Source organism: Aotus nancymaae, unplaced genomic scaffold (genome assembly GCF_030222135.1).
Source record: "Aotus nancymaae isolate 86718 unplaced genomic scaffold, 86718_ANA_hifiasm-v0.15.2.pri h1tg000044l, whole genome shotgun sequence".
Taxonomy (NCBI): Eukaryota; Metazoa; Chordata; class Mammalia; order Primates; family Aotidae; genus Aotus; species Aotus nancymaae.
In genome coordinates, this window is record NW_026988458.1 from 1,557,264 (window position 1) to 1,815,977 (window position 258,714).

The 258,714-nt window shown below is 52.0% G+C and overlaps 1 protein-coding gene across 14 annotated transcripts; it reads right to left on the reverse strand.

Annotated features, from left to right (window-relative positions):
- Positions 1–5,807: 5,807 nt before the first annotated feature.
- Positions 5,808–186,387, reverse strand: ATP11A (ATPase phospholipid transporting 11A). 14 transcript variants are annotated; one of them, XM_064361861.1, is made up of 31 exons: positions 186,327–186,387; positions 95,526–95,648; positions 84,031–84,120; positions 83,151–83,231; positions 77,555–77,662; positions 72,517–72,645; positions 68,918–69,021; positions 67,403–67,453; positions 64,002–64,066; positions 62,674–62,755; positions 61,191–61,341; positions 59,575–59,772; positions 55,562–55,735; positions 54,168–54,331; positions 51,826–51,897; positions 50,241–50,314; positions 41,410–41,513; positions 35,927–36,108; positions 32,189–32,440; positions 30,180–30,354; positions 28,389–28,491; positions 28,018–28,163; positions 26,123–26,182; positions 25,214–25,341; positions 22,025–22,160; positions 21,509–21,532; positions 16,207–16,272; positions 14,945–15,048; positions 12,714–12,879; positions 10,036–10,122; positions 6,020–6,091 (listed from the first exon to the last, which is right to left on the reverse strand). In XM_064361861.1, exons 1-30 carry the CDS (start codon positions 186,363–186,365, stop codon positions 10,045–10,047), a joined length of 3,429 nt encoding a protein of 1,142 aa, XP_064217931.1. In that variant the 5' UTR covers positions 186,366–186,387; the 3' UTR covers positions 6,020–6,091; positions 10,036–10,044. The 14 variants fall into 14 exon arrangements, with proteins under 14 accessions (XP_064217926.1, XP_064217922.1, XP_064217921.1 ...); XM_064361862.1 differs by lacking the exon at positions 6,020–6,091 and adding an exon at positions 6,093–6,151; XM_064361860.1 differs by lacking the exon at positions 6,020–6,091 and adding an exon at positions 6,114–6,154.
- Between the last annotated feature and the right edge of the window lie 72,327 nt (positions 186,388–258,714).

The following is a 258,714-nucleotide window of genomic DNA, read 5'->3' on the forward strand; positions in this document are numbered from 1 at the left end:
CCAGGCAGTGGGCAGGGTCACTGGGCATCCCGCTTTCTGGATTGGTGTCTTCTGTCTGGAGAGCAAGGGGAGGTGGAGCGAGGCTGGGTCACTCATCAGGGCTAGGCCTTCCCGCCTCAGTGCCACCCCTGGGACCAGCCTGCTCTGCCCCTCCCCTCTTGTCCCCACACCCCGCAAAATCACAGCAGTATCTGTTTTCCTGCTACAAGAGGAAGAGACGGTTGTGGCTTCAGGGTGAGGAGCTGGAAAGGTGAAGGTAAGCCCACAGTAAGATGCCGAGAATCCCAGAGCAAGAGGAGAGCATTTCGGAGAAAATCCAGGGAAGCTGCAGGTCATTCACCTGCAGGCGCTTCCCGAGCCCTGCCCGTGTGCTGCGCTCGAAAAGCGGCCCCTGACTTTGTGGTTCAGGAGCCAGGAAAACCCCCATGGTTAGAATTCCAGCCTTCGAGGCGGGGCTGCCGAGCCCTCCCAGAGCTGTTTCCCAGGTGGCCCTGAGCTGAGACTCCGTGGGAAGTGGGCGACTGGGCAAGGAGAGGGGGCGTGGCCAGGTGGGACTTAGGCAGGCCCCGGCCAGCAGGGACAGTCCAGAATTCACACGAAGGCCCCTCTCCGGGCGCCCCAGTGGAGCCGGGATCTCAGGAGCTGGAAGCTGGTGGCGTTTTGAAGTTGGTGTTTCCAGACAAGGCACAAGACTGCAGAGTATGACACAGGCAGGGCCGGGGGCAGGGAGGGATTGAGAGAGGGTGACGTCAGAGTTGGGACAAGGCCACGGCCTCAGAGGCCAAGGGGCATTATGGGGGCTCCGTGGCAGCACCCAGAATTCTGCCAGTGTTGGGAGGGGCAGGGGGCAGGGAATTGCCCTCCACTTCAGAGTGGGAAGGTTGGGTTCGGCTGACAGAGCCCAGGAGGCTGAAGGGCCTGGGGTTTGGTCAAGAGGAAGGGAGAAGTGGGACAGAAAGGGGGCGCCTAGACCCCAGGAGCGAGGTGGCAGGCAGGGGCTTGGCAGAGATCAGTCAGGGAGGAGCTAACGGTGGGGACGAACCAGAAGGTTGGGAACCCAGTCCTGACTTTCCCTTTCTGTGCAGGCCCTGGCGTCCAGGGCGGTCAGCACCCAGGGCGCCTGGTGTCTCTGCAGGGGTGGCGGCCGAGGGAACAGCCAGGGAGGGCCCACAGCACTCACACTGGGCTCTTCACCTCAGTCCCACACAGAAGCACGCTGAGAAAGTGTTCTTACTATGCTGTTCCTACTGGCAGAAAATGTACAGGCCACTTGTGTGATTTCATTTATGAAGAAACTGAAGCAGATTTTTATTCTTTATTGCAAGCAGATTCAGGTCTCCTGCTTAGATAATCTAGAGAAAAGTCCAATATACTATTATCAAGTCAGTTTATCTACAGAAATAAAAGTTAAAAACAGGAGCATACAAAATAAACTTTACAGAAATGTTATATTTGGTTTAATTCACGATTTAATTTTTCAAAGCAGATTAATGAATTGACAGTTAAATGTTACTGTGTGGAGGCTGATTTATGTTAAATGCACCTACTATGTTCAATAATTTAAAAATAAACTCCAGTATTTATGATGATGACAACTATGGGTACCATTCATGTTAAATACATTTTTGAAGACCTTCTTTTATTACATTACATAATGAATAGACATTTTAAATGGTTAACGCAGACATTATAATTTTAAGTCAGACACAATATATGCATATTAAAATTCCGTATACTTTGATAAGGTAAAAAATAAAGCTATATAAATTGATCTTTAGATTTTTTTTCTGCAAAAGTAGAATCATACTTTGATGACACTCCTAACACATCCCATCAGAGCTGCTAATAGACACAACATGAGAACCAGTTTCGTTCAAGTTCACCCACCTTTAGCTAAAAATAAAAAAAAGATTGCATTTGCCAACTGATATTTTTCCTGTTTTTAATGTTACAAATGGGTAACTTCCTAAAGAAAGGTAGGATGCAAGGACCTGCATATCAAGCTGTTAGACACTGAGTTGTCAAATAAATAACAGATTAAATAAAAGTGGCTGCCTTATTCAACACGAGTCAGTGCACAACACATGAACAGAGTGGTCTGAAGGAGGAGGCTGGGGGTTTCCTGCTATGGCACTGGACCCTGGGCCGAGGCTCCACTCAGTGGAGTCACAACAGCGCATCTAAACCTGTGTTTAAACGCTCGGCAAGCCGAATGGTCACCTTGTGGGAGAGGCTGGCCGTGTCTGGCCTCCTCCCTCAAGGCTGTGTGGCCTGTTTGTTCTCCGCATCTGCTCAGACACAGGCTGGGTTGACTGGGGCTTGAAGAGGCTGTGGCCCTGCCCAGCTGGCTTGTGGCAGAAGGCTGACCGTGCTCCCTGATGTGTCAGGGATGAGGTGTGGCATTGGTGCAGCCAGTCCTGCTGTGGTCGCCTGGTTTAGGGCTGAGTCGAGGGGATGTTTCATCTTGTGGGGCTGGACCTCCCTGAAGGGGAAAGGGCCTTGTCCAGGGAACCACGCGTTGCTCACAGAGCAGCTGTGTAACTGAAGCTGCTGCTTCACCCCCGGGGCCTGCTCTGCAAAACCCAGACATTCTACCAGGAAGAGGACTCTTCATCGCACGGAGGCATGGGGTAGGGTCCAGGGAGCCCCATCTTCCCACGCCTGGCCAGAGGCCCCTCACAGGGCCCTCAGGAAGGAGGAAGAATGCAGTGTGGGACACCAGGCGGGGGTGCATGTGTTTGTGGCACGTGTGTGTATGCATTCATGTGTGTACACGTGTTCATGTACGTATATATGCATGTGTATACATGTATGGAGTGCAGGAGCCTGCACATCTGGGGGTGTGCATGTCCATGTACATGTGTGAGCTCACATGCATGCATATGTGTGTTTACATGTCTTGGAACTCATGTCTGTGGTGTGTGTACACGTGCTTGTGTGTGGGAGCTTGCACACGTGTTTGTAGTGAATGTACATGTGTGTATATGCATGTGTAGAGGTATAAAAGCTCATATGTATTTCTGGTGTGCATAGGCATGTGAGAGCAGCCCGTAGGAGCTTGTACATATGTGCTTACTGTACATGCATGTGTGTACTCACACGTCCATGTGTAGGAACTTAGCTTGTTTGTGGTGTGTGTGCATGCATGCACTGTGTGTGCAGGAGCTTTCATGTGCCTGTGGCATGTGTACGCCTATGCATGGATTGCCTATGTGTGTAGGTCACACATGCTTTTGTGGGGTCCACACGTGTGTATATGTGTAGGAGCTCACAAGCACTTGTGTACACGTTTGTGTGCATGCATGCCTGCAGGAGCTTGCACGCCTGTGTGTCCATTTGCATATGTATGCATGTGTTCCTGTGTGCAAGCCTGCATGTGTACGTGGCTGTGAGCGAAGTGGAGCCAAAGCGAAGGGAACTCACGTGCAGCGGGCCCGCCTGTGCGTGTATGAGACCGATGGTCTGTGGCAGGGACTGGGTGTGGAGCAGCAACCGTGCATCTGACCAACATGCTGAGTTACAAGTTGGTAATGTATTAACATGTGCAGCAGCAAATAAATTTTTAAAAACAAAGTGCTTAAAGTTGGCATTACTTGCTTCAAAGTTAGTTTAAGGCAAGTAAATACTAAGTACTGTGAGGTGGAGAACCGCGCGGAGTCACAGCTGCAACGTCAGTCACTGACGTGTGTTTTTGTGTCGTGCCACTTGTCTATTTCAAATTATCAGGCACATTCAGTTAATAATTTCCCAAGCAATTTTTAAAAAGATGTTTGGGAGTGCGTAAAAGTTTAGTGACTGTCACACTAGGACGTGTTGCCCGAGGTACGTGGTGACTACCTCGACACAAGCAGAACTGGGCCCCAGCTTACTGACCCTTCATGTGAGAATCTTCTATCTTTAAGGCTGAAGGATGGAAATTAACAAAACATAGAAAGCAGATGAAACAGCAATGAATTGTAAAGAAAAAGCGTAGCCAATTATCGTACCTGAAATATGCTGTTCAACTAATCACCACCGCCAGAAATACCAGGAAAGGAAGAGATGCGTGTAGAGAATACAATCCAACCCGGAAATTCACATTCATCAGAGATTGGAACATTCAGTCAATACTCTCCCCAGAGTCTAAATGTAAAGTGGCCAAAATTTCATAAACTTAAAAAGGAAAGCTTTAAAAACATAGTTTTAAAATTAGACCATGTGTTAAATAAATGAATAAAAGAGATATAAACAGCTATGAAAATACTTCAGTGCAAAGGCAATTTTAAGATTTCTAAAAAAATACATTACAAATAATTTGTTAACTGAACATACAGAGAACCTGTCTCCCTACAGGTATTGCATTTATACCCATATCGGGTTCTTAAAAAGGGCTGTAAAAATGCACACACCATTGTTTGTGGGGTGGCGTGGGCAGGGCTGCCAAGCCGGGGCGGCCGCACACGGACCTCGGGGCGGGACGGCCCCTCGGGACAGCGCGGAGTCCTCCGCATCGTCTGCTCAAGCCAACCGCTCACTCCCCTAATCTTTGGTGTGGTGTTTGTCACCTTAGTTCATCCCAGCCACTGTGTTCACTGTTCCTACCGTTGAGTTATCCTCTAGTTCAAATAAATATTTTCTAGGTAAAAGATTATACAATCAAACGGTGAAATTTGAGCTTCCAAAAACACCTACTGTCAAGCACCTCGGAACCGCCCTGGGCTTCCCCTGCCGCAGCCCCGTTTCCCGGCGTGGTGCATGCGGGGGGCGTGAGGGCGGCTCCTGTGCATCCGATGGTGCTTTCCTGAAAGGCAGCAGTTTCAGCGTCTGAAGTCTGAATTTCACACTGAAATGTCTTCTTTAAGGACCATTAAGGCTACGTAAAGGTTTCTAGGAATAGAAATGCCGGTATAGCGAGCAACAGGGACATCCTATCACAGCAGCCGTCAGGTTGCTAACCCACCCGGAGCAGAGCTGAACAGAATCCTAAGAGGAAGGAGAGCCCTGCGTGGGGATGTGGGGACACAGGACAAGGGGATGCGGGGAGGCAGAGCCCGGCGGGCGGGGGCGCAGTGCTGCCTGTTGAGATTGATCCCCTTCCTGTGGGCCGCCCCCATCAGCCCGAGACAGGTTATGGGGCATGATCACCACCTTGGTGGTCACCCCTCCATGGGGACAGAGGATGTCTGCCCATCACAGCCAAGTATCTGTCCCCCTGTCCCTCATACCCATGAAATCAACATTCTCCCATAAAAGTGGTGGGGGTCGGCTGACGGCTCCTGGCGCTTCTGCTGCAGGGCCGGGAGCTGCTGGCATGGCCCTGTCCTCCCACGTGGCACTGCTATCTCCAGGAGGCTGCCAGTGATGGGAAGAGACCGCAACTCAGTCAGCCTGACACACAGGGCAGGCGGGCTCAGCCTTAACTGCGGGGAAACGCCCCCAGATGAGCAGGGCACAGCCTTGCGTCGGTGGGGATGACAGTAGCCGAGTGACCTGGCCCTTCCCACAGCATAAGGATTGAGGGTTCTTGAGTAAAGGATGCACTGTGACAGCTTCACCTCGCCCTACGGAGGGCATGGGCGGCGGCCAGGCAAGCAGGACACAGCAGCGGGCAGCGTCCACACGTGGGCCACCATGGGTCCCTGGATGGCTCTTCTCTCCCAGTGACAGCAAAGGCTGATGACGGCAGGTGGGTGAAGACACAGGCCTGGGGGGATGGCCTCTTCTGACGGCACGCAGGGTGGGCCGGCAGAACGTCCCTTCTGAGTTGAGCTGAATGCCCGGAGGCCACCACTGTGGACGAACCACCGCAGCGCTAGTCCGGATGGCCAACGGCCACGCTCGAGGCAAGGCCTGTGGCCCCTCCTTGCCTGCTGGGGGCCAGGAAGAGGCACAAGCACAGTCTCCACAGGTTTGGGGTCGCCCGTCACACGAGCATTCCCACGAGGGACCCAGGGCAGCCGTGCCTTGGGCTGGAACTGCAGCAGCGATGGGAACAGCCGGGGGCGGGTGGGGGCTCCGCGGACACCTTCCCCTTCCAGACCGCGAGCGTCACCTGCTGAGGCCTGGAGCCGCTCCAGGCGGCCGAGGGACAGGTGCTCTGGTAGCCTGGGCTCTGCAGAGAGGCAAGAGGGGTGAATTCTGAGTCTTGGTCCCAAGGCTGTGCGCACCCATTCTGCTGAGAGAATGAGAGACACACGGTCAGTCTCAGGGATCCCCACAGGGCTGCCTGAGTCACTCTGGGACGCACTCACGACTGTCACCTCCTGCAGGAACTGCTAGACTCAACTCAGGACATGGCCTCATCCTGAGGGCACGTCAGGTGGGATCCACCCCCAGCGAAGCCACACAGAGGCAAGGGGTCTCTGCGTAGGAACGAGCACCTCTCCTTTTCGGTACTAACAGAGTACCGTCCTCCCGTCCCACCATCCCATGGAAGAACCCAGGGGCCCCAGGGATACAGGCCATGGACAGGAAACCTACGGGCCTCCTCCCTGTAGCTGGCATCCTGTGCAGTGAGAGCTCAAATGCCGTTCTGTACCCAGAGACCCTCGGACATAACAGCTCACTCACTGCCCCAGAGAGGGGAGGCCCCACCCCACAGGGACCGGGCTGGTGTCGTGCTGGATGTGTCTGGCTTGTGTCCCCTCAGCTTGCTGCCTTGGGTGTCACCACATGGATGGGGCCTGCATGGCTTCTTACTGACAGCCCATCGGGGCCCCAGATGTGCACGGGCCCTGCAGCTCTGACCGGCGTGGGGAGCAGGAGGAGGCCGGCGGCATGCACTGTCTGTTGGGGGGCCGTCCCCAGGTCAGCCCACTTTCAGACCAGGAGGCAACGGTGGAAACGCCGGCAGGAGCAGGTGTCTTCACGGCCTCCACGGCTGTCACACAGGTGACAAGCTACGTGCTCTGGCTGGCCTGCCTGGGTCCAGGTTCCACATGAATCGTGCAATATCCACGTGTGATTTCAAAGCAGGCTCCTTCCTGTGAGGCCTTTTAAGTGAAGCTGTTTCTCCTGAAAGACCAGGATGGTAAGCCGGTATCTGACGTTGCTGGGCCTGCTCAGGCTGAGTGGCGTGCACCTGTGTGCGTGTGCACCTGTGTGCGTGTACACCTGTGTGCGTGTACACCTGTGCGTGTGTGTACATCTGTGCACGTGTACACCTGTGTGCGTGTACACCTGTTTGTGTACCTGTGTGAGTGTACACCTGTGCGCGTGTACACCTGTGTGTGCACCTGCGCGCGTGTGCACCTGTGTGCGTGTACACCTGTTTGTGTACACCTGTGCGAGTGTACACCTGTGCGTGTGTACACCTGTGCACGTGTACACCTGTGCGCATGTACATCTGTGCGCGTGTACACCTGTGTGTGCGTGTACACATGTGCGTGTGTACACCTGTGTGTGTACACCTGTGCGCTTGTACACCTGTGTGGGTGTGCACCTGTGCATGTGTACACCTGTGCGCGTGTACACCTGTGTGTGTGTGTGCACAGCATGTTCCATGTGCAGTCAGCTTGCCCTCAGGCGTGCCACTTACCTGGGACAGCAAACACATGTGTGTGTAAAGAGGGCTGCTCTTTTTCACTGTGAACCTTTGTTATCAAAGACAGCACAGCACAGCACAGCAAAACTTTGGAGGAAAACAGGTCTGAGTCACGACACACGGCGGCGCCCAGTGGCCGCACGTTACCTAGCGTGGAGCTAACTGCGCCTTGGCCGCCGTAGGAGATCCTTCAGGAGGGGCCTGTCGCTGCTCTGTGTGGCCTGGACCGGAGCCTTGTGCTTCGCGCCCCTCTGCAAGGCGAGGAAAGACACTGAGCGGTGCCACCCGACACGGGCCACGTGGGGCTGCTGAGCTGGCACCCATGGGCACCAGGAGCACCCGGCCTCTGCCTGCACCATCTGTGGGCCCCAGCAGGAAGAGGCTCTGAGCTCCTGTTAAAGTCTGCACGGGGCGTCACGGAGCTGCCAGGGCAAGGGCTTGGGGCCTCTCCGGGAAAACAGACGCTGTCCCAGCAGGGCCGCTCCCATGGGCAGCCCAAGCCCAGACTGAGGCAGCCTCCGGCTCAGGGACAGGTCACGGCACCTGTGGCAGGCAGAGGGTCTGAGTCCCTCAGCTGGAAGGTCCACGGGCACCTCTGGAATCCTGAAGCCACACATCCGGCCACACGCCTGCTTCCACGGCAGCCAGCCAGCCCCAGGAGCCGCTCTGCCAGGGCCCCGCGGCCGAGTGTCCCGAGGCCAACGTGTTCACAGAGCTCCACCGAGATCGTGCAGCCAAGGCTTAGTCTATCCAAAGAATAAGGGAAGCGCAGGAGCTGAAGAACCGAGAGCTTGGAACTGCAGGTCCGAGCGGGCAAACGTCCGGGCGAGGAGAAGCAGGAAACAGAGGATGAGGCTGTCAGCCTTCCCAGGGAGAGTGACGGAGACGTGAACTGCATGCAGACAGACACACAGAGGGGTGCCAGCACGCACTTATATATGTGAGCCGCACATATATAACGCATACACCTGATGCCCGCAAGGTTTTCCTTTTCTGTAGGAACAGGTTAAAAGGAAGCCATCCTTCTGAAGTCACATATGCCCACGTGAGGACTGCTGACATGTCTATTCCTCCAAAGCTTTGCGGAACGCAGGTGGTCTCAGCACCACAGCGTGTCCGTGCGTGCTGGGCACTTTGTGTTCAGGTGCGCGCCGGCCCTGCCTGCAGGGGTCACGCTGGGGCCCGAGGCCTCGCAGGGGCCAGGACAACCTCCGTGGCGTCTCTAAGCAGCCGGGCTCAGCTTCTGCACGTGCTCAGAAGCAAATCAGCTCCCAGCGAACTTCAGCGATAGTTACAATGTTTATTTGTATCCCAGAGTTCTTAAGGACCTCCTTTGACTTATTAAAGTGCTCCTCGTAATTTCATCCTAAATGTTTTCAAGTATGAAAACGGTGAGATGAAATTCTGTAATTTAATCTAACAAATTCTGATGACACTAAATTGGAAACATTTTGATTCCTATTAATTACTTGGACTTAAAAAAGGACTATGTTGCCAGTTAAAAATAGTGTTTAAAATGTATAGAAGATGTTATTGAAGGGAAAAAAAGTCTTTTTCTGCTCTGGGCATTTTTCTAAGCTGCATTTGGTAAAACAGTAATACCAGGTACGTATTTCCAAAGCATCACTGATTCTGAGGCATGCGTGAACAAAGGGTGGGACGAGGAGGGTCCCCACTGGCGTTCCCACAGTGCCCCAAGCACACGGCGCAGGAGCACACGGCTAAAAGACAGAAGGCGACTTCACGATGCGTGGCCCCTGCAGCCTGCAGCCTGCACCCTGACGAGAGCTCTGACCACGGACGCCACCACAGGAAGTGGCGTGTGAACACCTCTACGTTGCCCAGAAGGGCCAGGGTAGCCATTTTTAAGGCAAATTATTAATAAATGGCTTTTTTAAAAAACAATGAAGTCTTCATTTAAAGAAACGTAAAAAGGGAATTTGGTCAAACATTTGACACCAAACACTTCTGTCCCTGTGTCCAGCTGTGTGGCTCAGCCTGGCTCCCCTTTTCTGAAATACGCATGGGTCCTGAGCACACCATGTGATCCTAGCTGCCCTCAGTCTTTCCAGCTGCAGAATGGGCACGGAAGTGGGTGCGTGAGGGAGGAGGCCTGGTGGTCCCTGCTCTGAAGGCTGCGGGCGTGGGGGGGGCGTGTGCTGAGCTCAGGGCCTGGGTGACCACACCTTCCTGCCTAGGGACCCCTCTGACACCTGTGTGAGGGGTCACATGGCCGGCTCTCACTGTCAGCTGTATCTGAGCCTTCACGGGTGGGGTCTCGGGCTGTGTGGACGGACGCTGAGGGAGAAACCCTGGTTACGTGTGACCGATGGAAAACAGCCCACCATCAGTCTGAAGGTGAAGTGGTGGTGGGCTTCCTGATGTGGGGCTGCTGTGCCTGGCGGCCGGCGGACGCTGCGCTAGAGCGTGTGGACTCGGGGTTCTGGGGATGGGTGTAGCCCTGCTGCCCCAGGTCTACCGCCCCAAGCACGCGGAAGGCAGGGGAGTATCACCTTGTTCCGTCAGAAACTCAGGCTGCTGGAAGTCTGAGAAAGCATAAAGATGGTGGACTGCTCGACAGAAAGGCACTGGCTCTTAGTCTGAGTCCCGAGGTCAGTGGCCACACACACAGGGGCGTGTGAACAAGGTGTGGGAGTTTAGGCAAAGCGGTCAGAAGACGGAAGAAAACAGGAAGGAAAGAGAAACAAGAGACAGAGCGGCGTTAGTCAGAGGCTCACCACCACATGCACGTTCACCTGGCCACTCTGGACAGACACCGGTGCCCCCGCCGCCACCTGCCAGCCCTCCACCCCCGGCTTTATGCCTCTGCAGGTCCCTGTGTGGTTTTTTATAAAGGTTGCTGGGGCCCTTGTGGGATGCTGAGACCCACAGCAGAACAGGGGCTTCTAAACAAAAGGTGAGACCGGGAGGGTCCCGACTGGCATTCCCACAGTGCCCCTGAGGCCCGCCCACCCTGGGGACGGGCCGCAGAGCGGAAGGCCTGTGGTCAGATGCGTCCGGGGCATGGCTCTCGGCAGCCCTGACTCGAGGCTGCATGCACACTGTCATGAAGAGCCCAGTCCTGGGGGAGAGGCCCTCCTAACCCCCCCGAGTTCACCTCCTGTGTGCTCCGGCGTCTCTGACCAAGCACCACTGTATCGACGAGCACCCCGGGGCCAGGTAGGGCTAAGACTCTCAAGCCACACTGCTGTGGCCACAGCTGGGGACCCAGCGGACACCCCCAAGCTGTACCTGCTTGCTCTCGGTGTCAGACGCCAGCCCTGCTGCCTCCTCTGTGCACGGTGTCCTGGTGACCTGCCCGTCTGCCACGTCCCCATGTATGGGATGTGGTTATGACATGTGTCCCGTGCACAGAGCCCCGTCATAACATGTGTGCCCACTGTGGAGCCGCACGGCTGAAGGGCTCAGGAGCCAAGAACCATGCTTTGAGAAAAGCGCCATCGGATAGCTGCTTCCCAGGCCATCGCAGGGCTGGGCAGCCGCTGCCTGGCGCCAGCAAGTTTCCCTGAAGCGTCGGGGACCGTGGAGTCTCAGCCTGGGCCCCGGCTCCTGCCGCACTGGCTGGTCACAGGCAGGGCTCCCCTCCCTGCATAGAGGCCCCTCGGTGGGACTGTCTCAGGGGCAGCTGACACGTGCATCCTGCTGCATTTCTCCTGCCCGTGGTCCCCCAGGCAGTGGAGCTGTGTGTGGACATCTTCACTATGCTGAGAGGGGGTTTCCTCACTGTGAGCTTTGCTCGCTCCGATTTTACAAACTGTGGCAGGAGGCATGAAGGAGGGACTGCCAGGAACTGGCGGCGTCAGTTTCAACATTTTAAATCGGCACCAACGTCCCAAGAAAGCTTTCAAGCCAGGATCCCATTCTGACTGCTGGAGCGGGGGTGGGTGGGGCTGTGTCCCCAAGGAGGGCGACCTGTTTTCCCTCCCGGCTGGGAGCCAGGCCCTGGGTGTCTGAGCTGCAGGAGTGAGTCAGGGCTGGGGCCCTAGAACTCCCTTGCTCCCTGTCTTCCTCCCACCTGCGCGGCTGTGTCCGTCCTGGGCAGCCTCACACCCTGCAGGAGTGGCCACTGCCGGGGCCTCCCCACCCCTTGTTTCCCCACAGGGCTTCTGCCCTGCCCAGTCCAGGGCCCCACCTCACAGGGCAATTAGAAATTTTGGGGAATGGGCCAGGCGTGGTGGCTCACGCCTGTAATCCTAGCACTTTGGGAAGCTGAGGCAGGCAGATCACAAGGTCAAGAGATCGAGACCATCCTGGCCAACATAGTGAAACCGTCTCAACTAAAATACAAAAATTAGCTGGGTGTGGTGGTACAAGCCTGTAGTCCCAGCTACTCAGGAGGCTGAGGCGGGAGAATTGCCTGAACCCAGGAGGCGGAGGTTGCAGTGAGCCGAGATCGCACCATTGCACTCCAGCCTGGGCAACAAGAGCGAAACTCTGTCTCAAAAAAAAAAAAAAAAAATTGAGGGGAATGCAACTTGAAAACCTGCATTGTTAACAGAGCCCTGTGGCAGGTGCGGTGGCCCCCCGAGGGCAGGCAGGCTTCTTGGGACAGCAGCAGAAGGCACGGTCACTGTCCCTGATCTAGGGCTGGGCTGTCCCCCAACTCCAGTCCTGAGCTTGAAGCCAGAGCCCAGCTGCTGCAAAGGATGTGGGGCCGGGGGCCGAGTCCTCACACCTGTCGAACCCTGCACCTGGGTGGGGGGCGCTCGACATCGTCACATCTTCCCTGGACCCAGAATTCTGCTTGTGGCTAAAACCTGGGAGTGTGAAAATAAGCAGCCCCACCAATACCAGCATTTCCCGATGTTAATGGTTCCCTTTCCAGCCAAATTTACCATCCTTAAAAATTATATAATTCAACCTTTTAAAGTAATGATTAATTTCAAACAGTCTTGCATTTACATAAAATAATTTGCCTTTTGTATGAATCTTTTTCTCTTATTTGTGTCTCATTTCAGATGACTGTTTAGGTTGAAACATAAACATCAGTCATATCAAATTTCCCTGACGTTTAATATCATGCATCACCGGGAATCTCATTAGCGACACTTGGACTGATCATATTTTCATAAAACCCAAACCTTTCACGCTATCTGTCAAAATGGTCATCTCCCAGTCCTACGGCCAGGGCACTGAGGCACCCCTGCCCCCGGCCGGGGACGCTCCGTACCTGGACTCTCTCTGTTGCCGTCGGCCACAGCTGCCGGCACAGGACTTTCTTGAGGACGTCGGGAAGGAGGCTGACGGTCACCAGCAGCACGATGGCCAGCCAGGCGGGCCCGCTGGACAGCATCTGGATAAACACGTAGTACATCCTCTGGTAGTTGAGGAACGGCCTGAGGGGCAGGGAAGAGAAGCCGCAGGTGAAGCCCGTACTCCGCGGGGACGGCCTCTTTACTCACGGGAAGGGCTCGTTCGTCCTGGGAGTTTGCACTTTTGTCAGTCAGAGTTGCTTGGCAAGCCACGTAGCCTGCTCTGAATTTATCACGTAAAAAATGAATGTAGAACCTCCCGGCAATGCTGGGGTCAGAGGAACGAGAGGAGGAATTCTGTGACACCATTTCAAAGGGAAAATAGAAGTCTCTGAAGTTCAGTTTCACAGAAGCAAAAAGAAAGGGACTGAAACGGGGATGTTTTTCTATCCCGACGCCTCGGCCATCAGATGGGAAGGGTGTGCTGGGCGCTGGCCGTCAAAACAGAGCGGGCGATGACGCCCTCCTCGGAAAGAGGATAATTCAAAGATGATGTCTTTGTCGGGCTCCTTGAGCTGGCAAGGAGGTGGGACCAGGGACCCCACAGCCAGCCCGAGCCCACAGAGCCACTTCTATCCCTGCCTCCCGGTAAGGATTCCTACTCGCCTTCCACATCCGAGGCACTACGGACAGTGGCAAAGACACAGAGATGGGGCCCACCCCAGGAAGCACAGTGAACTGGGGTATGGACCACGGAGGGAAACAGGAGCGCGCGTGGTGGGTGATGGGGGGACGAGGAGCTGCTGGCAGGCCTGGGACGGGGCTGCGGGCACCCATGAGGTGCCGACGGCGGGCAGGACGATGGGTCTTGCGCCAAGCGGGGGTGACGCGGTGAGCTCCCAGCACGTCAGAGACTCGGGGTCAGTGTTTTAGGAAATGAAGCAAGAGGCCAGGGCTCTGGCCAGGCGGACGGGCCGTGGGCCCTTGGCTCCAAAGCCCAGGAGCAGTCAGAGAGGTTTTGGGATGGAATCTTCATATTCAGCCACAGCCTTAGGGGCTGCTAGAACGCTGGGCTCTCTGAGACCAGGCCGGGCTCGCTTGAGCCAGGCGGGCTTCTCTGGGGCAGGCAGGTGACTGAAATCCTTGAAGCTCGGCTCTCATCTCTGGGACTGTGTAATGCGACCCGGGGCCACCAGGGGCCGCTGGCTGAACAAGAGATTCTGAAGGGACGCTTCCTGAGCTGAGAGTCCCGCCCAGGTCAGGGGTCCTGAGGGTTTCCCTGGTCCCAGGTCTGCAGAGGGCTGGGGCTGAGACTGGGATCCGGTCTGGGGCCACCACCCAGCGTCGTTTCCTGGCTTCCCGTGACAGTCTCTGGACTGACCACCCTGCCTATATCGCTCTCACCAGCTCATCACGCAGCCACCATGAGCTTTTTAAAACAGCCACCCAACTCTGCTGTGCTCTGCCCACAGCCCTCCAATGACTCGACTGACCACGGCAGCCTCAAGCCAGGATCCCCACGGCCGGCGGTCCAGGAAGCTACCCTGCCTGCTCTGCAGCCTGGTCCCGGCCCCTCTCCGCTGGCCACGGCTCCCACTGACTGAAGGACCTCCCCTCTGCCCAGGCCTGCGCTCCTCCTGCTGCTCCCCCAACCAGAAGCTCCCCTGGGAGTCAGGCTGCCGTGGGCAAGGTCTGGCCCTGCCACGCACATGCCCGGGCCCATCTCGTCTGTGGTGCATGAGGATGGAGTGAGACAGGACCTGTCAGATGCCTGGCTGGCGCCTCGTTGTGGGAGGCAGTTAGCAGCTGGGACTTGCTGTGATGATGCCCTTCTTCCAGATTTCAGTTTAAATGATGACTTTTTCTGAGAAGTCATCTCTAGGCTTTCAATCTACACAGGTCCCCTGGTGTAGAATCCTGGTCTGTTCCTCCACAGAACTCATCACTAGCTGTTATCAGTTAGCATCTCTCTCCTCTTGCAGGTGCAGGTCACAGGAGCAGGGATACCCCTGTGTCTTGCCCCCAACTGTATCCTAGGACCCCACATGACGCTCAGCACACAGCAGGTATTCAACGGACACTTGCCCCAACCAGCAGCCTCGCTGGAAAATGCGTCTTCAACCCCTGATTAAAAAGTAGTGCTGGACGATTGAGGTAGTAACAGTCACGTGATAGTTACCAGATTATCAGCTATTTATCAGATATTTACCAGATCACTCCGCCCCAGAGGAGCGAAAAGACGACGTAGAACAGCAGTGACCCCCAGATGACAAAATGGTTGATCCAAGTCCAGTAGTGTGTGTCTAATGCAAGCTAAAAGAAAAAAAAAAGGCAGTGAATGGTGTCATCCGAGTAGTCAGGATCGGTGACAGGAGAGAGACCCAGCAATGGCGACTCGATACCCACACAAAGCCGCTCAGGAAGGCAAAACCACACCTCACACAGCCTGTGGAGAGGGGGGCGGTGGTGAGACCACAGTCCCGGATCCCAGGGAAAGGGCCACGGATCATTCCCAGATGAGGGTGTGGGGGCCATGGACTAAGGCGTTTACATCACCACTGAAGAAAGTCACTTCAGGCCAACGTGTTGTTTATGTCACTACCTAAGAAAGTTACTTTTTAAAATGTATTTATTTGAGACAGAGTCTCTCTCTGTCGCCCAGGCTAGAATGCAATGGTGCGATCTCAGCTCATGCAATCTCTGCCTCCCGGGTTCAAGTGCTTCTCCTGCCTCAGCCTCCCAAGTAGCTGGATTACAGGCGTGCACCACCGCGCCTGGCTAATTTTTGTATTTTTGGTAGAGACATGGCCATGTCGCCATGTTGGCCAGGCTGGTCTTGAACTCCTGGCCTCAGGTGATCCACCTGCCTCGGCTTCCCAAAGTGTTGGGATTACAGGCGTGAGCCACTGTGTCTGGCAGAAAGTTAGTTTAGATTCAGGTGTTGTTTATATCACTATCTAAATAAATCACTTTAGGAATGTTTTGGTATCACTTTTTAAGACTCAGTCTGACAGGTTTTGAGATTTCACAATGATATATTCTGTATAGAATTTCACTGGACTTTAAAAAGAGTGAAGGTTTCCAAAATACATTAATTTGTTCCAATTAAAATGTATTTTGATGGCGCTGGGGGGAGGGCTACTTGCCACTGAAAAGAATTCTAGCCTGAATTCTCTCACCAAGAGGTGGCGCTCTCCTGAGGGTTCCTTCGACGTAGCTCTGGGGTTCGCATACGGGGTGGCCGGGTGTGCTGGGTGGCTGTACATTACTTTCTAAACAGCAGGATGAGGATGCCCAGGGGTGCCGCAGGAGTTGGCCCGGGCTGGGTGCAGGGTGGCTTCCAGCCTTAGTACGGAGTTGTAATTCAGAGAGCTCAGAGGGGTGAGGCCTACACAGCAGTGACTCGCTGTGGCTGGGGGGGACGTGATCAGAGCACTCACCTTTAGTGTGACTGAGCCTGGGAGCACTCACCTTTAGTGTGACCGTAAACACCATCACAGTGAACACCAGCGTCCCAAATGTCCAGTTTCCAAATATCTGTTTAGGGAAAATAGTCCAAGTCATCTTGTTTTTATGTAGAGTTTTAGAAAATACATCTCATTTTTCTTGCTTGCCAACACTTCAAACCCCAAAGATATAAGAACTACGTTTTCTTATTATCACGTAAAAGAAGACGCAACAGCCCCCGCTCCTGGGGCACGGCAGGACACCCCAGTTTCCCAGCTGCGTCTTCCACCACCAGTCTGTGGCTCAATGAGGGGCTCAGAGCCCACCTATCCGGAACTTTCTGCCCGCTCTTGACTCCGGCCCTGCTCAATGCTCTCAGCCACAACAGATGTCGGTTGGTCTCAACGTCTCAAACTAAGCACAGAAACTCGCTCACAGCTGGCATTTAAACATCCATAATGCGAACCTGGGGACCTGCGAACCTCCTTTTTCTGTTTTGCACTTTATGTAGAAGAGACGGACGCCTGCTTACCCAGCTACGCTGCACAAGTTTCAGGAACAGTCTTGTACATTTGTGTCTGTTCCCTTCTGAACTCAGCTCAGACTCCTGCCTGCTGTGGAAGAACAATGACTGGAATGTTCTGGGAGTGAATGATCAGGGAAAACAGCCGGGCACCCACGCAGAGGTGGAAGCACGGGGGCTTCTCATGGGGGAACCTTCCTCAGGAAGGGAAGACAAGCAGGCAGGCAGGACAGAGCTGGACAGAGCTGGACAGAGGCTGCCCTGCATGTGGCCAGAACCACAGATCCGCCAGCAGCCACACCCAGGAGGCCACGGAGGAGGGAAGGCCAGCAGGACCCACCAGCTGCCAGCTGGTAACATAGCACAATGCAGAGGGCACTGAGGTTTGGGGAAGCACAGACACAGACAGACCCCTAAGGATGGCACAATGGACCCCTCAGGACCACTCACTTTGCCCATGTGGATGGCACAGTGGACCCCGAGGACCACACGCTCAGCCCATGTTGATGACACAGTGGACCCCGAGGACCACACGCCCAGCCCATGTTGATGACACAGTGGACCCCTGAGGACCGCACACCTCTCCACCGCACATGAGGCACAAGCCTGCTACCCAGACCCCTGCCTTGGGGAAAACCCCTGCCTGGAAACTTTGTCCCACGAGAACAGCTCTCCTTCACTGTGGCCCATTTCTGGTTCGTGGGATCCTGTGAACTGTGCCTCTCGGGGAATTCTATTTTCTAAACAATTAAAAAGTTGTAATACAAATGGCTTTTCTTCAGAATTCACTTGTGACCAGAACAGTCTACCTATCACTACAGCCCCAACTCAGCTGGGGTGAGGGCGTGGCTAAGTCCTCCAACACGGCCAGCGGGGTGACACTTTACTCGCAGATCCTAGAAAACGGTGTTTGAACTTTTGTAGTGAACACCAGCTTCCTAGGGCCCGACCCACACATCCTTGAGTTCATCCTTCACTTGTTCGTCGTGATCGGACGTGGGCCTCTTCCTTCGGGCTGGAAGTACAGGCCCAGTGTCACTCAGCTCCACACACGCTGTGGTTCTTGGCCTGGCCGTGGCAGAGACATTTCTAGGTGTGGGGCCTGCTGGCTTTGGATGGGGGTGAGGAGCTGCCGAGTCACAGGACAGTGGCCCATGAGGAGGAACACCCGGCCCCAGTGTCAGCAGAGCCAGGGTGAGAGGCCTGTGGTGCTCTCTGTTCATGGCTTCACTTCTGGGGCAGAAGACTTCCTGACTCTAGGAATAGTTGTGGCTGGGCAGCAGCCTATGAGCGCATGTGGCCAGCATGGTGCTGGAGGGCAAGGCTGCTGTGCTGGCACTGGAAGCCAATGCTGTAGGCAAATGGTGAGGGCAGCTTTGCACCCAGACAGGCACATCAGCTAGACCTGGAGGAAAAGCCCCTCGGGTTGCCCGGCTCTCTGCTTCCTCCCCGGGCCCCGCCTTGGCCATCCCAACACAGAGCTCTGAAAAAGCTGGAGGGCAGCAAGACACCAACTCGAAGATGTCCTGTTAAGCAGCGTGTGTCACCAACAGCGTCACAGGTGACAGCCACAGCCAAGTCACACGGCCTCCTCACCTTCCCCTCCCCTGCTGTGGGCTGAGATGCTGCCTCTCTACGCTCCCTGCTGGGGCTCCTTGGGTTTGGGGGTCATGGCAGAGCTGGGATGGGGATCAGGCCTCCGGATGCCTGCCCTGCAGAGCGCATGGGCCACAGCTGTAAGCTCTCCACAAAGCACAGCTGCGTGGCCCCAGAATCGGGCATTCCAGTCAGGGCCCCGAGAAGCGCCGACCCCTCACTGCGCTGTGTCCGCTTCCTTTGGAAGCTGGTTCGCCCTGGAGCTATTGTGAAACACATGTCTGGAAAGCCCTCTTATTCCCTCGGCTCCCCGAAGTGGGGGCCCCAGGTGAACTGCCATCACATGGTTTGCTTTGTCCTCACTCAAATCTCATCTCGAACTGTAATCCCCGCATGCCGGAGGGAGGGCCTGGTGGGAGGTGGCTGGATCACGGGGTGGACGCCCCCGGCTGACCTGAGCACGGCGAGTGAGCGCTCTGGATGCGTGAAAGCGTCTCGCGCTTACCCCTCTGCGCGCGCTCTCTCTCCTGCCGCCTTGTGAAGAAGGTTCTTGCTTCCCCCCTGCCTCCTGCCATGATTTTAAGTTTCCTGAGGCCTCCCCAGCCATGTTTCCTGTACAGCCTGCAGAACTGTGGGTCAATGAAACCTCTTTTCTTTATAAATCACCCAGTCTCAGGTAGCCTTTTAGAGCCATGTGAAAATGGACTGATACGTGCGGAGAGTTTATGACAATTGCTGGTCGTTATTTCCAACTGGATTCCGGGGGTGGCAGGCATCCCTGGGACACCACTGGGACACCAATCTTCTTTCTCAAAGGGCTGTTCACAGGAAGCCCTTTTTTCTAAGTGACATCAACACCATCCCCAATGAGGTTCCTGTTTCGGATTTCTGTAGGACCCCAACCTCGCATGACAGGCACATCTCAGCCGAGACCCTCAGCAGAACTGCCTCTGGGGCTGGCCACCCTCCACGGCTGCAGGCTCAGCCCCTTCCCCCACTTCCTCCCTCCTTTGAGGATGAGTATTCCTACAGGAACTTTTCTGCTCAAGCCCTCAGATCCAGACCAATGTGACTTTTACGTGTAAACATCTCCCATGGCAAGCATAACTTCCGCCTTCTCAAGGTCTCGGTCACCAGCAGCACCCGCCGCCCCCGCCACGCCCGCGCAGACCCTGCGCCTCCCGCCCCCGCCCACACGCAACCGCTCCCGGCTCAGCTATTCTCGCTGCTTCCCACGTCTATCAAAGCATATTCCAAGCATTTCGGCGTTCACCTAGGAACATCCTGCTGTTCAATGAATAACTGCTGTCTTAGCGTTCTCATTTGTGGCATCAAAATGAGAAGTTACTCTGGCTTACGACGTCAGTGCAGAAAATGCTCCACTGGTGAACTTTTGAAAAAGGTGTCCATAATTCTATTGTTCCTTTGGGGCCACACAGGATCTAGAAACATTCCTATAGAATAATTTAGGTCTTTAAAACAAAGCAGTCCTCACCTACGAACAATCAATTCCCGAGGGCCTCTGCACTGGGACCCCGTCAGGAGCATCCTGGTTGGAAGGGAAAATTCTCAGGGGTGAGCTCCCCAAACCCCAATTGCTACCTAAGGACCAAGAGGGCTGTCAGCCACCAGAACTGTCCTCAGGTTGCCTGAGTGCTGGCATCACCCCGGGGGTGAAATGGGTTCCGCGGGGGCTCAAGGTACCTTCCAGGATGCAGCTGGGGGCTGGAGGGGACAGCCGGAAGAGCCCGGGTAACAGAAGCTAGCGAACCCTCGGGTGACCACCAGGTGCAGCTGCCTGGGGACACGTCAGGGCTCCAGGGACCTGAGGAGGTGGAGACATGGCAGAGGTCCTGCTGGGAAGGCCAAGAGAAGCCCCTGGCACTGCCTCACCAGCACCTCGTTCAGAGGCATGGCCAGGCAGCCTTCCAAGGACAGTGGCGGCCGTGTCCCCGCCCCTGAAGGCGGGCCATCTCCAGGGGCTCTTGGGAGGCACCTTCACATTCATGCTGAAATTCGGAACCAGAACAACCTGGAGTCCACACCAGCCAACACCACGAAGTTCCGTGCTGGACATCTGGGTGTCACCAGGCCCTGCCCCTCAGGAGCTGACCCTGCGCAGGGCATCGAGTCTGTCTGACCCTCTTTCCTCAACTTTCACAGGATCTGAACGTCCAGCTGAAAGGGTGGCTGTAGAGGCCCAGGACGACGCTTGTGAGAGAAAGCTGGGAAATGGAGCACGGGACAAAGGGGACTTGCCATCGCTATCGACAGGTGGCGGGAGCCTGGCACCTCCGTGGGCAGGACACTAGATCTTAGTTCTTTTTAAGGTCTATGCAAGATGCTTACCTAGCCCAACCCGGAGAAAAATCTTATAAAAGACACCAAAGAATCAACAGGTAGCTCTATTTGACTATGTTCATGGCTCGGTGGCCTTCAGGAATTATTCAAGTAAAATAAACTAAGAGAAAGAATACATTCTAGAAAAATGTAAAGTTTTTAAAACAGTGAAATAACATTTGAATGGATTCTCAAGCTTGACCTGGTAAAAACGGATTTAACTTTTAACGAAGGATAACAGCGGTGTTTAGCAGTGAGAAATGAAAGCGACTAGGCAGGTAGACGGTGCACAGGACACGCGGCAGGACTGCTGTGCTTGAACCCAGCAGTCTGAGGGGCAAACACAGAGGGAGAGAGAGGTCAGGCTAAACAAGAAACGAAGCAGAGTTCTGTTTAGGAGTCACCCAGAAGGGGCTGCTGCAGAGGGACTTTCTCTGAGGTCAGCACTGGTGTTTGCTTGTTCGGTTAGTTAACAGCTGGGACGCTGAAGTAGGGATGGTCTCTGGCATCTACTCAGGGCCTGGTGCGGCTCTCAGGTAGCACAGCTCCCCGGCGGGCCTCCCACACCTGCCTGTGCTGCCTTTAATTTAAAGCCGAGGGAAGCTCCCATGAATCCAGTCAATTCGGAGCACATCCCGGACTCCATGGCCAACCCCGACACGGACACCGCAGGGACAGGCCAGGGACGTGCCAGGATGCGCACGCACCCTCCTAACACAGAGCGAGCTCCAGGTGCGAGGGCAGCAGCGGCTAACAGCGTTTCTACCGACAAAGCACACAGAAGTCACGTGTGAAAATATTTTCGAGAAATATTTTTTTGTAACACACTCCAAAACCACAGAGACGACAAACCCACAATTGTCTTACCATATGTGTGTTGGTAGTCATTATCTGAGGGTGGGAAGGGAAGCCAGTGGCAAAGGAAAAAGCAAGATACAAATAAAACAAAGCCCAGGGATTAGGCAACCAAGCAGAGCTGAACGTCCGTTAGAAAACTACGCATCTATTCAGTGCAAAGGAGACAGACTCACGTACGGTACTCGGGGAAATCCTCTAACACGGGCTCACCGTGGAACTGACTCCCGCATTAGAAAAGCAAGGTGTACGTGGCGTAATTGTACCACTAGGTAACCAGCTGAGGGTGAACTGTAAGTTACACAGATAAAGTCTGAAAAACCTCAGCAGGACGTTTCCTCACGGCGAGACTGAGCACTCAGGTAACGCCATCTTTATGCGACCCGTCGCTACGCCCAGGTGGGGAGCGACCCCATTGGGAAGTCGCAAGGGCTGTACTGAATTAATGGCTTTGACAAAATAAGCATCCGGGCCCGGGAGGGTTTACTCCTAAGCAGTTAAGTCAGCGCGGCCGAGCTCCGTACCCACCTGCCCGTTGCTCGTCACGGTTGTGTTTTCAAACATGAAATAAGCACCAAAGAAGAACACCAGCGCGTCAAACAGTCCCAAGAGCGTCCAGTAGATGAACACGCGCCAGCGCAGCAGTGCGTTCTTGGCGATGTCCCTGTGTGAGCAGAAAGGTGCACAGAGTGTGTCCTCGAGAATCCGGGCCTGGCGCCTCCCCGGACTCTGGGTGGCCACCCCCGGACGTTGTCTTGACGTGATAAGATGTGCGTGGGCAGTAAACACCACGTTTGTGCTCTGGCCACAAATGCAGAATGTTCGTCACAACCAGCTAAACTTACTGGGCACCCATGTCCTTGGCTAACTTTCATTTGGCTATTTTCTCTCTCATATTCACTGCAAGATCGTCACAGGCAGAGATGCCGCCTGTCGTTATAGGCAGAGATGCTTCTGGTTCTGAAAGTAACGAACGCGGAACACAAGGCACACATTTGACATTTATCGAGCTTGCAACCACTCCTGATGTGATGCCTTACACCTGTTCAGAGAGAGGATGTGCAGGATTCCCTCAGACATGTCTAGAACAGCATAGGCGCTCCTGTTTTCTTAGACTTATTCCCGACTATGAAATACGTACAACAAACTCAGAAGTTTGCCTTCTTATTGCCGTCCTTAATCACCTACACTGGTTATTTTTGGGTCTGAGCTGTCAAGATCCCACAGAATGGCCAAATATTCAGATGAGGGCGGTGAGGCCGATGCATGGGTCCTGTAGATCCTGGGCAGGGGAGTGAGTGGTCTTGGCTGTGGTGGTGGATGCAGGAAGCATACGTGAGGAGGCTGCACAGACCTGAACACACACACAAGTGTCATGTACACACACACGCATGTGAGGCTGCACAGACCTGAACACACACACGTGTCACGTACACACATGCATGCGAGGCTGCACAGACCCAAACATGCACACGTGTCACGTACACACACGCACGCATGTGAGGAGGCTGCACAGACCTGAACACACACACACGTGTCACGTACACACAGGCACACATGTGAGGAGGCTGCACAGACCCGAACATGCACACGTGTCATGTACACACACGCATGCAAGGCTGCAGATCTGAACACACACACGTGTCACGTACACACACCATGCATGTGAGGAGGCTGCACAGACCTGAACACACGTGTCATGTACACACACGTGAGGCTGCACAGACCGAAACACACACGTGACGTACACATGCACACATGTGAGGAGACTACAGACCTGAACACACACACGTGTCACATACACATGTACACGTGAGGTGGCTGCACAGACCTGAACACACGTGTCATGTACACACACATGTGAGGCTGCACAGACCGAAACACACGTGACGTACACATGCACACATGTGAGGAGACTGCAGACCTGAACACACACACGTGTCACATACACACGTACACGTGAGGTGGCTGCACAGACCTGAACACACGTGTCATGTACACACACATGTGAGGTTGCACAGACCGAAACACACACGTGATGTACACATGCACACATGTGAGGAGACTGCAGACCTGAACACACACACGTGTCACATACACACGTACACGTGAGGTGGCTGCACAGACCTGAACACACACATCACGTACCCACATGCACACGAGGCTGCACATACCTGAACACACGCGTGTCATGTACACACATGCACATGTGAGGCTGCACAGACCTGAACACATACAAGTGTCACACACGTGTACACGTGAGACTGCACAGACCTGAACACACACACACGTGCCATGTACACACATGCACACATGTGAGGCGGCTGTACACACCTGAACACGTACACGTGTCATGTACACATATGCATGCAATGTGAGGCTGCACAGACCTGAACATGCACACACACGTGTGACATATGCACACGTACGCATGAGGCTGCACAGACCTTTAACACAAACACACATCACATACACAGATGCACACATGTGAGGCAGCTGCACAGACCTGAACATGCACGGACATACACACACACGTGTGAGGCTGCACAGACCTGAACACACACACGTGTCACATACACACACACATGTGAGAAGGCTGCACAGACCTGGACACACACGTGTGTCATGTACACACATGCACACGAGTGCAGGCAAAGCTGGGTGATTTGAATGGGGGAAGGGGTGAAGGGCACAACATCACTGGATATGATGCTGGACTGCAGTTTCTCATGTGTCACCGCTGAGGGACACAGGATCGGGGCCCACAGAATCTCTCTATTATTTCTTACAACTGTAAATGGATCTAAAATTATCTGAAAAATAAAAGTTTAACTTATATGGTTTGACTGTGTCCCCACCGAAATCTCATCTTGAAATGTAGCCCCCATAACCCCCATGTGTCCCGGGAAGGACCTGCTAGGAGGTAATTCAATCACAGTTTTTTTTTTCCCGTGCTTTTCTCATGATAGTGACTAAGTCTCACAAGATCTGATGGTTTCATAAAGGGCAGCTCCCTGCACACGCGCTCTCGCCTGCCGCCACCTAAGACGTGCCTTTGCTCTTCCTTTGCCTTCCACCACGACTGCGAGGCCTCCCCAGCCATGTGGAACTGTGAGTCCATCCCTTACACCTCTTTCCTTCATAATTTACCCAGTCTCGGGTGTGTCTGCACAGCAGACGAAAACGGACTCAAACAATTTAGAAGACAATGGAAAACACTAACTTGGAATCTGCCAGAGACCTTGGGGGGCATTTCTGAAGAGCAGAAAAACATCTCTTCCATACCATTAAAAAAATAAAAACCTTTTGGGGGAAAAGACACACTGAAGCCAGAGCCGTTAGTTTTTCTTGTTCCTCACTGGATGGAACACACATGGTTGTAAAGAATAACTTAGGTCACAGATTTTCTGGGGTCACAAAGAGGAAGACGCCTGTACCCTGGCTTCCTCAGGACGATGAGAAAGCTCAGGAAAGTGCAAACTGGCTCCAAACAGACAGTCCAAATGCAGCGTAAACCATCCAGCGAGACAGGAAGAATCCCCGTTTGAACTATGTTGCTTCCAGTTTAAACCGGCTCCCGACCAAGCAAGACTGTCAGCAGATGCCGAATGCCTCTGGCCCTAACTGAGGTCTGCCGGGCGTGTGTCGGAAGGAACCGCCAGAGCGCTGCCCAGCTGCTCCCTCTGCTCTCAGGAGAGGCTGTCTGGAGGACCGTACCTGTACAGGGCCGGGTCTCTCTTGAGCACGTCGATGCTGACGTGCTGCTCCATGAGGCTGTACAGGAGGATGGGGAGGGAGGTGAAGCTGATGTTGTACAGGGTCAGATACGCCGTGTCGTACAAAGTCTGAAAGAGGAAAGTCACGAGGAAGGAGCACCTCAGTGTGTTCTTACAAACTTTTTAGATCTTTAGATTAAATATATTTATTTGCAAAGAATCACAAAACAAGCATAAAATGCATCTGAAATGCACAGAAAGACCAGAGCACTTTTCAAAGCTTAATGATATCAACTAGGGTCTGTGATATAAACTGTGATTTCAGGATGAAAGTTACAGCTGGCAAAAAGCCTAACGCTGACTCATCCCATTCTGTTAGCACTAACTTCAAGAAAAAAAAAGGAGGGAAAGTCATATAAAGCGTCAGCGATTCTGACTGCCGTCTTCAAGCTTCAGTGTCTGGTCCCGGTCACTTCCCACGAGCGCACACGCAACAGAAGGAGATGTCCATCCGGGGCAGGTGCCCAGAGAGCCTTCACCCCTCCCGGATGGGAACTGTCTTCCTCCCCTATGGGCACGTTGCAGCCGTTAACGTGCCAGTGCTGGGTGGCCCATGCCCATGAGGACCTCAGAGCTGGAGTTAATCCTTGCAGTGGTGTCAGGAAGCCTGGCCTGGCACTGCTGGGCCCTGGGGAGGCCGCAGCATCACTGGCCCAAGACTCAGAAGACCTGGAGCCAGTTAACTCCCTGGCACCGTGGCCCCTGCCCCGTCCCTGACCCTTCACCCCTGCCTGCTTCTGGACATCCTGGAATGCTGCTCATTCCCAAGTCTCCCCTCCCCCTGGCAGCCACCCCTGGGGGAAGGAAAGGAAGGCTGAGACAGCCTGTCCCTGAAGACCCTAGGACTGACCTGTTGTGAAAACCCACAGAAGAACTGGTATAAAAACTGGGGGAAGATGAAGCAGACGTTCTGGAAGACAAGGCACAGTGGTTAGTTCAGAAATGGGGCTGTGGGAGGTGCTATCACCTACCAACACGGCCTGCCCACGCGGGAAAGTGATCCCGCGTGCCCAGCTTTCTGCAGAACAGGACTCACGGGCTCTGGAAAGCATTCTCTTATTTCAGGGGCAACTGAAATGCACATGTGCCCATGTCCTGGCCGCTCTGAGGACAGATAATGTAAAGGGGGAATGCGGCAGGGCAGGTATCAGTACAAACAGTGAAGAACTGGATCGCACCACGGATCAGGATTCAAAAACACCCCTGCCTCAGACGTGCCACCTGCTAGGTCCTCACTGCTGTCACACTCAGTTCTGTAGACGGGAGGAAAGCTCTAGGGGGTCTCCTCCTGGCACAGCAGGCCCTCCTCATCCTCGGGGGCACACTCCCAGACCCCGGGGGGGATGCGGAAACTGCGGATGGGTATGTGTGTTCTGACACATACATACCCATCATAACATTTAACTGATAACGTAGGTGCAGTAGAAAGTAACAGCAACACAGAATAACCATAATAACACAGCATAATAAAAGTGATGTGACTGTGGTCTTGCCCTCTTCCTCTTAAAATACATTATCGTGCTGTATTCACCCTTCTCCCTGTGATCTGTCAACCTGGTCACTGAGACAGCTGCAGAGTGACTAAGGTGCGGGCAGTGTACACCCAGCGTCACACGCTGGACAAAGGGACGAGCCACATCTCGGGAAGGACAGGGTGGGACAGCGGGACACTTCATCACGCTGCTTGGAATGGCAAGCAATTTAAAACTTAGGAATTGTTTATTTCTGCAATTTTCCGTTTGACATTTTGGGCCTGGGTTGACTGTAGGTAATGGAAACTGTAGAAAGCAAAGCCATTGCTGAAGAGGGATGTCTGCAATCAGATTCCCCCTCCTTCCTGACAGGGACGGCTGAGGGGGGATGTCTGCAATCAGATTCCCCCTCCTTCCTGACAGGGACGGCTGAGGGGGGATGTCTGCAATCAGATTCCCCCTCCTTCCTGACAGGGACGGCTGAGGGGGGATGCCTGCAATCAGATTCCCCCCTCCTTCCTGACAGGGACGGCTGAAGGGGGATGTCTGCAATCAGATTCCCCCCTCCTTCCTGACAGGGACGGCTGAGGGGGGATGTCTGCAATCAGATTCCCCCCTCCTTCCTGACAGGGACGGCTGAGGGGGGATGTCTGCAATCAGATTCCCCCCTCCTTCCTGACAGGGACGGCTGGGGGGGGATGACTGCAATCAGATTCCCCCCTCCTTCCAGACAGGGACAGCTCGGGGCGGGATGACTGCAATCAGATTACCCCCTCCCCCTCCTTCCTGACAAGGACGGCTTGGGGCAGGATGACTGCAATCAGATTCCCCCCACCTTCCTGACAGGGATGGCTGGCGGGGGATGACTGTAATCAGATTCCCCTTCCTTCCTGACAGGGATGGCTGGGGGGGATGACTGCAATCAGATTCCCCCCTCCTTCCTGACAGGGATGGCTGGTGGGGGGATGACTGCAATCAGATTCCCCTTCCTTCCTGACAGGGATGGCTGAGGGGGATGACTGCAATCAGATTCCCCCTCCTTCCTGACAGGGCCAGCTCGGGGAGGGGATGACTGCAATCAGATTCCCCCTCCTTCCTGACAGGGACGGCTCGGGGAGGGGAGGACTGCAATCAGATTCCCCCCTCCTTCCTGACAATTGCTTCTACTTTGAGATCAATGATCTCTTGGGGGATCAAGTGGCTCAAACAAGGGTGGGGCCACCCTGTGCATGCTCTGCTGCTGAGACCGAGACACAGAGCAGCCACCTCCTACCTTATAGAAGAAGTACTGCACGAGCTCAGATATCCTGATGTAATAAAAATGCCCGTGGACAAGCAGCATCTTCTTCAAATGCTTAAACTTCGGAATTGCATAGTCGCTGTTCCTGGCCGCCTGGCGGCCTTCCTTGCCGATGACACCTAGAAGGCGGAAGGGAAGGAGCTGAGGACACCCTTTCTGCACACCACACCTGGGCAGGTACAGGAGAAGAACCGACGAAACCACCATCACGAGCCTTGCTGGTCACACACGAGGGTGGTGACAGGGGTGTCCTGAACGCGCCACCCGCGTACTGTCAAGGGCCTTTGTCTAGCGGAAGGGTGACCTGGCCACTAGGACATGCCAGCAGCAAGGGCGAGGCTCACCTATGCCCACGTGCGCTTCCAGAATCATGCTGACATCGTTTGCACCGTCGCCAATTGCTAAGGTGATTGGGTGCTCTTTTGAAAACTTGATTAATTTGACAATCTGCAAAAGAGAGAAATGCAGAATTGACTGCCTGTTTCACTTCTGAACAGGTTATTCATTCACTAGGCAGAAATAACAAAGATGTGAAGTTAGTCTGGCCAAGTGAAAAATCATCTATCTACTTGGAGCTAATTTACTACATTCTGTTTTCTCCATATAGAATAAAACCTGTTTCATATTGAAAGCAAAACAAAACAAGGATGATTAAAACGGCGTGAGCTGGAAAAGGCTGGCAGCAAACCCGGGCGGTGGAGACGTGAGATACTTGAAGTAGTTCTTGGTTACTGTTATATTCATTTATTTAAATAAATACTGGGAAAGTATATTTAAATATACAGGGGCAAGTGTGAACCTTGCGTTCTGTTAGAAGACATTACTATTCCAAGCTACTTCAAGCTATCTGGTATAAAGCATCTCTTTCTAAAAATAAATTACTCCTGATGATGCTCTTGTAATTTTCAAATTTGTAACGTACAAAATCAAATATGACAAAATGTTATATAAAAATAATTTCCAAGTTTTTGGTCAATTGCTTTCTAGTCTTTTTTCTTTCCATGTATGTGCAAGAAATAAGAATGAAGAGATGGGGAGATGTGTGGGGCACCTTCTTGTTTCAAGATGGGAAACTGAGACACAACTCAATTTGTATGAAACTTTTCAAAAGCCAGTGGACTTAAAAAGTACCATGGAATACAGGAAGAGCCAATGGAAAGCCCTTAGCTGCTGTTCCGTTCGGGAAGTAACCTGTAAGGTTTACGTGCTGTTACAGATGTGAGGGAGAGGGGACATCAGACGGTCCTCCCCACATGGAAGGTCTGCGAATGCTCTGGGCTCAGCACGTCGTTCTGAGAAGGACCCTTTTCTGTATATTTAGGGAAAGTGACAGATCAGTGCACCCACATGCACAAACCCTCAACTTTTCACCTCTTTGGTTTCCAGAATTTGTGCGAGACATATTCTACCTTACCCACTGGGTTGCTCTGACCAATTATGAATTTACTCATGAACAGTTCAAGAGAAATTGGCCTAATTTATCTAAAATGTGGAACTTTTCCAGGCTTCCTGATATCAGAAAGACATCCATGTTTACATGTATATTCCACAGTGCTTTTAAAAGTATTTACAGAAAAAATTTCAGGGTGTGTGTTTCCTAAAGAACACAGCAGAGTGAGATATCTGGAGTTTGATGGACAAGGCAGGTTGAATCCTCGTGGCATTTCCCAACTGCAGCCTTTTGGGCAAATTATTCCAGTCTGCAAAGCTGGGTGCCCTCACTCGTCTGTCGGGGTGATCCTGAGGCTAAATGCACTCGTGTCTGTGGGAGCACATGCCAGGCGCTCAATAATGTCAGCTCTCTTCCCCTACACCTTTAGTGGACATTCTCGGGACTGATTGAGATAGGCTTTGTTTACAAAAACAAAACAAAACAAAACAAAAACAGGAGCCAGCCAGGGCAGCTGTCCCGGCCGCTGCATCTGGAACGGTCACACGTCTGGTCAACACTCACTAATCACTGAGGCTGCAAAATAAGGTCTGAGTTTTAAATCTCCACCATGATCGCTTCTGTTTTTACCAGGTGGTACCCTGCTAGAATTTTCAGCAATCCGAGGTGGTGAGACCTAATGGGAGGTGATTCTCAGTGTTTCGGACGCCCTGACCAGCAGCTGCTGAGGATGGGCGGGCAGGACCTGGGCCTTCTGCAAGGGCGCCATGCGGCAACAGAGCACCGCGCTGCAGCTGCGGCAGATTTCCAGGAAGAGCTCCCTGTAGTTGCCGGAACTCCCATCTTCTCGAGGCTTCATGATCAGAGACAGTGCGGCTCCGTCGATGATCAAACCGTAGTCCTGCATATCTGCCGAAAGTCTATGAGAGTACTCGAGTCAGAAACATTGCTCCGTAACGAAATCTAGAGATTTTAGAAGACTCCGTATTTTTTTTGGATATCTACAGATGCTACAAATCCATGGCGTTGAGCAGCTTAGACTACACTGAAGAGTGTATTTTAAGGAAACATTCTTGTTTTAGGTAGAGCAAGCGTATACTCTCTTTGTGGACTTGCCAAGTCCCCGTACTTCTGAAACAACAGAAAGGCACGTATCTTGCAGTCTAAGATCTTGGTCAGTCTTTACTGGAAACCTTCTTGGTCACAGTCTGTCTGCACAGCTAAGTCCTTGGGTTTCTGCCTGGACGACCTAAGTTGGGAAGAACTTGGTCATAAGCTCCTCTCTGCTGCTTTCAAAATGACAAGGAGGCCAGATGCAGTGGCTCACACCTGTAATCCCAGCACTGTGGGAGACTGAGGCGGGCAGATCACCTGAGGTCAGGAGTTCGAGACCAGCCTGGCCAACATGGTGAAACCCCATCTCTATTAAAAATACAAAAATTAGCCAGGTGTGGTGGTGAGCGCTTGTAATCCCAGCTACTTGGGCGTCTGAGGCAGGAGAATTGTTTGAACCTGGGAGGCGGAAGTTGCAGTGAGCCAAGATCGAGCCACTGCACTCCAGCCTGGGCAACAGACTGAGACTCCATCTCAAAAAAAAAAAAAAAAAAGGAACATCTCTAATCCCTAAAAGGAGATCTGCAGATTGCAGATCAGGTAGAGAAACGTCTGTGCTATTTATGAATAACTAAGAGCTTGTGTGAATCAGAGAGCTGCTCTCGCTTTATCTACATGAATGAAACTGAAATGATTTAAATAAAACCTAATCTCAGATAATGCGTCTAACACCAGTAAGGACGGCATCGAAACAACGTAACTGGGTAAACTCTCGGGCATGTGCTGCTCTGTCTTAATGAACAACCACGCGTTATGAATATCCCCACTTCCCCCAGCTGATGCTTGAAGGTGTCTGCAGCAGAGGCCCTAAGCCTCAGAACAGTGAGAATTATCCCACTCAAAATATTCTATCAATCATGTCTTTTTGCCTCTGTTACCCAGCAGTTTGAAACTGAACCCACACACAGATGTGTGCAAAAAGACACATCGCCATTGCTGGAAAAAACAGACCGTCTTGTTCTCACCTGACCCCTATGAAGCTGGCATTAATGACCCAGGGGAGAACTGAATTCCCAGGAAGGACAATGTGGTTCACCGACCTGCAGGTGAAGGCCATTGGGTCTGAAGCCCCTCTGTGGGAGTGTGGGGTGGGACGGGGTCTGAAGCCCCTCTGCGGGAGTGTGGGGTGGGACGGGGTCTGAAGCCCCTCTGCGGGAGTGTGGGGTGGGACGGGGTCTGAAGCCCCTCTGCGGGAGTGTGGGGTGGGACGGGGTCTGAAGCCCCTCTTGCGGGAATGTGGGGTGGGATGGGGACAGGGTCTGAAGCCCCTCTTGCGGGAATGTGGGGTGGGACGGGGTCTGAAGCCCCTCTTGCAGGAGTGTGGGGTGGGACGGCGTCTGAAGCCCCTCTTGCAGGAATGTGGGGTGGGACGGGGATGGGGTCTGAAGCCGTTTCGGGAGTGTGGAGTGGGATGCGGACAGGGATGGCGCCTGAAGCCCCTCTGCGGGAGTGTGGGGTGGGACAGGGTCTGAAGCCCCTCTTGCGGGAATGTGGGGTGGGACGGGGTCTGAAGCCCCTCTGCAGGAGTGTGGGGTGGGACGGGGTCTGAAGCCCCTCTTGCGGAAATGTGGGGTGGGATGGGGACAGGGTCTGAAGCCCCTCTGCGGGAGTGTGGGGTGGGGTCGGGGACGTGCTGCCTACCCGGAGAAGGTGTCCCTGGTCAGGCTCCCGCTGTGGCGAAGGACCGTCTTGCTCAGCTCGAACAGGACGTCGTGCAGGCTCTGCTCCTCGATCCTCTTGGTGGTGAGCTCCAGCAGCTGTGTGTTCCTGCGGAAGAGCTTGCAGGCGTAGCACGTGGCCGCGGCCGTCTCCATCTTGTCTCCCGTGAGAACCCAGACCTTGATCCCGGCCTTCTGCAGGGCCTCGATGGTGTCCGCAGCTTTCTCCTGCAGCCTGAGGGAAGCAAAGCCAAACGAAACACAGAGAAAACTCACTGCTGACCCACGAAGTCCCGATAAGGAGCTGCAGAAACTTGCAAAGCTGTCAAAACATCGCAGCCCCTCAACATCAAAACATACCATGCCGTGGCTCGTGGTCTTACCACAAAGACAGACCACGAAGCGGCCTTTGAAGGTCTGAATTAGCGTTTTACAGGGAAACACTCATAACACCAGAGAGATAAACACAGATAAAGCATCCGAGAAGTAAAGGGCTGTCCTGTGTCACTGGCGTCTGACGAGCCCGGCAGTTTTCTCTCTAACTGGGACTCGCTACCTGGGGGAGCGTTTCAGGAAACTGTCGGCAAGACTGTTACAGCGACTCCCAAGTTTCTCTTCAAAGAATCAGTATGTCACTATGTTCAGCTCTCTTATTCGTTAATTCTCTATTTTAAAGTTCTTGTTCTTATCAGTAGTTCACATCTGTTCCCCCCTCCCCCCGGCTCCATCCTGACTCCTCCCGTCACCTGATCACCCCTGGCTACCTGCTCTGACCTGCCCGTAACCGTCCTTCCCACCAAAACAGCCACCCTGCCACTCCAGCTCGGACCCCTGCTCTTTTTAAAGCAGCCAATCAGGATTAGTCCAGCTTGTGCAGTCTAACCCTAGCCAAGAGAAGACACCCCCACCCTGCCAGGCATCAGTACCCCTTCCCCCTTGTCCATGCGTGCGGCGGCCATCATTGCTCCCTCCGTGCACCACACCCTTCTAGACAAGTAAACTGCCTTGCTGGGAGGATTTATCTCTGAGTGCTGTTTCTTTGGCAGCACCAAAATTTTACTGATAACAAAGACTATCATAACCACCAACGCAAATGTCTCCACCATGGAAAGATGGGATCTGGAATCACGGTGGTGAGGGATATTCATTATCTCGTTTTGTATAAACTGTTCAAAGTTTTCACTTAGAACCCACTTGGGGTCTAGGTACCTCTACATAATATAAAATACTGATAATACCACTGCTGATTTTATGGCTAGCTAACACGCATCATGGGCTTACCATGTGCCAGGTCTGTGTGACACTTCCTGTGTGCGCCCTTTCATCCTTACCACGAGGTCACCAGTAAGGACGTTAGCGTCATATCCATTCTACACATGGAAGACCCAAAGTCTGCGACACTACAGCAGGTATCTGAGGGCAGGTGGGCAGGTCACGTCCCTCTCCTTGGAAGATCTGGTGTCAAAACCATGCTTGCCTCATTTGGGGCCTGCATTTTCTCTAGGTTTTAGACTCTACTTTCGTGTGAAGCAACCTGCCCTATTTCTATAACGTATGAAAAGAGAGGCTTTAAATTCTAACTGGAATGATCTGGTCAGGCTCTGGGAAGAACTCCTGGCTACAAGTCTCAAGATCAGACAATCATGGTATTCCAGAGATGGAAAAAATGCCTCTAATTTTGTGTGTGTGTGTGTGTGTGTACATATGTATGTGTGTGCATGTGTGTACATATGTATATGTGCGTGCGTGTGTACGTGTGTGTGTGTACATACATAACATACATATATGGAGAGAGAGAGAGGGAGCATGCATGCCTTGTTATGTTGCCCAGGCTGGAGTACAGTGGTACGATCTCAGCTCACTGCAGCCTCCAACTCCTGGGCTCAAGCAATCCTCCCTCCTCAGCCTCCCAAGTAGCCGGGACAAGAGGCGCCTCCTACCACACCTGAACAATTAAAAAAAATGTGAGAGGTGGGATCTCACTATGTTGCCCAGGCTGGACTCAAAATCCTGGCCTTAGTCAGTCCTCCTGCATCAGCCTCCCAGGGGGCTGGGGTTACAGGCGTGCTCCACCAGGCCTGGCCCTAGATTTCTATTCAAAACGAAGCTGAGGCTCAGAGGCTTCCCACTTGCTGACTGGAGATTTTAATTTGTAAGCAAGCATCAACCCCCCTCCCCCACCAGGCATTAACTCTCGACTTTTCTACATTCCCATCCAGTCAAGTCAACCTGCCCCCGCCCCAGGGTCTCCATCCCATCTGCTCTGCCCAAGGCACCTCAGGCTCCTCCACCACAGCCTGTAAAGATTGACCCAGCTGCTCCCCTGGCAAAGACCGACCTACGGACACCCCTCTTCTCCCGGACAGACCGCAGGCGAGTGGCTGACCACGGGAGCAGGCCCCGCTCCCAGCGGCATCAGCAACAACGCCTCTCAGCGGCCGCGGCCCTGCGCTCTGGAGCCTGTCCGTGTGCAACGCGTGTTTACACGGTGCTCCGTGCGCTTCCTCTAACAAAACAAAACACAAAACCACCAAATCAAAACCTCCTGCTCTGCCTAATACTCCATTCAGATCAAGAACTCCGGGCATGTTTGTTAAACACACTCAGAAAATGCAGGTTAGTGATGAGGATTTACGTTTTGGACTGAAATGGATCTTAAAGACTTTTAAACTTTATGCTTTTAACCTCTTCTAGGAGATAAACTCCCTGCAAACTTCCTGAAGCTTCTGCTTCATTCTCAGAAATGGGGGCCTTTTTTTTCCTCTTCTCTATTCCTACAAACCACTGAAATGCATGCCTTTGACTCAGCCGGGAAGACACCATGTAGACCAGAAGACCGCGTCTTGGTGGTCTCAGCCTCACACGACGTTCACCCCAACTGTGGAGCAGGGCGCGCTGGTGGCTCTTCCCCTAGAGCTGCCGGAACATCTGTAACTGGTATTTTACCAGTTATGATGATGATTAGGTTTTGTGATTTTCTACTTCATTAAGTTTTTTCAGGTAATGATAAATATAATGAGTAGGTAATGATCTAAGAAGTAATATCAGCATTTGGAAAAAACTAGCAACAGTTTAGGAACAGAGTCAGCGACTGATTCCATCCTAAAGAGAAGTTACAGCCAGGCACGATGCTCACGCCTGCAATTCCAGCACTTTCAGAGGCTGAGGTGGGAGCACTGCTTGAGGCCAGGGGTTTGAGACCAGCCTGGGCAACACAGTCAGATCCTATCTCTACAAAAAATAGAAAAAATTAACCAGGCATGGCGGTATGTGCTTGAAGCTCTAGCTACTCAGGAGGCTGAGAAGGGAGGACAGCTTGAGCCCAGAAGTCTGAGGCTGCAGTGAGTTGTGATCGTGCCACTGCACTGCGCCTGGGCAACACTGCAAGATGCTATCCCTTTAAAAAAAAAAAAAAGAAGAAAGAAACAATTTTTAAAAGCCCTTCTATCTTGCCTGTTCATAAGATGATAGGAACAAGCTATTTTCACTACTTCCTGGGAAAGTGGTTTCAGCCGGCTTATTCATCGACAACAAAATACCCCCCAGGCATGACCTTCCTGACATGACTCAAGCATGCAGCAAGACACCTAGCCTCTCCCCGAGCAGAAACACGCCCGTCAGCTGTGTGGGTAGCCTCCCCCTGTCCCCTCATCCTCACGCACCCCGGGCCGCCAGCTCGCACCACTTGTCTCTCAGGACAGGGTGCGTGCGTTTACTTTACCGGTCCTCAACAGCCGTAGCACCAAGCAGAATAAGATCTTTCTCGATCTGCTCATACGCTTCTGCTAACTTTTTCTCTCGATCTTGAAGGGCCACCTTGGCAGCCTGCAGCAGTTGACAGATGCCTTCATATTCTTCTGGGATCAGCCTTTTATAGGCCACACACAAAGTCCGGAGCCCCTCCTGCAGAAGACGACACAGTGTTTACACGAATTCAAGGTGTCACTCGGTGAAATATGACGCTCCACGGCCTTCTCTCTAATTAGAATGACCTACCCAAGAATTACAACCCTTTCAAAATGTATGATACTAAGGAAAGAAAAAAAAGAAGAAAGAAAGAGAGAGAGAGAAAGAGAGAGAGAAAGAAAGAAAAAGAAAGAAAGAAGGAAAGAAAGAAAAGAAAGAAAGGAGGGAGGGAGGGAGGAGCAAGCGAGCCCAACCAACTCTCGAAAGGACTAAGTTATGAACAAGTGAATTATTTAGGTCCACGTGGAATAGAAGCATTATGGATCACAACATTTTCAGACAGAAAGCCTAGAAATGAACAGAAACCAGGACCATCCACCAAAAGATAAACCTTGTTCCCTTGTTTTGAGAAATGCAGAGTTAAATTTAACCTTCTTTTAAGGATAATCATTTATAATCTCATGGGTAATATCGAGTGATATTTCTAAAGAAACACGTTTTATGTGGGAAGTAGGTAACATAGGCTGTTCTTTCACAATGAAGGAAAACTGCCAGGTTATTTATCAGAATCACTGGTGGCCAGTTAAGAACCACAAGTTCCTTACTGTGATCCTGATTCTGGAGGTCACCATACAGAGAGAATGCAGCGCCACCAGCAAGACACAGGGAAGCGGGGCAGAGGCTGCAGCAGCTGCACAGGGTGGTTCACAGATGAACCTCTTCACCCCATCAGTCAAGGCTGCTGAGCCGACCGTCACAAAGGTGCAGCTGATGACCTAGGGTGTTCCCTTCCATTTTCCCTGCCCCTTCAGCCCCAGTCCTACTGATAATAGTAAAAGAACCATAATTCTCCCAAATCATCATTTCACGATCTGGGAGAATATCGGTTTTTAAGAGTTAAAAAAAACCTGCTTTTCACTATATGAGATGAAGTGTCTCCTAGCTCTCAGGGAAGGCTCACATTTATCACCAGTTCTCAGACCTCTTAATTCATGTGAAGGACAGAATGGCCACTGGGTCAGTGACTCTCCTGGCCCTTGAGCTCGCAAAAGCCAGAAGGGAAAAGGGGTGTTGAAGAAGTGAGAACACAAGACAGGGTCTATGTGTGCCTGAGTCCTGTTCTCCAGGAACCTTTTGGAAATCCTTCCTCCCCATCCTGCAGATGTTGGTTCCCGGTCAAGAAGAACAAGTGAGAAGCCAACGGACCCGTCCCAGAGGAAAGCAGCACTGAAGGGACACTGCTCAGCCTCCCCAGCCTCGCCTCCTGCTGAGCACACAACCCCAGCCTCGCCTCCTGCAAGCACACGACCCCAGCCTCGCCTCCTGCTGAGCACACAACCCCAGCCTCGCCTCCTGCAAGCACACGACCCCAGCCTCGCCTCCTGCTGAGCACACGACCCCAGCCTCGCCTCCTGCTGAGCACACGACCCCAGCCTCGCCTCCTGCTGAACACACGACCCCAGCCTCGCCTCCTGCTGAGCACACGACCCCAGCCTCGCCTCCTGCTGAGCACACGACCCCAGCCTCGCCTCCTGCTGAGCACACGACCCCAGCCTCGCCTCCTGCTGAGCACACGACCCCAGCCTCGCCTCCTGCTGAGCACACGACCCCAGCCTTGCCTCCTGCGAGCACATGACCTGGCAGCTTTCTGCTGGTGGGTTTGCCTCTATTGTTAGGCGCTGAGTTCTCTGGCTGTGGGTGCGGTGTCTGGCTTTACCACTGAATCCCTAGTGCGCAGCCAAAACACAGTAACTTTTTGCTGAGTAAATAAGTGGTGAAATTAGCCCTTTTGTGCACCTGTTGATCAAGTTACAGATTGGAGACACAAATACGAATTGCAAAATGAATTCTCTGACTTTTCCTAAGAGGCAATACAATATACAAGGTATGTTTCATTGTATGTTTTCTGGCTTAAGGCAGTTGCATGACAAGAACATGGTTTTAAAGGATAATAACCCAGACTGGCCCTAGAACTTAGGTTGCTGTGAATGATAAGCAGAAGCTTTCGGAAATAAATATGTTCCTGTTTTAAAAGTAGATCAAGGGCTTTCTCTTGTGGTAACACGGAGTAGAAACTTTTCTCGCCTGTAATCCCAGCACTTTGGGAGACTGAGGCGGGTGGATCACGAGGTCAGAAGATCAAGACCATCCTGGCTAACATGGTGAAATCCCATCTCTACTAAATATACAAAAATTATCTGGGTATTGTGGTGCACACCTATAGTTGCAGCTACTCGAGAGGCTGAGGCAGGAGAATTGTTTGAACCCAGGAGGTGGAGGCTACAGTGAGCCAAGATCATGCCACTGCACTCCAGCCTGGGTGACAGAGAAAGACTCAGTCTCAAAAAAAGAAAAAAAAGATACACTTTCCTCTATTCCTCTTGCTAAGTACTACAAAAACCCTGGACACAGCACATAAAGCCAGACAAATACACTACAAGAAAACCGCAGAACAGTATCCCTTAGAAAGGTAAATGCAAATATCCTCAACAAAATGCTAGCAAACTGAATCCAATGGCACACAGAAAGGGTCACATACCACGACCAGGTGGGGTTGATTCCAGGAATGCAAAGGTGAGCAATACAAGACATTAACAGAACGAAGGGGGAAATCCCACATGATCATCACAACTGATGCAGAAAAGGCATTTGAAAAAAATCCAGCACCTTTTGGCAATAAAACCATGTAATAAACTGGGGAGAGAAGAAACCTCCTCAGCATAATGAAAACCATAACCTAGCCAGGCACGATGGCTCACGCCTGTAATCCCAGAGGTTTGGGAGGCGTGTGGATCACCTGCAGTCAGGAATTTAAGACCAGCCTGGCCAACATGGTGAAAGCCCATCTCTACTAAAAATACAAATATCAGCCAGGTGTGGTGGCATGCGACTGTAATCCCAGCTACTTGGGAGGCTGAAGCAAGAGAATTGCTTGAACCCAGGAGGCAGAGGTTGCAGTGAGCCGAGATCATGCCATTGCATTCCAGCCTGGGTGACAAGAGTGAAACTCTGTATCAAGAAGAAAGAAAGAAAGAGAAAAGAAAGAAAGAAAGAGAGAGAGAAAGAAAGGAAGGAAGGAAAGAGAGAGAGAAAGAAAGAAAGAAGGAAAGAAAGAAAGAAAGGAAGAAAACCTACAGCTAACATCACCCTCAGTGGTGGAAGACTGAAAACTTTTCCCTAGGGACACCTATGATTTGAATTTAGACCTGGAATAAGTAAACTTAGTGAGTATTTATAGAATTCTCCACCCCAGGTCCACAGAACATACATTTTTCTTAATATCACATTACACCTATTTTGAAAGTGACCACATAATTGGAAAATTGGAAGTAAATCACTCTTCAGCATTTGCATAGCATTTCAGACTTAAATGAAATATCGGTTGGCTGTTTGTTTGTTATTTTCTTCCCTTATTCCTTCCTGTCTCCGTTGTTAAGCACAATTATCGGCATAAAAGAGGTTTTTAATACATATTTTTAGACTGCATTCCAGCCAGGGCAACAGAGCAAGAATCCTATTCTCTCTCCCCCTTTTTCTTTCTCTCTTTCTTTCTCGAAAAAAAAAAAAAAAGAAAGAAAGAGAGAAAGAAACTGGCTTAATCACATGAGGCCCATTGCAGTGCGAAGAGATGGACTTTCACCACATCTGGTGAAAGAGTAAGACTACAATAAAGTTGAAAAAAAAAAAAACTTTTCCCTAGGATCAGGGCCAAGAAAGGGATGCCTGCTTTTGCCACTTATATTCAACACAGTATTAGAAGTTCTAGTCAGAGGATTGGGCTGTAAAGAGAAAAAGTTTCTACATTAGAAAGGCTGCCTTTCTAAGGCTTCTCTATTTGCAGATGGCACGATCCTACATCTAGAAGACCACGAAGAATGTGCCCCCACTGCCAAACTATCAGAGCTAACTGAATTCAGCAAAGTCAGCACACAAAAGCTAGTGGGCATTTCTATATACTACCAATGAACAATATGAAATTTTAAAAATTCCACTTATAATAGCATCAACAAGAGTAAAATACTTAGGAATAAATTTAGCCAAGGAGGTGAAATACTGAAGTCTGAAAAATACCAAAGTTTGCTGAAAGAAATTATAAAAAAGACCTAAATAAACGGGAAGATATCCTATGTTCATGGATTGGAAGACTTAATGTTGTTAAGATGACACTACCCAAAGTGATCTGCTGATTAAATGAAATCCCTATCACCATCTCAATGGCTCCTTCCTCCTGCCCTCCCTCCCTCTGTTTTCTCGAGACAGGGTCTCACTCAGGTGCCCGTGGTGCCATCACGGCTCACTGCTGCTTTAAACTTCTGTGCTCAAGCCATCCTTCCATTATCCTCCCCTTTCTTTTTGTATTTTTTGTACAGACAGGGTCTTGCTATGTTTCCCAGGCTGGTCTCAAACTTCTGGCCTCAAGTGATCCTTCGGCCTCAGTCCCCCAAAGTGCTGGAATTACAGGTATAAGCAACGGTACCTGGCCCCCAATGGCGTTTTCTGCAGGAATATAAAAGCCCATCCTAAAATTCCTACTAAATCTCACCGCTGGGCGGTGCTGTTCAAGAAGTCGTGGAAGGAAGCTTGACATGCAGGCTTAAGACCCAGATGGGGAAAGAAGCTCGAACAGGTGATGTCACAACAGAAAAGGAAAGCCTGATTCGTTTTGAAGCAACTTACTAAACAAGGTCAAGACAAAGACCTTTTGCTCCAATACGATAACCTCAAATGTGCTTATAATTCTGACTCCCCAAAACACCAACCAACCAACCTACCCCTACCCCAAAATAAAACCCTGTGCAAGGCCGTGGAGGAGAGGCCTGTGCCTGGCTGGGTACAGGAGGCCCCTGGGGCAGAGGCTGGCAGAAGCGCCCATTCTGTCTGCCTCTGGCCCAGCAGATTTCTGAACATTCCCCAGGGGATACGATAGGACATTAGCGGCAGGGCATTTGTGGAATGTGGAATTCCTTCCTGACTACTGGGGAGGTGACCGCTGCCAGGCCCTCCCTAGCCCGCTCTCACCACTGCTGTGCCAGCCTGCTCACAGCACTGCTGCAAGGCCCTCCCCCAACCTGCTCTCACCACCACTTTGAGGCCCTCACCAGCCAGGATCTCACCACCACTGAGAGGACCTCTCCCTCCCCCGACCTGCTCTCACCCCGGCTGCCAGGTCCTCCCCCCACCTGCTGTCACCCCCGCTGCCAGGTCCTCCCCCCACCTGTTGTCACCCCCACTGCCAGGTCCTCCCCCCACCTGCTGTCACCCCCGCTGCCAGGTCCTCCCACCTCCCCCCGCTCTCACCACCGCGTTCCGCTCCACTCTGGCTCGGATCTGGTCAACTTTGCCTTCTATCACTCGGGGGAATATAGAAGAATCTGCTCCTTTGCAAAACAGATAAATGTCTCCTACAAAATGAGAAAAACAAGCAGTTTCATCCCAATATGAGGAAGACTAGGTCATTTTTAAAATTATGCTATTAATAAAACACACACAAAAAGGGATAGCAGTGCGGAAAACTTTTTAATAATGGACTAGTTAACATGTTCCAGTAGGAAAAAATGAAAGCTACAGATTACCTCCAAAGCCGCATTTTATTCCTACAACCCTAGAAATCTCGCAGGAAAGTCGGGAACCAGGCAAAGAACTTGGCTCCGGGACTCTGCTTTTTCTCTGGGAAAGACACGAAGGAGGATAAAACACTCTCGGGATGGTGGTTGGGTGACCCAAGGGGGTCACTGTTTCTGAAATGCTGGAAGGTGAACACAAATCCCCTTCAGAAAGCCGTGTGTCCTCACGTGGAACAAGGCAGCCGGGCCACTCCTGGCGCTTAGAAGAGTCACAGGAAACGCTGTTTGCCTCATTTTTCCCCACGTCTCCAGTAAGGTCGCCGTCGCTGTGGACGTACCGGACACACTTGTGCTGTGAATGCAGCACCTTCAGGCCTCAGATAAAGTGAGTTTCTCTTCCAGGCGCCCAGGAACGCAGCAAAGAGCACGACAGTTCTGCAGCGATTCAACCTGCCCCCTGCCCCTCCACACAGAGCCCCCGCCCCCTCCATGCAGAGCCCCCGACACACAGAGTCCCCGACACACAGACAGAGCCCCCGACACACAGACAGAGCCCCCGACACACACACACACACACACACACACAGCCCAACACAGAGCCCCTGACACACACACAGAGCCCTCTACCCCCGACACACACACAGAGCCCTCTACACACACACACACACACACACACACACAGCCCAACACAGAGCCCCTGACACACACACAGAGCCCTCTACCCCCCGACACACACACAGAGCCCTCTACCCCCCGACACACACACAGAGCCCTCTACACACACACACACACAGCCCAACACAGAGCCCCTGACACACACACAGAGCCCTCTACCCCCCGACACACACACAGAGCCCTCTACCCCCCGACACACACACAGAGCCCTCTACCCCCGACACACACACAGAGCCCTCTACACACACACACACACACACACAGGCCCTGACACATACACAGAACCCTCCACCCCCCACACACACAGAGCCCCGACACACACACAGAGCCCTCTACCCCCCCACACACAGAGTCCCCAACATACACATACACAGAGCCCCCGACACACACATAGAACCCTCTACCCACACACACACACACATACACACACACAGAGCCCCTGAAACACACACACAAATCCCCGACACACACACACATGCACACAGAGCCCCCAACACAGTCCCAGACACACTCACGCAGAGCCCCTGACACACATGCAGAGCCCACAAGAAACACACACACACAGAGCCCCCTCTGCACCTGAAGCGTCCCCTGGCCTGCGGAACCATGTGGCACTCTGGCAGGTGGGCTGTTTGTGCCTGGGATCAGGGAGACGCCCCAGTACTCCATCACGGTGACTGCAGCATGGGAGAGGCACCTCGGCAGCCTGAGCAGCACAATTAGGAAGCTCCATGCCCAGCTCCAGGCGGGAAGAACCCTGAGACCCCAGACACTGACGGCCCTTGGGAAGTCTATCGGGGACCAGATCCAGGGGGCCCAGGGTGGGCAGGCCGTAGTCCCCAGGGTGGGTGGTGGGAGGGACATAGGGAGGGGATGCTCTTGTGCTGATGACCCAGATCCAAGGCCAGGAGCTTAGGACGAGGACTCGGGAGTAGGATCGGGGGCCCACCTTGCCTTCCTTCCCAGAACCCAGGAGCACTAACTCCTGAGACACCAACAGGGGAGAAGTGTGAACATGGCTACACCAACACTCGTGTGGTCGAGGTGCCTGCCAACCTGCAAGAGAGGATGGCACCTGGTGATGCGGTGTGGCAAATACACAGAGCAAGCCAGCACCAAGCAAAGGCTGGAGGGCATAGGAGAGTGGGGAGGCTGAGGCTGGAGGGCATGGGAGAGTGGGGAAGCTGAGGCTGGAGGCCATGGGAGAGTGGGGAGGCTGAGGCTGGAGGGCATGGGAGAGTGGGGAAGCTGAGGCTGGAGGGCATGGGAGAGGAGGGAGGCTGAGGCTGGAGGGCATGGGAGAGTGGGGAGGCTGAGGCTGGAGGGCATGGGAGAGTGGGGAGGCTGAGGCTGGAGGCCATGGGAGAGTGGGGAGGCTGAGGCTGGAGGGCATGGGAGAGTGGGGAAGCTGAGGCTGGAGGGCATGAGAGAGGAGGGAGGCTGAGGCTGGAGGGCATGGGAGAGGAGGGAGGCTGAGGCTGAAGGGCATGGGAGAGTGGGGAGGCTGAGCCTGGAGGGCATGGGAGAGTGGGGAAGCTGAGGCTGGAGGGCATGGGAGAGGAGGGAGGCTGAGGCTGGAGGGCATGGGAGAGTGGGGAGGCTGAGGCTGGAGGGCATGGGAGAGGAGGGAGGCTGAGGCTGGAGGGCATCGGAGAGGAGGGAGGCTGAGGCTGGAGGGCATGGGAGAGTGGGGAAGCTGAGGCTGGAGGGCATGGGACAGGAGGGAGGCTGAGGCTGGAGGGCATGGGAGAGTGGGGAAGCTGAGGCTGGAGGGCATGGGAGAGTGGGGAGGCTGAGGCTGGAGGGCATGGGAGAGTGGGGAGGCTGAGGCTGGAGGGCATGGGAGAGGAGGGAGGCTGAGGCTGGAGGGCATCGGAGAGGAGGGAGGCTGAGGCTGGAGGGCATGGGAGAGTGGGGAAGCTGAGGCTGGAGGGCATGGGAGAGGAGGGAGGCTGAGGCTGGAGGGCATGGGAGAGTGGGGAAGCTGAGGCTGGAGGGCATGGGAGAGTGGGGAGGCTGAGGCTGGAGGGCATGGGAGAGGAGGGAGGCTGAGGCTGGAGGGCATCGGAGAGGAGGGAGGCTGAGGCTGGAGGGCATGGGAGAGTGGGGAAGCTGAGGCTGGAGGGCATGGGACAGGAGGGAGGCTGAGGCTGGAGGGCATGGGAGAGTGGGGAAGCTGAGGCTGGAGGGCATGGGAGAGTGGGGAGGCTGAGGCTGGAAGGCATGGGAGAGTGGGGAGGCTGAGGCTGGAGGGCATGGGAGAGTGGGGAGGCTGAGGCTGGAGGGCATGGGAGAGGAGGGAGGCTGAGGCTGGAGGGCATCGGAGAGGAGGGAGGCTGAGGCTGGAGGGCATGGGAGAGTGGGGAAGCTGAGGCTGGAGGGCATGGGAGAGGAGGGAGGCTGAGGCTGGAGGGCATGGGAGAGTGGGGAAGCTGAGGCTGGAGGGCATGGGAGAGGAGGGAGGCTGAGGCTGGAAGGCATGGGAGAGTGGGGAGGCTGAGGCTGGAGGCCATGGGAGAGTGGGGAGGCTGAGGCTGGAGGGCATGGGAGAGTGGGGAAGCTGAGGCTGGAGGGCATGGGAGAGGAGGGAGGCTGAGGCTGGAGGGCATGGGAGAGGAGGGAGGCTGAGGCTGGAGGGCATGGGAGAGTGGGGAAGCTGAGGCTGGAGGGCATGGGAGAGTGGGGAAGCTGAGGCTGGAGGGCATGGGAGAGGAGGGAGGCTGAGGCTGGAGGGCATGGGAGAGTGGGGAGGCTGAGGCTGGAGGCCATGGGAGAGTGGGGAGGCTGAGGCTGGAGGGCATGGGAGAGTGGGGAAGCTGAGGCTGGAGGGCATGGGAGAGGAGGGAGGCTGAGGCTGGAGGGCATGGGAGAGGAGGGAGGCTGAGGCTGGAGGGCATGGGAGAGTGGGGAGGCTGAGGCTGGAGGCCATGGGAGAGTGGGGAGGCTGAGGCTGGAGGGCATGGGAGAGTGGGGAGGCTGAGGCTGGAGGGCATGGGAGAGGAGGGAGGCTGAGGCTGGAGGGCATCGGAGAGGAGGGAGGCTGAGGCTGGAGGGCATGGGAGAGTGGGGAAGCTGAGGCTGGAGGGCATGGGACAGGAGGGAGGCTGAGGCTGGAGGGCATGGGAGAGTGGGGAAGCTGAGGCTGGAGGGCATGGGAGAGTGGGGAGGCTGAGGCTGGAAGGCATGGGAGAGTGGGGAGGCTGAGGCTGGAGGGCATGGGAGAGTGGGGAGGCTGAGGCTGGAGGGCATGGGAGAGGAGGGAGGCTGAGGCTGGAGGGCATCGGAGAGGAGGGAGGCTGAGGCTGGAGGGCATGGGAGAGTGGGGAAGCTGAGGCTGGAGGGCATGGGAGAGGAGGGAGGCTGAGGCTGGAGGGCATGGGAGAGTGGGGAAGCTGAGGCTGGAGGGCATGGGAGAGGAGGGAGGCTGAGGCTGGAAGGCATGGGAGAGTGGGGAGGCTGAGGCTGGAGGCCATGGGAGAGTGGGGAGGCTGAGGCTGGAGGGCATGGGAGAGTGGGGAAGCTGAGGCTGGAGGGCATGGGAGAGGAGGGAGGCTGAGGCTGGAGGGCATGGGAGAGGAGGGAGGCTGAGGCTGGAGGGCATGGGAGAGTGGGGAAGCTGAGGCTGGAGGGCATGGGAGAGTGGGGAAGCTGAGGCTGGAGGGCATGGGAGAGGAGGGAGGCTGAGGCTGGAGGGCATGGGAGAGTGGGGAGGCTGAGGCTGGAGGCCATGGGAGAGTGGGGAGGCTGAGGCTGGAGGGCATGGGAGAGTGGGGAAGCTGAGGCTGGAGGGCATGGGAGAGGAGGGAGGCTGAGGCTGGAGGGCATGGGAGAGGAGGGAGGCTGAGGCTGGAGGGCATGGGAGAGTGGGGAGGCTGAGGCTGGAGGGCATGGGAGAGGAGGGAGGCTGAGGCTGGAGAGCATGGGAGAGTGGGGAAGCTGAGGCTGGAGGGCATGGGAGAGGAGGGAGGCTGAGGCTGGAGGGCATGGGAGAGGAGGGAGGCTGAGGCTGGAGGGCATGGGAGAGTGGGGAGGCTGAGGCTGGAGGGCATGGGAGAGGAGGGAGGCTGAGGCTAGAGGGCATGGGAGAGTGGGGAGGCTGAGGCTGGAGGCCATGGGAGAGTGGGGAAGCTGAGGCTGGAGGGCATGGGAGAGGAGGGAGGCTGAGGCTGGAGGGCATGGGAGAGTGGGGAGGCTGAGGCTGGAGGGCATGGGAGAGGAGGGAGGCTGAGGCTGAAGGGCATGGGAGAGTGGGGAGGCTGAGGCTGGAGGGGACAGAGAATGAGCAAGTGGGGGATGGTGGGGACAGGAGAGGGAGCAGGCTGACGCTGGGAGTTGGACCCCTGCAGAACCACACAGGTGTGACCACAGAGTCAGTTGCTCAGCACAGAATGACAGCACCCAGCCGACGTCAGAACCCTTTCCCGACTCCCGCAGCTTCCAGCCAGCGCTGGCTTGTCATCAGATGCAGTTTAAAGCGAGAACCGCGGTCCAGACGACATAATGATGCATTCTTGAACCACACATTTTTGACTAGAAAATTCATGTTTCATGGCTCACGACTCACGCTAACAGCGTGTGAATGGCTTAACTTTCCCACTGTCTCAGCTTGTGAATTCCGCTACAAGACACAGGACACCCGCAGCCTGACGACTTGGTCAGGAACACCCTTGGAACAAACATACCCAGAGGACAGAGCATCAGAAGGCCATGTTGGCACCTGCTCTTCCAGTTTCACATCTAAGCACGTCGTTCCTAAGAGCTGTGCTCACGCTGGTGCCGTGACCGAACACACAGGGTCCGGTCCCCAAGGCAGGTGGCTGTGTCCCAGGTGCAGCCGTGGTTGGTGGCCTGTCCCCTCCAGGACCAAGAAGGGCTTAGTGACGTTTGGAGAAGAGAAAGGGCTACAGAACCAGTTTGAGCTCCTGGCGGGAGGTCTCTCGCTGTGTCTCACACAGGAGCTCAAGGACACTGAAAGCCAGGCATGACAGCAAATGTGCCCGAAACGGCTGGAAGACAGGGCGTCGAGGAAGCAGCTCCAGGAGGGGCTCCAGGAGGCACACGGTTGGGACTCTCCTTCTGTTTCGTCCCTTCTTGCTTTTCTTCTGTATAGATGAATAGTGCTGTGTGCCCTCTGTTTCTTCTTTCCAAGTCGGCCTTCCATACACCGTGTACATCTTACCCTGGGTGCAGTGGCCACTGCAGGATGCCCCGAAAAGGAAGACCTCATGTCTCCCTTCGAACGGGAAGCCTGATGCCGCCGAGCGGCCTGTGACTTCCCAAGTCCTTTCTGAAAATTCCATGGTGGAGAATCCCAGGAAAGCATAGGATTGAGATACAGACATCCGAAAGGGGGCCCCGCTGAAGTCATAGGGGGCCCCTACTGGGGCTGCCGGGCCCCACGACGGTGCTATAGGGCTCCAGTGGCCGCACGCCCCGCAGGGCTGCCTGAGCCCAGGAGGAAACGCAAGGTGTGAGCTGTGAGCCGTGAGCCGTGAGCCGTGAGCCGTGAGCCGTGAGCTGTGAGGTGGCCACAGAGTCTCCCCGCCCAGAAGGCAGAACTCCAGTGCAATTAGTGCGCCTCTCCTGGGATGATCACTACTTAGAGAACGACTTGTTAATTAACTACTCAAACATCTCTTAACCGTAGCTGAGACAGCGCCTGGCTTCAACAGCAGGACAGTCTCCCGTGCAAGCTCGCGGTTCCTCGGAGAGGCCCCAGGAGGTCCACAGGCGCCCTGTGTGGATGGGGAGATTCTCATGGCGCAAATGCCTCCGACCTTGATTCTTCGTGTAATCCGGCAGCTCTTCAGGCTTTTGATGGTAACGGGAGTTATTTACAAGAGTTCCGCGGCGCAGCCCACGGTATGAGCCCTGAGGTCCCGGGCATTCGGGACGCAGCAAAGACCCTTTGTGAGTGTGTGGCAGGGGCAGCTCCAGGGTGGCTGACACTCGCCTTCCTGGGCACTGTGGTCAGCCCTGCACGTCGTGGGCAGCACGTTCCAGCCATGGCTCAACAGCTAGATTCAACTTCTATAGGGAGGACTAAGTGACGAGACGGACCAGGAACTTCCCACCCAGGATGCACTGATCCCAGATAACTCCAAGTGGCCGAGACTCTCAGGACCGCGCCTCCACCCAGCTGGGGGAAGGGCCTCCTGCACACAGCGGTCTCGCACATCTGAACGTGTTCTCAGACCCCATCCTGCTGATCCCATGGTCTGGCCGTCGGAAGCTCTTCCCGGGAGTCCTGGCAACATTTACACAGATTGTTCCTTGTTCCACGACAGTCAGCAACGTCTCACTGCGGAGCCTGGCTCGTCTGCATTCAATGGCCGGACTGTGGCTAGGGACCCAGCGGGAGGCGGCAGCAGCGCCCCAGGGCAGTCACAGCACCCTCCTGAGGCTGCTGCCCACCCGCCCCGGAGCCGCCATGACTCACAGGGTGCCACCGAGAGTCACACCGCGTTCCCCCGCAGCTCCTTCCGGGTTTCAGAGAGAAAGTGAGGTGCCGTGGTCCCGATCAGAAAGGCGCCCCTGGCACCGATGAAGGCCCTGCTCCGTCTACTCTGTGTTACAATGAAACTCAGCACGTCTCGGGGAAACACTGGCACAAGGCTCTCCAGCCTGGCGTCTGTCTGGTTCCGGGGAGTGGCTATGTAGTTGTTGCCAGGCATCTTTCTGAAGAGCTGATCACAGCCTGGGGTTGTCTGGTTTCAGGAAACCGTGGAGTGAACTCCCACAGCTCTTGATAAAGCCCCACTCCCAGGCTGCGTGGAGTGTCCTGAATGGCGCAGGATTCAGGAGCACTCGGCAGAGGGTGGCGTGACATGAGCATGGTGCCGCGAAGAGCGTGGGTTCTGCGTTCGGGATGCGTGCAGGCTGCCAGCGGCCACAGACGGATGAACAGCCCTGCCACAGCGTGACAACCTGCATGCAGCTGTGCGGCTGAGGCCAGGAGAGGCTTCCTGAGTTTTCCGTGGGAAGGACGGATGGGTGAAAGGCCCTTCCTATGGGGAAGCCCACGGCAGGCAGGGGGAACGAGGCCACGGTAGGGGCTGTGGGCGTGCCCTCAGGGGGCCTGCACCTTTGAGCCTCGGCACAGTGGGCAGGACGCTGAGGGGCTGCGGGGTTCAGCAACTTGTGGCCTGTGTCAGGTGTCGTGTGTGACCTGGTGAGGGTGGGAGGAGACGAGGTTGTCCATCTGTACATGGGGACGTGCAGTGCCTGGGAGAGCTCAGAGCAGGGAGGTCAGGGAACCACAGATGCGTCCACCCGGCCTGGAGCGGGAACTGTCTGGGACAGGGACAGCCACAGATCACTGGGGGGACCAGGAGAGTGCCCACTGTGCGGGTCAGTCAGAACATCATAGCGGCCACAGGGCTCTGACCGCGCCCGCCACTGCTCATCCCAGCGCTCCAGAGCACAAGCCACGTGAGTGTGTGGCTCTCACAGACACATGGTCACCACAACTGCCAATCAACAAAGCTCACTTTGCAATTTTGAACATTATTATGGATATATTTGCAAACCCACATTACCTTTTCCTTGAAAATGGTTATTTAAAAACATATTTATGTCATTTAACTCAGCAGGGAGAAAGGCGGTGGGTGACGGGCAGGGGAACACTTATAAATGGAGTTCAGCCATTTTCAACAGTCAAGTGGCCCCAGCCAGGGAAAGGGGCTGGGTGCCGAGCCCACGGCTCCCTCCTCAGCATTTCAAAATGTTTCACTTTTTAAAAATAAAAAATTAGGGTTTATCTATAATTTTAAAAAATAAATAAATCATTCTTAAACTCTAAATCCTTAAAGCTCCTGTTGAATTTAGTCATCAGAAAAAAATACCATCGCCATATATAATTTAATAAATCAAGAGAAAAAGGAATTTTACCTTCAGCAGATTTCACAATGACACTCATTCTCCTTCTTACTGAGTCAAAACTCAAAATTTCCAGCAATTCAAACCTGAAAGAGAAATGCAGAAGGTCACACGGTCCTCGTGGGCCCTCATGCAATTCTTCCTCGGGAGAATGACGGGGGCAGGCCTGGCCCTTCCTCAGGGGACACACTGAGGGCCGCTGGGTGAGGAGTGGCCTCACACAGACACCCTGGAGAGGCCTGGATTTGAAGGACGCAGCAGGTGCCCCCGGTGGGACAAGTCTGGGCCCCGTGGCACCCGTAGCACTGGCTCCTCACCACGTCCCCACCCAATCCAGGCCACGGGCGCAGATTCTGCCACACAGGCTGCGTTTCCTGTGCACCAACTCCATCCCCAAATGCTGCTGAACAGAGACTCAAAATCGTGTCAGAGCTTGGATCTCTGCCAATGAGCCAGGGTTGCCCTAAGAGATAAAAACCACGGAAAAAGCAAAGGACGCTGATGCTCTGGGTGGTGATGTCCTGTGATCGGAAGACTCTAAAATGTGTGCAGCATCTGGGGTATCAGAAGTGCCCAGCAGCCCCCGCTGCTTCCCCTCAGCTGCCCGTCCGCCTCCTCAGGGCCCCTCAGACTCATCGGGAAGCCGCGGTGCCAGCGTAGTTCGGAGCCAGGGGTCCCTTGGCAGAGCCCTGACGGGGGCTCTCGTCTCGGCCACGACCTCACTGCTTCCACGGCTGCAAATCCGGAGCCTCAACAGCAGTGAGTCGTGGCCCCCAGGTCACCCCGGCCCCCAGGAAGCCTAGGGCACTGTGAGGAGGGCGCAGCCAGTGCCAGCGGAGGGCCCAGGAGCCGCCGCAGAATCAAGGGGTTTGTCCTTTCCCTTCCACCGGGAGTTAACTTTCCCTAAGAATGGAATTTTAAAACCCAGGCATTCTGAGGCTGGCACCCCCAGATCCTGCGTCTTTGCTGGAACCGTGACTGCACATTCGTGCTTACTGATAACAGAGGCACCACCGCCCACTCTCCTGAGTCAGATCTCAAGATGGGTCACTTGTCTCAGGTATAAGCAATCTGAGACAGAGACAGTCCCTAAAAATGGGAAGAGTTTTAAAGACATGAAAAGTAAAACGAGCCAACATCAAACGGGCCACTGAAAAGCATAATTGTGCCAACTGTTCAACAGGAGGCCGTGCTCGCAGCACGCGAGCCAGGGTTCCTCCCCACAGGACTCAGGGCCATCCCGGGGCAGCTGCCACTCCCTTCCCTCGTGGAGGCAGAGGGGCCGGGACAGGTCAGAACACACCAGACGCCTGAAACGTCCTGTGTAAAACCTGACCAGGTTTAACCAAAACGCAGTTGCCAGTGAACTTCCCTTCACTCAGCTCCAGTTTACATCTCCAGGGACAACCGTCCAGGGGAAGCGGCCCTGCGGCCGCACCCCAGCCCTTCTCCAGAACATTCTGCGCTGTCACTGGGAAGGAGAGGCAGCGAACTGTGGGAGAACATAGAGAATCTGTCTTTTCCCCGAAACGCCGAACCATGTAACGACGCTTCTTCACTCCCGAGCCCCTTCACACCCGAGGGCGGGTGCACACACCTTTCCACGCCGTTGTCCCTGTTCAGAATCTCCATGTAATTGTCCTTTAGCCTCAGGTATGTAAAGCCGAGCCTGCAACGAGAGGGCAAGGCTCAGGGTGAATCTGAGAGTCTGATGTTCCCCTTTCACAGAGTATCTGCTTTACATTTTGGTAAAGAGTTCTTTTCAAAAAAGAAATACTTTGTTAAACAGATTATAAACTGCATTATAAAGTTGGGATATGGGGCCGGGCGCGGTGGCTCACGCCTGTAATCCCAGCACTTTGGGAGGCCGAGGCGGGTGGATCACGAGGTCAAAAGATCGAGAGCATCCTGGTCAACGTGGTGAAACCCCGTCTCTACTAAAAAAAAATACAAAAAAAAAAATTAGCTGGGCATGGTGGCGCGTGCCTGTAATCCCAGCTCCTCAGGAGGCTGAGGCAGGAGAATTGTCTGAACCCAGGAGGCGGAGGTTGCGATGAGCCAAGATCGCGCCATTGTACTCCAGCCTGGGTAACAAGAGCGAAACTCCGTCTCAAATAAAATAAAAATAATTTAAAAAAAAAGTTGGGATATGGGGCCAGGCGCGGTGGCTCAAGCCTGTAATCCCAGCACTTTGGGAGGCCGAGGCGGGTGGATCACGAGGTCAAGAGATTGAGAGCATCCTGGTCAACATGGTGAAACCCCGTCTCTACCAATACAAAAAATTAGCCGGGCACGGTGGCGCGTGCCTGTAATCCCAGCTACTCAGGAGGCTGAGGCAGGAGAATTGCCTGAACCCAGGAGGCGGAGGTTGCGGTGAGCCGAGATCGTGTCATTGCACTCCAGCCTGGGTAACGAGCGAAACTCCGTCTCAAAAAAATAATAATAATAATAAAAAATAAAGTTGGGATATGATCATAATGAACTTATTCACCACTTGAAAAATCTTCTAGGAGTAACAGCATTTCTCCCTGACCCAGCCCTCCCCAGCACACCACGGCAAGGCACGTTCTTGTTGGTATTAACTGTTCTCTGGAAGAGAGTGGTGGCTACAATCCTTGCTCATTGATTCGTGGGCTTTGTTGTTGTGGTTGAGCAGGAAACACAAGGCCGGAGGGAGGAGGTCCCCGAGAGGCTGCGACCCCCAGACCAAGCCCCTTGAGTCACTGACAGGGAACCGAGGCCCAGTGCAGGCCTTCAGCCAGCACGTGGGTGTACTGTGCATCTGTGCGTCTCCTGCCTGCTCGAGGGTCAGCGCCTTCAGGGCCTTGTGGGAGCCGCTGGGACAGCGGAGACAAAGAGCATGGCTTCGGGATGTGGCAGTCAGCAGAGACCGGGGAGCAGACGTGCTTCCCAGCGCAGCTGCGGCCGTAGTAAGTGGCACCTGGGGAACGGGAGTGGCGGCCTCTGGCCAGCTCAGGTGGCAGCAGCAGCTGGAGGAAAAGCTTCTGGGCAGGGAGGAATCTCAAAGGTGTGGGAGGGCGCGGGCAGCTGCCCTGAGTTCTGACACCTGGGGGAAGTGGGGGTGCGGGGGCAGCTGCCCTGACTTCTGACACCTGGGATGAATGCGGCGGCATTCCCGGGCTCTCGTTTTCCAAGAAGCCTCCCCTACGCCTGCGTGGGTTCACACACGGAACGCAGCGCCCCAGCGACTGCTGACGTGTCTGTGCTGCCATTCACATCGCATGAGGAAACACATTCGTGAGCTCAGCAGCGAGAAACACGGGCCTGTGGCTGTGACGGATGAGAAGCGCAAACGTGTTACGCTCACCACGCTTGGTCCCTGAAGGCAGTGATAAAGTGTCCCTTCGTCACTTTTGGGGAGGGGAGATTTAGTGTTACAGAAGCCGTGGGCCAGGTAGATTTGAAAAGGGCTTTCCTGACTTGAAATCAGACCACGTATCTGGAACATTTAAAGTATTTTTCCAAGTGTTTGCTTAAAGGGTGGGTGGTGAGAGGCCCCGCACCTGCCCCACTCCGCTCCCACCAGGCTGGCTCTGGGAAGGCCGCTGGCCATCCGGGCTTCAGTTTTCTGAGATGCAGGGGAGATTTGCGTTGAAGGAAGGACTGTTTCCGTATTTCGAAGCCTGTGGTTATCCGGAATGACCTCTAACTTACTGCAGACCTCAGGAGGAAAAGCTACCCATGAAAAGACAGCGATGAAGACTCACATGCCGGGGACCAGATACTGCTTATCATGTGGGAGGGGCTCATACAGGGATGGGGACCCAGAGAACCTGGGTGCAAAGGCAGCAGAGCCCGGTGCGTGTGGCGGGCACGGGGCGGGGCTGAGGACGCCTCCAGGTGCAAGTCACTGAGTTGGGCTGCGGCAGGGCTGAGTCACATCAGGAAACCCAGGCAGGCCCTCGGCTGGCGACCCACCTCTGGACACCTTCGACCAGCGCCACCTCGTCGGGTGAGGATGAGATGTACACGCAGGACTTTCCCCCGTCCGGCGACTTCCTGGGGCCATCCGGGTTGTCATCATCTTTCACCTGGACCGTGTGGCAGAGACACAGGGCCCGGAAAAACAGCTCCTCGCGCTCCTATGAAAAAGCAGTTCCCAGAACCCCCAAATCACCAAGGGAACCCCGGAGCTGTGAGGGCAGCTTGCGGGAGGCGAGGGGTTTTCAGTGCAGCCGTGAAGGCAGCCATGAAATGGGGGTGTGTTACTCAGCAGCGATACTTTTAGAAACCACAGAGGCATGGCTTCCAGTGCACTCAGAAACGACACGCAACCACTAAGCACGCAGGAAGGGAAACTGAGTCACACAGTGCAGCGAACACAGACGTTCACAAACACCCTGGACCCTGGCTGTGCCTCCACCCCGGCGCCTGCGCGATGGCGGCGTTCTCCCAACCGAAGCGTGTGCTAGACCAGAGTGACCTATGGAGCGCCTGCTGTTAACTCACATTGTGACACCGACCCTAAAACCCCCTACGAAGGGGGAGCTATTATCCTGCCCCTGCAGCTGCAGAATCGAAGTTCAGGAAGGTCAAGTGAGGCACTCAAGGCACAGCCGGCTGGGACCGCATCCCCGAGGCTGCCCCGAGTACAGCTTTCTGCACCCTGGCTGCACACTGCACTCTTTGGGAGCTCCAAGACTCCAGATTCTCATGTGAAACCAAGGTCGGGAAGCACCATGGCAAAGCTGTGAGAAGGGCTCCATCACATTCCGTGTACCCAGCAGAGCGCCTCGATGTGGGGGCAGGACCTCGGCACAGGCACAGACACACCCGCTCCCACTGCCGTGAGCCTTGTGATAAAATGGTGGTTGCTCTTCTGCCATCGGCTGGGGTGCAGTGAGAGAGGATCTGGCGCGCTCAGTGGGGAGAGGTGCAACCGCACAACCCACTGAACACAGCTGCCTGGCTCCCCCACAACGGGAAATTCAGGAATGGCGTCGGCCTGGGACTCCAGCCCTGCCCAGAGATGCTGAGATCTGGAGCCACGGCACTCGGGGCGTGTGTGAGAGTGTGTGTGTGTCTGCGTGTGAGCATGTGTGCAGGTGCGTCTGTGTGTGCACATGGTGTCTGGATACATGCGTGTCTGCCCTGCTTCTACAGTTTTCACAGCAATTCTAACATGGGTATCACCAAGCACCCCGGTATCTAACGGGACACTGCACAGGTCGCACCTTCTGACCTCCCTCCCACTGCAGTCCACAGAGAGGACTTGGACTTCCCTGGCCCCCGAGTGAAAGGGGGTGGGCTCAGGACACACAGCCGCCCACCCACTCACTCACACAGGCGGACGGTGTGGGGGCTGCACCTACCCTCCCGCTGACGCTGGGGGACGAGTCGATCATGTCGATCCCTGAGGCGTCCGGGAGGACCTGCCCGTTGCAGATGACGTGGGGCACATAGACGTGGCCTTCGATGCAGCACTCCTTGAACTCCATGTTGTTCTCCGTGAGGGTGCCGGTCTTGTCTGTGAAGATGTACTCCACCTGCAGCCAGCGCACAGCAAGTCAGGACTCCGAGGGCGGCCCGAGAGCCTCCGACGCAGACACACGGCAGCCGTGCGTCTTCCCCAGCTCCCACTGTGACTTTACTGGGCGGTGGATTCCTACAGGTTTTCCCCCAGACAGATGAGCTCACAGGGCTGAGCTATGATCCCATCCATCCTCCTTCCCAGCGTCCAACAGGACCCGGCAGTGCTGGCAGGTGCCATTCAGGAGGATGGGTGGGGAGCAAAACAGAGTGTCACAGTCACATTCCCAGGGACGGAGACACGGGTGGAGCCAGGGCTCCATTTGTTTGGGAAGACAGAGTGTGAGGGGGGTCGTCCCGAATCTTATTTACCAACGACAGTGAAAAACCGAGGCTACAGAGAGGACGAACTTTCCAAAGTCTGGGAGGTCAAAGCCCACAATATCACGTAAGCTTCAGAAGGCAAAATTCAAACAAATGAGAACAAAGCAAATCTCAGAGAAAACTGTGATGTGTGTTAAAGATACAACCTGCCTTAAACTCTGATTTCAGATAAGCTCACAGGTCACACGTTTATCGTGAACAACTGAAGGGGGGAATTCTGAACGCGAGGCAGCATCTAGAGACTGAGTTCGGGCACGCCCACTGGGACACGTCTTTCCCAAGCATTTTGGATAACAGGTATTCAACCTGTGTACTCTTCTTACATAGGATTTTGATGTGACTTAGAATAAACTCATTCAATCCTAAAAGCATATTTATTTTTATTTTACTGATTTATTTTGTTGAGATGGCGTCTCACTCTGTCACCCAGGCTGGAGTGCAGTGGTGTGATCTCAGCTCACTGCAACCTTCAGCTCCTGGGTTCCAGTGATTCTCCTGCCTCAGCCACCTGAGTAGCTAGAATTACAGGCACATGCTACCACACCCAGCTACATTTTGGATTTTTAGTAGAGACAGGGTTTTGCCCTGTTGGCCAGGCTGGTCTTGAACTACTGATCTCAGGTGATCCACCGGGCTAGACCTCCCAAAGTGTTGGGTTTACAGGCGTCAGCCACCACGCCTGTGGATAAGAATGAAACAGCGAATGTTAAGAAGTCTGGTTTATCATCCTGTTTGGCTGTAACTAAATAGGTGGCATCTTTCTAGGAACCACGGCCGTGAAAATGACAACAATACAAATTAATGATAAACTCAGGTGTGCAGCCATTGGGCAGTGGCTCATTTCATCTTAAGTTGTGACTAACATAGCAACTGTGTTGTTATCCCAGTTTTAAGACCGTGGAAACAAATTAAAACCTCTGGACACAAATCCAGTCAGTTCTGTTACCTCAGCAAAAGGAGGTAAGCCTGTTTGCTTTGTTACTATTAAACAAGTTTGGGAAAGTCTTTGATTTCCTTTTCAAATAGACTGTTGTTTGGAATATAGAATCACTACTGACTTTTGGGTGTTGATTTTGTATCCTGCAAATTTAATGAATTTCTTGATTAGTTCTAGAAGGTCTTTGGTGGAGTCTTCAGGCCTTTCTATATATAAGCCTCTGTCATCAGCAGTTTCACTTCTTCCTTCCCCATACGAATGTCTTTTATTGCTTTTTCTTGCCTCACTGCTCTGGCTAGAGCTCCCAGCGCTATGCTGAATAGAGGGGGCGAATGCGGGCAGCCTTGTCTTCCTTCTGATCTTAGAGGAAAAGCTTTCAGCGTTTCTCCACTGTGTGTGACGCCAGCTGTGGGTCTGTTGTTTACGGCCTGCATCGTGTTGCGGTACCCTCCTCTGTACCTAATTTGTTGAGAGACGTTACCACGAAAGGATGCAGAAATTTGTCGAATGCCTTTTCTGCATCACAGATAATCACATGGTCTGTCCTTCATTTTGCTGACATCATGCACCACACTTACTGATCTGTGCATGTGGATGGAGCCAACCGGCATCCCACAGGTGGCCTATGATCCTTTGTGTGCTACTGGATTGGTTTGCTAGTGTTTTGTTGAGGGTTTTTTCAACTTTGTTCATCGGGGTCCTGGCCTAAAGTGTTCTTTTCTGGTAGTGAGACAGCCAACCCTAAGCACAGCGCTGGTCAATGCTGCATCACCCTCAGCTCTCGGAACAAAAGATGGCACTCACCGCAGTGCACGCCCGCCTGCTCAACTCGGCCGGAGCAGGGTTTGTGTTCCCAGGCACTCGTGCTCAGGCGGCACTGCCTGCTCCTGACTCCGTTTCTTATCTGAGAAACGGGCAGTGGTACACAGGACACAGAGAAGGTGTGCACAGTGCGTGGCCCAGAGCACCACGGGAGATGGTTTTTTTTTTGTGGACACAGACACTTGAGTGGTGGGTGAATCTCCATCTCACATACAAAAGAAGTTATGTACATCGTACGGCACAGCGATGGGGGGCACGGGCGTTTGTCTGGGTAGACGGGGGGCACAGGCGTTCGCCCACGTAGCTGCAGTCAGATGAACCTGCCTTTTGGGCCTGCCCCCCTGTCCTCACCCCAGGGCATCACCCGGGAGCCACAGAAGACACTTCTCAGTGTCCGGGGAGGTCAGCCTCCAGGCGAGAGCCTGGTTTTGGTCAGGACAGAATGGCGGAAATCAAATTCTGTTTTGCTGGACTCCAGGGCGACGGATCGAGGAGGGCAGAGAAGAAATCGGCTGCACTCCATACTGCTGGGCATTTTCCTTGTTACAGAAAAACATTCTTTCCCAATGAATTTACCAGGAGCACACAAAATGGACCATCTATTATTACAAAGGAGATAGAATACTCTTAGCTAAAAATACCTGACTACTGAGCAACTGAATCACAGTCTGCGCATTGCTGACTGACACAGTAAACCACCGTGAGGGTCTGGAATACACCAGAGAAGTACTGAAAAGCCAAGGTCATCAAAAGCGAAGCACGCGCCTTCCGTGCGTCTGCCTTCCTCACAGGAGCAGACAGAGGCCTCTGTATCTGCTGGAGTCTATTTACAGACTGCTGTCTGCGAGTGAGATGCAGATTTCAGCCACCTGTCTAAAGTGGCCTTGTTTGCTAAAACAGTCCTCAAAATCGTTTTCTGTTTCTTCCAAAAAGACCAAAGAGTCACCCTTTACCGGTACCTGCTTTGCCAACCTGCACTCTGCACCAGTAAGGCTGGGAAAGTAGGGAAGGTCACCGCTTTAGGCTGGGGAACCACGGGAATGGGTCTTTCCTTAGTTCCCTCCCCGAGCCGGCAGATCTGGTGTGTGGTGCCTGGGGGTGTCGTGGCAGGGAGGCAGTGGTGGCACAGACTCTGGGATGGGCACCTCGTGTCCATAATCTCATCGACTCCACACCACAGTCCTGCAGGGCCAGCATCTGTCACCTCACTTCACAGACTGAGAAACTCGAGGTGTGGCGGTGAAGCCTGAGCTCCCACAGCCATCACACAGCAGTGGGATTTGAATGGAGGCACTTGAACCCTTTGCAATCCACCAAGTCACTGAAACTCTCTCGAGTATCGGTTTCGTCATCTATAAAGTGAAAAAATACCTGGCTTGCTATGAGACCTCAGTATCAGGTGCAGAAGGAGAGTGCAAGGCTGGCAGAGCCATTTCTACCCACCGGCCTTGATTCACACCTTTGTCCAGAAGGTGCCCTGCCCAGGAAGCTCCGGGTGAGTTTCCAGGCACGAGCGAGTGCAGGTAATTCCACATCCGTCCTAAGTGTAACAGCATGGCTGTTTCATAAATAAGGTTCAAAACATCCCTGCTGCTGTCTTCCATCAGCTACAGGGACAGCCACGCTCGGAAGATAGGCACCGGACCTGAGGAACGTGACACAGACTCACCCACGTGCTAGCAAATCACAGCAGATGACTCAGGAGACACCAACCTGTCCCAGCTCTTCGTTGAGGTCTGACGTGTTCACCAGAGGCCCCTCGCCAGTCTCCTCATCAAACATGTCTTCGTCCCAGGTGATGAAGTAGGAGCCAAGGAACTTCTGCATCTCGACCGTGACGTACATGGACACGGGGATGATGTAGTTGAAGAGGACCATGAAGGCCAGGAAGTCTGTGAAGGCCTTGAGAAACTGCGAGAGCAGAAGGTGCGGGTCAGCGCCTCCGCCGGGAAGGACGGCGGGGCCCCACCACGCTGCTCTAACACCTCAGGCTTAGCCGCAGGTTATGCACGTGCCACTACTAAGTACAAGGTTTCAGAGTCCAAAGACGAGGATTATGGGCTGGTCGGTGGGGGCTGCCACAGGGTCACCTGGTCTCTGCGCCAGGACCTGCCGGGGTCAGGGGCTGAGCTGCAGGGCTGCCCTGCTGTGGGGGTGGAAATTAAACCATGAGTTAAGACAAGCACCTGTGTGACAGGAGGCACGCACACCAGATGCCAGTGGCAATTTTACTTCTGCAACCGTGGGACCTCTTTGTTACGCTAATAACCAAACTTATTTGCTAACAACCTACAGATGTAGTTAAACTAAGCCTGATGAAATGACTTTTCAGTATACTTTCCTCCTGCTCTGTGAAGCCAAGTTAGTTTTGTAGGAAGGACGGATGATGTGCAGAGATGGCCCTGATCCAGACGGAGGGGACGCGGGACTGGGTCTGCACATGACCCCGCTCTGGACAGAGGGGACACAGGTCTGGGTTTGCACACGGCCCTGCTCCAGGCTCAGCGGAAAGGGTCTGGGTTTGAACACGGCCCTGCTCTAGGCTCAGTGGACACAGGGCTGGGTTTGAACACGGCCCTGCCCTAGGCTCAGTGGACACAGGGCTGGGTTTGCACACGGCCCTGCTCTAGGCTCAGTGGACACAGGGCTGGGTTTGCACACGGCCCTGCCCTAGGCTCAGTGGACACAGGGCTGGGTTTGCACACGGCCCTGCCCTAGGCTCAGTGGACACAGGGCTGGGTTTGCACACGGCCCTGCTCTAGGCTCAGTGGACACAGGGCTGGGTTTGCACACGGCCCTGCCCTAGGCTCAGTGGACACAGGGCTGGGTTTGCACACGGCCCTGCCCTAGGCTCAGTGGACACAGGGCTGGGTTTGCACACGGCCCTGCCCTAGGCTCAGTGGACACAGGGCTGGGTTTGCACACGGCCCTGCTCTAGGCTCAGTGGACACAGGGCTGGGTTTGCACACGGCCCTCTCTGGACTGAAAGCAGAACCTTTTTTCCAAGTATTTACCACAAACACGTGCCATTTATCTCACAGTCATTAACAAGCATTTACTTAGCACCCTCTAAACAAAGGAACACTGAAAGTATTTAAGGCACCGTCCTTTACTTTACTGTGGGAAGCTGTACTCTCCAGACTCAAAGATGACAGGACCAGCTGGGTCCGCTGACACTACATTCCAGTGGATGCATTTAGGATGGAGACTGGATCCGTCGGGGATGCTTCTGGCCTACAGTAAATTCACTGCCATCTTTTCTTGCACCGCCCTTTGTGATGCTGGCCCCCAGGTCATCTCTGATCATACCGGGCAGTCGCTCTCCGTACCAGATTCCTCTGTCTTTCCGACTCCGTTTTCTGATTATACCACGGCTCATCCCGGAAGGGCTCGCTCTGCCACACGTACTTCAGCACGGTGTTAATCAGGGCTTTGCTGATCAGGATGCAGAGGTACACGATGAGGAACACATTCATGGATCTGAAACAGAAGGACAGAGGCGATCACTGGCCCCTGTGGAAACGAGCTCTGCCCTTCCTTCTCATAAATGTCAAGATGAACCCTTGTGGAGACACAGAATAGGAACGGCATGGTGATGTGTTTGCCCCCGACGTGCCACAGCGGGCCCCCTGTGCTTGCGTCCACGCCACGGTCCCTGGCACGTACTTATAGAGGCCAAAGGAGACTCAAGCAGGGGGAAAGTGCCACAAGCAGGAGAGCGCGAGCCGCTCACAGCCACACCGCAACGCCTCCGCGCTGCCGTGGTTTCCACGCCTGTGTAAACAGCCGCACCTGCTTCCATCATTGAAAAGAACACCCAGGCCGGGCACGGTGGCTCACGCCTGCAATCCCAGCACTTTGGGAGGCCGAGGCGGGCGGATCATGAGGTCAAGAGATCAAGACCATCCTGGCTAACATGGTGAAACCCTGTCTCTACTAAAAAAATACAAAAATTAGCTGGGCGTGGTGGCGGGTGCCTGTAGTCCCAGCTACTCGGGAGGCTGAGGCAGGAGAATCACTTGAACCTGGGAGGTGGAGGTTGCAGTGAGCCAAGATTGCACCACTGCATTCCAGCCTGACGACAGAGTGAGACTCTGTCTCCAAAAAAAAAAAAGAAAAGAAAGGAACATCCAGAGATCACTTTCTACCACTGAGCATCAACAAATGAGTTCAGAACGTAGTGACTAGCCCCCACTGTAAAGGCAGGAAGGAAAGGAAAGAGGGAGGAAGAGAGGGAGGGAGGGAGGGAGGGAGACAAGTAAACACTCTGAAAGGAAGTGTCCTCAGGACCGGAAAGCACGGATCCTGCACTAAGGTCTCGGCCGAGCTCGGGAAGAAGCCTTGATTTTCCAGCACAAATTCAGCTACCATTCTGACATATTTGTCAACAGGACTTCACTGTTCAATGCAGAGATGACTCTGTTCTCTCTGCTAATGCTTTCCTTCATAAAACCATAGCTGGGAATGCGTGGCTTCAGCGAGCCCATCTGGAGGTTTTCATGAAACGGTAGGAGGAACTGTTGAACACTGGACTGGTTTCAGAACCAGAATCTCAGGGCGTCCGTAAGGGGTAACAGCGCTGCGTCTTACCAGGCGCTGGGAAGTGCGGGAAGGAGGGGTGCGGCCATTCACCTCCCCACAGAGTCAGAAAGTCCATCTGAATAGTCAGCTCTGCGGTTACTAAGATGCTGTCTATTGGCAAAGGAACCGCCAATAAGGCCAAGAAGAAGCTACTCCCATGTCTACAGTGGGTATTGATACTTCTAAGTCACAGATTCTCATGCTTGCCAGCGACGGGACAGGGAGTCTTACTTTTCCACGGCAGACCGCTTCTGCGATTTCGACTGATAATTCAGTGCCATCTTGGTTTCCATGCCCGTGTAGATAGCCACACCTACAGAGAGGAAGGGGAAGGTGAGGACCGTGGCGCATGGCCGTGTAGACAGCCACACCTATAGAGAGGAAGGGGAAGGTGAGGACCGTGGCGCATGGCCGTGTAGACAGCCACACCTACAGAGAGGAAGTGGAAGGTGAGGACCGTGGCACACGGCCGTGTAGACAGCCACACCTACAGAGAGGAAGGGGAAGGTGAGGACCGTGGCACACAGCCGTGTAGACAGCCACACCTACAGAGAGGAAGTGGAAGGTGAGGACCGTGGCACACGGCCGTGTAGACAGCCACACCTACAGAGAGGCAGGGGAAGGTGAGGACCGTGGCACACGGCCGTGTAGACAGCCACACCTACAGAGAGGAAGGGGAAGGTGAGGACCGTGGCGCAAGCGTGTCTTGCCTTGTGGTGAGTTACACACAGCTGCGGGGAAAATAAATTCTTGGGTAAAATGAATCCTATTTTTGATTTCACGAACCAGTGTCCAGAGTCACACAACATTAGCACTTGATTCCTTAGGACCAGACGTTCTTCGTGCACAGGAGGCAACCTGTGCTTCATGTTTTACGAGTTCATATCTTAATATACATCGGGCTGTCCATGTCCACGAGTTCAGAATGTGCAGGTTCTACCCACTGGGGGTGGAAAATATTTCCAAAAATCCCCCCAAAAAATAACAACGATTAAAAATACAGATGATAAAAACAGCGGAGTGTAACTCTGTGGAAGTCATCTAAGACGATGCAAAGCAGAGGCGCAGACGTGCGCAGGCCACGTGCAAAAAGGGGCCTTGGGCATCCGTGGATTTCGGCATCTGCAGGCGTCCTGGAGCCAGCCCCCCAAGGACACTAGGGACAACTGTACAGCATGTTCTGACAGTGGGGCACATGGGTATATTTTTAAAAGTTACCTCAATTAAAATAGACAACAGCCCACAAGAAATGGGAGATCCTAGCCCAGAAATACAGGCATGAAAGAAACGTCGTGCACAATTCAACTTCATAAATTCCTTCATGGATGCAACTCCCTGTTTCTGAATCCACAACTAGAGGCCTCAACACGCAAGCCGTATTCTCCGGTGCCACCGCTTCACGATGGCGCTTACTCACGGACACTAATCTCAGCGGGGTGGAACTGCATGGCCAGAAAGCCTCCGGCACCTCAAGGCACCAAGAAACGCTCGCGGGGTTCCGCTGCGGGTCTTACGGATGTTAGAGGCAGTGGTTAATAACTCACGAAATAAATATTTACCAAAGATTTTCTCCGTGTTCTTCAGTGTGGCTCCTCGAAGCAGCAAGTTTTCCGATCCTAAGGGCCTGTAAGGATACGGATGATCAGAAATGATAGAGACAGAAGGGCAAGTGGGCAGGCAGTGGGGGGAGATGCAGACACAAAACCCGCTGCTTTGCTCAACAGATCTCATTTTCAGAGGAGATGGTGTACACGGCGGCTTGCTTATGTTTAGACGATGAAGTCAGCCCAGGTCCACGTGAAAGGATGTGGTCTTATCTGCTGGGGAGGGGTAGCGGCAAGGACCTCCCGTCAGTGCCTGCAGGTACGCGGGACCTCAGGCCTCACCCAGACCCACTGAGCTGCGTCCCCCGGCCTCAGCAATACTCCTTGAGAGACTTCTAGGGCAGGGGTCCCTGCAGTGCCCCAGCAGTGCCATCGGTAGCACCTGGAGCCCGCCAGGAACATCACACTAGTCAAGAAGATCGTCCTAGACCCACAGAGTCAGAACCTGAAACCCTGGGGTGGGGCCCAGCAACCCTCTCCTAACGAGCCTCAGATTGAGGACAGCTGCACGGGAAGGTCCCAGAATGTTCTGGAAAGGCTAAAGAGGGGTGCATGTGACTTGCTCAACTTTCAACTCTTTTTTTTTTTTTTTGAGCCAAAGTCTCACTATGTCACCCAGGCTGGGGGCATGATCATAGCTCACTGTAGCCTTGATCTCCAGGGCTCAGGTGATCCTCCTGCTTTGGCCTCCCAAAGGGCTGAGATTACAGTCGGGCACCACCATGCCCAGCCTCAATTGTTTCTATGACATCCTCAGTGAGACTCAGGGAGCCTCATGTAACAGTCTTAGTCTGTCCTAGAGACAAAGGCTGATACTCTGTCTGGCCTTTAGAAAGCCACACTGCAGAGCTCCTCTGATCGGGAGACCTATTCATCCGGGCAGTCCACGCATGGCTACTTTGGAGAAAAACAAGCAATGGCCAAAGAACTTAAAGATCTCATGCATATAGGAACAGGCACAGCTCTGCGCACTGAACCCACGGTGAGCAGCGGGTGGGGTCCCTGCTATCAGGGGCTTATATGCTGGATATAACAGGGTTCCCTGCTGATGGAAAAATAATCTCTCCTCACAGGAGTGAGGGAGAAATAGGCAGCAAGATTCCAGTTTATAAACTTTGCTACCGACATCCTCCTCAGGATTTCTTCGGAGGGGAAAGGGGCAAAAGTGTTTGCTGAAGTTTGCTTCTCATGCATCACTGCGTTTACTGTCCTTCTAGCACGGAAAGTGAAGGACCTACTAAATATTATGACTGTAAAATGCATGCAGTATATCTGGCCGATATAACTCAGAACTGCATCTGGCTGAAGGCAGGCAGAGTGGGGCTGCCCTGAGGGAGACAGCTGCCCTGGCCACAGCAGGCAGAGGCGTCCGGCCCCGGCTGCGGCTGAGAGTGCCACGCGCCTCCTGACCCGGCAGTCACTCCAGATGGAGCTCTGGGCTGCATGTGGGTTGTCTGGTTGTGTGATAAGGACTGTCAGCTTCTGTTTGCAACACACTTACAATAATTCCTGTCAAGTGTTTACGAAAACAAACAGCTTTTTTAAAAAGGTGACTCAGGGAAGCCTAAAAATAATTTACTTGGAAATGTACTTTGCTTCTAGTTAGGACAGAAGGAAGAAGAAACATCACTCTGAATGGATTGAGAATTTAGGTGCATAATTCTTAACTGTCCACATCACAAATTTATAAACATCTTAAATAACCTAAATATTAAAAGTCTATTGAACAGCATAAATACTTAAAAGTGAAACTAGGCCAGGCGCAGTGGCTCACCTGAGGTCAGGAGTTCAAGACCAGCCTGGCCAACATGCAAAACCCCATCTCTACTAAAAACTACAAAAATTAGCCAGGGTATGGTGGTACGCGCCTGTAATCCCAGGTACTCAAAAGGCTGACGCAGGAGAATTGCTGGGAGGCAGAGGCTGCAGTGAGCTGAGATTGCACCGCTGCAGTTCAGCTTGGGTGACAGAGCGAGACTCTGTCTCCAATAAAATAAAATAAAAGTGAAACTAGAGTTAGTATCAAAATGCAAAATACACGAGCAATTATCATCCCAGGTTGCTGAGCAATCAACTTGGTCTAAATATAAAGATGAAAAGCCTGCAATGTTTAATACTGTGGATTCAACCCATAGGTAATATGAATAAGCCTAAGTCTGTTTACTCGTTCAAACACAAAATAATTCTCACAACACACAGAAATACAAGTGATTTCTCCAAAGTAAGGAGGAATTTACCTTTAGGAAAGTACATGTTTAGGAACACCGAGGCCAGGCCACTACCGATTCTCAGGAGCACCTGCTGGCCTGCCGATGGGTAACAATGATAAACATGCTAAGAGGCGCACAAGTGGTTTCCACGAAACAGCAACTGCAGGAGACCACACGGAGATACGCCCCAGGCACCGGCATTCAGGAACTACGCATTTTGCCGCAGCCTCCCGGCGAGTGTGTTTCTGTGTCTGGGAGATGTGTTCTTTAACACATGACTCCATACACACCGAGACATCAACAACTTGGAGAGAGCTTACAACGGAAGAAAAATCATTTCTCCAAGTGGAGTTTATGAAAAAGATACAGCTTTAAAACCTACTGAAAGCCAATTCCCTCAACTGTGACTTTCAAATATCTCGTCAGCAACAAATGCTAGATCTTGAAATAATGTCAGAGAGAATATCCGTAGGCCCGGGAGGCGGGCGCTGCTCGGAGGTGGGTGGGCACCGGCTGGCTCTCAGCTGAGGCTGCCTCGGGGCCACAGAGGAGGTGCCTGAGGCTCCGGTTTCCCCACGGATATGTGGTGTGACTGCCGCTGAGTCCGTGCTGGTGAATGGGAGGCACAGCAGTCACCTGTGAGCTGCCCCAACCTTGCCCCGGGTCACTTCTCAGGTGGACGTAAGCCAGAGAGAGGCCCTGAGTCCATAATGCACCCTAGTAACGATGGCGAGTGGACGAAATATACTCCAAAAAACGGCCCCTAAATTAGAAGACTTCAACTTCCTATCTGAAGACAAATCAGTAAAGGAATCATGAGACGGCGTTTCTCACGGGGACGCTGTACTCTGCCCCTCACTTCAGAACTGTTCATGGAACCCCGACACCTCCCGGCCTGTGAGACGACCCTCCTGGCAGAGTCTTGTGCAGAACTTTGTTTCACGAGCATCAGTAACTTGTCAACATTCACAGATATGTGCCTGAGACACACCAGGGAAGAGAGCAGAGCCTGGCCCTTTGGCCAGTGGAACTCCACCTTCCAAATCTACTAGAGCAGCGGCCATGGAAATGCTCGTCTGGCCAAGAACGCGTGTCTAACGCGACAAGGGAGATGACCACGGTCCATGCATCCACAGAGGCACTCACCTCACCACAGGGTCATTCAGGTCACTGTAAACGTTGATGCGACCCACGAACCTGGCAACGGAAAAGCCGCGTTAATGACGGGATGCACCTAGCAGCCCCACCCCGACGCACATGCCTGGCCTGCCTGCCTTCCTGTGTCCACAGAGGAGGCCACTGTGAGGTGCAGGTCTTCACCCAGCCCGTTCCGGGTATGGCTAAGCTGGCCAGCCCGTTCTGCATGTGGCTAAGCCGGCCAGCCCGTTCCGCGTGTGGCTAAGCCGGCCAGCCCGTTCCGCGTGTGGCTAAGCCACTCAGTCCGTTCCACGTGTGGCTAAGCCGGCCAGCCCGTTCCGCGTGTGGCTAAGCCACCCAGCCCGTTCCACGTGTGGCTAAGCTGGCCAGCCCGTTCCGCGTGTGGCTAAGCCACTCAGCCCGTTCCGCGTGTGGCTAAGCCGGCCAGCCCGTTCCACGTGTGGCTAAGCCACCCAGCCCGTTCCGCGTGTGGCTAAGCCACCCAGCCCGTACCGCGTGTGGCTAAGCCACGTAGCCCGTTCCGCGTGTGGCTAAGCCACTCAGCCCGTTCCACGTGTGGCTAAGCCGGCCAGCCCGTTCCACGTGTGGCTAAGCCACCCAGCCCGTACCGCGTGTGGCTAAGCCACGTAGCCCGTTCCGCGTGTGGCTAAGCCACTCAGCCCGTTCCACGTGTGGCTAAGCCGGCCAGCCCGTTCCGCGTGTGGCTAAGCCACCTAGCCCGTTTCGCGTGTGGCTAAACCACCCAGCCTGTTCTGTGTGTGGCTAAGCCGGCCAGCCCATTCGCGTGTGGCTAAACCACCCAGCCCGTTCCACGTGTGGCTAAGCCACCCAGCCCGTACCGCGTGTGGCTAAACCACCCAGCCCGTACTGCATGTGGCTAAGCCGGCCAGCCCGTTCCACGTGTGGCTAAGCCGGCCAGCCCGTTCCGCGTGTGGCTAAACCACCCAGCCCGTTCCGCGTGTGGCTAAGCCGGCCAGTCCGTTCCGCGTGTGGCTAAGCCGGCCAGCCCGTTCCGCGTGTGGCTAAGCCGGCCAGCCCGTTCCGCGTGTGGCTAAGCCGGCCAGCCCGTTCCGCGTGTGGCTAAGCCGGCCAGCCCGTTCCGCGTGTGGCTAAGCCACCCAGCCCGTTCCACGTGTGGCTAAGCCAGCTCTCCTCCAGCCCCTTCCTTGTACTTTCTGTTCTGATCAGCCCATGGCTTCAGTCATTTTCCTTAACCCACAGTTTATAAATGTCTTCCATAAAGTAAAGAAAACTTAGTTTTCCCCCCACAAATCTAGTTCCATTAAGCCACTTCAAATATTTGCATAAATAAAAAGCTACAAATCTGAGTGGTACAAGTCTATGAAAATAAATAAGTAATGCTTTTTGACTCAGTCTTAATCTTTAAGCAGTGATTTACATTCTCTTTCCAAACTGGCAGACGGCTGGAGTATTTGGGGTAAAGAAGCAAGAACAAGGCTGAGGGCCTAACCCATTTCTAGAGACCCCGCAGGCCCTGCTTACTTGTAGAGGTCGGGCTGGGGCTGCTCGCACTCAATGGTGGCGTGGAGCCCGTCGATATCCTCCTCCGTGTGGAAGCCTTTTGTGTCCTGCACGGCGTAATGCGTCTACAAATCACAAGACAGGTGAGCTCACAGCCAAAACGGTCAACACAAACCCAGAAGCTGGTGCCTCCAACCAAGTGGCTACAGAGCCTGGCTGACCACAGAGTCTGTAAATGTTTACAAGTTATAGAAAGATAAGGTCCCACTGTTAATCCTGCATCTATTAGGTGCCAGAAGATTCTAATTCTTCCATTCTTATCCAGCGTCCTCAATTTAAAACAGGACAGATAGCGATGCTCAAATTCTTCAAATGTGGACACTGATTTATCTGTCACAGTAGCTGTTCATTAGGAAACAGGCTGAGGACCTGAAATACCCCTTTGCTTTTACAGCATGCCCTGCTGTTCACGGGGAGTCGTCACGGGCATCACTTCACTTCATTTCCACTATGCAGCAACAACCTGCCTGCGCCCATCCTTGTTGGGTGGCACACGCCTTCTACTTAACTGTTCACGTGGCCTGGGCCAGAGGGCTCCTCCAGCCTTCGTATGTGCCAGCTTTACCCAGAGCTTCTTAAGCCCTGATTCCTGGGCTCAGCCCCTGGGTTTCTGATGCAGCGGGTCTAGGGAAGGCCAGAGAACTGCCCTTCTAACATGGTGCCCGCTGACGCTGCTGGTCTCAGAGCACCTTTTGAGGCCTGCTGACCTCAGTAGCATCTGTGAGCACCAGCAGGTGGGCATGAGGGCTGCACTGGTCCTGCCTTAAGAGGAGAGAGGAGAAATGTGTGCCCAAGGATCTGGGGAGAGGCAACAGCATCTCTGAATCCCTTCCTGTGTTTCTTTCTAAGGGACGAGCATTGGACAAATAAAACACAGAAGGAGTCAGAACAAAAGGGAGAAAGGATCACGGCACCATCACCAAGCGCACAAATCGGGGGGAACCAATCGCAGCCCCGTCACCAAGCGCACAAAAGTGGGTGGGGGAAGGATCACTGCTGTCACCAAGCGCACAGACGGGGCTGGGGGAGGGAAGGGATCGCTGCTCCGTCACCAAGCGCACAAATCAGGGGGCACTTATTTTCTAAATTCAGTGGGCATTTTCTAATCATATCCTCAGAAGAGCCCCGGAGAGACACGGTCGTCCCATTTCAAAGATGCAGAGTCCAGAGAAGCCAACAAGCCTGTGCAGTCACATGAGCGCCCCCTGGGATTCCAGCAGAGGTTGGCTGGACTCTTCCCACGCCCCACTCTGCTTATAAGGAAAGGGCTCAAATAATTCCAGTCCCCCAAAGCTAAACAAAATGCACAAAAATAACATTAGAGAACACAAAACCGTAACGCGAACTGCAAAGCCACAAAAGGTCAAAGTGCAACAGCTATTTTATCATCTTCCACATCTACGACAACATTCCATCCGGACAAACACGGCACATCTGGAGACCCACAGCATCTGTTCACTAGCGTGGCTGGGACTTGTCAGAGCCTGACCAGCCACAGTCCTGCAGGGCAGGGGTACAAAGGCAGCCGCTGCCTGCAGAGAGTGTGGAGGGCTCGCAAGGTCTCTGGGTGGATGGAACCTTAACCGCCTCCCAGGTTCCAGAGGGACCAGCAGCCACTTACAACAAATACCTGAATCGTCCAGGGCCTCTGACTCCCCAGAAGCACTGCTGCTGACAGTCTACTGTGTTACAGTGCCCACTCTCCTGGGATATGCTACACGGAAAATGTGAAAGCAAATTTAACCGAATATATCCACAGGTTTTTCATTTATCAATTCATGATACATATCTGAACTATCTATGAAAGACTAGCATACCCTTCAGTGATTTTGTAAAGAAAATGTCTCTAGTTCATATTAGAAATGGCCTATGTCCATAGGTATTACCTAAATACCATGTTGGAGTTGCACTTTTGTGAGCTGATGACTTAGCAATAGTTGAATCCACTGAGCTATGCTCATTCTGATAAACTCCTTAGAAACTTCCAGATTTTTAAAATAAGAATCTTAAAATTAATGGTAGTATATCTCTTATGATTGACAATTAAAATTCTTGTAGCATCAACCACCTGTGCAGAATTTTATATTGAGTGCAGGAAATTACTTATGTAGTAATTTCAGAAAATCCTGATTAAGATTAATTAACAAAAAGACACTCGTGAAGAAACAGGCAAAATCTAGAATTGTGTGTGACTTTTCACAGAATTTTACGCCAGTTTTCACATTAATTTTAACTAGTAAAATGAAATTCTTTAAATTAATTTGGTGCATTAGCTGATTGACACAGGCAAACACTGAAGCTATTTCTGTTAACCTGAGATGATCGGTTGTTTTAAACATTGAGAGCAGAAAGAAAAGAGTGGGAAGGAAACGGGGAGGTGGAGGTCGAAGAGCACAGAGCAGCAGCATTTAGGACGACCTGTCCAAAGACCCGGCTCACCGCAGGAGGACTGGCGGCCTGTCCAAAGACCCGGCTCACCGCAGGAGGACTGGCGGCCTGTCCAAAGACCCGGCTCACCGCAGGAGGACTGGCGGCCTGTCCAAAGACCCGGCTCACCGCAGGAGGACTGGCGGCCTGTCCAAAGACCCGGCTCACCGCAGGAGGACTGGCGGCCTGTCCAAAGACCCGGCTCACAGCAGGAGGACTGGCGGCCTGTCCAAAGACCCAGCTCACCGCAGGAGGACTGGCGGCCTGTCCAAAGACCCGGCTCACCGCAGGAGGACTGGCGGCCTGTCCAAAGACCCGGCTCACAGCAGGAGGACTGGCGGCCTGTCCAAAGACCCAGCTCACCGCAGGAGGACTGGCGGCCTGTCCAAAGACCCGGCTCACCGCAGGAGGACTGGCGGCCTGTCCAAAGACCCGGCTCACCGCAGGAGGACTGGCGGCCTGTCCAAAGACCCGGCTCACCGCAGGAGGACTGGCGGCCTGTCCAAAGACCCGGCTCACCGCAGGAGGACTGGCGGCCTGTCCAAAGACCCGGCTCACCGCAGGAGGACTGGCGGCCTGTCCAAAGACCCAGCTCACAGCAGGAGGACTGGCGGCCTGTCCAAAGACCCAGCTCACCGCAGGAGGACTGGCGGCCTGTCCAAAGACCCGGCTCACCGCAGGAGGACTGGCGGCCTGTCCAAAGACCCGGCTCACCGCAGGAGGACTGGCATGCACAAGAGCGTCGGGCTCAGGGCTTCTGCTGCGTCGAGCAGGTTCTGGCTGCTGTGGCACGGGCGCCCGGGGAGGGAATGGGAAGCCCAGTGAGACGCGGACATGTTCATCTGGTCCACTCTCACCACAATCCCACTGTAAAAATATGTATCTCATGACATCATAATGTATGCCTTAAATATATACAATTTATTTTTTTAAAAAAAGAAAAAAAGCAAAGTGAAAAATAGGAGGAAGCAAAAGTGAGGAAAAAACTTGGCTGCACAAGTCCTTGGGTTCTCACTGTAAACGCTGAAAATGCTGACGTTTTAAACAGGATGTTAGTTCCTGTGGCCACACGGGCACAGCCTGAAGCTGAACAGGAATACCCCTCCCTGGAATCTAAGGAAAAGGCCCCTTACTTTATGGCTGGATTCTCCATCCAAGCTGGCGGTTGTGACGTGGCACGTCCCATCTCCCCGGTTGCTGGAAAGGAAGATCAGGTCGCAGGGAAAGGTCTCGTCCTCCTTGACCATGACAATGTCCCCAACCTACAGCACAAGCAGAAAGGATGGTCAGCAGAAAGCCCCTCCGTGAAAGCTCACCGCCGTGTGGGACTGCTTCTTTCAAGGTGCTCATTTCTTCACAGGAAGGTACAGGGATGCAGAGAAGATTCTAGGAAAAGCCACTGCCAGACATTCTGCTGGGGCCAAAGAAAGACCAGGTCAGGTTTCAACATTCCAACCGCAGCTCAGGGAAGTGCCAAAGCACAGCATGATCGAATATTCTGGAGCAAAATCAGAGACAAACACCTGCAACAAGGTTATCTTTGATTCAGACCAAGCAAGTCGAGTTCGAGTGTCTGTCAGCATGGCCAAGCGGGATGTACTCCCGTGAGAAGCTCTGATCTCAATCCAGCGTTTTATGAACCAGGCGGTAGAGTTCTGAGAGCTTCCTGATTGACAGAACCAAGGCACTGCCCAGCTCATCAAAGCATGAGGACAAATAAAGCAAAAGTGGCAACAACGTCTCAAAAACCAAAGTAAAAGTCAATCACAGAAAGTTCGTCGCGTGGGTTTTTAATGAACAGTAATGGTCTAGTCTGTATCAGTATCCACCTCATTTCACTGGTGAGGATGCCATCTCAGTGAGCTGGACCGTGTGTCTGAAAGGTGAAGGATCATCAGACCCCTTGAGTGAGTTGCTGTGGGTCCTCCGGCCCGTCTCACCACCACTCGGGAGGCATGCCAGGGTCGGGGCTTGCCGTGCCTCTGTCTACACTGCAAGCAGAGTTCTCCGTCCCACTACCTGACGGTCACAGCACACTGTGAATTTGTGAGACTTTAAAATCAGACGGTTACTCTCCCCAAATGTACCTATGGGTTTACTAAAATCCCCATGGGAATCCCAGCAAGGATTTTTATAGACATAAATGAGCTGATTCTAAAATTCATATGGGAAGGCACAGGCTCTAGAATAGCTAAAACCACCTTGAAAAAGAAGACTGAGTGGAAGGACTCGGTCTCCCCACGACAGGGCTTCTGAGGCAGCTACAGTGACCAAGAGTGTGGGATCGGCGGGGCATAGGTGTGGACACCAATGGGACAGACCAGGGAACCAGAAATGGACCCTCGCAAATGGGCTTCAATGATGGTGACAGAGGGCAAGGGCTGCTCCCTGGAGGAGGGACAGCAGCCAACCCCTGCTGCAGGGCAATCGGACAACCACAGGCAACACACACAGTAAGGACAGAAACATCACACCTTATACAAAAACCACCTCAAAATGGATCATGAACTTACATGTAAAACATGAAACTACGACACTTTCAGAAAGAAACATGGGAGCAAGTCTTTGGGTCTCAGGACTAGGCAAAGAACGCTTCATTCAGGACACTGAACGTACAGTCCTCAAAAGAAAAAAAAATCAGCCGGGTGCGGTGGCTCATGTCTACAATCCTGGCACTCTGGGAGGCCAAGGCACGTGGATCACTTGAGGCCAGGAGTTCAAGACCAGCCTGGGCAACACGGTGAAACCCTGTTTCTACTAAAACTACAAACATTAGACAGGTGTGGTGGTGCACGCCTGTAGTCCCAGCTACTTGGGAGGCTGAGGCAGGAGAAGTGCTTGAACCTGGGAGGTGGAGGTTGTAGTGAGCCGAGATGGTGCCACTGCACTCCAGCCTGGGTGACAAGGGCAAGACTGTCTCAAAAGAAATAATAATTTTTAAAAAATTAAATAAATAAAAAAAATTGGACTTCAACAGAATTTAAAACATTTGCTTTATGAAATACCTTGCTGAGTATTAAAAATCTGTATCTGACAAAGTAGTAACATCCAGACTACATGACCTCTTAAAATTTAACAGTGCGCTGGCCCGACGGTGGTGGGTTATCAGAACTTATTAACATTAGTGTTGCTAAAGTTGGTATACAACCCCTCACTGCTAAATTTGACTGGCTTTTTAAAATAAATTTAACAGTGAAAAGAAGCTCAAACAATCCAGCTGGAAAAATGGACAGAAGATGAAGAATTATTTTTACTGACGAGGATGCGCAGATGCCAAGCGAGGGCAGGGAAAGATGTCAGACGGTGCCAACGGGGAGATGCACACTTAAGCCACACCGCGACGCTGGGGGCGGCAGACGCTGGAACGTGGCAGACGGGAATGACACGGGACGGCCGCGCTGGAAAACGGGTTGGCAGTTCCTTTCAAAACCAAACGTGGATATGCTAGATGACCCAGCAACTGAACGCTTGAGCTTTTATGTCAAAGAAATGAAAACTACATTCACACGAAGACCTGTATACAAATATTCATAGCAGCTTTATAGATAATAGCCCTAAACTAGAAAAAGTGACACACCCTTCAACTTGGGAATGGTGAACTGTGGTACGTCCACAGCACGGAACACTCCTTAGCAAAAAAGGGGAGGAACAGCTGGTGCACAGACTTAGTGAATCCTGAGGGAATTAGGCTTCCTGACAACAGCCAACCCCAGGAGGTCACGGGCGCAGGAGTCTCTTTATATCATCCTTGAAATAACGAAATCTTAGAGCTGAGCAGCGCGCTGGGGCAAAGGGAACACAGGATGCCTCCGTAATTACCTCGACATAAAAAGTTTAATTAAAAAAGAAAAACTAATTAAAGGATTGCTTTTCTAGTTTGCTCTAGCACCCTGCAAGGCCTGAGCCATTACGACTGATGGAAGCCGACGCCTGCAGTTGTAGGAAAAGCCTGATCTTTTCTTTCTCATCCTGCAAAGGATAGAGAGCAGGCATTTCCCACAGAGACCAGTACATTAAAAATTCAGTTTTATGTGGACAGACACAGTTTAGGTCTGTTTTTTTAAGAAAGATGTTTAGCTACAAGTATGAAAGGCTTCGCAAGGGGAATATAACCATTAAAGGGAATGGCATTGAAAGCCTGAGACCACACGCCTGCCGACACAGGTGTGAGCTCACGGCCGTTCCCCAGGCCGGGGCCATCTGCTCTGCAAACCCCTGACCGCTAGGGAAACATCGCCCACCTCAGCTCACTGAAGGGAAGCTCTTTCAGAAGTATTTAAACACCTGGATAGCAAATTTGTAAGTGAAAATGTTTAAACGCTTAAAAGTCCATTCGGTGATGTGTGTGATACACAGAACAGTGAGAGCAAGGTGAACGGGGGTGGCGGGGGCTAGTGGTTGATGCCAGCTCCTCTGAAGGAGCTCTGAGCGCCTCCTGGGGTCCTGTCCCACTGCACCAGGAGGGGCTATGGCCTTATCCGGAGAGGCTCACTGAGCCCGGCTGGCTGGGCCACTCAGAGGCCCTCCCGCTCCGGGCTTCTGGAACAAGCCTGGCTCTCCCTGTACACGGGACCCAGTGGGGAGCTCCCTGCCTCCCTCACTGAACCTCCCACGGCTCGGCTGGGAAAACAGTGGGGTAGGCAGCGGGGCTGCAGGAGGGAGGAAGGCGTGGGAGTGGGCGAGGGCCAGGCAGCGAGCACGGGCACCAGCGGGGACAGGAAGGGGCCGGCGTGGGCCTGGCACCGAGCTCCACGGTCAGATGGTGGACTGGAGCAGGCTGCTGACCGCTGCCTTGACACAAACATGAAAACCACACTCATGGTTCCACCTATGCAGGTGCTTCCAAATGGCTAGTAAAAGTCCGAAAATATCTCATTTAAATAATTTAAACACATTTTAAAATACATTGATGTGCTACTTACACTAATAATTCACTTGAAACATTTAAAATCCAGCCTTCAAGAAGAGCTGTAATATTCCCAACACAAAGAAACAATTCACGAGGTGATGGACATCCCAGTTACGCCGACTTCCTCTTTACTCATTGGTGCGCGGGCATCAAAGTATCACACAGACTCCCAAATACATACAACTATTATATATCAATAAAAAATAAATTTTTTGGCAGGGCGCAGTGGCTCATGCCTGTAATCCTAGCACTTTGGGAGGCTGAGGCGGGCGGATCACTTAAGGTCAGAAGTTCGAGGCCAGCCTGACCAACATTTTGGTAAAACCCCATCTCTACTGAAAATGCAAACACTAGCTGAGCGCGGTGGCGTGCACCTGTAATCCCAGCTACTAGGGAGGCTGAGACCGGAGAATCACTTGCTCCTGGGGATGGAGGTTGCTCTGAGCTGTGACTGTGCCACTGCACTCTGGCCTGGGTGAAAGAGCAAGATTCTGTCTCTAAATAAATAAATAAATTTTTTAAAAAATACAATCTTCGATGTGGTTTCCTGTTCCAATTTTCATCAACTTCCACCTAGCAGAATTTATACTAATACAATTTTCTTATACCTTATTCTAAAACAATACATTTCCACCTAGTAGAGTTTATGTTAATATTTGATTATATCTTATTCTAAAACAATACATTTCCACCTAGTAGAGATTATGTTAATATTTGATTATCTCTTACTCTAAAACAAACTTTAGAAGCAGTGTTGCCAACCTTTCTCTATCTTGATTGGTTCGTGTGTTCCCATAATGATTTTAAATTCCACCAGTTCTGGTGTGGAATGCTGCCAGTGGGGAGGCTGTGTGTGGGGGTGGGGGTGGTGGGTACATCGACCCAATATTGCTGTGAACTCAAACTACTTTAAAAAGTAAAGTCTATTAAAAAAAAATTAGAGGTAAAAAAAAAAAAGGTACTAGGGAGCTGGGGCCTACACCCAGTAAAAAACATCTCAGTCTGTTTTGTCAAAGAAAATAAAAACTTTTAAAAAAATTTATAGCTAAAAACTGTTTTAAGAGACAGGGTCTTTCTCTGCTGCCCAGGCTGGAGAGCAGTGGCCGTTCACAGGCATGGTGGAGCCTCCTGAGTGGCCTCCAGCCCCTGGGCTCCGTGATCCTCCCGCCTCAGCCTCCTGAGGCGCCCGGACGGGAGACGTGAGCCACCGCACCTGACGGTCACTAGACTAAACCCGGGTAAACGTGTCGGGTGCCACTCACCCGCAGCTTTCGGCTTTGCTTCCGGACGAGCTTGCCGTGCTGGATGAAATGAACGGGACACTGGTTCATGGCGTTGTCTGCTTTATGTCGAAGCCAGTCTTCATAGCCCTAAAGAAAGGAAGGAGAAGAAGGGTGAGAGGAAGCAGGGAGAGAGGGAGGGAGGCGCAAGGGAGGGAGAGACGGAGGGCTCGAGTTGAATTCTGTGTAAGCACAATCCAGCCGGCAGAGGTGTGTTTTCAAATCAGGATGCACCACACACACTATTCTCTGTATCCCTGACAGAGCATCGACATTTTCCCAGGCAATTTGAGCTGCTTTCCATGTTTGCAGTCGTACAACCGCAAAGACGTTTGATAAAGATGCTTCTGGAAGTTTGCACAAGTGCTACATAACTGCACTTTCGTGCACATTCATGACATCGCCTTAGGATAAATTCCTAAAAAAGGAACGTCCGAGTGAAAGGAGGGAAGCCCCCTTCTCACATAAACGCTGTGGAGCCAGCTGCATTCCACCCGCTGAGTGTCAGCCTTCAGCTTGGAAATGCACACGCTGGCCATACTTCCCTTTCATTAAAAACTGACGTCTGTCATGAGATCCGGCAGCCCAGACTCTCGGTGAACCCCTGGCTCACTCTGTGACGCTCGCAGCAGCCTTAGGGTTCTCCGTGCATTTCTGTGTCTGAGTAACCCATGCGGGAGACATCTCATCGGGGCTCGTGTGTGCGTCGGCTTCGCACTGGAGAAGCGGCCCCAGTTCACCCTGACCCCGGCCTGAGTCAGGTACGGACACACGTGCTCCAATTCCAGCTCCCGAGGCACACCCTCTGGTTGGAAAGTCTGGTGGTATCTTGAAAGAAGCGGCAGCAGGAGAGGCGGCACGCCGACACTTCCTGGGATGACGGACGTGCCTTTGTGTCTCGCGTTGCCGGGTGCAGGTGCCTCAGATAAGGATGGGGAGCGGCCGTTCTCAGTAACCATCCCCAGCAGGAAAGACTGCACACCCAGGCCTATGCACATCCACTGCCCCTAATGCACATCGGGATTGGGAACACAGCTGGGCCACACACAACACACAACCAGACGGGGTGGTGATGAGAAGCTGTGCCACGGGCCCGCTGCGCGTATGCCGACAGCCTGTGGGGCACGAGGCTCACAGGGCACCCTCACTATGGGCCACCTGGCATCAGAGGCCTGCGACTGGCGTCTGTTCTGACAGGAGCACAAACAAGTAACCAAAACCTCCAGCTTCTGGAGAATTAAGAAACCCGGGATGCACAGATGCCTGAAGGTGCGGAGCCTTCTCCAGCTTTGAGCGTTACAAGTGACACCGCGGCATCTGACTGCTTTTCAGAGATTCCTCCCAAATGGCTGAAATACCCCCCCGCTTTCTGGGGAAACTGAAGAACAATCTTCTTGGAAGGCGGCAGTGGGTAGATGACTCCTGGGTTTGTTAAACACACTTATTTAGCACCCACTGCATGCTCAGCAAGCGCCAGGCACCGGGGACCTGCAGATGACAGACCTTGTCCCCAGCACTGCTGCTCTCAGGATTGGTGGGGAAGAAACAGAAGTAACTGCAAGTTCAGCTCAGGTGAGAGACACCAGTGCCCCCAAGAAGCCCAGTGCCCTGGCTGCGGGAAGAAGCCAGAGAGGAGGTGCCCAGGAATGCCCAGTGGTGATAGAGTGGGGATGGCACTGCCCAGTGGCCAGCCTGGCTGGGACGGGAGGGACATGTGGAGGCCCGTGCAGGTGGCGGGCTGATGGGAGGGCCCCATGGGTGCCACAGGGAGAGGGCAGCAGCAGAGCCAGGTACAGTGAGATGCCCGTCAGTGTCCAGGGGATACACTGGGGAGATGGCATGAAAAGAGAGGCAGGAACCTAAGAGAAATCAGGGAGGGCTCTGTGAGTGCAGGGGGCCTCCCAAGGTAAGCGAGGAGGGGCTGGGAGGGAGCATGGGGACTCCGGCACAAACATCCTGCTGGAGCCCGAGCGTTGAGGGGGGCCACTGCAGAGGGAGGCGCTGGAGCCCGAGTGGGGGGGGGGGGCCGCTGCAGAGGGAGGCGCTGGAGCCCGAGTGGGGGGGGGGCACTGCAGAGGGAGGCGCTGGAGCCCGAGTGGGGGGGGGGCCACTGCAGAGGGAGGCGCTGGAGCCCGAGTGGGGGGGGGCCACTGCAGAGGGAGGCGCTGGAGCCCGAGTGGGGGGGGGCCACTGCAGAGGGAGGCGCTGGAGCCCGAGTGGGGGGGGGCCACTGCAGAGGGAGGCGCTGTTCCTGAGGAAGAGGGACAAGGAGGTCCGTGGTGGGGAAGCCAGGAGGGTGCTCGGGCACAGACAGGTCCAGACCAGCAGTGGGAGAAGCGAGGCCACCCCCAGAGTGAGGGCTCGGTAGCAAGACACACGAGAGAGGAAGAAACCCCTCCGGGCAGGGACGCTGGACATGAGGCCCAGACCTGCGGTTCTGTTCATTTGACCCCTCTTAACCCCCCCAACAACGCCCACCCCTGGGCACTGCCCCACAGCCAGGCTGAGGACACCTCATGATCTTGTCTAGGCCATGGTCTGCACGGTGTTGAGAAGCGGCCTCCGCATCCACAGGGCCGTGGGCTCCCCGGCCGCTGCCTCTCTGGCCCAGATGCGTCTTCACAGCCACCCTCCCCACTACATGCAATCCTCTCCTCACCTCCAGGACGCTCCTGGAGCCTGCAGGAGCTTCCTACTCAGTGGGGTCCCGGGAGGGATGCAATCCTCAAAACAGGCAGAGCAGAGGGCGCTGAACAACAAACTGTGCCCGCCTCCAGGGCAGGGCTGGACAGGACGCCGCCGCGGAGCCTCGGCCCCTCGTTCCGCACCCCGCGCCCCCTCTCTCCGCGCCCCTTGAGTCTCAGGGGTCTCCTTCCTGTCTGCGGCCTCTGCTCCTGCCACACGGATGTGCCACAGACAGCACAGGATGCCCTCACCTAGTCTCCTCGATGGGTCCCCGAATAACGTCATCTCCTTCAGCACCATTTCCTTTCGAAGTTGATGAGAAAACCCATCGCTTTGCTTAAAGTTGAAGTCTGCAAGCGCCCACCACCATCATGCGGTGAGGCCTCATCCCGGGTAAGCGTCAAACTGCCCGAGTCACGGGCAGCAAGGCCTCTAGCGGCGTGAGTTTCCGCCACCTTCTGTTTGCAGGCAGAGCACTTCCTCTCGGTCGCTGTGTGTGTTCTGCCACGCACCACGGTGGAGCTATCCACTTCCTCACTGAGGGACGCTGGGCTGCCCGAGTCCTTTACTAACCAATGATGGTCACCACGGACATCCTAGTTCACGCATCCCGGCAGGCACGGCCGGCTCCGGCCTAGCGAAGACGCGCCCCATGTGCTGACTACACAGCTGCATGTTTATCATCCACATTGGCCCCTGTGTGTCCAGATGTTGGTCTGGACACGGTCTCTGCCCTGGGACTGGTCCTCTACCAGACGATGCCAACTGCTGTGCTCGGTGGCTCTGCCACCCTCCTGCCAGGGGCCCATGGTGCCTGCCTCACCATGTCATCTCCAGACTTTCACATCTGAAAGCCAATCTGGTTGGTGTGAAACACAGTTCAGGCTGTTGTCCAAATCTGTATTTCCAGATTACTAGTGAGTGAGAAGGAAAAGTCAAACCAACATTAATATTCTGTAACTCTCACCTACTCCTCACAGGTGCATCTGAAAAATGACACACCCAGACATCCATCCTCATACCAAATATCAACTAGACCACCAGAAGAAGAATGGCATACTCTGAAAACCCATGCACAGACATGCTACAGTGATGCCAGCCCTTCACGTGGCACCCTTTAGACTCTGGAGTAATCACTCTGCAACAGGCCACCTTCAGCGCCTGTGTCCGCTCAGGGCTGCGTGTGTACCACGTCACATGTGAAGTATGCTTCAGGTATTTATTGATTTAAAGACTAACACTGGCCAGGAGCAGTGGCTTATGCCTGTAATCCCAGCACTTTGGGAGGCTGAGGCAGGTGAATCGCCTGGGTTTAGGAATTTGAGACCAGCGTGGCCAAAGTGGCAAAACCCTATCTCTACTAAAAACACAAAAATTAGCCTGGCATGGTGGTACATGCCTGTAATCCTGGCTACTTGGGAGGCTGAGGCAGGAGAATTGCTTGAACCCAGGAGGTGGAGGTTCCAATGAGCTGAGATTGTGCCACTACACTCCAGCCTGGGCGACAGAGTGAGACTCTGTTTCAAAAAAAAAAAGACACCACCAAAGCATAGCTTTTCCAGCAAGAAGTTGACCATCAAGAATTTAACTAGCAGCTGTCACTTTGCAAATTATCCAGATGTCTCAAATGATAATCAACCAACAAATATCAAAATGCAAATAGCACTGGGTTCAGAAGTTTGCAGCAGATGAATGAACTGTGTATAGGACAGACAAAGAATCCTTACAAGTTTTCTAACAGAAAGACAAATAACCCAGTTTAAAAATGGGCAAAGGATCTGAAGACTTTCCTCGAAAGATTCACAAATGGCCAGTAAGCAGGTGAAAAGCTGCTCAACACCTTAGTCACTAGAGGAGCCAGCTCCAGGCAGCTCTCTGCACGCAGGGTGGCTGTGATAGAAACGGCAACAACAGCAAGGGTCAGTGAGAACGCGGAGAAAAGAGCCCCGCACGGCCTGTGGGGATGCAAAATGCCGTGGCCGCTTGGGAAACACGGTGCCGGCTCCTCAAAACATCAGAGCAGTTCTGCTCACAGGGACACGCCCCCAAAATTAAAAACCCATGTTTACCCCTAAATATAGGATATATGTGATGATTATATGTCAATTAAAATAAACAGAAAAAAGGAAGCCTATGTCCACATAAAACCTGTACACAGCAGCATTATTCACAACAGCCAAAAGGTGGAAACAGCCCAGATGTCCAACAACAGAGGAGGCAAAAAGCAAAACGGCGTGTATCCGCTTCGTAACAGGGAACGAAGAGCTGACGTTAAACGCAGAGAAACCTTACAAACATTATGCCACGTGAAGAAGCCAGTCGCAAAGCAACAAAGATGAACCAGGAACACGCAGTGTTTAGGACAGGCAACTCCGGTGATAGAAAGATGAGTCTTTGCCAGGGACGGGGAGGAGAAAAGGGGAGTGGCTGAAGTGAGAAGACGGATAAACAGAGAGTAAATCTGAAACGTATTCTTCTCCACGTTAGTCACTGGCTTTATTTACCAGGGCTACGAAAAAGAAACAGCAAAACAAGAAAAACAAAACCATCCCATTTGCCGGAGTCCACAAGTAGCACGTTCTGTGGTGGTCAGGACGGCGCAGGACGCAGAAAGCCTAAGGGACTCATCTGAATTAGCTCATCCCTGGGTGGCTTGGGACAAGAAAAGCATAGATTTCTTCTCAAACTCATATGGCGCCAGACTTGCACTAAATTACATAACATCTCTTATTTGGCTTCAACTCTCAACCTAACACAGTTATAAAAATGCATTTCCAGAACCTGGTTGAATTTTCTATGAACTAGCTGAAACAAACTGATTACCCCGCTTTGAATGAAAGGTAATTCACCCAGCAAAGATGACGACTTCCTTTATCGTCTGTAAAATGCTCACCTGTTTGATAGCCGTGACAGTAATGACAAAGAAGAGTGGGAGTCCACTTGTTACTGGACTTGTGGGCGTGTCAATGATCAACTGCAGAAAGAGAGAATTGCAAAATTATCTTCAAAAATGCAAACCAGTGACTTCAGGCGGGCGAGTTTGCCCTGAGCCAGCACTTCGCATTCACTTTGACTTGTTTGAAACCCTTTGCTGGCACCCGACTCCGCCCACCACTGGGAACAGCGAGTAAATCATCCTATTTCACTAACTGTTAAAATGAGGGCAACTTTTTTTAAATTAAGGAACATGCTCCAGGAAACCACTGATCGTCAGCAGCAGACAGCCTGAAGTCGGGGCACGCTGTGTGTTAATCCACCCCTCTGCCCCAGGGTCACACTTCAATTACACGATTTGGATAATTTCATGCTGGAAGAATCAGAGTGCTGTTCTTAAAGCACATCTGGCCTACTGTTCCCGAACTCATACCCCTGAGACTTTTTTTTCACTTTGTTTTTAAAACTCTCTTTCAACATGTACCGCCTTTGGATTTTGATTTTCTTTAGAGCATCCACACACATTTGGAAGAGTAAAGTGTATGCACAGCTTGGCTGTGAGCTCGTCCGAAAGATGACAAGGCTCTGATTTCCCCTCAGTACTAGAAGGAAAGGGGCAGGAAGGGCTGTCACCAACTTAAACCTGAAGTGACGTCGTGTGTGCTTTATCCTGTGCGGGTCTCACAGAAGCAACACATTTTGTCCTTAAGAAAATAAATACGTGATTGTAGGTGAGGGCACCACATCCTGGCTCCTTCATCAGCTGCACGGCAGTTACCCGAGAACAAAACCTCACTTATTTAGATTTATATTTGATGGAAAACAATGACCGGCCTTACCTGCACCAGAAATATGATAAGGAAATAAAAGTTGGCTATTCTTCTGAATTGTTCAAATAAATTCTTGGGTATAAAGTTCCAAAATGTGTACTGCATAAAAGAAAAACAAACATCCATCATTTAGATCAGATTTTGCTTCTCATAGCGTTACTTTACAGCACAGTAAGCAGCACTGGGTTTTAAAGCACCATGTTTAGCTTTAGACAGAAAACTCATCATTCACACTCGAGAGCATCTGCTGACAGCTAGGAGGGCTGAAACGAAGTGTGCACTCTGAAACACACACGGAAATTACCTGACTCCAGAGAATTCAAGATAAAACACAAGGTAGCTCAACAAAAGTTTGATTATGAAGACGTCTTTTATAAAACGTAAACCTGTGATCAGTAACTCGACACATTAGCATTTTACTTCAGTAATTTCTGCAAGATCTCTCTTTTCAGTGACAGCTTGACGAGGTAATGGCAGGAAGCTGAGTGGAGCCTTCACTCAGTTCTAAGCAGCTTCTGAGGCAGAGGGGTTTTGTGTCCACAGCCCAGGCACAAGAGCTTTGAGGACTCAGGGGGAAGGAGAGGAAAAGAAAGGGAAGGAGGGCAGGGGAGGGAGGCAAGGGAGGGGAAGGAGGGGAAAAGGAGGGGAAGGGGAGGAAGCAGGGGGAGTGCCCAGCCACCACAGCCTCTTCTCTCCACACTTCTCATTTTCCTTCTCTAGCAGTTTCACTCAACCTCTGTGTTGAAAACAACAACATCCCAGACGTCATGAACCTTCGCTGAGTTTGACATGTTTTACGTGGTAATGAAGACAGTCTACCGAAACCTGAATAAGCTCTCACGGCCTGTGCGGTGGCCTCTGCCACCTGTGTATCTTCAACGGTGCGCATTTCAAAATCCCATTCCGAGGTGGGTTCTGGCTCTGGGAAGCCAGAAGTAGCTGTCAAATTCTTTAATTCCAGGCTCATGAACTTAAGTTAGTTACAATTCAACGTAACAGCTGAAGCCTGGTACGGTCCTAAACTGTCCAACATACTCTGAATTTGGTGTTTACAAATATTTCAGAGGAAATCCATGTGTGTCTTTTGTTTTAAAACTTCTTTGCCTCGAGTTTCCAGTGGCTTAGAGATTATACAAGGAATTTCCATTTTCTATTCTAATGCACATTTACAAAGTGATTTCACCTTTCATAATGAAGTTCCTTAGTGAGGATAAAAAGTGGTTCCCCTCGTTCATGACGACTATGGCCGTGTTTTCAGTTCCCGTCTCAGGCTGACCATAATAAAGGGGCCTCTGGGTCCTCCCTGACTCATCCCGCCCTACCCTCCAAACACCATTCTTTTCCCTGTGTCGTTTGCTACCAGGTTTCTATCAGAGATGTGTTCTGCAACTCTCCTAGGCAGTGGCTCATACTGTCATTCTCTTAACTGTATTTTGCAAAGCATGAGTTTTAATCTTCATGAAGTCCAACTTACCAATTTTTCTTTCATGAACAGAGTTTTTGGTGTTATATCCAAAAACCTGTTGCCAAACCCAAGGTCACCTAGGCTTTCTCCTACATTTCCATGAGTTTCATTATTGTGCATTTTACGTTTAGGTCTATGACTCACTTTGAGTTAATTTTCTTTTTCTTTTTTTGCCCCAAGAGACAAAGCTTTCAGAGTTAATTTTCTTGAATGGTGTACGCTCCTGTCTGGAGTCACTGTTGCTGGGGATTTTCACGTGTCCAGTTTTTCTAGCACTCTCTGTTGACAAGAAATAGTGCTTTTCTGTCCGCCCTGAATTGCCTTTGCTCCTTTGTCAAAGATGGGTTGACTCTCTGGGTGAATTTACTGGGTGGATCTACTCCCAGGCGCTCTATGACCTTTCAGCAACACCACACTGTCTTGATTACTGCACTTCTACAGTAAGTCTTAACGTTGGCAAGTATCAGCTCTCCAATTTCGTTCTTCAATATTGTGAGGCTAGTCTGGGTCTTTTGCCTTTCCACTTAAATGTAGAATCAGTTTGTTGATATCTACAAAGTAACTTGCTGGGAATTTGATTAGGATTGTACTGAATCCATAGGTCAAGTTGGGAAGACCTGACATGTTAAAAACATGGAGTTTCCCATCCATGAACATGGAACATCTCTCCATTGACTCAAATCTTCTTTGATTTCTTTCATTACAGCTTTGCAGTTTTCCTCATCTCAAGCTCACGGATCCTTCTGCACGCCGCATCAATCTCTGTGCGGTCTGTGTTATAAATCCCCAACGTGGCTAAGCCAGGGCTATGATTCTGTGGACATGTCTCAAGCTCATGGACCCTCTGCACACTGTACAGTCTGTACTATAAGTCTCCTACATGGCTAAGCCAGGGCTATGATTCCACAGACATGTCACAAGCTCATGGGTCCTTTGCACACTATGTCAGTCTCTGTACAGTCTGTGTTATAAATCCCCAATGTAGCCAGGCCAGGTGTATGAGTTTTCCATGCTGCTCTAACAAATTCCACATTGTGACTTAAAACAATTCTGGAGGTCAGAAATTTGCAATGGGTTTCACGGCATTAGAATTAAGGTGTCAGCAGGGCCGGTTTCCTCCCGGATGCCCCTGGGAGAAGCCGTTTTCTTGCCGTTTCCCGCTTCCTGCAGAGGCTGCCTGCATCCCTCGGTCCCTTCAACCTCTGAAGCCAGCTGTGGCTCGGACACTCCCGTTCTGCCTGCCTCTTCCACTTACGAGCGCCTCTGTGATTACTTCTGGCCCACATGAATAGTTCTATAATCACCTCCCTATTTTAATGTCAGCTGTTCGGCAATCCTGACGCCCCTGGCCATGGACGGTGACACAGTCACAGGTTCTGTGGATCAGAATGTGGACATCTGTGGGAGGTCATCCTCTGCCTGCCACACTGGGTTTTCTTCATGTGAATACAGCCAAATTGAGAACCCAAAGGCAAGAGCTCTGGATGGAAAAGTAGCCACACAAACTGAGGCAGAGTAGAGAACACGTGGCTAGCTCTTCATTCCTTTTGCTTCTTATTCAGAAAGAGCAAACAAAAACTCCAGATTGCCAATAGAAGTATAGGCACGTTCTTCCTTTAAAACCAAAAGCACAATCTTAATTCTCAATTTGCTAACCCCACCTCAAGACAATTTAGGTACTCTATGAAATCTTAAAATATTTACTCTTCAGCATACTATGAAAAACAGAGTCAGACCCCCCATTAGATCCTGGCTCTGCCATTTAAAAACCATGTAAACTTCAGCAAATTATTTAATGATTCTGAGTTCTAGTTCTCTTGTCTCTACAACTTGGCAAAATTATACACGTGATCCATCTTTTTAAATATTTAAGAAAGATATATTTTCTCTCAAATGGGCCATAATGAAAGAGTCAGCTACTCTCCATTAACTTTAGGACACAGTAAAGAAATATCTTCGCCCACCCAGGTGAGACCAGCCTTATTGTCCAGTGCCCAGGCCAACACATTTGTTGTAACTAAACATCTCCACAAATTTCTCTATTACTCAGTAACAAAGTCACATTAACGAAAAAAAGATTCTACGTAAAATTCCACCTTTCATTTGCTGAAGTACTTTCACATGAAAAGCACGTGCTGTCCAGGACTCCTTCCAGAGGACCCTGGGAACTGACGTGAAGGTGCAGATGAAACAGGCCGGCCACAGGCTGGGAACCGTGACAGCGGCGAGGAGCCGCAGAGATGTACAATGCTCCTCTCCACGGCTTTGAAAGTTTCCATGTTATATGAGGAACTTCTGGTAATATTTACGAGATAAAATAAAGTATCATCTGCAATCCTTCCAAAAGTGCAGACCAACTTCCATCAACCCTGGAAGGCCGTGCTAACGTCTGGACTGGCCATCACTTTTTTTTTTTTTTTTTAAGATGAAGTTTCACTCTGTCACCCAGCCTGGAGTGCAGTGGCACGATCTTGCCTCACTGCAGCCTCTGCCTCCCAGATTCAAGTGATTCTTGTGCCTCAGCTTCCCAAGTAGCTGGGATTACAGGCACCTGTCACACCCAGCTAATTTTTGTATTTTTAGTAGAGACTGAGTTTCACCATGTTGCCAAGGCTGATCTTGAACTCCTGACCTCAGGTGATCCACCCACCTGAGCCTCCAAAGTTCTGGAATTATAGGCGTGAGCAACTGAGCCTGGCCCGGCCTTACCATATTTGAACATTACTGCACAGCTTTGGAATTTGAAAACACCTGCATGATTGCCTTATTCTTTTTTTTTTTTTTCTTGAGACAGGGTCTTACTCTGTCTGTCACCCAGGCTGGAGTGTGTTGGCGCAATCTCGGCTCACTGCAACCTCTGACTCCCGGGTTCAAGCGATTCTCCTGCCTCAGCTTCCTGAGTAGCTGGGACTACAGGCACCCACTACCATGCCCGGCTAATTTTTATATTTTCTGGTAGAGATGGGTTTCACCATGTTGGCCAGGCTGGTCTGGGACTCCTGACCTCAAGTGATCTGCCCACCTAGGCCTCCCAAAGTTCTGGGATTACAGGTGTGAGCCACTGTGCCTGGCCTCAGTTGCTTTATTCTAACTGGGCACTGAGGGCTGCAGCCGAGCCCCACGACGCTGTGTAATCTCTACGCCTCACAGAGTTAGTTCTCACGGCTGACCATTAATATTGCCGAAAGGAGGGTTATTAACTCCTGGTGATGCATAGTAACCCCAAGGAACTCATGTAAACTGTCATGACTGCACTGACGTAGCAGCAACATCTGGATAAAATAAACTGGAATGAGCATTTTACTGCACACGTTAGGGCTCGGAAGCTGATGACGGTGGCCAGTTATCCTTTGCTCATCTTCGTGGAATTGTATTAATATAAATACTTGCCTGGAGACACAGTGTAATGTAACACTGGGCCCTTCAACTGTGATACGATCAGTAGCTGTACTCAGCCCTGGGAATTCTCAGCAGGAAAGCCACAGCATGGCATCAAGTGGTTTTCCTCCTGCAGGAAATCTCAGAAAACCAAGTGGCCCTCAGCACCTCTCTTCACAGATGCTATGCGCTTTGCTGAAGGACACAGGACAGTCACTCTTTTCATTTCTCACTTGGTCGACAGATGCCACACCGAGTCCACAGCTGCCAGGCTCTGGTTCTGACCCTGAGCTGCAACGTCTCTGCAGTGTCTGAGCCTCGAGTTCCCGTCTGCCTCCTGTCCCTTGTGGAAGCCAGTCTCTGGTTTGTGTTACTCGCCCGCAGTGTGCTGTGTAGACAGGGAAGAGCACGGCCTCACCTGGCCCCGAGACAAACCCGGGCACTGTCCTCTGCCAGCAGCCTGGGCGCCCGCAGGAGCACCTGCTAGCTGTCTGAAGCGTCAGCTGGTGTTTAGCTGAAACGGCTCCAGCACTGCAGGGCCCACCTGAGAGTCCTGAAAATGATGGGGACACCGGACATCTATCTGCTTCGGACAGTGAGCCATTCACACGGAACTGGGATCTTTAACTTAAGATTGCGCAGCGGAGATGCAAAACACAGAAAATTATGCCAGGACAGTGGATCACTGACATCGGAAATGCACGAGCACCCAGAGGGGCTAAGAAAAGTGCTCCTGGACAGAGCAGTGGCTCACACCTGTAATCACAGCACTTTGGGAGGCCGAGGTGGGCGGACCACGTGAGGTCAGGAGTTCAAGACCAGCTTGGCCAACAATGGTGAAACCCCATCTCTACTCTAAATATAAAAATTAGCTGGGTGTGGTGGTATGCGCCTCTAATCCCAGCTACTCAGGAGGCTGAGGCAGAAGAATCACTTGAACCTGGGAGGTGGAGGTTGCAGTGAGCCAGGATCACACCATTGCACTCCAGCCTACAAGGGCTACGGACTAGTCTATCCTCTTCTGTGGCCTCAGGCACATGACTGAGCTCTAAGCCTCCACTTCTTCATGAATACACTGGGAATAATCAGTACTGGTGGGCTCACAGGGTTGTTTTAGAGCTTATACGATGTAATAAACATGGAAATCATTCATACAAATATAAGTCCTGAAAACACTGGATATACCTACGAATTGCAGAGGGCATTTTTCCTACCCAATTACCAGAAGGACTCTGCTTTCTTGATGGCATGGAGGGACCGTATAGGCTAAGCCAAGATTTAATTCTGTGGCCTCCTGAGGGCAAAGCTGGGAACCATGTGAATTCTGTGCACGAAGTACAAATCTGGAAAAGGAGGCACGAGGCAACCCACCACTTTCTAGAGTTCAGGAATCCCTCCATGGGGGTGGCAGGCAGGCCTCAGTGAGATCTGGAGTTCTGGATTCCCCGTGTGGGGGGTGCAGGCCTGGGGTAGCTCTGGAGTTCAGGATTCCCCGTGTAGGGGGTACAGGCCTGGGGTAGCTCTGGAGTTCAAGATTCCCCGTGTCGGGGGTGCAGGCCTGGGGGAGCTCTGGAGTTCAGGATTCCCCATGTAAGGGGTGCAGGCCTGGGGGAGCTCTGGAGTTCAGGATTCCCCATGTAAGGGGTGCAGGCCTGGGGGAGCTCTGGAGTTCAGGATTCCCCGTGTGGGGGGTGCAGGCCTGGGGGAGCTCTGGAGTTCAGGATTCCCCGTGTGGGGGGTGCAGGCCTGGGGGAGCTCTGGAGTTCAGGATTCCCCGTGTGGGGGGTGCAGGCCTGGGGGAGCTCTGGAGTTCAGGATTCCCCGTGTGGGGGGTGCAGGCCTGGGGGAGCTCTGGAGTTCAGGATTCCCCGTGTGGGGGGTGCAGGCCTGGGGGAGCTCTGGAGTTCAGGATTCCCTGTGTAGGGGGTGCAGGCCTGGGGGAGCTCTGGAGTTCAGGATTCCCAGCGTGGAGCTCTGGAGTTCAGGATTCCCCGTGTGGGGGGTGCAGGCCTGGGGGAGCTCTGGAGTTCAGGATTCCCTGTGTAGGGGGTGCAGGCCTGGGGGAGATCTGGAGTTCAGGATTCCCCGTGTGGGGGGTGCAGGCCTGGGGTAACTCTGGAGTTCAGGATTCCCAGCGTGGAGCTCTGGAGTTCAGGATTCCCCGTGTCGGGGTGCAGGCCTGGGGGAGCTCTGGAGTTCAGGATTCCCCGTGTGGGGGGTGCAGGCCTGGGGGAGCTCTGGAGTTCAAGATTCCCCGTGTGGGGGTGCAGGCCTGGGGTAACTCTGGAGTTCAGGATTCCCAGCGTGGAGCTCTGGAGTTCAGGATTCCCCGTGTCGGGGTGCAGGCCTGGGGGAGCTCTGGAGTTCAGGATTCCCCGTGTGGGGGGTGCAGGCCTGGGGTAACTCTGGAGTTCAGGATTCCCAGCGTGGAGCTCTGGAGTTCAGGATTCCCCGTGTCGGGGTGCAGGCCTGGGGGAGCTCTGGAGTTCAGGATTCCCAGCATGGAGCTCTGGAGTTCAGGATTCCCCGTGTGGGGGTGCAGGCCTGGGGGAGCTCTGGAGTTCAGGATTCCCCGTGTGGGGGTGCAGGCCTGGGGGAGCTCTGGAGTTCAGGATTCCCCGTGTGGGGGTGCAGGCCTGGGGGAGCTCTGCACAGTGCAGGAAGCAGGGAATAGGGTGCACTGGGCTGTCCTTTTGGGTTTTGACACTGCCCAAAGTCTCTCCCCCAAGAAGGAAACAGAAATCTATCAATCACTGATCACCGGTAACTACACTTCCATCAAACAGATGAGAACTTAAAACTAGTTCCACTGGCACTGTCATCCCCTACGACGTCTTCTTCCATGAAAAAGGCTTTCACATTCTTTGATTTCATAAAAGCAAACTTGCAGAGAACAAGCTTCTGTGGCACTTAAAAAGTCTTAACTACTAGCATTTTTTTTTAAGGTAGAAATCATTTTCTCCCCCACCTCAGGAAAACATAGATACATCACCACAAATGTATTCTCCAAAATCAGTTGTAAACTTATGTTTTACCAATTAGACAGCATTTTTTCACATTTGAGCTGTTACACGAAAATAATTATGAGTCCTCAATTCCAGGCTCGAGAATTCCACTTCGGTTGATCCGGATCAAGGTCACTGTCAGGCCAGCTACCTGCCTAGATTCCAGACCGCACCCTTTCTGAGGGCCTCTCCTTCCTGAGTGTCGTCAGCAAAAGAGGTTACGCCGGACGTAATTTTCCCTTGAAATTACACAACCTCATCCACTTGAAACGGAGACTAAGCCGCTAACCCCACCTCTGTGAAGAGCGAAGACCAGTCAACTCGTGGGCGTATCTGAGAGCAAAGCACCCCCTGGTCCTCGGAGGCTGAGATGAAAGGCGTCCGACTGCTCTCCTGGTCCTGCAGGGCCCTCCACCTGCGCTCAGGCCGCTCCTGAGAGCCTGTTGACCCCGGCCTGTGAGGTCCTGCTCGAGGGCTTCCTGGTAGGAAAACCCTTACAGCTCTGAAAAGGCCCTGGAATCTCAATAAGCCCACAAAACCCATCCTGACAACCCACTCAGCGCAGGACTTCCTGGATCGGAAACTGAAGCGGCCTCACAGGGCTCCAGTTCCACAGGCAGCAGCAGAGAGGAAGGGCCCAGCCGAGTGGGAGAGAGGGTAGCGCAGAGCCAGGGAGCGGGGTGGGGCGCACGAAGCCACCAAGGCCACTGTGTGCAGGGACGCTCGAAGCGGACAGCAGGAAAATGACAAAACTCGAATGATACCGCAAAGGAGTCAGGAGTGGCAGGCAGAAATCGCCGTGTTCCATTAGCTCCTCCAAAACTGCCCTCAGCTTCCTGCCAGCCCCCGCCAAGTGGACCGGGACCCTCCTCTGGCGCCTCGATCAAGCTCTGCCACTGCTGCTGGCCCCTCCCTGTGGCCCCACACAGCACCCTCCACATCTCCAGGGAGAACCAGGCATGTGTGGCCGTCGGGCAAGTCTGCCCTAAGAAGGGAGAAGCCAGCTCCCGGGGGGTTGAGGGCACGGGCTGGGTGATGCCTTCATGGCCCCCATCCGGCTCGGATGAGCAACACTGAGCAGTGGGGAAGCCACGGCTCCAAGCGCCCATCACGTGTATCCCGGAATCCTGCCCTACGAGTCCACACGGCACCACATGTTGACACTGGGTGCTTCCTGCTTCCCTGTGCCTTTGTGCTGCGAAAGCTGAGCTCACAGGAGCACGTCTAGGGTTCGTTTGGGCCTGGAGGGTGGGTGAAGTGCATATTAGCTTGGAAACCATCTTCAGTGAGCTCTGCCTGAGACTGCGCTGACTTGATAACTTTGCAAACGTTACCACTGCAGAGACCGCATTTTGGATGTGATTTCTCACCAGTACACTTCTTCCATGAATCACGACTGGGAAAACACCCACAACATTTATCTCATTGGACTTTGTTTTTGAGCATTTATATGTCCTATTTCTAGAGATTAAAGCTATTAAAATTTTTTGTAATCCACTGTTACAAATTAAATAATTCCATAAAAAGGCTTTGAAAAGGTGATCTTTTCTGTTGTAAAATATTCTTAAAAATGTGCAACTCTTTGAGAGCACATAAATAATAAAGCCAAAGGAGTCTATATGCCAGGACGCTTGAGTGTGAATTAAGTAGATTTAGCACAGGGGTCTACACGTCAGGACACCCGGTGTGAATTAAGTAGGTCTACACAGGGGTCTACACATCAGGACACCCGGTGTGAGTTAAGTAGGTCTACACAGGGTCTACACGTCAGGACACCCGGTGTGAATTAAGTGTGTCTATCACAGGCGTCTACATGTCAGGATACCTGGTGTGAATTAAGTAGGTCTACACAGGGGTCTACATGTCAGGAAACCTGGTGTGAATTAAGTGTGTCTATCACAGGGGTCTACACGTCAGGATACCTGGTGTGAATTAAGTAGGTCTACACAGGGGTCTACACGTCAGGACACCTGGTGTGAATTAAGTAGGTCTACACAGGGGTCTACACGTCAGGACACCTGGTATGAATTAAGTGTGTCTATCACAGAGGTCTACACGTCAGATTACCTAGTGTGAATTAAGTAGGTCTACACAGGGTCTACAGGTCAGGACACCTGGTGTGAATTAAGTAGATCTACACAGGGTCTACATGTCAGGATACCTGGTGTGAATTAAGTGTGTCTATCACAGGGGTCTACACGTCAGGATACCTGGTGTGAATTAAGTAGGTCTACACAGGGGTCTACATGTCAGGAAACCTGGTGTGAATTAAGTGTGTCTATCACAGGGGTCTACGCATCAGGATACCTGGTGTGAATTAAGTAGGTCTACACAGGGGTCTACACGTCAGGACACCTGGTGTGAATTAAGTAGGTCTACACAGGGGTCTACACGTCAGGACACCTGGTATGAATTAAGTGTGTCTATCACAGAGGTCTACACGTCAGGATACCTAGTGTGAATTAAGTAGGTCTACACAGGGTCTACAGGTCAGGACACCTGGTGTGAATTAAGTAGATCTACACAGGGTCTACATGTCAGGATACCTGGTGTGAATTAAGTGTGTCTATCACAGGGGTCTACACGTCAGGATACCTGGTGTGAATTAAGTAGGTCTACACAGGGGTCTACATGTCAGGACACCCGGTGTGAATTAAGTAGGTCTATCACAGGGGTCTATACATCAGGACGCCTGGTGTGAATTAAGTAGGTCTACACAGGGGTTTACATTCCAGGATGCCCAGTGCGGATTAACTAGGTCTATCACAGGGGTCTATACATCAGGACACCCAGTGTGAACTGAGCAGGTCTCCACGGGGGTTTACATGTCAGACGCCCGGTGTGAGTTAAGGGCATCTACACTTGCCCTGTGTGAATTGAGTGCATCTAGAATGTCAGGACACACATGTGAATTCTGTGGCTGCCTCACGTGTCCACATGTGCAGCCGGCCATGAGTGTGCCTGTGTTTAGCGTCGTCCATTCTGAAGGAGAATGAAGCTAAAGGGAGGAGTCTGAACACAGGCTCACGCGTTCTGGAAAGCACCGTCTACCCCACTTTTAACGGCAGCCGCTAAATTTCCAGCCTATTCTTAAGACCCGTCTCCTTGTCACTGTCTGAATGTGGGAAATATGTGTGCACGTCCACGCTCCCGTCCACGGAGAGAAACACGCTTCATTTCGACTGTGGCACTAGGCTCACGTCGCCTACGCTTTGCCTCGGCTGCACGTCATGAACCAGCTCAAAGATCTGCCCTGGGCTTTGCTGTCCGGGGTGGCTGGTATCATTTCTATCTTACCAGCACCGAGACTCTGGCCAGGGCGGCCCACGACAAGCACATGGCCAGGCACCTCAGAAGTGGGAGCTGGGTAGGGTGTGAATCCTGGACGTGAGACCTGCACTGCTTCTGTGACAGGGTCGCCCGAGAACAGAGACACCGTGATGTGAGGCCTGGCCAGGGGAAAGCCTCCTGTGGACGGTCACCGGGAGGGCAAGTCCAGCGCCCTCGGTACGGTTCTGATCCGAAACCGTTGCTGGGGGTGCTGGTGGCCGTGACAGCAGGGCCAGGAGCAGAGCTGGTTTCGGAAACCGAGAAGCACTAACACCCCCAGGCAGCTGCTCTAGAGACTCATGGACACTCAGACCCAAGACAGTTACCTTGGAGGAGACGATCCTGTTGTCTGGGTACCTCTGCGGGATGTAGGCCTCTGCGCCCGGAGGTGGCTCCCTGTGCCCCACGTAGATGGTCCTGCTGTCCACCCAGTTCTCTTCTCCTGCACACTGGGAAGGGAGAGAGACGTCAGGCAGCTGCCTCAGAACCCGCACGCAAAGGCTCTTCCCCAGAGCAAGCCTGCTGCTGAGAGCCTCGCTCAGGGCTGGGGGAGACACGGGCCCCAGCGCACCAGGCCCCAGCCACCCTGTCTTACGCAGCCCTCGGGGCCAAGGTCTTCAGGTGAGCACCAGGAGGCTGGGTGCTCCCGTGAGAGCCACACAGTGGACACCAAAGCTGACTGCCAGTGGAAACAGCACAGGGTGATATGAGAACAGAACACACTGCTAATCAAAAGGCTTCCAAAAGGGAAGGGACAACGAAGTCGAGGCAGAAGGCGGGACTCGACTCCAGGGGTGGGGCTTGGACACTGGACCAGATAGAGGACTAGTGAAAACAGGGCTGGGGGAGAGGCAGCTTTCCATACGACACGCCCCCGTGTGCCTGTCAGTTTACCATTGCCATGGCAACAGCGGGGAGCTGCCCTCCCCCTTTCCATGGCGATGACCCAACTGCGTAGAAGTTACTATTTTTCCCCTAGAAAGTTCTGCATAAACCACCCCTTAAGCTGCATGCAATTACAAGTGGGCAGATGCATGGCTGCAGCGCCGCCCTGAGCTGCTCCTCCCCGCCTGGGGGGCACCTCGCTCTGCAGGAGCAGTCACAGAGCTGTGGCACGGCCTCTTCAATAACGCTGCCTTCTTCCACCTCCTGCTTGCCCTTGAACGGCACTAACTGCCATCCCAGACTCCAAGCCAGGCGGGCAGTGTGACCTCGCTGCCCTGGCCATGCCACAGCCTGGCTGCCCCTCCCCACACAGACAGGCCCTCCTCCTCCGGGATGGGGCCTCCCTGCGGCCTCTGTTTAGTGGTGAAGCCAACAAACCTAAGGGGTGTGGAGTTTAAAAGCGTCCTAAGAGCTTCAGAATAAACTGCTGCCTATAAAGGCTAAGAAAAGTCCCTGGCTCCTTTCTTCTTTCAGAACACAGCCAAACAGATGCTTCTCATTCTCATGGAACCAGGATATTGCACTGAACAAGCATATAAGTGAACCAGGATATGAAAACCGTATAGCTACCTTTTAATACAAAAGTAAAAATCCTAGAAACTTTCTTCTAAGCTTCAAAGACAACATCTCAATTTTGGGAGTGGCCAGGAGCGCAGACACTGGCTGTGAAAGCTGAACGCTTCTCTGGAGCCGTGCGGCTGTGCCCACGCCACGGTGAGCCCATGCCACGGTGAGCTCACATCACGGCAAGCCCGTGCTTCCGGGCCGCTTCCAGCCAGCAACAAAGGGACCCTGTCTCAGGGAGTCACGATCGCGATGAACTGATGAAGTCCAATCCATATTCTCCACACTGCCGAGCAGACACTTATTAGATAATCACATGAAACACAGCTCACATACAGCCCTACAGTGTAGTGCCATTTACACTGACACAAGTGGGAAGGACTATTTTTGTCTCTGCTATGACATAAGAAAATAAATCGCCTGCCTGCACGCAGTGGGACTTCCTAAATCCTCCAAACCAGCAAAACCCGCTTGAGATGAAGCGCATACACATTCAATGACAGCCATATCCCTCGGGAGACGCCACCTCGCGGGTGTCCCCTGGGTGGTGGGGACGGGAGAGTCCCTCGAGGCTGCTTTCTGGTTCCTGGCTTTACCCACGGGCTACGACCCAGTGGCCCAAAACTGAACGCTGATGCCAGGAAGCTCCGTCACCACCGGCCTCCTTGCCTGCCAGCCTCGTCAGCATAGCAGACACCAGACTGGATAAGGAAAGGACCCGAGGCCACGAGGTCACTCAGACGGCCTCACCCAGGGCATCGGGAAGGTCAGAAACCGAAGTGTCTCTTCAGGTCACACTTCAAAGGGAGGTCTCTGTGTTGTATTCTCCACGGATGTCCAAATTCTAAGACTCAACTGCCCAAAAGGAAGAGATGAGGAGCCCCAGAGGGTGCAGACAGTCACAAACTTGGCGGCGCCTGGCGACAGGGCGCCCGGTCGCTGCCGCTCACTGGCTGCATCACGCCATGTTTCTCTGTCAAATGTCATCAGCAGCGACATGAAGGGATTAGGAGAGCTAACTGTCACGGTCCTCTCAGCCCTCAGATTCTGGTTCTCTGTACAGTGACAACAAAAACAAACTCAGGAGCCCAATCGTGTAACTCCTGAACCTCGCCTGTCTTGAACCCAAGGCCACCTGCGCTGTGCGTAAATGGGGGCACAGACAAAACAGGATCGTGGCTGGGCACGGTGGCTCACACCTGTAATCCCAGCACTTTGGGAGGCCACGGCAGGTTGATCATTTGAGGCCAGGAGTTCAAGACCAGCGTAGCCAACGTGGTGAAACACCATCTCTACTAAAAAAAAAAAATACAAAAATTAGCCGAGTGTGGGGGCCCCTGTAGTCCAGCTACTTGGGAAGCTGAGGGAGGAGAACCGCTTGAACCCGGGAGGCGGGGGTGCGGGGACAAGATGGCGCCACCGCACTCCAGCTTGGATGACAGAGCCAGACTCTGTATCAAAACAAAACAAAACGAAAAAGGGGTCACACCACATGGAGTTGTTCTCAGGATTCAGAGTAAAGACGCGAGTAGGCAGGAAGCTCTCCAGGGCAGGGGGATGGGGACCCCGGCCTGTTTCGATCCGCCAGCCCCGTGCAACTCCTCCCAGTGGTCCCAGCCATGCCCAGAGGCTTCCACCAGCAGAGCAAAGCTGAAACCAGGCACCAGACCGTCTCTGTTTCCTAACGACTCAGTAGCAACCCAGTTGTACTAACTGCACCGAGAAAGCCACGTGGCATGTCCCCTGGTCGGCTCAAGTTCCGACTGAAGTAAAAATCTACACTGTGCTGATGGGACTGACCGGAAGACTCAAACTGACCCAGAGAACCATCTCGAGTGACACCTGGAGGGCAGGAAAAATTTGGCATAAGGGTCACAGTTGCACTGTTCACAAAAGACAAAAGTGGCCGCCTCCAGACGCCGTCCACTGACGAAGGGACAGACAAAAGGAGGCGTGTTAAAGAGCCACGGGAGGGAAGGAAGCGCCGACACCCAGGCCGGCACGCGTGGGGCCAGGAAGCATATCCCACGCGTGAAGCAGCACCGGCTGTGGGTCCACTCTGATGAAATGTCCAGAAAATGCAAACACAGGGACGGGGCTGCCGAGCACGGGGCGGGCGGCTGCTGATGGCTCCTGCCTGGCGGGGAAAAATGTTCTGGGTTGGAGCGGGGTGGTGGTTGCACCACTCTAAATACTTTCCAGTTGGAACCAACAAATCGCATGTTTTAAAAGGGAGAATTTTATGGCATGTGAATTATACCTCAGTAAAAATGTGATTAATATTTTTGCCAAATGAAAGGCATGCATGGTTTGCACACATGAGATCATTATTCCACACCTTCTCATTCTAGAAACCTAACAGGAATGTTGGCATCAAATGATATCACTCATCCGCACAACTATCACCATCAAACTTGCTTGGATTTTCAGCTTGTCTTTGGTTTAATGGTTCAATGACTCAAGTGATTTTCTTTACTACCTTAGAGGAAAAAGTCGCTCGTTTTTCTTCTTTTTAATGGGATGAAGTTTTCTCTCATCACTCAGGCTGGAGTGCAATAGCATGATCTTGGCTCACTGCAACCTCTGCCTCCAGGTTCAAGCAATTCTCCTGCCTCAGCCTCCCTAGTAGCTGGGATTACAGGCATGCACCACCATGCCCCAATAATTTTGTGTTTTTAGTAGAGATAGGGTTTCACCATGTTGGCCAGGCTGGTCTCGAACTCCTCAGGTAATCTGCCTGCCTTGGCCTCCCAAAGTGCTGGGATTACAGGCATGAGCCACCACACCTGGCTGGACAAGTCATTCTTAGATGTTGAACTGCTTCCCTGTTTCAGTCTTCCACATAAATTCTAGAAACTTAGATTTAAAGCTCTTCCTGAAAATCTCCTAGGAAGTGAAAATGGTTTACTTTTAAAAAATAATGAATTAATTGCTTTTTTTTTAAGAGATGGGGTACTGCTGTGCCGTCCAGGCTGGGGTGCTGTGGCTCTTCACTGAGGCAGCCGTTCACAGGCACAGTTAAGTGCCCTATAGCCTTGAACGCCTGGACTCAAGCAATCCTCCCTGCTTGGCCTCCAAAGCACTGAGACTGCAGGCATGCCACCACACCCCAAATTTCCTCAGCTTAAAATGAGAACGTTTCCAGCTACCTCAGTGTTTTACGTCTAACTTTGAAGAGTTACAAGGTTCTGGCCCTGTTGCCATTTCTTACACAGTGTAACTGCATGGGAGATGGAGTTTGCAGGGGCTTTCAAAGCTGCTGACCTGGACCACCTCCTCTCACGGAGCAGCTCAGCTCAGCAAACCTTTGCCTACCGCACCTCACACACTTCTGAGAGGCACATGGAGGCTGCACAGGTTCGCCAGCTTTCTGTCCACCACCTCAGCTGCTCACTTGGCCACTAAGAAAGACAGTGTTGCAAAAGGCCTGTGTGGTATGATGCTAAACATGCCCATCTGTCTCGTTTCCACAACTCACACGGAAGACTGTGGGAGGAAGAACAGGGAGGAGTGCCACGGGGCTGGGGAAACAGGAAGACGGACCCCAGCGTGCCTTCCAGGGCTGCGCCTTCCCTCCGGGTCAGGCCCAGGACTCTCTGTGCAGGGCACCACAAGAGGACCCCCGAGAAGAATTCCACGTCTGGAGTTGGAGGAGACAGGCGCAGTGAGCGGCGTGTGCGGAAGAGGGACGGGGCTTCCCCGCTGCACGGAGCCCACGGGGAGAAGTCTCACATTCCTTCTCCTAATATGTGTGCTCTGGACACGGCACTGTGCAGCATCCTGGCCGCCTTCCCACCCACCTTCCAGTAGGAGGGGGCTTCACAGAGGGGCAGCTGTAATCGCGTAGCACAGGAGCCTCGGAGAAAATGTCACCAAAGGTCGCATCAATGCAGCTACCTGAGCAGCAGCCTCTGTGGCTCCTTCCCTTACTTATTTTTTTAAAGAGAGTTTTGACATTTGGGATTGATCCACTCCTGCCTGAAAACACAAAGTCTCTGTGCACGTGCCTGGCAGTGTGGCAGTGTGGCTTTCTGACAGGTGCCAGGCCTGAGCTCGGTGGTTCCTGGCAGTGTGGCTTTCTGACAGGTGCCCAGCACATGTGTCCAGTGGTTGAGAAAAAATTCCCCAAGGAGCGAACGTCCCTGAGGCCACTGCCACGGAAGCATGCATGCAGGGCCAGCTCTAAACCCCAGGTGCAGAAAGGCTCACGGGGCGAGACCCAGCATTTCAGAAGATCTATGATGTGACACTCTCAGTGTGCACCACAGCATTCAGTCCCGTATTAATCCCACGCAGGAGCTGGTGTGGTGGCTCACACCTGTAATTCCAGCACTTTGGGAGGCCAACATGGGTGGATCACCTGAGGTCAGGAGTTTGAGACCAGCCTGGCCAACGTGGCGAAACCTCGTCTCTACTAAAAATACTAAAATCAGGCAGAAGTGGTGGCACACACCTGTAAGCCCAGCTACCCGGGAGGCTGAGGCAGGGAGAATGGCTTGAACCCGGGAGGCAGAAGTTGCAGCGAGCCAAGATCGTGCCACTGCACTCCAGCCTGGGTGACAGAGCGAGACTCTGTCTCAAAACAAATAAATAAAATACAATTTGCTATTGCTTTCCATTTGACAGAGTGCGACACCAAAGCTCAGCATGCAAACTCAACACACACCCGATCGATTATCCAGGTGGTTTAGGCAGCGTTCAGCATCACACAGCACAGAGAGGCCTACGTTTCGAGGGGCCGTGCTGGCCTTGCTGGCCCTGTGACCCTACCCAAAGTTCCTTGTTATTAAATGCGGAAGGAGCAGAACAAGGGAGAGGATGGAGCAGGAAGCAGGGAGGAATCTGCTCAATGTACCCAGTCCCGGGGATGGAAGGAGGGTCTGGGATCTGCCCTGGACTTCTGCTCACACACAGGACACAGGAGAGGGGCTGCGGGGAACTGTGAAGGAGGGGGCCAGCTGCACAGCCCCGAGGCATGCCCTCACACAGACGGGCTCACTTCAGGACGAGTCGCAGATGTCAACGCGAATCCCCGTAGAAACAGACGACAGCCACTGGAACAGCAGCAACCGCGGTCACAGACTCAGGACCTGCAGGCCGGCTGCCTCCATGTGCTCCTAAGGACTACGGGCCAGCCAGGCGGGAAGGCGTGCAGGGAACAGGCCTCCGAGGGCAGCCGTGGGCCTGCGGGAGGAGCGGGGGGCTCACAGCCAGGAGGCCTGGCATCCTGTGGGGCTGGCATTGGGGGCGTATTTGCTGGTCTCTGGCTGGCCCCAATTTGGAACTGGGGGCAGAAACTAGGTCTTCGTGAACAAAGTCCCGCCCGGCCAGCACCAGGGCTATGGAGGCGGTGTGGGCTGGGCTCCGGGCTGCGGCTCCCTGGTCACACGTGGCTCAGCCAATGTCCCTCTTCACTAGGGAGACACTTCTCCAGATGCTCTCACTCACAAGCAGAGGGGGCATTACGACATCAGTCTAACGTGCAGAAAACTGGAGTGAGGAAATAAATCACCCGGATTTCACAAAAGTTAACATTTTTGCTATATTTGCACCAACCAATCTTTTCTTAGAGAAAAAAATTTAAAATGTAGATTTTTTATATAAGTCATTTGAAAGTATTCACCTCCTCCCTCTTTTTAAAAATTCTGGCAATGGGTGAGGAAGAGCAGAGCCAAGTGCAGCTACCTTCCACCCTTCAGAGGAGGATGTCCTGGCGGCCCCAAGCTGCTCGGCCAAAAGCACCCTGAAACTGCCGGGAGGGGTCCTCCTGGGCACAGGCCTGGTGCCCCCCTGACCGATGGAAGCTCACCATGTGCATCCCAAGCCTCCCGCTGCAGGGCAGGAACGAAGAGGAAGGGGCTGCGGCAGAACTGGACAGCTGTGCCCTACAGCGGAGAGGGGCATCTCCGGAGCAGAGCTTCAGGCCGTGTTCTGCCAACCCCACTGGAAGAAGAAACACTGAGAAGCTATGCGGCCAGCCCACAGGTACCTCACCTGCAAGTCAAGGGCTGCCTCAGAGCAGGGAAAGATGGGCAAACTGAGTCACGCCAAACGCTGTTAGCTCTCTAGCCAGTGCAAGCAAGATCCCTGCGTAGCCCACTCTCAGCCCTCGGATGTCACATCCGAGGCACACACGGCAGCCTGCAGGCCTTGCCGCCCACCCCGAGGAAGAGTGGGACCCACCGGACGACAAAGCCCCAATTCCTAGGGTCTTGCGACTGTGCAACTCACGTGACGGGGGAAGGTGGAAGGGGAGGCTCACACACACAGCCTCACACGCCAACGCTCTTCACCGGCACCGGCAGACGTGTGCATTGCTCGGCCAGGCCGACACACACAGGGGAGTGACAAAAAAAGGCCAAAGGAAAGCGCCCATTCAGACCTGGCCCACAGACCCAGCGATCCACACTCCGCAATTCCTAGACAGTTCTCCAGTCCCCCTCGAGAGATGGACAGGAAGCCGCAGGCCCTGTGTCTGAGGAGCCGAGGTTCCCGGTGTGCCCGTCATCTAACTTACAATGAAGAAAACCCGTCAGGTTTTCCCAAAGGCTGCCATGAATGCCCTTGGGATGTGAAATACAACTGTGACCTGGGATGAGGAATTCGTGGTAAGTCACCGTGTGGCCCAGGCTGTGTGTGCACACACACGACAGCGAAGCCTCCGCCTGCCCCATCTGGTCTCTGGCTCTGGTTCTGCGTGTCTTTCAGTGCTGCTTTACCACGAAATGAGCTGCAACTGTGATCTGGTCCGCGTCTCTTGTGAGTGGGTGCAGCACATCGCACGTTTGCAATCTGTAAGTTGAAATCAGCCTCCCCTCAGAGTCCCTGATTAAAATAGTTCCTGGAAGGGGATCTATGTTCCTCTAAAGTGTCATCACCTCCCATTTCTCCAAATATGATGAATAGGGCCCAGGCTTGACATCTTCTCAAGGGCGTCACCAGGAAGACACGGCCCTCAACCATCCTCTTCTAATTTCTGCAACTGGAGCTATGGAAGCTTTGATGTAAGACTCTTGGCTTCCAGTTCAGAACAGATGACTTACGAAACCCGGGAGGTGCCAGCAGCTTTTACAAGTAAAAAAAAATCCTAGAACCAGACCCAAGTGAAATTTGCTTTCATAAAAGTTCTATTAAAAAATGAATAAAATGAAACTAGCCTGTGGCCTAGTCTTTGTGCTGGCCATTTCCTAGAAGGCTGCAACCTTTGGCCGCAACGCCTAGACGGTTCTCTCTTCTCCAGATGCAGGCGGGAATGTCCAGTCCCCCCCGAGAGGTGGACAGGAAGCATGAGCCGCAGGCCCTGTGTTTGAGAAGCCGAGGTTCCTGGTGCATCCGTCATCTAACTTGCAATGCCCCCGTCAGGTCTTCCCAAGGGTGGCCGTGAGCATAGTGAACCCGGGTGCTGTGGGTCCTGAAAGGTAAAAGCAGAGCCCTTCCTCTAATTTCAAATCCACCGGCTACCAGGAACCACGGCAGTGTCCTAACCCAGGCAGACACCTAACAGACCCTTCCCATCCTGTTACTCTGACACACGCCCAGATGTGTGGAGGTCGCCAGGGTCGGGGGACTGGACGTGCAGAGCCAGCCCTCCCTCCCCTTAGAAGGAAAGTTCTCAGAATCCCTGCAATTCAGGAAATACTATAATCGAGAGCCCCCCGGCGAAGAAGGGGCAGCTTGTCCCTTTCCCTCTCTTTGGGGATGGCGAGGGGTACTGAATCAGGAGAGAAATGGGCTGACCTGGAGGGGCTGGGCTGGCCTCGCACAGAATGGGGAAGATGGGATCAAGGGGGAGCCCTTCCAAATGGTGCAGCCGGGACTCACACACGCCCCACCCCCAGCCCCGATGCGAAGGCAGTCTCTGGCTTTGATGCCTTCCCCACCGCCTGGTGAGTTCCCCTGGGACCCCTTCTCTTCCCAAGGCAGCAGAGGCGCAGTCAGGACTTCCCTGGGAAGGCATGAGGTGCGGTGGGGGATGGAGTTGGCGTGGAGGGTGGAGGTGGGGTGGAGGCTACTGGAGGTGGGGTGGAGGGTGGAGGTGGCATGGAAATCCCGCACAGGTGCACTTCTTCACGCCCCATGACACGCGTCACCCACAGACACAGACCACCACTCACACACATGGAGCGCTGGTGGCTGCCACACAGAGGGCACCGCAACTAAAAACACGGCGTTCCGCTGCCAGCTGCATGGAGGCCAGCGCCACGGCTGCTATCGACAGTGTTGAGGAAGGACCAGCTACCCCAAAAGCGCAGGAAAAACACTGTTTCTGCAGACACTGCCCGGGGCCTTTCCTGGGACCCCCATCAGCCACAAGGCGGCACTTTACAAAAGGGCTACAGCTTGCCAGAGGCTGGAGGATGCCTTTGGAGTGTCCTTTCAGAGGACAGAGAGAGCGGGCAAGGACTCCTGGCCACCGGCTGAATGCCCGGCACTGGCTTGGGACTCGTACAGCTTGGGAAAGCAAGATTCTCTGTGGGAGGAGAAGCACGGTGGGCCTGGTTGATACAGAGAGGGCGGCATTTCCACTGCTCAGGTTAAGCGGTAAATAAAATACATGAAAACATCAGGGCAGGGCGACACCATGCAAACTGTTGCAGCCGATCCAGGCCACTGCAAGGGGTTTGTAGCCTGCATTCTGTTCTTGGGGGCAATGGTGGGGCAGGGCTGGAGGCCCCACAGCTCATCAGAGTCCAGAGGCGATCAGAAACAGCCTCATGGCACCCTCTGGGGAGGGACATGGATGGGCCACGGCCTGGGGCAGTAGCTCAAAGGCCACAGCTCTCGAACTCTGGGAGGGTCCCGGGTTCTGCCAGACACAGATCACCGTGGGCCAGGCCTTCCCTGAACGGCCCACGTGGACACACACATGGTCCTTCAGCTTTCAAAGCAGAGCTGTTCCCTACATGGAGCACCCATGATGCCAATGATATATGATTAGAGACTGTACCTGGAATAAAGAATGATTCAAACTCAAAAATAGAAAGACAAGGCAGAATTTCTCTAGAGCCGTGCAAACGGCCGACAAGCCCAGGAGAGGACGCAGAGCACCCTTAGTCAGCGGGGAAAGGTGGGCCGACCCCGCCACGTGCCAGAGCCAGTCGCAAGGCCTCAGGCTGCTGACTCCATCCATAAGAAGTGTCCACACAGGCAAATGTGTGGCAACAGAACGTGGATTAGCGGCTGCCCAGGGCTGGGCTGGGGTGTGAGGGGGAGGGGAGCTGGGGACAAGGGCTTGGGAGAGACTGGTACTGGGGATGGGGTTTCATTTTGGGGTGATGAAAATGTTCTAAAATTAGATTGTGGTGATGTTGCGTAACTTGGTAAATATAATAAAAAGCATCAAATTGTTTAAGTGGCTGATTTTATGACACGCCGGTTATTATTTCAACAAAGCTCTCTCCCTACGAACTCGCTGCCCTGACTCCGGAAACACAGCCCCGCCTAGGTCGCGCCAGGTCAGCACCTCGCCGCTGGAACCTCCTACCTGCCCATCTTCTGCACAAAGGTTGGCTTTGCTTGGTTTTCGTGTAAGCAGCATTTTTAATTTTAGTTTTTATGTATAGCGTATACAACAGTGCTGCCATAACAAACTCCATCCTAGAAAAAGACTGTTCTACATTTCATAGGGCACTTTGTCAATAAAGATAAGGTGATTTGCTTAATAAATAAATAAAAAGACAGTCTCCAACCGGTAAGGACACAAAAAGCGCACTCCTGCACTCAGTCCTCGCGGGAGGACTCTGCCTCAGCCGACGCTGCCTGTCACCCGTGGTAGGCACTCGGCACCTGCCCCGCAGGCCCTGCCACCTCACAGACTCCTCCTCGAAGACCAGGGACCACCCCGCCCAGCCCAGGCTCCTTGTGTCTGCTTCCCTCCCCCAGACCGGTTCACTAACCCTTCCTCCCATCTCCTTTTTCTCTTGAAGTTAAATGTTTGCTTCTTGCACAGTGTTTATAACATTTATGTATCGATTAGGTACACTATCATTATGGCTTACAATACTGACAAACGTGAGGACTGGCTCGAGCCTGTGTGCCCGCGGCTGGGACCGCCGAGTGACAAGAAGCACATGCAGGTCCCGGCTTTCGTGACTGAAATAACGTCAACAAAAGCCTCACGCTATACACGAACGCGTGTGGACCCGGCCATCTCTCACCTTGCACCACTCATGACAAGTGGGTAAAAGTGAGCCCAGTAAGTTTCCAAAGGAATGTGCCTAAGAGAAGAGAAACCAGAAAAAAAAAGAGATTATTCCCAAAGGAAAAAGAGAGAAACGGTGGAGGGTAAGCACCACGCAGCTGCGTCCTCGGGTTAACCATGGAAAGCAATGCCTCCCACCAGGGCCGTCACTCAGAGCCAATCACCTGCGCCGTCCCAGACCCCTCCCACCAGGGCCGTCACTCAGAGCCAATCACCTGCGCCGTCCCAGACCCCTCCCACCAGGGCCGTCACTCAGAGCCAATCACCTGCACCATCCCAGACCCCTCCCACCAGGGCCATCACTCAGAGCCAATCACCTGCACCGTCCCAGACCCCAGCACACACAGCAGGGCTGGGTGGGACTCCAGGGTGTCTCTGTCTGGCGCACACGATTCCTCCCCTTTTGCAGCAGTGAGGGCAAGATGTTTCTGCATTCAAAGTTCAATCAGAAAATGGCCGGATTCCCTGAAATAACCAAGTCTCCACAGTGGGTCACGGTGTGGGTCACGCCTTGACCAACCTCACCATCAACTCTGGTGGGGTCTGGGACGTGGCACCAGTCAGGTTGGAATGGGGTTGTAAGCAGGCAGGGACAAAGATTTTGTTAAAATCGGCTGAAAACCAATTTTAGCCAGTGTTGGTCAGCTAATGGAAGTTTCACATTTCAGCTGAGACAAACAAAACCTATTAGCTGATTACACCGTGGGGCAGAACAGAAGCAAAGCCATCCAGCCTCAACCACCGGATCAATGTTTCCAGGGGCGATTCCTCCTAATGGCCGGTTTTCACATTACAGGTATCCAGTGACACAGCGACTTCTTGTTCTGCTGTCTGTTTATAGCTTCAAACAGCAACGTTTCTTGTTCGATGGTCAGAAGATCGTGGGCACTCAGGCGTTTCTAAAAATAGGCTTCCTCCTGACCCGCCACCCCTGCCGCCTCGCAGTCCAGGGAAGCAGCTCGTGGAGACTGTGCCTCCGCCTGCCCATCTCTCAGCAGCTCAGGGAGTGCCTGGGCCCCTCCCCTCAGGCGGGCGCGGGGTGGCCTCCTCCCGGCCCCTCAGGTGGATGCGGGGTGGCCTCCTCCTGGCCCCTCAGGTGGATGCGGGGTGGCCTCCTCCTGGCCCCTCAGGCGGGCGCGGGGTGACCTCCTCTTGGACCCTCAGGCGGGCGCGGGGTGGCCTCCTCCTGGACCCTCAGGCGGGTGCGGGGTGGCCTCCTCCTGGCCCCTCAGGCGGGCGCGCGGTGGCCTCCTCCTGGCCCCTCAGGCGGGCGCGCGGTGGCCTCCTCTTGGACCCTCAGGCGGGCGCGGGGCGGCCTCCTCCCGGCCCCTCAGGCGGGCGCGGGGCGGCCTCCTCCTGGACCCTCAGGCGGGTGCGGGGTGGCCTCCTCCTGGCCCCTCAGGCGGGCGCGGGGTGGCCTCCTCCCGGCCCCTCAGGTGGGCGTGGGGTAGCTTCCTCCTGGCCCCTCCGAGGGGCATGGGGTGGCTTCTGTTTTCGCATGTGGGACTTGCTCAGGTGACATAAATGCAAGCAAGCCCTCCGCAGGTGGACTGCGTTTCCGCCGCTGTGCTGAGATGCGTGGCTCTCTCCCACCTTCACCCCGGCAGGCAGGCAGGGCCTGGGGTCTGTGCTGAGGCCTCACATGGGCGCGTCCCTCCCTCCGTCCTCCATGGTCCGAGCCACTGGCATCTGCTGGGGCAGGATCCGAAGCTCCGATGGTTTTCCTCACTCTCATCACTCATGCTAACGACTGGATTTCTCTCCTTCCTTTTTTCCCCCCAAACAAACCTCAAGTATTTTCAAGGCTCTTGGTGGCATTTTCCTGCCATGAAATACTTTTCACACTAAATCACTAGGGTCACAGTGATCCACAGAAACGCAGGGATGTCCATTTTATCTGGAAACACAGTCGAGCCGGGAAACGCCGAATGCTGGAGGACCTAGACCGTCATTTACTGGGTCCAGAACTGAAATGAAAATATACATTCTCACCCCAAATCATTCTTGGCCTACCCTGGATTGCCTAATTCTGATAGTTTGCCGCAGTGGGAAGAAACGCAGAGCTTCCTACGAGTTCAGACACAGGAGACACAGAGGGGCAGAGCTGGCGACCGAGGCACCACTTGGAACCCACGGGCACGTCCAGGATCAGGAGGACGCGGTTAGGACGCACTCCGCAGGACTCGTGAAATGCAGCAGGAGCAAAAATCACACTGACTTCATCAATCCACCCTCCGTTCTGACAGGCGTGCGTTTCTGACCGGGCTGCTTGTGAGGCAGCAGCCGTGGCTAACATGCTTCCGTTTACAGCGCGTGGGAACGTGCAGGGAAGCGATCAGACCTGGCTTCCTGAGGCTCTGGGCCGGCCTCACCGCGGTGCCTTCACGCCGTCTGTAGGGACAGAGACGCCTCCCTCACCATAGGGCACTGGGCGGGCTCACCCAACCCTCTGCTAGAAATCAGCAGGTTCCCCTCAGAATTGGGCCAGTGCATTACTCTTGGCCACGTGTTTCTGCCTGTAACTGACACTCATCTCACCTGGAAAACCAGGGTGGCAACGAGGTTCACATTGCTGAGTTATGGGCCGGCTCTGGAGAGGCTGGGAGAACTATAAGCTTAGCCGTGGGGTTTGAGACCAAGCTCCCTGCTCCCGTGTGCAGAAGAGAACCCGGTTTTGGCTGTGGCCAAAAAGGAAGCACAACGAAGAGGCCGCAGCTGCCGGGGACCTGGGTCACAGGTGCTGAACTCCTTCAGTTTACCCCCAAACGCAGCGGGCAGAGCGTCACGAGCCACTGGCCCGGACAACCGTCCTGGGAGCCCCAGGGCTGAGGCTGTGCTGCGCCTGCTGTGCCTCTGCACCTCACAGAGGACGGTGGCGCTGCAGCCCTGTCGTGGGGCTAGGAGGTCCTGTGCTCAGTCTGGAGCTCAGCCCCAGCTGACTCAGGAAGAGAAAGGAAGCCCGGGCGTGGGGCAGGGTAGGAGCCTGGAAGGAGGAGCTGGGAGGCAGGCCGTGGCGCCCCATCATTGCTCCCGTCTCCTGACATGCAAACCTGCCCCCAAAGCAGTCCTGACCACAAACACCTCCCCATCAATCGCAGAAATACACTCGAGCATGTCCCCAGTTACTGACGCCACAGTGCAGCCTCCACTGCCCCTCAAAAATGAACTGCAGTGAAGACAGGAGAGCACCAGGAAGCGGGAAAACAGGCCCGGGAGGCGGATGGGCAGCAGCTCCACCCTGAGGACCCGCTGAAACCCACCCACAGGAGAGACGCGCCAGCCTCAGCCCCAGACCTCCAGATTCTTCCCAAGCCACCAGAAAACACGGGGTCACCCACGAGCCCAGCAGGAACACCGAGTGATTGCTGACTTTATTTCCCACGACTGAGTCCCTCCTTCTAACAATGAATTAGCCAGAAAACTAAGCAAGCATATCCCAATTCACAAACACAAACATGTTAGTACACACGTCGCCTTTTAAGAAGTGGAAATTATATACCTTCCAAATGCATTATAGGCAGATTTCCAAAATATTGAATATATATCTAATGAAGACAACTGCGGGGCTGTGAGTCAGTAATTACAGCCTGCTGTTGAGTGAAAATACGGGCAAATTGGAGAACAGCAACACAGAACAACTCCAGACACTGCGGTTCAGCTGGCGACAGTCTGCGAATGCACTGCCTGCAATCCAGTGGGCACCCGGATCCCGAGCCTGAGACTCCACCGTGGGGACGGTGCAGCGTCCGCTGGAGAAGCCGAGGCTGCCCCATGGCCGGCACTGACGCCAACTCCACAGAGGAAAAGGCCACAGAGAGCAGAGGTGCACGTGGAGACGCTGCTGTGGACGTGCAGCCAGGCGCCCGGGGCTGCCTGTTGTGTCCGGCGGGCTCATCACAGGGCCGCCCTGGCAATGGCGGGCCCCATGCCATCTTGGGAGGCCAGAGTAAAAAGAAGGATGGCTATGAGAAAGTGGGAGAAAGGCAGAGAGGGGAATTCTTAGAAGCAAACAGGCACCTGGAAAACCTTTAGGAGAAAGGAAAGAAACGGGAGGACATGGATCCCAGGGGTGACGGGGCCATCACCAAAGCCACCACCAAGACAGGCCGGAGAGCAGTGACCAGAGAAGGGCATGCTATGACCAGCGCTTGCTGGGGACGTGAGGAGCTGGATGGGGTTCCCCGCCCAGCAGCAAGACCACAAGTCCGCGAGCCACGCCTGAGTGCTGCGGGGGGTCCGCACACAGGCAGTGCCACAGAGCAGGCGACAGTGCGAGCCTCAAGCCAAGCCCGCTGCCGCCGGCGCGCTCACACGCTCGAGTCGTAGACCAGAGCTCTAAGAGATTTCAGGGTTTGCAGGGTTGATATTGACATCATTGGCCAAATGGGGAAAGTAAAGCAACTTTTTAAAAAAATACTTTAAGTTCTGGGGCACATGTGCAGAATGTGCAGGTTTGTTACATAGGTACACACGTGCCATGGTGGTTTGCTGCACCCATCAGCCCGTCATCTACATTAGGCGTTTCTCCTAAAGCTCTCCCTCCCCTGCCCCACACCCCCCGACAGGCCCTGGTGTGTGATGTTCCCCTCCCTGTGTCCATGTGTTCTCATCGTTCAGCTCCCACTCATGAGTGAGAACACGTGGTGTTTGGTTTTCTGTTCCTGTGTTAGTTTGCTGAGAATGATGGTTTCCAGCTCCGTCCATGTCCCTGCAAAGGACATGAACTCATCCTTTTTTATGGCTGCATAGTATTCCATGGTGTATGTGTGCCACATTTTCTTTATTCAGTCTATCACTGACGGACATTTGGGTTGGTTCCAAGTTTTTGCTATTGGGAATAGTGCTGCAGTAAACATACGTGCACATGTCTTTATGCAGTGATTTATAATCCTTTACGTATACACCCAGTAATGGGATTGCTGCGTCAAATGGTATTTCTGGTTCTAGACCCTTGAGGAATCACCACACTGCCTTCCACAGTGGTTGCACTAATTTACACTTCCAACAACAGTGTATGCGCAGTCTCACGATAAAAAGTTGCTATCGGCAGTGTTGGTGCACTCACACTCTGGAGCCCTGGACTAGAGCACTGAGAGACTGCAGGGTGGGGCTACCAAGCAAAGTTGCGACCAACACCATAGTGCAGCAACTTCTTATTATGAGACTGCACATAAGAAGTCCTCTCTTCAGAGTAAGAGAAAAGAGTCATTCACACACGCATCTTTAAAAAGCCAGTTACATACAGATGATCAGACAGTGACAGTCTGTGGTTAGGCAAATAGCTGGCTCCCAGCAGCACCTCCCCACCTTCCCACAGGGGCCCCCAACACTCCCACATCCTCCCCACCTTCCCACTGGAGTCCCCAATACCCCCACATCCTCCCCATCTTCCCACAGAGGCCCCCAACACCCCCACAACCTCCCCACCTTCCCACATGAGCCCCCAACATCCCCACATCCTCCCCACCTTCCCACAGGGGCCCCCAATACCCCCACATCCTCCCCACCTTCCCACAGGGGCCCCTGGCACCCCCACATCCTTCCTGCTCAAAGCATATTTCCTACAGGACTGGGCACCTGCGTCAGCTTTCAGCGCAGTGAACACGGAGGGAAGAGGTGGACTCCCTCAGGTGCTCTGCCCCATCCTGGGGGTTTGGGGGAGCAGGTGAGCAAAACCCTCCCCCTTCCCGTCCCCTTCCAGGGAGACTGATGCAGGCACGTAATGGATGCCACACGAGGACCCTGGCCCCAGAAGACTCTGTCTGGCAGTCGCTGACCTGAGGCTGCAACAGAGACTCAGCTGGGACACCCCTTGAGGACGAAGCTCGGCAGGAAGCAGACTCTGGGAAAAAGAGGGTCCCAGGAGTGCCGCTTCGACAGCCTCTGCGTGAGGGGCTTCTCCCTCCAGCAGGGGTGTCCAAGGGAGAGAATGCAGCCATGAGGTCTTACTCCCTGCTTCTGGTTGGGCCAGTAAAGCCCCTTCCTCATCCCTCTCTTCCGCTTATTACTAGAGACAGAAACCAAAACCCACGGCTTCAGGCTGCTAAAAGCCTAAAACAAAACAAAACAGAAAAACAACAAAATAAGCAGGCTGGACGGGCCTGCAAGGAGATGCAGAGACAGCCTCGTCTGAAGCAGCAGCAGCCCGTCTCCACCACTGTTCCTTCGTCAAGCAGAGCACGTCGGAAAATGCTGCGTCCATTTCCAGGACCCCGTGACAGTGGGATCTGACCCCGACCCTACCCCTAGAATCCACGCCCGTGAACTAAAACTGCCCGTGATCCAGCCTGCAAGGAAGCGCGGCTTCAGGACCGCTCCGTGCCGGGAGGAAAGCGCCGCCCTCAGAGTTCAGGACCTGAAGTGAGTTTGCATCGCTGCTTCGGTAAGCGCCACGCCACACTGCAGCACGCCGTGGCGGGCTCCGCTAAGTCGGACGCTTTCGCTCTCAGAGACATTTCCCGACACCCCACTGGAGCATGTAGCACCGGAGATACTTTGTTCGAAGGGAATCTGCTTTTCAGATTTACTTCTCGGGTCTCTCTCAAGCCCGTGACTCATTCAGAAGATGACGCCTGGTTCTCACCATGAACATCGGACTTATTGCTTCCTCCTGTGTTCGAAGTTCACTTATGTGTTTTCAGTACGTTCTCCTCGCTCAGAGCCCACTTCTTAATCTCAACCATGCACACGCTAAGAAGGATGTGGAGTGGAAAGGAAAGGGGGCCCAAACGGGATGGAGTGAGGGGAAGGGAACAGAGGCGGGGCCTGCCCGGAGGAGGCGGGCCGGCGGGACGCCAACCCCCTGGGCCAGGACCTGCAAAGGAGGCCGGCTGGCCTGGGGTTCCAGGCATCCTCACAGGCATCCCTGGAGGACATGCCTGGCTGTCAGAACAACTCGCCGGTCCTCCAGGCCACAGGGACTGCCCAGGCCGTCCCCAGCAGCTCCTTCCCACCTCTCCTGTCTTTGTCCAGGCCAGAACACAAGACTGGACGGCCCAGGGGAAGAAGCTTCCACAGATGGGGAGGAAAACCAGCCACTGTCAAGGCCCTTTGCTGAGCGGGAAGCACTCACCCCACCCTAATAAGCCTCAAAGTCGCCAGGCAGCAGCTAAGGAGTAGGCACCGTTTGAAGGACTTGCAAGAAAAGCGCATGGTGGGTAGGCCCCCAAGATGTCCCCGCCTTGCTCCAGTGCCCATCGGCTCCTCCTCTGGGGATCTGGGCGAGGCAGGTGTCAGGGCCTCTAGCAGCCCAGACTGGCACCGCCCTGAGCTAAGGACAGAGGTGGGCCTGTGGTCAGAGGGTGATCACTATCACTGATCGTCTGGGACAAGAAACTAGGCTGTGGACATTCCATAAAAAAACACGCCTGGGTCCTGTTCACCTCAGTAGCCATCCAGTGTGAAAGTGGGACTCAGCACTCCCAGCCCACTGTCACCCGGGCCCCATGCAGACAAGCCCATCAAGGGAACAAAACCCTTTGAATGCGGTGACTTAATGCACAGCCTGCTGGTGTTGGGGGAGGACGTCACCAGCTTCCTGGGATTCAGCGGCCTGTCCGGCTCCTTTAATGCTGTCCTTGAGGCAGCCACAGCCCACAGGCCTCCCTGGGACTCTGTCTGGATGGGAGGCAGGGTGGGGGCCTAGCAGACAGGGTGTTCACCGCCCTGCTTTCTATCACCCTGACAGACCCAGCAGCCCCTTCATCAGGAAACAAACACTCTAATGTCCCCGCTCCATGAAATGCGTACGGAATAAAGCCACCTACATCGGTAACTTCTACAAACCGCTACAGTGCACTGTCTGTGACAAGAGACAGAAGGAAGCTGAGTCGTGATAAACACTCAATCATGAGCCTGTAAGGTACACACCAGGTCCCCGAAGGCGTCAGGGGCAACGCGTCCAGGAGCAACGTCACTGTGAAAGCAGAGGCACCACCCTGCAGGGACACCTGGGGTTGGGGCTCCGTCACCCCACACCGATACTCCTGCTTTTAGAGGGGCTGCGGCTAAAGCGTGCTACCAGGCTGTGACTTTCCAAGATGGTAACAACTTCTGGTAACACTCCAAACAAAATATGTCATCTCTTTCCACAACTTAACGTTTAAACCTAGCGTATCTGAAACAGGTCTCCATCAACTTAGGGGTTTATTTTGCGAAAGTTTAAGACCACGGCCCCAGGAGGTCCTGAGAACATGTGCCCAAGGTGGCTGGATTTTACACATTTTAGGAAGACAGTGACAGGCGAAGGCACAAACCAGTCCATGGCAGGTTGTGCTGGTTGAGCGTGGAAAGGTGCCACATCTCAGGACGGGGTGCTGGGGCCCCAGGTCACAGGTGGATTCAAAGGTTTCCTGGGTGGCGGCTGGTTGAAAGAGTGAAGCTCCGTATGAAGAGTTGAAGTTAAGATAAGGAGGTCACAGGAGCCAAGGTTCCTCCACGGAGAGGCGCCTCCAGCGAGCAGGCTTCAGAGAGAAGAAATGGTGTCTCCTACCAGAGCTTAAAAGGGTTCAGACTCCCCAGAAAAGAGCTAGAAAGGGAAGGGGATTCTCTACAGAATGCAAATTTCCCCCACAAGAGATAGCTGTGTGGGGCCATTTCAAAATATGTCAGTGAAATCTATTTTGGGGTAAAATAATTCCTCTCAGGGCCTGCTATCTGTCGTTCGAGGCTGCACCAGAGTCAGGCCGGAACCTGGTCTCTTACTGGTGTGAAGACTCTGTTTTGTCAGCTCAGGGGCTCTGAATGTCACTGCTGGCCCAGAGGGAGGAGGATGGTAGGACGAGGCCCATCTGAGCCGCTCTTCCCGTCATGGCCCGAACTCGCCTTTCCGGTGTCCTTGGGGTCCCCTTGGCCAAGAGGCAGGTCCGTTCCATCAGTTGGGGACTTAGACTTTTGTTTTCAGCTTACAATGTAATAGCTGTTGTTATATAACGTGTACCTGGGATTTGCTATAATCAGGCATGGTAAGACATGCAGACAGAAATTATCCCGAAGGAAGATCTTTCTACTCAACTCCCTAGACACAGGAGCTCAGCCACCACACGGGGCTACTTGGGGAAGCACTTTTCTGCTCTGTGTCAAATGCTTTTTGAAATTATAGGCAGAAAATGGAGCGAACCGAAGAATAGTTTTATTCTTTGCTCCTAAGAAGTAACCAGAAAAGGATGGGTCACTGCCATTGCCAGCCTCACTCCGAGCTCAGGAGCCACACGCGGTGAGGAAGGACTCACGTGGCTGAGTGCTCTGGCCTGCACCCCACTCCCGGAGGGCTGTCCGCCATAACGTGGGCATTTGTAAACAGATACTTTTTGCTTGTGATGTGTTCAGTTTTATGATCTTGAATCAAATTAGTCCATGGAACTTTGTTGAGCATAACTGGGTTTGGAGGCCATGACTTTACAGCAATGGAATTTTACCGCACGGACACAGGAGTTAAGATGAAGAAAACGAACCACTCCTGCACATTTCCGGCTTGTGTCACACCCAAAACACCCATCTGTAGCTAGCTCTTATCTTCCGGGGAGGAAAATGATGGAGCGGTATCCTGAGGAGTTCATCGTGGTCTCTGAACCACGGCTGGGACTGAAGGCACATCCTGTAAACACGTGTTTTTACATCAGGCACACAGCAGTCTCGGGGGCCCGTAGAGACAGTTCTCACGAAGTCCTGGCCGTCTGCTGCGTCTTTCCAACGGTGGCCTTTCAAGTCACAGCTGATACTCTCAGAAACCGCCTCTCAGCTTCAGAGACTGAGTTCCTAATGTCAGCATCGGGCATCAGGAATGATGGAGAAACACCGCAGCATCTGCAGTGCAGATTCCAACCTTGCTGTGGGCCCAGAAGCCCATCCCTGGGGCAGAGGAGGAGGAGGGCTCTGGGAGCTCTGCACTTACAACACACATACTTCATAAGCACGAGACTCCATGACCTTAGGTTAAAATGCCTTGATAACTGGGGCTGTCCTTCCTGCTGCTGTCTTCCATCAGGGTCACGAGTTCAAACACCTGCAGGGCCAGGCAGGTGACTCCATAGGGAGGAGGTGAGTGTGCCACCCTCAGCCTGTAAGCCAGGGGTAGCTGCTGCCAGCTTGGCCAAAATGTCCCTGGGGAGGCCCCACCCCTGCCGCAGGTTCACCATGCAGCCTGGCGGAGCAGGTGTGTCACCAGGCTTTTTTAAAGCACAGCTAGAATGAGCCACAGTGTTCCAGCCAGAGCAGCACCTGGCTGACAAGTGGCAGAATAAGGTGTGCAACAGTGTGAGTGCACAACCCCTTATCCTCGGGGGTACCTCGAAGACCCCAGGGGATTCCTGAAACCGAGACAGTACCTAACCCTGTGTACGCAATGTCCCCTTATCCTCAGGTGTACCTCCAAGACCCCAGGGGATTCCTGAAACCGAGATAGTACCCAACCCTGTGTACGCAATGTCCCCTTATCCTCGGGCGTACCTCCAAGACCCCAGGGGATTCCTAAAACCCGAGACAGTACCCAACCCTGTGTACGCAATGTCCCCTTATCCTCGGGCGTACCTCCAAGACCCCAGGGGATTCCTAAAACCGAGATAGTACCCAACCCTGTGTACGCAATGTCCCCTTATCCTCGGGCGTACCTCCAACACCCCAGGGGATTCCTGAAACCGAGATAGTACCCAACCCTGTGTACGCAATGTCCCCTTATCCTCGGGCGTACCTCCAAGACCCCAGGGGATTCCTAAAACCCGAGATAGTACCCAAGCCTACATACACGATGTTTACCCTGTGCACACATATGCCTGAAAAAGTTTATGTATAAATTAGGCACAGTAAGAGATTAACAATAACTAATAAAATAAACAATCATCACAATATGCTGTTCCCAATGTCACAGATAGAAGATTTGATGTGACTGGAGATCTTGGCAACCTGAGTGTACATTTTCTTTCCTTATTAAGCCGAGAACTGTCACTTCTCACTTAAAGCAGCACCTTGCAGCTTCTCTCAGGTGAACCCGCGTTCCCAGCCCCACTGCTCTTGTGCTTTGGAGCCATGATGAAGTCAAATGAGGGTTCCTTGCACACGAGCACTGCAACCCCACGACCGTGGATCTGATAACAGAGAGGGCCCTAAGTGACCAAAGGGTGGAGAGCGTCCGCAGCCTGGAGACGCTGGACAGAGGGAGGGTTCAGTCCCGGGCGGGGCAGAGTGGGCAGCGCCAGATTTCACCACGCTCCCGAGAAGGGTGCACAGTTACAACTTGTGAATTGTTTATTTCTGGAATTTTCCTTTTAATATTTTCATACCATGGTTGGCCTCAAGTAACTGAAACTGCAGAATGCAAAACTGTGCCTAAGGGGCACGACCATGTCACCTCCACCCCACCTCCCAGCAACCACCAAGAAGACCTGTGGACCGAAGGAACAGGGAATGCATCCTTAAAACTGCCTTTGATCCTTCCCAGCCCACTGTGTTTTAAATCTCAGTTTGATTATCAAACTCAGAGCAAAGCAATAAATATTTATTGGCAGAACTGTTAACAGCCGCACTGGGAACTGTATTTACGCAACACAGTGTAACTATATTTACACAATACGGTATAACTATATTTGCGCAAACATGATGTGGCAGTATGGCAAGTTCTTCCAGCCTCCGAGCAAGAAGAGGGACCAGGGCCAGCGTAGGAACATGAGTTGAACGTCTGTGTGAACTAGCTGAAAAATATTAGGCCAGTATGTTTATATTGAGACCAAATCTTTTTTAAAAAGAACATTAAAAGAACAACTTAATAACCCAACCCAAATCATGTTGACATCATTTGAGCATGTTTCTATCTGGTATGTAAAAAGTCCTTTTTACTTAAATCACCAGAAGCTATTCTTCCACAGCCCTCAGCTGAGCCGGTAATGCTAAACTTCCTGGGGGCTTCTGGATGCGTCTCTGACACCCATACTGGACTCAGCGGGGGCCCCATACACACAGCACCCAGGACACAGCAGCCTCTGGTTAGAGCCTGTGGGAAGGGAAGCATGAAACTCACGGTGAGGCATCCCCTCCTCAACCGTACTATTACGAATTCCAAATAATTAGAGAAGAACAAGAAATCACTTTCGTTCCCACTTTCTGGATTGCTTATATGGAAGATTGAGAAATGAAAAGACACGTTTTATTTATAAAATGTTGAATAAAATGCGGCTCAGGGATGACAGACTGTTCTTCAACGTACTAAAAACTCTCCATTTCTCGCCTTTAAGCCCCAGACTGCATCTGCCGCCCTAAGGCGTATTGACAGGTGGCTTCCTGCACTTCCTATCCAGTTAATGATGATAGGAATTGGCTCAGCATATTGATTGGATAAGACTGTGTTTTCTGTTGTACGCACTTTTTTTTATGTGAAAAGTAACTCACATGAAAAATGCATAACTTGTTACCAAGAAGGGCACAATAGTTCTCTAAGAGAATAACTTACCCAAGGGCATTTACAAAAATTAATGTTATTATTTGGTTATAAAATGTTCATAACATTTTACAGACAAAAGAATTTAGCATTTCAGAATTGACTTCATTCTGTCTTCTTGGAAAAACAGGAAAAAATAAAACTGTTCTATTTAAAAAAATTAAAAGTTTACAAAACAGCCACTGAAAACCTTCCAGACCATCCTGGAAAGATCTTTTACACAGTAAGCAGAAGGTGAAGAGTACCCATCTCCAATTTCTGCATCAATAAATCAAAGTACGTTAGCTAAGCCCTTCACGGTGATGGAGAAGTTCTATTAGTGTATAAGCTCAATGAAACGTTAACGTAAAACTGAAAAGTTGTCATCACAGCTGGCTGAATTTCTTTGTTACACAGCTCAGGTTAAAAATGTGTCCACACGCTATTTGTTGAAGGAGCATGCAGGTTAGGAAGTCTTCAGGGCAGGGTCTTGGGAGCACCCCCACCATCACGACGGTCAAAACTCTCTGGACCCTGCCAAGTGTGTTGCAGGTGGCTGGAACAAGACTGCTCGTGGGTGAGAGCCTCTGCTTCAGAGCGAGACAGATCCAGGTTTAAACCCCCAGCACCCAACAGGAAGAACCTCTCCAGAGGGCTGCAGGATGTGTCCTCATTCACCTAGAATCATCCCCAGCTCCCCCAGCCTCCTCCTGCTCCAAGAAGGTTTCTGCAGCAAATCCTTAGCTGTCTGAGCCCTCACCCAGGATAAGAGGGCAACACCACACAGGGGACGAATAAATTTCTATACCCTGCACACGTTGCTGTTTTTATGAGAAGCATTTGGTGTTTTACCCACGGAAGCGATAAAGTATAAATGTCACTCAACTTTTTATTAAGAGAATTGGTTCAATGATTTTCACATCTTAACTGAAAATGTAACCTACAAAATGAAGACTACAAAACTGTACATCTTAAAGCCAATTTCTTGGCTGACGGCTGCTTCTGAGTCAGTTTGCATTTATGAAGAGCACACAACCCACAGTAATAAACCGTTCTGAGATAATATAACTATGTATGAATATTGAAAAATGCGTCACAAGTGTTAGTTACTGGAGTGTTTGATTTCAAGTGTGAAAGGAGCAAGGAAGACAGATTTAAGAAATGTGAAATGTTTACTGATCCATTCTTCTTATTTCAAACAGCGTTAGCGGTCAGGTACGGTGGCTCATGCCTATAATCTCAGCACTTTGGGAGGCCAAGATGGGTAGATCGCCTGAGTTTAGGAGTTTGAGACTAGCTCGGCCAACATGATGAAACCCTGTCTCTACTAAAAATACAAAAATTAGCCAGGTGTGGTGGCAGGTGCCTGTAATCCCAGCTAGTTGGGAGGCTGAGGCAGGAGAATCACTTGAACCTAGGAGGTGGAGGTTGCAGTGAGCTAAGATCATGGCACTGCACTCCAGCCTGAAAATACAAAAATTAGGCAGGCGTGGTGGCAGGCACCTATGATCTCAGCTAGTTGGGAGGCTGAGGCAGGAGAATCGCTTGAACCTAGGAGGTGGAGGTTGCAGTGAGCCAGGATCATGGCACTGCACTCCAGCCTGTGTGACAGAGCAAGATTCCATCTCAAAAAAAAAAAAAATCTTTAATGTAGAAACAAAGGCTGAGACTTGGATGGAACCTGAGCAGCATGTGTCCCACACTCCTGCATGCGGCGTGGGCTTCCTGGAAACTTCTGGAAGTTTAGAGGCAGCTCTCTGGGAACCCCACCACGCTGCCCCCTGGCTCCCCTAACACGGCGTGCAGGCCTGCAGCTGCTCACCCTCACCGGAACCTCACCTTCTGCCACACACACACGACGCCACCCTCAGAAGCACACACTGCAGAGAAACACACAAGAAGACAATCGCAAAGAAGCACGCTTTGAACAGGTACTGTTAGATGCTTTTGTTTTCAATACAACTTCACTGTTTATACAATCTAATGTTTAACAATGTCTCCCAAGATTCCTGAACACTGAACAACTGTCCTGCTGGTCCACGCCCCTGGCCCTTCCCTCGTGGGGTGAGGGCGAGGAGGCCAGCCTGGGAAAGGAGTGGGCATCCCGTCCGCCTCCATGAGGGGACCTCTGGCTCTTCCGGATTCAAATCAGTTCTCTTCTGCAAGGGTCTAAAAATAATAGCCCAGTTGTGGAAACACCAAGTGAAATGTGAAAAAAATAGAGAAGCTAGTCTTGACCTGAATAGACCTTGTAGTTTTCCCAGATACCTGTGAAGGTAATTATCATAGACACAGAGGAAGTTATGGTAACAGCAAGATACTCAGAAAACAAGTGGATTAAACACACTGCCTTCTAGAAAAAGCTGCGTGGAATGGGTTTGGAATTTCTGTTTACTCTGGAGATGAAAGCTTGCTATGTTTGTTCACCGCTGGAGAGAACACAAAGACCAGGAAAACACAACTTCTTTGTTTCGGCATAAGCGCAGCTCTGTTCCCGGACGCTTGCCCCTGCTTTCTGCCGCAGGAAGCGGTGCTTGTAGGATGGGCTCCCTAAGTCCACGAGCTCGTGGGGCTCCACCAGCAACACTTCAAATCGTGGCAGCAGTAACATTTTATCTTTGCCTAAATAAACAAAAAGCACTTAGCATGCTCTCATGGACGGCCGGTGCTCACACCAACGTGGAGTGAATCCACATAAAGCTAATTCTTAAAATTCGTTCTGTAAACAATGTAACTGGCATGTAACAATTTCAACCAGCAAATTACTAGATGTCAAAGCTGCTAAAATGAGAAATTAATATATTTTAATTTCCGTTTTATTCCCTAAAAAATACTCAATTCCTATTCTTAGCCCATGTCCTCAAAATGTGAATTCTCCATCCTGGGAAGGTAGAGCAGAGGGACGGGCCGCCTGCTGTCAGACGGGCGTCCTAAGACTGGCACCTGCTCTAGACAATCCGCTGGGCTGCGTCTCAGGAAGAACATGGTGCTCAGAGAAGCATGGATTTTGAAGCCCCTCCACCTCCAGGACCCCTCAACTTCTCTACCTCACCATTCTATGGTCAGGCTGCAAAAAAACCCAATCCCGTCACCTGCGCTCTCTCGCTGACAGTCATGGTACCGTGGCTGCCGGCCACCCGCAGCGCCAAGGTCGAACCAGGAAGCGAAAGGCTGAGCTGCCCCAGGTTTCCATGGATCCTGCAGGCTCCCTGGACAGCACTGAGAAGAAACGCTCAACCGCGAAGGGAGGCCGGCTGCTTATGCGGCACCTGTGACAGTTGGGTGTGCAACCATCAGGACGCACGCTTTTAGCCCAAAAGAAACGTTGACAGATCTTCACCAACAGCAGCAGGTTTTACTTCAATCATTTTCATTATTAATAACTAATAAACTCCAAAGTATTGTTACAGTGAATCCGGTTCTCTCCAAAGAATCATGTCAGAGTGTGCAGCTCTCTTATTCTTTAATTCTCTATTTTAAAGTTTAACTTCCTTGTAATTCCAGTGAACAACCTTCTCCACCAGCAGATGTGTTCTAATCAGTTCACCTCTGCTTCCCCGCCCCCCCAGCATCCTGACTCATCCCGTCACCTGATCACCCCTGGCTACCTGCTCTGATACGCCCGTAACCATCCTTCCCACCAAAACACCCACCCTGCCACTCCAGCTTGGACCCCTGCTCTTTCTAAAATAACCAATCGGGATTAGCCTAGCTTGTGCAGTCTAACCCTAGCGAATAGGGGACGACACAGCAGCAGGGACGACCCCCTACCCTGTCAGGCATAAGTACCCCTTCCCCCTTGTCCAAGCGTGCGGCGGCCATCATTGCTCCATCTGTGCGCCCCGCACCCTTCTAGAGAAGTAAACTGCCTTGCTGAGAGAACATGTCTTTGAGTGCTATTTCTTCTGCAGCACCAAAATTTTACTTAAAACAGTATGTGACATCTAATCAGAAGTTTCCTTCCACCAGAAGTTCACACTCTATATTCAGCTATCCAGAATCTCCTGACAAATGTTCTATGTCATTGCCCAGAGCCCACTCCAGAGCCTGAAGGTGCAGCCGGGAGGCAGTCCCCAGGGGTGGGAAGTGACGGATGCAGGTGTCTGGATGGGGCCATGTGCTCAGGCCTTGCCATCCCAAGAAAGGGGCTTCCATGGCTGGAAAGGGTTCCGGGAGCCGCTCTGAGCGACGCTTCCGTGGCTGGAAAGGGTTCCGGGAGCCGCTCTACGCGACGCTTCCGTGACTCCAAACGGTTCCGGGAGCCGCTCTGAGCGACGCTTCGGTGACTGGAAGCGATTCCGGGAGCCGCTCTGAGCGACGCTTCCGTGACTGGAAAGGCTTCGAGGGACTGTAATTTACAATTGCTGTGCTCTGGACAACGCACACGACCAATGGTCTTAAAGGCAGGATCCGCTACTTGTCCATTTTTAAGTCCCTTGCCCATGGCGGAGTTCAGTGAGTGAGGTGTCTGGCACAAAGCAGGACACACGGTAGATGCTCGGTGCTGTTTTCTGAATGAATAAATACATGCTTGCCGCCTTGATGTAGGCAAATTAATGCATTAGCTACACTGGACAATTCTCCCAGGATGGAAATGGAGTATCTGCAAACTGGGGTTCGAAGGGAGGCATGAACTCCAGGTTTACACGAGGGGTGTTCCTGAGTGACGTCACCATCACCACACAGCCGGGCACCGTGTTTCCCAGGGCAGCAGATTCAGGTCGACAGTCACACCTGAGCCTGACGCGAACCCTGAAGGTATTCGCTTGTTTTGCTGACAAGGAGGTTGAGAAAAGAGTCCAGGAAGACAAGCCAATGGCCTTATTATCATAAACTAACCATATAACATCCACAGCCTTACACACGAGGGACTGTCCTGGTCACCTCCAGCACCTGCACACGGGTGTCTGACGTAGAACCCACGGCAGCCGCACACATGGACAGTCCATCCATTTTCAGCTCAGCTTAAAAACCCACACCGAATCCAAAACGCTAAGACCCCAGCTGCCATTTCTGAATGCCTGGGTCCCGCCAGACATGGTGAATGCTAACCTTGGCCACTATCCTGCAGGCTCAGCGCTTCTTATGTTCGTTTTACAGGCAAGAAACAGAGACTCTGAGAGGACCTGGAGGGACCTCTCAGGCAGTTCAGGGACCGTCCTCCGGCAAGTACCTCGTGGGTGACTGCTACAAGGGACGCAGACGAGGAGTGGAGAACCGGTCCCCTGGCGTAAAGAGACTGTCCACGCTGGGCAGAGTTCTAGGATCCGAGGAGAGGGTGGGCTGTGCAATGGAGAGCAGAGAAGGCCAAAACCCAGCCACCTCTGACCTGTGAAGCGGGGCCCACAGACCGGCCCATGGTCCCCGTGCAGCCTGCAGCCTGTCTGTGTGGTCCGTGAACTGAGAATGCTTTCGTGTCCTTAAATGGTTGAAAAACATGAGACATGTGAAAATGATCAGAAGGTAAAATGTCCTCGTCCATGGTCTAGTTTCATCGGCCCAGAGTGGCCCTCCTGAGCCGAGGACTGATGACAGCTGCCCTGGCTACCAGGGCACAGCTGGCACTGCGGGGGCCGTGACGCCCAGGTCCTTGCCATCCAGCCCTCGGCAGGAGCTCTACGCCCAACGCGGGGCAGGTCGGGCACACATGCTTGAGAGTGGCAAGTGCAGGGTGGCTTGGAGGGTGGGGGAAGCCCTGCGGCAGGGCCGGGTCAGCGCTCCCGGAGCTCCAGGGACAAGTGGTCGATTGTGGATGGTGGAGAGGCTGCCTGAGCAGGCTTGCAGGGTGGAGCCCCCCTCCCGCATTTGTGACATGCCCCTGTGTGGCCAGGCGCCCTGCAGCATGAGACATCCCAGCCAATGAGACCCACGGGCTTTGGAGGTGATGGGTCTGCCTGTGGGTGGCATGCAGAGCGTGGGGGAGAGCTTCCCAGGAGTCTGGGCTCAACCTCTCTGAGAGGCCCTGAGGCGGCCTGGGAATCCTGCTCTGGAAGTTCTGCATCTCGGGGGGCAGCATGGCACACGGTGGCTGCAGGAAGTCCCACACGTGCAGCTTCAGCAGGTCACTTAGCCCAGTCCTCAGTCTCCTCGGCAGGAGGGTGGCAGGGCAGGGCGGCGGGGCTGTGGGGCGGTGCCTGCCTCTCAGGGCCGCTGGGAGCGATGCCCTGGTGACAGTGAACGTGAGGAGTGCGCTCACATGCCACAAACACGGCGAGTATTATCTGGAGGGGCATGCAGACGTGGGACTGGGGACCAAGTCTCCAAAGACCAAGATCGTAGAGGTGAGAACCCAGCCCTGTGGTTCCAGGGCCTTCTCTGCCTTCTGTGAGAAACCACCTTCCTGGACCCCAGCGTGGGGCTCTCACATTTCAGATGCAGGGACCGCAGCTCCGACTGCAGCTCGGGATGAAGGCCCCAGGTACTGAAGAGAGAGAGGCCTGACCCCTCCTCGCTCCCGAAACGCTGGAGGCCACGGTGAGTGAGCAACGCCCGGGACGCTGCTCGGCCAAGGTCAGGCTGCGATCGGCCCCCGCCAGGCGTGCGGCAGAACCAGCTTCGGAGCCAGCTGTGCCCACACAACAAGCCCAAATGATGCCCCAGCAAGAACACAGACGGCCTCTTTCTCTAATTCCTCAGCAACTTTTTAAATTTAAATAACTCTACATTGGATCTTGGAAAAAGCATTTCTAACACAAGCTTGTTTGACTGCAGCTAAATAATGTATAATGTATGTGTCTCTTGGCTTGAGAATCACTGTCTCCGTCATTTTTTTATGACTCACTTTATTGCTCCATTATTATTAATAATAAATACATCAGGCATCAGGCACAGAAAAACATCAAGAAGAAAGAAATATATAAAGAGCTCCTCATACTGAGAAGAAAAAGACATAACCCAAATGAAAAGTGGGCAAAAGATAGAAATAGGCTGCTTTTCTTACAAAAGAGAAAAGAACGGCAAATGGGCTAAAACGCATAGAAAGATTCTCAGCCTGCCTGTCAGCAGGAGAAGCGCAACATAAAACCACAGTGGGGCGCGGCGTGTCACCTGGCGCTGGGAGGAAGGCCTGGAAGCCGGGCAGCATGGGGAGCACAGGCCGCCGGCGAGGTCGGTGGGGAACAGGCATCCTGCTACGGCGCTGACGGGGAAAGCCGCACACGCGCCCCATTCTCATCAGGAATCTGCTTTCCCAAAACCATCCTTGCAGAAATACAACTGATGTACTCACAAGGCGTCTGCAGCACGATTTACAAAAGCAGGAGACTGGAGCCCAGCTGTCCATAAGTGGGGTAGTCCACAGGGAAACGTCACACAGCTGTGCGGACACGTGGACGCCGTCCACGCAACACGCAGATACAAAGGAATCTTGGGACAGAGTAAGAGGAAAACATCCGTGGCGGGGTAACCATAAGCCACCGTGCATATCAACAAGGAACACTGGCGAATTTACCCTGGGCCTGATGTCACTGACTTGTTCCTCCTGCCCTAAGACTTAGAGTGAAAGATGAAAAGACAGCCTGTCAACTCACCTGTGGGCACATGTGCAGACCAGCTGGCAAATGTGATTAAACACACAGCCCGTCCTTCCACTGACTCCAAAGGACACAGCTCCTTAGGCAGCTGCTGAAAGCCACCCCCAGGCGGAAGCCACCCCGGGCAGGCGCATTCTAGCTGACTTTCCTGGAAATTCTTAATGCGACATTGACGACAACTGCATTCTCTTTAGCAATTTTAGGATGGCAAGCTCACTGTGGTTACCAGTGATGGAAGACGGAAAGTAAACTCTTGGCAGTCTGCTACTCCAGGCTATGAAACTACATTATGGTATTTTGTTTTGTAGAAATGTGTGGTTCATTCCATTGAGAGGGCAATTAAGCTTGTGTGGTCAGAACATCTCTGAGTAAAGTTCCTCACTAATTTTCTCACGTAGAAATATACAACCCGTCAGACAGAGGCGTATTCAGTGCTAAAGACACGGCGGGAGGCTGGGGGTGGGGACACAGAGAGGGCCCCCCGTCACTCACAGCCCACTCTGCACAGGGGTGCCCACCAGGCCCAGGGGTGCCCACGCCACAGAGGGGCGCCTGCCAGGCACAGGGGTACCCACTCCACACAGGGGTGTCCGCTCCACACAGGGGCACCTGCGGGAGGATTCTCCTGAGCTGCACTCCCCACCCCGGAACCCAGGACACTCGGGAAGGGTGTGGTGTGTCACTCCAGGGCTCAGGACAGCTGTGCTCACACACGTCCTTGCCGGAGGCCCTCCTGACTGCAGCGCAGAAAACGCCTGCCTTCCTCCTCGCCCCGAGCCCAGTATCCTGCCTCATTTTCTTCTCCGGTCGCGTCCCCAGATGACACGGCCACCGTTACTGTTGTAACTTCTCTGCTACCAGACTTCCGCCACCTTGGAATGAGACAGACCACTTATGACACAATCAGACACGGGGTTTACAGTAAGAGGCCCTAAGAAAGGAAACGTTTATCCTAAATTTCCTAAGAAATGAATGACCCGCACCAGACCAATTCCTGAAAGGCTTCCACCTACAGAAAGGGAAGTGGTCCCTTAAAAGCCTGTGGCACTCCAGAGGTCAGGAAGAGATGAACGATTTGGCCACGTCGTTACTTATGAATATACAATGGCAAATATATTTGTGTATTTACACACACATCTGCATGCACACACATGCATGCCCACACATATACACATGTGTGTGTCCATGTCAAAGACAAATGAAAAACTGGGAGGCCAGGCACAGTGGCTGAGGCCTGCAGTCCCCGCTGAAAGTCTGAGGCAGGAGGGTCACTCGAACCCAGGCCGCAGCGAGGCATGGCCACTGCACTGCACTCCAGCCTGGGTGACAGAGCAAGACCCTGTCTCAAAAAAAGGTGGCGGATAACTGCAGTGTGCATATTAGTCAAAGGGCTAATGTCCCGTTTTTTGGGTTTTATTTTATTTTTTTTTTTTGAGACAGAGACTCACTGTGGCCCAGGCTGGAGTGCAGTGGTGCATCTCAGCTCACTGCAATGTGTATCTTCGGGGTTCAAGTGATTCTCTTGCCTCAGCCTCCTTAATAGCTGGGATTACAGGTGTGCATCACCACACCTAGCTAATTTTTGTATTTTTAGTAAAGATGAGGTTTCACCATGTTGGCCAGGCCGGTCTCAAATTCCTGGCCTCAAACAATCCACCCAACTCAGCTTCCCAAAGTGCTGGGATTATAGGCGTGAGCCACACTATGCCCGGCCAGGGCTAATTTAATATAAAAAGAGCTCTCACAAATCAAGAGAAAAAAATGAACAGCCCAATAAACAAATGGCAGGGCATATTCACAGGCTATTCATAGAAGAAAAACATACTGTGGCAATTCAGCAGTAAACAGACAATGCCACAACACATGCCTTTTGACACAACAGATCCACCTCCACCAGTGTCCACGGAAGGAGCGGAGGCGCGCTTACACCAGTGTGCGTTTGGCTGGAAAAGGAAGAGCCCTGCTTACAACATTGAGGAAAGGGCCATCCCACAAGGAGGGGCGAGAGCCTGCGCCACACTGCCAAGGTCCAGCTCCTCCACAGTGGGCAGGAGTCTACGTTTATGCCTCGATTCCCACCTGTGAAGTGCGAGTGATGATGCTATTTATTGTGCCTCCTGGTGACGTTACACCAATAAAGTTAGAATGACACAATTAATTATTCTATAAATGTTTGATGAAAGAGAGAATAACGATAAATAAAAATGCCATGATGACGGTAATTACTGATAACAATTCTATTCTTTATAAAAAGGCGGGGAAGCTATGTAACCCAGAAGAGATCAGAAGTCATCTCTCCCAAACAGGCAGCTTCCACTTCCACCCTGGCCCAGACTTAACGGAGGGCTTGTCATGCTCCCAAAAGAAAACCTTGTCCACAGAACACTAGTGGGCGAGTGGACTGAAATACTGAGAAATGCATGGGAGGGTGGAGGGGGGTCCCCACCCTTCAGCATGCATGTCCCCACCTGGGAGGAAGGACAGTCTCCTTCCCTTGCTCTTCCTAACACAGTATCCACCTTTGTAGGAATCAACATTCCCGGCTTGCTCTGATTAACATCTAGGTTCAGCACTTTCCCCAAAGCAGATCTGTGTCTTTTCTTCTTTTTGACTTCTGCAAATCTCCTTTGCTTAATTTTACCTGTAGGGCTTTTAATACTCAACAAGTTACAACTCTTCATAAAAAATTCCTTAAGCCTTTGACCAATGCTGAGAATATTTTTGAGAACGTCGTTAATTCAGGAAACTCATTCAATAGTGAAAGACTTTTAAAATAAAGGTTAGAATGCCACGTTTCCCCTTTTTTTAAAGTGTGGCATCAGAAATAGAAGGCTGGGGCCAGGGGTGACACATGCCAGCTCTCTCCACATGGACGCTGCTTGCTTAGTTCAGCACAGGCTTGGGGAGCTGGATGGCTGCACTGGGCGGAGGTGGAGGCGCATCCACGGTCCACGGCATCCACGGCCCACGGCATCCACGCCCCACGGCATCCACAAGAGCAGAGAGCCTCACGCTGTGGCACACCAGGGAGCCCACTAGGGATGCCACAGCCACCTGCCCTGGGGACCCAGCACAGCCGGACTCTGGAGGACACTCCAGCTATGGGCACCTTGATGCCCTGCCCACCCGTGACCCAGGGCATGGCTCAAATGCCGTCATCCTGTGTGTACGCTGTGACGTGGAAGAGGTGAGGCGTGCAGCCGCAGAGGGCAGCAGTGGCTGTCTCTAACAAATGTGAGTGTTAAGGACACCGGCTTGACCTCGAAGCTTCCCCAGTACTTAGAGCCAACCACATACTGAAATTTTAATGGGCAACTATTGAAGATATTGATCTAAATGCACCATTTCCTCTCTGATAATATGGTTTTAAAACATTTTTTACATTGTGTCTGTGGCTGGCTAGCAAAAAAACACAATTGCTTATTTTGGATTAACAGGAAGAAGCATAAATTACTATAATGTAAGAACTGTGTTCAGGCCAGGTGTGGTGGCTCATGCCTGTGATCCCAGCACTTCTGGAGGCCAAGGCGAATGGATCGCTTGAGTCCAGGAGTTTGAGACCAGCCTGGGTGACATAGCAGAACCCTGTCTCTACAAAAAATACAAAAATTGGCTGGGCATGGTGGCACAAACCTGCAGTCTCAGCTACTCTGGAGGCTGAGATGGGAGGATTGCTTGAGACCACGAGGTGGAGGCTGCAGTGAGCTGAGATCACGCTATTGCTCTCCAGCCTGCACCACAGAGCAAGACCCCGTCTCAATAAAAAGAAATGGAAAAAAAAAAGCACTCACATTTACAATAAAAAGAAATGAAAAAAAAAGCACTCACATTTATGATCATTTCTCAGAATAAATACGTCTACTACATGATCACCAAAATTAGAAGGTAATAAAGATCTGTGTTGGTTTGAGAGTCCTTCAAGCTTCTGTCTATAAATACAGGTTAAGTACCCCTTATCCAAAATGCTTGGGACCAGACGTGCTTCAGATTTTGGGATATTTGCATATGCATGATTAACACCTTGGGATGAGACCCAGGTCCAAACACAAAACTCATCTATGTTTCACACACACCTCATACACACAGCCTGAAGGTAATTTTATACAACAGTTTAAACAATTTTATGCATGGGAGTTTTTGTCAACAGCTCATGAACGGAATTTTCCACTTGTGGCATCGTGTTGGTGCTTGCAAAGAGTCAGTTTTTGGAGCATTTTGGATTTGGGGATTAGGGATGCTCAAATTCATCCCATCCCTTCAATTCTGCCTTACCCTTTCTTTCTGTATGCAATCCTGTGTTTTTTTTTTTTGAGATGGAGTCTCGCTCTGTCCCTCAGGTTGGAATGCAGTGGTGTGATCTCGGTTCACTGCAACCTCCACCTCGCTGGTTCAAGCAATTCTCCTGCTCAGACTCCTGAGTAGCTGGGATTACAGGCCTCTGCCACAATGCCTGGCTAATTTTTGTATTTTTAGTAGAGACGGGGTTTCCTCATGTTGGCCAAGCTGGTCTTGAACTCTTCACCTCGAGTGATCCGCCCGCCTCAGCCTCCCAAAGTGTAGGGCTTACAGGCGTGAGCCACAGCACCAGGCCCTGTGTTACTTTTTTAAATTTGCAAAAAGCTACAGTAGGGCTATCAAATGTGCACACAATGCACTCTCTGTTGCGCTGGGACGCTGGCCGGAGACGTGTCGCCCACACGCTGAGGGGCGTCTTTACCCGTGGACGCCAAGCTCCAGAGGCCGCGGTGGTGGCAGCTGAGTCTCAGGCGGAGAGGCGTGGGGCTGTTTTCCCTCCACATCCCTCAGTACCTACCCACCCGAAGCCTGGTGCTGGGAGGACAGCGACACTGCCCCGCCTTCTTTCAGCTTCCTTGAACACTGACAAATGCACAAAGAGGAAGCCGATCTTACTGGAAAGAGGCAAGTGGCCACTGACCGTGGTGGGAGACGCAGCTGTTATCATGGTGTTATGACTAAAATGACCACGTCCACGCCAGCGAGACATATTCTAACCTAAAAACTGGCTTAAGCTGTCACTTGCACTGTGGGTTCAATCAAAACCGAATACTTGACAAGCGCACCACTCCCCTTTTTCCTTCAGACCTGACTAGAGTTCTTGACAAACTCCACAAATTCAAAATGAAACCTCTGAATGTGGATGGGCCTATTCTAAACTCCAGGGAGGGACACGCTGAGAACACAGGAAATAAATAATCAATAATCCTTTTTTCCTGATGCAGTCTAGGTGACCTTAAGCTCACTGTGTTACAGTCCTGAGCTCAAAGGAATCTACATCTGCCTAAGCCATCAAATCTACCAAGAAACTACAACACCTGCGTATGCCGTCAATGCTAGCAGGAACCTCCAACATCCACACTCCAGCAGGAACCTCCAACATCCGCACAACTCACCACACTCTAGCAGGAACCTACAACATCCGCACAACTCACCACACTCTAGCAGGAACCTACAACATCTGCACAACTCACCACACTCCAGCAGGAACCTCCAACATCCACACAACTCACCACACTCCGGCAGGAACCTCCAACATCCGCACAACTCACCACACTCCAGCAGGAACCTCCAACATCTGCACAAGTCCTCACACTCCAGCACGAACCTCCAACATCCACACAACTCACCACACTCCGGCAGGAACCTCCAACATCCGCACAACTCACCACACTCTAGCAGGAACCTCCAACATCCACACAACTCACCACACTCCGGCAGGAACCTACAACATCCACACAACTCACCACACTCCAGCAGGAACCTCCAACATCCGCACAACTCACCACACTCCAGCAGGAACCTCCAACATCCGCACAACTCACCACACTCCAGCAGGAACCTCCAACATCCGCACAACTCACCACACTCCAGCAGGAACCTCCAACATCCACACAACTCACCACACTCCGGCAGGAACCTCCAACATCCACACAACTCACCACACTCTAGCAGGAACCTACAACATCCGCAGAACTCACCACACTCTAGCAGGAACCTACAACATCCGCACAACTCACCACACTGTAGCAGGAACCTCCAACATCTGCACAAGTCCTCACACTCCAGCACGAACCTCCAACACCCGCACAACTCACCACACTCCAGCAGGAACCTCCAACGTCCGCACAACTCACCACGCTCCGGCAGGAACCTCCAACATCCGCACAACTCACCACACTGTAGCAGGAACCTCCAACATCCGCACAACTCACCACACTCCAGCAGGAACCTCCAACGTCCGCACAACTCACCACACTCCAGCAGGAACCTACAACATCCGCACAACTCACCACACTCCAGCAGGAACCTCCAACATCTGCACAAGTCCTCACACTCCAGCACGAACCTCCAACACCCGCACAACTCACCACACTCTAGCAGGAACCTACCACATCCGCACAACTCACCACACTGTAGCAGGAACCTCCAACATCCGCACAACTCACCACACTCCAGCAGGAACCTCCAACATCTGCACAAGTCCTCACACTCCAGCACGAACCTCCAACACCCGCACAACTCACCACACTCCAGCAGGAACCTCCAACATCCGCACAACTCACCACACTGTAGCAGGAACCTCCAACACCCGCACAACTCACCACACTCCAGTAGGAACCTCCAACACCCGTACAACTCACCACACTCTAGCAGGAACCTACAACATCTGCACAACTCACCACACTGTAGCAGGAACCTCCAACATCCACACAACTCACCACACTCCAGCAGGAACCTCCAACATCCGCACAAGTTCTCAGCCCATATTCTATTTCCCAGCAACGCTACTCAATACAGCCGTATTTATTTCACAACAGTGAACATACATGGTTCCCACCCATGCAGCAGACATCTCACAAAACACATGTGCTTGTCACAGGAATAAGCAGACCAGGATGAGGTCACTGGAGCAACTGTCTGCCCGTCTGACTCTCCCCCGTAGACGCCACAGCAGGCTAACGACTTCGCTTCTCCATAGAACCCTCTGCCCAGGTGAGGTCTGCCGGCGCACATGTGCTGTCATTACACTGTGCTATGGATGCTTAGAAACCTAACTGGATTCACGTACTGAGTTCTGTTTCAGACCTCTAGGCCATTCTCGAGTGAGTTCCTCTACCCTCTGTGCATGTACACGATAAGGACTGGAAAAATATGTGTCTATCCGCAGAAAGTCACACCATTCTTGGGGGTCAGCATGGACAGTGTTCTTTCTGACCTTTAGCTCGAGCACATGTGTCCGGGCTCCCCCTGAGATTCAGCTGCGCTGCAGGGAGGCCTGGTGCGAAGGCTGGCCGTCACGTGCAGGGTGTACCACCTACGTAAAATAAAACAGAGCAGGCCGAGAGTGCCTAAGGAAGCCGATACTATGCTCCACAGGTAGCTGGCATAAGCGGTAGCTTTGCAGAATTATCCTAAGTGGCATCATTTTTATAGCTGAGCAAATTCTCAGGTTTTCCCTTTTCTCACTTTTGGTTGTCCAGTACCTGAAATTAGTGCTAACATCAAATTTACCCCAATATCCACAGACTACGAAATCGGACAGCACCTGGCCCCACACACACGACCCGTGACACTGCGTGCTCACACCCCAGTCTCCTACAGAGGCCAGCGCCTGCGGGGGCTCCTCCATGGGACCCATGTGCTGGGCAGAACAGATGCTGGTGTCTCAGGCACAACTCAACGTGGGAAGTGACAGCACAGCGCCCCCTCCCACAGGAGGCTCCTCCACCCCGAGGGTGCCAATGCTGTGTTTCCCATGCCACAAAATGCCAGGCAACAGCCAGCTCTAAACGAGCCTGCACTTATTTTAAAAACCTCCTTTCAACCTGACGCCATCTAGATCAGGAATTAGTGTTCAACCTGACGCCATCTAGATCAGGAATTAGATGACGTGCTTGCCTTCGGGGGTGGCTAGTCCCTGTGGACAATGCATTCACCCTGCACCACCCACACTCAGGACTCATGAGGAAAGTGCTCTGTGGGGAAGGGGAGCACTCCTCTGCAGGGAAGGAGAGCACTTTGTGGGGGAAGAGGAATACTCTTCTGCAGGGAAGGGGAGCACTTTGTGGGGAAGAGGAGCACTCTTCTGCAGGGAAGGGGAGCAGTCTATGGGGAATGGAGTGCATTCCTCCACGGGAAAGGGAAGCACTCTTAGCAAGGAGAGTATGCCTCCACGGGGAGGGGGAGCACTCTGGGGAAAGGGACTTAACCTTTTCTCCCCTGGACCTGGAACAGTCACTGTGAGGCTCAAAATAACCTGGCAAAACACTGAAGGCCCTGCTGCACAAAGGCAGATGGAAAACAGTCCAGAGACAGCCACAAACAAAAACAGCTGGCATCCACCAAACACGGGCATAGAGACGTGGCATGGCTGGGACAGAGGACTGAGGAGCACGAGGCCCTGTGTCTCCCCTGCAGCCCACCTGTCCCAGATCAGCACAGGAACTAAGTCTCCATTCCACAGTGAGGCTACAGCCTGCCCCAATTGGCTAGTGCCTCCACCCTCCACCACTGGTGCGACAGGCAGCCTGGAGCAGACCAGGACAGGGAAACGGTGCTGGGCCAATGTTCTCTGCCCTCCACCATGGCAGGGGCCTCCAGAGTGCCCACCTGCCCCACAGCCCTTGGGGGCCGGGCCATCTTCTCCACCAGCAGTGTGGCTGCCCAATCCTCCCGGCTATAGCTCCCCGTCCCTCACCTCCCCAGTCCCCACCCTCCCAAAAATAGATAAAGCTCAGTGGAAACAGGCACAGTGAACCGAGTACTTCCACCCACACCTTAAATCTCTTGTTGCTTTCTTTGGCTTTATATTAGAAATATGAAGTATTAGAAACACTGACCTAAGCAAACAAACGAAGCCCATGTAAGTCATTCAAACCCGTGCCATCCCTTCCTTGTTTGGCTCTCAGACAACCACAGATATCCTGAAAACGCACTATTTTAAAATGCTCCCAAATCCATTTTTGATGAATGAAATTCCACTCTGAATAACGCTGAGCACAGCATGACGTGAGCAGCGGAACGGGGTGGGTCAACGACACACGGGAGTCGGAGAGTGAGCAACAAAATGGCTTGATCTTTCCTGCACAGTCAGAGCTCCCCAGGCTTCCAGAAGCTTCTCTGGATGTTACACAACAGGAAGTCCTCCTACGGGATCGTGGGAGACCAGTGGCGACAGGGTAACCCAGTTACACCGAAACCCAAGCTCCCTGGGCAGCGCACCTTGTCTGCTGAGATCCACAAAACCCTCTCTCTCCTGTGCAGTCTTTTTCTGGAGCCCTGGGCTACGTTTCATTTTAAAAGCTCCTTCTAAAAGGTTATCGAATGCCACAGTCACATGAAGAATAAAATGTTCCTACCTTGGCTTTGTAGCTATTTCTGCCAAAGGCCAGACACAACTTAAGAAAGATTTGGGCTGGGCACAGTGGCTCACGCCTGTAATCCCAGCACTTTGGGAGGCTTAGGTGGGTGGATCACCTGAGGTCAGGAGTTCGAGACCAGCCTGGCTAACATGGTGAAACTCTGTCTCTACTAAAAATACAAAAATTAGCTGGGCATGGTGGTGTGTGCCTGTAATCTCAGCTACTCAGGAGCCTGAGGCAGGAGAATCACTTGAACCTGGGAAGCAGAGGCTGCAGTGAGCCAAGATCGTGCCACCGCACTCCAGCCTGGGCAACAGAGCAAGACTCTGTCTCAAATAAAAATTTTAAAAAAAGATATGGATTAAACCTAGTTGTATTGGATACTGTTCAAGCCAAAACCTATTGCCGTGTACTTATACACATAAACTTGCACTTCCACGATAAGAAATAAAATTTGCTCACAAAATCCCAACAGCGTTGCTTCAGATAACTGAAACTTAGGGTGAAAGGACACAGCTGAATGCTAAGTGTAACGCACTGTTCTAAATATTTACACGTACGATTCATTCCATTTTCACAACTGTTCAAAATATTATTATTATACTACTATTACCATCATTATTATTTCCATTTTGCAGGTCAGAAAACTGAGGCACAAGGAGGCTAAAGAAACTTGCCTGTGGCCACACAGTTGGCTCAAGGCAGAACCCAGGCGATCTGACCTCAGAACCTGTGCTCTTTACTGGAACCACAATGTGACCAGCTCACCAATGAGACAGAGCTCCCTGTCAGCACCTGTCAGTCATCTGTTTTTAATTCGATACCAGAAATCTCTTTATTACCCCCACACCTTTTAAAAACACTTAATGGCAAAAACCACAATTACTTTTGCACCAACCTAATACAGCGGTAGCTTTTCAGTCTGTCCCAAGAGGATCTTTTCAGAATCGGCACAATCGTTGTTTGGTGCGAGTTCTATTAAATCAAGCAATGCTGAGGGGTCTTGGAAAAAGGAGGTTACGGGGTAGAAGCTCCTGCAGCCGGTCTTCTACTGACAGATGTGTCCTTGGTGGAAAGAAATGGCGGGTAAACCCGCCCACAGAAGACGTGCGTTCTGCCACAGGCTGACTCTAAAGTCGGCCGCCGGGAGTCTGGGCAGCTATTGTCCTGCTGCAGGGATGCAGGTTCCCAGTTACAAGTATGACCACACGATTCCTGACAGAACACTTCACAGTCACATGTGTGACTGCTGCCTCCTCCCCAGCCAGGGGCCCAGTTATTCCTTAGTCCTCTCGCTGGGTTGCTGGGGAATGCAGCCTCTTCACCAACTTTCTTTCCTGCCCCCCACCAGCACCTGCGACCTCCTGCCTCGGCCCTGCCCTTCTCAGCTGAGACAGAGTCACTGCAGGACTCACCATGCCTGGTCTGCCTGGTGCAGGGCAGGCCTAGGCCCCAGGGGAACCCCTGTCCTGGACCCTCTAACAACTGCACGTAGACCTCTGACTGCTGGGCCCCACCACTCGCTCAGCAATTCTGCCACACCCTCATGCTTTCCGGGAAAGGCCCTGGGACCCCTGAGTGCCTCAGAGAAGGCCTAGGTCACGCTGGGCCATGCCAGGCCACACCGGACAGAGACACACCAGACCCATCACACAGTTGGCGGCAGACAGTGAGGACATGGGTAAGACTCTGACATGACTGATAATGAGAGATACTGACCCCAAAAGAGTCTACATGATCCTGAAATTGAGGATCATCTTTTGAGCCTGAACATACACAGATTACAGACAAGCAAGTCACATCTTTAAGAATCCCTTTTAATCAATGTAAATTGGCAGGGTTTCAATACACTGCCAGAAATCTCTTTATTATGCCCACACTTTTTAAAAATATTGAGACACAATTCGCATACTATAAAATTCACCCTTTACAATGTACAATTCAGTGGTTTTTAGTTCATTTACCAAGTTGTGCAATCATCACCACCATCTCATTCTAGAGCATTTTCATCACCCCAAGAGGGCCCAAGACCCATGAACAGTCGCTCCACGTCCCCTACCCCAGCCCCTGCCAACCATGCATCTACTTCCTTTCCCTACAAATGAGCCAGTTCTGGGCATGGCACACAAACAGAATCATACAACGTGTGGCCTTTCAGTCCTAGCTTCCTTCACTTAAGCATCATGCTTTCGAAGTTCATTCATGGTGTACATAAATCAGTACTTCCTTTTTGTGGCTGAATAATACTCCCTTGTCAGGATAAATCACGTTTTGTTTATCCATTCGTCTACTGATGGGCATTTGAGAGGCTTCCATTCTTTGGCTACGATGAATAATGCTGCCAAGAACACAAGAACCAAGAACATTTGTGTGAAAGTTTCTGTGTGGACACGTTTTCAATGCTTCTGAGGCTATACCTAGGCGTAGAACTGCAGGGCGTATTGGTAACTCTTCATATTCCTGTATTTCATGGAATTTCCAAGTGTTTCCCGAAGCAGCGTCACCATTTTACACTCCCAGCAGCAATGCACAAGACAATTCTTCCACATCCGCCTTAACACCTCTTCATCGTCTTCTTTACTGTGGCCCTCTTAGCGGGTACAAACTACAAAGTTTTATTTGCATTTCTCTAATGTAAACAAATGCAAATCACAGTGAACATCTTTTCATTCATTGACTGCCCATTGGTATTCTTCCTTGGAAAAATACCGATTCAAATATTTTGCCCACAGTTAGATTAGAGCATCGTTTTGTTATGAGTTGACGGAATTCTTTGTGTCTTCTGGATGCAAACCCCTGACCAGACCTATGCTTTGCCAGTCTTCTCTCCCGTCCCATGAATCTTCTTTTCACTTTCGTAATGGTGTCCTTTGAAGCACAAAAGTTTTTAATTTTAATCTAGTTTAATTTTAATTTTAGTTTTACAGTAAGTTTAATAATATATTTGTTTACTGTCATCTCTGCCTAAAATGGACAGTGCATTAGACGCATGCCACTAGGTGACAGATTCCCAAAATAGGCTCAATTATTGCCAAGCTATACTGATAGAAAACCTGCACACTCAATTGTATTATAAATATAATTCTGGCATGCTAGAAACAACGCACATTTTAATTTAACCGGGAGATGAAAGATGAGGACTTCTCATCAGCAGCTGTCTTCTCTTTCACCTTCCCAGCGCTATGGCTTAACACTAACAGCATCAGTGGCTCAGGACACATGTAAGATAACGCTCTGTTGCTGGGATGCTACCGCAGGAGAAGAGCTCCAGGCCACCCCAGAACACACAGTGATAACATCTTTTTCTATAAAATTAGCTGATTTGTGTGTGTGTTCCTACGTGCCAGATACTATTTAGCAGCTCTACATGGATTTATTATCACGTGACTCCCATGAAAAAGGTGCCATATAATCCCCATTTTAGAGACAAGCAAACTGAAGCTAAGAAAAAATAGATAACGTGCCAAAGTAAAACATGTGCTAAGTGATAGGGTCAAGTTCAAATAGTGTGGTTGGATCACAGCTGGAGTTCTGACCCTCTGTCCATGCTACCTTCATAACCCACGTCCTGGCACCATGGTCCACACCTGTGCGCTCCTTTAGTAAGGTCACAAGGGACTCTGCACCTACTCTGAGCATGCGTACACAAAGGTGCACGAGGAGGCCCTGCACCTGCTCTGGGCATGCACACATGGAGGTGCAGGAGGAGGCGCTGCGCCTGCTCTAGACATTCGCACATGGAGGCGCAGCACAGGCTCTGGGCATGCGCAGACAGAGGTGCGGGAGGGGGCCCGGCACCAGCTCTGGGCATGCGCACATGAAGTCATGGAGTAGCACGTGGACCGTGGGGCTCATGGATGCACCTCGGAAAAGTCAGCTGCTCTCTAGTGCTGAGCCCAACTTAGCAACTGCTGAAGGGTCTAGTGTGCTGCTTAACTTTACGTTGAGAAATGCAAGTAATGTTAGGCGAATCATGCACTTGCTGGTGAGTTCAACTCCGTAATGCCTCTGTCAAGGTTCTGGAGTTATTTTAGGTTGCACAGTGCAGGGTTCTAAGCTCTGTGACCACTTAGGACTTCTTATCTGTGCGAGTGAAGATTTCCTCTACACAGTGCAACCAAAACGGAGCCTGGAAATGATCAGATAGACTCCAGCAAGCATCATAACCTCTCGCTTCATTTTTTGTGTTCACTAAAGTCTTACTTTTTCACTGAATTCATACGAAGTAATGTTAAGACCTGGAATGTATACAAATAAAATGGTTTGAAAAGAGGTCTGTTGACACAAACCTGTAGAAATCACTGTTGTGGGTTCTGTAATTCCTGCGCTTGTGTGAGCTCAGGCAATCGGAACCAGCTTCCATCAGTCACACGGAAGGGTTTCTTGCTGGGCTGCCGTGCAATGCCAGGCTTTCAGGGCACTCAGAGAAATCAACTTTTTATTTAACGGATAAAAACTCAATCTGAACATTCTTGAAACATTAGCAAAACCCGTTTATGGCATTTAGATTTCCCAGTGTCCTATAATTAATTCTGCCTTGAATGAAAAAGTTTATTTTCCCCAGTGTATCTATGGAGTGTCTTTTATTAGACCCAGATGGAGATTTCCTTTTTTACCTTCACTGCCAGAAAACGCACGGCTAAATCCATCCCAGACGTCTGCTAACATTTTTCTCTTGCTTTTTTCTTTTTTTTTAAAAAAAGTCCTCTTTTATGTTGTGTTTAATTGTGTCAGCTACTTCAAATCCTTCCTGGAACGGAGACTGGAAGCCCCAGTGGACAGCCGTCTTCTCTGTCTCCTGGCGCTCCTCCTCGCCCGCCAGGACCTGTAGTCCTGCCGCTGACACGGGCTGTTGGAAATGGAGGCGTGTGCAGAACCACGCTTAACTCTGGAGGTTGCTGCCTTAGAAGGAGGCACCTGCCACCCCACCAGGTGCCACAGTGATGCCCCCACATGTGGCCATGAGGGCAGGGGGGCCAAGTGCAGGGTAAAGGATAGTTTTGTGGTGTTAAGAAAAACAGCATCACTGAAAAACAGAATTACTCATATGGCTGTCCCCTTTGAAAACCACTGATTTATGAAAAGAAAATTACAGAGGAGTGTGAAAGTATTGGGTCACATTTTCTAAGTCTGCATTTGTCACTGATACTTATTTTCTGAGTCCAGTACAGTCAGGGTTTGAGTCTCTGAGCAGCCTGCAGTTCCAAGGCATTTTTTGGCTGCCATTTCTGCCCAGACTCGCTTTTCCAGTTTGCAAATTAGAAATCAAGACAAGAAATTTCACTCCCATCTTAAACTTTGGGTTACTAAAATTCCGTGAGGACCAACCTCAGTCCAATATTATTGTGATTGCAACAGTTTCTTAACCAAGTTGCAGGAAAGGCCCTTTCTCAAGTATTTTAAGGATCTTTCCCTGCTCCTCACCCGCCCTCTCCACCTGCCTCATCTCAGCACCAATTAAAAGCCAAGCAAGGGGAACAGCTGAGCTCGCAGGTCCATTCTGCTGTGAGGCCACGTCCAGAGGGCTTAGTTTCTCAAACAAAAACTCATTATCAGCTGCAAGCAGCACAGTTAGTGAACCTCAGGAGCACCCACTCTCCTGATGGTTCTCTGTCGACCATGCCATTTTCGCTCATTAACTCAGATGAAATCATTTTCTCGATAACTAAGTAACACAAAAGCCTGGTTGAATGGTATTAATAGAAACTCAATGAGTATTGGTTTGACAAATGACCCATCAGTGAAACACAGAACTGCTAATTTAGGATTGGAAAGAAAAGGAAAGAGAGAACAACTGCTAAATAATCCAAGCAGTTCCGAAGATGAGAATCGAGGAAGTGAGTCAGAAAAATGAGAGTTAGCTGTCCACTGGCTTGCACAATGTCAGCAAGGAATTTCTGGGGCTCCTAGACAAAACAAATTGAAATATATAAACATAGGATAGAGTTAATATAGTTTAAATATATGATTTTTTCCCCTAAGGTAGTCTCTGTTTGCATAGACTAATGCATCTTATAAGGAAAGGAGAAAAGATTCTGCACAATACTCCTTCACTGTGATCCACACCTGTGGTTTAATGTGATCATGTGGGCCTAGCCAGGTCACATTTAACAAACCGTTTCAGCAAAAAGCCAACCAACAATAAAGCTAGGTTAAATGGCTCAACTCTTCACCATCAAGTCATGAAAAACAAATGAAAATAGGCCAAAGGTGTTTCAAATTGTTAGTATCCAGCGTTAGTAAAAACAGTGAAACCTAACACCTTCACAGGCGCTGGCCTGAGGCTTTCGCATTCCTGCCTAGAACCTCTGCATCAAACAAGCTCTACAAGCTTATCCATCCTGTCCCCACTGCGGAACCTGCGTCTGCACAGCCTGTGTCACTGCACCTGAATCCTCTACCCACCGCTCATTTTTAAGTAAAGGGGAGATGCTGTGCCCCTCGCCGTGCACCCCAAGCCATACTCAGCTTCCTCTCTCTGCTTCTGTGGGGAAGTGGATGGGCAAGGAGAAAAACATGCCTTGTTAAATATTAACCGTGTTTGCCTGTATAATTAATTCTTTAAGAAATCTACCATTGTGCTTCTAATGCCCAATTTAACAATGCAATGTATTTTTAGAAGAAAACACGTACAGAAATCTTTATATAAATAACTTGTAAACCTGTGTGTCTATTGCTCCAACTCCAAAATAGAAAGGTTTTAATCAAAACTGTAATTCAACATGTGCCACCTAAATAAAACATAAGCATTAATTAAACTAGAGGCAGAGGCCAGACACAGTGACTCACGCCTGTAATCACAGCACTCTGGGAGGCCAAGGCAGGTGGATCACCTGAGGTCAGGAGTTCAAGACCAGCCTGGCCAACATGGAGAAACCCTGTGTTTCTAAATACAAAAATTAGCTGGGCGTGGTGGTGTGCGCCTGTAATCCCAGCTACTCAGGAGGCTGAGGCACGAGAATCACTTGAACCTGGGAGGCGGAGATTGCAGTGAGCGGAAATCACACCACTGCACTCCAGTCTGGCAACAGAGCGAGGCTGTCTCAAAAACAAAAAAATAAATAAACTAGAGGCAGATATGGTCATAAAATAAATTTGTAAGTGCTTTTATGTTTCCAGTTTAACCACAAAGGCAAGAAGAGAAAATGGAGAGAGACACAGCTGGAGAGAGAGGGAAGCAGAGAGAAAGAAGAGGAGGGAGAGACTTGGCCCAGGACCTCCGATCACCCACTACACATTATTTCTTTTTATTTTTGTCTATATTCTTACACTTTTGTGCAAAGTTTTCTTTTTCTTTTTTTTTTTTTTATTATTTATTTTTTTTAAAAAAAGACGGGGTTTCACCATGTTGGTCAGGCTGGTCTTGAACTAAAAGTTTCCATTGTATTCTACAATAAGTCAGACTTTGTTTTAATTTAGAAACGTTTAAACTTGCCCACCTCTGAGTGCAATGGATGAACCAGAAGGTGATCTGTGGCTCCTCAGACTCCAGATTGTCATGAGTCCTGAATGGAGGAGCTGGTTGGGATGCAATTACTGCCTTGTCCCTAAAACCCCAGACCAACTTCCCAGAAGGACCAAACTCTCTGTTGGAGCTTTTTATTCACTATTCAACACCACAGATGCAGCTGTGCACAGGACGCCGCCATCTCACCTGGGGAGGCCACTGCCCGCACCCCATGCCTTCCCACGCAGTAGCGTGGGCCACCTGCTCCCCTGTCCCCGTTTCTCCACCATCTAGATGATTCCACCGCACACTGGCGGGGCTTCCACTGTCCCATACACCCCTCAGGCGACTGTTTCCTTCCTCACCTGCCTTTGCCCTCACCTGCACTTCCGCACCTGCTCCTAGATTTTTTATTTTTTTTGCGATGGAATTTCGCTCTTGTTGTCCAGGCTGGAGTGCAATGGCCTGATCTCAGCTCACTGCAACCTCTGCCTCTCAGGTTCAGGCAATTATCCTGCCTCAGCCTCCCGAGTAGCTGGGATTACAGGCATGTGCTACCATGCCTGGCAGGTTTTATATTTTTAGTAGAGACAGGGTTTCTCCATGTTGGTCAGGCTGGTCTTGAACTCCTGACCTTAGACGATCTGCTAGCCTTGGCCTCCCAAAGTGCTGGGATTCCAGGCATGAGCCACCGCACCCGACGGCTCCTAGAGTCTTGTAGGGCAAGATGGGATATTTTTTGAAGGACAGGATGTGATATGTTTTATAGCATAGGATATCATAAATCTCACAGGATAGGATGTGATAGATCTCATAGGACACGACAGGCCCCACAGAACAGCCACGAACGTGAGTGACATCTACGGTCTCCTCCCGCACGTTCCTTGGGGACAGCAGCACCTGCCAGACCATCAACAGCCAATGAATCAATGCACATCCAATTCCGACTCTTGAATTTCCACTTATATCGTCACACTTAAAAACTACTCATAAATAAAACGGAAAACTGGTAAGTGCCATGCAACTGATCATCAACCACAGAACCTCCGTTGGCGGGAACAAGACGTGGGCTGTGGACTCCTGCTGGGACTGGAATGGGAATGAGGTGCATGGCGCAGTCATCGCGGGAGTTCTGATACTTAGCTCCTATTTTTGTTTAGCTGGCATTTCTTTTTACTTTAATATTAAAGCTAACCTGTTAAATAGAAAGCTTCATGTTTTATCTAAGAACGACTGTATACGAGGCTGGGCACAGTGGCTCACGCGTGTAATCACAGCACTTGGGGATTAGATCACTGGAGGTCAAAAGTTCGAGACTAGCCTGGCCAACATGGTGAAAATCCATCTCTACTAAAAATACAAAAACTAGCTGGGCATGGTGGCAGGTGCCTGTAATCTCAGCTACTCAGGAGGCTGAGACAGGAGAATCACTTGAACCTGAGAGGCAGAGGTTGCAGTGAGTGAAGATCACGCCGCTGCACTCCAGGCTGGGCGACTGAGCAGGACTCTGTTCCAAAAAGATAAAAATATAAATATAAAGACTGTCCACGGAACAGAACACCTGTCCCAAGAGAAAGTGCTGCTCGAACGCCCACTTTCTCCCACCCCACCCCGCCGCCATGACAGCAGCATCTAATTCAGAAAATCCTCCCTGCTCTGCAATGGGACTTGATTCACTCAGACGCCATTGTGGGGGCTGTTTTCTGCCCTTTCCCTCCAAATGTTTAAGAGACTAAAAACCTCACCTTTTAAGGTTTATTTACAAATATATGATCTGCCATGGGCTCATGTGATGGGCCAGCAGTGTGTACACAAGAGCATAAATTCACCAGGGGGCCCTGGGCAGACTCTGGTCCGCACCCGAGCCCCGCCCTCCTGCACCTGCACGGAGCTCATGCTGTGGAGTTTCCTGGGAAGCGGCAGTGCATCCCATGCCTAGCACAGTGTTACTAGACAACAGGGATGTGTCAGGAGTTCTTCACGCATCCCTTAGCAGAGGAGATTGAAGCATCACACACCAGCCACGAGGTTCCAGATTACAAAACTGCTGTGGGCTCAGCTGGCTCTTTGAGAACAAACTGTTCCACGTTAGGAATTTGCCAGCCTTGTCTTCCCTCATCAATGCCCGTCCTCTGTCCTCCATGAGGCTTCAGTGAGAATCACAGATCCACGCAAATAAAGAAAACAGCATCGTCTCCAGTAAGGAAACTGTGGCTGGCCACGTCCCGGCAGACTGGACTCCTCCGAGCTCACACTTGCCAGGTGGCTGCAGGTGACCCCTTCCAGGTCACGGCTCCCATGTGGTCCGTGGTCCATGGGGGCCGCTGCAAAGGGTTCCCACGGGCTGTTTAATTTCCCAGGAAGAAACTCGCCCTCTACCACCATCAGAAGCTGCACTTAGCATGGACACAGAGATGAAACTCTGCACCCTCCCAGCTCCCAAATCTATAACTAAAAATTATGCTGCCCATTCTCCTAAGTTTAAGCTTTGGCTATCGGAGAAGTAAGTGTTACTGTTATGCCAAATCACTGTCAGGAGCCATTTAAAAGTAACAAATGTTCCCCGTTTGCTTCCAACCACATTCATCACTGACGACAATAACAGTTTGCGTGTTTTCCTCGAAGCTTTCTACAAGCCGAGGGGCTGTCACAACTTCCTGAAGCTGCCGTGAGACTTGGCCTGCTGGCCTCACCGTGGCCTGACTCCATCGGCTAAAGATAGCAGGACACTAAAAATAGTAGGAGCGCTGCGGCAGCGCCTTCTGACACGGTTCACACTCGGACGCGTTAGATTCTCCGGACCTGCAATGATGGGGGGGCACCTTCTGACACTGTTCACACTCGGACGCCTTAGATTCTCCGGACCTGCAATGATGGGGGGGCACCTTCTGACACGGTTCACACTTGGACGGGTTCGATTCTCCGGACCTGCAATGATAGGGGGGTGCCTTCTGACACGGTTCACACTCGGACGCCTTAGAGTCTCCGGACCTGCAATGATGGGGGGGTGCCTTCTGACACTGTTCACGCTCGGACGCGTTAGATTCTCCGGACCTGCAATGATGGGGGGGCACCTTCTGACACGGTTCACACTTGGACGGGTTCGATTCTCCGGACCTGCAATGATGTGGGGGGTGCCTTCTGACACGGTTCACGCTCGGACGCCTTAGAGTCTCCGGACCTGCAATGATAGGGGGGCGCCTTCTGACACGGTTCACACTTGGACGGGTTAGATTCTCCGGACCTGCAATGATGGGGGGGTGCCTTCTGACACTGTTCACACTCGGACGCCTTAGAGTCTCCGGACCTGCAATGATAGGGGGGTGCCTTCTGACACTGTTCACACTTGGACGGGTTCGATTCTCCGGACCTGCAATGATGGGCAGGGGGGGACTCGCTGCCTCAGTGGGCAGAGTCGGATAAATCCATGGAAACCACAGCGGTGGGAAAGCAAACGTAGTAGCGAGTCATAAAAACAGCATCCAATCGGTAACGGGGTGGCCTGTCATCAAGTCAGGCTCGGTCGGAACTGCCCACCAGACGTGCGGCAAATCCTGCATCCAGGAGCACCCGGGATGTGGCGTTAACAGAGACGTCTTCTGATTCTAAATTTTCTCTCAGGTTCACTGATTCTGTCACTCAGACTCTTGAGATGTCGGGACCTTATCCCAGACTCTAAACAGAGAACAAAGCCTTTGCTTTAAATGTGTTAAAAAACTAAGCATCCTGAATGCCGCCAGTGTGAAAACCTGCTTGAGCCAAGCCTCTAGTCACTGCATTTGCTTGTCACACGCACACAGATCGCAGTGGAGTTTCCCGTGGGCCACCCCCAGCAGGGAAGCTGGTAGCAGAGGGCAGAGGTCACTGTACATTCTTCTCTCAGCTTTGAATTTTGAACTGTGTCTATCCATTCAATAAATCTATCAGTCAGTAACTCTATCAGGATAAACAAGGAGAAGAGGAACAGCAGAGGAAAGCGATCACGGGCTATCTGCAGTTCAAGCTCGTGGATACCGACAACGGAGTTCATACAGGTAACATGGAGGCAGGCGGACGCAGAGCCTCACAGCTCCTCCCCAGTTATCTGGGCAAGGGTCAGTGACTGGTTTTGTAAACACGGTTAACCGGCACCAGGCACACTCACTCACTCCGTTTTGTCTGTGGCCATTTTCCCGCTACGATGGCAGATGTGAGCACGTGCGCAGACCACGAGGCCCCGGAGCCTACAACGTTCACCACCTGCTTTTTTCAGAAAAAGTCTGCCAGCCCCTGGTCTAGGAGAAAGGCATGTTGTTCCCTTGCTTACCAGATATGGCCCCTGCCGGAACCTACGTGTATCAATCTCCCATTCACTCTGAGTTCTGAGTTACACAGAGAAATCGCTTCCGCAACGCAGGTGAGAAACGGGGCCCAGCCTTGAACAAGACGCATCCGTAGTCGAGCTCCTCACCCGGCGCTGGATCCCCGAGCTGCGTGGCAGGCTGCACGGAGCCACAGTTTAGTTCCAGAAACAGATGAAAGCTAATCTGCATTTCAATCCGGCATCAGGTATGAATTTCCCAGGCAGCCACCAGCCCTCAAGAAAATGGGCAGGGGCCGTCTCTGCCTGGCAGACAGGGGCTGCTGGGCCTCCGCCGCGTGTGAAGCCCCTCCGCCCAGGCAGCCTGCTTCCTTCCTGTGCAAAGCATAAAAGCAGTGTTCTCTAGAGTGACCTGTGTCACTTGTCACTTTTTTTTTTTAAAGAGACTGATGCTCCCACTAGATTCTAAATTCCCACCAGGAAATGACCAATCCTGATTTCTGTTGTTCGTTTTGTTGCCTACATCCCTGGAACCTGCCTATAGCGGATGCTCAGTAATTACTGGTTGAATAAAGTAAATAAACTTGCTAAAAATAGAGCAGCAACTTACCACCAGAAACAGCGCTCAGCCAGGCGTGGTGGCTCACACCTGTAATCCCAGCACCTTGGGAGGCCGAGGTGGGCAGATCACCTGAGATCAGGAGTTCAAGACCAGCCTGGCAAACATGGCAAAACCCCGTCTCCACTAAAAATACAAAATTAGTCAGGTGTGGTGGCGCACACCTATAATCCCAGCTACTCGGGAGGCTGAGGCAGGAGAATCTCTCGAATCTGGGAGGCGGAGGTTGCAGTGAGCCAAAATTGTGCCACTGCATTACATCCTGGGTGACAGAGCAAACTCTGTTTCAAAAAAATGAAAAAAAGAAACAGCGTTCAGATATACCATTACCTACAACCCCAAATTATAGTAAGAAATTCACAGAAAATATACAAGAATTTTAAAACTGTGTATTAGACAAAAAATTTGCAGTTTCCCCAAGTTTTCTATGAGATTGTCCCCATCAGCCATGTCCCAAGGAAGATGTCTTTACAGTTATGAATCTGGGCCCTACAGTGGCATTAGGTGGCACACTGTTCATCCTGCTTGTCCTTTTCTCATGGCACAAACACCTTAAGCTTCAAGTTTACAGGTTAAGGCACTGCATCCAATAATTTTATAACTCTCTTCACCACTAATTTTCTGTTCCCGTAAGTCCTTCAAATTGCCAAAATTAACAGACTTTTTTCCAGTTTGCAAAGCCAGGCATTTGATTGGTTGTTTTCTGTCCCCCAGCATCTGCAGCACCACGGCTGGAGCGACAGGGAGGACGTGGCAGCAGCACAGACAGAGATGGCCGGAGACAGTCAGGACCTGCCATCCCCACAGCCCCTCGGGCTCCTTCACCTCATTCACCTGCAGATCTGAGAATCTGCCAGGAAAAGCTCTCAGACGTACAACTGCCTTTAGGCCTGTCCCCCAGCACCTATCGTCTGCCCCCTGGCCCTATCCCTGCACACAGTGTCCCCCCAGCCCCTCTCCATGCACACCGACTGTGCTCCCCCAGCACATGGACACGGACCTCTCCTGCACACTGTGCCCCCCGGCCCCTGGCCCTGCACAAAGACTGTGCCCCCCAGCCCCTCTGCCCACACACTCTCTATGCTCCCTGACCCCTCTCCCCGCACACCTGCTATGCCCCTCGACCCCTCTCCTGGCATGCCCTCTATGCCCCAGCCCCTCTCCTCGCATGCCCGCTATGCCCCCTGACCCTTCTCCCCGCACACCCTCTATGCCCCTAGCCCCTCTCCCAGCATGCCCACTATGCCCCCGGCCCCTCTCCCCACACGCCCGCTATGCCCCTGGCCCCTCTCTCCACATGCCCACTATGCCCCTGGCCCCTCTCCCCACACGCCCGCTATGCCCCCTGGCCCCTCTCCCCGCACACCCTCTATGCCCCCCGGCCCCTCTCCCCACACACCCGCTATGCCCCCTGACCCCTCTCCCCACATGCCCTCTATGTCCCCGGCCCCTCTCCCCGCATGCCCTCTATGTCCCTGGCTCCTCTTCCCGCACGCCTGCTATGCCCCCCGGCCCCTCTCCCAGCACGCCCACTATGCCTCCCGGCCCCTCTCACCGCATGCCCTCTATGCCCCCCCGGCCCTTCTCCCCGCACACCCTCTATGCCCCTCCGGCCCCTCTCCCCGCACACCCTCTATGCCCCCCCGGCCCCTCTCCCCGCATGCCCTCTATGCCCCCCCGCCCCTCTCCCCGCATGCCCTCTATGCCCCCCGGCCCCTCTCCCCGCATGCCCTCTATGCCCCCCGGCCCCTCTCCCCTCTCACAGGCTGTGCCCCATCCCCAGCATTCATCTCCTGGTGACACACACTATTCCCTTCAGAGAAGCCTTCTCTTCTCAAGGACCGAGTGCGACTCCCCAGACACCAGGTGCATTTACAGAAGCAGAGTCACTGAAAACTAAAAGCACAAAGCATGCCTGGCACAGAGGTGCAGCGAGCAGGCCCCAGGGCCACAGCTTCCCTCCCGCCCCTCCTCAGCACTCCGCTCTGAGGGCATCCTTAGGGGGCACCCTCGTCATCTCACTGCCGCGGAGGGGCTCCTGCGCCTCTCTCAGCCTCCTTCACCTGCTTCTATCATCCTCACCTGCACGCAAGGGTCCGTTCCAAACCTCAGCCTCCTGTAACCAACGGCCACCCTCAGGGACGCTGTCCCCAGTCACCCTCCACAAATAGAAGCTTCTCCTGCCCAAGGAGCTCCAGGGATGGGGCCCTCACAGCCACAGCTGTGGCCACACGCTCACTGGCTGGGCAGGGGAAGGCTGCTGCATTTGATCTGCTTACGTCTGAGCTATTTGTTATTACACGGGCACCATAGAAAAAAGCTTCCCACACTTGGGTGTTGCAGTCATTAGCACACCGAGCACGCACTCATGCCAGTCGTTCTCGGGCACCTAGGTAGAGCCAGCCACGTGCAGACGCAGCCTGTCAGCCCAGGCTGGTGCGGGGAGGGTGAGTGAAAGCAGGGGTCGGGCAATGGGGGCGAGCAGTGGGCGAGAGCGTGGAGGGTGATGCCTCTGCCCGCACCTCATCCACTCCCCAGGAGGCTTCTTCAGGCCATTCTGTTCCCAGCATTTGGGATTCGCCTTGACCAAGGAAGGACCACGTTGCATCATGACCACAGGTTTACCTGCCCCCACTCCACTGCCTCAAGCCCAGCCCGAGCCTGAGTCGGCTCCCATGAGAGGGGTGTGCACTCTCCTGTGACTCAGAACAGGGTTGAGGGAGGGCTGGAGTTCAAGTCTTCCCACAGGCATGCACAGTCAGCAACCTATGGAAGGGGTGTCGGCCATCAGCTATTGGTCCCACGCTGGGCCCGCCAATGATCCACCCGGAGGGAGAAAGCAAAGGACGTGGGGACCAGGCCCAAGGCTGCAGCACAGCCCATGCAGGGGACCAGAGGCGCCCAGTGGCAGAGGGGGACACAGGAGGAGATGTGGCTGCAGGGGTGGCCAGAGCACAGGAAGGCAGATCACCTTGGGAAACAGAAACACTTGGACCAGGCCCTGGTTCTGTGGTGCAAAGAGCAACATACCTGGATTCTGTTCATGTGCCTGGCACCGTGTCAACACCCTTGGAATTTCCCAAGTGACAGGAGTGTTTTTGTTGCTCACCAAGAGCCCCTGTGGACCACACCTGAGTTTCCCCTAATGAGGAGACTCAAGGTGGGCCCCAAACAGCTTCCTGGGGCAGGGGGGCAGCCTCACCCCAGGACAGGGCTGACCCCTGACCTGTGGGGAGAAGGGAAGCACTAGAGACTGAGATCAATCTCTTCACCAATGGTGTGATGAGAACCCTGTGCAGTGATGAGACCCCTGTGCTGTGATGAGACCCTGGAGCGGTGATGAGACCCCGGAGCGGTGATGAGACCGCTTCACGCAGTGATGAAACCCCCACACAGTGATGAAACCCCCACGCAGTGATGAGACCCCTACACAGTGATGAGACCCCCGTGCGGTGATGAGACCCCCACACAGTGATGAGACCCCTGTGCAATGATGAGACCCCCCTGCAGTGATGAGACCCCCACACGGTGATGAGACCCCCCCCCCGCGGTGATGAGACCCCCACACGGTGATGAGACCCCCGTGCAGTGATGAGACCCCCCCGCAGTGATGAGACCCCCCCGCAGTGATGAGACCCCCACAGTGATGAGACCCCCCCCGCAGTGATGAGACCCCCCCACAGTGATGAGACCCCCGTGCAGTGATGAGACCCCCCCACAGTGATGAGACCCCCACACAGTGATGACACCCCCCGCAGTGATGAGACCCCCCCCTGCAGTGATGAGACCCGGACCCCCCGCGGTGATGAGACCCGGACCCCCCGCAGTGATGAGACCCCCCCCTGCAGTGATGAGACCCGGACCCCTCGCATTGCTCCCATGCATCATAAGCCCCTTGTCCTCAGCACAGTGATCTCCTGAGTTCCACGAGTCCTTCCAGTGAATCGTCAACCCTGACTCACAGGGCCCTCCCTGACATTTATGGCAGGTGGTCAGAAGTGTGGGTGGTCCCTGACACTTGTGGCTGCATCTGAAGCAGGCTGTCTTGGGGGACTGAGCCCGTAACCTGTGGGGTCCACGTGAACTCGGGGCACACAGCGTCAGAATAGGATTGAACCGAACGCTTGGACGCCAGCTGCAGCGGGACAGGCACCACTGTTCTTACAGCACATGAGAGACCTCAGGGAGAAGCAGACTCCCCGAAGTTATTCCATGGGGCACCCAGGTAGACCCAGCCACATGAAGACCACCATGTTACCCAAGGCTGGCTTTGGGAAGGGGTGGGTGAAGGCAGCGGGTGAGGAACAAACAGGAAAGGTGACAGAGGCCGAACGATGGGGCGAAGGGGGTGACGGGGGCTGGTGCACACCAGGCAGTGAGTGCTGGTGAGAGGTGTGGGCAGGGAGCATGGCAGGGGGATGCCTCATCTTTATTTAAAAATTGAGATCAGGCCAGGCCTGTTGGCTCACTCCTGTAATCCAAACATTTGGGAGGCAAAGGCGGGCGGATCATGAGGTCAGGAGTTCGAGACCAGCCTGGCCAACATAGTGAAACCTTGTCTCTACTAAAAATACAAAAAAATTAGCCAGGCATGATGGTGTGTGCCAATAATCCCAGTTACTTGGGAGGCTGAGGCCAGAGAATCACTTGAATCCAGGAGGCGGAAGTTGAGTGAGCCGAGATCGGGCCACTGCACTCCAGCCTGGGGCAACAGAGCAAGACTCCACCTCAAAAAAAAAAAAAAATTGAGAACAACTGCACTACACGACAGGCTTTTATGTACATTAAGCGATAGGTCCCCACAAATGCCACCCCAGCCCATGCGATGTGAGTGTTCCCGTGAATCCACAGGCCCTGAGGGCCTCCAGGTTCTGAGTGAGACAGAGCAGCAGATATGCACACTTTGAAGGCATCCAGGTATTTGGCTTCATCAAATAACTCACAGTCAGCTGGTAGACATTCAACTTGCAAACTAAAAATAAAATCCTAAGCCCCCCACCGACTAAATAGACCCCCTCTTGGCCAAGAGAAGCCCAGAAAAATCTTAAAAACAGCTCTCAGCCATGATCGAGCAGGAGGCTGGACATACCTCCTTCTACCCGCTCCCTTTTGGAGTTCAGGCACAACTGACCAGCATGAACATCAAAACAGAGATCATAAAACTAACAAAATGCACTCTAGCCCGGCAAGGTGGCTCATGCCCTTAATCCCAACACCTTGGGAGGCCAAGGCAGGCAGATCACCTGAGGTTAGGAGTTCGAGACCAGCCTGGCCGACATCGTGAAACCCCACCTCTACTAAAAACACAAAAATTAGCCAGATGTGGGGGTATGTGTCTATAATCCCAGTTACTCGAGAGGCTGAGGCAAGAGAATCTTTTGAACCTGGGAGTGGCTGCAGTGAGCCAATGTCACGCCACTGCACTCCAGCCTGACTGACACGGTGGGACTCAGTCGCAAAAAAACACACACACAAAAACTGACTCTGTGGCACTAAGATGTCAGATTATAAACAGGGCCCAGGGCCATTCCAGATGAAGGGCAAGTTCCTGCTGTCAACACAAGACCTTAGTTCTGACGAGAAACATTTACAATCTCTTCATTCTCTCTGAAATAAAGCCCTGGCCTCCACAATCTCTTTACCTCAACCCAGACATTTCTTTCTATTGATAAGTCTTTCGACCAACTGCCCATTAGAAAAAATTTAAATCTACCCATAACCTGGAAGCGACCCCCACCGCCGCCCCACTTCAAGTCGTCCCGCCTTTCTGGACAAAGCCAACGTACATCTTAAACAGATGGACTGATGTCTCATGTCTCCCTGAAATGTATAAAACCAAGCTGTGCCCTGACCACCTTGGACACGTTTTCAGGACCTCCTGAGGACGTGTCACAGGCCATGGTCACTCATATTTGGCTCCGAATAAATCTCTTCAACATTCTGAGTTTGACTCTTTTCATTGATACAGAGTTTGGTTTTTGCAAACTGTAGGGTCCTCCAGATTGCAGGGTTAAATGGCCCCAGGATATGTAAGTTAAAATGACCCAAACACCTCCTATGGTGGGCAGTGTGCCGGCCACCCCACGCCTGCCAAGGCCTGGGCGTTGCGTCCTCCAGCGGCCATGGTGCTGACGGCCTGGGGCACCTTTCTGGTTGCCTGGGCATTGCGTCCTCCAGCGGCCATGGTGCTGACGGCCTGGGGCACCTTCCTGGTTGCCTGGGCATTGCGTCCTCCAGCGGCCATGGTGCTGACGGCCTGGGGCACCTTCCTGGTTGCCTGGGCATTGCGTCCTCCAGCGGCCATGGTGCTGACGGCCTGGGGCACCTTCCTGGTTGCCTGGGCATTGTGTCCTCCAGCGGCCATGGTGCTGACGGCCTGGGGCACCTTCCTGGTTGCCTGGGCATTGCGTCCTCCAGCGGCCATGGTGCTGACGGCCTGGGGCACCTTCCTGGTTGCCTGGGCATTGTGTCCTCCAGCGGCCATGGTGCTGACGGCCTGGGGCACCTTCCTGGTTGCCTGGGCATTGTGTCCTCCAGTGGCCATGGTGCTGAAGCCGGGGGCACCTTCCTGGTTGCCCTGACATCCTGGCTCCTACTGTGGTCTCCTTCTTTTTGCTCATATTAATCTGAATTTGGGAAATAGTCTTTTTCTTAACACTCTAAAAAGGCAGTTCTATGCAACATCATTAGCTGAGGGCCAGGGGAGACTCACATCCCCGGGAAGCCCGGCAGTGGAGGAGAGGGACCATCCGCCTCCCACGACAGTCCCCGGACTCACCACAGGCCCCCTCTGCTGTCTGGTGGGACCCTCCCGCTTCACAACTCCCGGCCTCCAAGTCCTTCTGTCTTTGATGTCAAGTCCAAGAACACGGGAAGCTGCTTCTGCGTCTTCAGCAGTGACCCCTGCGGTGTGCTGCCAGGGTGACACCACCTCTGGGCCCCCCTGGAGCACCCAGCTTCCCTCAACATACCCAAACGCACACGCGAGAGAATAAAACCTCTTCTGTACTCAGTGAGCAAAGGTGCATTTTCTCTCTTCAAACCTTCCTTCCTGCTCCTTTTCGGTACATTTGTGATCTGACAGACCAAAACAAACACCATGTTCTTGACTAAGATGGACCCTAACGCTAAGGAAACAAGTTCCCTGCGGGGCAGAGGGTTCCGACAACTTCCTAAATTTCTCAGGCTATAAGAAAAAAACACACTCTTGCTACATTCCCTAACAAGAGGAGCAATCGGACCCGTCCTAGCTCTGATTTATAACCCAGGCCCTTCCACGGATGACCGGACGGAGGACGGGCCTGCCACACACCCTTTCCCGACCAGCAGCTGTAGCCCTCGGCTGGCGTCAGCAGCTCACGGAAGCTGCGATCTGCGGCCTGAAGTTCAACTTCCATTGTCAAGAGCCAAGTTCCAGCTTGGCCCCGCCCACGAAACGAACCCCTCTTGGCCAAGGGGACCCCAAAGGCACCTTCAAAACTGAATTCTTGGCCATGACATGAGGGAGCCTGAACTGAACGCGCCAGGGTTCACCCCCTCCCGTCTAAAGTTTAGGCACTGATGTCAAAATAGAGATCACGAAAGACTCAAAAACAGACTCTGAAGAAACCTGCCACCTGGAGGTGCACCTGCGTGATAAAAGCCCCGTCTCCACATCTCTTCACCTCAACCCAGGCGCACAGGACCCAAGGCCACGCGAAGGTGAACGCACCCACAGGTGACCCTGACCCCGTGCATCACGCGTGGACTTCCTCACCTAAAACATTCCCTTCCACTGGCTCCAAGCTTTAAACAAAGCTTTACTGCTTAACCAATGACACACTGAGAATCTCTGAATCCCTATGGCCCTATAACACCCGTTTGAAGAAATCCCACCTTTTTGGGCGAAACCACCGTATACCTTCCATGTACTGAGTTACGCCTCTGCCTGTGAGTCCAGTCTCCCTAAAATACATAAACCCAAGTGATCCGACTGCCTCAGACTCTGTTTCCCCAGCCCGTGGTCCTCAGACAGGCTCACAATGAACCTCTTTAAAATATTTCATAGACCTCGGTTTCTCCATTAACAGAATGGTCAGTAATGTATTTAATCAATCCCTTATTGACAGACCTGAGATATTTTCATTGCTACAACAAAGAATGCTGCAGGGAACATTCTGATATGACTGCGGGCACCTGGGCTGTGACTGTCTTAGGCTTTATTTCCAGCAATAAAATGGAAATACACTTTTCAAATTATGGGGAGCTGTTGTTTTGGACTGAGCTCCAGCACTAGGCCCCAACAGAGCAACCAAATAGGAACGGGGCTGCTCCTGCTCAATGCAGTGTCACGAAAATGGAACTTTTAACGAAGTGACAGGTCCCAAAACAGACCAGGTTTTCTCAAAAATAGGAGATTCCGTTGACCCGAGTCAGCAAGTAACAGAGTCCCCTCTGCTTTAACCTCTACGGGAAGTAACCTGAGGTAACCTGACGCTCACCATCAGCCTCTTCCCATTCTGCCTGCTTGCTTCCACCTTACAAACCCTGCTGCTCGGCCAGTGCCCCGCGGGAGCTCTCATTATGTAGAACGGAGGCTGCCCTGTTAATGAATTGTAAACAACATCCAATCAGATCTATAACTAAATGTTTTGTAATTTTGTCTTTTGACAGTTCACATCAAGGATACATTATTCTGATTAAGCAAATGAGATTATTCCCACAGCCTGCAAGTTAATTAATCTTACTTGTTTTAAAAGTGTTTCAAAACAAAGCCATGCACTGGCCTTCCACACACCCTTTCCCAATCAGAAACTGTGGCCTGTAGTTCACTTTCCGACGTCAGATTACGTAAGATTAATTTGGCTGTAAGATTACCTAATCTGATTACCTAAGAATATAACGAAAGGCATGAGTCTTTCTATACTGACTTGCTCTGTCGCTGCCTCTCTGGTGCAGTCTGCATACCTGAGACACATGGTCATCATTTCCTGCCTGGACAACACCGGGCATCCTGAAGGCCCCTCTGAGCAATCCCCGAGATGGCGTTTGATGCAATTCAAAGTCACACACACACAGTTCAAATAAGCTGGACTTCCAGCGTCTTCTTCTGTTAAAGCCAATGTCAAGTCAGGGCACAATGGCTCACGCCTGCAATCCCAGCTCTCAGGGAGGCAGAGGTGGGAGTTCAAGACCTGCCTGGGCAATATAGCGGGACCCCATTCTCCACAAAAAGGAAAAAAAAAAAAAAAAGACCAAAAAGCCAATGCTGAAATCCTAACCCTCTCTCAATCCCTACCATCCTATTTTAAAAGCAGGCTGGGCGCAGTGGCTCATGTCTGTAATTTCAGCACTTCGGGAGGCCAAGGTGGGTGGGTCACCTGAGGTCAGGAGTTTGAGACCAGCCTGGTCAACATGGTACAACCCCGTCTCTACTAAAAATACAAAAGAAAAAAAATTAGCTGGGAGTGGTGGTGGGCACCTCTAATCCCAGCTACTAGGGAGGCTGAGGCAGGATAATCACTTGAACCCAGAAGGCAGAGGTTGCAGTGAATCAAGATCGAGCTATTGCACTCCAGCCTGGATGACAAGAGCAAAACTCCATCTCAAAAAAAAAAAAAAAGCACAGCATTCGAGCCCCCCCTGCTCTGACTGCTAAGTGTCTACTTCAAACCCAGGGATCCAGGACCCCGTGACAATCTCTCAAGGGCAGTCATAAGAACCTAAGTGGCAGAGAGCTAGGTGCTGCTTCTGCTGGTCCCCATCCCCACCGTGCACACCTTGGAGGGAGGACCCCAGCGGAGGCAGCTGCCCCCCGGGGGGATTCCACGTGGAGCCTATGGCAGGAAGCACAGCTGTCTTCTCGCTTAGGCTACGTTCAGAACAGGCACAAGAGTTCTAAGTTTGTTAACTGGAAACACTCAGTTTTGGCCAGCTAACAAATAAAATTTCATGAAAAAAGCAGAATTGAACAGTGACCCGAAAAGAAATTTAAAATTGTTAAGCTTCAAAAAAATCCAGGTGCTTTTAATATTTATATTGCTTTTATGGTTGTCATCCAATGGCAAAAACAATGAGTGTTCTTTAGCGAAAAACAAGATAAATTCAAGCAAAAAGACTCTCCCACAGCAACGGGGGAAGACAACTCCTGCTCACACCTTGGCAGGGTGGGTGGGGTGGCAATCTTTTTTTTTTTTTTTTTGAGATGGAGTTTTGCTTCTGGCTCACTGCAACCTCTGCCTCCCGGGTTCAAGTGATTCTCCTGCCTGAGCCTCCAGAGTAACTCGGATTACAGGTGCACACCACCGCGCCTGGCTAATTTTTGTATTTTCAGTAGAGACGGGGTTTCACCATGTTGGTCAGGCTGGTCTCAAACTCCTGACCTCAGATGATCCACCCACCTCGGCCTCCCAAAAAGTGCTGGGATCACAGGCATGAGCCACCACGCCCCGCCACGGCGGCAATCATTTCTAATGCACAGGTATGTGTTTGAAACTTTTCAGAGTGGCATCATACAACATGTACTGTTTTGTCACCTACCACCATAATTCAATATCATCATATATTTAGACAGTTTATTGGGGGGGGGCACGTTCTGAAATACAAGAAGAAAAACAAGTTGGATGCAATTAGGAGAAAAAGTATGACATTAACTCAGGCCACTCCTGCACCTACTTCCAGCAGCCTTTTATTACAAGTAAATGAGACCATATTTGCATTTTAAACTTTGTCCTGAGCATGCCGTTCTTTACACTTGAGCAAATGCCGTCCTCCGGGCAGAAGCCTGTCTGCTCCCCTCCTGGCTTCCCTTTCTCTTCAGGGTCAAGGTCACAACACAAGCCTCCCCTTGTGTCCCCCACTCATCCCCAGCACCGACAACAGCCTCCATGGGCCCTGCAGGCCGGCGGGTCTGCGCCTATGGGTGGACACCACGAGCCTCTCCCCATCCCAGAAAAGCGCAGGTGCGTGGGCCTCCAGCTCCCGGGTGTCCACCTGAGCTGGTACTGCCCCGTCATTTCACCTTTATTTGGCACATACTATCTTTGGAATGCAGAAAGAGAGGGAGGCTGGGAGGCCGGCAGACTCCCCAACCCATCCATACCCCACCTGGGCCTGTAGGAGCTCCCGTCGCTCCACTCATGCAGAGCCCCCGAGTCCAGGACAGGCCCTGTCACTGGCTGAGACCTGGGGAAAGGAGGTGGGTTCCCAGTTCCAAAACTTGTTCTCACCCCCTCCCCAACGGCCCAGCCCCATGGACATGCCCAAGACATGGGCAGGAGGACCTGGCTCAGAGAAAACGCAGCCCCAAGCCAGGCTATAGCTTCTGACCCGGTGGGAAGGCTGGCACCATGGAAGGCGGGGAGCGCCGCAGTACCTGGAAGCCCCTCCTTGCCCTCTCCGTCCTGGCTCCTGTCCTCCCAGAAGGAGGAGGGGTATCTGCCAGGAGACTAAAAGTGGCGGCCCCCACAGCCCCCACAGACCACTGGGTTGGTGGTTCCTTCTGAGTCTCTAGGCCATGTTAAGTGAAAATCTGGGAAGTGCATCTGGGGAAATGCCAGGCCACGTGCACCTGGGTGGGCACTCCCATGGGTTCCCACAGCTCTCAGAGCCGGGCTCGCCAGGAGGGGCAGAGACAAGATGCGCCGTGCTAAAGCCCCCACTTCCCACCAGACAGGGAACGCCTGGGGCCGAGGGACTTGCTCAGGCCCGCCATGGTGGGATGCTTCTCACAGTAGCTCTGGCAGAATGTCTATCGCAGGGCGCTGTGGCTCCCAGCATCTGCAGGAGGCCAGAGGCTCAGAAGAGCGAAGCAGCCGCCGGGAACTCCACTGAGAATGCATCTCTCCAACGCTCAAAGTCCAGGCAGGAGCCGCCCCCAGGCCCCCACAGCCCAGCCCACCCAGTGCTGCTGGGGAGAGAAAGCAAAGCAAAGCAGCACTCCGCACCCAGCCTGCGGTCCAGCGCAGAGCCTTTAGCAGGAGGGGAAAGGAATGGGATTTCTAAGGGGAAGCGCCCTCAAGGCCACACATTCTGTCTCTCTTGGGCAAACACCTTCCCGGCCTCCAGAGGTGTGAGCAACAGAGCTCAAAGCCAAAGCCACTTGGGAATGTTCACAGAGCAACATAGAAACAGGTGGGAATTCATCCTGCAAAACAGCACAACTGCTGAAAAGGCACGGGTTAGGGCTGTCTTTGGAAGAAGATTAATCTGTAAAGAATTTCCAGAGAAAGGAAGATTTTAATCCACTGTAAATACAGAGAGGCAACTCTTTGGGGAGGAGAGGCAGCGTGGCCAGGTGAGGGGGATCGGTCAGGTGGGGAAGATAAGCCAAATGGGGGGATCAGGCAGATGGGGGGATCAGTCAGGTGGGGGGGATCAGCCAGGTAGGGGGACCAGCCAGGTAGAGGGATCAGGCAGGTGGGGGGACTGGCCAGGTTGGGGGGGATTGGTCAGGTGGGGAGATTAGTCAGGTGGGGAGATGAGCCAGGTGGGAGGAATGGCCAGGTGGGGGGATTGGTCAGGTGGAGCGATCAACCAGGTGGGGGGATCAGCCAGGTGGGGGGGGATTGGTCAGGTGGAGAGATCAGCCAGGTGGGAGGAATGGCCAGGTGGGGGGATTGGTCAGGTGGAGGGATCAACCAGGTGGGGGATCAGTCAGGTTGCAGGGAATTGGCCAGGTTGGGGGGCAGTATTGGTCAGGTGGGTGGGATGGGCCAGGTCGGGGTGGGCCAGGTAGGAATTGGCCAGGACACTACAAAGCCAAGAATGTACATGTCACCCAGGTTGGTGCCTCTATGTAGAAGTGGGCAGATGACAACACAGTCTTCTGCCATCGAGTTTGGGGCACCTGAGGGGGCTAGTCCTTTCAGGAGGCTTTGGGTCAGCAAAAGCCGCCACAGGAAACAACCCAAGCGTCCTTCAGAATGTGTAAGCAAAACGCGGCAAATCCATGCAAAGGAATACTGTTCAGCCTTAAAGAGGAAGGAAGGAGTCATACAGGATACAACACGGGGCCCTCGAGGACTCTGCTGAGTGGAACGAGCTGGCCACAAAAGGACAAATCCTGTGTGAGTCACTCACTGGAGCTGACGAATACACGGAGACAGAAAGCTGAATGCGGGCTGTCAGGGTCTTAGGGAAGGGGAAAGAGGGGTGAGCATTTTAAGGGGGACAGAGTTTCAGTTTGGGAAGAAGTGAAAGTTCTGTAGGGGACAGTAGTGATAGTTACACAAGGTGAACGTGCTAAGGCACTGAACTGTGCACACAAATCTGGTTAAGATGTTACATGTTTGTTACGTGTATTTCCCCACGCTCTGGGTTACATGTCTGTTACGTGTATTTTCCCACTCTGAAAAGCCTGATCCACAGTGGCCTCACCGACCTGTCAGAATGGGGGACGGGCCAGGTGGGGGGAAGGGCTAGGTGGCCGAGGTGGCAAGGGTCTCTCTGTGCTCTCAGCGTCCCTCCCCCACCCCGAGGTCGGGAGGCTTTACCTTCACATTCTATTGGGTCTCTATCAAAGTCTCATCACACAAAATGTGTATTCCATAACAGACGCACACAGAAGGCAGCACAGGGGGCTGGAGCCAGAAGCCAGACAGGCTGCCAGGTCAGGAGCGGAGCCGGCTGCCTCTCCCCTGTCCTGGAGAGGCCCAGAGCTGGGTGGGGCTGGGGGGAGTGAGGAGGGGGACAGGGAAGGGGAAGGGCTGTTCTCCAGGTCTCCTCCATACCGTTCCCTGACGAGCCAGCCACACACACAGGAAAGTCAAAGCAGACATTTCCCTGCAGAGATGTGGGTTCCCACAGTGGGGTCCCATGGCTGCAGTGGGACTCCCCAGACCAGGAGATGGAGACCAAGGCTGGAATGGCAACGGGAGGTCAAGGGAAAGGTGGGCTAATCAGGGAAAGAAAAGAGAAAACGAGGGGAAAGAGTGGGTACAAGACAGCTGCGGGGAGTGGAAGGGAGCTGTGGGGTCAGGAATAAAGCTGGGTAGGAGCTCGGGACCAGGAAGGAAAGCCTGGTGGGAGGAATGGGAGGGAGGTGTGGGGCCAGGAATGAAAGCCACCCCTCCAAGCCACTCCTCCCCGACCTACACAGGCTGCCTGCCTGGTCCTACAGCATTCTCAGCCTTTTCTCCAAAACTGGACACAGGCAGACCGATGTCTGGTTTCATTTTATCCTTATCAACAGTTAGCTGTCATCAGAAGATTAAATGGCCAGAACGTGACCTTCCCGCATACTAAACCCCGAGTGAAATGTCCACTCTCTCTGAAACAAATGGAGCCTCAGAAGCCGTGGCATTAAACAAGAGTGAGACGCCTACCGAGACCTCTTTCACAGGCAGGTGTGACGGCACTTCAACAAACACTACGAAATTATGTGTCACTTAAGCAGTGCACAATTTTTTATTTAGACTTGTTTAATAACGTGAATTCTTATATGTATGAGAACCATCACACTTTGAAAAGTCACTTGGACGACTATGCACGCCACTTTGTGAACTCCATGTTTTTAGTTTTTAGTTTTTAGAGATGGAGTGTTGCTCTGTCACCCAGGCTGGAGTGCAATGGCACGATCTCAGCTCACTGCAACCTCCACCTCCGAAGTTCAAGCAATACTCCTCCCTCGGTCTCCTGAGTAGCTGGGATTACAGGCGCCCACCACCACGCCGGGTGATTTTCCGTATTTTTAGTAGAGACGGGGTTTCACCATGTTGGCCAGGCTAGTCTCGAACTCCTGACCTCGTGATCTGCCCGCCTCGGCCTCCCAAAGTGCTTGGATTATAGGCGTGAGCCACCGCGCCTGGCCCTCCATGTTTTAGAATGCTCTGAGAATGCTAAAACAGATGGATGTGTAACTACCGTCATAAGTCTACGGAAATACAATTGAGGGCGTTCTAAATTTCCAAGCCTCTGCTCACATTAAGCAGATATGTCTCTCTCATACACTCGAACACTCTAGATCTGCTCAGACACTGAGTTCCAGGGTGGCTGCTATAAAAAGGCGTTACCCACTTTCATACGCTTCATGCTCAGCAAACGCTAAACACACAACCTCCCCAAGTGGAGGCTGAGCACCGAGTCCCACACGACAGATGATGGCAAATACCTCTTCTTTTATCTTTTCCAGTGGACACAGGGAAAGCAGAGGTGGTGCCCTGGCCAGAGCCAGGCCGAGCCTGACCGATTCCGGTCCAGCCCTACAGCCACAGCTTGGAAACAGGTTTCCAGTCTCCACGGGGCACTGACGCCGGTCCAGCAAGAGAAGCTCTGCGCACGGAGCCGAGGGGCTGTGGACACCGGCGACCAGCCAGGAGCATCACCCACAGCAGAGAGAGGGGCCTGTCCTCTGGGCCTGACTCAGAGGCCTAGATAAGACAGGAAGGGACCGCTGCCCCTCACCTCACGGTCCCCCACCCCCAGCCTCTCATGATCAGCCAGACTGTGGGGCCCATGTGAGCTTGGATAAAGGTCAGTATAGCACAGTGAAGACATCCAGGTGGGGCTTTGAGGGCCATTTAAATGACATCCCCTAGCTCCAAGAGGGTTGCAGAAAACCAGCCCTCACCCCACCGCCCCAGCAGATTCCAACCATGGTTTTGTGTGTGGGGTGGGCGCCTAGTCAAGCTGCTCCCTCCCTGTGGGCACCACCACACTGTTTACGGGCCACATTTCACAGGAAGCAAATCACATCTGCGGCATTTTCAAGCAGTGTGTGTGTCACTCAGGGTGGGGAGGGAGAGCACGGGGAGCCACCATGCGAAGGAGGCACCTGGCAGCTCCTGTTTTGTTTTTTAAACTCGTCAATAAAAGGTCCTGCCCCTGACAGGCAGCCAGCTGTCCTCACTCCTGGTTCAGCACTGGGCTCCCCAGACAACAGGGCTGGGAGAGGGAGCCTCGGGTTCCTAGGAATGTTAATTAACCAAAGCCTCTCCCCTCACCCCCTCCTTATCTCTGTGCTCCAGAAAGTGAGTCACCAGGCTCCTGGGCTGTATTCCAAAGACAGAGAGGCTGGGAGGGGACGGGAGCCTGGCTTCCCCAGGTTCACATCAAGTGAGGGCTGCCTCTCACTCCACTCATGCGGGCTGTTTCCCAGTCCTGGGAACACGCTCTAGAAATTCAAACCTGGAATTCTCAACAGCCAGGACTTCCAGTCGCTTCAAAAATGGAAGCAAAACAGAGCACCTCCTGGTCTGGAGCCCTGAGCCCTGAGCCCGGAGCCCGGAGCCCTGAGCCCTGAGCCCTGAGCCCTGAGCCCTGAGCCCTGAGCCCTGGCACGTGTGGTGTCTGTTTACGGCAACGTCCCTGGGCTGCTTCCTTTTTTTTTCTTTCTTTCTTATCAGGTGGATTTAAAATGGGATCTCAGGTTCTTCACCTCTGAGTTTTTAACTTTTATTTTATTTACTTATGTATTAGAGACAGGGTCTTGCTATATTGCCCAGGCTGGCTTCGAACTCCTGGGCTCAAGTGATCCTCCCACCTCGGCCTCTCAAGTAGCTGGGGCCACAGGTGTGCATCACCACACCCGGCTGAATTTTTATTTTTAACGAGTAAGTAATTTGGGACAATTTTCCTGCTGAATACTTCAAGTCGCCTTTTTAAGCAGCAAAATTTTAGAGTAAATACTACCTTTTACATTTCAGCAGGTTTTGTTTGAAGTGGCTCTGGCTCAGGAAGCATGATGAGAAGTCAGAAGGGCCGCAGCACGCAGCTCGGCCGCCCCGTGGTAAAGCGTCAGCACACAGGACGGGTCCCCTGCGGCTCCTGCCTCCCTTCCCCACATAGGAACATGCCAGCCCTCCAACCACGTCTAATTTCAGCAGCCTCTGTTGACCCCAGCACTTTGAGAACCGAGTCCCTGCTTTAAACAGCAGTGGGTGAGGGGATCTGGGCGGTCAGTGGGGACCCTGCCCTCTGGTCCGAAGTCTCCCAATCCGTGACTAGTGCCCCATCACGTGACACGGGGCTGGGCGAGCCCCAGGGAGCGGAACCTTCTGGAGCCCTAAAGGGGTAAGACAGTGACACGAGGTGAACAGCAACCAGAGCGGGGACTTGTCTGTCTCACTGTGATTTTTAAAATCATTTTCATTATCATCAGCATTTGTCAAAGAGTGGAGCTGGTCTTCCCCGCACTGTCCACGGTCGCCACCTATGAACACCCTCCCCAGGAAACAGCAGCTCTGCCGGGGGTGTGACAACCAGGAGAAGCCAGCAGCTCAGCCCTGCGGGGCCTGCTCTGCCATCACACAGGCCCCGGCCCCTCCTAGAGCCCTGTCTTCTCCGCAGCTCCTTCCTCACTGTTAAAAATCATAGTCGAGGCGGCTCCAAGGGCCCTCGTGGGTCGAACTCTTCCCGGGCAGTGGGACAGGAAACCTGGGCGCTTGTTTTCTGGGGAGCGGCCCTGCCCTGCTTCAGCCCCGTTTATCACACCTGTTGGGAAAAGCTGATTTTGTGAGTCACTGCAGTGTGGACCACCTGCTTAGGGGCTAATTGGGTTCTGAGTTTACATTTGGAGGCATAAGCTGGCTTTGCAAACACAAATGCATCTTTGTGAGAAGGAACCTTTCCAAAGGACCCCCAAAGCAGCTGACACAACTAACACCACGGCCACATACACATCTGCAAAGAGATAGGCTGACATGGATGACACGGAGCGAAGCCGTGACTCCCGACCGCCCACTAACACAACGGCCACGCACACATCTGCAAAGAGATAGGCTGACATGGATGACACGGAGCGAAGCCGTGACTCCCGACCGCCCACTAACACAACGGCCACGCACACATCTGCAAAGAGATAGGCTGACATGGATGACACGGAGCGAAGCCGTGACTCCCGACCGCCCACTAACACAACGGCCACGCACACATCTGCAAAGAGATAGGCTGACATGGATGACACGGAGCGAAGCCGTGACTCTCGACCGCCCACTAACACCACGGCCACACACACATCTGCAAAGAGATAGGCTGACATGGATGACACGGAGCGAAGCCGTGACTCCCGACCGCCCACCTTCCTGTGGACGCTGCGGGAGCATGGATGCCGAGAGTGGTCGCTGACACCTGAGTGCCACGCACTGCCAGGCCCTCCAGCTGACTCCTGGCTCCAGGTCAGAGTTCGGGGAGGGGGCCAGTGCTGCTGAGACCCCTGCCCCCAGCTGTGGGACGTGGGAAGCATCAGCTCCCACGGCGGCTGGTTAGCAGCAGAGGGCCACAAGGCCCACCTGGCTCTGCCCTCATGGAGGCAGCTCCTAGTTGCAGATTGTCAACACAAACAGTCAAACTCTGTAAAATATCTGAAGAGATTTATTCTGAGCCAAAGATGAGTGGCACAACCATCAGGAGGTCCTGAGAACAAGTTCCCAAGGTGGTCGGGGTACAGCCTGGTTTTATACGTTCTAGGGAGCTGTGAAACATCAATCAAACACGCTTTAGAAACACAATGGTTTGGTTTAGAAAGGCAGGACCACTCAAAGCGGGGGCTTCCAGGCTAAGGGTAAATTTAAACACGTTCTGGGTGATAACTGGTTGAGGCTGTCTACAGACCTGGGGTCGATGGAAAGGAATGTTCAGGTTAAAGATAAACGATTGTGGAGACCAAGTTTTCTTGTGCAGAGGAAGCTCTTAGCTAGCCGACTTCAGAGACAGCAGGCGGTCAATTGTTTTTGTCGGACTTAGAAGGGTGTCCGGCTCTTCGTTGATTATCTCCTGGATCTAGAAAGGAAGGAAGGAAGACAAAGCAGGAGGAGGAATCTCTATAGAATGTGGATTCTTCCCACGAGAGACCCTGCGGGGCAGTTTCAGGTGTGACAAGGAAATCTATTCTGGGGAAAACATTTGGATTCTCCTCCTTGTTACGCCAGAGTCAGACTGGAAAGTAAATCCAGATATGCAGGGTCAAGTAAAACCCATCTGAAGAGAATTTATGGTCTGTAGGGCAGGGCTCCCCAGACCCTTCGAAAGGAATGTGGCTGAGACAAAAAATCAGAGCTTAGTCCTGAAGACGCAGCCAGGAGGGGCACAGAGGCCTGGCCAAGGGTCCACAGGAGCCCCTGAGACGGGCTGGCGGGGAACAGCCAGTACCCCTGCCCACACCTGCTTCGCAGCACTGCCCTTCTGTCTGGATCCCTGTGGACACATGGCACCCATCCCTCCTGGAGTCTACCCTGGAGAGGGTGCCGGGCCCAGAGGGTCTTCAAGTCAAGACAGGAACCAAATCTCTCTCTCTTCCTTGGCCAGGCCCATGAAAAAATAAAATCAGACGCACATGATCCTAGATTCTCTGCACAAACCATCCTCCACAAGTTCAAAGCACAGGCAGGACAGCCACTCGCCGATCAACGGGCTTGTGGGACAGACCCACAGGGCCACAGGCAGGCCACGTGCAGCCACGGTGAGGGGCCACATCTTAGTGACAGCCAGGGACGCCGCTGAGAGAAACTATCCATCACACTCAGTCACTCTGAGGCTTGCAAGGGTGACACATTGACAGAAACCAATGTCAACCTTTTTTTATTATGATGAAGATGGAGTCTCACTCCCGTCACTCCACCTCCTGGGTTCAAGCGATTCTCCTTCCTCAGCCTCCCGCATAGCTGGGATTGCAGGCACCCGCCACCACACCGGTCTATAAAACTTCTTGACCCACCCTGCACTGCAGGTTTGCGAGCAGTTCCTGGGCCACATGCGGTGTTGATATTGCCAGTCTTCACTGCTTTACAACCCACTCTGAACTCCAATTAGAAAATCGCCCAAATTTGCTTTTTATCTAACATATTTTTCACAGTCTAAAATAAATATAAAATAAACGGCAAGTAATAAGTCAGTAGCAAAAAACCGTAAGTGAGAAATGCACACTACAATGATGTGTAGCTTATTAAGAATGTATTCCAACGTCAAACAGCAAATTTCCACAATGCAAAAGCCACAAATACATCTGCACCAACCTAACAGCTTTTGAAACCATGCCATCCTTTAAAAAGCAACACAGCAACTTAGGAAATCAAAGAATTATTTCAATATAAGAACAAAAAAAAATCTCGTATCCTCTTTAGAGAAGAAATAACAGGAATTGTTTCTCACAGAACCAACAATTTTACAGGAAAATAATCTCAAATGTAATTTTCAAATTAATCAATCTATGCCTTCATAATTTCTTAGACAGTAAAAGAAATGTTATAGACCAACTGAAAAGAGAACATTTATTCAAACCAAGCAATCAGCAGAACAGAGCTGCTAGAAGAAAATGCCACATAAGACGTCCTCATTCCAATTTATCATAAACACACTCAGGAAAAAGCCACGTAACCGTATAACACCGTTCAGCTAGCGTCATCATGAGCTGTATTATCTAAATGTCCTGCCTACCGAACATCACGCTCAGGACTTCCTGTCTCTTACCATTCAAGTATTATCTGCTCTAAGATGAAACACCAGATCCCCCTCTTCCGCCGCTCTTAGCATATTAAGCAAAATATAAAGCGCAAATGAATCCTCACATTCAAGTAATTATATTTTTAAGACATCTACTATGGCCAACCATTTAAAATAAAAAAAATCCTCCTATCTCGGTCCATTTTGCATTTAAATGTAACCGGTGCTGGTGTTTCAATGTCTTCTCTTCATCCTATTAAGATCTTTCTCACTGATTAAAAAAAAAAAAAAGTGTTGCCCAAAAAGCAAGCTACACAATAGCAAATACAGAAACGACTTAAAATCGCCCCTAAATCAGTTTCGGTTTGGGCTGAGGAAAAAGCTCTGGAAGTACGTGACGGTGGCGATCACACAGCACTGGGAGTGTATTTAATGCCGCAGAATGGGACGCTTCACAATGGATGAGATGGTAAACTTTATGTATGTTTTGCCACAATAAAAAATTACCTATAAACCAATTTATCGTGTAGTCAGTCAATAAAGCAATACATCTTTATAACTTTACCTACTATGTACCATTTTCCTCCTTTGGCCACATAATGTTAAACGAATTTAAAACATTACTGAAAAGCGACACGTATATTCTGTGTTTTGAGCAAGAAAACTAGAGGGGCACTCGACACCTGCTTAGGTCTTGGACCTGGTGGCCGCTGCCCGTGTCTGTCCTACACGCCCCTCCCCGACACCCCTCCCTTCTCACTTTGTCCCTGGCGCCTCCTCACAGCCGGTGTGCCACATGCCACGTGCCTTCTATCCTTGCCCGGTCTCCAGGAGCGCCAGGACACACCTGTGCCTCTTGCTCCCCACAGAATCTTCAGTGCATACAGCAGTCACTCAATGTGTGCGGGATGAACATCAGCTGCTGAGCACCTACGTGCGCTGAGGACGTCACACGCCCTTCCCTGCAAGAATGCCAGTGGGTTTCCCTCACTCACTGCAGAGGGCTTGCACATTTTATTTCCAGGTTACATCACAGAAATGGTGAAAGGGTTAAATAACATCAGACATGAGGACAAAAGTAAACTCCAGCCACCATGACGGTCCCCCAGCTTTCTTTTTATGTGTGTTGCTTTCAGATTTATCCCAAAGTCCTTTATTACCGAAGGAAAGCCCCTGTATACTCTATGGTTCCCTAATATTTTAGTGGTTTGTCTGCATTTATCCAAGTGAAATCACGCCACCTCACTGCACTTTCTAGAGAGAAAAGGCAGTGCAGCTCATTCCACGTGCGTGAGGCATTTTATCGGAAAGTGACGAAGAACCTGTGGTCCCATTCGGTCCCATTCTCCCTCAAATCTCCCATCCCACACAGCTGCGGTCCCGCTGAGATCCCAAAGCCATTTCCACATCTTCCCGGGCAGTCTGAGACACTGGAAAACCACACCAAAATCTCGATGGCATCCTGGTGGCAGGACTTCATCATCCCTAATCCTTTGCTGAAAATAGGTTGAAGGAAATCCTCTTTTCTCTGAAGCAGGACATTATTTAATTACTTAGGCAGCCACTTCCTTCCCAGGCAATGCTGAGCAACAAAACCAGAAAGAAAGAAGGAAACAGGCGAGCTGCTTCTGTACATGAGCAGGTACAGAGGGAGAGGGCACCCCAGCCCATCTCAGACCCAGGCGAGCGCCCCTGTGCTTGACCAGGTACAGAGGGAGAGGGCACCCCAGCCCATCTCAGACCCAGGTGAGCTGCTCCTGTGCATGAGCAGGTACAGAGGGAGAGGGCACCCCAGCCCATCTCAGACCCAGGCGAGCACTCCTGTGCTTGAGCAGGTACAGAGGGAGAGGGCACCCCAGCCCATCTCAGACCCAGGCGAACTGCTCCTGTATGTGAGCAGGTACAGAGGGAGAGGGCACCCCAGCCCATCTCAGACCCAGGTGAGCTGCTCCTGTGCATGAGCAGGTACAGAGGGAGAGGGCACCCCAGCCCATCTCAGACCCAGGTGAGCTGCTCCTGTGCATGAGCAGGTACAGAGGGAGAGGGCACTCCAGCCCATCTCAGACCCAGGCGAGCACTCCTGTGCTTGAGCAGGTACAGAGGGAGAGGGCACTCCAGCCCATCTCAGACCCAGGCAAGCACTCCTGTATGTGAGCAGGTACAGAGGGAGAGGGCACACCAACCCATCTCAGACCCAGGTGAGCTGCTCCTGTACGTGAGCAGGTACAGAGGGAGAGGGCACCCCAGCCCATCTCAGACCCAGGCAAGCGCTCCTGTACGTGAGCAGGTACAGAGGGAGAGGGCACCCCAGCCCATCTCAGACCCAGGTGAGCTGCTCCTGTGCATGAGCAGGTACAGAGGGAGAGGGCACCGCAGCCCATCTCAGACCCAGGCGAGCACTCCTGTACGTGAGCAGGTACAGAGGGAGAGGGCACCCCAGCCCATCTCAGACCCAGGTGAGCTGCTCCTGTACGTGAGCAGGTACAGAGGGAGAGGGCACCCCAGCCCATCTCAGACCCAGGCAAGCGCTCCTGTACGTGAGCAGGTACAGAGGGAGAGGGCACCCCAGCCCATCTCAGACCCAGGTGAGCTGCTCCTGTGCATGAGCAGGTACAGAGGGAGAGGGCACCCCAGCCCATCTCAGACCCAGGCGAGCGCTCCTGTACGTGAGCAGGTACAGAGGGAGAGGGCACCCCAGCCCATCTCAGACCCAGGCGAGCACTCCTGTACGTGAGCAGGTACAGAGGGAGAGGGCACCCCAGCCCATCTCAGACCCAGGTGAGCTGCTCCTGTGCATGAGCAGGTACAGAGGGAGAGGGCACCCCAGCCCATCTCAGACCCAGGCGAGCGCTCCTGTACGTGAGCAGGTACAGAGGGAGAGGGCACCCCAGCCCATCTCAGACCCAGGCGAGCACTCCTGTACGTGAGCAGGTACAGAGGGAGAGGGCACCCCAGCCCATCTCAGACCCAGGCGAGCACTCCTGTATGTGAGCAGGTACAGAGGGAGAGGGCACCCCAGTCCATCTCAGACCCAGGTGAGCTGCTCCTGTGCTTGACCAGGTACAGAGGGAGAGGGCACCCCAGCCCATCTCAGACCCAGGCGAGCACTCCTGTATGTGAGCAGGTACAGAGGGAGAGGGCACCCCAGCCCATCTCAGACTCTCACGTGCCCCAGATACAAACCTGAGTTGCGCTCCGCAGTCAGAGCCTCCCCTCCCACAGCCGTTTCCAGGTAAGAGAACACGGGGCAGGGCAGCCACTGCAGCCCTGGGCTTCCAAGAGCATCTAAACCATTCGTGGTTTCTGCTGAGGGCTGGAGCCACGGGGTCCTGCATTTTCAGTCACGAAGAGTGCAAAGCATCCATAATTTTTCCAACAGTCACCAGAGACCACCCTAAGTACTGACTGAGAGGGGAGCAGCGATCTGTGTTTATCTTTGAGTTGTGCACACGATAACCTGGGCAGACACTTAGTGAAAGTAATGATGATTTAAAAAGACCCTGACCCAGAAAGCTGGACACAGCTGGCTTGGGAACTTACTGCTTGCCTAGAGAACCCACGTGATGGCTGACGTGTGGGTGGTGTGGCACGGGCGCCGTCCCGATTCCCCTGCCTCGGACAGCGGGAGCAACATGTTCTGTTGTTCTAACTTGCATTTCAGGTGCAACTTCCGACCAGCACGATCCAATTTTGCCAAAGGTAAGACGTCATCTGCCACACATGCAGGTGAACACAGTACGGGCTCCACAAAGCAGTTCCAGTTACTGGAAGAACTAGATCATGATCCACAGCCTCCGAGTTTACCGAGCAGACAGGCCCAATCCCATTTTGAGACGTAAACCCTAACATCTGTCTTGTCAACGAGCCAGATGCTGCGTGTTTGGATGCAGTGCGAAAACCAAAGCAATAGGTTACAGGATTGTTTTAACGCCAGCCACCTCTCCCCCACCAGCCTTCTCCAGGAAAACAATAAATAAATAAGCAGGAAGAAGAAGATGGAAATACACAGAACCTAAGAGCCCATCTAACCATGGGAACCGCGGTCTGTCACATCTAACAAGGGTTAAATCGCCTAACTCTGTTCCACAGCTTAAAAAATAACCCATTCCCACTAAATCATTATGCTGTGTGCTTCCAGATTCCGTGGAACACCTGTTCCATAAAGCAGCAGGCAAGACTTGACGTGCTTTGCAGACTGCCCTCTTCGCCATCTCCCACCCGTCTGGATATTCGCCACCTAAATGGTGCCTCTGCCACCAGCACACTGCTGTGGCTGAACTGCGATCCCCTCAAAAATCTCATGTTGACGCCTTAAGCAGTGATGTGATTGGATCTGAAGACTGGGCTTTTAGGAGGTAATTAAGATTAAACGAGGTCATGAGGTCTGTGTCCTAATCACACAGGACTGATGTGTGGTTACAAGGGAAGAAGGAGAGTTCACTCTCCCACTCTGGGAGGACACGGCCACCTGTCCCCCAGAAGGGCCCTCACCAGAGCCTCGCCATGCAGACACCCTGATCTGATTTCCAGCCTCAAGAGCTACAAGAAATAAATTTCTGTTGCGTATGCCACGCAGCCCGCAGTGTTCTGTTACAGCTGCCACGCTCTCTGAGACACACGTGGTACCTGTTCAGCTCCACGCTAGGTTGCTAGCGCTTCAACAACAGTAAAACCACTCAAGTTTGCAACCTCAGCCAAAAGCGTCTCAGCGAATCACGTCGTAAACAATATGCCAGTTTTCCATAATGAAAGTTATTCACTCTGTAGTCACATTCTTAGCATCTGCTTTCTCAATCATCAAGCCTGTGTGTTTACATGATTCTCACTTCGTAAACAGCCAGTGACCTCGCTGGTGAGACACAGAGAAAAAGCCAGAAGATGGCAAGGCCCCGAGTGCCACAGGGGGACTCTGCGTGACACACACACTGTCCGCTCTTCAGGCAAAGCCCTCAGACCCACGCCCCGGCCGCCTCGCTCTCACACACACGAGTGGGACACCGAGCGCACCTGAGAGGGGACGGAGATCAGGATGAAGAAAGCCCTGAGGGACGAGCACTTCTCACAGAGAGAGGAGCCCAGCAGAGGCCACCAGAGAGAGGCATGCACAGCGCAGCAGAGAGAAGGGACGAGGAGCCCGCAGAACACAAGGACCCTCCCTGGCATAGCGGGGCCCGAGGCTGAGGGAGAGGACACCACACACGGCATGCAGCCCTCAGAGGCCCTGCTTCCCACGGAACACGCAGGAGGAGAAGCTGCTGAAGGCACTGTGGGCCTCCACATGGTTGCTACGCTGTCTGTACTCAGACGGTTTTTTTTTTTTTTTTTGAGACAGAGTTTTGCTCTTGTTGCCCAGGCTGGAGTGCAACGGTGCGATCTCGGCTCACTGCAACCTCCGCCTCCCAGGTTCAAGCAATTCTCCTGCCTCAGCCTCCCAAGTAACTGGGATTACAGGCGCCCGCCACAACACTCAGCTAATTTTTGTATTTGTAGTAGAAACGGGGTTTCAGCATGATGGTTGGCCAGGCTGGTCTTGAACTCCTGGCCTCAGATGATCCGCCCACCTGGGCCTTCCAAAGTGCTGGGATTACAGGTGTGAGCCACTACACCCAGCTGTACTGGGGGTGTTTCTCCGCACTCTGTGACAAGAGGATGAACCTCTACCAGCAACGCCTGTCTCCATCCACCTTCTAGGCACGTGAGCGCTCAAGAACCACCAGCTGGATAACAGCGGGCCCGTCCGCAGGATGCCGAGCACAGTGCCGGAGTAACACTCGGAGGAAAAGCGCATCGCGGAACCTACTCACACCTGAGTCCATTGCTGGCATTATAAATGCATTGACAAATAATGTTTTATAGGAAAGAATCAGCGTACTGAACATCTGCTGTGGACCAGACCTTCCTCTGACACTTCCTTCAGCTTCTCTGTAATTCTCAGCATGGCAAAGGTCAGGCCAACTTGGTAAGTTTTCCCTCAAAGGGTAGAAGATGGTTCCTGTATTCTATAATCTTTTCCATTTTTAAGTCAAAACTAAACACAGCTTGACTGCCAAATGCCAGGCACTGCCGAGATGCCTTGAAGGTACCAGCTGTGCCTGAGCCTAACTGATGAGCATGCGCAGACCTATGCATGCATGCAGTAACAATATTTAACGCACCTGTAACTTCCAGACAACATCCCAGAGTTCTCCCCTCCTCGCTGGGATGGGTCCCTGTGCAGGGGACGTGGAGTAATCACGGTAGAGAGGACCAAGCAGACGGCCATGGTGGACTCAAGTTTCTGTGTATTCTGCACCTCTGGGTGCCACTCCCATTCTCAGGCGGCCGCCAGCCACTCCTGTCCCCCCGCGTCCTCCAGAAAGGGCCGTGGCAATGTGTGGGTCGGCTGACCTGTCAGCAGCTGAACCAGGTCCAGCCTCTTCTCCACAGCATGAACATGGAAGGCTCACTACTCAGTGACACGGGGAAGAGCGGCAGCAGAAGCAGGTCTGAGCCCACATGTGGAGATGGATTCAGGGGTGGTGGGGATGCCAGTGAAGAACTGCCTGGGAACAAATCCTGAAGCAGCTGCCGGCCCCTCAGGACAAGGCAGATGACAAGCAGAAGAGGGCACGTGGCAGGAGTGGTGGGCCCTGGGTTCGGGCCCCCGTGGTGGGGTGGCCGCAGAACTTGCTAAGCTGGGACGCTTCTGGTGTGAAAGGAACACTATGGATGATGATGAATGATGTGAGGACAACAGGCACAACCTGGGGCTGCACTGGCCAGGAGGGTATTCACTCGCCCTTCACAGGGTGCAGGCCACGGCGGGGAAAGCAAGGTCAGAGTCGGGCAGAAAGGCCCGCGCCCACCCATCAGCCTCAGCACCAGGGGCCTGCGAACCCTGGCTGCCCTGTTACAGGATGGCACGGTGCTCCTTCACAGGGCTGTCGTGAAGATCCAGAGAGGCCGTGGATACCAGCCTTGGGGAAGGAAGGATCTGGGCTCCAAGACACACCAAACGGCAGCCCCGTCTCCCCCCGGAGCAGCCCTGCCTGTCCCAGGCCGCCTCCCGGAAGAGCCACAGCACGGACCACGGGTGACCCTCTCGCCAGCCTCTCCTCCCCTTCCTGCACTGGGGGATGGGGGTGAGCAGACCCAGGACAGAGACGCCTCGCCAGGCTCACGTCTTCACATCTTTGTTGAACGTGTAATTTCCATCTTCGCCGAATGCATAACTCAACAAATTAAGCCTTTGATCAAACCGTCTTTTTCACAGGTAACAAACCTTCTCTTTAAAACCTTTTATCTTCCAACCAGGAAAAATGATCTTATTTTTGTTCCCTTCCCAAGCCAAAGAAAAAAAAAATTTACAAAAAAGTACCCTTGTCACTTGAGATATGACAAAAACTGGCAGCCCTTCCCTGAGATATTTTTACAGCACTTTGCAATGTATTACATTGAAAAGTGTAGGTAAAGTGTAACTTCACTGTCTGAAATTACAAGGTTATTTTCATGTCCATTAAAAAAGGTTCATTTGATCCTCACCACCCAGGGAAGGAGGGACAGCAAATGCCGTGAGTGAGTTTCGTTTTACAGCTGCCCCTGGAGGCGACACGAATGGCTCAGAGCAGAGCCAGGTGGTCACAGGCTGCCCAGCGGGAGGCTGCACAGGGGCCGGTGTGGACCCTCGGCCAGCCAAAGCACGTGCAGGTAAGGTGCTGGAAGGCTCAGCCTCCACCGACGACATCATCTGTGAAATGTGCTGCTCCCAAATCAGCAGAAGTAACACATACATAAGTTAAAACACTGCTTGGGGCTGGGTGCAGTGGCTCACGCCTGTAATCCCAGCACTTTGGGAGGCTAAAGCGGGCAGATCACCTGAGGTCGAGAGTTTGAGACCAGCCAGACCAACATGGAGAAACCCCATCTCTACTAAAAATACAAAATTAGCTGGGCGTGGTGGTGCACGCCTATAATCCCAGCTACTCGGGAGGCAGAGCCAGAACTGCTTGAACCCAGGAGGCAGAGGTTGCAGTGAGCTGAGATCACGCCACCACACTTCAGCCTGGGCAACAAGAGTGAAACTCTGTCTTGAAAAAAAAAAAAAAAAAAATCTTACCTGTGGCAACCTGTCTTTGTTAAAATGTTTGCACGTAAGGCACATGCACTGTGCACCTCGCAGATTTCACAACGGACCACCAACCCCAAGTGCAGCCAGCTGATGTCCTTCAACTCTGCAGCCACGGCGGGGGCAAATTCTGATACCAACTGATGTGTGACACAATGCCCTCTCCCAGGAAAAGGTGGCTTATTCTACTGTCTCAATCGTAAGCCTTCTAACGTACCTTCCAAGAAGTGGTCTGGTTCTGAAAGCCACAAAAAATACAACACAAACCACAGAAAAATGGGAAACATTTTGCCAAAGACGGGTAGAGGGTGGTTACTTAAACACATTGAGAATAAAAATGTGAAAATATATTCAGCTAAGTGGTCTTTATCCTTGGGAGTGACTCACTCAGCTGAGTTGAGTGACAGAAAACTCTAAGGAAAGGCACTTGCAAATAAGTGAAAATATGTCACTTACAAATTTCTGAACGTGAACACAAATCACATTTGAAATAAAGACTTACACAATTTTTATGCATAGAAAAATCAGTTTCTCCCCACTCCACTTTGAAAATGGAGAAAAATATTTAAAGGATTGGTTTAAAGACCAGGCACCATGGCTCATGCCTGTAATCCCAGCACTTTAGGAGGCTGAGGCAGGCAAATCATTTGCGGTCAGGAGTTCAAGATCAGCCTGGCCAACATGGTGAAATCCTCTCTACTAAAACTACAAAAAAAAAAAAAAAAAACGAGCCAGGCATGGTGGCAGGCACTTCTAATCCAAGCTACTTGGGAGGCTGAGGCACGAGAATCGCTTGAACCGAAGAAGCAGAGGTTTCAGTGAGCTGAGATCGCGCCACTGCACGCCAGCCTGGAAGACAGAGTGAGACTTTGGCTCAAAAATCAATTAATAAATAAAGGATTGGTTTAAAGAGGCAACTAATGATGAATCTGCCCACAGAGTTCACACGGTTTGATCTGGCATCAGCCCCGGTTACAAAGGTAACAGGCGGCAGAGAAAGCCTAAAATTCCACCTCTTGGCTCCCAGCCTAATGCCCCAGCATGCCCGCATGAGTGAGCCACACCGCCCTCTCTCAGGTCCGGCTGCCAGGGCTTCCTTCTCAGGATACGGAACGAGGAGAAAGCTCTCCGGCTCTGCTGCAATTAGAGCTGTGGTGAATTACAAAGAATCGCACCCCGGACAAAAGCACGAGGCAGGAAGGGCACCATTAGGCGACTTGCAAAAGCCACCCAGCATTTTTACTTCAGGCTCTGCGAATGTCAACCAAACCAGAAAAGCTTGCGTCCTCCTTGGGACGGGGTGGGGGGGTCTCAGGCTTCGACGCAGCAATGATGGGCCCAGCAACTCAGGCCAGTGGAGAGCAACCCCCTGTCCACGTGGCCGTCGCTCCAGCAGCAGCGGTCCTGGGGAAACAGCAGGCCAGGTACGTCCAGTCACGAGACTTCCAAAAAAGCGGGAAGTGTGGGTACGCATGTGCAGTCCTCTGTATGCAAACGTCGGGAAGAAGTTCCGATGGTGTCAAGGCCGCTGAGTGGGTCGGTGCCGCCACCTCAGAGGAGCAGTCGCCTGCCTGTTCCAGAACAGGGGTCTTAACCTTGGTGGGGGCAGAGGCTACCTTGAGAATCTAACACAACTAGGACACGCCTGCCTGGAAAGTAAAGGTCATGCGTGCCAGAGGTTGGCGTGTTGTTTCCAGGGATCAGAGTCCAGTTCTTCAGAACTAATAGTTTCAAAATGAAAGTAGTTTTAGGGCTGGGCACAGGGGCTCACACCTGTAATCCCAACACTTTAGGAGGCTGAGGCAGGTGGATCACCCGAGGTCAGGAGTTCAAGACCAGCCTGGCCAACATGGGAAAACCCCATCTCTAATTAAAAAAATACAAAATTAGCTAGGCCTGGTGGCACGCACCTGTAATCCCAACTACTCGGGAGGCTGAGGCAAGAGAATCACTTCAACCTGGGAGGCAGAGGTTGCAGTGAGCTAAGATCAAGCCATCGCACTCCGGCGTGAGTGATGTAGTCTGTCTCAAAAATAAAAATAGTTTTAAAACTATAAGGAGGGCCTCAGAACTCTGGCTCTGGCCACCACGCTCTGGGACAGCGCTGTGGCAGCTCTCCCTTGCCGACCCGTGGTCGGAGGCACGGACGCGGGAACAAAGGAAACGAATCCGGGCAGCAGCCACGGCAGCACCAGCCCGCACACAGGACGTGGGCTGGAACATGGAGCAAAGCACCCGTGAGGGCGAGGCTGAGGAGCAGGGACGGGAGCCCGGACCGAGGCCGTGGACTTGTGGCCTAGACTGGGAGGACGTTCCAGACTCTACAATGAGCCAGAGAAAGAGAATCCAGGAGCTTAAGGTAACATCAAACATGATTTTAAGACTGCGTCCACTAAGGACACACTGCCCCCTCGCCTCGTCCACCGCCACCCTGCACATTCACTGCCCCTCGCCTCGTCCTCCACCACCCTGCACATTCACTGCCCCTTCGCCTCGTCCTCCACCACCCTGCACACGCACTGCCCCTCGCCTCGTCCTCCACCACCCTGCACACGCACTGCCCCCTCACCTCGTCCTCCACCACCCTGCACACGCACTGCCCCTTCGCCTCGTACTCCACCACCCTGCACGCGCACTGCCCCTCACCTCGTCCTCCACCACCCTGCACACTCACTGCCCCTTCGCCTCGCCCTCCACCACCCTGCACACACACTGCCCCTCACCTCGTCCTCCACCACCCTGCACACGCACTGCCCCTTCGCCTCGTCCTCCACCACCCTGCACACGCACTGCCCCCTCGCCTCGTCCTCCACCACCCTGCACATTCACTGCCCCTTTGCCTCGTCCTCCACCACCCTGCACATGCACTGCCCCTCGCCTCGTCCTCCACCACCCTGCTCACTCACTGCCACTCGCCTCGTTCACCCGCCACCCTGTGCACTCAGTGCCCCCTGGCCTCATCCACCCACCAGGGAGGCAAGGGCAGAGGCAGAAAGGCTACTGGGCGTGGCAGGGTCATTCCCGCCATGACCACTGCTCTCCCTGGAAGAGCAGGGCAAGGTCACCAACTCTCCCCATGAAGAGGAGGGTGGGGAGAAAGCTCCAGAAAACCCAAGGTGAAAAGCAGTCTCCTTAGGAAGCCCAGAGGCATGGATGGTGATGCAGCCGCAGATCCATGCATGCCACAAAGATGCCCCATGCGTTGGGCGCCCAGCGTGCACAAGCGCCGTGACCAGTCCCGTCCCCACGCAGACCTACCGGGTGGGCACCATGAATAACCCCCACCTTGCAGATGGGGCCCCAGCGTGCCAGCGTCAACCAACTTGCCGAGGCAGCACAGCTGGCAACCGAGACAGAACGTGAACGTAGGTCCGTCAGACTCCGGCGCCTGAGCCCGCAACCTCTGGGAGGGACTATTTGTTCTTCTCAGATAATCACAGCCAAGTGAAAGAGAAAATCATCCCTTATCTGATCTTCTTGGATTTCTATTGCTGTAAAACCTGCTTGCTATTGATTTTCGCTGCAAATAAACAGCATTTTTACCTGCATTTAACTTGGTTAAAAAAACATTTATAAGTCTGGGACTTGAGAATCTTTTATTAACCCTGTTTCTATTGAACATATGCTCCAAGCACCAAAGGACAATTTGTATTTTGGGCTTCAGGGTTGAACACACCTGTAGATGGAGGATTTCATGTGTAGTTAAGCGACTATGTATTTTTGTTAGTGCAAATTCAATGCAATTTTAACTAACTGCCAACTGAAGACGGTGTTTTCATCCCCAGAAATTTAACTGTCTATAGCCAAACCTAATAATACAAACTTTTTTCCTCTAGGTTATTAAATTTACTCCCTGGCAAGAAATAAAAGCATCTCAAGATGCTTGTTCCTAATAAGCAGATATTCAACAGGGCTCCAAAAGGCCATGGAAATGATTCCACCTTTGTGTAGACACAAAGGCTAACTTACGCATCTAGGCAGATTGCTTTGAAAGATCCAGGTGGAAAACCTGAGGCCCTGAAGACAAGAGCAGTGCTTGGTGCACTCGTGTGACGAGCTGCCAGTTACACACTCGTTCACGAGACACGCTTTCCGAGCTCGTGCCGCAGGCTTGCCACCACTGCTGGGGGCAGATTATTAGTCTTGGATTCTACGCCTCAGGATTCACTTACTTCAAATACCTGAAGACCTTGGCAGCTAAAGCAGCTTAACGTAGTGGTCCTGCGGTGTAGACTCCAGCAGCTGAACGACAGCAAGGCCCCACTGGATCATCTAATCCTGGATTAGGAAAAGAAACTCCAAAATGAGGTGGCATTTCTGAAGTTTTACAACGGGCTGGCATAACGGAGTCGAATGAGTAAGTCTGTCTTTCAGAAGGGGCAACATTACAGTTGAACACTGATGTTCACACCATTTGGGAATAAAGAAGCGGATACATACACATGCATATAAATAGCTGGACTTTCTAGAAGGTTTAACACACTCTAATACAGCAATGCTTGAAGTTCTCAAGAAGCAAAAATGTTTATTTTTCTCATAGAAAAAAAAAGTCTAACGTAACAGTTTGAGTTGAAATCAAGCATCTACTGCCAGCAAGGAAAGCCTTCAGATCTTTCAATGTTTTCTATCTTAGAAGGTCAGAAATATGTTAGGAAGCAAAAATGGGAAGGGAGAAAGAAACAGAAGCACAGAACTGACAAGGAGTACCTGGGTCGAGTCACCGCAAAGAGACTACAGGGCCATGACAAGATAGAGCTCTCGAACCACAGAACTCGGAGGAAACTCAAACGCCCTAAATGCAGGCACAGAAAAGAAGAGGGGGAGAAGCGTCCTGCCCAGGCGAGCATGCTCAGCCTCACAGAGATCGAGGGCCTGGAAAGCTCTGTGAGTCCTACCTGACTGACCTCCACACCATGCCTGCTGTCACGGCGCCTGGTTTACCTCTCCTGTGACCCACAGTGCCAGCAGGCTGGGACCCACGGGTGGCTGAGCAACAGAACCGGCAGGCCACAGCTCTGCCCTCTCCCCAGCCAAACCTACCCAGGGACTCGGCTATGCTAACAGCCAGGCATGACAAATGGACCGAGTGCTTCCTGGGAGCCAGGTCCCACTCTTGGCTTTCCACACAGATTACCTCATTCAGCTCTCACAATAGCTATGAAATGAGTACCCTCAGCGGAGAAAACTGAGGCAGAAGGAATTAAGCCACTTGCCCAAGGCCACATAGCTAAGAAGGGCAGGGGAGGCTCCCACTCAGCATTCAGGCCACTGCCCGGAGAGCATGCAAGCCGCCCTCTGAGGCTGCCCTGATTTCTCTCAGAACTTAAACTACCTGAATCTGTGTTGCTCACCTCACAACACAGGTGAAGAGGAAATGGAACTAGCTCTCCACCCACGCTGTTAAAAATGCTTCTATTGTAATCCTAGCACTTTGGGAGGCTGAGGTGGGTGGATCACAAGGTCAGGAGTTCAAGACCAACCTGGCCAACATTGTGAAACACCCCCCTCTACTAAAAATACAAAAATTAGCCAGGCGCAGTAGCAGGTGCTTGTAACCCCAGCTACTCAGGAGGCTGAGACCAGAGAATTGCTTGAACTCAGGAGGCGGAGGTTTCAGTGAGACAAGATCGCGCCACTGCACTCCAGCCTGGGCAACAGAGCAAAACTCCCTCTCAAAAAAAAAATAAATAAAATGCATTTATTTATTTATTTATTTTGAGATGGAATTGCACTCTTGTTGCCCAGGCTGGAGTGCAATTGTGGGATCTCAGCTCACTGCAACCTCCGCCTCCCAGGCTCAAGCGATTCTCCTGCCTCAGTCTCCCACATAGCTGGGATTACAGGTGCACGTTGCCATGCCCAGCTAAATTTTTCTGTTTTTAGTAGAGACAGGGTTTCACTAGGTTGGTCTCAAACTCCTGACATCAGGTGATCCGCCCACCTTGGCCTCCCAAAGTGCTGGGATTATGGGCGTAAGCCACCACACCCAGCCTAAAAATGTGTCTAAAGTGTTACATCATGTAGGTCAAACTACCGCATGGCACATGCACTACTCCACGGCTCTTACGCCACCCCACAGCAAATACGCCACCCCACAATACATATGCTACGCCATGGCACACGAGCTACCCCACAGCACCTACACCACCCCATGGCACATACACTACTCCACAATACACACACCACCCCGCGGCACACACACCACCCCATGGAATATGCATTACCCCACAGCACATACACTACACAATACACACACCACCCCACGGCTCACACACCACCCCACGGCACACACACCACCCCATGGAATATGCATTACCCCACGGCACATACACTACACAATACACACACCACCCCACGGCTCACACACCACCCCACGGCACACACACCACCCCATGGAATATGCATTACCCCACGGCACATACACTACTCCACAATACACACACCACCCCACGGCACATACACCACCGCATGGAACATGCATTACCCCACGGCACATACACTACACAATACACACACCACCCCGCGGCACACACACCACCCCATGGAATATGCATTACCCCACGGCACATACACTACACAATACACACACCACCCCACAGCTCACACACCACCCCGCGGCACACACACCACCACATGGAACATGCATTACCCCACGGCACATACACTACACAATACACACACCACCCCACGGCTCACACACCACCCCGCAGCACACACACTCTCCGCCGCCGCACCACAGCACATACGCCACTCCATGGAGCATACACTACCCGGTGGGCACATGCACTTCCTCGTGGTAAGCAAACACTACACCATTTACAAATACAAAGTATCTCTTTGTACAAATACAAAGTGGCTCCTTGTCCATCCAAACACCCAAACAACCAGTAACCCAGCGTGCGGAGCACACCGCCTAACGTTCAACTGTTCTCACTCATTGCCTCTTCTATCTCTCTGGAGTTGACCCACAATAAAATGCCTACAGCAATGTTTTCCAAGCACTTCTTTATCTTTTAGTGACCCTCACACATCAGAAGGAGCTGCAAAGCTTTCTTTGTCCCAGGAATTCTGACTATGTGAACACTGGGAGGGAAGGGGGCCTATTTATCCTTTTTTATCAAGTAAGTTGCATACGGAGAGCATAAGGAAATGTGAGTATTCAATCCCAGACTCTTTTTTTTCTGTAACAAAAGGAGATACAATTTAGTCCTACACAGTGGAAGATAATGAAATTACAAGAAAACAGATCATGACTGTTTCTGGAAAAAGTCAAATTAGTTTCATACCATAGACATGAATTTAAAATTATAGAAATGAATGGTTTTCTGTGTAAATACGGGTGAGGAAGCCAGATGAATACACTGAAAAATAAAAAAAAAAACATGTGGAATGAGAAAAACATAAAGAATCCTAACCCCTAACTTGTATTCCCGAGACGTTATCAAATAATATATACGATGGAAAAGTTCACTCAGGAATATTTACCCCTTAGATTACGAGAACACGTGATGCCACAAGCGTGATAACACAGCAAAGGGGAATCGAACTTGTAAGCTACACAGACACATAGAGATGTACCTAACAGAAAACAGCCGAAGGTCTGGAGAAACGCAGCCAGTAAGGGCATCAAACCTGGATGTCAGTCTCCGCCCGCCCCCAGGATGAAGGGGTCGGGAACCCGCGGGAAGGCAAGATTCTCCACAGGGTGAGCCGAGCTGGCCCACGCAGCTCTCATTTCCACGGAGAGAGGCTGCACAGGAGCCCTACAACGTGACCCTCCCTTTTCACACCGAATGTCAGGAGGGAACTGAGCGAACTGGGAACCCCGTGGGCGCAGGTCAAGTGAATGTTAGCCCCTTCCCTCTTCCACGTCCCCCGGAGGAAACACGGCAGGAAGATGAGTTGTCTAGGGACCCACTCTTCCGAGTGACACAACTGGGAACAGAACGTTCCTGCCCAATAAAGCATTTTTTTACACGTCAGGTCACCTCCGGTCACTGTTACCGGGTCTTCTATAGCATCGCCACGGAGAAACGCAGGTATTGCAAGATGCTTACCACTCACATTAACATCAGGATAGGAACCGGGGCTGGAGCGTCCGTGGGGGAACAACGCGAGGCTCCTGCGGCTAAGCCTTTCAGGATCTAGCATCCAGAGTCATCAGAATCACCAGAGGTGAGTTCTCTCTCCTTAGGGAAAGCGGGCTGAGCTTCCGGAAACAGGCGAGGAGCACTCAGGCTCGCTTGACTCTGCGAGGTTTTCGGTTAGTAAATAAATCCGGGGGAAGCACTGATTGATCTGGCATCCCCAAGTGAAAAGAAACCTATCTTTGGCCAAGGTCTCCTATTTAAAGAAAGCTCATAAATATGAGCTGAGGTCATTCCTATGCCAGGAAAGAACAAAGTTCCCATAATCCTGCCCTCTCTGGTACCAAACCCGGTGCCTGCAACTTCTCGAACCTGTGACTGACCGCTGACCGCCAGCCGCTGTGGAACAATGAAGCCTCTTGTGCAAGGCGGGGGCAGGAAACGCTGTGCTTGGGACAGTTTTCTTCCTCTCCTACACACACCCCTTTTCACACCTAACGCCAGCGACGCCGGTTTCCCCTCCTCCGGTGTAAAACAAAACCAACTCTTCCCCTTCGGAGCCTTCCCTCCTGAGCTCTCCACCGGCTGGTCACTGAAGGGGCAGGTTCCAGAGGAACCAAGAAGACCCCGGGCTTCGGATCCAATTAGTCACTTTAAGGTAAAGAATAACACGACTGCACACTCCGCTCTGAATCCCCCGGGGCGCTGGGGAACAAACACAGCCGCCAGCTTCTTCTGCACAAGTGTGACACTTCCTCCCAATCCCTTAATCTCCTCGCAGACACGGCTGCGCGGAAGCCGCATCCAAGGTTCCTTCCCGGACCCGGGCCCCGGCGGGTCCGAGTCGGCTCTCTCGGGGCGCCCGGTCCGCTGGGACGGCTCGAACCCCAGCCAGGCTCCCCAAGGACCACCGGGGCGCCGCGGGCTGGAAGGGGGCGCGAGGCGGCTGCGGCCCGGGGGCAGGTGGCGGCCCGGGACGGGGGCCGCGCGGCGCCACTTGGACCCCGTCGGAAGCCCCAGGGTTCAATCCCGGGCCGCTCCCCAGCATCCCCGTCGTCCCCGGGGCGGCCGGCGTCCCCGACCTCGGAGCCCTCCCGGGACCCCGGGGCTGCGCGGCCGGCCCGCGTCTGGTCCCCGGGTCCCCCTGACCTGCCCGCCGGGTCCCCGCCCGCTCTGGGAGCACTCACGTATCTGTGCACGAGCGTCCGCACGAGGCTGCAGTCCATGGCTCCTCCGGCCGCGCTCGCTCCGCCGCTCAGCGCCCCCGCGCCCGGCTCGGCGCGCCCATGGGCTCCGGGGTCCGAGTGCGGCCGCGCCCCCCGCTCCGGTCACGGCCCGAGCGCGCCGGGCGGTGCAGGGGGCGGCCGCGGCCCCTCCGCGCTCATGCCCGGCCGGGCGGCGAAGGCTGAGTCCGCGGCCCCGCGCGTCGGCGGCTGCTCCGCGGGCGGCCAGGCGCCTCCTCCCCGTCGGTCCGCCCGCTGGGCTGGCTCGGGCCGCGGCGGAGCCTGCGCTCTGCTCCTCGCGCGTCTGCTCCTCCCCGGCCCGCCGCCCTCTGGAGCCTCCGGGCCCCGCGGGCTCCTGCCCCTGCTCCGGGCGCGCACGTCACCGGCGCGAGTGAGCATGCGCCCCGCGGCCCGTCCCCGCCCGCCCGCGCCCACACCGCGTCGCACCCGCGCCCGCCCCCTCGCGGCTCGCCCGGGCCGGGACCTGGGGGCGGAGGGCAGAGGCGGCGGGAGGGACTCCCTGTTGCTTCCGCCTCCCGGGGCGCAGGCGCGGGCGCGCGGGCGGGGCTCGGCACCGGGGGACCCGGAGGCTCGGCCACGGTCCCGGGGCTTCCTTCCGGGGCTCCTGCAGGGAAACTTTTATCCTCCGCCCGGAAGGCTCCAGGTGGCGGTGAGATCGCGGGGCGGAAGCCGCGCGGGGAGCGCGGGACTCAGGCGAGGTGGGAGGTCCCCTGAGGCGAGGCTGGGTCTCCCCCTGAACGTGGCGCCGCCAGCCCGCAGGCGTCTCCTGCTCTGCAGGTGGAGACCCAGGGGCGCTCCTCAGGTGGCTGCCCCCGGCCAGCTCAGGGCGAGGCGAGCTGCGGCAGGAAGGCCCTGGCTCCGAACCCGGGCGGTTCCCGGGCCTGGCCTCTGGCCCTCAGGCCCCACAGCTGGGACAGCAGAAGACACTCCGGTGGCCTGAGGGGTGGGTGAACCACGAAGAGGAGCGCGGCTTCGCTGGTCTGCCGTTCCCCGTGGCATGTCCCAGCGCTGCTGGCTGTGAACTGGGCTGAGGACTCGGTGCCACACAGACAGCGCGGTTCAGTCCCAGAGGTGCCCCTGTTCCCCCACGGCCACTGCGCGCAGCCCGGAGTGAGCGCTTTGTTCTCAAGCCCGTCGTCGGCCTCGACTGAACTCAGACACTTGGTTTCCAGCCTCCCGTCTTGCTGCCGCAGATGTCACTGATGACACCAGAGAGCCAACACCTCTTGGTGGTCCGTGGAGACCGGTGCCACCCATGGGTCTCAGGAATGCAATTGAACGTGAATGTTCTCTCGAGTACCTGTGGAAAAAAAGAAAGGGTATCGGCCACTTTTTAGACGAACAGAAATGAGTACTAGGGAACAGTAGTAACAGTGACTAAACCGGCTCCCATTTCTGGTCGGCTAAAGCACGACTGACTCTCCATTTTCCATTCCAGCCTGCTCCACCTGCCCTGTCGCAGGAAGCCCGTGGCCCCTCCGTGGACCTCGCCCACAGAGGCACCCGCTGCAGACCGGGTGGGAGAGAGGCAGGGACCCTCCTCCCCTCCTCCCCTGCCTCTCCTCCCCGGCCTGTCCCCACACCGGCCGGTGCTGGTGTCCCTCTGTGGCTACCATTCTTCCTGGGTGCCCTTTCCATGGCATAACTCATCCAGGCTCTACGAACAGAACTTCTCCCCACCCCCATGCCTCTGAAGGCGAGACAGGCTGTCCGCCCGCCGTTGTTGCTGGTCCCTGAATAACGGCCCCCTTGGAAGGGTTCTGGAACCGTGACCGCACCACAGCAAACCGTCCTGTCGTCAAACTGGCTTGCACGTCCCCTCCCAAGAACACCTCCTGTTTCCCGCAGGACCCCTGACTGCTGGAGCCAGACTTTGACGAAGCTTCCACCTTGTAAACTGTGACTGTGGGGTTGGGGTCGAGGTGCAGCCAGGGGAGGTGTGGGGCACTGGATCAAGGCTGCCTGTCGGGACTGTCTGCTTTGTTCAGTGGTAAATGTGAATTGCTTTTTGTCCTGCAGCGAATGCTGTTGGTCGCCAGTGTGGCAGCCACGCCGTCTCTATCCTTGCTGGTTCAGGTATCCACCTTCTCTGTGGCTAAGGGTAAACTCTATCTCTCTTGAGAAAATGTTGGTAACTCAATTTCTCTTTCCAATGATTGGCTTCAAACAAGCTCAAGTCAATGAGTCCCAACAGGAAGGCTGCTGGGGGACGTCTGGCAAAGGTTTTCTCACTCTTACAAGAACATAAAGAGGAAATGCTCTTTTTTCCCTGGGAGACGTTGCATTCCCTGTCTGGATGCAATGCCTGGTACTCCGCAGCCCTTTGCACCCTCGAGAGAAGGGGGCCGGAAGAGCATCTTCACCCTGGGGTTGGCCGCCTGGGAAGATGAGAAGAGCAGGAGTCCTCAATGACACAATCAGGCAATTCCCCAAAATCCTGCTGCCCTCACCTGGAATTTCCTGCTGTGAGAGACAGCATCTTCATTGAAAACACATGAGTTGGATTTTCTGTTTCTAACATAGCATCTTCACTGTAAATCTGTGAAAAAAAATCAGAACTATTAAAAAACAAAGTCCAATTCACCCTATGCTATGGTCTGAAAGTGACCCCCCAAATTCGCACGTGGAAACCTAATCCCTAATCCCAAATATTAAGGGGTGAAGGCCTTGGGAGGTGATTAGGCATGGGATTAGTGCCCTTTAAAACGGAGGTTTTCGGGAGCCTACTTGCCCTTTCCGCCATGTGAAGACCCTTAGAGGAGGCCATCTGTGAGCAAAGGGCTTTTCTCAGGTGCCAGATCTGCTGGCACCTTGATCTTGGATTTCTCAGCCTTCAGAACTGTGGGAAGCAAACTTCCGTGTGTATGCCTTGCCATCTAAGGGATTTCGTTATAGCAGGCTGAGACGTCCTGTGAGTCAGTTATTTTCGGCTGTGTGGTGAATGACCGTGAGTGCAGGAGCTGAAACAACACTGAGTTTCCATTTCTTGGGACCCCGTGGAATCGGCGAGATGGTGCTTCTCCTCCGCCTGCTGTTGGCTGGGATTGGCCTGCAGCTGCATTCTTCTGGGGGCTCTGCTGGGGCTGGAAGGTTCCTGTGGCTCTAGTCACATAGCTGATATCTCAGCTGGGACGACAAAAGCCTGGGGGCAGGCTGGTCTTGCTGTCTCTCTCTGTGCCTTCTCATCAATCAGTGCTCTAGCCCCAGCTTTTTCACATGGCAGCCCAGGAGGGTCCATGCGGACGCTATACGGCCTGTAAGGCCCAGGTCTGGAAGTCTTAGAATACGACTTCTACCATGTTCTTTTGGGGAAAATGCATTCCAAGACCAGCCTAGATTCAAGGAATAAGGACATAGATTTCACTTCATGGTGGGAGGATCCCACGTACAGCCGGGGATCCTTATGAGGGATTATGAGAACTCTTCATCCTTATGAGGGATTATCATGCAGAGAATTTCTAGGGGATTATCTTTTAAATAATCGACCATAGACTGATTAAACGGTCATGAAATGTGTTGGTGCCCATCCCAGTGAGTGCGAAAGTGAAACAACTGCTGAAAACTCCAGGGCCTACAAGTTTCGTCCGTCACATCCAAGCAGAAGGAGAGACTTCATGGTGATGGACCGGCTAAGTCACGCGTCCACTCCTGGCCAGTCACGCGGGTGGGGGAGTCCATGAGATGAGCAGCTTAGGCCTGAGGTCAGTGCATATCACCAAACTAGTAAGTGTCAAAGGGGAATGGAGCTGTTGGGGATTAGCCTCAGGTAACCAGGATCTACCCCTGACCCTCACAGCTCCACAGTGCCGGTGGGAGGGGATGGATGAGGAGGAGGCAGCAGGGAGGATGCCAACTCCCAGACTTGAAATTGTGGGTTTGCGAATGGATGCTTCAGACCGCACCCTGGCCACACCCTCACCCACACACAGACTCATAAACACCCATCCTCCATTCCTCCCTCCACCGTTTTTTCCAAAGAAATCTTGGAATCATTGGCCCCTATGTGAAAAAGAACTGGGGGGAAATAAGGGAGTGGGGGCAAAAAATGAGATCTTCCTATAAACGAATGACTGCACTGAGAGCCAAAACGGCAAACCGGAAGCCGGCACTGACGGCTGTAGGTAGACACAGACCCAGGAAGCCTGAATTACGAACACGTGCCATTTTGGTGCTGGAAAAAGCCGTTACCTGAGGGCAGTCAAGCCGGGCCTCCGAGGGCAAACAGCCTTGCTCCTCCAAGTTACTGGCCCATGCTGTCCACGCATCTCGAGTCACTATCCCCACAGGTACAGAATAAGTTAGGTGACCGTATCCCCAGGGATTGGTCCTAGAGGTGTGTTGTTGTTGTTATTTTCTGAGACAGAGTCTCACTCTGTCTGCCAGACTGGAGTGCAATGGTGCGATCTTGGCTCATTGCAGCCTCCTCCCCCACAAGGTTCAAGCAATTCTCCTGCCTCAGCCTCTCAAGTAGCTGGGATTACAGGCTCCCACCACTACACCCAGATAATTTGTATTTTTAGTAGAGATGGGGTTTCGCCATGTTGCCCAGGCTGGTCTCAAGTGATTCACCTGCCTCGGCCTCCCAGAGTGCTGGGATTACAGGTGTGAGCCACAGCTCCTGGCCCCTAGAGCTCTTGAATGGTGGAAACTTCACTTTCTGCCTCTCTGCAGCCATTCTCTGACCTCCCTGTCGCTTGCTCTGGAATCTTCTGCCCCACCCCGTGTTTGGCCCCCTCTTAGTCACTCTCAGATGCCGTCTCTCCCTGCACCTGCCTGGGTTCCGGCTCAGTTATTAATCACTCCCCCCTTAGCGTTCCTAATAGTGCCACTTAGTGAAGCTTAGTTATTTTTCCACAGCAGTATTTCTAAACGCTGGTTATAGATTAAACTCACTTTGGGAATGACTTTTAACAAATAGCACTTCCCCAGGCTGGGCATGGTGGCTCACACCTGTACTTCCAGCACTTTGAGAGGCCACGGTGGCACAATTAGACAACATGGCAAGACCCCATCTCTGCAAAAAACACACACAAATAAAATGAGCTGGGCATGGTGCTGCATACCTGTGGTCCTCGCTGCTCAGGAAGCTGAGGTAGGAGGATTGCTTGAGCCCGGGAGGTTGAGGCTGAAGTGAGTTCTGATCATGCCACTGCACTGCAGCCTGTGTGACAGAGTGAGACTGTCTCAGATAGTAATACTAATAAAATAACACTTCCCCAGCCAGCGTTTCTTCCAGACATTCTCACTCAGTTGGTTTGGAGTGGGATCGAAGCGTTTGTAAAAGCTCCCCGGAGTCGCAGGTTTGAGACTCGTTCATCTCAATGTCTGCCTCCCGCCTGAACCTGAACCTGTTGCGGATGATCCGTTATCGCCCTTTCTCTCTTAGGGCATAGCGTGGTGCCCAACAGATGCTGAAAGAATTCGTTATACATGAACTGCTGTGAGTGTCAACGTAACAGAATAAAGGAAGGGCATAAGGGGCGAGCACTCACAGAGTGAAAAGTGTCCTGTGCAAATCCATCCCACGTGACTCCCATCACCGTGAAGCAGAGCAGCGGAGAGTGACGTCCTGCTCAGACAGTCCCTGAGATCAAATGCCATGCTCTGCCAGGCCATTTCTCCTGGCACATGACATAGAATGTGATCTCCTGCTCTGGGAAAGGGCCACCTATGCAACGAGGACCCCAAATGCTGAAGGAGCCTAGAAACCAAAGAATAAGCCAGAACAATCAAGTTTGTCAGTGAAGGGTGTTTTATTGGGGAACTTACAGACAGAAGCATGGTCTTAGGTGGCTCCTGGACAGGCAGGTCTCTGCACCCGTCAGCCCAGACCCAGGGCTCCTGTGCCGCCGGGAAGAGGTGTAAGTGCTCTTTGCAAGACGATTAAAGGCAGCCCTTCAGAACAGACAGGAGTGCTGTGTGTGTCGTGGCCCATAATTCGTGTGATAACATCAAGGCCGACTTGTTTGAACACCAGGGACAGGACATGACATAGGAATTGGGAGCGCTCAGGGGACTGGGGCCTGTCCAAAGTCAGCATGGCAGGTCAGCACCCAAGATGGAGTCACTCCTGCCCCCACATCTCCCCGTGCCCGGGGGGAGTTTGCAGGGCAGAGCCTCGGATTACTTTTGAAAATCTAGTTTAATTTGGTCATTACACTGGTATCAAAAACGGAGTAAGTTAAATTTCATTGTACTTCATTGTACTTCTTAATAAAAAATATGTGGATAGCATGAGTGCCAATCTCAAAGAATAACAAGATCTAATCTTCTAGACGCTGCTGATGGGAGCTCCGCAGTGAAAACTTTCACCACATCCTGGGATTCCTGGGCATGCCGGGTTTCGTTGTCAGGGAAGCTCACCGTTGCTTTCACACCCATCCTGAGACACTGTGGGTTCCTGAATTCTGCACCTTTGAGACTTTGGTCTCCCTTCCACTTCAAGTCTTTCTCTTCTTAAAGTTTTTTCCTTCAGGTGCTCGGATGCAGGTCAGGAGCAAGACTGGGTGAGCCGTGGCCCCCAGGTCTTTTCTCCTTGACAATGAGCGATCATGGGCTCCGTTTCACGCCTAACAATGGATATTCATGCAACGAGGCTGCCTGTCCCAAAGCGAGCCTAATCGGGATTAATTTTGCCTCTCAATGTCCCATTTACTTTTTATTTCTCAGTGAGAATACAGGAAAGGAAAATATGCTAAGAATTATTTTCTTATTCATTTTGTACACTCGCTTCTCCTTTGTTTTATATTTCTCTAAAGGATCAATGATTTTAATTCCAGTTTTCTTCCAGAAAAACAACAACTAAGTTCTGTGGTGCTTAAAATTACCAATAAAGTAATGAAAGCAATTTGTTGGAATCATTTGTCTGAACAGTAACTTTAACATAGACTATCATTACAGCTCCTCTCCAACAAAGTAAAGGTGATAGGGTATCCGAAATAAGAGGTGGATGATAATTAGAAATTTAACATTATTCAGAGTAATTTGCACCTTTGCTCAAGCAAGTCGTTTGTATATCATATAACATCACTTTAATAAATGTTCAATTTATGAAAACCAAACTTTTTACTTTTAAAGGTAAAATCAAACTATTTACTTTCTAGGAAACTGAAAACTTTTCACCCCTTTGCTTTTTTGTTTGTTTGGTTTTTTTTTTGAGATGGAGTCTTGCTCTGTCCAACCCAGGCTGGAGTGCAATGGCGCGATCTCAGCTCACTGCAACCTCTGCCTCCCAGAGTTCTCCTGCCCCAGCCTCCCGAGTAGCTGGGATTACAGACGCCTACCACCACACCGGGCTAATTTTTGTATTTTTAGCAGAGATGGGTTTTTTGTATTTTTAACAGAGATGGTATTTTTAGCATGTTGGCCAGGCTGGTCTTGAACTCCTGACTTCACGATCTGCCTGCCTGGGCCTCCCAAAGTGCTGGGATTATATGCGTGAGCCACTGTGCATGGCCACCCCTTTGCTTTTTAAAACAGAAAGATAAAATGGTTTCCCTTAAAATATTTTTTCATCTATTGTAACTTATAAGAATACTTAAATATTCTTAGGTAACTGGAAATTACCTCAGTCTACTCAAAAAGCCAGAAAGATATGTAAAAAATGGAATGGTTTTGAATATATGCTGCTAAGCGAAGTCAGACTCAAGGGATAAATATTGTAAGGTTCTACTGATCTGAGGCCCCCAGAGAGGCAGAATCCACAGAGACAGAAGGTATCTTAGAATGGGGCTTGACAGGGGCTGGGGAATTTAATGGTCACAGAGTTTTAATGGTCACAGTAAGTATTCGATGGTCACAGAGTTTCAGCTTGGGATGCTGAAGAAGTCCTGGAATGATGGATGGCGGTGCCTGTACAGCAGGGTGAATGTGCAATACTTCATGCCGCTGAACTCTGCACTTAAAATGGTTAAAATGGTCGATTGAATGTTATGTGTGCTTTACCAAATTTAAAAAAAGAAATAGTGTTTCCAGAACCAGAGGTAACTTTTTATGTTCATGTTCAATTATTCTGAATTCCATTTCAGAAGACAGAGCTCATGAAGAAGAAAGCACTTAAAAAACAAAACCAGTCAGGGGTTCAAGACCAGCCTGATCAACATAGTGAAACCCCGTCTCTACTAAAAATACAAACGTGTGTATGTATATATACATACATATGTGTACTATATACATATATATATATTAGCTGGATGTGGCAGCGTGTGCCTGTAGTCTGAGCTATTCAGGGGGCTGAGGCGTGGGAATCGCTTGAACCTGAGAGGCAGAAGTTGCAGTGAGCCGAGACCACCCCACCGCACTCCAGCCTGGGCGACAGAGCAGACTCAGCAGCGACAGAACCAGCCAGGCACGGTAGCTCACATCTGCAATCCCAGCTCTTTGCAAGGCCAAGGCAGGCAGCTCACTTGACCCCAAGAGTTCAAAACCAGCCTGGGCAACGTAGGAAGACCTGGTCTCTGTAAAAAGTAAAAAAAATTAGCCGAGTGTGGTGGCTCGCACTTGTGGTCCCAGCTAGTCCGCAGGCTGAGGTGGGAGGATCACCTGAGCCTGGAAGGCTGAGGCTGCAGTGAGCTGTGATCGTGCCACTGCACTTCAGCCTGGGCCACGGAGCAAGACCCTGTCTCAAAACAACATCGACAAGACCAGTTTCTGCCTTAGTAACGCAGGTGAAGAAAAACTCTGCCCCACAGTTGTGTTAACAGCTCACAGCCACAGCACGTTGAATGTCATGATACAGGTGGCACCAGTGCATGTTTCAGCTTGGAGAACTTGGTGCTGGAGACCAGGCCATGTGCTGGGAATCCCAGACCCGCCTCTGTGCGCTTCTGTAAACAGACGGGGACACGAGTGGTGGGCTCCACTACCCCATTTTTCTGATGAGAAAACCTAAGTCCAAAATCCCATGACTTGAAGACAGTGAAGGCAGGAGTCACCCGCGGCCAGCGGAATCCAGAGGCCAGCACAGGCTTGAGGAATAACCCCCGGCCAGCGGGATCCGAGGCCAGCACGGGCTTGAGGAACAACCCCCGGCCAGTGGGATCCGAGGCCAGCACACGTTTGAGCAACAACCCCTGGCCAGCGGGATCCGAGGCCAGCACGGGCTGGAGGAATAACCCCCAGCCAGCGGGATCCGAGGCCAGCACACGCTTGAGGAACAACCCCCGGCCAGCGGGATCCGAGGCCAGCACGGGCTGGAGGAACAACCCCCGGCCAGCGGGATCCGAGGCCAGCACGGGCTCGTGGCTGCATCACCTATTTCCTAGTCATGGCCATTCCCAGCCCGGTCCCTGTGGTCCGCTGGGCTGACCCGCGTCAGGACAGCTGGGACCCACAGTGGGCATCGCTGGTCTCTGGGCACACCTGCTTCCCTGACGGGGACTCTGCTTTTCCCTGACTCCCCTACTTCCACCCAAGGCCTGTCTTGCTAAGATGGAGCAGGAGGGAGTTGAGAACATGTGCTCTGAAGTCAGGGAAGGGCCTGGTGCATCCTGCAGCAATGCCTCAGCCTGCCGAGGCCCCTGCTTGCCTGTCTGTAAGCTGGGCACAACCGTGGTACCTACTTCTTGGATCCACAGAGAAGGACTTTGCCTGAGGCCAGGCACGAGGGGCTGCCTTCTCCAAGCACAGTTTCACCCGTCCTGCTGGGTCTCCCTGGCTTTCCCTGTCTTGTCCAGGTCCACCTCTTCCTCCAGGTCCGGGGCAGGACCCTCTCCCCTGCCCTGCTGCCTGCCATGGATGTGGAGACCAGGATGGCAGTGCCTCCCGGCCTGGGTCCCAGGGCCCTGCATTCCCCACCACTCCATGACTCCTGATGCCCCGAGCACCATCTTGCCTCCAGGGCACCTCTCCTGTGACCCCAGCCCACCCACCCTTGGCTGCAGTGAGCAGGGCAGATGCAGGAGGAGAGGAGGGCACCGCCCACCCCTGCTGTTCCTCCGCATGTGGGTTTGTGACTGTCCAGCTGCAGGAGCTGTGGCAGCCAGGCAGAGACGCAGTGCCAGTCTGGGAAAAACGGAGAGAGCTTTGAGCAGGTCCCGGAGAGCAGCCTCCCGCTCCACGTGCCTCGGGGCTCACCTTTTATGAAGCACTGGCTGGGCCCACCATCCAGTGGGTGGTGTTGAGAGGCAGGGTTGGGTTGAGAAGTGCAGGGACCCAGAACAAACAGGCTTGGGCTTGGTCCCACCTGAGACACTGGCGGCCTATGGGAGAGGGGAGCCTGGCACCCACCTCACTGCCTTCAAACATAAAACAGGAGTGATGGGCCCGGCCCAGGGCGAAGAGGAGATAGAGACCGGCCAAGGCTCCAGAAGGTAAAGGGCTCTATGGCGTGTTTCCCCAGCTGAAGGGAAGATGGTCCAGTGGGCGTGGTTAGTATCTGGGAGCAGAGAGACCCCAGCTGCTTGGCAGAATCTGTATGAGGTGGCTGGCAGGCTGCCCGATGAACAGCCTGGTCAGGGAGGGCTTTTCTTTCTGCTCAGTCCCCTCCATCGGATGCACAGAACTTGGGTTCTCCTGGTGGCTGAGTCCAGTGGCAGGTTCCCGGTAGCTCACACCCCCGCCAGCCGCAGCACTGAGCCCTCCCCAGCCCCCACCTCGCTACTGTCTCCCTGAGGCACTCCTGTGACCTTTATAGGTCAGTCGACCTTGTGGCTGGTCCCATGACGCAGCACGTGCTCCGATCAGCGGCTTATCACAGGGTTCATCATGGGGGCCTCCCTCCAGACCTGCCAGGTCCATCTTCAGGGAGGAAGCCCAGGCACGTCTCTCTTTCAGAGGCTGACACCCTGGATAAGAGTCTCTGCATTGAGCAACCCAGAACACCTCTGGAGGGTTCATTCTAGCCAGGCCCCGGCTGCACGGATATTCAGACCACCTGGAGATGGGCCTCGAACCTTGGTTCTGCTCTCAGGCCACTCGAGACTGCTGCAGGAGGCTCTGTCTTCTTAGTGGATAATATTTGGATGGGTCAGAAACAACCTTCCGATTGGGAATGGAAGAAGGAAGGCATCGAACGGCTGGTTTCTTCTGTGTAATCCTACAGGGCTGCACCAAGAGTTTATTTTCTGTATTACAATGAAATTTGGTAAAAACTTTATTTTAATTTTAGCCAAAGAAATGCATTTGCATAGTTTTTTTTTTTTTTTTTTAGGTGGAGTCTCACTCTGTCATCCAGGCTGGAATGTAGTGGTGCGATCTCAGCTCACTGCAACCTCCACCTCCCAGGTTCAAGTGATTCTCCTGCCTCAGCCTCCTGAGTAGCTGGAATTACAGGTGCCTCTCACCATGCCTGGCTAATTTTTGTATTTTTAGTAGAAACAGAGTTTCACCATGTTGTCAGAGTGGTCTCAAACTCCTGACCTCAGGTGATCCACCCACCTCGGCCTCCCAAAGTGCTGGGGTTACAGGCGTGAGCCACCACTCCCGCCTCATTTTCTCAGCTTTCTATATAATTCCTTCTAGTTCACAACCACACATTCGTACTTATCAGTACCATTCCGTTTTTGTTCTGAGCCATCCCTCCTGTCACCCTTTGGCGTCCTGCCCCAATCTGCTGGTGACTTTCTAAACTTGCTGGGTGCATCTGTGCTTGGGCTTCCCTTCACAGGTGTCAGGAACTCCCTCCACCTCTCTCAGAAACCCTTATTTTCTGCCTCCCACGATGTCTTCTTCCTGGATTGATTTGTTTAATTTAGTAGAATATATTCTCTAGTAGCTTCCTGGGAAAGGGTGCATGAAATGTCAGTAATCAAAAATATTTTTCTGACCTTACGCTGATGGATAATTTGTCTGGTATGTTAGGCACAAGTAGGAAATGTTTGTCTTTAAAATGTTGACAGTGAAAGGTGGTGGTGGCATAGTGTTTAATCTTTTTAAATCCCAATATTAAAACAGAGCAACTAGATAGCAAAACCAAAAACCTATGAATCACATCGACAACAAAATTAGATAACCAAGTATCCCCGTGAACCTCTGAACTGGGGGTGTGAGTGCAGGTGGGTGCGTGAGAGATGCTATAACGGACTCTTCAGAAGGACTAGAATTTTTGCATATTACTAAATGCACAACTTTAAAAAAGCAAAATGCAGTATGGAAATTTCTTAAAATGATTTTTTTCATAAGGAATCCCACTTTAACTAAAAGAACTTGTTTTGAATAGCAAGCAGGTTAAGTTTAAACCAGTAGGTCTCTACTATAAACCATTTTCTACAAATTGTCTCCTGTTCTTAAATCTGAAATATAAATGAAGGGAGGCTTGCCAATTTTGCATAGAAATGACCAATCTCTGGACGAGCTTAGCAGGAGATAGTAAAACTATAGCGCTTGGGTTAGTGTGACATCTCACATAAAAGCAAATACCCGAAGAGTCTCTGCATCCAGAAAGGCTACGGTGGGGAACGCTTTCTTCAATCTACTTTCAGAAGCCGTAAGAAATGAGCTTTGGAGCAAACATCACCAGGCAGAACCCAACATCCCGAGTAAACCCTGCTGTCTGTGAACCTGACGTGCCTTTAGTCTTTGAAAATAAAAATAAAAAGTTTTTTGCCCCCTGACCAATAAAATCAGAAACTTAATTAAAATGTCATCAAGTTCTGTGTGCCAAGTTTGAAATATTATTAATAACAACAACTGCATTTGCATTCATTTCCATCTTCAAAGCCTTTCCTAAACACCAATTTTTCCAGCTCTTCAAGGGGAACATCTGCAGAACGGAGAGTAAAGTGCTGGGCAGCTCAGGTGCAGGCCTGCGGTCACGGTGAGGACATCACATTATGTGACGGGCAGTGTGTGAGTGTCTGCGGGAGATGCGCCAGAGGTCATGTCTTTCACAGATTTAAGGGCGAGGGGGTATTCTGGATGTGCTCTCAGGTTCACAAGCCTCTAATGAACTTCTTTGTCACCTGTTTGGGCTCTGATTTTCCATTGTTCAGAATTCCATATAAATTACAATGGAAAAAGAAAAAAAATAACTTTGTGATGTTATCCCTGAGGACTTGGAAATGTGACAGATGCAATGCTGGTGAGGCCATCTGAGCCGTGGGTCCGTGGCGGGCAGGGCTCGGAACCTCGTCCCACTCCGTGAACCCTAGCGTGACTGTGAGCCGTGGGTATGCGGAGGCCAGGGATTAGAACCTCTTCCAACTCTGTAAACCCTAGCGTGACCAGATGTCCCATTTTCCCTTAAGCTGCTTTTCTCCGCCTCCCTCCACCCTTCCTTTGCTCCCACCCCCTCCTCCTTCTCCCTGTCTTCCCATTTTCCTCCATTTATTGGCACTGGACGGCCACACCCAGGGCACACTAGGAAGCTGCTGAGGGCAAGCAGGCCTCATGGCAATGTCATCAGATCAGTGTTCGCTTGAGAGGCAGGTGGGGAAGAGGAGGTACAGGATGTTTCTCCTGGCCTCTGCTGTATGAGAATCAATACCACCGAGACTTCCGCGGCATAAGGAACATGTCGATAGCTTTGTGGCTTTTGGGACCGAATGAGTGTTAAATGGCTGTTTATTTTTAAGGCTCATTTTTAAGGGACCGTTTTTAAACTCTGTTGTGTGTTATAATACAATTATAAGGTAATTTTACTTTCGTGAGCGTCACTGTAAAGAATCTGATCCTATTACGCAACTTAAGGTACTTTAACTAGATTTGGTTGCTTTTTTTAGCATGAAATACAAACTTCTCCGTATCGTTCTCACAGTCTCTGGTCATCTGGCCAGCCTCTACGTATTCACCCAGATTTCCTTCCCGGCACACCTTCCTCCCGTGCTGGGCAAACCGCACCCACCCTGGAGACTCCACGCTACAGTGCTCGCCTTCTTCCTGAGCTGCTTCTCTCTCCGAGATTGCGGGAGACGGAGTCCTGAGAGGGCTCACCAGGTGGCAACCGCATGCTGGGCAGATCTGGGCAATCCCCTCTCCTCAGTGGGAGCAGAGCCTGATGTCCCTCCCCGACTAGGTTGCATTCTCTTGTAAAGATGAAGGAATTCTGCAGTGGAATGAAGATCCCTCATCAGTCAGCTTTGAACTAGTCAAAGGGAAGCTTATCTTGGGTGGACCTGGATAAAAGATGGGGAAGTCAGAGAGATTCGGGGCTGAGAGACGTGCTCCTGCTGGCCGTGAGGGAGCACATGCTCTGGAGGGGCCGCATGAGAGGGAGCAGAGGGGCCCCCAGCAGCTGAGAGCAGCTCCCAGGGGGCAGCAGCGGGAAGCAGGGGCCTCAGTCCCACGAGCAAGGAACTGGATGCTGCCACTGGCCAGTGAGCTTGGAGGGCCACCTTGACCTTGACCTTGACCTTCAGATGAGCTCCTGGCCCCAGCAGCACCTTGACTTCAGCCTCGCAAGGCCCTGATCAGAGGAGCCAGCGGATCACACCCAGACTCTTGACCCATGGAAATGAAGAGAGAGAAATGTGTGTGGTTCTAAGCACCTCAGCCCGGGATCATTTGCTATGCAACAAAAAGAAACTACTACAGGGGCCGGGCGCAGTGGTTCACACCTGTCATCCCAGCACTTTGGGAAGCCAAGGCAGGTGGATCACCTGAGCTCAAGAGTTTGAGACCAGCCTGGGCAACATGGCAAAACCTGTCTCTACTAAAAATACATTATATATATATATGTATGTATGTATGTGTTTATATATATGTATGTGTGTGTATATATATTTATTTATATATATGTATGTGTGTGTGTGTATATATATATAAAAGCCCGGTGTGGTGGGGTGTGCCAGTAATCCCAGCTACTCAAGAGACTGAGACAGGAGAATCTCTAGAACCCGGGAGACGGAGGTGCCACTGCATTCCTGCCTGGGTGACAGAGTGAGACTCCATCAGAAAGAAAGAAAGAGAGAAGGAAGGAAGGAGGAAGGAAGGAAGGAAAGAAAGAAATAAAGAAGGAAGAAAGGAAGAAGAAAAGAAAGAAAGGAAAGAAAAGAAGAAAAGAGAGAGAGACAAAGAAAGAAAGAGAAAGAAAGGAGGGAAGGAGGGAGGGAGGGAGGGAGCGAGATTAACACAGGTGCCCTGCGGCACAGGGCACGGCCTTCTCCTAGCACTCCCTCTGCTAAACTGTAATTATCTGATGCTATGATGGCCTCTGGCACTGCTTTTGTGAGTTCCTTCAGTGGAGGGACGTTCACGTCACCACCGTTATTCGCAAAGCAAACTGGTCACCCTGACAGTCACCCCCATTGCAAACGTGAGCCCCCCAGGCTGCGGGGTGTTGGGGTAGGTGTTTTGGCATTTGCCATGCCCTCCTTGTTCACCCCGGCTGCTCCCTGACACGTCAACTGTGCAGCGTGTTCCCTCTGCCCGTGGAGGCGGGGTGCAGGTTCCTCCTCTTGGTGGGGCCTGCTGGGGGGCGTGGGATGGTTTCTGGGCTTGCAGCTTTCCCAGCAGGCCCCACCCATGCCTGCCTCTACAGCCCTGCCCTTCCTCCGGGAGGGGCAGCTGTGCATGGCCTTGGATGGAGGATGGTTCCAACAGCCACCGGCCCATCACTGCTTCAGGTGAGCGGCTGCTCCTCACTGCACCCCCTCTTCAGCACCAGAGATGGGAGGGGACCGTTTGGTGTGGAACGGGCATGGGATGATCTTTGACTACCAGGAATGTGAGGAGAGAGACTCCTTGTTCTGTGCCCTGGTGCGCTTTGTTCAACCGAAGTGCATAGCTGTTATTCCTGGACCAGGGACCCAAAGGCAAAGGGAGTGTTTGCAGCTCAGACCCAGCCGGACTTGCTGTGGCCCGTCTCCTCCGCCTCTCTTGGTGGTTTTCTGAGCCATTTCTAATCCTGGCTTTCTGGCCTCCTTCGATTCTGTGAGCCCCTGTATCCTTCCAGTTAATTTCCTCTGACTCTAAAGATAGCATGATTCAGCTGGGCACCATGGCTCATGCTTGTAATCCCAGCACTTTGGGAGGCTGAGATGGGGGGATTACCTGAGGTCAGGAGTTCAAGACCAGCCTGGCCAAGATGGTGAAACCCCCGTCTCTACTAAAATACAAAAATTAGCTGGGCGTGGTGGCAGGTGCCTGTAGTCCCAGCTACTCGGGAGGCTGAGGCAGGAGAGTCACTTGAACCCAGGAGGTGGAGGTTGCAGTGAGCCAATATTGTGTCTCTGCACTCCAGCCTGGGTAACAAGAGCAAGACTACACCTAAAAAAAAAAAAAGAATACATACTACATTCAGGAGCAACAATTGATGGTTAATACAGCTGGAGAGATGGTCAAAATATTTAACAACCAGAAAAGCCCTGGGACGGATGCCGGCTACGACAGCCCATCAGAGGCACCAGGGTGTGCTGACTGCAGACTGGCTCTAAGTGTCACGCTCGCTGCCGAGCAGAACGTGGACATTAGAGGACTGCCAATGATGAAATGTGATCTTAGCACGATAGAGGAGGACAGTGGTGAACTAGGTATTTGGAAAACCAGAAGGTTGGCTGATATTGCTAAAGAATAAAATGGGGTAGGAAGGGATGAAGCAGAGTCTAACAGAGCAGAACCTGGTGGGAAATGAAGGTGACTCGGAGAGGTCCTGATGCAGGTTCAGGTCGGGACACGCCACAGTCCCAGTGGACTCAGACCAGATCGTCTGTGAGGGGAGGGAGAGGGGCTGGTCCACCACGAATCAGACGGACGGCAGCATGTCACACTGCGCTGAGAGTAGGCCCTTATGACATCGTGCCATGGAGGGTGCTTTAAGCTGGGTTTGATCCCACACCGAACTTTCCATGTGCCCTGAAAAGTGCGGAGAAAAGAATCGAGATGCAGGGAGGTAAAAAGCCAGAATTTAAAACCTGGCAATGGGCCTGGCATGGTGGCTCACACCTGTAACCCCACCACTTTGGGAGGCTGAGGCGGGCGGATCACCTGAGGTCAAGAGTTGGAGACCAGCCTGGCCAACATGGTGAAACCCTGTCTTTACTAAAAATACAAAATTAGCTGGGCGTGGTGGCATGTGCGTGTAATCTCAGCTACTTGGGAGGCTGAGGCAGGAGAATCACTTGAACCCAGGAGGCGGAGGTTGCAGTGAGCTGAGATTGTGCCACAGCACTCTAGCCTGAGTGACAGAGCAAGACTCCATCTCAAAAAGAAACAAACAAAACTTGGCAAAGGCAGCACCAGGGCCGTCTCTGGCAGGCAGGCTGGATGGAGGGCGAGTTCCCCAGGAAACGCAGCAGGGGCCGGGGTAGAACGCGGGGGCCCAGGCAGGGGCCCGGGTGGCCCTGTCCCCTCTCAAGTCACCGGGAGCTGGACAGGGTGCCGCTGTCCTCAAAGCAGGGTGGGCTGCAAGGAGGCTGGGCCCCTCCGGACTTGCAGCCGGGCTGCTGGCCTCTGCACTGCCTGCATGAGAGTGGATCACACGTTCTTCTCCCAGTTTAGTCACATTATTTTGAGTCATGTCACTCTCACCCGAAACTAAAGTTAATAATAAACTGACCTGTTATCCACACCCAACCAGCAACTTAGACTGTGTGAAATGGACTGTGTTTTCTGATCTCTTCTGTCATACGACTCGTGTGGGCTACAGACAAACGTGAATGCATTATTAACAAGCCAGCAGCCTGCGCAGAGCAGAGCACAGATGGCTGCGTATGTGAAGGGCTGGAGGCATTAATTATGAAGCAGTCTCATCTTCTGGGGCTCACTTGCATAATAGCAGTACAGGTGTTTTTCCCCGGTAAATTTACTGACATTCTGTAAATAAAATAAACCTTCAATGAGGATTTCTTAAATTCAAACAAATTTAACAAAACAAATGCAACAAGTGAGGATTTTCTTGAAGGTTCTATTCAATGTCTTCATAAGCTTCCTTTTGGAAGGGGCCAATTAAATTAATTAATTAAACCATGACATTAAAAAAAAAAACCTAATGATGGGATGGTTCTGGTCAAGTAGAATTTTACTTTTTTTTTTTTTTTGAGACACAGTTTTGCTGTTGTTACCCAGGCTGGAGTGCAATGGCACGATCTCGGCTGTTGTTACCCAGGCTGGAGTGCAATGGCACGATCTCGGCTGTTGTTACCCAGGCTGGAGTGCAATGGCGCGATCTCGGCTCACCGCAACCTCCGCCTCCTGGGTTCAGGCAATTCTCCTGCCTCAGCCTCCTGAGTAGCTGGGATTACAGGCACGCGCCACCATGCCCAGCTAATTTTTTGTATTTTTAGTAGAGACAGGGTTTCACCATGTTGACCAGGATGGTCTCGATCTCTTGACCTCGTGATCCATCCGTCTCGGCCTCCCAAAGTGCTGGGATTATAGGTGTGAGCCACCGCGCCCAGCTACTTTTTTTTTTTTTTAAGACAGTTTCTGTCACCCAGGCTGGAGTGCAGTGGTGTAATCTCGGCTCACTGCAACCTCTGCCTCCCGGGTTCAAGCGATTCTCCTGCCTCAGCCTCCTAAGTAGCTGGGATGACAGGCACCCGCCACCATGCCCGGCTAATCTTTGTATTTTTAGCAGAGATGGAGTTTCGCCATGCTGGTCAGGCTGGTCTCAGACTCCTCACCGCAGGTGATCCACCCGACTCAGCCTCCCGAAGTGCTGGGATTACAGGTGTGAACCACTGCGCCCGACCTAGAATTTTACTTTGATAAAAATATGAAATGATCAAAGGGAAGAATCCTATTGAGTACACAGAAATATTAAAAGACGAAAAACAGAGGGATCATAAACCAAATACATAAGTTTAAATGGCTAAGTTTGATGTACTTTCTGAAGGTACTGAGAAGATACTGAAAAACACGGAAATGTCTTTTTTATATACTGGATCGTGTACAAAGGCATGGGCGAGTGACAGCACGAGTTCATTGTCTCTTCATCCGTCCCTTCTCACATCTTCTCACTCAGCTCCTCCAGGCTCATCCTCTGTCCTGTGTGTGCCAGGCACAGCCCTTGGCCGAATACAGACAGACGCAGGGCGGCGGGGGAGACTCAGCACGACCACCTGATCTTACCAAGGAGCATGCGGCAACCCCAGAGGCGGACACTGGGGAAAAGGGCCGGAGTCTCCTATGTGTGGCAGAGGCTTGTGACCCAGCCGGGCAGCACTGGGAGGCCAGCCCCCGGGAGAGTGTCATGGAACCGCGTTCTTAAATAATTCATTAGGTTAATTACAGGTTAATTAGGGGAAGAGGAGAGGCAATGGATGTGTGAATTATTTATGTTTCATAAGGAAGAATGACACTGGAAACAATACGTAGACAGCACACGGTCGGGTTTTTCCCGTTAATAAAACAGAATCGGCAACTATTTCACTAGATATTTTGTGATAGACTTGGATTCAATGAAAAGTTAATGGATTCTGATTCGTGTAAAATTAACCAATAGCTTTGGATCTGGCTAAACTGCCTCAAAAAGAACAAGGAAAAGGTGGCTTTGTTCCCTTTTGATTCAGAAATCTCTGAATTTTCTGAGAATGTTTATTGTTCCTTTAAAAACATCTTCCAATATTAAATGTTATTTAAAAGTTACAAAAAAATTTGTTTTTGTTTTGGTTTCTTGAGACAGAGTCTCACTTGGTCACCCAGGCTGGAGTGCAGTGGTGCGATCTCGGCTCACTGCAACCTCCGCCTCGTGGGTTCAGGCGATTCTCCTGCCTCGCCTCCCCAGTAGCCGGGATTACAGGTGTGCGCCACCATACCCAGCTGGTTTTTGTATTTTTAATAGAGATTAATTTTGCCATGTTGGCCAGGCTGGTCTCGAACTCCTGTCCTCAAGTGATCTGCCCACCTTGGCCTCTCAAAGTGCTGGGATTACAGGTGTGAGCCACTGCACCTGGCCAAAAGTTGCATAAAATTTTAAGCATATAAAAAAATTCGAGTAAATGTGTATCCATCATTACCAGCTCCCAGCCAACCCTGCTCCACTTACAACGTGCCCGCCCTGCTGCAATCCACACTGTTCTCATGAAATTTCAGACAGAAAACATTTCACTTCTTCATTCCCAGCATGGAGACCTTGTCTTTTTCTGTCTTTCGTTCTCTTCTTATTCTGTGCCGTTTTATCTAGAGCCTCCATTACAACATTAAATAGAGACCGGAGGGCAGACCTCCCCCTCGTGCTCCTGAGCTACAAGGAAAGCAGGAGGATTCTCGTCAGTGACTGCGGCTCTTCTGTAGAGAGACGCCCCTTGCCAGGCTGAGGAAGTTCTCTTCTATCCCTGGTTTGTTAGGCGCTTTTATTCTGATTTTATGTTGGATTTTCTTAAATGCTTTTTCAGTGCCTGTTGAGATGACCAGCTGGTTTTGTCCTGTACTCTTTGGAAGTGTTGTGTGACATTGATTTTTGGGTATTGAACTGCCCCTTGCATTCTCGAGATAAATTCCACTCGGTCGTGCTGTAGAATCTTCCACGTTGCTGGATTTGGTTTGCCGGTATTTTGTCAGGGATTTTGCACTGATACTCACTGAGGATACGGGCCTAGAGTTTTCTTCTCCATCGATCACAAGTCAGTCTGGTTTTGGCATCAGGACGATACCGACCTCACTGGATGAGTTAGAATGCGTTTCTTCCTCTTCTGCTTTGCTTTTTTTTAATGGAAAGGATTTATGAAGGTTTGGTATTATTTCTTCTTCAAATGTTTGGTAGAATTTGCAAGTTAAGCCATGTAGACCTGGGCTTTTCTTTGTAGAAAAAGTTTGAATTGCTAATGAAACCTCTGCTTGTTGTACGTCTACTTGATCTTCCATTTCTTCTTGAGTCTCTTTTAGCAGCTTCTGTTTTTCTAGGAACTGGCTCATTTGATCTAACTGATCTCACTTGCTGGCAGAGAGGTCCACCTTCTGTTACTTCTGTTGCCTTTACAAAGTGAATAAAAAGATGGCGTCGCACTTTCTGAGATGAGCCTCCTCTGTCCTCCCTCGCTGTCGTCTGGACTTCCATTTTCCTTTGTTCTTCGTGTCTCTCTCCTGCTTGATTTGTTTCAGATCTCAGCACTTCTCCCCCAGAAAGGAGCTCCGGTCAGGAAGGAACCTTTCAGCCGTTTATGGGGTCCAGCCAGCCTTGGCCCTTCAGAGTTCACCAAGGGCCAATTGCAGTCTCTTAGTAGGAACCTGCGGCCCCCGTCCGGGCCGGGGCTTCTGTCCCTCGGGCTGCGCCGTGCAGCACCCCGGCTGCCTGAGGCCTCCTCCGCTCTCGAGGCCGTGAGATGACCCTGGTTTCGGACACAGATGCCGATACTGGGAGAACTGCTTAGCTGACGATGACTATTCCCACCTGCTCGCATTTTGGGGAATGAAGAAATAGTTTGTCACTTGGTTTTGTTATACGTGTTGTCTATGGGTTTTGAGGGCAAATTACTTAACTTTTTTTGAGTCTCTGCTTCCTTCTGGTCAAAGGTGAGGTGACTGTGGGAAATGCCCCAGCACGTGGGACACGCTTTAACTGCAGGTGCTGTGCACCACCTTCTCTCCGTGTGGAAAAGCCACAGCTCCACGTTTACACAATTAAACTCTCTACTTAACACTCACAAATTAAATTTACGGTAAGCTATTTTTAAATAAACTGGAAACAAAACATGTATAGGTACAAATGAAGTTTAAAATTTAAAACAACAATAAAATTGGGAAAATACAAAACCTTCACCATTACCTGTTGGACTAGCTCGCAGGCAGCTGTTTTTCTGGCATAATTTGAAGCAACATTAAGTATACCTATCTGTTTGGTTTACGAGTACAAAGCATAGAGATCAATTTTTTAAATTGGAGCTATAAATATTTAACTCTGACAAATCATCCATTCATTTTTTAATAATAAGCCAATCAATTAAATTTGTATTACCTACACGAGTGATTATTCTCCTCCAGTAAGTTTTGTTCATATTGACTACCTGACTGCTTGTGACAAATTGTTCCAATAGCTTCTTAAGAAACCAAAAATCACTTTTTAGTCTTCGTTATTATGCTATTGATCAAACCTGATTTTGAGTGTTCTCTAACCTCAAGCTTCAAATGGAACATGTGATGTTATTAGTGCTTCAGAGGTGTCCTCATGTTGATTGAGAAAAATCACGAATAGCCAAACTAATATCCAAACCAGTAGGAGTTAAGCTTGTCGACGGCACAATGGGCAATCTCAACTGAAACAGAGGAAGAAAAAGAAGCATTTTTCCTTGGTCAGCTTTTTTATGCAATGAAAAAAAGTTTCCTGGTCTCAGTGCAACACTATCTGGCTCTCCCCTAAGAGGGTATGCTAAGATCCTGGGTAGCATATTCTCTCTCTTTCTCTCTCTCTCTCTTTTTAAATTTTTTTTTTTGAGACAGAGTCTCGCCTGGGCTGGAGTGCAATGGCTTGATCTCAGCTCACCACAACCTCTGCCTCCCGGGTTCACTCGATTGCCTCAGCCTCCTGAGTAGCTGAGATTACAGGCGAGTACCACCACGTCTGGCTAATTTTTTGTACTTTTAGTAGAGACGGAGTTTCACTATGTTGGCCACACTCGTCTTGAACTCCTGACCTTGTGATCTGCCCGCCTTGGCCTCCCAAAGGCTGGGATTACAGGCGTGAGCCGCTGTGCCCGGCCACATCTTCTCTTTAAGAAGGATCACTAAAGGCAGTAAGCTGAGACCAAAGGAGGTCTTGCACACAGCCCACACCGGTGGCCCTCACCTGGGGCCGACTTCGTCCCCCAGGGGACGCTGGCAATACCTGGGGACATTTTTTATCTTAGTGACCTGGAAAGAGGAAGTGTGTGCTCTGGCAGCCGGTGGGCAGGGGCCAGGGACGCTGCTGACTGTCTCAGGACCCACGGGACGAGACCGTCTGGTCCAGAATGTCGGTGGCGCTGAGACCGGAAACTCTGGCTTTCAGTGCTGTCTGAGGCACGAACGGGCTCGCAGACCTGAGTCAGGTGTTGAGATGGTTCCCTCTCCCACGGCGCGCCCACTGCAGAGGCCAAATAACAGCCTCAGCCAGAATCAGCCTCCAGGTGTCCTCGGTAAAATCACCAGGCCTCAGAGACACCGATGAGCCTCATCGCTAGAATTCTGTCACGTCCAAGTTGAGAATACATTGATCCCATTTTAAGGAAACCAACTGGAATGTTGAGATTAGTTCATCTCACTGTTGCCATCCGCTGCTCCAAACAATTAAAATGAAACACGTTTTGCTTGATGGTCCTTGGCAGAACCCTGTCTGGAGCACATTTTCACTCATTACAGGAAGGAACTTTCAGGCTGGTCTGAAGGTGGCGAGTTATCTCAATCGGTAGTTCAGAGTCAGTTACAGATCCAGCTCCTCGTTCTGCTCTTTCCCAGTCTCACGACCGCAGGAAAGAAAGAAAGAAGAAATAAATAAATAAATAAATGCCGGGCATGGTGGCTCATGCCTGTAATCCAAGCACTTTGGAGGCCAAGGCAGGTGGATCACCTGAGGTCAGGAGTTCAAGACCAGCCTGACCAACATGGTGAAACCCTGTCTTTATTTAAAAAAAATAAGTAAATAAAAATAAAAAGAAAAGAAAAAAGAAAGAAGGAAGGAAGGAAAGAAAAGAGAGAGAGAGGAGAGAGGGAGTAAGGGGGGGGTCCCAATATCCCCTTCATATTCCCGTTACGTACTGGGGGTTACACACGTGTGCACACACATCTAATATAAACCTGGGTTTCCACCTGCCTTCCTTTCTTCCTCCCTTCCTCTCTGTCTCTCTCATTCTTGCCAATACGGCTGTGAGTGTCCAATTTTCACTTTATTTCCTGCAACTGACTCCGAGCCATTTCCTCCAGCTCTCCGAAGAAGGGAGAAGGAAACCTGAACACGTGCCCTTTTTGATTCTTTCAAACTCGCAGTTTTGAGGGAAATAAACTAAAAACACTGGCATTTGCAAACGAAACTTCTTCAGACCTGCCGGAGCTGTAAATTATTTAACAAGTGAAATTAAATCTTCACACAGAAGCCTGGGGCTGTAATCACGGAGCCAGCTTCGCTCAGCATGCGTGCCCTGAGGGTGCAGATTCCAAGGCGTGCTGACAGCTGCGGACACCCCAGACGCCGAGGGTTGAGGCCTGGCCCCTGGGCAGTGGGATGAACCTTAGCAGACTGCGGCTACTGGAAATGAGCGGTGCTGCCATTGGCAGGGGGCAGCGTCCCTCCGGCTGGGGAGACAGTCCAGGCCTCTGCCCCGACTCGGGAGCTCCGGCAAAGCCTGGCCTCCAGGCTCACTCCCACCTCCCCAGGACAGTCCTGGTTTTGACACGGCGAGTCCCCGCCTTCTGGGAACCCCTAGGTTTGGGGCAAAGAAGGCGGCTCCTCTGTGACCCCGGTGTCAGGTGCCTTTACGCACAGGGCAGACAGACTCCTTAGGAGGGAGAGGCTGGTCCCCCCTCCTCCCCACGGGCTCCATCAGGAAGGAGGCCCCGTGGCCTTGTCTTGGGCCTCTGTAGCGGCCGCTTCGGGAGGACGCCTGGTGCTGGCCACGACCTGGGTCTCAGCCCGGGACAGAATCCTGGAGGCAGAAGAATGGGGTGGAGTGTGTGTGTGTGTGTGTGTGTGTGTGAGCCCTGTGTGTGGGTCCCAGGCACAGAGTGTGTGTGTGTGTGTGTGAGAGAGAGAGCCCTGTGTGTGGGTACCAGGCACAGAGTGTGTGTGTGTGTGTGTGTGTGTGAGCCCTGTGTGTGGGTCCCAGGCACAGAGTGTGTGTGTGTGTGTGTGTGTGAGCCCTGTGTGTGGGTCCTAGGCACAGAGAGTGTGTTTGTGTGTTTGTGTGTGTGTGTGAGCCCTGCGTGTGGGTCCCAGGCATGCAGAGTGTGTGTGTGTGTGTGTTTGTATGTGTGTGTGTATCTGTGTGTATACGTGTATGTGTGTGTATGTGTACGTGTGTATGTGTGTGTGTGTGTACCTTTTGTCTCTGTAATAGTCTGTAACTTGCTTTTTCTCTTAGACATTAGGATAACTTTCTGCGCTAACACGTGCAGATCTACGTCACTCTTTAAAAACCCGTATTGAATTATAAAGCTCTATCATATTCATCTCTCCAGTCTCCTTGTGATAGATGCCCATATTGTATTCATTTTTCGTTATTGCGAAAAATGCCAGAGTGAAGTTTTGTTCATGAGGATCACCATTGTCTGAGGGTGAAGACTCTTTTTTTTTCTTTTTTGAGATTGAATCTCACTCTGTCACCCAGGCTGGAGTGCAGAGACGCAATCTCGGCTCACTGCAACCTCTGCTTCCCTGGTTCAAGCGATTCTCCTGCCTCAGCCTCCCAAGTAGCTGGGATTACAGGTGTGTGCCACCACACCCAGCTAATTTTTGTATTTTTGGTAGAGACAGGGTTTTACCATGTTGGCCAGGTTGGTCTTGAACTCCTGACCTCAAGTAATACTCCCACCTCGGCCTCCCAAAGTGCTGGCGTTACAGGCATAAGCCACTGTGCCTGGCCAGCTGAGGGAGAAGTCTTAAGTGGAATCTCCACCTTAAAAGTGTGTATCTTAATAAATAATTTTCATTTATAAAGTCAAATTTCTCGGCCGGGCTCGGTGGCTCACGCCTGTAATCCAACACTTTGGGAGGCCGAGGTGGGTGGATCATGAGGTCAAGAGATAGAGACCATCCTGGCCAACATGGTGAAACCCCGTCTCTACTAAAAATAAGAAAATTAGCTGAGCGTGGTGGCGTGCGCCTGTACTACTGGGGCGGCTGAGGCAGGAGAATTGCTTGAACCGGGAGGCGGAGGTTGCAGTGAGCTGAGGTCACGCCACTGCACTCCAGCCTGGTGCCTGGCGACGGAACGAGACTCTGTCTCAAAAAAAAAAAAGTCAGATTTCTCCCCAAGAGGTTCTACCAGTTTATGCTCCTCCAGCAGTTTCACCTCACTGTCTCTCCAATGCGGAGGGCTGATGTAATAGGTGTGAAATAATATTTAATCACTGTTTCCACTGCAATTTCTCAGAGTCACTGTGAAGCTGGCCATTTTGTTTATTTCTGGATGCATATTCAGACGGTTTTACTACTGTGTCTTTTTCTTTTGTAAAATTTGTTGCATCAGTGAATCAGCCTCTTGTCACGTGTTTGCAAATATTTTTACAGTTTGATACTTGTCATTTTCCTTGAAGTAGTCTCTTTTATCTTTCTGCTAAGAAATGTTGAAGTTTTTTTCTTTTTTCTTGAGATGGAGTCTCACTCTGTCACCCAGGCTGGAGTGCAATGGCATGATCTTGGCTCACTGCAACCTCTGCCTCCCAGGTTCAAGCGATTCTCCTGCCTCAGCCTCCCAAGCAGCTGGGATTACAGGCATGCGCCACCACGCTTGGCTAATTTTGTATTTTTAGTAGAGACGGGGTTTCACCTCAGCCTCCCAAGTAGCTGGGATTACAGGCATGAGCCACTGCACCTGGCCTGCAAATTGCATTCTTTTATAGCCTAAATATCTTGGACAAGGAATTCTGGGTCTGGGATTGAGTCCTACCTTTCCTCAAATCCAAATTATTCTTGCTCAGTACCCCCAAGTAGAGAACCCAAGGGGACATCTTGACTCAGCCATGTCCGAAGACCTCTGGTCAGTAAATAATGCACGCAACTAAAAGGATACTGTCAACTCCATCTGGTAACACATGTTGTGAGTCATAATGAAGGTGAACTAAAGCAACGCAGAGTCAAAGATAAAGAACCGTACTGTGGCACTGATGTCCTCCCTTCTGAGCAGGGTGAGCCTTATCCCATAAGGTGGTGCAATTTTTTATAGAGACCTGTTTACAAAAAATTGAACATGATGGTCAAATTCAACATGGTGGTTAAAAAAAAATGACCACCATGTTGGCCAGACTGGCCTTGAACTCCTGATCTCAGGTAATCCACCCATCTCAGCCTCCCAAAGTGCTGGGATTACAGGTGTGAGCCACCATGCCCGGCCGCATTTATATTTATTGAGGTAGTTTTCTTGTGATCACAGTCTTAGCCTGCATTTGGTATCAGGGTAATAACGGCCTCATACAATTAATTAGAAGGTATTCCTTAGAAGTGTTCTATTTTTCAAAAGAGTTTGTGAAATTTTGGTATTACTTTTAGCTGGGCCTGGGCTTTTCTTTGCAGGAAAATTAAAAATTACTAATTAAGTCTCTTTACTTGTTACAGGTATGTTCAGATTTTCTATTTCTTCTTGAGTTAGTTTCAGTAGCTTTTATTACTATAAAAATGTCCATTTCATCTTAGTTACCGCTTTGTTGACACACAGTTCTCCTAGCAGTCCCATCATCCCCTTTTGTTTCTGTAAACTCGGTCAATGGTGTCATCCACGCTTTCATTCCTGAACTTGGTCATTTGAAAAAGTCTGAGAATTCCTGTGGGTCCAAGTCAGAGCTGAACCCCACCGACAATGTATCAAGTCAGAGCTGACCCCCACCGACAATGTATCAAGTCGGAGCTGACCCCCCCCCCGCCGCCAACAATGTATCAAGTCAGAACTGATTCCCCCCCCCCCGCCAACAATGTATCAAGTCAGAGCTGACCCCCGCCAACAGTATATCAAGTGGAACTATGTGAAATCACCACTACATTAAATTCTCCAGTTTTACCAGCAAAAATGGCTATTTCACATGGTTCAACATAAAACATTGAATTCAGTTCAACTTAATAAGGTAAAAATGAGTGACAAATTGCTTAATTCAACAGGGTTGTTTGAAACCCATGAACTCCCTTTCTTGTTCCTCCTTTTCGTTCTCTTCTGCAGCTCAGGGACCATCTCAGCCCGGAGTTCTCTGCGTCATAGTGGAAAGGAGCTGGGTCCGGCTAGCTTGCGTGCAGCTTTCTCTCATCTCCACAGACAGAGCAGGATTGCCTTGAAAGGCGTGAGAAGAAAATAAATCCCGGCACCCCAAAATCAGTAAGCCAAAGGGAAAAGTCAAGCTGGGAACTGCTTAGGGCAAAGCTGCACCCCACTCTGTTCCTTAACAAGGAAGCCAGTAAGATTTTAGAAGAGAATAAAAAAGCTGCATACTTCCCTCATAAGGGAATTTCCCTGTGGACAAAAGTCAAGTAGAACTCAAAGTCACCCTCTGCTCACTGAGATAGATGCATATCTGATTGCCTCCTTTGGAAAAGCTCATCAGGAACTCAAAAGAATGCAACCGTTCTTCTCTTACCTACCTACGGCCTGGAAGCCCCTCCCCACTTCGAGTCATCCCACCTTTCCGGACAGGACCGACGTACATCGTACACACATTGATTGATGGCTCATGTCTTCCTAAAACGTATAAAACCAAGCTGTGCCCGACCACCCTGGGCACATGCCAGGACTTCCTGAGACAGTCAGGGGCGCTCATCCTTGACTTCGGCAAAATAAACTTTCTAAATTAACCGAGAGCTGTCCCTGGTACCTGGGGTTCACAGGTGCCCACAGGGTGCTGGGGTTGGTGAGCCGCTCTCTTTTCTCTCTCTGTCACTTGGATCTGACTCTCTCCTTTTTATTGGCATCTCTGTCTTCCAATCGAGTCCCTGTCCTCTCATGCCCAGGTGGCCCCAAGACTGAGGAGCCATGAGAGCTGCTGAGACCTGCCAGTGCCCCGACAGCTGCAGGAGCAGGTGACCTCCATCCGTGCCCATCTCCTGGCGGGGGAGATGGAGCTGAGTACTCCCGTTTCCCATCGAAGGCCTGCTGCTCTGCAGACTGGGCACAGAATCTCGCCATGGGAGCGCCCAGCTCCCTTTTGTCCTAATAGAATTGCAGAGCTTTAATTTTTGAAGCAGAACTTCTTTGGCCTGCCAGACTCTCAAAGCTTCTCCGACTGTTTCTTAAAGAATTTTATCTGTTCAATGTTATCAGACAGCTGGAAGGGAAGCTGCAGGCCAGGAAGGCATCTGGTGTTAGGCAGAAGTTGGATTTTTGTTTTGTTGACAGGGACCAAGGACAAAGGGCGTTTTGCACACAGCAAGCCTATTTTATTAAACAAAGTTCTCCATAAATGACGATGCTTTTTTCCATGTAGACTAGAGGACTAAGGAAAGGAACTTCTCGGTCCGTTTTTTTTTTAAGTGCGTGTAGTATTTTCTTGTTATTGTAGATCTCAAGTCCCTGAATAATTTGGAGTTTTTTTCTTTCCTTCTTATTTCAGTAAATTTACTTCCTCATTTTCTAAGTCAAACTTTATAAGCATCTTATATAGTATCTTATGCATTATTCATCCAGACTTGGTTAAAGTAAGAAAATTTAAGTTATCTAGTTTCTCTAGAATTTCTACTTATAGTACAAATGTCTTTGTGTCTAAATGTTGATGAGGCACATTCATGAATAAGGCATGAGTATCGAGGAGGACATTTTGCAGCAGATTCACATTCGTTTTCGCTCCTCTCATTCTCCTTGCACAATAGCTGTGCTTTTCTTGTACAGCACGTGAAGCCGAGATCTCAGTGCAACAGGGAAGCTTTCCAGTGGAAGATGCTGTGTGGTAATCACTCGCAAAGGCTCACATCTTAGAGTGGGAGTTCATTTAAGGTTTTCTTTCTTTCTTTTTTTTTTTTTTTTTTTGAGATGGAGTTTCGCTCTTGTTACCCAGGCTGGAGTGCAATGGCGCGATCTCGGCTCACCGCAACCTCCGCCTCCTGGGTTCAGGCAATTCTCCTGCCTCAGCCTCCTGAGTAGCTGGGATTACAGGCACGTGCCACCATGCCCAGCTAATTTTTTGTATTTTTAGTAGAGACGGGGTTTCACCATGTTGACCAGGATGGTCTCGATCTCTTGACCTCGTGATCCACCCGCCTCGGCCTCCCAAAGTGTTGGGATTACAGGCGTGAGCCACCGCGCCCGGCCCCATTTAAGGTTTTAAGTGGCAAAATGCCAATCGTTCTTCTACATTTTCTCAAGGCCTTATCTGCTTGGCAGGTGTTATAATCGGGTTTGCCGAGAGTGTGCAGTTTCCGCTGAGCCCCCGAGAAGCGCAGGAGTGTTTTATGACGTTTGAGACCCAGAGCCTCGGAGTGGGCAGAGCACAGGGTGAAGCCTGGGTTTGTCATGTGACCCAGTACCTGCATCCCCAAGTCGCTGACCGCCAGGATGCTCTTCCGCACATCACTCTGCTTTCCTGGGCTTCTACTCACTTTGAAACGGGAATGAACACACAGCTCCTCCCTCAAGGGTCGCGCCTTCCTTCCTCACGGGGCCTGGGATCACTCCGTGCTGTGCTTACTTACACGCTCTGGAGTGCGGACAAGCTTACCAGGACTTTAGGTGGGGACGGGGGGGGCCTTTGGGGAGCTGTTGTCATTGTTATTTTTGAGTTCCACCTTGAATCAGTCTTGCATTTCAAAGCTTTTAGAGAAACCCCCTTTGACTCGTTTGACAGGCATGAGGTGTGGCTTTGCCCAGAGAAGATCTGTGTGAAGCTTTAGCACAGCAGCGGCGTTCGTGGGCTTGGTCTTGTCCACCGCTAAGTCATATAACCACCTTCTCTTGCAACCTCCACTCAAACAAACAGAAAAACAGCCGTTAAAATGCAGGAAGCTCAATGGATCAGCACGTGACTTAGGTGGGAACAATGGCAGAGAAAGAGGAAAAGGGAACAGGCATTGGTTCTGTGCGGTGAGAACAGACAGCTGGCTGTGAGCTTCTGGAGAATCACCCGGGGCTGTTATCTTCAGTGTGCAAGTCAACGCTCTGCATGGAGACCGAATGGCGACCCCCCAGCCACCTGCTCAGGGCTCCCTTTATGGTACCCGGCACACAACTGGAATTCAGTCTCTTTCTAGACACCTATAACCAGCTGGCACAGAGAATGAGGACTATTCTGCTAACAGCTCTGAAGATGGTGCCATGACTCTGTTTGGGAAGAGGTGGCCAGTGTGTCTCTCTGTGTAAGCGATGCGTCCCCGGGGGGAGGGGGGAGGGGGTTCCAGTTGCTCCAGATCCAGTTAGAACTGGAGACTGTGAGCCCAACCCCTTCCTTTTATAGATGGGGAAACTGAGGCCCAGGGAGAGTAAGTGTCCCGAGGGCACAAGCCTGGGTCACAGGACAAGTCTCAGCATTCTGGAAGTTTTCACCTGGCCATGTCAAGGAGAGCATGTCTCCTTTGCAACAGCATTCCAGACAGGACATTTCTGTTTGTTTGTTATTATTATCATTATTACTACTGAAACAGAGCCTCTCTCTGTCGCCCAGGCTGGAGTGCAATGGCGCAATCTTGGCTCACTACAACCTCCACCTCCCGGGTTCAAGCAATTCTCCTGCCTCAGCCTCCGGGGTAGCTGGGATTACAGGCACTCACCAACATGACTGGCTAATTTTTGTATTTTGAATAGAGACAAGGTTTCACGACGTTGGCCAGGCTGGCTTCGAACTCCTGACCTGAGGTGATCCGCCTGCCTCGGCCTCCCAATGTGCTCGGATTACAGACGAGAGCCACTGCGCCCAGACTGTTTGCTTATATTTTGTTAGTAGAAAAATATTTCCATCATCTTGTGAAGAGAAGGCGTGTGGAGGCTGAGTCCACTGAGGGGAACCCTTGAAGGAACACAGATGGTCTGAGTGTCAGCGTGACTGTTGTTTGGCTGAATGGAGCCCAGGAGCCGAGCTCAGAGGTAAATGGTTCACAACGAGGGAGAGAGAGGTTGGTGCTTTACATAGAGACTGTGGTCTTGTCTCTATGTGGGGACGAGCAAAAGGAGACAACTTAGGAGGGAGACACAACTGCCCGGGAGAGAGCAGGCTACCTTCTGCCACGTGAAGAGAGTGTGAGTTCCTGGTGCCTCATCCCTTCCGTCAACATTTCTCATTAGGGAGTGTGATGCTGGATCTGCTTACCGGGGCAGGATGGGGCCAGGGCTGGGTGTGGCCTCCAGGTGTGGGCAGAAGGAGAGAAGCTCTGCCCAGTGCCTGGGGTGCAAACCAAAGGCCCTTGGGGATGCCGCCCATGAGGGCCAAGAGAAGCCACCACTGCAGGTCTTAGTGTCAGATGGGAGGGTCACCCAGGGGCAAGGACCCCACACTGCCTTCTGGAGAGAAGGGAGCATTTCTGGACCCCGTAGAAGCTGTGCTGAAGTGGGGGCTGGCTACTCAGAGGCCACCTTGCCACCAGACCAAATGGCCTCTTGCAGAATTGCAGCAAGGTGTAGGAACGGGGTGGTCTCTGGGGTGAACGAGTGCGCCCCTAATTTTAGATCAGGGATGCTGAGCCAATGAATGAGAGTCTCAGCTGTCTACACAGCATGTTGTTCTTCAGTTATCAAATGACGGAACTCCCAGCACGAAGCCAAGAGAAGCCAGTGCATTCTCGGAGGTGCGTCGATGAGACAGCATCGTGTCGGAGGCGGCGCTGAGCGATCCCAGAGGCGGCTGCAGGAAAGCCCGACTTGGCGCGGCTCCGTACGGAGCGTCCCCACACCCAGAGCCCAGTACAGGTTCGGCTCTTAGATGGTGCTTGAGAAATATGCACTGAATGCATGGAGGAGGCCGGGGGCGGTGTCTCAGGACTGTAATCCCAGCACTTTGGGAGGTGGAGGCAGGCAGATTACCTGAGGTCAGGAGTTCGAGACCAGACTGGCCAATATGGTGAAATCCTGTCTCTACTAAAAGTACAAAAATTAGCCAGGAGCGGTGGCAGGTGCCTGTAATCCCAATTACTTGGGAAGTTGAGGCAGGAGAATCACTTGAACCCGGGAGGTGGAGGCTGCAGTGAACCCAGATCGTGCCACTGAACTCCAGCCTGGTGACAGGGCAAGACTCCATCTCAAAAAAAAAAAGAATAAATGTATGAAATGTTGCTTTCATTGGCCTTTTGGCCTAATGTGTACTATTCTGTATTCTACTTGCACAAATGAGGTAATGCAAGGATCCCAAATTTGAATTATTTTATGGTACTTAAGACCTGAAACTAACAAAGTTTACAGAAACAGAATGAGACCCTCTTTCTCCTGCCTGGCCCAGTCCCAGGTTCCCCGTGGTCACCTCCCCTCACTGTCTCCCTTGCTTGACAACCCCGCCCACGCTGTGCTGTCCTGCACGGCCGGCTCATCCGAGCCTCCGAGGGCAGCGGACCCTGCTCCGGCCCTGCTGCTGCACATGTCAGATCGTTGTGAGATCCGTGCAACCCGAAGCCGGGCGCTCAGTTCCGCTTCTGGTTGCAGGTAGGAGCTCTGTATGCTCCCCGTGAGCCCTGACAACCCGGTCAGGGAAAGGCCTGTCCCTCTCCCACCTGTGGGTGGAACGAGGAAGCCTTTGTATGTGATAAGGAAAAGTAAATAAGACAAAAAACGTCCGTGAACAATCCGCAGCTCTTCCTTTTGGCAAAATCCTTCAAGTAAGATCATTTTCACTAATTCAGTTGTTAAATCTGTAACTCGATCAGGCTTTTTGTTTTTAATCGGTCCTTTTAAGAATTAAGCAAGGGGGTGCAGTGCGGTGGCTTACACCTATAATCCCAGCACTTTGGGAGGCTGAAGCAGGGGGATCACGAGGACAGGAGTTTGAGACCAGCCTGGCCAACATGGTGAAACTTCATCTCTACTAAAATATACAAAACTTAATCAGGCGTGGTGGTGCGCACCTGTAATCCCAGCTACTTGGGAGGCTGAGGCGGGAGAATCACTGGAACCCGAAGGCAGAGGTTGCAGTGAGCCGAGATGGCAACACTGGACTCCAGCCTCAGCGACAGAGTGAGACTCTGCCTCAAATTTAAAAAAAAAAAAAAAGAATTAAGCAAGGCCCCACCCAAGACACAGAACCGGCCTCCTCCGGCCTCCTTGCCCAGGCTCGCTGTGACTACAGACCAAGGCTTCTCTTTCCCAAGGGTTTCATCTCCAGTTCCAAAGCTCTGCCTGGACGTGTGAGACGGGTCCCTTCTTCAAAGAAGCAGAAGCGTGGACATGACGCCGGCGCTTCTGGTTTGGGGCAGCGTGTGAGCAGACTCTCGTCTTCCCCCCAACAGCGTTCAAAGCACTGATCGGGTTGAAGCAGGGCCACGAAACCCAGCCACAACTCCGCAGCTGAACTTTCCGGCGTTTGTGGGTACTCCTGCTGTGTTTGGAAGGGCCCGTGTTTCGATTCTCTCCCTGCTGAACCTGGGAGCGTCACCCTATTGAGGGGAAACAATTTGTTCTGTTTTTGCTTTAAGCCTGTGCTCTGGGACCCTGGCCTGGGTTCCTGTGAAGTGGACACGCGAGAGGGGGCCGCTTCTCTTTCCTCCCCACCCCACCAGCACCCTGCTCCGAATCTGCAACAGCAGATGGAGGCCGGAGCTGCGGCCCCTTTCTCAGTTGTTTTTGGTGCTGAGGCATAAACAGAACGACATTCAAAAACTGAGGTGAGGGAATTAATTATTAAGCAGCCTAGCACAATCGATACGATATTGCTGGTGTGTTTCCTTTGAGATATTTCTGGAGTTTGCTTTCAATATTTAATTCAACTCAAACTGGTAGGTCACCACAATGCGTGGCTTGCATTATACGGTCACACACCACACAACGCTGAAATTCTGGATGCAGAGTTCGGGTTTGGTCGGCTGAAACTTTAAAAGGCTAACCCTTTCAGGGAAGGTTACAGTAAGACGCTTTCACACACTCTTTTCTGGTCTGCCTTTTAAAAAGCACAGTAGGGTTCCTTCCTTCGCAAATTCTTCTTAAATTAACAATTTGTCAGAGTACTGGTTAAATATTGTAAGAAGTGGAATAAATAGTTTCAAAGTGCAATGGTTATGTTTCTCAGAATTAGCTTGTGAACAACCAGATGAAAGGGGGGGGTATGTTTCCTTCTTAAACCACTTTGGGAGGTCGAGGCAGTGAGGGCCTAGGGTCTAGGGGACTCTGAGAGCAGGGCAGGGAAGCCAGGAGAGACACTCCATCCAGCGGGCGTTGGTTTGCAGGCGTGTTCCTGGGGGGCAGAGGTTGCAGCGAGCCAAGACGGCCCCATTGCCTGCCCGTCTCACACCAGCCCTGCACAGGAAGCCGGCAAACTCAGGACGCTCTGGAGTCGACTCACATCTGAGTCAGGGTCAGACGCAGCGGCCACCACGCCCGGAAGATGGCAGGCAGATCACCTGAGGTCAGGAATTTGATACCAGCCTGGCCAACATGGTGAAACCCAGTCTCTACCAAAAATACAAAAATGAACCGGGCATGGTGGCGTGCACCTGTAATCCCAGCTACTCAGGAGGCTGAGACAGAAGAATCACTTGAACCTGGGAGGTGGAGGTTGCAGTGAACCGACACAGTACCATTCCACTCCAGCCTGGGTAACAGAGAGAGACTCCATCTCAAAAAAAAAAAAAAAAAAAAAAAAAAAGTCAAGGAGCTATTTTGCTGAATTATCTTGTGAACAGGTGAACATCTGTATGCAATTCTCATAGAAGATGTATTCGGGAGGCATGAACATATTTTGTTAAAATCCTGTCAAATTTAAAGAGTAAATTATTTTTATAGGCCAGGTGCTGTGGCTCATGCCTGTAATCTCAGCACTTTGGGAGGCTGAGGTGGGTGGATTACCTGAGATCAGGAGTTCAAGACCAGCCTGGCCAACATAGTGAAACCCTGTCTCTACTAAAAATACAAAATTTAGCCGGACACCGTGACGTGCAACTGTAATCCCAGCCACCTGAGAGTCTGAGGCGAGAGAATCGCTTGAATCCAGGAGGTGAAGGTTGTAATGAGCCGAGATGGCGCCACTGCACTCCAGCCTGGGCAGCAGAGAGCAACCATGTCTCAAAAAATGAAATAAAAAGAGGCAATAGAGACAGAAAAGCAAAACATAATGCATGGACTTTGGCTGGTCGCATAATACAAGGCGTTTGGGGACTGTGGGGACATTCTGAATCTGGATGTGATAGGAGATGGCACTAAGGAATCGTGACTCACTTTCTTAGGTGAGAGAATGGGACTTTGGCCGTGCAGGAGAACATCCTGCTTTCTCAGAGACATGTTGAGGCCGCCGAGGTGAACCTCGTGATGTCTACATGAAGTGGCCCAGCAAAACAACAAAATAAAAAAACCCAAAAACATATAGTTAAGCGTGGACAATGGGTTATTTTTTCCAAACTGCCTCTAAAGCTGAGATTGCTCCTGATGAAACGTTGAAAACAGAGGCTGACAAAGAAAGCTATTAGCGGATGACTTCTCGGTTCAGATGTTTCCATAAAAGCCCTGCCTTTCTGAGTCGTCTGTTGGAGGGTGTGGGAATGCTGGTCACGCCGCCTGCCTGTGCTCAGAAGGGCTCTGGCGTGGCCGTCGGAGTCACGGATGCCCGCTGCTGTTTGGTGATAGCACTCGGGCAGGCAGGGACCATCCCTGACTTCCCTCCCCATCTGTAATCTTTCTCCCTAATCTGGCATCTTACTTGTAAGGTGAAATCCACATAACCATGGTTGCTCTTAGGCAGAGTTGGTTTGGAGCCGTTGCTGGGGCAGCCACGGGAGGCCACGCCTTGACCTTCCTGATGGGAGGTTGCCTGGCCCGAAGTTTATTTTGAAATACATGAAAGCAAGATGCATTGGTAGACAGAGGGGTGGATGTGATAAATTGTCCACTGGTAGCATGTAGGAGCGGTGGCGGGTGGGTGGGTGCTCACTGAGCCATTCTTGCAGCTTTTCTGTGTTTAAAATTTTTCATAACAAAATATTGGGGGGAATATTAAGCGACAGAACTGAGATTTGAACCAAGGCTCCGGGACCTGGGTTCCCGGCTGCAGTGCTCCGACACCTCTCAGGCAGGGAGGGGTTTGATGGAATTCACGTGGCAAAGGCATCGTAGGCCTTCGTGCAAACTACAAAGTGTGTGGCCAGCCCTCCTCTCCAAGGCGGGACTCAGAGGCAGGAAGCGCCTTGCCAAGCTCCAGGGAAAGGCTGGGCCCATCCCCGACCTCCCACTGCGGGGTGCGTCCACCAATTAAGGGTGCCTTGACACCGCATGGAAGCGCCAAGCGACAGCCTGCGATGCTGTCTGCCTGCTGCGCGTGTGGCCCCAGGACAGGCCCTCCTGTCAGCCGCGGGCCTCTGAGCACCGGGCGCCTTTCCTTCCGGTGCCCGCTGGCCTGGCCCGCTTTTGTCCCCGTGTAGAGCGCTGTTCTCCTTCCGCCATTATGTCACCTGCTCCTCTCTGGACGCATGCGGTTTATTGAACTGCACAGGAAGCGTTTAGCCTTGATATTAAACATCTTCTGGCTTCACTTCTATTTTTAATGCCTCCGATTCACGTAGCCCTTTCCTTTGATGAGGTCAGCCCTTCACAGACATTGTCGAATGAATCCTCCTGGACTGGGGTGTGGGGGTGATGGGCATCGTGAACCAAAGGCCACGGGTGAAAAACTACAACCTCAAAGGAGTCGTGTGTGACTGCTGTGTAGACAGAGGGATCTGAGAGCGGTCATCGCACCTGGAATAGAATCTTTATCTTCTGATTCCTCTTTCAGGGGCCTGGGAGACCGGCACCTGCTGTGAGGACCAGGGAGTGGTGTGGAAGCAGGAATGCCGCCAACTCAGCACTGGAAGCAGCTGCCTCTGCATCTGACCCACAGGGAAGGTGACAAAGCTGGGGCCGTGCCGGGGTAACAATCCCCAGCCAGGGCTTGGGCTGCGTGAGCCCCGGAAACTCCATGTTCAATAGTTACTATTCCATTTCCTGGGAATTGATTTTATTTATTTATTCTTGTTATTTTTAACGGAGTCTTGCTCTGTTGCCCAGGCTGGAGTGCCGTGGTGTAATCTTGGCTCACTGCAACCTTCACATCCCGGGTTTAAGCAATTCTCCTGCCTCAGCCTCCTGGGTAGCTGGGATTACAGACGTGCACCACCCTGCCTGGCTAATTTTTGTATTTTTAGTAGAGACAGGGTTTCATTCACCATGTTGACCTGTCTGGTCTTAAATTCCTGACCTCAGGTGATCTGCCTGCCTCGGCTTCCCAAAGTGCTGGGATTACAGGTATGAGCCATCATGCCCAGCCTATGAAGTAATTTTAAATTACATACCTCATTCCTTGCTCAAATTATACAAGCCTTTCTTCACCCACAGCAATTCTGTCTTTCAAGGAAATTAGCTTGTAAAATTTACCTCAAGCCTAGAGGCCTAGAAAGGTCTGTAAACTGTCATCCCTTTTCGGGGAACGTTGGCACAGGCAGCGCATGCTCTGGGGGCACGGAACAAGCTGAGCCAGAGGACCTCCCACGTGGCCAGATCCCAAGAGTGTCACCTGGGTGCAAGCCTGGAACTGCTGCCGGCGTGGGTGGGCACCTCCGTCCCCATGTCCCCATTGTGTGGCGCCCAGGCCCTAGAGAGCACCCCAAAGGGAGAAACCCGCAATTCCGGTGGTTCCCAGGCTCCCTCGGCCTCTTTGGGACTCCACGGGGCCAGGCAAAGAGGCCGGCTGGCGAGTTTTTCTGGAAATTCCATCAATGTTGCGGCTGGGTCTCGCTGAACCTACAGCAAAGTTCACCACGTCCAGACTGGTGGACCTGAAGGGTGTCTTTGGGGCTCTGCAGTATAAGGCACTGCTATTGCAGGCGTCTGTGCAAACCCACCCCGAGAACAACAACACAAACGCTGCCCTGTGGCGTTGGCAGTCAGTCCTCCAAACCAATATTCCCTGCAAGATGTCTCGTTTCATCTTTAGATTAAGGAAGGATAAGAACGGATAGGAGTTCCTGAGTAAGAATCGTCCTCAAGAAGGAGGTTTTCGGGCAACCTTCCTGTCTGTTGTTTATGTATCCATCCAACTATCTGTTCATCCACGCATTTATTTATTTAATCTATTTATCTGTCCATCCTTATTAACTGTTTTCAGGCAGACAAACTGAATTAATAATAATCCTTGCGTCATGTAGCACACGTTCGTCATTGGCCAATACTGTGAGCTACTAGTTAGCTGTTTATTTTGGTAATGTAGATGGAGCATCTGTACCTCACTACCCCAAACGAAAGCCAGGATTTTGGCCATAACCTGCCTTAAACCACGCAGCTCCACCCTGCTCCCACACAGTCCCCTGGCTCTTCACTCCCAGGTGACGATCATCCTAAATCCCATGTCCCTGTTCCCCCACTTCCACTTTCTTAAACATAGTTTTGCACCCATATGTATTCCTGAGAAGCGTGTGTGCGTATGAGCGTGCTTGACTTTACCGACCTGGCCTTGTACTTTCTGTAGTGGTTTTGGACTTCCCTTTCGCCTTCATTGCTAAGTTTCACCGTGTTATGTCTCACTGCAGTGCGTTCATTTTGACAGCTATGCAATCATCCACCGTATGAACATACTGCCAGAAACGGTGAAGGACTGAGATTTCACCACTTGTGAGCTAATGCATCAGCCTGCCAGGTTCACGGATGCTGTGAGATCCCAAGGGCAGAGAAAAAGGACGGTTACTCCTGGCACAGGCCGCATGGACACCTGCATCTTTATGGCAGTTCCTCTGGTCTTCCAGTGCCATAGGGTGAGTGGATGGGCACAGGTGGGCGCCCCCACACACAGCAGGTGCATTACAGAGAGGAACCCTGAGCTCAGAGGATGCAAGTCTTCTATCATAGGCAAGAACGTGCCCACCCTTTGTTCCAGAGAGAAACTGTCTGCGTCTTTCAAGGCTGTTTTTTATACAGTCATTCTGGAAAAGACAGCCTTGGACAAAGGCAGTTAGCGTCTTGCCTGCAAGGCATGTAGCAGCATGAGAGACCCATGGGGAATTTGCTCCCAATGTACACTACAGACTCTTCATGCTTTCAACATGGAGGTACTACAGTCAACGGAATAGAGACATCTCTAAGATGGTAACTACTAAGCTTTATCCATCCAATTATAACTTTTTTTTTTTGAGATGGAGTCTTGCTGTGATGCCCAGGCTGGAGTGCAATGGCCTGAATTCGGCTCACTGCAACCTCTGCCTCCCAAGTTCAAGTGATTCTCCTGCCTCAGCCTCCTGAGCAGGTAGAATTACAGGCACCTGCCACCACACCAGTTAATTTTTGTATTTTTAGTAGAGATGGAGGAGATGGGTTTTACCACATTGGCCTGGCTGGTCTCGAACTCCTGACCTCACGTGATCTGGCTGCTTCCCCCTCCCGAAGTGCTAGGATTACAGGCATGAGCTACAGCGCCCATTCTATCCAATTATATCTTAAATGAAATTAATTTGTCAGATTTTTAGCCCCTTGAGAGGCAGATGAGTTACGTTTTGAGATGGGGCACTGGGAGGGGAGGACTGTGGGGTCTGAGTCACAGGACATGGCGTGAGAGGCTGTTGAGGGTGGTGGTGGCCGTGCTACACTCACGCTTCCCCTCCCGGGCAACCGGGTGACTGTGGCTACGTGGCTGGGGGGACGGAAGCCACTGCCTACCTACACGGCCATAGCATCGGGGGGAAACTAGTTGATCTGACGGCACTTTTATGCTGTGCTGATTCAGCACAAAGCAAGAGGGTGAAGGCAACAGGAAGGAGGAGCCCCAGGGCTGTGGGAGCGGGGCAGGGTCTGGCACGGACACTGAGCTAAGAGACTTGGCATTTTCAAAAGTCTCCCTTCTCCATAAAAACCCTCCCTCCCTTTCACAGGAGGCCGGGGCTGGACGTGTATATCCCCAGGCACAGGGGCTCTCGGCGGGGACGGTACCCTGTAATTTCCTGGGGTACCAAGTCCCATGCCCAGTACAAAATATGCCAGGTACTAAATAGGGGGTCGCTGAATTGGTGCTTAATTGAGTCGTGCAGATGCTTCTACTCCAGACTGCAGCACAGCGACCCAGGGCAGAGCAGAGCAGGCGTCATGGCTCGCCCGGGAGCACCTCAGAAACGCCATGCAGGGCCATAGCCCAGGCCATGGAGTCAGAAAGCTGAGGGTGGAGTCCCGGCCAGTTTGCTTCGAAAGCTCCCCAGGTGGGAAGCGGAGCTCCAGGAGAAAGACGTGAAGACTCAGCCCCGCATTTGCCGTCTGCACAGAATGTCAGCCAGATGGTGCTGGGCAGGGCAGGGCAAGGGGAAGGGCAAGGCGCACACGCCTTCGTCTGGTCGACCTCGTCCTCAGCGCCCTCCAAGCCTGTCCCGCACCAGAGTCAGCTTTGGCCTTTTCTCTCTTCGCCATTGAAATCAATTAAATCTTCCTGGTTCCTGCAGAACCCACCTCGTTTCCACAGAGACGCTTTCTGCTGTGAGGTGGCAGCTGGAGCCTCCTGCAGCAGAGGTGGCCAGTGGGCCCTGCAGGGGTGTTAGAGGACCCCACCACATACCCTAAGGCGGCCTCAGGTCAGGGATTCTGCACTATGGTCCCTTCTGTGGTTGCCAGAAGTATGTAACAGGACAGGGATCCCGATCCAGACCCCACAGAGGGTTCTTGGGTCCTGCGCAAGAAAGAACTCAGGGCGAGTCCACAGTGCAGCGTAAAAGCAAGTTGATTTAGAAAGTGCGGTGGTGAAGGCGCAGCTGCTCCGCCAACGGAGAAGGACGTTCCCGAAAGCGACAGGAGGCAGCGTCCACCCTAGAAAAAGGCTTGTGCGTCTGGGAGATGTGCTCTCTGATGAGGGTTTGGGATAAAGGTCTAATTTTCTTAATTGCTCTATTTTACAAGAATCGATATTGTTAGCTTCAAAGCAAAATTAGAATGCCTTTGTTCTCCAGATGTTGGCATATCTGGACCCTCCCAGGTATGGGTCTGTTTAGTAAACATTATGAATTGGCCCCTGACCTATAACGTCTAGAGGGAGGAAGGCCTGGCCTTCTGAGAATGCAGCCCCACCAGTCCCGGCCTCCTCTTCCCAGCCCTCACTCAAGACTCACTCTGGTTGAAACGCCTCTGACAGTGGCACTGTGTGAAGGAAACCCTGGCTTTGCAAAATCTCCCAGGAATTCATCTCGGGGGCCTGGAGGCCACTCCGGCTGCAGCTCCTGGGACCCGTCTGCCAAAGCCAAGGTGGGAAGGGGAACGTCCCGGGCCTCGCCCTCCTCCTTCCTCCTGCCTGGCCTCTTCCGTGGGCTCCTGTACCGGCTCCTCCTCCCCATGGAGGTTCTTCCTGGGGAATCCTGTGTGGCCTCGGCTGCCCAGCGGCAGAGCCTCCTCCCGCCCGTCTCCCAGGTTTCTGCCACCTTCTTAAGGATGACGCTGCTCGACAGCATAAAGACTGTTGACTCACAGAAGCACGTTGGGCTGTGGGTGGAACAATGTCACCTCGAGCCCTGCCTGTCGCGAACCCCATGGAAGCCAGGGCCTCACCCTCGAGGAGCAGCAGTGGCTCCTGGCTCCTGAGGCGCAGGGTGCAGGAGGGTGGGTGCGTCTGGGAGCAGAGGTCCCACTCGAGCTTGTGTCATGCACTGCCCCAGGTGCCACATGGGGACAAGCTGGGAACCAGGAGAGAAATGGGATAGTGCTCGGAAAATGGGTAGCTGGCAGTGGATAGCATTACCACGTGCCTGCCCTGCCCATTACTCATGCAAACTCCGGGACCCCGACAACCCCGTGAGGTGCAGACAGCGAGGGCTGTTGGTGCAAACACAGGCAGGGCAGACCCTGGCTGCCGGTGCCCGCCCTGGCTCCACCACTGGCTGTGTGGTCTCGGGCGGCTCCGTGCTCCTCCTCTGTCACACAGGAGTCAGTTTCCTGGCCATGGTGTGCACCCAAGGGCATGGGCCATCATCCCCCATCCCCCCTGGAGGGGATGAATTCTGCAGATGGAGCCTTTGCTGGTCCTGCAGCCTGGAAGTGGCAGGGCTGATCTGCTCTCTGAGTTCTTCAGCCACACCCCTTGGAGGAGGGAGCCTGGATTCTACGGCAGTGACAGGGAAGAACTGTGGTGTCTGTGGCCCCTGAATTCCTCAGGGTCCCCAGACCTGCACACACCTGGGACGTGTGACTCAAGGTGACCCACTCTCCCGACTGGCTGAGCTCCCTTTGTGAGATTTTCTGTGCCTTGTGGCGGAAAGCATTCTGACAGACACAGCTGGTTTTCCCTGCACTCTAGCACAATCTTCAAATAAAAAGGGAAACCCAGTTCTACTAATTCTGGATTGGCAACTTAGTTCATTTGCATGAGTAATTGACAAACTTTAAGCAGTGGCTTGACGGAAACTGCTAGCAAGCAGTGCCGAAGACTAGAAATGGAAGTCTGCTGGTGAATGAAGACAGAAAAATAACCCACTGGAAGGGACAATCATTTCAACGCTAAATTAAGAAAAACACAAGATTCGATCTTTGAAAGAGATGTTGATTTTTCCATCAGAAAAACGTCAGGGGCAGAATATAGTTTGGAATGTACCATAAGCAGATAATCAGTATCAGCTAGATTAGTTCCCATTTTGAAGATGCTATTTCTCGAGCAATTTTGCGATTAAAATGTCACTCTTGCTCTATGATCATTATCTCTAATGCCTCTGGGGCTTTCTATTGTTCCTTTGAAGAGTTTCAAATTCCGAAATAACTGGGTTTAGCCCAGAGTTCAGATGGCCTGAAATAATGTAGATACCACCTAAAAACTGTTTTTGAATGTTTTCCTCGGGAGATTGCCCACAGTTCTCTCTGGCTGTTTCAGATAAGCCGCGGATTGTGGTCTGAACTCCATGAATCTTTGTCAGGGTGGGAGCACACGTGGCTGCAGGGCGGGAGAACGTGAAGGAGTCACCTGTTCTGTTTTCTTTGACATCCAGGACACCTTGGCTATCAAGAATGGTATTGTTGAGTCCTGCCTCCGTTAAGCCTGGGGTGGGGGTCTTGGGGTTCCAGAAGTCCTCTTTCTTTCTTACCTTCCTCTGACCACCTGTGGACAGAAAGTGGGAGCAAGGGAGAGGCTGTCCCGCATGAGATACGTGCCTTGTGACAGCAGGCCATCGGACCCGAGGGTCCTGTCGTGGGTTCAAGGGACTTAGGGGCGGGGCCACAGGTGGGGGCTGTTGATGCTTGGTGCTCTGCGGGCTGGGAGAGAGTAGGTGGGTGCCCACCCCACCCCAGAAGCCCCTGACTCTGGCTCTTGTCTTCTCATCAGAGTAACAGCTCCAGAGCCATAAATGCATCCTATATTATCATTAAAGCAAACACGGTATCGATGCCATCAGACAGAAAGGCTCAGGATTAAAAACAAGAAAATTAAAAGCGATCTATGATCCTAGAATAGATCCTGTGCTGGGGAAAAGAGGACGCTGAAGGACATTATGGGTCTGCGGTGAACCTGGAGTTCAGGCAATAGATGAGACAGAAATATTTTATCAATGTTAAGTTTACTGAAATGGATAGCCGTGCTGTGGTTATGTTAGAGAATAGCTTTGGCTTTAGGAAAGACACTGAAATATTTAGAAGGTAAATGTTTAGAGGCTAAATAAAGTATTTAGAGGCCACAATATATTCAATTTATTCTCAAATAACTTAGGGGGAACAATGTGTTTATATAGGAAATTGTACTCTTTTTTGATGTATATGATATTTCCACATTTTATATAAATATATATCAGATGAGAGGGCAACACAAACACTAAAGCGGACAGGGCAGAATGGCAGCCGTCGGCGCACCTGGGAAAGGGCAGGAGATGCTTTGCACTTGTCTTGCAGCTCTGAAGTCTGCAAGTTTCTGCACAGGAACCGTAAAGGCTCGGGCTGAGTGGTGACGTATCGGGGGGCAGCGTCTCTGTAAGAGACACACAGCTGCACTTTCTCCCCGTTGTTTCCTCCAGGTTCCATTTCTAGTGACCAAGGCACGTTTTTTCACGTCCGCTTCATTTGCTAAGTTAATTTGAGATGTAACATTGTGAAATATGGAGAAATATGTATTTGGTCTTTGTCCCAAGTTCTCGGCACGGAGCCCCTAATTCCTTGGAATTTCTGGGGTGATAGGAGCACCTTTTGTTCTGATGAGGTGACTCTTGGCGGGCCCTGGGAGGGGGGCTGGTCGCCAGAAAGACCGAGCTGCCACGAGAAGCTGGAACTCTCAACTCCGATCCCCTGGGGGGAGCCGGAGATTGAGCTCCTAACTGATGACACCCGTGACAAGACCACTGTGAAATCCTAAACTAGGATGTTGGGAAGCTTCCAGTTTGGTGAACACCCCTACATGCTGGGGGTGAGCGTGTTTGTTGGGGTGCACCCCACATGCTGGGGGTGAACGTGTTTGTTGGGGTGCACCCCACATGCTGGGGGGTGAGCGTGTTTGTTGGGGTGTGCCCCACATGCTGGGGGTGGGGGTGTTTGTTGGGGTGCACCCCACACGCTGGGGGTGAACGTGTTTGTTGGGGTGCACCCCACATGCTGGGGGGTGAGCGTGTTTGTTGGGGTGCGCCCCACATGCTGGGGGTGGGGGGTGTTTGTTGGGGTGCACCCCACACGCTGGGGGTGAACGTGTTTGTTGGGGTGCACCCCACATGCTGGGGGTTGGGGTGTTTGTTGGGGTGCACCCCACATGCTGGGGGTGAGCGTGTTTGTTGGGGTGCGCCCCACATGCTGGGGGTGGGGGTGTTTGTTGGGGTGCACCCCACACGCTGGGGGTGAACGTGTTTGTTGGGGTGCACCCCACATGCTGGGGGTGGGGGTGTTTGTTGGGGCGCACCCCACATGCTGGGGGTTGGGGTGTTTGTTGGGGTGCACCCCACATGCTAGGGATGGGGTGTTTGTTGGGGTGCACCCCACATGCTGGGGATGGGGTGTTTGTTGGGGTGCACCCCACATGCTGGGGGTTGGGGTGTTTGTTGGGGTGCACCCCACATGCTAGGGATGGGGTGTTTGTTGGGGTGCACCCCACATGCTGGGGGTTGGGATGCTCCCCAGCTCCTGCCCTGGCACCTTTCTTCACCTGAGAGTTCGTCTGTGGTCTTTATACTAAATTAGTGAACACAAGTGTTTCTCTGAGTGCTGTGAGCTGTCATGTCAGCAAGCTTTCAAACCTGAAGAGGGGCTCATGGGAACCCCTAATATGCAGCTACATTGGACAGAAGCGGGACTAAGTTGGGGACCTGACCCACTGCTTGAAACTGGCGTCTGAAGTGGAGGCAGTCTTGCAGGACTGAGCTCTCAACCCATGGGTTCCCACTGACTCCAAGTAACGCCATGACTGAGTTTTAGGACCTTGCATTGGTGTCTGGCGCACTGGAGGTGGGTGGGTGTGGGGAAAACTCGCCATTTGGTTTCAGTAGCGTTCTGTAAGAGGAGAGAAAAACAGAAATTTTTTTCCTCAGACATTATGAAATGTCTCTTTGTTTCTCTTAATCCTCTGTCTCGAAGTCTACTGAAATTAGGACAGCTGATATTAACATAGAGGTCCAGCGTTCTCATGCGAACGATTTGTACGGCATATCCTTCGGCGTCAATGGTTCTTAGCCCACTTGCACTTTATATCTGGAACAGAACTCCTGAGGACAGCCTACAGTTGGGCTTTGTGTTTTAAAATCCAATCTATAATGTCTGCCTTTTGATTAAAGTGTTGAATAATTAATACTTAAGGCTGGGCACAGTGGCTTACGCCTGTAATCCCAGCACTTTGGGAGGATGAGGTAGGCATATCACCTGAGATCAGGAGTTCGAGACCAGCCTGGCCAACACGGTGCAAATCACATCTCTACTAAAAATACAAAAATTAGCTGGACATGGTGGTGGGCGCCTGCAATCCCAGCTACTCGGGAGGCTGAGGCAGGAGAATCACTTGAATCAGAGAGGCAGAGGCTGCAATGATCCAAGATGACGCCATTGCACTTCAACCTGGGCAACAGAGCAAAACTCTGCCGGAAAAAAATTGTTCCCCTCTCTGACGGGGAGTTAGCCATTCTTTGAATAATTGTTCCTCACTGTATAATGTACCAGAGGGAAGACAGAGTGAGGATGTGGGGAGAAGACAGCTGTCTACAAACCAAGGAGAGAGGCCTCAGAAGGAACCAGTCCTGCTGACACCTTGGCCCTCCAGGCTCTAGAACTGTGAGAAAGCAAATATTGATGGCTTAAGCCACACAGCCTGTGGTGTTTGGTTATGGACGCCCCAGCAAACTAACACACTGGGAAGCTGTTTCCTTTTTCTAAGTGTCAATTTCCCTAGAATTTGTCTTCTTTTGAGTCCATCTTCAGGTAGTTGACTTTTTCTTCTTTTTTCTTGGACAGGGTCTCACTCTGTCACGCAGGTTGGAGTGCACTGGCACAATCTTGGCTCACTGCTACTTCTGTTTCCCAGGCTCAAGCGATCCTCCCACCTCGGCCTCCCAAGTAGCTGGAACCACAGGCACGTGCCACCATGCCTGGCTAATTTTTAATTTTTGGTGGAGACGGGGTTTTGTCATGTTGCCTGGGCTGGTCTCAAGCTCCTTAGCTCAAGCAATCTCCCAGTCTCAGCCTCCCAAACTGCTGGGATTGCAGGTGTGAGCCACTGCGCCTGGCCAGGTAGTTCATTTAAAACTGTAACAACAAAAAACACAAGAAAATTTTGTCTTGAGTTTATGGTACTTTCTGCAAGAGGATTGGTTTGATAGGAGCTTACTTGGTCATCACTGGAGACAGAGATTCACAATTTATTTATTTATTATTTTTTGAGACTGGGTCTCACTCTGTCACCCAGGCTAGAATGCAGTGGTGTGATAACAGCTCACTGCAGCCTCTGTCTCACAGGTTCAAGCAATTCTCATGCCTCAGCCTCCCGAGTAGCTGGGATTACAAGCATGCACCATCACACCCGGCTAATTTTTGAATTTTTGTTAGAAACAGCGTTTTGCCATGTTGACCAGGCTGGTCTTGAACGCCTGACCTCAAGTGGTCTGCCTGCCTCAGCCTCCCAAAGTGCTAGGATTATAGGCGTCAGCCACCATGCCCAGCCCACAGTTTATTTTTGAATATTGACCTGTGGTCACCTTCATCTGTAGTTACTTAATTTTTTTACATATAAAATAAACTGTTCCATAAGTAATAACAGTTTTATTTCTTCATTTCCAGTCCGTAATTTATCACTATTATTACTTGCCCTCATTCTCTGTCTAGAACTTCCAGCTAAAAGGCGAGCACAGATGGTAACAGTAAACATGCTTTCTGCTCCTGATCTCAGGGTAAGGTTGTTAACTGTTGTGTGATTACGTATGAAGCTTGTTATGGTCGTTCTGTAAATTCTATGTTTGAGATTTAAAATGTTGCCGTTTTAGTTGCTGAGAACTTTGATCATGAATGGAGGCTGAACTTCGTTTCCTGCATCTTAGGAGATGGTCACACAGTTTACTCCTGTGTTCTATTACTGTCCTGAATTATACTGATTGATTTTCTAATGTTGACTAATTTTGCATTCCTGTGATTAATTCTATTTAGTCATAATGTAGCATCATTTCAATTAGAATTACTACACCTGGTTTGCTATTCTTTTTTTGTTTGTTTGTTTGTTTGTAGAAAGTGATTTATTTAGAGAGGGAGAGAGAAACAGGAGAAGGAGAGGGAAAGGAATAGCTGACTCTCATGCTGAGTGGGAGAATCCAGAAAGATGGAATCCAGGAGAGGAACGCAGCTTCCACGAGAGCGTCAGGGAATAGACGGAGATGGAGTTACGGAGGGGAAGACAGGCTTCCACGAGAGAGTGTGGAAGGGGACTCCAGAGGGAAAATCCAGGAGAGAGAAAGACGGCCCCCATGAAGGGAGTGCTCGTGGAAGGGGACCCAGACGCGGAGTCCCGGTTTGCTATTCTCAGTATGATTTTTGCATCTATGTTTATAAGAGATGTTGCCTGTAAGTTTTACTTCTGACAATGTTTTTAGACGTTCTGTACAAACGCTGTACTGGTTTCAACAAGTGTGTGCACTTGCCCGTTTTTCTTCTGTCTTCACCGGCACATGTAAGACAGTTGTGTTTCCTTGAGGTTTTGGGAGAATTCTCTGGAGACGCACGTGGGTTCGCACGTTGTTTTGTGAGAAGTTCTGAAATTATGGATAATGATTTCCTTAATAGAAAAGGACTATTCAGGTTTTCTATATCTTCGTCTCTGTTGGGGTTAATTATATTTTCCAAGGAATTTGTCCATTTCATCTAAGATGTCGAAGCATTTGCATAAAATCGTTCAAAGTGTCCTTGTGTTGTTGCCGTTGTATGTAAGAGCTGTGGCGATGTTTCATTTTTCATTTCTGATATTGGCAATCTGTGAGTTTTTTTTAAATTTATTTTTATCAATTTTAATGTGTGGTTTTTTAAATTTATTTTTATCAATCTTGCCAATTGTCTGGGTTTTAAAAAATTCTTCAAAGAAATAAGTTTTTAACTAGTTGTTTCTCTTTATTTTTCCCCACATCACTAGTTTCTGCTCTTATCGTTACTTTTTTTCATATTTTCTTCTGTTTTATCTCCTTTCCCATCTTAACTTTTTTAATTTTAATTTTTCATTTATTTATTTTTGAGACAGAGTCTTATTCTGTTGCCCAGGCTGGAGTGCAATGGTGCAATCTCAGCTCACTGCAACCTCTGCCTCCTGGGTTCAAGCAATTCTCCTGCCTCAGCCTCCCAAGTAGCTGGGATTACAGTCAACTGTCACCATGCCTGGCGAATTTTTGTATTTTTGTAGAGACAGGGTTTCACCATATTGGCCAGGTTGATCTTAAAGTCTTAAACTCCCAGGGCTCCTGTAATCCCAGCTACTTGGGAGGCTGAGGCACGAGAATCTCTTGACCCTGGGAAGCAGAGGTTGCAGTGAGCCGAGATCACGCCACTTCACTCCAGCCTGGGCGACAGAGCAAGACTCTGTCTCAAAAAATCTGATGCTCAATTAGTCTTTTTTGGGGGAGGGGAGGAAGGAGTGGGTCAACTTGTTCCATGGCCACTGGAAGAGGAATATTCCATTTCCTCATTAATAATTTTTTTTAAGATAAGGTCTTGCTCTGTCTCCCAGGATGGAGTGCAATGGCGTGATCTCGGCTCACTGCAACCTCTGCCTCCCGGTTCAAGTGATTCTCCTGCCTCCGCCTCCCGAGTAGCTGGACTACAGGTGCTCATCCACTCACCTGGCTAATTTTTCTAATTTTTAGTGGAGACAGGGTTTCACCATGTTGGCCAGGCTGGTCTCAAACTCCTGACCTCAGGTGATCCGCCTGCCTCAGCCTCCCAAAGTGCTGGGATTACAGACATGAGCCACCAAGCCCAGCTCTTAAGAACTTTTTATTACACATTTCTTCCTAGGGGCTTATTAGACATCCTTTTGCTATTTTTGGTGGTCAGCCTACAGCTTATGGCATGTGTCCTTGACTTATCAGACTCTAGTGGAAGTGAGAGAGCACCTTTGCCCTCTGAGACACGCAAGGGCCTAAGAACTCTTTTCTCCATAGGCAGCCCACCCTCACCCACAGGATACTAGTTTCATCAATTCTGATTTTCTGTAGGTTTTAAAATAAACAATGTATTGTTGTTAATTTTATACAATTTATTTTTCTTTAGCGTCACCACTCTCTGTTATCAATGTGTTTATTACTGGGATTCCATTTGGGACACTTTCCCTCTGCAGTAAATATGCCCTTTAGTGTTTCTTTCACATGCATCTGACGGTGGCCAATTCAGTCATTGTTTGCTTAATTGAAAAAAGCAATTAGGCAAAATTCCCCTGGGTACGGTGGCTCACACCTGTCATCCCAGCACTTTGGGAGGCCAAGGCAGGAGATTGCTTGAGGCCAGGAGTTTGTAACCAATGCTGGACAATACAGCAAGACCTCATCTCTAAAAAAAAATTTTTTTTAATTACCTGGACATGGTAGCATGTGCCTGTGGTCCCAGCTACTCAAGAGGCTGAGGTGGGAGGATTGCTTGGGTCAAGAGGTGGAGGCTGCAATGAGTTGTGATCAGCCACCGCACTCCAACCTGGATGACAGAGCAAGACCCTGTCTCTCTCTCTTTCCCTCTCTCTCTCTCACACACACTCACACACACACTCACACACTTACACTCACACACACTCGCCCTGGCCTCGCTCAGGGCTGCCTCCCTCTGAGGACCTCATGCCTGTAGCCAGGCGGGTGTTCTCGAGGCCCCTGGTGCTGCCACCACCCAGCCCCCAGCAGAGAAGCCTCCTCTTGCGCAGAGCAGAGCACAGATGACTCTGGTGCAGACAGCTGCCTCTTCCCAGGTAACCGATATGGGCATAGCCGGCCATTCCCTCAGCGGAGATGCCGCATCAGGGTTGGGTGCTAGGGGCAGAACCTGGAGCAAACCGGGTGACAGGGAGCCCCTGTGTGGGCCTGCACCCGCCTCCCTCCAACTCCTGCTGCGCCATCACCAGGTCGGAAGGCCCCAGTGCTGGGAGGGGACTCTGACACCTGCAGCCCATTCTGTCTTTCTGGTCAGCTTGGTACAATTGGGCTGCTATGAGCAAATGCCACCGATGGCATCATTTATAGACAAGAATGTGTTGCTTGGATCTGAAGGCAGGGGAATTCAAGACCAAGGTGCCAGCAGATTCTGTCTGGAGGACTCTCCCCTTCACAGACCACGCCTCTTGCAGGGCTCTCATGTGGTGGGTGGGCAACTCAACTCCCTGGCACATCTTTTCTAAAGACACTCATCTGGCCTGGTGTGTGGCTCATGCCTTAATACCAGCACTTTGGGAGGCCAAGGTGGGCAGATCTCCTGAGATCAAGAGTTTGAGACCAGCCTGGCCAACATGGTGAAACCACATCTCTATTAAAAATACAAAAAAATTAGCTGGGCATCGTGGCAGGTGCCTGTAATCCCAGCTAGTCGGGAGACTGAGGCAGAAGAATCACTTGAACCCGGGAGGCAGAGGTTGTGGTGAGCCAAGATGGCACCACTGCATTCCAGCAAGGCGACAGAATGAGACTCTGTCTCAAAAAAAAAAAAAAAAAAAAAAGACACTAATCCTATGCATGAGGGTGGAGCCTCCCAGAGACCCCACCTCCTGGTGCCACCCCCTGAGGGGCCAGGATTTCCACACACACATGCGAGGGAGCCACACACATCATATAGTAACCCAGAGGCAAGTTCCTCTCTGGAGCGGACACTCTGGAGAGTGCTCGTGTGAGACACAGACTCAGGTGCCCACTCCCGCAGGCCAGTGTCTCCGTCTCTAGCAGCAGGGGGAAGCCACTCTGCCCACTCTGGAGGTTCAGGGGTACTGGGCAGTCGAGAGCCTCAGGCCGTGCACAGCAGGTGTTTCTTCCTAGGTTGCGGGGGCTGCTCATCACAGGCCCCTGACTTGGCCTGGGAGACACGTTCAGGCTGTGAGCTCTGCTTTCTTGCAGCTCTGCTGCTGTTCAATCAGCCCTTGGGCCTGACCTTCCACAGTCTCCCCCTAGCCGCAGGAGGCGGAGGCCTCTGTCAACACTGCCTCAGAGCCTTCTGACTTTCACAGGGAGCCTTGGGCTGAGGGTGACTCACCAAGTCCGTCATTTCTTTTTTTAGGGGCTTCTAAAAGTCAGCCAACTCCATGGTCTGTAAGAGCCATTTCCTCCATTCCGTTCAATACCCCGGCGACCGAGGAAGCCAATGCGCTTATTTCCACCTGCTCCTCCCCCTGCACTTCCGGGGGGTCACAGTACGTGCGGTCCCTGCGTGCCCTCTGTGTCACCGCCTGCGATGGGCTGAGTGTGTATGGCCCTCCAAACCTCCCACGCTGAAGCCCCAACCCCCAGTGTGAGGGTCTTTGAAGGTGAGGCTTTGGGCATTATGGAGGTTCAGGTGCCGCCACAGTGGTGGGGTTCCTGTGGAGGGATCCGTGTCCTTATAAGCAGAGGCAGACAGAGCACCATGTTCTCTCTCTTCCTTCTCTCTCTCTCCCTGCCATGTGAAAATACAGAAAGACGGTGGCTGTCTGCAAACCAGGAAGAGAGCCCTCGTCACTCAGCGTCACTCAGTAAATCTGCCAGCACCTTGATCTTAGGCTTCCCTGTCTCCAGAACGGTGAGAGAGAAATTGAGTCACCCAGGCTGTGCCACCCAGGCCGCTCTACTAACCTGGGCTGGCTTCCCGGACCATCCGCCGCGAGCTCCCAAACCCATCCTGAGGACGCACTTTTCAGGCCACCTCTGGCATGGGATCTTTTAGCCCGGGTTCCCCCGGATGGCAGAGCGGGGGTCAAGGGGCTGTGTGAAGGTGGTTGATTTGGGAAGGGAGACCCGGGGGTTAGCAGAGGGAGGCTGGGAAGTATGGAGCCGGCAGGGAGGAAGAACAGAGTAGGCGGGTGCTGCCAGGCTGGCCACACTGTTGGTGACAGGCCTCAGGGGAGCCCTGTCCACCATGCAGGGGGCTGGGAGGGGTCCCGTTACTCACGGGTGTCCAAGCATTGCCACAGGGAGTGTTGACGGCCTCATGCGTCCAGTCTGGGGATCCTCCCCCCGCTGCATGGGGAATGCCCCAGAGAAAAGTGAGGGAGACGCAGGGCCTCAGAGGGCAGCTGTGTGACGCCGACCGCCAGGGCGGGGATGAGAACACGAGGTGGGCAGACCCACAGCGGAGGCCAGTCACCTGCAGCGACTTTCTACCAGCTCCACTTGGCTGGTTCCTGTTCCCTTCAGCTCTCAGATGGCGGACTGCCCAGTACACGGGGAGGCTCTGTTATTCTTCCTGGGATTCCTTCCCTCATGCTCCCCGCCCCGCCATGATTTGTAGCTCCAGTGTGGTTTACCTGTTGACTGTCTTTCCTTGAACTACAAGCCCAACTAGCCAGAGATGCGTATCGAGTGTACATTCACCAGCACACAAGTCACCCAGCAGAGCAGCTGACAGCGTCTGTTCACCCCGTGGGATGAAGGAGGAAACAGCAGCTCTGCGCAAGCTCCCCAGGTCCACGGTGGCCATGGCGTCCATCCTGCCTGGCGTTCCTCTTCCTCTCTCCCTCCTGGAATAACACCGAACACTCCACTTTCTCCATGAGGCTCCCCGGGTCTGCAAAGCCCTGCTACTCTTCCCTCTTCCAATGCTGAGGATGCTCGGGGGTTCCCATCGATGGCGTTTCTGTCCACACCGGGGGCTGTGACTTGAGGGTTCACTGCTTTACTCCAAACACAGCAGGCACTCTGTCTTTATAACCCAAATGCCTCTCGACCTCCCCAGCCTGGGCTCTAAGTGGAATGTCTCCCCAGCCTCCGAGTAAATTGGGAGGTGCAAGTGGATCTCAGGCAGCAGTGCCCCCAACCCAGCGTGTCTGTCTGAGCTGCAGAGCAGCTGCATAGTCATGCAAGACAGAGAGACGACACTCTCAGCCCACACTTTCTCACGACGAATGGCCAGCAGCTAAGCCTTTCTAAGGACATTACAGCAGTGCCCAGCCCTGACCCCTGAGGGGCAGTGCCGCCATTCCAGGAACAGGTGCTGCTGTCCGAGGCACCGGCAGATGGCCTGCACCTTCCCCGCAGGCCCGGTCCCTCGGGTCCTCCAGATGGAGCCAGGCACAGGCACCTACCGTGTGGTGCCAGCCCTGGAAACACAGGGGAAATCGAGCTTCCACACACGTTACTGTCCTTACCCGCCACACTTCACTGGCCTCACCCATCTTCCTACGAAGGCCCCTTCGTGTCCAAGCCCCTTTTGGTCCTAGAATTCCCTCCAAGGTGCACACTGCATATAGGTGTCCTGGCATCCTCCACCCATGATGAGTCCCCGGCCTTTCCTTGTCATGACCTGGACCATTTTGAGGTGTGCTGGCAACGCGTTTTGAAGAATGCCCCTCAATCTGGGTTTGTCTGATGTGTTACCCATGGTGAGACTGGGGTTATGGGAAGACGTGCCCTTCTCATCACATCCTTCCAAGTGGTGCCCGGTACCCACATGAACTCCTGGCAACAGACCGTCCTCAGAATAATCTGACCCACTTCTGACAGAGCCAGGGTTCTGCCATCCCAGGAGCTCCCTGCCTGGACAGCTCTGTGACCAGGTTGCTTGAACACTTTCATAAATGGTGGGATGAAGAACCCAAGTGACGTCTTCCTGAGCGACTCCTGGAGGAGGCGGATGATGCGGGCTGGCTTCCCACGTGCTTGCTCGCTGTGCTGGTGGAGCGAGCGTGTGCTCGCAGCCAGACGGGCCGGGGTTCAAATCTTAGATGGAGCAGATCCTTTCAAAGTGAGCTTTAATTTCCCTGCCCACGAGTGGAAATAGGACGTACGCCTCACAGATGACGGCAGGATTGGGAATCACAGCTGCAGTGTCCAGCAGCCCGCGGGGCCCGGCAGGGAGGCAGGGAGTTCTGGCGGTGTCGGGCCGATGGCTGTGACTAAGTGAAGGAATAACACGGAGGGACGCTGCAGGCGGAACGCTCACCTCAGCCCTCTGGCCAGGAGAGGGTTCGTATGTTATTTACATATTTTTATCTGAAAAGCTTTTCATATGGTATGTCTTATTTTCCCCCAAAGACTGTACAGTCTGAATGACGACAGCCAGCAGGTACGGGGTCCGCCTCGGGGTCGATGTTAAAACACTTCGCGTGTATTTTCCCATTAGGTTTAATTCTCACAACAGTCTCACCAGGTAAGAGCAATGATTAGCACAGTTTTGCAGATCAGGTGAGGGGAATGAATCCTCCGTCTGCGCGTGTTTTCTCCTCTCTACCCTCTGTCCCTCAAACGTTCCTAACACTCATCATTAACATCCTTCATGAGGCATCCACTTTTCTGGGAAGGATTCTTTGCACAAAGCAAACCAGGAACACCTCGTCCTGGCCCAGCTCGTGGCTTGTTGGCACACCAGGACCTGTCCAGATTGTGCCTGATGTGTGAATTCCCTGAGGACAGGGCTGTGGCGGGATTCCCGCCCGGCTCCCACACACCAGAGGGCCTGGTGCACATAGGCCCTAAATAAACCTTCTGAATGAATGTGTGGAGGACCTGGGTTCTGGCAGTGGACACAGACAGGAACGGGTGGACCCAGACCTCGGCAGTGGACACAGACAGGAACGGGTGGACCCAGACCTCGGCAGGGAGAATGGAGAGACCCAGCGACAGGAAGTGGTTGAGGGGAATAAAGGCACTTAACAGGAGGGACACAGGGACAGCGTGGGGAGGCAGGTGGCAGCGATGGGAGGCCTCTCTCAAGCCAGGACGAGTCTGTGGTTAAGAGAAGCTTCCAGGTAGAGGGTCCCAGCGCAGGCAGGTGAAACCCGAACCCAGGCTACTGCTGCGGTCAACAAAAACGTCAGCAAATACTGCTGTGCTCCATCAGGAGGGGCGCTGGAAGCAGCAGACCCCTCTTCCCACCCATCTCTGCACCTGGAAATCTATATATCCTTTTCATTGTCAAACTTGAGAAATAAATACTAAAGTGAGTGAAGGTCCAGGAGGCAATTACTATTCTCATGTATACAGAGAGATTTTTCACAAAAAACCTGATAAAGGAAAATATTTGAGTTTTAAGTTTAAAAATAAACAAAGATATATAGTAGGAAAATGTAATGATTAGTGGATTAATAATACTCGTTTACCTGATTTCAGAAAAGGAAGGCTAGAGAGCTGTCTGAAATCTGTAGATAGTCAAGGTTAATGTGAATAAATTCAGTGGAAGTGTACATACACGCGCATACACACACACAGAGAACCCACATTGAGCCAGGAGTCTCCGGGGGGTGGTCGCACACATCGTAAACTAAGACCTCCAAATTCCCTGTGATGACCGTCACCTCAGCTACCTGTGAGCAGACTGAGCTCCATAAATTAAGTGGCAGGAGTCACTCAATTTGTAGCAGAACCTTTGAGGCAAAGGAAGTATTAACACATTCAGCAATAAAAAATGTGAAGTTTGTTAGCACCCCAAAATAGATTAGAACCAGCATTCAAACATTAGTGTATGTGTAAACTGTTTTTATTACTTTGTGGTGAACTCGAGAAATAAATGGATCCCACTTGAAAAAAAATATTTCTATGGCTCCATATTTTCAACAAAGTATTTTAAAATCAGGCTACTATTTAACTATACCTAAGTGTAAAATTAGGTATGAACTCTATATTTACAACAAACCAAATAAGGCAAAACTCTATAATCAGTAAAATCCTAATCAAGAGCACTCTTCATAATAGATGGGTTGCCTGAGTTTATGTAAAATACTAATCCGTTGTCATGTTTTATACTTCCCTGAGCCAACTTCTTTTCTTTTTTTTTCTTTGAGATGGAGTCTCGCCCTGTTGCCCAGGCTGGAGTGCAGTGGCATGATCTTGGCTCACTGCAGCCTCTGCCTCCTGGGTTCAAGTGATTCTCCTGGCTCAGCCTCCTAAGTAGCTGGGATTACAGGCTTGTGCCACCATGCCCGGCTATTTTTTTTTTTTTTTTAATTTTTAGTAGAGATGGAGTTTCACCACGTTGGTCAGGCTATTCTCAAACTCCTGTCCTTAGGTGATCCACCTGCCTCGGTCTCCCAAAGTGTTGGGATTACCGTGCCGGCAGGCTAATTTTTTTGTCTGTGTATTTTTTTGTAGAGATGGGGTCTCCCTATGTTGCCCAGGCTGGTCTCTGCCAGAAAATGTCTTTTCATTGCATAAATAAGTGTTGACCTTATAACTAGTCCAAGCTTTTAACATGCATAATTGTCACTTGAATTCGGGACTTGCCTAGCAGCAGTGGAAAGATGGACATGTGCCCCACAGCTGGTAGTGCTCTCTTTAGAGGCAGTCTGCCAGGTTCTCGACGATAAACCCGGTCCTGAGTGCGGGCGCTGCCACAACGGCACTCACTCCTAAGGTGGCCGTGCAGGTGACTCACGTGCACTGAGGTTTTTCAAATTAGCACCGGAGAGAAGCATGCTACTCTGCGCTAGCCCTCCAGGACCCTGGAGAACATGGCAGCGTCCTCTGTTCCCCTCTCATTTACTTCTCTATACAGGAAAAATAGGGGAGACTTGGAGAAGCTTGTGAGGGGCTGCCTGAGCTTGAGCACTCACCGGGCACCACGCCTTACCAGATGGAGGCTGGTAACACGAGCTGTCCAGGTTCTCGGCATGTTGAACAGAGAACTGAGCAAAACACACAAACAAAGCAACAAAAGCGCAGATTTCCTGAAGCAAAAGTACGTCCACGGAGTGGGAGCGAACCTGCGCCGGCGGCTCCGGAAGCCCCTGGTCAGGGTTTTTATTAAGCTAGAAAATTTGGTAACACCCCCAGGTGTCCTACAGAGGCCTCCAATTGGCTCCCTCCTATGAAGGATTGGCCCAAGACCAATCAGAGGCTGAAGTGGAGACTGCCTTGTTATTACAGGAGGGAGCCAGTGGTCTGTGAGCTGCCGAATCCTGCCCGGACCCGGCTGCACCTGCTGTTCTTTGGCTTCCGCCTTATCGCTGGGTCACCCGCACTTCCTATTCTCCTGCCTCACATGGGCCTCTTTTCCTCAACTTTAAAGTGGGGATAATAATAGTGCACTGGATTGTCGGGAGATTAAGTAGGTTGGAATATGTAATGTACTTAAATTTGGCACACAGACATGCCTAGTTATTATGACTACCTGTGTATTCTACAATAGAAGAGAATCTTTATTCTTTACCTTTCAGCAATAAAGAATACAGCATTATGAAAGCAAATGTATCCCTTACAATGTAGCTCATAAAAATATGGACAGACCAGAACATTATATGAATTTTAATTCATTCCATTTCCTAAACCCCAAACCTTCATGGTATAGGAAAAACAGGGGCTGGTGGTGGAAGCGTGCACAGCAGGATGAACCCAGCATTCTGCTCAAAGCAGCCGAGTCCCCAGGAACCAACCAGAGTCAAAAGGAATCTTAGGAACAGCAACAGTGGAGACTATTAGACTGTGTCACAACCGGCTGGGCGCGTGGCTCACACCTGTCATCCCAGCACTGTGGGAGGCTGAGGCGTTCAAGTCACTTGAGGTCAGGAGTTGGAGACCAGCCTGGCCAACATGGTGAAACCCCGTCTCTAAATACAAAAATTAGCCAGGTGTGATGGCAGGTGCCTGTAATCCCAGCTACTCGGGTGGCTGAGGCATGAGAATCACCTGAACCTGGGAGGCAGAGGTTGCAGTGAGCCAAGACTGTGCCACTGCACTCCAGCCTGGGCAACAGAATGAGTGAGATTCCATCTCAAAACAAACAAAGAATCTGTCACAACCTTGAGACAGAAAACTTTATAGTTGAGCATACTCAAGTTCAGGAAAATCGAGGCACTCCCCGGGATGAGACAGCCAGAATATGGTGAACTCAGACCTCTGCCTCAGCGTCTGCTCTCAGGCCCCTTGATCTTCTCGTTGCCGAGGACGAAGTGGCTGGGGGCGGCTGGGTCCAGGGACATGCCACACGCCCTCCTGTTGCGGCTGCCACTTGCCGTCTCTGCGCAGCTTGGGATGACGTCACTGTGTCCAGGTCCCCAAGAGGGGGCGCAGGTTAGCTCGAGAGCTTCAAGGGAACCCTCCCAGGGCTCAGTGACTGGTTAGCTTCCTCTGGGTCTCAGATGCAATCTGTTTGCATGTGTCATGGGAGGTAATTTAAATTATAGAAAATACTTTGTATCTGATGCCTTTTAAACACCAATTTATGAGCACAGTTAGCATGCAGCAGGAGCTCGGAAATTATTTGCTGGCTGATTAGACAGTTCTTGAGTTTACGTCTTAGTAGAGATGTGACAGGTCTCTACCAAGAGAATTTTCAAAAAGAATAGAGTCTGTAATGAGAGGTGGGGAGAAGCATGGTGCTGGGGGCTGGGCTAGTTCACGGACACATGGGTGACCCCACACTACAGCACGTCCTGTGAAAGAGAACGTCTCCACGAATTTCTCCCTTGTGGAAAGGCTGAGGCCCTGGGACGATTATGTCCAGGAAGACAGGGAACAGGCACCGAGTGGCGTCTTCTGGGAGCACTCTCAGCGGCCAAGGGCGTGGCATGTATCCAAGTCTCCAGCAGGCCTCATCCATCTCCTAGCCCAGCAGAGTCCAAGGTCAGCGCTGTCAGCAGTGAAGACTCTGGAGCTCCCAGGGACCTCTGCTGTGACCTGGCCACGGTCTCCTGCTCCTTCCTTCTCTTCTGATCTGTTTCAGCTCTGGATGGGTCACTGGGGCCTGCAGTGAGGGGGTGCCCCAAGTCTCGCTGTGTTCACCTTCATCTTGAAGCCTGAGAGAGCAGCCCACATTTGGAGCAGGACTGGTCTTCATATTCAGCCCCATCTGCAGCCAGACAGGCGCCTCCCAACACGGACAGACAGTGGGATTCTAGCCAACAGGTGTAAACCACCCAGCCTCTGGGCTGACAAAGCTGCCTCGCAGCCCACGGGAGAGAGTGGTCCTGCACCTTGACCTGGTAAAGAATCAGGGGCTGTAAACCATGGGGTTCCTCTTAAAGTCCTGTGGGGAGGGAGTTTCTGGCAGAGACGATTCTTCTGGATAGGTTTGATGTATTCGGGTTGCTCACTGCAGTAAGAATTGATTGCCAGGGAAGAGGATGGAATCCCCTTCCCTAAAGGTCTTTAACGACAGGATAGGTTTCTGCCTGTGTTGGGTCAGTTAACTGGGTCCTGCCTGAAGGGAAAAAAGGTATCAGGGCGATGGCCCAGGTTCCTCCTAGCCCTGTGCTTGTAGCCGGAAAACTGAGTGGGCGGGCGTGGCCAGGTCTCAGATGCAGTCTGTTTGCATGTGTCATGGGAGGTAACTTAAGTTACAGAAAATACTTTGTATGATGCCTTTTAAACACCAATTTATGAGCACAGTGAGTAGAACAAAATGCCTTAGGTCATCCAAAGAGGTATTCAAGACAAAATACCACACTTCTGTATCAACGGAAAAACCGAACTATAAAATACTTTAAAGAGGTTTATTCTCAGCCAGTATGAGTGACTGCGAAGAGGGCTGGCCTCCAGCTGCGTGGAAATGGCACATATTTGACAGGCTGACGTTCTTTTCAATTTGAAGAAATAGCCATTTGCAAGTGATTGGTTTTGTGCCAAACACAGGAATATCACACATCACTTGTGTGATATTCATAAAGCCAAACTTAGGGAGTAAACACATCTTTTCTTAGGCTTGTAAAATGCTAAAGAATGCTTCCTATTTGGCCCCTTCTCAGCATATTTATTGTTCACTGAAGTCCTTTCCCCTAAGTGCCTTTTGAATCACATTTGATAAGTCTTCATTTATGTATTCATGGCGAACACTCATTGAATGGCAATATATCGATGCTGGAATATAGGTATTAATAAAGCATGACATCTACCCTCAAGGAGCTCGGAGTCAAATGGATGAATCACACGAGAGTGGTGAGGTTCTGTGCTGAGGCTGCCCTCAGTCCTATGGGGCTGGCCAGGCGGAGGGAGTGGGTTAGAGCCCCTGGGAGCAGCCCACAGACTTGGTGGGTAATTACCCAGCATCCAAGCCAGCCCTAGGCCGGGGGATGAAGATGCATGGAAGCCAAACAGTGCCCACGGAAGCCGGGAAAACTGCCATTTAAGGGATAGTCGACAGGAGGAACCGTTTGTCAATTAATTTTATTAAACCAGGAAAGAGTGGTGTTCCTGACACCAAGAACAGGGAGCTTCCAGAGCAGTCATTGTCCAGTGGTGGGGAGAGCTCAGGTAGGATGAAAATTCAACACAGACTTTTGACTGGGCACTGGGGAGCTCACAGCAACCTCGGACAAGGCCAGCAGAGCTGCTCTTTTTGAAAGGATATGGAAGGAATGAAGGGTGGGAATGCACGGCGTATAAACCATAAGAAGCACCAAGGAAGTGTGTCCTCCAAAACAGGTGCCATGACTCTGTTGTTCTGCACCTTAGTCCTGTGTATTTTATACATTTCACGTTTACTGTGGTATGTACTCATCACAAGGCCCTCATGGAGACAGGGCAGCCATTCTTACCCCATTTCTGGGGAGGTGGCCCACAGGGGATAGGGAGTGCCGACACAGAGCGCTAGCCAGCATTTCAGTTGTATTTACATTTGTTTTCCCAGTTAAACACCAACTGTCTGCTAGAACATTTAAGGATGACATGATAGATGTTTGAGATTAATTTCAGAACCATTGAAGGGGCCAGGCGCGATGGCTCATGCCTATAATCCCAGCACTTTGGGAGGCCAAGGCGGGTGGATCACCTGAGGTTAGGAGTTCGAGACCAGCCTGGCCAACGCAGTGAAACCCTGTCTCCACTAAAAATACAAAAATTAGCCAGGAATGGTGGTACATGCCTGTAATCCCAGCTATTCAGGAGGCTGAGGCAGGAGGATTGCTTGAACCCGGAATGTGAAGGGTGCAGTGAGCTGAGATTGCCTCACTGCACTCCAGCCTGGGTGACAGAGTGAGACTCTGTCTCAAAAATTAAAAAAAAAAACATTGAGGGGTGATCGTGGGCCCTGTGGAGAATGGGTAGGGTGGGAGCAGGGCCCACTGGGGCCAGGGGTGGGGCAAGGTGTCCACGACAGGGCCCAGAGGTGATATTGTGGGGTGCTGCACAGCAGGTGCACATAGAGAAGAAGCATTTAGGTTCTTCCTTAGTACCACATGATTCAGAGATCAGGAGGAAGAACAGACGCATGGGTGGTCAAGAACAAGCCCCATAAAGAAGAAAAGGAGCAGGAGCAGGTGCTCAAAGCCGGGGCAGACCCAGGGTTGAGAGAGCAGGTGGGTCTGGCTGCGGCGACCCTAGGAGATGAAATCTTGCATTGAAAGCCTTTTGGGAGTTCTCAAAGACAACTACCTGGAGTTCGACCTGCAGAGATCTGGGTGGTATTTTGGAGAGCACTTTGGGGAGCTGCAGAGCCAGGACTGGGAGCACTGGATCCACACGGGGGTGAGCACGGGCTTGGGATGGCTTTGATGGTGATTTGTGCAAAGTGCCTGCACTCAGCGGGCACACAGGAAGTTTTCTTCCTCTCTGGCTCTTTTAGTTCCTTCTACATTTTAACTTTCCAACCATCTCCCATATATTCTACAAGCTTTGCAAGAAATTTGCCCTTGTTTCTTGATGTTGTGTCCTATGAGATCACTGCAAAAGAAAATCATTTTTTTAACCATGCTTGTATTTATTTTGCCAAAATTGAACTTTTGAGTCTATTGCTGGCAGGGCGGCAGCATCATTTTCACGCATTATCGCATACCCAACACTGGCATTATGGAAACTTGATATAAAACACTCTTTCTATCCTGCTTGGATATTGATTTACTATCAGAGGACCATTTTCTCTCCATCTCAGTAGATGCTAAAAGGAACTTGAGGTGGACAGGAAGGACGTGTCCTGGGCCAGCTATCACTCAGCTGACCTAAAATAGAGGACGATTTTCCTTTTCCTTTGAAGCACCTTGTGGCATTTTTTAGTATATAGAGAGGAACAGGTAACTGCATGTTAAGACACAGCAGGACTGAGTGATAAAGGTAGATCTGGGGAGCCCTTTTCGCCTGCTTAATTTATGTGCACTCTTCACTGTGGTAGTCTGGCACAGGGGCAGAGGCCCACCATATGCCTCAGTACACAGCACCCAAGGCAAGGCCACTCTGAAAAAGGACTGATGGCCACAAACACATTGATAGTTGTGTTTATTTATTTTAATACTTCACCTCTTGATCAGTTTCTTTTCCTGGAGTTTGCAACAGGGCTTCCGGGGCCATCCAATCAACAAAGCATCTTCATTTGATTCCCAATCTTAAAGGAAATATTGATATAGTCCATATGAAGATGCCCTTTAAGAATGTATTTAATAATACATTTATTTATTATTATTAGTTTTGAGATGGAGTCTCACTCTGTCACCCGGGCTGGAGTGCAGTGGCGCAATGTTGGCTCACTGCAACCTCTGCCTCCATTCAAGCAATTCTCCTGCCTCAGCCTCCTAAGTAGCTGGGATTACAGGCATGTGCCACCGTGCCCGGCTAATTTTTGTATTTTTGGTAGAGACACGGTTTCACCAAGTTGGCCAGGCTGGTCTTGAACTCCTGACCTCAGGTGATCTGCCTTCCTTGGCCTCCCAAAGTGCTGGGATTACAGGCATGAGCCACCTTCCCAGCCTTATTATTATCATTATTATTATTGAAATGGAGTCTTGCTCTGTCACCCAGGCTGAAGTGCAGTGGTGCAATCTTGGCTCACTGCAACCCCCACTTTCTGGGTTCAAGTGATCCTCTAGCCTCAGACTCCTCAGGAGCTGGGATTACAGGCACGAACCACCATGCCCAACTAATTTTTGTATTTTAGCAGAGACACGGTTTCACCATGTCGGTCAGGCTGGTCTTGAACTCCTGACCTCAAGCTATCCACTCGCCTTGGCCTCCCAAAGTGCTGGGATTACAAGTGTGAGCCACCATTCCTGGCCAATAAAACAGTTAAACATTTTCTTTTGAGATAAATGCCTGTACTTGCTTTATTGAGGTAAAATTTGCATATGGTAATATGCACGGAGCTTTAGTGTCCTATTCAATGGTTCTGACGCATGTGTATCTCTATGTAACCATCACTGCAGCCGAGATATGTGGCTGGGTGTGGCAGCTCACACCTGCAATCCTAGCACTTTGGGAGGCTGAGGTGGGAGGATCGCTTGAGCTCAGGAGTTCAAGTCCAGCCTAGGCAACATGGTGAAAATCCTTCTCTACAAAAGATACAATAAATTAGCCAGGTGTGGTGGCGTGTGCCTGTAGTCCCAGCTACTTGGGAGGCTGAGGTGGGAGGATTGCTTGAGCCTAGGAGATGGAGCCCAGTGAGCCAAGATGGCGCCTCTGCACTGTAGCCTGGGTGACAGAGCCAGATCCTGATTCGAAAGAACAGACAAAAAGATATAGAAGTATTTCCGTCATTCAAGAAACTCCTGCATGCTTCATTTTGGTCAGGCCCGACCTCTCCCCGACATGGGCATCCAGAGTTCTGATTCTTACCACTGTTGATGAGATCTGTGTCATTCTCACCTTCAAATAAAGGCAATTAACACACGATCGTTTCCGGCTTCTCTTGTTCAACATAATGTTTCTGAGATTCATCCTATATTTTTATGATCCAATAGTTCTTTCTTTTTTCAATTGCTGAATAGAATTCCATTGTATGGTCACACCACACTTTGTATATCTGTTCTCTTGTTGATGAAAATTGCTTTCTGTTGGGGCTATGGTAAATAAAACTGCTCAAAACATTATTGTAAAGTTTTTTTTTTGTGGACATATACTTTCATTTCTCTAGGAGAGTTGCTGGGTCACACGATTGGTGAATATTTTGCTTTATAAGAAATGTGACACATTGGCTAGGTGCAGTGGCTCATGCCTGTAATCCCAGCACTTTAGGAGGTCAAGGTGGGTGGATCACCTGAGGTCAGGAGTTTCAGATCAGCCTGGCCAACATAGTAAAACCCCATCTGTACCAAAAATACAAAAATTATCTGGGCATGGTGGCAGGCGCCTGTAATCCCAGCTACTTGGGAGGCTGAGGCAGGAGAAACGATTCAACCCGGGAGGCGGAGGTTGCAGTGAGCTGAGATGGTGCCACTGCACTCCAGCCTGGGCCACAGTGCAAGACTGCATCTCAAAAAAAAAAAAAAAAGAAGAAGAAAGAAACGGGACACATTTTCCCAGTAACTGCACCATTTTATTATACAACCCCAGTGTAGGAGAGAGTCCAGCTGCTCTATACCCTTTGTTAACTTATATTATCAGTGTTTCCTGTGTTGGCCATTCCAGTTAGTGCAAAGCTGCATCACACTTCAGTTTTCATTTGCATTTCCTCCAGGATTAACAATTTGATTAATTAATCCCTCAAAGTTGCCGTGTGCATGAGTCTAAGTTGTAAGCATGTTTACAGTAATCCCTTTTAATCCTTAACGGCTGCAGAATCTGCAGTTGTATTTGCTGTTTTATTCATTTGTTTACTTATTTATTTTTGAGACAGAGTCTTGCTCTGTCACACAGGCTGGAGTGCAGTGGCACGATCTCGGCTCACTGCAGCCTCTGCCTCCCAGGTTCAAGCAGTCCTCCCACCTCAGCCTCCCAAGTAGCTGGGACTATAGGTGTGTGCCATCACATGGGGCTAATTTTAATACTTTTTGTACAGACGGGGTTTTGCCATGTCACCCAGGCTGGTCTTAAACTCCTGGACTCAAATGATCCGCCCGCCTTGGCCTCCCAAAATGCTGGAATTTCAGATGTGAGCCACTGCACCCGGCTGATGTTTGCTGTTCTATATCTGATGATTTCTGTCCTCTCCATCCTTCCTTCTTCTTCAGTATATCACTTTGTGTGACTTTCCTAGCACTTGCTCTAGGTGCTGTAGTGCACATACATAAATTATCTCAGGCTACTGCATCAATGCTTCACCACTTCAACTCAAGCCTTGAAATGCTGCTTGCGTTAGACCCTGCCCTACCCACTTTGAAAATATGATTGTCTCAAGTGTTTACTCTGCATACGTTGCACACCACACCAGACGGGGTTATGGGTTTTTTTGTTTGTTTTGTTTTTGAGACAGAGTCTCTCTCTGTGTCCCAGGCTGGAGTCCAGTAGCATGCAATCTTGGCTCAGCTGCAACCTCTTGATCCTATTTAAGTTTCCAGGTTTTAACAGATAGTAGCTGTGTTTAGGTTCAGTGTGTAGGATCTGGCCTATTTTTGTGAACTTTAATTCCAGTAACAATTTGGTTTTCAGGGCATTGCAAGGCTAATCTGGTCTAGTTCAGATTTCAGCAAGGTGAAACATTTTAATAAGCATCGATTCATTTTGTAATTAGAAAAATAAAAGTTTACTGTACACAGGCATCTTGTATACAGCAGGTTAGTAGGGATGACACCAGGGCCAAGTGAATACCAGAGTCAAGAGCCAACGGTCAAGGCCACAGGAGAAGAAAGATGCAGGCATGAGGCCTCTGTGCACACTGGGTTATGACACGTGTTTATTTCAAAGGCACCATCCATCCAGCATCCGAGAGGTGTTTGCCTAGAGGCCAGACTTGGATTCAAATTTAGGACCTGTGGCTCTGAAGCCACAATGTTACTGGTCAGAAAGAAAGATACAGGACAGAACAATCTCAGTTAATTAATTTTACAGTTTTAAGAAATGGCTGCTAGAAATTTTACTTTATACCCGTGATTCTCATGTGTGATGCACAGGTTTCTTGTGCTGTGTAGAGGAGACGATCTCTGTTTGCTGAATCGATAAATCTCTGCAGACCAGACCTTTGTTTATTAAGTGCTAGTACTGAAATAACTGTACATATTTAGACTCTTTATTTCCCAATTAATCTTGGGCGAAGTTTTAATATATAAAACAACGCAATTCTGACTTACGTGTAACGCTAAATTCAGGTTCGCTGAAACGCAGACTCCGTGTGCTCAGGTGAACCCCTCTCGGTCTCACTCACGTAACCCTGAAAACGCTCACGGACTGGCGTCTACCGCCACACACGCCTGCCTCCGCCACCGCCACCACGTTTAGATGCTGCCGGGTATGTTTAAAGCCCCTCACCGCCCTGCGAGGTCAATGGAGGACCGGAGCGCGGAGGTCACAGCAGCGTCTGGCCCGGAGTCACCTCCGGCACTGGGCCTCCGCCCCGGGCTGTCTGAGGTCCCCGCCGCTCTCCCGCCCGTGACGGAGGGGAACGCGCTCGCTCGCGTCCTGCAAACGAGGCGGGCTGCTTCCCAAAGCGCCTTCTTCAGTCAGGCCGAGGCTGCGGACCACGGCAGGGGAGACGCGGCTGGAGAATTCGGAGACGCGTCCGAGCGTCTGACAGTCGTTCCCGCCGGGTTTCTTCTGTGAACTCAGGTGCGGTGGGTCCCGCGGGACGGCAGGGGGCAGCACCAGGCCGCCTCAGGGACCGGCCCGTGCGCGCCGCCGCCTCCTCGCAGGCCGCGGGGGACGCCGGGAGGGCGGGAAAACCCGAGGCCCGGGCGCTCCGTGGGAAGGGCCACGCCGAGGGGGGAGGGGGCGGGAAGAGGACCGCGGGGAGAACATTCTGAGCCCGCTGCGGGTGTTCTCAAGCGCCTCCTTCCACGCCGCGAGCGTGCTGGTGGCCGGAGTGTGTCTTTTCCGCCTCAGACGCTCAGACGCCGTCTCCAACATGCCTGTGACTGCGGCAGGAACTTCAGGCGACATCGCGGGAGCTGGACGGCGAATCCCAGGCGACGCGCCAGGGCTGTGGGGAGGAGAACAGCGCGGCTTCTCATCAGGAAACCTGACAGCAATGGCAGCTTCCTGACACGGGGACTCATCCGGTGGAGGCTTTTTATACGTTTTATACCGACTTTTTATCTCCGAATGTATGCGCGAAGCGTTCACCTCGGAAGTACGAGTGCACTTTGTAGCTCGTCGTCGTTGCAGGCGTTGAGATTGAGTCCCTCTTGGTGACGGCGGCGGCCATTACGAAGTGGCTGCGGAAGGAGCGCGCTGGCCCCTGCCCGGCCGCTCACTGCTGTGCGAGCTCGCGCAGAGCGCTCCTGTCTCTGAGCCCGTCTCCTGCCGCCTGGAGCCGGGTGGCAGTGCCTGCGTGTGCGCCAGGCTGCCTCCTCTGCAGCTCTCCTTCAACGCTGTGAATAGAATCAGAGGTGCATGCTCAGGGCTGTGAACAGACTTCAGTGACGCAGCGCTTTGTCCAGCGCGTTCCTCTTCCCGGGCCTCCGTGCCGTCGTCTTACCGCCCGGCCGCCGGACTCGGGGGCATTTCCGTCGCTTTGCGGTGGCCACACTGACAGTTGACGGCAGCGCCGGGACTTAAGGCTCCAGCCCGCTCCCCTTCCCAGCACTGCCTGGTCAGATGGTGGAGGACGAAGCGGGGGCGGAAGACGGAGGCGCAGCTGACCCGCGGACTAAGGGCTCCCCAGGCATTCTGACTTCTGACGAGGTGGACTGACAGAGAGCCTCGTGTCCACGGAAAGATCTGGATAAAGACCTTGTGTGATTGTCTCCTCCAAATTCATGACTTTACAAATGGGCTTGAGCCCACGGTTTGGGTTCCAAGCTGTTAATATTATTATTTAAGATGGGGTCTCACTCTGTTGTCCAGGCTGGAGTGCAGTGGCACCATCTCGGCTCACTGCAACCTCCACCTCCGAGTTCAAGACTTTCTCCTGCCTCAGCCTCCCAAGTAGCTGCGATTACAGGCTCGCACCACCATGCCCAGCTAATTTTTCTTTTTTTGGTAAAGATGGGGTTTCACCATTTTGGCCACGCTGGTCTCAAACTCCTAACCTCAAGTGACCCGCCTACCTCAGTTACCCTAAGTGCTGGGATTACAGACGCCTGCGACCTCGCCTGGCCCCAAGCAGTTTTTAGAATGGCTTTAATTTATTTATATGTAATAGTTAAAAATTTAAAAATTTAAAGACAAGCTGGATGTCATGTTTGAAGAGGGAAATTAATCCCGTAAAGAGCAGCACATCCACGTGATGGGGTATTAGGAGATCCTTAATAACCAACAGTTGGCCTTTCTGATGACATAGAAAAATATGAGATATAATATTGAAAGAGGAGGTTACAAAATATCCTGTGTAGTGCAATCACAAGTGTACGCACCCACGCGGTGGAGAGAGACGGTGGACAGGCACTAACCTATCACCAGGGCTGTCTCTGTGGGCACAATTGTCCTGACTTTCATCCTTTAGGTATTTTTTGTGGTTTCCAAATTTTTCAATGCACATTTATTATCTTGGGAGCAGGAAAAAACTTATTTTTAAAAGATTATGTATATCTAGTATTGCCAATTAAATAAAAATGGGTTTGGGCCAGGCATGGTAGCTCACCCCTGTAATTGGAGCACTCTGGGAGTCTGAGGGGGTGTGGATTGCTTGAGCCCGGGAGTTCAAGACCAGTCTGGGCAATATGGCAAGACCTCATCTCTACAAAAAATGAAAACATGAGCTGGGTATGGTGGCATATGGCTGTACTCCCCGCTACTCAGGAGGCTGAGGAGGGAGGATTACTCAAGTTCAGGAGGTCAAGGCTGCAGTGAGCCGTGATGATACCACTGCACTCCAGCCTGGATGACACAGACTGTCTCAACAACAAAGCAACGAAGTTTGTCGGTGAATATTTGAAGATAGTTCCCCTAACTAAAAGATACCAAAGAAAACTTTGGAAATATAAAAAGAATGCATGAATTGAAAACAAAAAGTCAGCCGGGTGCGGTGGCTCATGCCTGTAATCCTAGCACTTTGGGAGGCTGAGGTGGGTGGATCACCTGAGGTCAGGAGTTCAAGACCAGCCTGGTCATCATGGTGAAACCCCATCTTAAAAAAAAGAAAAAAAAAAAAAAAGTCATAATACAAGACTCTAAAGACATGGAATGAAACCTAACAAGAGCCTTGTAAGTCAAATTAGAGCAAAGCATTTGAATTTGATTGGATTGTTTTCTCACCTGGAAATAGTGATCCTATTAGTTCATCATTAACACACTTTTTGAAATTCTCTAGGTAGAACTGGGCAGTGACTTTTTGCCTGGAAACTGCTAAGGGGATCCCAGGGAGGACTAACTCTGAACAGAGGAGGTGGACAATGTTACAGCTTCTGTTCTTGCTCTTGGTTCTAGAATAGCAGAGCTAGAGCACCAATTTGGAGTAGAAAAGCAGAAAGCAATTCTCAAAATCAATCAAGCGAGCAGAACAGCCTCTCTCCTTCCATCCTCCCTCCGCCTTCCTCTCCTTTCCTCCTTCTGACCTTCTCTACTTTCCTTCCACTCTGTGTATGTCAGCTTTTGCCCCATTCCATAAGCCAAGATAAAAAAGTTAGGCATGATACGTTTGTGACTTACTAACACTTAGGATTGTTACACGCAATCCTTAATATCTTTTAAGTTTAAAAAAAAAAAATCTACCAAATATTAGAGATTTAGTAGTTAAATAAAATCATTAGGAAAGAGCAAAGAGTTGCCCAGTTTTAGGTGGAGTAAATTCTGGAACAACTCCCTTTTAATACAAAGATAGGCTGGGAAACTGCAAAGATAACTTCGCTGTTCTTCTTGGTATGCAAATTTGTGATCATGGATGGAGAAGCCTGGAGTAGAATCGGAAGGCAAGGTCAAATTTTATGGGACGTGATCCATTTGGTTCTTTCAGTAAGAATCCAGAATTGATAAAGTACTACAGTTGGTGTTTCTCAGCTGAGAATGTGGGTGAGAGGAAGTGAAATGATTTATTCTCATCAGCAGCAGAGCCGCCCAACCCCAGTCTTCAGCCTCAGGCTCTTCCTGTGTTTTATTAAATCATCTGCTTTTAAACTGAAAACAGTTTGCACATCAGACTAGAATGCAGGTCTTACCTTGGGAATGTTTTCATGGTAATCTTATATTCACATTATATACTAAATGTTAGCTGGGCATTGTGTAGAAATATAACTTGTGCAAATTAAAAGCGTTAATGTGTAAAATGTGTGATGGGGGAGTTTCTTGGTTTTGAGTCTGCCTCAAATTACACAGACTCATCTGTAAATTCCAGCCGTATCTTTAAAAATCCATTCAAGCTAATGCTGAGTGAAATGAACAAACAGTAGTGGCTGTGCATGACTGGTCACTATCCCACTCAATTGTTTTGTAAGGCAGATGAAATATAAAAATATGACAAAGAACAAATGTTTTCCTCTCCTGTGCAGAGATGAACTGAAGCCTGCTGCTGCCAAGGTAATTTATAATATATATTTATAGAAATAAATGGCCCTTCTGGGCATTCATGTGTTTCAAATCAATCACAGAGGACAATGCTCACTGCCGAGGGAAAAGAGGCTTATTCAGAAGGCCTTTTGGGACCTCCTGTGACCACGGTGGTGGCTCGTGGAAGAGTTTGCAGCTGCAGGTTCTTCGGTGGACAGAGGCTCCCCTCTTTACATTATTAACCTGGGCGAAGCACTTTGTTCAAGCAGAAGGGAAATAAGCGCTCTAATCATCCAGAAACTCATTAACTTCTTTCTTTCAAATGCCTTATCAGATTTCTCCCTTGACGCTTTCGTCTAATTCCTTAGGACTGAAGGGCTGAAGACACTAGAGAGTGTATGAAACTGTATTAAGCAATCACAGATGTCTGAATGTGAGGCACTGCTGTACAGCTGGAAAGCACAGGCTGAGGGGCTCGCTGTGCAAACTCGAACCTGGGGTCTCCCCCCACCATGAACTTGGGCAAACTGCTCACAACTTCAGATTGCAGCTTCCACTTCTGTAAAATGGGCAGAACGAGACTGACCTTGTTCAGTTGTTGTGAGGATTGGAGATGTAACTGCTAAGTGCCTGTCGCAAGGAGCAGTAGCGCACTGATCATAATTTATGCAAAACAGCAGTGACATCCCAGGGCTGCAGTAGGCACAGCAGGAAGTGTGGACACCAGGACTTCTAGGGCACTGGGCTCCCTGTAGCCATGGCCTGGGGCACCTGGGCTCTCCTACCCTCTGGATTCCAGAAGCTTAATAGATTTGATTGACCACAAGGAATATCCTGTCATGAAAATCAATGTTTTGGAGCAAGCCGAGTCCAGAAAGAGGGTTTGAAAAGGGTTTATAAGCTGAAAGGAGGGACACAGAGGTTGCCTCACATGCCTGGGGATGAGTTGGACCTGATTGGGGCATGCCCAACCTTCAACCTGTCTCCAAAGGTCTTGTCTTGACCTTCCAGAGAGATCTGACCTCAGAACCCGACATTCCAGACGTCACAGGCCACCTGGGCGAACGTCTCAGCATGCACTTC

What these genes read in the sequence shown, in the direction of transcription:
- ATP11A (XM_064361851.1), bottom strand. Translation starts at nt 186,365, where the DNA reads ATGGACTGCAGCCTCGTGCGGACGCTCGTGCACAGATAC. An exon ending in GAACACGGAGAAAATCTTTG is followed by an intron (nt 62,756 to 64,001) that starts GTAAATATTTAT and finishes TCCTCTCTGTAG; the next exon opens with GTGTGGCTATCTACACGGGC. An exon ending in CTCTGGGGCGGAGTGATCTG is followed by an intron (nt 12,880 to 14,944) that starts GTAAATATCTGA and finishes CCTGCCCCTCAG; the next exon opens with GCCGTTCCTCAACTACCAGA.